Source organism: Lissotriton helveticus, chromosome 8 (assembly GCF_964261635.1).
Source record: "Lissotriton helveticus chromosome 8, aLisHel1.1, whole genome shotgun sequence".
Classification (NCBI taxonomy): Eukaryota; Metazoa; Chordata; class Amphibia; order Caudata; family Salamandridae; genus Lissotriton; species Lissotriton helveticus.
The window spans coordinates 433,805,802-434,094,159 of record NC_136069.1 but is presented as its reverse complement, the minus strand read 5'-3'; the positions used below and the strand labels follow the sequence as shown (position 1 = coordinate 434,094,159).

At 45.7% G+C, this 288,358-nt stretch overlaps 1 protein-coding gene and 1 long non-coding RNA gene across 2 annotated transcripts in view; one reads left to right on the top strand and one right to left on the bottom strand.

Moving 5' to 3' along the window:
• The window catches only part of TSC22D1 (TSC22 domain family member 1), a 394,387-nt gene extending 350,516 nt beyond the window's left edge, over positions 1-43,871 (top strand). Inside the window, exons 2-3 of the mRNA XM_078657305.1 lie at positions 19,969-20,020; positions 42,616-43,871. Coding sequence (XP_078513431.1) covers positions 19,969-20,020; positions 42,616-42,852 — 289 coding nt within the window. The 3' untranslated portion in view covers positions 42,853-43,871. The remainder of the gene's footprint in view (positions 1-19,968; positions 20,021-42,615) is intronic.
• An 81,680-nt stretch (positions 43,872-125,551) lies between these two features.
• On the bottom strand, positions 125,552-240,924 carry LOC144771671 (uncharacterized). The gene is made up of 3 exons (XR_013599422.1): positions 240,745-240,924; positions 176,488-176,613; positions 125,552-125,698 (listed from the first exon to the last, which is right to left on the bottom strand). It is a non-coding gene; the product is annotated as an uncharacterized LOC144771671 (long non-coding RNA).
• Between the last annotated feature and the right edge of the window lie 47,434 nt (positions 240,925-288,358).

Below are 288,358 nucleotides of genomic sequence, written 5' to 3'. Positions count from 1 at the left end.
AGGGAGATTAGAAGCTTGAGGAGTCAAAATGTATTATTGACTGAATGGTCATAGAATGATACTGCGACAATTTTTTTAAAAAATATCCTTGAATTTCTGAAGAACCTGCATGTATAGAATGGTTCTATACATGCAACTGAAAAACATCAGATGCCTTTACAGATCTGTGTACCAATCAGTGCCAAAATAGTCCGAAAATCTCAGACTTCCTTGAGTCTATTCACCTTTTCACACTCCAGGAGACACGACCTGGAGAAGTCAATATCGACAGATGAGATAGAATCTGCTATCAAAAGTCTCCCTGCTAATGCAATATGGGCCCAGACGGGTTCATAAATGCTTTTTAGATTTTCTTGATATCGTCTTACAAGTTAGCAGCCCTCTTCAGCTCATTACGAGATTCTGGTCGAGTCACAGATACAAAGGGGTGGAGGCAGGCGCAACTCTAATACAGAAGGTGGGGAAACCCAAGGAACAGTGCTCTTCTTGCAGACCTATACAGCTGCTTAACTGCAACTTCAATATTTACATGAAAGTATGAGGCAGATTGAAGGTATCTATGCTCTTCCTGCTGGACCCAATTCATTCTGAGTTTCAAAAATAGGTAGGTGTTCAGTAATAATTGCTGCATCGTACATTTAAAAAAATCAAACAGACTATTATTGCCAGTGCTCATACTGGCGATCAATGTGGAAAATACGTCAACCTCATTGAGTGGGCATTCTTACAACAGGTCCTGGTTAGGATCAGAAAAGGCCCCATTTGCATATATGAATCTGTTCAGGGTATGCGGCCTGTCGGCACCAGCCTTAATCAAGGAAGACCGATCTGATAGTTTTAACCTCACAGAGGTATTTGTCAGGGGTGCCTACATTCACCATAGCTATTAGTTCTCTCGGTCAAACCCCTAGCACCCCTACTCAAACAGACCCTGGAGAGAGGATGCATACTTTTTGGAGGTTAGGCACATAAGTTTATTTGCTGTGAGGTATCGAGCTTCCGGGTTAATTTTTGACTGAAATCATGGGTATCCAAATCACCCAAACACAGAGCAGGATTGAGTCTCATTTCCCTCTTTAAATGGCTAGTGTTAAATACCTGGCTGTACAAATTGCACCCATGCACCAAGATCTCTGTGAAGATAACTACCTGGGTCTCCTAAACAATGTTAAAAATGACCTGCTTTGATGGAGCCCTCTGTTCATTTCATGGATGGGTGGAGTGGTCGCTCTAAAATGAATATCCTTCCGAGATGAATATACTTCTTTCAGGCACTCCCATAGGTCATCTCTAAACACGATCTACTGCAAATAACAGCCATCTGTGGTAAATTTGTATGGCAAAATAATAAACTCTGAAGGGTTATACAGAGTAAGATAAAGTCAGTTGGTATAACCAGCCATGACTCACTATTCCTCTCTCCAACCTAGCTCACAGGCTGAAAAGACTGAGCTGCTACATGTCTCTGAGTGAAGCGATGGACTTAGCCAAAACCTGGCACCTATGCAGGACACCCCCACCTCCAAGATCCAGGTGATCATGGGAATCGGGAGAGCTGTAAACCCTCCAAGAATTGCTAGACCACCAACACACCATATTAATATCCCCCTGGAACCTCCTGCTAGGAAGCTAACCAGCTGCAGAAATTTCAACTGCATGCTTATAAACTGCAGATACACAACCAAACATGCAACAGAACTGGCTAAAGCCATCCTGAATCCCAACACTGACATTGCGTTCATCACTGAAACAGGGCTAAATGACTCAACTGGTTCGATCCTTGACCTACTAGTCCCTCCCGGTTTCTCCATCATCAAGAAAGACAGGGAGAGCCGCCATGGGGGTGGCATAGCCATCATCCACAAGAATAGCTTTCTCATAGCAGAAACAGACTCCTTCACCTACCCCACTTTTGAATATCTCAGCACGAACATAACCTTAAAGAACAATAACATTTTGTTATGTTATGTTATGTTATTTGGATTTTTTAAGCGCACAGCTGCCCCAGCTAAGGGGCGTCCCGGCGCTATATCTGGAAAAGGTAACATAACTAACAACACAGAAAAAGTAGGGAGTGATTAATAAGACAGAGGAAAGAAATGAGTTTTGACAGCTTTTCTGTCATCCAAAGAGCGAATGTAGGCAGGAAGTGCGTTCCATAGTTTAGAGGCTAAGACCGTAAACGATCGGCCACCCAATCTACATTTTTGAAAACGGGGGACAAGTGCCCAAATTTTGGCCGGCAGAACGAAGGCTGCGCAAAGGGGTGTACAAAGACAAAAGGTGCTGAAGAATGATAGGGGTGTCAGATTTAAGAATTTTGAACGCAAAGCAGAGGGCCTTGAACTCTATGCGTCTGATTACTGGCAGCCAGTGCAGATTGAAAATTGTGCTACGGGCTGAGCAGAAGCGCGGCAGGCCCACCAGGGCCCTAGCTGCCGCATTCTGCACCCGTTGAAGTCGCAGGACTTCCGCCTGGTTGGCGCCCAAGAACAGTGAGCTCGAGTAATCGAGCCTCGATAGTACGCTAGCTTGGATCACCATCTGGCGGGTGGGGGCATCAAAAAATTTGAGGATAGGCCTCAAGCCACGCAGAATGCCGAAGCACATGGATGCCACCTTCTTAGTGTGGAACGAGAAGGTTAGTTTGGAATCCAACCAGACGCCAAGATTTTTGAGTTCAGAGACAGGTTTTGGAGGAGGTCCCAGCTCCTTAGGCCACCAGCTAGCACCCCACAGATCAGGATGTTTCCCCAGCACCATCACCTCAGTTTTGAGGGCGTTGAGTTGTAAACAGTTGGCCGTAAGCCAACTAGCAACGGCCCTCAAACCATCCGCAAAGTTCGATGCCAGTTGGTCAGAGTCCCCATTAAGAGCCACCGCCAACTGGGTATCATCGGCGTATGATACCATAGTGAGACCCCAACTCTTCGCGACCTCCGCCAAAGGTTGAACGTAGAGGTTGAAGAGAGTGGGGCTCAACGCCGAGCCTTGCGGGACTCCTTGAGTGATAGCGTGGGGCTTGGATCTGAACGGTGGCACTACAACCTGAAAGGATCGTTCCGAAAGGAACGATTGAAACCAATCCAACGCCCTGCCTGAAATACCTGCCTCACGAAGCCTTCGAATAAGAATGGTGTGAGATACAGTGTCAAAGGCGGCACTAAGGTCCAAGAGGACCAGTGCCGCCGTTTGACCTGCATCTAGTACAGAGCGGAGGTGTTCAACCATGAATAGAAGTGCCGTCTCTGTACTATGTCCAGGTCTAAAACCATTCTGTGTAGGATCTAGTAGATGTGCAGATGCCAGATGGTTTGTTAAGATGTTATTCACATGGGCCTCTGTAATCTTTGCCACCCAGGGAAGGAGGGAGATGGGTCGATAACTCTCCGGCTTCAACGGATCCAATCCAGGCTTCTTTATGATGGGCATGACACAGGCAGCCTTCCAACTAGGTGGAACTGAACCGATGGCAAGGGATTGCTCCACCAGATGGCGGATAGGAGGAAGGCAAACGGACGCCGAGTCCATAAACTGGGCAGGTCTCAAAGGGTCATCCGGTGAGCCAGACTTGACCTTGGCCGCTAGGAGATTAAACTCCTGCTCCGATGGTATAGAGAGAGAGGCCAAGCACTGAGAAGTACGCAATGTCAAGGTCGTACTGTCAGGGTCAGCTTTGGGAAAAGAGCGATAGATGGCATTTACTTTTTCCACGAAGAAGCTGGCTAACGACTCACAGTGGGCAAGGGAACAGATCTCCGTAATAGGAAGTCTGTTCACTGTGAGCTCCTTCAAGACTTTAAAAACCAGTTTGGACGGGTTAGAACTCGCCTGGAACTCCCGTGCATAGTAGTCAGCTCGGGTCCGGCAGACAGCTCTGTGGTATGTCTTTACCTTGGCCAGGTAGCATACTTTCAGGTCTTTATCATAATTCTTCCTCCATGCTCTTTCTGCTTGTCGGCAGGTAGCTTTAATACACCTGAGTGCCTCCGTGTACCAGGGATTGGGCTGAGAATGTCGATTCCTACTCCAGCCGGCTGGAATTAATACGTCAAGGACTTTAACAATCCAAGCGCAAAAGATGGTATACCCAGTTGCAACGTCATCCGTATGAGCCAGAGGTGAGGTGATCAGGAGACGATGGAAATCCTCCAATTTGAGCTTTTTCCAGGGCCGCCTGAAAGATGTTTTATCAGGCTTCCCAATAGATTGTGTCACCATTGTGACAGAAAGCTCAATGAGGTAATGATCACTCCATCCCATGGGTCTAGGAGGTGAGACCTCGACCAGTTGAAGGTTTGTAAAGACCGGATCGAGGATATGACCTCCCTCATGGGTCGGATGACGGACCAGTTGGAGTAGCTGTACTGCTTCAAGGTCGTCCAGCAGACCTCTAACCACTGGTATCTCCATGGCATCGAAGTGTATATTAAGATCGCCGATGATGGTTATGTTGGAGGAGAACAGAGAAAGAGAGCTTACCAGCTCAGGAAGGGCTTTCCTGAAAGCACTGTCACTCCCTGGAGGGCGGTAGATCAAAAGACCTGACAATGTTTGATGCTGACTAAAGCTGATGGAAAAATGGGCACACTCTGCGCCAGCCAAGTCCATAGGCTTCCAGGTGCAGGTGAAGCAAGTTTTAAAAGCCACGGCTATGCCTCCGCCTCTCCCCTTGCGATTTAGTGTATGGATTGCGTAGCCCGGAGGGAGGGCCAGATTAATAATGGCCGTATCCTCATCACCTAGCCAGGTCTCCGTCATGCAGAAGACATCAGGGCTTTCTAAGGAGATAAGTTCATAGATATCTCGATGATGTTTCGACAGGGATCTGACATTGTGGTGCCAAAGTTTAACGGCACTAGGGGGTGAAGGTTCCTTCTTATGATGCGGTATTACCTGGCTAGGGGCCATCGTCGGTGCCGATAGTTCCCACCATCCACATGGACAAGTATGAGGGCCGCACAGGGGATGCTGAGCCGAGTGCGAACAAGAGGGCAAACATCGTCTGATCAAATGAAGAACCTGACTGGAATACTGATAGATCATACTTGCAGCACGATAGTGTCTCCCAACTAATCCAACACATCGAAGACTCTCCAGTCTGGCTTTAGGAAGAGATACTGCACAGAAACAAGTTATACTGAATGTGGCAGATATCTGGATACTGATAGATGCTGCCTGCACATGCACCTAGACCTATCAGCAGCCTTTGACGCTGTCGACCACAAGCTGCTTTTAGAAGCCCTCCAAATTTGAATTGGAGCAGAAGGCTTGGTTCTGAAATGGTTCACCTCATATCTACATAACCGCTACCAACAAATAAAAATAAACAATGCGACCTCAGGTACTTCCTCCATCACAAGGGGTGTCCCCCATGGCTCAGTGCTCTCACCTACACTCTTCAGTATCTACATGGAACACCTCACCACCATACTCAAACAAGCAGACAGCCCTTACCACTTTTATGCAGATGAAACCCAGCTCTACTTAAAAATCTCCTCACTTGGACTTACAACGGCTAAATTCCACTCTAAGTCCAAAACTAGATATCACACAACCACCTGAAACTCAGCCAAGATAAGACGGAAATCCTTATCACAGCCATCAATGGACTGTCCACCCAGGTCAAAGAGTGGTTAAAATCCATTAACGTTTTTAACTGCAAACTGTCTGTAGCTGACTCCGTCAAATCCCTTGGGATCTCCCTGGACCCCATCATGAGCACGAGTCCACACATAAAAATTACAGTGAAGAGTGCATTCTACCATCTTAAACTCCTTCACAAAATCAAGTCCTTCCTCCTCCTGAAGGAAAACTGTCACACAAACTGTGATTCTGTCAAGAGTGGACTATGGGAACGCAGACACTCACTGGCCCGGCAAAGTCGCACGTATCCCCCTTAGAGCCACACACTGGAGTCAAAAGACACAATCACATCGCACCCTCCTTAACAGATTAAAATGGCTCCTGATTGAACCCCGTTGCTGCTTCAAAACTGCTTGCCTCACTTACAAAGTCCTTCACACCGGGAAACTATTCTCCATTGCATCTGAACTCAAAAAAGCTGGCCAGGCGAGACATATAAGGAGCTTCTCATCCCCCTCCAAAAAAATACTAAAAACAAAAAGCACTTGCGCACAGTTTCTCAGGAAATGCCCCCAAAATCTGGGATTCCATCCCAGTTTATATTAGCACGAATCCCTCCTTCATGAGCTTCAAAAGACAAATAAAAGATCTTCTCTTAAATCTGCACCTTAACCTGTCTGGCTCAGATGCTTAGCACACAATCTAATCACATCTGGAATCTCTTCCCTGAGTTATATATTATGTTTGTTTCTCCACAGGTGATGTTACCAATGTTATGTGATACCGCCTTTATCAACGTTTAGCACATAACCTGTATCTCATCTGGAACCTATCCCTTGAGCTGTACATTGTTTGTTCCTCGTCAGGAAATGCCTGGACTGATTTTTCCAGAAGATTTATTTTGTAATGTTTTCTAACATTACCTTGGACATTGTTTGTATAACGCTCTGATACCCTCAGGTCTTGCCAACGCTATATAAGACTCCTTAAATAAAAGAAAAATAGAGAAGTACTACATGGCTGCATAATAAGTGGTCCATGAGGGAAACGGAGAAGCATTGAGCTTATATAGAATAGAGAATCTTGGGGAGACCACTGAGAGAAATCCTGTGGCTGCCTAAGCTAATAAGACTAGCTGTGGCATATGTGTTGGTTGTGATTAGGTATGGAGAGGTCAGACACTAACTAAAGGGAATGGTCTCACCACTTTACCTTCTCCGTTCACTCTACTGCACGGTGACCTAGATTTTTTGTCAGCCTTGGATGAGAAACAAGTAGCTAATTAGTAGAGAAGGGACTGTTAAATAACCAGAAAATTAAACCATTCATACAGTGTACGAGGGAGTTTGGGATTGTAGAGGAGGGTAGCTATAAGTATTTTCAGCTATGAAGCTGGGAATTAACCCCACAAAATTGACTAGGCATCAGAGAGCTAACAACCTTTTAAAACTCTTCACGCATTATAAATCTTTCACAAGCCTGGTGTTATATATAAATGCAACAGTAGGAGAGTCCAGTAGGGAAAGACATACCACAAGAAGAATGAGAGGGCCCGAAGAATGACATTTAGAGTGCGACCCGTAGCGTCCAAGACCGAGAAACTGGGTGTAAAATCATTTCTGATGTATACATCTGTCTGTGGATTCTTCACCGTTTGAATTATCCCTGGCGCAGCATTCAACTGAAAATTTTTCATAGCTCTCCCATGTCGACGAGGACGTCACAATCAAACGGCTCTGCATGCGACTCCCATTGATGTATTCGAAGCCATGAGAAGACCTCGTCGGCATGCTGACGTCAGTTCCTTTTTTCTGTGCCATTGACACGCAACAGTTTTTCTATAACTCCATTTCTTTGTAGTCTACATTGTTACAGATGTCTGTAAACTGTTTCTGTGCGATGGATACTCAGAAGAATCCTTGTTTTAAACCCTGTAGGGATTTTGGGGGCCATATGTCTGTCACAGACCCCCACGAAGATTGCCTTTGGTGCCTGTCGTTTGACCAAGACGTCGAGGGATGCTCTTCACATTTTCGGATGAATCTGAAGGCCCTCAAAGAGAGGGAAGCGAAGTTGTTTATGGCTCGGGTGAGGAAGGAAAAGAGAGGTCGAAAGAGGACTAAGTCGAGGTCAAAGTAGATGACTCCACACACATCAAGGTCGTTAAAAAAGCACAAGAAGAAGCGGCATCATGGGTCCAAGCATCACTCTTAGAAGAACAAGTCACCGAAGACGGTGTCCCCAGTCCTGCAACATCATAGGAAGGATGACATCTCACCTTCTCATTCACTGCAGTTGACTCCGGTGCATTTTCCGGCGCCAAGGGACTCTCTGGTGCTCCTTCACCTCCAGCTTCGCCCAAAGCTCTTCCTTCTCAGGAGGTGGCTTCATACCATTCAGTCATAAGGGAGGTAGCTGACTTGCTGAATTTACAGTTGCCCACTGCACAGGTCAAGTCCAACATTCTAACTGAGGTTCTGCACTCCCCTAGATCTGCGGTGGAACCTTTGCTTCAGTTCAACGAAGCGTTGACAGAACCAATTTTGGGGGTTTGGAGGAAACCATTGTCTGTCCATGCTGTGTCCAGAACAGTGGCAAGGTATTATAAGGTTGCGCTTGACGATCCAGCATTTTTATCATCTCTCCCTTCACCTGAAAGCTTGGTGATTCAAGCTTCATGTTCCTCTAAGTAGTCTGCAGGTTCCTTTCCCTCCACTCCAGGGGATAGAGATTCCAAGAAGCTGGAACAGTTTGTTAAAAAGGTGTTTTCATCTGCCAGCATGGCTTTGAAGTCAACTAATGCTACGGGCCAGTTGGGGCATAATATTCATGCATTGATGGACACCGCAAAGGAGGTGATGCCTAAGCTGCCAGAAGATGTCCGGCGTCACTTTGTGGAGGTGCTGTCGGACACTCGGGCTGCAGTCCGTCAGGTGATCCAGTCCGAGCTCGATAAGGCTGATTCCGTTGCCAGGGTGATGGGCTCTTTGGTGGTAACTAGGAGACACACTTGGATGAGAGGATCAGGATTCTCTCCGGACGTTCAGACCACACTGTTGGATCTACCCTTTGATGGCTCTAGACTTTGTGACCAAGGCGAACTCAGCTCTGCAACGATTTAAGGATAGAAGAACTACCGCTAGATCCTTAGGCTTGCAATCCCAGCCTAGGAGTTTCCGATACCGGAGATTTCAGGGTTTTGGCAAGGCTGCTCCATTTTGGGGGCAACAGCCAAACCCACTATAAAGATCATACACAGGGAAGGGAAGGGGTCGGCGAAGGTCTGCTCGCCAACAGGTCTCCTCCTCCCCTGCCCCCCACCCCCTACTGGCTCCACAGGGAAGCAGCTCTATATTCCCTCATCTTGGAGAATGTTATACCTGTGGGAGGTAGTGTGTCCCATTTTCTCCAAAATTGGAAATCTGTTACATCAGATCTTTGGGTTTTAAATCTTGCAGCAAATAGGTACACCCTTCCTTTCCGAGAGTTTCCCCCTCCTTTCCCCACCTGTCAAGGATGGTGTTCGGAGGAACATCTGTTCCTTTTACAGCAGGAGGTTCTGTCTTTGCTTCAGAAAGTTGTGATAGAGGTGGTTCCGGAGCACAAAAGGGGTCAGGGATGCTGCTGCCGCCGGTATTTCCAGATTCCCAAGAAGGTTGGCTGCTTGAAGCCGATCATAGACCTCCAGATCTTTCGTTTTTTCCTCAAACAGGAGAAATTCAAGATGTTGACCCTGGCTCAGGTTCTTCTGGCGGATGCAGCAGAAAGACTGGATGGGGTTTATCTATTTACAGGCTTTGTATTTTCACATTCCCATCCTGAAGTCGCATCGGAGGTATCTGTTTTACGGTGGGGTCTCAGCACTACCAGTTTGCGGTCCTTCCGTTCGGTCTTACTTCAGCACCTCGGGTCTTCACCAAGGTGATGGCCGTGGTAGCGGCACATCTCAGACGGTCGAGGATTCCTGTTTCCCCCTGTCTGGACGACTGGCTGCTCAAAGCGAGGTCGCCGAGATGGTGCTGCATCATTTGCAAGTGAGGACAAGATTGCTGTTTAGCTCGGGTTTTTCGATACATGTACCCAAATCTCACCTAGTGACCCTCTCGGCGTAACCTGTTCAAAGGGGTAGTACTGGACACTACTGTGAGTCGTGCCTTCCCGCCTCCTGAGAGGATTCTGGACATACAGGCTATGATTCCACTGTTTCAAAATGGAGCAGCTGTTCCAGTCCTGAAGGTGCTATGTCTGCTTGGTCTGTTCACTTCCTGCATACTGTTGGTCAACCATGCACGCTGGCACATGAGGGCACTCCAGTGGTGTCTCCGCAGTCAGTGGTTTCAACACAGTGAAGCTCTCAGGGAGGTGGTCAATTTCCAGAGACATTGCAGCGGAGCTGTCTTGGTGGAGTGTTCAGGGCAACCTGTCTCAAGGGAAGCCTTTTCAACCTCCTTCTCCAGTGGCCACAGTAATAATGGATGCCTCCACTCTAGGTTGGGGAGCTCATTTGGGGGATCTGGAGATCAAGGGCCTTTGGCCTCCAGAGAAAAGATTGCTTCACATCAATCTTCTAGAACATGGGCGATACGTTTGGCTCTCAAGGCCTTTCTTCCCTCCCTTCACAGTCCGTCAGTTCAGATCCTGACGGACAACACTACTGCGATGTTGTATATAAACAAGCAGGGAGGAGTAGGGTTGTATCTTCTCTGCAGAGAGGCTGTTGTCCTGGGCTCAGGACCACCAGATTTGCGTAGTTGCAAATCAACTGGCGGGGAGCTGAATGTATGTGCGGACAGTCTGTCAGCAATACTCTGCCGATTTTGAGTGTCTTCTTCTGGAGGTGGTCCACCAGAATTTCAGGATGTGGGGGGTTTCCTCATTTGAACCTGTTTGCCACTCACGAGAACACGCACTGACCATCGGTCTGCGATCTCCAGTATCTGATGCAGGGAGCGTTGGGGGACGCGTTTCAGCTAGATTGGAGCTTTCAGCTTCTTTACCCGTTTCCACCCATACTGTTGATTCCTCATGTTCTGAAGAAGATTGGCCAATACTAGGCCCAAGTCAGATCAATCGCCCCGATTGGCCAAGAAGGGTGTGGTACACAGACCACCTTCACCTATCATTGCTCCCTCCGCTCCGTCTCCCCCTCAGGGCAGACCTCCTCTTGCAATCCAGGGGCAGGTTCTACACCCTCACCTCCAGAGCCTGCACCTTCATGCCTGGAGATTGAACAGGACAACCTGAGTTCTTTCTGTCTCCTACCGGATATGGTGGATGTTATATTATCGGCCGAAGACACACTACCAAATCTATCTATTCCAGTAGGTGGGCCAGGTTTGTTAAATGATGTGGAGAGAGTTCAGTTGATCCTTTAAAGGCCCATTTGTCTTGATATTATTAGTTTTCCTCTGCCTTTGGCTCAGCAGGGTTGTTCTGTAGTGACTGTAAAGGGCTATTTGTTGGTCTTGTCAGCCTCTTTCTTTGTTGTTCCAAACCAACCAACGTTGTTTGTCTCCCGTAGTCATGAGATTCATTAATGCTCTCACTAATAGATTTCCTCCCACTCCTTTTTATTATGCCTCAGTGGGATTTAAATGTAGTTCTTTCTTTCCTAATGGGGGTCTCTTTTTGAGCCTCTACATAGTTGTCCGTTGAAGTTTCTCTCACTCAAAACAATTCTAATTGCGATTACCTCTGACAGGAGGGTTAGTGAGCTGCCGGCTCTTAGTCCTAGGCCTCCTTTCACCTCTATCCATGTAGATAAGAGTTTTCAGGACTAGAGCTGCTTTCCTCCCTAAGGTGGTTACTCCTTTTCATCTAGAGCAGTCCATCACTTTACCCACTTTCTATCCACCCCCTCCTAAGGAGGAGGAGAGACTTCACTGCCTGGACCCTAAGAGGGCTGTCAGCTTCTAGCTGGACAAAACCAAGTAGTTCAGGCTGGAAGACTCTTCATTGGTTACATGGAAAAATGAAGGGCAAGGCTGTCAACAAGTGATTGCTGTCCTGGTGGATTATCCTGTGCATCACAATCTGCTAACCTTGGCCAAGAAGGAGCCTCCTGAAGGTATTGGAGCTCATTTCACTTGAGCGAAGTTGTCCCCTTCGGCTTTGGCTAGAGGTGTCCCTGTTGTAGATATCTGCAAGGCGGCAACTTGGGCCTCCCTCCACACTTTTGCAAAGCATTACTGCTTGGACTCAGAGGTGAGGAGAGATGACTACTTTGCATGCTCTGTGCTGCGGGATTTTTTGGTGTAGGTAGGTGGGCATCCTCCTCCGGGAGCGGGACTGCTTGGTTTATTTCTTTATTGCACGATTAATAAAAATCTTTGCAATTGATCTAAAAAGAAAAAAAATACATAATTGAGAACTTTTTGCAAAGCGGGTAAAAGAGGTAGAAAGTTAAAAAGGGTACAGGCTAGGTCTGTACAAAGCATTGATTAAAAAGCATTTCAAAATTTGCAATATTTATAAATATCAAAATAGGAATGTATAAATGTATAACGTACAAAAACAGTTCTGAATGTATCAAGTTCATTCGCTAGCCTCTGGATTTAGGGCTGTGTTAACTAATTTCATAAATCGAACCAGTCTACAGGCTAATTGGATGTCTTCTCCCTTAAAGCTGATCAACAGAGCTTGTCTGCGGGTTCGCAAACGTCATTGGTTCCAAAGCTGCGTTAATTGACTCCTTCGAGCACAATCTAAAGCTTTGCAGCTACATAGCAAGTGCAGAACGTCCTCCTTTGGGTCATCGCAGAGTCTACACTTAGGGTTAGAATCCAAGCATTTCTACGGGGGGAGATGTTCTTTTGATAGTATTACCCCATCCTCAACCGCAGAAAGGCTTCCTTCGCCTTCCTTGAGAAGCCAGTGCCCAAGTATGCCTGTGGTAAGGGCCTGGTGTAACTTTGGATCACGAACCACCCGTGAGTCCTCCTGGTTAGTGCTGCTTTATCTTCTTCCAAGGATGTTATTTTCACAGATTTATTAACGAGGCGCTTAAAGCATTTGTGTGAGCAGCTCGAATCCCATAGGTCTTTTAGCACGAGGGAATTTATAGCTGCTTGGAGATAGACCATTGCGGGGGAGTCCATATTTTTTTCCAGCTCTTTCCAAAGATAAGTGTTCAGAGTTCCCATTTCAGCACTCTTTACTTTGTGCCAGCTTTTTGCGTAAGCACCCTTGCGTGATATTTGTTGCTTCTGTAAGCCGAACTCAAGCCTTAACTGTTCTGGTGACGTGTACTGAGGGAGACTGAAAAGTATTCGCATGGTTTTGCTTACCACTTTGTCTAAGGTGACCTCGTCTCTCCCTCTCATGCATTCGCTGCCGTAGGTTATCGATGGCAGTAATCTAGCTTGTAGTATATCTAGCAGGGGGATTAAATTTGGGCCCGCTATTTTGTTTTTAATGCTTTTTAGTGCGATGGCCAATGAGATCCCTCTGTTCTTAATTGCCGTTTTTTGTTGCTTGAATGAGCCTTTCGAGTCGAAGATTATACCCAAGTATTTATATTCTTTGACTGTTTCCATCTTTTGGTCATGCAGAAACCATTGAGGGGGTTGCTTTTTAGATTTTTGATTTAATATCATCACCTTTGATTTTTCTGCATTTATGCTTAGCCCATTCTTTTCGGAGAAATTGCTTGTTGCGTTAATAAGGTGTTGGAGGCCTACGGGAGTTTGGCTTATTAATATTAAGTCGTTCGCATACAGTAAGTTGGACAAAGTGAAGCCCCCTTGCTTTGGGGCATGATGATTGCAGTTATCTAGTTCTTCGGAAAGGTCAGACAAAAAGAGATTGGGGTTCAGTTCAAAAGGTGAGGAATCCACAGGCGGATGTATCCATCAGAAGAACAAGTTACTTACCTTCGGTAATGCTTTTTCTGGTGGATACAGTGTCTGCCTGTGGATTACTCACTGACCCACCCGCTTTCCCATTGCCTATCTTGTGACACCACAAGGATTGTTTATGAAGATCTTATTTCATTGTCATTTATGATGTTATGATGTCTTTTGCTAGGAAATGTCTATTCTATAGAATTTTCAGCTTTCTCTCTCCTCTGTTTGGGGGTTTTATGTATACTTGAAAGTTGTTGTATACGTTGTATACTTCTATAAATGTTGTCGGTTCACCCACTCGCCTAGAAGGCACAGAAAAAATGGGTGGAACTGACGTCAGCACACCGACAAGGTCTTCTTATGGCTCCGATGACATTATGCGGCGGCGCGTGCGGAGCCGTTCCTTTCGCAGAGTCACGTGGAGAGAGCTATGCAAAAGTTTCCACGGAATGCTGCACAAGGAGTAATTCAGAAGGTGAGGAATCCACAGGCAGATACCGTATCCAAAAGAAAAAGCGCTACCGAAGGTAAGTAACTTGTTCGTTAAGCTAGTACCACACCCAATGTAAACTTAAACACATGTTCCCACTCACTGATGGGTTGTGTTGGTAGGGGATGTGATATGAAGGGGATTGAAATACAAGTATGGTCTTGCCCTAAGATGAAAACATTTGGAGTGGTGATGAGTGATATAAAGAAAGTAAAGAGCCTCCTTATTCTTCAGGAACCTCTGGTTACGATCTGCACATTCGTCCTTCTTGTTGGTAAGGCCTTACACTATGAATGTGGGGACAGCTATCTTGCATATGCTGTTGGTAGCAAAACCAGATTTAGCCGCACATTGGTAAAAAAATAAACTCATCAGACTTTCCGAACAAGTCTAAATGGCTTTGGTCTCTGTTGGCCATGGAAATGATCACACCATTTCCATGGCTATATTTGAGGCTGTATGGAAGCAGACAATTGTAATTTCCAGGCTTACTATTGCTGTTGTTTCCACAAACTTCATGAATTGTCACTGGATTGGCGCCTGGAAACAGATTAAAGTGGGGTTGCAGGTTGGGGCTGTGAAGCTTTGATCTGGGGACTTACATGTTTCTAATGATGAACATCAACACCAAAGACGCTACATAAGGAGCTGGAGTTTTTCGGTGTTTGGTGGGGTTGCATATTTGATTGTGAAGAACACTATGCCTGGTTACAGAGGGGCAAAGTCGGAGTTCCCATTAATGTGTGGTTATGATGTGTTGAAAGATTCTCTTGTGATTTGCCCTCCTCCCATTTTTCATGAGGCTGTTGTGGAACAATCACCACTGAAAACGACAGGATGCAATCTGTGGTACGTCTGCAGGAAGCTGTTGACTAATCTGCAGGAAGTGTCCTTGTAATTTGTTTTGGCTCGAGACACAACTTCAAGTAGTGTGATAAATGTACCCTAATGCATCGGGAGGTGAAGTTGTATGTTGTAGAACACAAGTTGTCACAGTCCCACTACATGTTCAGGCCCATTCCTTTGACCACTCCACTTCTCACTCAAAATGTGCGGGTAAGTCCAAGCATAAAGAGAATCAGAACTTGACCTTACCCCACCACTCTTGACATGAGTTCCCTGGGCCATTGCCGACCCCTGCAGCAGATTGAGGCCTTCAGAGAGGTCATGATGCAAATCCTTGGGTGTTTCTAGCTATCTCTGGTGCTCCATCGGGCCCCACAGACTTGCTGGGGTCTCCAATCAGGTTACTGCCGACTTGCACTCTGACCCAGAGTTCTATGCTGGTTACTGAAGCCTGTACCAACTCCACTACTGGATAATCAGTGCCTACTGATTATCCAGTGCTGATGCCCATGTCGGACTCTGAACCACTGTGTGCCCGCCCGAGTGCAACGAGTTAATAGCCTGACTCAAATTCAGTGCCTCTACCTTATAACAACTATCAGCAAAGGCCCCATATAAATTCTTTTGGTTCTGACATTAATCCTGTGCAGGGTGCACCTCCGGATAATGATGAGGATGAGGGTGGCTTGTTCCCCTCCTCATTACCCTAGTGATGCTGTGTACCTGAATTTAAAAAACGCCATAGGGCAGATACCTCGTCTCCTAAGACAGTGCTTGACTTGCCATATGGGCTGCCAATGGAGGAAAGTGCCTCATTTGCAGTAGTAATTCGGAGGCAGCTAGTACTATAATTACAGTTGCCATCCATTACAACTAAGAAAAACGTTTTGACTGAAATGTTGTTGACTGGGCAAAGAAAATCAGAACCCTTGCTTCCATTTAATGACCCCCCTCCCAGATACTTTGATAGCTACCTGGTAGAAACGGTGTTCTTATCCTCCTGTTAGTTTGCAGGTAGACTGCTGTGTAGACTGGCACCTGATGACCCAAATTTTCTCACCAAGCACCCTGCTCCATAAGAGTCTTGTTGAACATGCTTCAAGGCAACTCCTGATTCATTTCCGACCAATCCCCAGATAGAGAATAAAGAGCGTGATGCCTTTGGCAAACATTTATTAAAAAGCATCCATACCTGCAGTCTGCCTCATGCCCTTTGGGACATGGCAAGGGTGATTTTGCTGGTGGTCCCAGAGGGCCTCTGTGGCTGATGCGATGCATGACAGGCAGGATGCGGTAAAGTATGTCATCTATGCAGGTATACCATCTATACAGGCTTGGATTCAACAGATTGAATTGGCAGGTCAGTCAGTACCTATGTTTTGTTTTGCAGACACATCTAGATGAGCTCAAATGGATATTCCAAAGATATACAGGCACCACTAATGGATATGCCTTTTGATACGTTTAGCCTCTTGAGAGTTAAAGCAAACACCTCTCTAGAATCCTTGGGGATGTTCATCCCTGCAAAGCAAGTTCCCTGCCAGTTCAAAAAATGTATGGGGCTATTCAAGGAGGCACATCCTTGGGCGCATGTAGTCCTGAATGTGAATGCCCTCCGCTCTGGAATAAAAACCTAACCAAGTCACATATTCAGACTTATCTTAAACTGACCTCCCAGACTCTATGGGTGTTGGATAGGGAGGTCTGTAGACACCTACTCCTGATTGAATACTGTTGGTGTTTTGTTTTCAGATTAGACTATGCAGCAATTCCATTGCGCACCCTGAAGTAACTGAAAGGTTTCATTCAGCACATTCTAAAACTCCTAAATAAATTGACAGATCCCTTGGCTGGCTAGGCCACCTCATGGTAGACTATAATTATATTCTGATATTGTTTATATAGTGCTTACTACCCCTGACACGAAGTTGAAGCACTTTATGGCTTGTAGGACGCTACTTCAGAAACCAAGGTTAATGCTTAATGTAGTGGTTTTGTCAGTTATGGAGATTACTGCCAAATCATTATTGATTAGTCATGTGTTAAGGGAAAAAACCATAACATTTACTCCACTATGTGGTAAATTAAAATGTATAGCAGTTAGGTGTGATCATTAGTAGGGGCTATGTGATATCAGGCAAATGTTGGTGTGGAGGATAGGTATTGTTAGGTTGCAGGGATAGGGTTTTAAAAAGAGGAGAGGTTGTGATCTATGAAACGAAGTATGAGCAGTTTGCTGAATTACAGAATGAGAAAGGAATGCAGACCGGCATGAAAATGAGAGGAGGCTATACTCCGAAATGGAAGGCATGCAAAGGATTGGGATTGAAGCCAAGAAGAGGACACTGAAGTGAGAAAGTTGAGGATTTAATTGGAAGTGAGTCGTGGTTAATTTTTCATGCATGTTTTTTAAAGAATCATTGGGAAAGGTTTTCTGAGATAGCAAGCATTCTGAGGAAGTAAGCTGTAGGTAAAAATAAAACGTATTATATAGTGCTCCATGTCAGGAGAGACAGCTTAAACATATAAGTATGACTGTACTCATCATTTACACATGAGGGGTCGGAGCCTAGTGTGTGCCATGCCTAGCGCAGCCCTTATGAATATAGACTGAAGTATCCCAACCTAGGTTATTTCTACTGCACAGTAGACCAACCGTAGATGTGAACGGTACCTAGTGCTAACATCCCAAGTTGGTCCTGCGCATGTTAGTTTATGATCCAGTATGATACAGTATGATACATGCATTGTATGTATAAGTGATGCGGAGTAATAGAGGCCTGTGGGTTCCATTTTTTTAGGTATTGCTGATATTCTTAAAACAGGAGTTAGGTGACCTCGATAATGTAGAGGGGGCAGAGGAGACAGGACTCCTACAGTAGTTCTATTAGGTCTGTTTGCTGAGAGGGGCTGCTAAGTCTTCCTGTAATACAGAGACTTGGTAGATTGTGCTGAGTGAACGGTGGGACTGCAGCCTCTGTGGTACAGAGTGTGAAGTGTTCTGTAGATGTGGTTTCTTTTGCAGATCATGATGTATGTGGCTGTTGATAACTGATGCGGGAGGTTCACATCTCTTTGTGCCTCTGTTGTGGGTACTCCAGGCCGGAGACTATCCTGCCATGAGGAGTGTCACTTCGAATGGAAAATGTTCCTAGGTATGGTTGATCGTTTGGTGTGTATTACACAGACCTGTAATGTGACCTGCTGAACAAAAAAGGGAAAACACGGTTTCAAACTTAATAAAGAAGCACTCTAAGTTCTAATCCAGGCTTCTTCTTAAACTAGTAGCTTGTGAGCTACTGGTAGCTCTCCAGCTGCCTGGAAGTAGCTTTCATGTGTGCAGCCCAGCCTACTAAATTAGAAGCTTTTGCTAGATTAAATAAATATGTGTACTAAAATGGAACAGTATGTATTCGATATTAAAATGCATATATTTTCAGAACTTAAGCTGATATTTTGAGAAAAATAACTTTGTAAAACATATTTAAAGACAATATTTGAGTAATTAATCATGTAGCATCAGGAAGACATATGACCCATATGAGTACCTGGGTACTAGGGGTATTACATCTATGACTTTTATGTATCACCCATGTAGAGGCATTCCAAATTGATAAAGCCTTTTTTATGTTAAAGTGGCAACCGTGTCTGCTGCATCGAGGTGATAACTGCTGGTAAACTTGCAAGCGGTGGTCACTAATGTAATCTTGTTCGATATGCTCCCCATCACAATAGTAATAACAGTAGCTCGGGATGATATTTGTTGAACAGAAGTAGCTCTTGTTACAGAAAGAGTTTTCATTTTGACTAGCTTGGTGTACGAAATTTCATTGGTATTTCGTTTTGACCAGTAGATGGCGGTGAAGTATTGTTAAACCGGACTCGGTTTCCAAGCGCTCCTGGTATTTCTGTATGGTGCAATCCCGGATTTCGCGTGAATTTCTCTGTATTGTGGATAAGAACAAAGTTCATGTAAGAGGCAATTCAGACCGCGGAGTAACGTCGTAACTTGTTGTTGTAATGAATTTAACCCAGAATCTGTATTAAGTATTAACATGCTCGTCGGTTGCAACTTGTATTTATTGAATCTTAAAACTGTTTTTGTTTTCCTGCAGGGGCGTTTAAAGATTATTAGCAAGCTGCTCGTGTATTTGGGGTGGGGTGGTGTTACTGCAAGCTCCTTGCATTCATACTCCCTTAAGACTGCTCTGCTCACCGCACAGCTTTGCTAGTTTGTTCCTCTCTGCGCGCAGCAACCCTTAGCCTTTTGTGCAGCGTGATGTTGCTGCGGATTCTACCAGTCTCCTTTTAGCGATTGTGCTGATGGAAAGGGGGGTTGCGCCTGCTGCCTCCCTTGCGATACCCACGCTCTCCGCCTGACGGCGTCTCGGGCGTTCTCCATTGGCCCTGCCTGCTTCTGCATAAATTATGCAGTGAGCTCACAACCCGATCCGGTGGGAGGAGATAGCTGACCTGGGAGATTATTTTGCGCAGCAGAAGGATCAGCATCCTTAGCATCGCGCATCGTTTCTCCTGTTCGAGTGACTGTCACTTGTTTTTCCTTCCGCCTGGCAGCTGACAAACTGCAAGATTGATGTAGATCAACACGGCGGTTTTCCACTTTTTTTTAATTTCATTTTTATTTTGCTTTTGGACCGTATGACGGTCCAATGTATTAGCGCAGTGGCGATGGATCTGGGCGTGTATCAGCTAAGGCATTTCTCCATCTCTTTCTTGTCTTCGCTTTTGGGCACCGATAGCGCCTCCGTGAGCCTCGATAGCAGGTACTTGTGCGCCGCTGTGAGGGGTGATGTGGCAACTGTGATAGGGTGATGCGATGCTGCTGCAGGTGAATTGCCCCAATCGGCCCTTTGTCCTTGGCACTGGACGATGGATTATTCTACCACCGGTGTGAAGTGACCCCCATCCCCCTTCCCCCAGGTCTAGCTTTCTGTTACATACGAGAAGTCGAATTCATTTAACACATCAGATTCACGTGAAGCAATTGGGGTCCCTTAAGGGTTATACATTGTGCTAAATCTGCTTTAGAACCCCCTCGCAGCAATAGCACAATTTCTGCTCTTTCGAGGAGCAGCGTGGTGTGGCTAGTGCGTGTGTCACCGCGAAATCACATAAATGACATCTTGTACGCATAATTTGAATTGTCGCATTGCTAATTGTTTTATTTGTGTATTCTTACAGCTCCTCTGGTGCCAGTGTGGTAGCGATAGACAACAAAATCGAGCAAGCCATGGTATGTATCCACTCTACCTGCATGTTTAATGTTCCTTAGATCGAGTTTATCTTTATTGAGTTAATCGTGCACGTTTAAACTAAACACGGGTTGACACTGGGTTTGTGTAATATTATATGCACGTTTATTTTGTTAAGTCCCAGCCTCACTGCACAGCTATCCTTATTAAGGTATTGTTGAAAAAATGCGCTTTCGTTAATACACATTAAAAGTATGTTTATTTCCTCGGTTTTTATTATTCGTATTTATGTGGGAGTTGGTGCGATGCGAGTAACCTACTCGCCTGCGTTACTGTGGTGCAGCGCTGTGCGCCAGGATTTTCTGTGCACTGGAGCGTTAATCGTTCTTCTCACGCGATATCACTACCCTCCCCGGTTTACGTCCCACTGTTGCTAGGCAAACAGGCAGCCTCCAGCTCCGTCTATTTATAGTGCTTTGCTGTGATTGGCTGGGCCCTGCATTGCAGCCTGTGACGTCATGTGGTGTCACAGGGCGCGAGAGCGCTGAGGGCGGGACTAAGGTGACTCCTACAGAACTGGCTGTGGCCGGCCTAGCCCAGAGCCCGAGGAAGGTTTACAAACAAACATTGAGACATCTGTCATTGGGACGCCTAGTCACAGTAGTGATGCTTTCCTGCTGTCCATGCTAAAGTTTACACCCACACAGTCGTAGCAATGCTCCCTTTTACATCACCCCATTCACTCGTATTTTATTTCATCATACTTTGCTTTTGCGTTGTTTGTTAGATGATGGGATGTCCATACTAGGCAGATCAGGCACGTGTAAGGTATTGCACTCTCGAGTAATCTAACCATTTCTAAAAAACTTAGAAAACGGTTTTACAAATTGGCAGGGTTTAAACCAATACAAAACTGGTGCTCCGTAACACGCTCTATCCTCTAAGATGTGTGTACAAAGCGCGTTCCTCCACTCGTTCTCATCCATCCTTTCAGTAAAAGGTCACGATGTGTCAAAATAGGAATTTGTTGTTTATATTTTTCCCTTTAGTGTGAAGTACACTATGGTAAATGTTAGTCTCTTTTCACTGGTATTTACTTTATCCACTTGGTCATCAGTATAAGCAGGGAGTGGGGCTATATTTCAACCCTTGTCAGTATTAAAAAGGTCGATGGCCTTTCAGACAACTGGTATTGGGTGTTTCAGCAGTGCCCTGCAGTGTTTAAAGGTTTTGGGACATACTTAAGCATAGTGTTTGGCTGCTGCATTCCAGCAAGTGCAAGGTTGCGATGGCATCTCATGTAGGCCCTTTTTACATCTCGTCTACCAAACAGCCTAAGCTGTTTGATTTTGACCCCTCTAGGAAGTTCGTTATCGTTAGTCATTGTAAATTTGTAATATTTTCTTGTACATTCCGTGCTTGCTGTGTTTGAAGGTGTGTTCTTGCCTTCTATGTTTTTCCCTACCTCTTCTCGCTTGCTGTGTTTGATATTGTGTCCTGCTATTTATGTAGCGTTCTATTTTGTAACATTTCTCTCCAGTAACATAACTGGTTCTATTGTACAGCGCTCTGACACCTTTGGGTAAAGTCCGCACTTTATAAAAATGCATTAAATAAAATAAATTAAATTAAATAAATACCTATTGTCGGTTTGCAGTGCGCTGGGTGCCTGCCCATTGCTTAACATTGGTTGGCTTTGTCACTCTTATTTGCTGGGTTTTTCCCTTCTTTTTGTTCGTTTGTTTGGCCTTTCCTTCCTCTTCTTGTGTTTCAGTCCCCTGTGTTTCATAACCTCATTACTTGTCCTACCACTGCTTAATTTTCAAGCACTATGTTCAGCAGTTTTATGATAGTGCATGTTTTTTTCCAGCTGTCTCCCTCGTATACTTCCCCTACCTACACTTCGTGTTGCACACTTTACCCGTGTGTTTTTCCTCAATACTCTACATGCTTCATGTTGCCCTTAAGTGCTCCTGCTCCTGCGTTGCTTTCTCATAGACTTGCTTCTGCCCCGTCCACATTGTTGTCTCTCTCTGTGCTTCTTTTCCACCATTGTTGCCACCCTTTGTTGCTTACGTCCCACTTCCATGCTGCTTTCTTCTACCCGTGCTCTTAATGTTGCTTCCCACCACCTGCGCCCTCTGTGTTGCTTTCGATTACCAGCTTTAAAGAAAATTTAGTTGCACTACCATTAAGTTATGTTATTGCTAATTTCAAAAGCGCACACTCACCTACAGGTCTCTTGCTGCTGGGTTTCAATTCTAGATCCACCGGTTAAGAAGTCCGTGTCTCAGCGTGATCTTGGCTAAAAAGCCAGGTCTTTAGCTTTTTCCTAAATTGCAGATGGTCTGTTTTTAATCTCAGATCTAGGAAAAGAGTTCCAGAGTGTGAATCCCTGTACTGAAAAGCGTGACGCTCCCGACCGTTTGCGTCTGAATTATTCTGGCAGCTTGATTTTATATCATCTGTAAACGATGTTCCTGATATTGCAGGAAGCCTAAGTAATTAGAGTTAGAATAGTCAATTTTTGATATAATCAGAGCAAAAATTTGGATGCTGGCATATCTGCTGAAAATCCTTCTGATTATTCGCAATTTCCCAAGTTGGAAAAATATGCAGAGGTAACTGAGCCGATCTGCGTGCTCATAGAAAGATCAGAGTCGATCTGTATGCCCAGGCTCTTAATCGTATCCTTTGGAGTAGGAGCAGGACCGAACTCCGTGGGCCAGTGTGCAGGAGTCCAATGCAGGAGTTTATTTTTGGGGATGATTTCGTCTTTTTTCGGAATTTAGTGATTATTGTTCAAACAATTCCTGATGAATAGCATAGTTTTCCTAAGAAACTCCTTGGAGTTTATTGAGCCATGTAAATAAACTACTGTTTGTTTTGGTATGCTGATTAAACTCAGATCAGTAAATATAAAGAAACAAAAGCACTTATTCTGCACAACATTGGGGATACAGTGCACCATCACTAAAAAATATTGTCAAAGCCACTAGGTACCAAAGACGAAACGTTTTGACTCTGCCAATGCTTTTTGGGTTTCTATGTGAGTGGTACACATGACAATATCTACAAACAGGATCTGCAGTGCTGTTATGCTTATAGCACCCGGGTCTGTTTCTTACTCCGACAGCCTTGAGAAGGCATTCAGTTCCCTAACTTTTCTGTCTTGATTGAGACAAATTGGAGCAAATTAAGAAGAGCATTAAAGACCTGATTTTCTGGTTATGGGATTGGCCTGTTGTGCGACTGGGAAATGTCAACTTCTGTCAGTCACGGAATTTATTATTTTGACTACCAGTATCCCAGCATGACCTTCGCCTGAAGACTTCCTATGCGTGCACAGGTAGTCACAGTTCTTAGGACACACCAGACTTAGAATCACAAGTCTAGTCCCATATGTAGATGGATTAAAATAGCACAAGTGTTCCATATACACTTATCCTCCTGTCCTTGATAAGAATGCTGCAGGTAGTGCAGTGGCAGTATCAGTATACAAGGGAACCCGTAAAATTGGCCAAGGACCACGGGTGGGACTACTTATTTTTATTTAACAAAGGTCCTAGGTTTTTAAGTAATACTTAGAGAAATAATTTACACAGGCTCGAGATAAAGGCTGTGTTTTTCTTCAATGTCCAGCCGGACCTAGAAGCGTTTATTTGGAAAGCAATTTTTAGTATAGGCAGAATAGGGCGAGACAAGTCGCACATTGGTAACTGGGCACAAGCCTGTACCTAGTCAGAAGAAAACAATACAAGGGAAAAAGAAAAAGTTTACAGGCAAACAAGGAGAGCAGGGTGGCTTATAATACAATGCAAACAATTTTTGAATAAGCACAAACCCACAGTAACTGCCGTGAAAATTGTAAATCATGAAACGAGCAGTACTGCAAAACAGTCGACGAACGTTTCGATCCCTATCTCCTACAGTATAGTGGGATCATCTTCAGGACTATAATTGACTTTGCCTGATTGGTCGAGTGAGCCTGTAGGGTTTAAACAGGAAGGAAAAAAAGGGGAAAGAAGATTCTTCATCAGTTCGTTACATAGTGAGGATTAAAAGAAGCTAGTCAGTGACCACTCTTGACATGCAGAATGCAACACGTGCACATGCAGTTGCTTGTTCCAAAGGGCACGGGTGCTTTTGTGCTCGTATTTGGAGTGAAGAAGACCGAGTGATAGTAGGGCATACCGCATTTGCTTAATAAAAAGTAGTGCTCGGTGGCGAAATGCATGGTGTTTTGTGAAAAATTGTCATGGTGAGGGAGTGTTGGCCAGAAGGTCGCAAGGATGTGAGTCGGACCTTAATATAAAAATCTGATTACCACAAGCGAGGCAAGGTTGGCCGGGCGTGGCTGAAGACACTTCAAATGAGCAATAGGCTTCCGATATAGCTGATGCCTATAAGAAGATATCTTTATCATAAGAGGCGAATAACAGGTTAAAGAAGAACAATTAAGGGGACTAGAATTACCGGGTTTACCGTTTCCGCTTCGTAGTTGGGCGGCGTCAGAGAATGTGTGGATATCAACCCAGTTGGGTCGGTTCAATTCAGACCTAAAAGGAAAGGGTTTTTTACAAAAAATTAGGACCTACTGGGTGAAGCCGAAGTGGCGGATTAAGTGCAGTGAAGGAACAGAATATTACCCTTGAAGCCTAGCATCTAGCGTGGGCTCGACGGGGAACTTCAATGGAAGTTTAACCTGTGAACAAAACATGAGCAATTGAAGGTTGGAAGTGAATAAAAGTGAAGGTGAAGACGGCGAGTGCAGGCAGGTAATTACCGTAATATGCGGTTTGTGATCTCCGCATGGCGCTCAATAGCGTGGGCCTTATCCGTGCGAGCCTGTAAGGAAAGAATACGGAGGGCGCACATAAGGCACACTGCAATTTTTGCTCCAAATCTGGCGATACTGTTTATGGATGAGATAGAGACCAATGTGATCATCAACCCTACCAATCCTTTCCTCTCAGGGATAAAGTTTTGGCGCAGGTATATCGATGACATTTTCATCATTTGGAATGGAAGCGACGATTGCCTGCGCCAATTCTTACACTGGCTGAACAATAACTGTCTTGGTCTCACTTTCACCATTACCACCAACAATGATTCTATTTCCTTTTTGGATCTAACAATTTATCACAGCGAAGGCTCCTTACTGACACGTCTCTATCGTAAGCCCACTGAAAAAAACACTCTTTTGGCCTACAATAGCAACCATCCGAGAGCACTACGCGACTCACTCCCGTATTCGCAATTTTTGCGAATCAGGCGTAATTGCTCCTGTAAGGATGACTATTTTCGAGAAGCTACCACCCTAGCATCCAAACTTAAGGATAGGGGGTATCCAAAGAAGTTAGTTAAAAACGCTACCAAGCGTGCATGGTATTGTCCTAGGGAAGCCTTGCTTACACCGAAAGAAAAGTCTGACTCTAAGCGCATACCTTGTGTATCAACGTTCTCACCAATTTCCAATCAACTGAGAAAGACTATTCTCAAGCACTGGCCAATATTAAACAGGTGTACTCTCTATTGAAAAAACAGTTTTTGCCTTTAAAAAGAGTAAGAACCTTAGAGATCACCTTGTGAGGGCTGCTTTACCCAATTCTCTACCTCTGGCTACACTTGATAATGTATGGGGTCTGTCCCCCATTGTTGGGCATGCTAAATGTGGTGGATGTAATAACTGTGACAGTACTATAGAAGGAAAAAGCTTTACTTTTAACAATGTCACCATACAATGTCGTTCCTTCTCCAACTGCAACACCTGCAATGTCATTTATCTAATCCTATGCCCATGCCAAAAAGTGTACATTGGACAAACCAGCCAGACGGTAAAAATCCGTATTGGGCAACACAGGAGTCGCATCCGGTGCGGCACTCTAAATGCACCTCTGGTGGAACATTTTGCAGCCCAAAAACATTCTGACAGTGATTTGAAATGGACTGTCCTGAAAGTACTGAGACTCCCACCGAGGGGTGGCAACATGGGACAGTTACTCAATAAAGAAGAGCTGAAGTCCATCATACAGTTCAACTCTATCCAGGATGGTCTCAACAGAACAGAGGATTGGACTAGCCTAATATAAGCTGGCTATGAATGGTTAACTTTTTTCTGCATGAGCCTACATAATTGTCTATGTTCATTTGTAACATTTCCAAATGTCAGTTGTTTTTAATCAGTTTGAGACCGTGTTTTTCAGAGAACCGCATTCTGGCGTGAGCCCATATAACTGTATGTGCTCCCCTCTGTTTTTATGATCCTTTATGGTTAAAACCTTGTCCTGTATGCACTTATTTCACTCACTCGCTGGGTTGCCTATGCCAAGATGGCGCCCAATATCGGGATCACTGTCACCTCCGACTAGTCCGTCCTCACTTTCCATCACCACTAACCCGGACCACATTAGGCGCCGCTGCATGCAGACGCTGAGCACCAGGCCATCGAGCCTCCAGACGGGAACCCTTTGCGGCCCCACTACGAGCGTATTACGGTAAGCCTTGAACTGATGCATTACCCCGGCTCCCTTGAGGGCCCATCTAAGTCCAGTGTGCCTTATGTGCGCCCTCCGTATTCTTTCCTTACAGGCTCGCACGGATAAGGCCCACGCTATTGAGCGCCATGCGGAGATCACAAACCGCATATTACGGTAATTACCTGCCTGCACTCGCCGTCTTCACCTTCACTTTTATTCACTTCCAACCTTCAATTGCTCATGTTTTGTTCACAGGTTAAACTTCCATTGAAGTTCCCCGTCGAGCCCACGCTAGATGCTAGGCTTCAAGGGTAATATTCTGTTCCTTCACTGCACTTAATCCGCCACTTCGGCTTCACCCAGTAGGTCCTAATTTTTTGTAAAAAACCCTTTCCTTTTAGGTCTGAATTGAACCGACCCAACTGGGTTGATATCCACACATTCTCTGACGCCGCCCAACTACGAAGCGGAAACGGTAAACCCGGTAATTCTAGTCCCCTTAATTGTTCTTCTTTAACCTGTTATTCGCCTCTTATGATAAAGATATCTTCTTATAGGCATCAGCTATATCGGAAGCCTATTGCTCATTTGAAGTGTCTTCAGCCACGCCCGGCCAACCTTGCCTCGCTTGTGGTAATCAGATTTTTATATTAAGGTCCGACTCACATCCTTGCGACCTTCTGGCCAACACTCCCTCACCATGACAATTTTTCACAAAACACCATGCATCTCGCCACCGAGCACTACTTTTTATTAAGCAAATGTGGTATGCCCTACTATCACTCGGTCTTCTTCACTCCAAATACGAGCACAAAAGCACCCGTGCCCTTTGGAACAAGCAACTGCATGTGCACGTGTTGCATTCTGCATGTCAAGAGTGGTCACTGACTAGCTTCTTTTAATACTCACTATGTAACGAACTGATGAAGAATCTTCTTTCCCCTTTTTTTCCTTCCTGTTTAAACCCTACAGGCTCACTCGACCAATCAGGCAAAGTCAATTATAGTCCTGAAGATGATCCCACTATACTGTAGGAGATAGGGATCGAAACGTTCGTCGACTGTTTTGCAGTACTGCTCGTTTCATGATTTACAATTTTCACGGCAGTTACTGTGGGTTTGTGCTTATTCAAAAATTGTTTGCATTGTATTATAAGCCACCCTGCTCTCCTTGTTTGCCTGTAAACTCTTTTTCTTTTTCTTTTTCCCTTGTATTGTTTTCTTCTGACTAGGTACAGGCTTGTGCCCAGTTACCAATGTGCGACTTGTCTCGCCCTATTCTGCCTATACTAAAAATTGCTTTCCAAATAAACGCTTCTAGGTCCGGCTGGACATTGAAGAAGAAAAACACAGCCTTTATCTCGAGCCTGTGTAAATTATTTCTCTAAGTATTACTTAAAAACCTAGGACCTTTGTTAAATAAAAATAGGTAGTGCAGTGGCAAGCAGATACTACTCTTTTTATGCGACCTGCACTAGTTACATAGTTTACTCGAAGTAGTGTCATTTACACCCATAATATTGGCATTACCATTCTGTGCATTAGCCCTGAAGTTTTCTTTTTCCTTTTTTTAAACTTGATTATTCAGCGCAGTTCCGGGGTAATGGAATATGTTCTCCGATCTAACGTTACAACACCTGGAATATAGCGTTGTATTTTTGTCATGTATTAAATATGTTACTTATAAAGATGAGTAACCTTGCAGTGTTTTTTCTTTAAATTTCTTGTGATGGGGAACACGTTTTTGTTTCATCTCAGCTTTTCTCAGGCTGGTCACATTAACAAACAAATGCAAGAAGCTGATGGCGCAAGTAGCATTTATGTAATCACAGCAGGGACTTATATTCCAAAACGAATTTGTAGGATGCACGCTTTTATATGGTACGTGAGAAAACCATCTGTTTTTTTAAGCACATGCCAGATCAGCAATACCAGGTTGACATTCACTCTCCTTGGTTGAAGTTGGCTATACAGGTATTATTGCACATTTGTCCTGCTTTGTGTTTTAAGTATACCGGTTACATCCATGCTCTAATCTTGATTTACCTAGTTAGTGAACCTTTAAGGAAGCATCGCAAGCAGCAAGATCATGCACTTCACATGTTGGGGATTTACTGTTGAAGGTAGCACCTTCCACATCCCTGCAAACAGTATTATGTGTACAGACAAGCCTCAATTTGATACATGTAACTACTTTAGTGACAATAGAAAATGTACTATTCCCACCGGTCCTACATGGCCCCAGTTACCATCTAAGTGATGGGTGGAATGTCACCATGGCAATATCTTGCACTCATGCGCAAGAGTTCTTAAGGTGACTTTATGTATTCCAGAATAATTTTCTCCAGAGGTATCTGCTCTAATCAGTCTTTTCACAGCAGCAAAAAACGTGGCACTACCGAAACTTCAGTGCAAGTTTTTGCTTGAGTCTCTCATTAGAAATGCCTATTTCAGTACGTTAGTAGCATTAGTTACTTTATGCTCTTCCTTCCCTAAACCTAATTGTTCTGGGACCAAGTTGGACAGGTGTTACTCCAGTCATAACTGCTTGTTATGAGAAGTACTACTATGAAACTGCAAGACCCTAAACCACATATTAAATACAATTCTCCAGCTGGTGATTTTTATTGGTGGGGAACTTCCACACTTAAGTATTTACTAGCATTGATTGTGGCTGCTGCCTTTAGAATATATGTAAGAAAGTGGGTCTGTTTATACTGGGCCAAAGTAAGGTACAGTGTGTAAAGTGTCCACAGTCCCCAGAGGTTTGGCAGAGGCTAAAGTTTGATTTAACCTTACTCTCTAAAGTGTTAACTTGGCCGAGCAGTAAGGCAGTATCAGAGGACAGTGTAAAGCATTTGTTGTACACACTCAGTCAGCAAATGGTCTCACACACTCAAAAACTGAACTCTAGGCCAATTGTTTTGTATCAAAATATATAGTAGTTTTATTTTAGAACCAGCAAGGTATCAAAATATACTTTATCAGAATGAATTACTTTAGTTCAAATACTTTGCAAATAGGCAATAGTCTTTTTAAGTACAGTAGTTAGTTGTTGCAATGGGCAACACAATTTCAAACACAATGCAACATTGAGCTCAATGGGAATTTCTAGCTAAATGCAATTAGTTACTTTATGGATTACTTTTCTAACCACAGGACTGGATCCTGGATTCAGTCCTGGGACATCTCCTGTAAACAGTTGAGTTAAAGCGTTTTGGTTACAGTAGTGATTTTTAAGGAATATGATTTTATTTTAAAAGTTGACAAGTAAAAACTTTTTCACATGGAATCACCAATGTTATCCTATGGGAGGAAATTCACTTCACAGGTAAGTAGTTATCGTTACTTTTTCTTACTCAGTGGTGGATCCTGGATCCAGCACTGGTGCATCTCCTGTAAACAGTTGAAAGAATGCAATTAAGTCATACAGGCGATTTTTATGGAATATTTGTAGTTTGTGAAAATCGACACTTAGAAACGTTTCTGGTGAAAACCAGACAATGGGTTTCTATGGAAGGAAATACAAGTTACTGGTAAGTACAGTTAAAGTTACTTTTCAGGGTCAGTACTGGGCTAAAAGATGCAGCACTGGGTTCTCCTGATAACAGGTGAGTAAATCAGAATTCGTTGTTCGGCTGATTTTAGATGAATATTTTAAAGTTTAAAAACTTCACACTTAAAAGAATTTCCAAGTGAAACCAGTCAATGTTACCCTATGGAAGAAAGGTGAGTTATCGTCTTGGGGGTAAGTTCTCGACTGGCAGAGTTAAGGTTCTGGGTATAGACTCCGGGGTCTCCCAGGGTCAGGTAGGTACAGTTGGTACACCCTCAGCGGCACAGGGGCAGCCGGGTGCAGAGGTAGTTAGGCCCAATGTTATCCAATGAGAGGCAGGGGGCCTGCGGTTGGTGGCTGCTGGCTAGGAGGCCACACGGCTGTGGGAGCTAGGCTCCTGGTCACTTGTTCAGGGCAAATGGGGAAGTGGATTAGGACAAAGGTTGAACTACCAGGGCCACTTGGGCGGCTGGGTGCGTTTGAGCCGCCGGGCGCGTTTGAGCCGCCGGGCGCACAATATTAGTCAATGGAGATCTTGGAAGGTTAACAAAGGCTGCAAGCTCGGGGACGGAGATTCTTCAGGAGCGACCAACACTTTGAGGGTTAAGTTGGGATCTTGGAGGATAGGTAGACACCCAGGAGTTGGGCACAGGGGGCCGGGGGGCACCGGGTGCAGGGGTGTCTTTGACGTCGGGAAATCTTACCCTCTACTGGTCGCGGTTGGAGGGGTCTCCTGTTGTGAGACTGCAGGCGTCATCCAGGTGGGTCCTTGGGCACTGGATTTCAGGTCACAATCGCCGGGGGGACGTCCTCAGGGTCTTTGTCCACTTGGGCACAGGCCGGGCTCAGCGGGTGCAGAGTGGGCTGGATTTGGAGTTCCTGGCTGGCACCAGGGGTGTTGCTGTTTGAGCAGAACCACTGCTCATGGGAGTCCCAGTCTTTGAGATGTTCAAGGCAGGCAGGTCCTCCGGGGTTTTAAAGGTTGCTGCCCGCAGGAGACGCCGGGATTTAGCAGGAGCATGTTCAAGGATCAACAGTCCTGTAGGATTGGGGCCAAAGTCAGTTGGTGTCGTCCTCTTGTTAGCAGCTGCATGGCAGGTAGTCTTCTTCTTTATCTTGTTTTCAAATCAGGATCTGAGGAAGGAAGCTTCAGGGTGCCCCTAAATACTAAATGTAGGGGTGTTACAGGTAGGGGACCAATAGGTCCCTGTCCTGGGGTGAGTACACCCCCTATCCCACTCCTCTCCTGTGGGATTGGGGGCAGGAGCCTTCCTCTGATTGGGCATGGCTCCCCAAGATGGCCGGAGCCCAGAGGTGTGCTTCACCTAGTCTTTCCCACCTGAGGGGTGGAGTTGGCACAGGCTGGCAAACCCCTTTCCTCACGTAGGGTTTTCCGACAGTCTTCCCACCAGAGTGGAGGTCAGAACGGGTGGGGGCCAGTTGCTGGGTACAGCAAGTGGTCTGGAGAAGCTCACAAAGGTGGCATGGAGGCATGCCTTTGAAGCTTCCCCTGCCCATCCTGGGGGGAGGAGACCTAGCACCTCGCCCAGGACGTGCATTGTTGCAGGCCCAGAAGAGCGGATGGCGTTCTACCCAGGGGTCCAGCAACATGTCTGCTGTGTGGCAGCCTCTCAGACAAGACGTGGATTGTAGTTAAGGTTCAGGGGGCAACACTAAGTTGCCCTCTGTCATGCATTTGGCATTAAATCCCACACTGGCATCAGTGTGGGTTTAATGTGCTGAGAAGTTTATCAAACTTCTCAGTCTTCAGTGAAGCCATCATGGTGCTGTGGAGTTTGTAATGACAACCTCCCAGCACATATACTCTTAATAGCAGCACTGCACTTAGTGCCCAGGAATGGCCCTGGGTACTGTAGGGGCACAGGGCTCATGCAACTGTGCCCACACCACTGGCATAGTGCTCCCAGCTAGAGGGCTGACTGGATGCCAGGGCAGTGTGTTTGTGGGCATGGCACACAGGGATGTGTGCCATGTCGACTCTTTGTTTAGTTCTGCACCAAGACACACAGCCTGCAAAGGCATTGTGTGTGTGTGTCCGGGTACAGGGCCCCTAAGGATGGCACAATAAGTGCTGCAGCCCTTAGGGGTCTTCTCTGGTCACAATGCCCTGGGTACGTAGGGTACCATTTACCAGGGGCTGACAGGTGGCCAATTGGGTTTTGGTTTCAACACAGTTTTAGGGAAGGAACACAGGCCCTGGGCACCTGGTTGGCAGGATCCCAGGGCACACTCAGTCAAAGCACATCTGCAATTCAGCAAAAAGTGGGGGCATACCATGCAAGAAAGATGGCACTTTCTCACACAGTACTACTTTGATTGTTCGTAGATGACCAGCCGCACAATATTTCTCTTTAAGCCATGGCACATTTATCTACTCACAAGGTTGGGAAAAATGGACATTTAAACTCTTTGCGAGCAGCAAGGAACGTGGATTTTCTGCTGGACATATCCAGGCTCCATTTACACCTATATTGTAAAATCATTATTTGTTAATTACATTTAAAAATGTATCAGCATTAATATTTCGTTAGTCAAATGTTTAACGTATGCAGGCAATCTAAAACTACAGGGGTCATCTATGCAGTGACTGTTGAAAACAGATGTTAGTAACTGGCCCGTGCAAGGTTTCTCTTTGGTGTTTGGGTTCAGGACGACCAAAGGCGAATGGGGACCATGAAGCAAAGCTGTATGCCTCTGGGCATCGAAAGAAGTCATGGACCTCACGCAACCCCTGCTCCAAGTCTAGTGCGCAGACCTGTTTCCACTCATCAGGCCGATACTGCTACAGGTCTTCTTTGCAGTTGAAGTTCGAATAGAAGAGGATACACAAGTTCCTAGTCCACTGATGTCACAGCAGCAGGCCGAGGCCTTCGAAGATGCCATGCTGTGTATTTTTGCCACTCATCTGGCGGTTCCTGGTGCGCCTTCGGGTCTCTTCGAGCTAAAGTGGCTGGTTACCGACAGTTGAGTTGTCCTCTGTGCCGCCTGAGCACCTGGAACCTGTCTGGATCTGCAACTACTCGTGCATACTTCTATCCTTGCTCCAATGCCAGTTCTAGTCCCTCTATCATTGTCACCATCTCAATGTTGCGAGCACCAGAGGTGAATCTGCTTCCAATTCTGGTGTCAGACCCCAAACCAAATTCGTCTCTACCCCCAACCAAGGTCATGCTCAGTCTCCACTCTAGTACTCCCAGTTCCTGTATTGCCTGACTGGCCATACACTCCCACTACCTTGGACCTGTCCTCCGAGGCATATCAGCTTTTTGTTTCTGATTCTGATTAAAGTTTACCCCCACTCAAAGATTATAATGAGGATGGGGACAATTATCCCCCACATTATGATGACAGTTTGTACGTGCATTTACTAGGGGCCAATAGGCATGATACTCCCTCTGTTGCAGGGTTGATTTTACCCTTTGGCTGCCAACAAAAGATTGCCTCTTTTACTGTGGTAATTAGAAATGCTTCTTAGGTCCTGGGCCTACAACTACCTTTTTCCTTACAAGCCGGCTCTGAGGACCAGGGCAGCCCTCTTCCCGAAAGTAGTGACTCCTTGTTGACATTGGCAATCCATTACCGCTCCAACGTTCTTTGCCCTGCCTCACCTCTGAAAGAGGAGGGGCGACTCAATCAAATGGACCCCAAAAGAGTTTTAACTTTTTACATTGATCGCACCAAAGAGCATTGGGTAGATGATCCGTTTTCTTGTGGTGTTCCCTGAGGCAAAGAAAGGTCAGGCAGTACAGAAACGGACTTGTCAAGGTGAATAGTCCTTTGCATTAAGATCGGCTAAGCATTGACTAAAAATTGCTTCTGAAAGGACTGAGGACCCATTCCTCCAGGGACAAGGCTACCACCACTGCGTTGACATGTGTAATGCCTGTTCTTGACATCTACCAGGCCATGATGTGGGTGTCGGTGCATATTGCCACTTAACAATACGGCCTTGACGACCAGGTGTAACGTGAAGGGCATTTTGCAAGCTCGGTCCCGCAGGACTTTTTGTTCTGAGCCCACCGTCCACCTTGGAAGGTACTTCGATATCTACTCTAAAGGTGACGAAGCTGATAAGTATCCATCAGAAGAACAAGTTATTACATTTGGTAATGTTCTTTTCGGTGGATGCTCTGAAAGCAGATTCCTCGCTGCCCTTCCACTCCCAATTCTGTGAAGTGACCTTTCCCCCATCTAAGAAGGTAACTAAAAATTTGAGATCTGCTCATTGATACCTTCAGTTTTTTTTTTGTGCTCTGCATCTGAGGATGGATAAAGAGTTAAGGAAAAAACTGACGATAGTGTGCAGGGGTGGGGCTTATATGTGGCACCTCTTTAGTGGAAGAAAGCTAACTGGAGCTGCACAGTGCTATCAAGAGTGCTGCTATGAAAAACATTTGTACCCAGTATGGCGAGTATGCTAAAGGTGAGTAACCTGCGGTTAGTGTATCCACCAGAAAGAGCTTTACCATAGGTTTGGACCAAATCTAAACCCTTGAGTCTGTAATCGAAGCAAGATTAGAAGGGTATCTGCCTGGGCATTTTACTTAATCAGTTGGTTCCAATGACCCCCCCCACTACCCCACCCACCACTTCCCTGATTTTACCAGGCCCCATCGTCCCAGCGAGAATGCAGCAGTTCTTTTGACCAACTTACGGGTTGTTGAAATCTGCGATGTTGGTAGCTGAAGATCAGCCCATGTTTTTTTTCTTATAATGCATGTAATTTAAGTATGAAATTAAGACCTGAAAGAATACAAATTACCTGTAATACAAATTACCTGTAATACCGGTTTTGAAGTTTGATCTTGGTATTTTATACTTATTTATTTACAGTCTTTGTATAAAGCTTCCGTCATCTAATTGTTTGTTGGAAAATTGTATTTTGTTTAAGTTTTTCCATTCTGAGGTCCTCAATAGATGTGCCTGTGAGGAGACCCAACAAACTTTGATATCAAACAGTGCTACACAGTGCTCCAGTTGTCAGCTTCTTCTTTATGTTGTGCTTTTACACATTACTGTAGAAAGTATCTTGGTCTTCCCCTGACTTAGAGCTTGGGTCCGAGCACATCGTCTAGTGCCACACATTAATTCTGGATACGTTTGTGTTTCATTAATATCTTTTCTCACTGAGGTGTATTTCTTTGCCTTGGCTGACGTGTATTGGCATATTCTTCCCGAATTTGCTGTGGATGACGAATTCTGTCAAGAAAACATCCTCCTCATTCAGTGTGAAAGCATTCTAGTACTCTTTTAGTGCATTCGTCAAATACTTTCTTATGAGGCGACATGAGGTTTTTGCTCTTTTTTTTGGGGGGGGGGGGTCTACAAAGTAGTAGTACTACGTAATATACGTTTTGCCCATGTTCTAAAAGCCTTCCTCATATAATTAAGGTTCCGCCATTTCCACTTTCGAGGTTGGTTATATCGAGTTAATGTTTGTATGAAATAATCCTTTGGAGCCTTTTGAGGATGCAATATTGTGTTTATTCTGTAAAGCTCTTTGTAGTAGAGCTTCAAAATGCAAAGAGGTGAATCAATTAATTGATTAAAAATCATTTCATCTTGTTTGAGTAAACTTCTATCGGCTTTTATGCAAGAAGTGAAGTTACTGGCTTTTCAATTATTTGTGGTCCGTGCCAAACTTCAGGCATAGTTAAGTTTGTTCACTGTATTTTTGCTACAGCATTTGTTGTTTTCATAGGCTGACTACATGTAGAACAGAGATGTGATCTGCATAGAAACCATTTGAGTCGCACATCTCATTGACTAACATGCATTTAGTTTTATGGAGCCCCTTCTATTTTCTTTCCCCACATACCTTGGAATGATTTAATTGCATGGAATCTATTGTTTGTTGAGTGAATTATGAATACCGGTTAAATGCAAGTACGTGAAAACGGTACTTCATCATCCACTTTTAACAAATTCCAAAAGTTTTACTGGCTCCCTTTAAAAACTGGATCTAAATATAAACTTCTTACCTTATTTAAAAACATCAATGCCACTTCCCCCTTTTAACTTATTGGACACCCTTTCTTGCTGTAACCTATGATTGGCCAGCAAAGATAAGCGTCTCTCTGTTTCCAGATTCCAAATCCTTCTCTCCACCCCACCTTAGTGAATGACCTGCTATATGACATTAGAACTGTTCAATTCTTTTCAATGTTCAAGACAGCATTTACAACCCACCTCTTCAAAAATATTTCCATATAATCTCAGTGGGCCTCAAGACAGGCGGACTGTTTGATCCCAGCTAACGTGTCAAGGAAGCTTTTTTGTGTGTGTGGGGTGGGGCTGTTTTCTCTTTTAACACAACTGCATAAGGTGCAATAACTTAATGTGCAATTTGCAGTGTTTGTGACTATTGTCAAGTTAGATTTTGTCTTCTACTCCATTAACTACATACCTTCCATCACAATTGTCCCCTGGGCGCATCAGTAATACTCTCCTTCGACTTCTGGCTCTTTCAGCCCATACCGGTTTGACTCTTGGTCTGTGATAATGTGTGCCTGCTTATGTGATTGACTGCTTGAATAGGCTTGCCTGTATGCTGATTTGTGTAAAAGTGCATCTATATTTTAAGTGCCTGTGAGTTCAGTTACGATGCAAAAGCCAAGCGTGTTTGTTTTGACAGTACTTGTTACGCTCAACTTTATGAATGCTATTCAAGGCACTGAGTTGTTGTAAGATTCTTTCTAGGGTTTAGAAATAAGGGACTCCAGTGTATTATGTGAAAATGCATCATTTGCGATTTAGGTGAGTGATGGAAGTCAAGTCAAGTCAGATAATTTATATAGCGCACTACATACCCAGAGGGTCTCAAGGCGCTTAGAAAGGGGAGGAGGATTACTTGTCAAATATCCACGTTTTAAGTTGTTTTCTGAATGCTAGGTGGTTCTGGGTAAGGCGAAGGTAAGCGGGGAGTGAGTTCCATGTTTTAGCAGCTAGGTATGAGTAGGATCTGCCTCCCATGGTGGTCTTGTTGATGCGAGGTACAGTAGCGAGGGCTTGGCTGGAAGAACGTAGTTGGCGGGAGGGGGTGTAGAAGGACAGTCGTGAGTTAAGGCATTCTGGTCCGATGTCGTAGAGTGATTTGTGTGCGTGGGTTAGCAGTCGGAAAGTGATTCTCTTATTGACGGGTAGCCAGTGGAGGTTTTTCAGGTGACCGGAGATGTGTTCGTTGCGCGGTATGTCTAATATAATCCTGGCTGAGGCGTTTTGGATTCGTTGGAGTTTCTTCTGGAGTTTAGCGGTAGTACCTGCGTAGAGGGTGTTTCCGTAGTCCAGTCGGCTCGTGACCAGAGCATGGGTGACTGTTTTCCTCGTTTCGGTGGGGATCCAACGAAAAGTTTTTTTGAGCATGCGGAGAATGTTGAAGCAGGATGAGGATACGGCGCTGACTTGTCTGTTCATTGAGAGTGAAGAATCCAGGATGACGCCTAGGTTCCGTGCCTGGTCTGTCGGGATGGGTGCTTTTCCAAGGGCTTCCGGCCACCAAGAGTCGTCCCATGCAGAGGGGGATGTGCCTAAGATGAGGACTTCTGTTTTGTCTGAGTTCAGTTTCAGACGGCTTTGTTTCATCCATTCGGCAACTTCTTTCATTCCTTCGTGTAGGTTAGTTTTGGCTGTGTTGGGGTCATTGGTGAGGGAAAGGATTAGTTGAGTGTCGTCTGCGTAGGAGATGATGTTGAGGTTGTGTTGGCGTGCGATGGCCGCGAGGGGGCTCATGTATACGTTGAAGAGGGTGGGGCTGAGTGAGGACCCTTGGGGTACGCCGCAGATTACTTCAGTGGCCTCGGACTTGAATGGTGGAAGGCGGACTCTCTGCGTTCTTCCGGTGAGGAACGAGGTGATCCATTCAAGTGCTTTTCCTTGTATTCCGATGTTACTGAGGTGTTGTAAAAGGGTGCTGTGGCATACTGTGTCGAAGGCTGCAGAGAGGTTGAGGAGGATGAGTGCGACTGTGTCTCCATTGTCCAGTAGAGTTCGAATGTCGTCTGTTGCTGCGATGAGGGCGGTCTCAGTGCTGTGTTTTGCTCGGAAGCCAGATTGTGAGGAGTTGAGGGATTTGTTGGCTTCGAGGAAAGCGGCGAGCTGATTGTTGACAGCTTTCTCGATTACTTTGGCCGGGAATGGAAGGAGCGAAATGGGGCGGTAATTTTTGAGTTCGGTGGGGTCCGCTGTGGGTTTTTTCAGAAGGGCGGTGAGTTCAGCGTGTTTCCAGTTTTCCGGGAAGGTTGCGGAGTTGAGGGAGCAGTTGATGACGTGTCGGAGGTGCGGTGCTATGACGGAGTCAGCTTTGTTGAAGATGTGGTGAGGGCAGGGGTCTGTGGGGGATCCTGAGTGGATGGAGTTCATCATGCGGATGGTGTCCTCAGTGGAGATTGGGTTCCAGTCGTTAAGGGTGTTCGCGGGGGGTGAGTGTTCAGCATATGGTTGGGTGGGTTGGTCTTCGGGTTGGTTGTCGAAGCTGTTGTGGATGTCAGCAACCTTGTTGTGGAAGAATGAGGCTAGGGAGTCGCAGAGGGCTTGAGAGGGGGTGATGTCGTTGGAGTTGGCCGAGGGATTGGAAAATTCCTTGACGATGTTGAAAAGTTCCTTGCTGTTGTGGGCGTTGTTGTCAAGTCGATCCTTGAATGCTGTTTTCTTGGCCTTTCGGATTAGTTGATGGTGAGTGCGGGTAGCGTTTTTGAAGGCGTCCTTGGTGCTAGTGGTTGGGTCTTTTTTCCAGGTCTTTTCAAGGGAGCGGCAGAGTTTCTTGGATTTCTTAAGATCATCGTTGAACCATGAGGCCTTCTTGTTGCCAGGTTTGCTTTGATGTTTTTTCAGTGGAGCTAAGGTGTCGGCGGTGTTGGATAACCATAGGGTGAAGTTGGCGGCGGCTTGGTCTGGGTTAGAAGAGTGGGCTGGGGTGTTTTGAAGGAGCGATGAGGAGATCTGGTCGAAGGTGATTTTGTTCCAGTTTCTTTGTAGAGTTGGTTGGAGGTGGTTGATGGGTTTTGGCTTGTTGTAGGTGAAGTGAACGCAGCTGTGGTCCGTCCAGAGGAGGTCCGTAGTGTGGCTGAAGGAGACATGATTGCTGGAGGTGAAGATGGGGTCGAGTGTGTGACCTGCGATGTGGGTGGGGGAAGTGACCAGTTGTTTAAGTCCGAGGTTGGTGAGGTTGTCCAGGAGGGTGGTGGTGTTGTGGTCGTTGAGCTTTTCAAGGTGAAAGTTGAGGTCTCCCAGAAGGATGTATTCTTTGGAGGGGAGCGCGTGGGGAGTGATGAAGTCCGTGATGTCTTCACTAAATTTTGCGCGGGGTCCTGGTGGTCTGTAGAGGAGGGTGCCTCTGAGTGTGGTCTTGGGGTCGATGTGGATCTGGAAGTGAAGGTGTTCGGAGTTGGTGATGTTGGCGTCAGAGCTGGTTGAGATGCGGATTGATTTCTTATGGACGATAGCGATTCCTCCTCCTGTGCCGGTACGGTCCTTGCGAGTGATCTTATAGTCTTCAGGGATGGCAATGGTGATGTCTGGGGCGGAGGAAGCGTTCATCCATGTTTCTGTTAGGAAGGCGACGTCTGGAGAGATGGTGTCTAGTAGAGTCCAGAGGTCAATGGCGTGTCTGTGGAAGAGTTTAGGTATAATTTCTTCAGGAGTGACATAATACGCATCAGTGTTTACCTTGAAGACATTTGTAGAAGGAAATCCTCTCATGCGATTTTTTTAGGTTGAGGCTACCGTCGCACTGCGTAAGCAGTGGGCGGAGCCGAAATTTCATGACTTTAACAGTGGTGCTTTAACACGTTTCTCTCTTCCATTGGCTAGCTTCGTAAATAGAGGCTAGCCATTGGAAGAAATGTGTCAATTACTATTTTCCCCGCCTTGATGCGATCCATGGGCGTTTCTGCCTCTTTTTTTAAGTCCCGCCCCTTTTTCATCGTCATTCGGAAGTGGGCGTTTACTTCTTTTCTTTTTTTTTTTGCCGGCGCTTTTGTTTTGCCATTTCCCCCGACCACCGCTGGAGGAAGGTTGGGTTTACCAGCTCCCCGACTTCACCATGTATTGTAAACAGCAAAACTTGGCACAGACTGTATATCCTATGACTACAAAAAATATTAATACGCAACCCAGCCTGTTAAAACTGGTTTGTTTAAATAACTGTGTTGATGATACTTAAGAAGCCACTGTTTTCGACTGATATTTGATACTGGTATTTTGAAAGAGGAAAAGGATGAGTAACGTAGGGAGATTTATAAAAAAACATTTTTTTAAAAGAATCTCTGCTGAGGAAGCAAAATATATAAATATGAAGGTACATATCCACACATTTGACCAGGTTTGTGGACCAACATCAATTTGATAATTTCCCGGCTGTCAGCACTTCTTGACAAGATGAATAAGACTCTTGATTGTGTTGCAAACCATAAATTCCTCTACACCACATACATCCAATCCACACCACAGAGTTTCACATTATGCCACATAATTGCACTCCACACAATAGAATTCAACATCATGCCATATAATTCAACTACATTACATGCCACTCCACGCAATGCCACTCCACTTAAATCCACACCATGCAACATAATTACACTCCACACCATGCCACATATTTACACTACACATATTTCAATTGCACATCAAATACATTCAGTCCATAGCACATGGCTAAAAGACATGGCAAATGACCACCACGCCAATAGCTCTCAATTGCCGAGACCTATTGGCTTCGCCAATGCTTGTTTTAAGCCTAGTAGTAGGTGGAACCTGTGCTTAGCATGTGTGCTGATTCTCAACAGCAATTGGTTTATTAGTTTTTTCATAGCCTGTTATAATATTTACTTTACAAGACATTTTAGACAATCAGAACAATATAAAGAGGGTAATGAGATAGGTTCAAATGTCTAAAAATAAATGCTGGTATGCAATAAAAAGGAAATAGTTTCCGGCTTTCAAATTAGGACATTAAATATGTTTAATACATAAAAGTAAACTTGATAACGTTGTTGCTTGCAGACAGTGGTGTTCGTCTAGGGGCATCTTATTACCCCACGTGTCTAATCCTGCACTTTCATTTGTGGGTTATTTTCTGTTTAAACCCCTTTTTGCTTTGACACAGTGGTGCCAACACGTGTGAGAGCTCATTTAGTGATCTGACAATGTTATGTGTGATGCGTAGATCTGTATGACATTAAGATACTTCATTGTGTGTGTGAATATGCCCAAGACCGAGAATGGAATCAGACTGCAGAGGACCCATATGTTTCAAGGTTTTGATGTGAAAGGAAGCCTAAAGTACTTTCTGAGAGAATGTTTTGGATTGATTAGTACTAGAAGCTTCCCCCCCCCCAATCAGATTTAATTTCCTCAACATAGGTTAAATGTTGATTTAGAAGCTTAGACCGATCCATCTGTCTCTTATGTTCCTCTCCCCCGTTGCCAGGTTTTACTTATTTCAGCCTATTTGGGCACATGGTTACTTTTTATTAGTAATTTGTGGGTATTAGAACCCTGCCTGTCTTGTGGTCCTGGATGTCTTATGCGCAAGGGTTTATGTAGGTTTCTCTATCTGCGAATAGTGTTACCATTCCATGTACCAGTATGGTGACTGAGCACATGAACCATACAAAAGCCAAACCTGTTGGCTTCTTCATACTTGGTTTAAAAAGTGTATAGCAGATCGAGCTCCGAGAGCTCTTACATTTGACGTGTGGACTGCATGTTGCCATTAGTAAGTTGATGATTAATTGTGTATGTATCGTGTAATTATAAAGCTTCTAATACTTAACTGCAGCAAGTACTGTGCCACCTTATGAAATGGCGTTTCTTTTTCCTGATGTTCCGTTGCAGTGGTTGTATAGTAAAAATGTTTAGAATCCATTTGTATTATTCAAGACCTAAATGTTAATAAATCCATATAGCAGGTTGTTTTGTTGATGCGCGCACTTCATCGAGGTACATTACATGCAGGCGAGATGCTTCTTGTTTGGCTTGGTCTCAGCTTTCTGTGGACGAAATTCCACTTCTGCGTTGAATAGTAACAACATCTGGTGTATATAGCGCGCACATTCATACTCGAGTGGCTTCGTGCAGTGTGCAAGCACGTTCAGTTCTCGGCTTCACTCTGCCAATCCATTTCACACATGGTTTGTAGCCAGTTTTTACTTTTTTCAGTAAATTGTCTGTCGCGCAGCTTATATTGGAGGCTTTCATCCTATTCCACATAAATGCTTTTGATTGCAAGTCAGATTGAAGCCGGTGGTCTGGAAAGTTATTATTCCTGAATGTGTGTGCCAATTCTCCTGCCACATCGGTGGTGCTCGTCTTGGAATAGTGGTAGTTCAAACACGAGTTATCGCATCGATAGAATAAACAACACTTGGCGTGCCAGCATTTTGAAAGTAAAAATTGTCGTTATAAGTTATTGTTTTATAAATAAACATTTAAAACGTGCTGAATAATGTTTCTAGCTCCTTCATCTCTGTAATCTTCCCCATTCATGCGATGCATTCAGCAGTTATAAAATGCAAGTGTATGCACTGAGCGTCTCAGATAGTTGGCGAACATTAACAGTATTTCCGTTCTTTCTTTTTAAGGATTTGGTGAAAAGTCACTTGATGTATGCTGTGAGGGAGGAAGTGGAAGTTCTGAAGGAGCAAATAAAAGAGCTGATCGAGAAGAACTCGCAGCTGGAGCAGGAGAACAGCTTGCTGAAGACTCTAGCGAGCCCAGAGCAGATGGCTCAGTTCCAGGCCCAGCTGCAGACGGGCTCGCCGCCATCCTCCGCTCAGCCCCCTGCACCGCCGGCCTCGGGCCCCCCTGGCACTGCATAGCTTGGTCCAGACAGACTGGGACAGAGGACACGCTAAGAGCCGCCCGTTCGCGGGCATTCTCTCACCCATCCGTTGTACTGCACGCCCCGCTGCCAGGGACGCCTGACCCCGACAGGAGCTCCTCACGACATTCAGTATTAGGCACTCGTTTGGCGCTTTATTTTTTTTTTGCTTGAAGGAGTTTAACTTTTTGGAGTGGTGAATTAAACTGTTCTTTCGTGGGTTTGGCACCGTGCAAAGGAGACGGAAGCCGCTGCATCTCCTAAGATTATTTCTCGAGGAAGCAGTCCTCTGGGAGCAGCTGCGTGTCTTTTTCCACCCGTGCAGTCATGAAACTAATTAACACAAGTGCTTTCAAGTGAGGAAGTTTGGAGATGGCTTGAACTAAGAGCAGCGAATCCCACTGAGAAGGAATGTGATTGGGACTGAAATAAGCAACCAAGCTAGAGGGTGATGGCAGTGAAAGGCGCTGATGCCCGTTACCTGAAGTGCGAATGTAGGCAGAGGGAAGGTGCACACAAGCGTTCAGAGCCAGTGACACGCATTGCAGTTGGGAACTGTGAAAACTACAATGAAGGTTATTTGCCCAATGTATATTGTGTATGTAGTGTAAGTACTCTGTAAAATAGAAACCTGTAACTACTATTTAGGTTGTACAGATTGAAATTTAGCTGTTTCATTGGCTGAAATGAAATGTTTGAATAGTTTTTTTTAATGCTGTTAAAGAAGAATGCACATACACAACTGTTTAGAACTTGGCAGGGTAGTGCTACTTGTGTATTTTTTTTTTGAATTTGCACTGGCTGCTGAGTATCTTGAAGTCAATCTCTGTAATTGAAGTTTTTGGTTCATAGTGAAACACTCCAGACACTTGATCAATTCCTGCTAAGAAATAAGGTTTTTGCATATGATCTCTATGGCAAATGCAGATGTTGTGCATGTTCTCTAAACAGTTGTAACACGTCAATGTATTTAACTGTTGCACTTGTCAACTTTCAATAAAGCATACATTGTTGGTACATTAAGTGTCTAAATATTTAATTATGTATGAAGGGGAACATTTGAATAAAATCTTACCTTACTTTTGAGAATTTTCCGAACTTGTTTACATTTGGTTTGGCTTGCTGCAAAGAGCAGCAATTGTAGTTTTTAACCCAACAAGTGCATTTTTACAGGGATTCATGTTTTCCATTTGGCAGGAACTGAACAATTTTGATGACTTAAGTAAAGATTTAATTGAACTATATTGCAAATGTTTCATTGCATGCAGCTGTTCTCGTAGGCATTACTAGTAGAACAACTCGGTTGTTCACTGCTGACGTCATGGTCCACTTATTTATCTTTGAGTTCCATCTCTCCACTGTTCTCCCTACCTGTGGTGGTTCTAGCAAATTTTTGTACTGTATCCTTTTCGCTTCTTACCAAACACAACCGTTTTGGTGTCCTCTCAGTCAAGTTTGATTGCCACCTGTTGAGGCAACACACAAATTATTTTTGTTCCATTATCCCTCATTCATCTTCAAGCCTAAGTGACTAGCCCGATCACTACCTTTGCTAACACTGAAAAGATTTAGATTCCGTAAGTCACCGCTTCTACAACCTCGCCTGTCAACTCTCCTTTCCTCCTAACTTAAGTTCCCATGGATCCAGCCATGATGCATAACGTCAATATCGACAGCTAAACTCATCAGTCATTTTATTAACCCTCTTGTAATCCCCAGTAATTTAATATAGTAATAAAAAGTATTAAAAATCAACACCGAACAAACAATAGCATTTGTTTTATGCCACATTTACCTCACTGGAAACTGCTCAAATTTCAGCCAAAGATGCGAAAGTGATGAGCACTCTGCCTAGTCCAGAGGTCTTAAGTTGGTGAGCTGAGCCTCACTGGAGAGCGGCTTCATACTAAGGGTGTAGCGCAGTTTTCTTATCTTTGTAAAGGACGATGGCCTGTAAGCACAGCCTCTCTTGGCATGTTTCTAGGCTGTCTTCATTTAAACGCAGGGGAAGAGGCAGACAGGCACTCATTAAGTAGCGAGTGTTTAGTATCTGGATCCCTGAGTCTTCTGAACAATCCTGCGGGAGAGCAGGGAAGTGGTCGAGATTTTCAAAGGGACAGAGAAGGCTTTTGGGATACAAAGAGATGATCCAAGGCAGGGTCTAAAATATGAGATTAGTTTTTTTCTCCTAAAGTTTAGAATCTGCTTTAAACCTTCGACAGGTGGCTTGGGGGAGGTGAAGAGGTTTGGTGTGTTGGAACAGGAATGTCCCATGTATGATGTAAATCATGTATCTGCTCTGCATGTTCAACTGCGATTATCTGATATCCAGTTCTTGGATTTTGCTTCATACTAATCTAGTGTATAAGTGAAGGACTTGGCCTGACTTTGACAAGGTTCTTGCCCTGGACCCCGTAGGGTCACGCCAAGGGAGCCCTTGATAGTGACAGAGGTTTACTGTGCTTGCCACTTTTTAATATGTGTAGCAATGTGGTGGCAGTACACTGTATTTTTGTAGTGATCAAGGTACAGATTTTTTTATCCGAGTGGAAGCGTATTGGCCTGCCCGTGTAAATTCCTAATGCTAGCGATGAACCTGGATTCAACACTTGGATTAAATCACGTCTTCAAAGTCTTAACTGTCTTGATATTGGATGTCCCAAATTTGGGTAAAGACCAAATTCCAATACTGCTCTTCGCCAATGGCACAATGCTCCTAGCATGTACAGAAATTGCTATGCACGGTCTCCTTAACAGCTCGGAGACCGTCTGCGACAGCAAAAAAATGAATGTTTAGTGTCCAGAAGACAACATTCATGGTATTCAAACTAGCGTTTCAACTCAAATCAAAATCTATGGTATGGGGAGTGAGCGAGTTTACTAAAACAGTTCTTTGACAGCGCATATACCCCAAACTTTCCTGGGCTGAGCAATTGACCGAAAGCGACTCTACTTGAAGTCACTATGCAGAAGCATTAAGATTCTCCAATAAATGTGGAAATAGATTACTTGAACCTGCAGTTACTGCATACAACCTGGAAGCCAAAGTAGCTAGCCCGTATTTGAGGCTATAAAAACTTTGCAAACACAAGGAGATGATGGACGGAGCGCTGAAACTTTTCAGATACTCACCCCCAGTCACAGATCTGGGTTGAATCCATTATTATCCTCTAGCTCACTTCGCCACCCTAGTTCAGACCCAGCTATATGCAAACCGGTTCCAGGATACTTGTTTCTGGTCCAGGGAAGACCTGGCTTGGCAGTTCCGGCTGGACTGTTCCCTTGACGAACAGGGTCAAGACTGATTTACATATGGCTAGGTCTGAACTGGGTTGGCGAAGTGAGCTAAAGAATGATGATGGATTCAACCCAGATCTGTAACTGGTGGTGCGTGTCTGAAAAGTTTCACGCTCCGTCCATCATCTCCTTATGTTTGCTTTGTTTGCCCTAAGTTGCCAGGGTATGCCCAGGCGTGGGTCCCTGCCTCACTTTGCCACCGTATTCAAGGTAGCCTGACTGATGAGGGGTGTTACCCAGTTACTGGTCCCAGGGTGATAGTTTCTGGTCCAAGGATGACCTGGCTTGGCAACTCGGGTAGGACTGTTCCCACGTGGTGCAGTGTCAAGACTGATTTGCATATGGCTGGGTCTGAAGTGGGTTGGCGAAGTGAGCTAAAGAACGATGATGGATTTAACCCAGATCTGTGTCTGGGGGTAAGTATCTGAATAGTTTCTGCGCTCTGTCCATCTCCTTGTGTTTGCTATAAAAACTTGTCCACTTTACAAACGTCAAAGAATAATCTGCCACAATGTCTGCTTCACCTTGGACTGGGTACACCAATGATGGCAATGTAAGCAGAATTGGGAATTCAAAAAATCGAGGATTACATCGCTTTCAAACCCAACCTATATTGGTCCTGCCTTTGTAGCAACATGGAACTTACACTATATCTGAAGGCCTTAATGGGCTTGCGTTTAAACCAAAGCTATTAACTGCTTACCTGGTTCAGGCATATTACAAAAAAAATTACCACAACTGGTTGAGAGGACTTACTGCTAAATCCAGAGTGCATGTCGAAACCAACTATCTAGAGAATGAAATACCAATATTTTACAATCGTTCAGAACAGTGTTCTATCTAATAAAGATAATAATTTATCATAATTTCTTTCAAACCTAGATCTTTATATGAACCTTAGTTTGACCATATCTTTCCAATAGGAAATAAGGATGGAGTTAACCTTCAGGTTCTTGCATACATAAAGGCTGCATACATGAAGGCCTGGAAGAAGTGCAGAAATTACTCTGATCAATGTAATTTCTCATTACGTACCAGTAATCTACCTCACCCCTGGTCCCGTTGTCCTCGTTCCATTCATCACGAGTGAGGTACTATCTTGCTATACAGAAACAAGCATTAGCTAATAGGTCTCGCCTTTGGGACCTTATAACGGTTTAGAATTACTTTGCCAATGTCTTTATTATCCAGTATTAGGGGTGTCTTTCATGGATTCACATGCCTGAATCATTCCCCGTCGTCGAGACGGGAGCCTCCGGTACATAAAAAAGTAATGTCCTATAGACATACATAGAGAAAATAGGCCTAAGGGCCTCCCCTTAGTAGCCTTTCTTAGTCCTTATGTAAAAAGGACCAAACTCTCCTAGTCAGCCAATCAGCTCCGACCTCCCTCTAGAACCTTCCTGGGAGGAGCCTCAGTCCCTCAGATTTTCTACCGCACGTTGTGCTAAGGGAGTCTCCTCTGAGCTCTGCTCAGATTCTGTGTTTTTTTCACTTAATTTGGCTTTTCTACTATGGATTATCTTCCAATACATTCTTTATCTTCAAATACTTTCTTTAAAGAAGGTTTAACAAGGGAAAGAACGGAACAATTCTGTTTGGAGCCTGCACTTCTTGTTCCAAGAGGTGGCTCTGCTCGGTTCCTCACACTCACAGACCAAAGGCTACAAGGTATGTTGCTTTTTCAAGTGACTTTTGAAGGGTCGTGAACAGAGGCTGTTAATATGGTTAAGGCCAGAAAGGAGGTTATTTATTTTCTCCAGTTACTGCGATGAGGTGTTGCCCTCAAAGTCCAGGAGACCTCAATAGAGAATCTCCTCAGACTCATTCCTCAGGGTACCATCCTGAGAAGGCCCCAAAAAAGACCGCTATGGGGTCTTCCGGGCGCAGTCCTTCAAGGATCTCCCCACTCTGTGGGCAAGGAGAGTAAAGGACTTGCTTTGGAGAAATATCGGACAAAATAGACGACGTACGAGCCGTCTATATCCCCTCCTCTGGTCATAGGATCGTTCAGAAAGGCGTCGTCTATACCTCCTGAGGTACAGCCTAAGAAGCCATCGATGTCAAACCATCATCATTACAATGAGAGCGTCGACGACGACGACAGCGTCGACGATGACGTCGACGACGAGACCATGGACGTCGACTGTGACACCGTCGACGTCGACGATTGGAGCGTCGAGAGCGTCGAGGACATCGACGTCGACGACGAGACCGTCGACGACACCATGAACGTCGACTTCGACACCGTCGACGACGGCGAGGACCGTCGACGACGGCGAGGACCGTCGACGACGGCGAGGACCGTCGACGACGGCGAGGACCGTCGACGGCGGCGAGGACCGTCGACGACGGCGAGGACCGTCGACGACGGCGAGGACCGTCGACGGCGGCGAGGACCGTCGACGGCGGCGAGGACCGTCGACGGCGGCGAGGACCGTCGACGGCGGCGAGGACCGTCGACGGCGGCGAGGACCGTCGACGGCGGCGAGGACCGTCGACGACGGCGAGGACCGTCGACGACGGCGAGGACCGTCGACGGCGAGGACCGTCGACGACGAGGACCGTCGACGACAGCCTCTCGGAACGAAGGCCTGTCTACGGTTTCGATGATGGCCTCATCTACGATGATGGCCTCATCTACAAAGGCGCATTTTCGTGGGCGCGTCTATGACAGCCTGTCTACGGCAGCCTGTCTACGGCGGCCTGTCTACAGCGTCTACAGGGCCTAGTCTACAGGGCCTAGTCTACGAGGACCTAGTCTACAATGGCCTAATCTATGGTCTACGATGGCCTAGTCTACTGGCCTACTCTATGGAGGCCTAATGATCGATGGCCTAGTCGTCTACGAAGGCCTAGTGCTCGATGGCCTAGTCTACGATGGCCTAGTCTACGACGGCCTAGTCTACGACGGCCTAGTCTACGACGGCCTAGTCTACAAGGGCTAGTCTAAGGAGTCGACTGCTCGCCTACGACGCCCTGTCTACGGTATCGACGATAGCCTCCTCTACGTAGGCTCATCTTCGAGGACTCGTCTACGGCGGCATAGTCATTGACGACATCGTCTATGACAGCCTGTCTGGTCGACCAGGGCCTTCTCTAAGATGGCCTAGCCTAAGATGGCCTCATCTACGCGGGCCTCGTCTACGTGGGCCTCGTCTACGATGGCCTAGTCTACGAGGGACTCGTCTACGATAGCCTCGTCTAGGATGGTCTAGTCTATGATGACCTCATCTACGACGGACTCAGCTACGAAGGCTAGTCTACGACGGCGTCGACGGCCTTGTCTACGAGTAGTCTACGACGGCCTCATCTATGACTGCTCGTCTACGACGGCATACTCTCTGACGGAGATCTTGTCGACGAACTCGTCAACGAAGGAGGAAATCCACCAAGTCTGTAATCTCTTTTAAGGGGGTATGGTCATCTATGACTGCGCGTCTACGATGGCATAGTCTATGACGGCAACCTCGTCGACGGATTCATCGACGAAGAAGGAACTCCACCACTTCTGGAATCTCTTCTAAGGTGGTATGGAGAGCTGCTCAACGTTTTAAGATCTCCATGACCTCTCAAGAACAGGCCTGCTTCTTGTACGTCTTCAAAGAACCCTACAAGAAGGCAGTAAGGTCAATACGGGTTATCCATTACCTATAGTCAAAAGAGGTAAGGGTCCGGTAGTACCCCTCCTCTGTATCACTGGTGATCCCTCCGTTGGAGAAGAAGTATAAGGCGCCAGATACAGCACCGGCGTGCTTAACAGGAACTTTCTAAGCCGGACTCCGTAGTGCCACAGGCGGCCTAGAAACACTCCGGGGATCCTTCGGCCCCGTTGTCACCTCCTCCTGATAAGGAGGGTCTAAGAGTGGACAACCTTACGAACAGGTTTTCCTCTGCGAACGTTCTAGCGCTCTTGGTACGCTAGCATGGAAAAATTGTGGGCACACTGGCCCCATACCAGCCGGAATTACCAGACTCATCCGAAGAGGAAGTTAGGTGGATTCCGCTAGAGGCGGTGCATTGGCGTTAAACCATAGACTGCGCGAGGAATATCGCTATGACAGGGTTCCGCAAGTGGCTGGACCAGCAGTCTTGCGGATCCAAGGAGGGCCCTTTCCATCCTGAGGTGCAAACAACGTTTGTGGACAGGCCAGATGAGGGCCAGTCACTATTGGCACGAAAAGTTAACGAAACAGACAATGCGAGAGCTTTGGACACTCTTCAGTATATGAACCAGTCCTTTAGTACAAATGGAGGAAGAAGAAAGTCTTCCCTCAAAGGAAATTATCAATTCCAATCTTCCTGCTCTTCAGGCCAGAGTAGACCACAATGCCTTCAGTCGCCGACAATAGCAAAACAAGCACCCATCTTCTGAGAAATTGTCTTCTCATGGAACGGGCAGCGGAGATATCAAGATATACAGCTGCATCTACGTCTGGATTATGCTGTAGAAAGGAGCTATAGCGAGAGTTCCTCCTCCTCAAAGGAGCTATAGCGAGAGTACCTCCTCCTCATAAGGGAAAAGGGTTTTTTTTTTGTTCCCGCTTCCTTTTTAAATCCAGAAAAAAGATAAGAGGAGGAGACCAACCTTGGGCTTCAGAGACTTCAACACCCTCCTAAAAGAGGCAGTTGTTTCGCATGGTAATCCATGAGGTCCAACAAACAGAACGTTTACTTCCATATCCCACTTCACAGGAATCACTAAAAGTACTTACGATTTGCAGTAGTTGGCAGACATTTACGGTTTCGCGTTCTGCCTTTCGAGCTCAAGTCTGCACCACACATATTCACGAAATACAGTTCCCTGGGAGCGACATAACTAGGACACCAAGTCTTTCGGTATCTGAAGGACTGCCTGCTCAAGGCTTCATCCTTAAAAGACGTGTCCAGGTCTCCCAACGCCTGCTTTCAGTTTTCGATGCTTGGATCTCATCCTCAATCAGGAAAAATCGGTCCTGAAACCTTCTCACTACATCAGTTTCCTAGGTACATCAGTTTCCTAGGTATAACCCTGGCCACACGGTCAGCAAAGGTTTTCCCATCAGAGAGTGATAGTTTATCCTCCTGATTCCTCGCTCTCAACTACGAACGAGACCTCTACAAGAGGCGCTATCGAAGCAGTGGTTACAATCTACAGTGTCATCTTGCCACATAAAAGGGAATCCTCACATGGCCGGAGTCCTACAATGAGGAATATCCTCTCAAAAACTGTCTCAAGGCTTGTCACTCCTACTTCCGGCGGTTCCTCACGTCGTCACAAAATGCGGAAGGTAGTCTCCTATGGAGAAGACACTACATATCAATCTGCCTGAACGGCTGACGGTCTTCCTGGGCCTTCAAGCTTGCCTACCAAGAATAAGACGAACAATGGGCTCACCGATGCGTTCAGCAGGCAGAAACCATTGTAACAGGGAGCTGGACCAACAAATCATTGGCCACGTCTTCTCCAGATAAAACACGCCGCAAATGGATCTAATTGCGACGTGAATGAAAGCCGAATGCCCACACTTCGGTAATTGGCTAGGGAATGCATCTCCAACCGCATGGCGCAATGTCTTTGCGTAGGCCTTTCCACCATTCCCGATGCTCCCATTGTCCTCAAGACAAGGTTGGTGGAGCCTTGTATTCTGATTTTAATAGCCCCAATTGGGCCGAGGCGACATTGGTTCACAGAACTCCACCACCTATCCCTGTAGCCGCCGATCCACCGGCGGCAGTATCTATCTCTGCTTACTATGATCGATAATGCAGTTCGACATCAGGGTCTGAAGTCTCTCTGATTGGTCGCCTGACCCCTGAGTTCAGGGTTCCACAACAAGACTGAGTTCAGAGTTCCACAATCGGAATAATCCACAGGACTGTAGACATTCTTGCCAGAGCAAGTGCGGATAGCACATGAACATATTCCCGGAAAGGGAAGCGCTTGTGTCTGCGGTGTCGACCGCAGAAATATGCTTTTCTCCACATCACTGGTGCAAATATTGCCTTATCTATCTATTACAGAACACTTAGCAGTGCTATCTCGTTATAAAAGAATTCAAACGAGCCCATCGCTCTGGTCAAGCGGGTTGATTAAGCAAGTTCTGAAACGTTTATATAGATCTTTCCCGCCAGTAAGGATGTTGCCACCTCCTGGCATCTCAATGTGGTTCTTACCAAGCTCATGAAACATCCGTTCAACCAGTACACGGAGCTGACCCAAAGTATGTCTCGTGAAAAATCCCCACTAAGAGTCAGTGGGCTACAGGCGGTTTTCTATCCAGAAGAGTGAGCGAGCTCCAAGCTCTGTCCATTCAGGAACCATACATGCAGTTCAGGAATGCTAGCATGGTGCTGAGACCGAACCCAAAAATTCATTCCAAAGGTGCCTTCAGACTTTCATCTCAATGAGCCAATAATCCTTCAAACTTTCTTTGCGAACCCTTCAACCGCAGCAGGAAGGGCTCTACATTCTTTAGATCTCAAAGATGTCTCAGGTTCTACCTAGATAAGTCTAAGACTTTCAGAAACTCTTCACAACTGTTCGTGGCATACAGCAGACCAAGAATGGGCCTGTCCCTCACGAAACAAAGCATCTCAAGATGGATCTCATCAACGATTGCATTCTGCCATGACCAGGCCGGACGGCCTTTGACTGATCAGGTCACTGCACATTCCACCAGGGCGATGTCCACGTCAGCAGCACTCTTCGTGGGGTTGCCAATCTTGGACATTGGCAGAGCGGCGACCTGGAAGTCACCGCACACTTTCTCCAGCCACTACTGCCTGGATAGCGAACTTCAGAAGGATATGGCAGTGGGTCAAGCGGTGCTTCGCCATCTCTTTCAGTGAGGTGAGCCTTCCTACATCCCGCCATCCAGGTATGCACATTCCTTGCTCTTGTGATACTATATGTGATGATATATGCATTGTCTAACATGACTGCAGAACTGATTTACATCACAAATGTGCATATCTCATTGCTAACTATTCTGATTCAGGCATGTGAATCCATGAAAGACACCCCTAATACTGGATAAGAAATGCGTTACTTACCTGTAACAGCAGTTATCCAGTATTGGTGTCTTTCATGGATTCACATGCAACCCTCCCGCCTCCCCGGGAAGGACTCACATCCCTCTCTGACAACATTACGCCTACCTAGCTGGGTGCGTACGAAAATCTGAGGGACTGAGGCTCCTCCCAGGAAGGTTCTAGAGGGAGGTCGGAGCTGATTGGCTGACTAGGAGAGTTTGGTCCTTTTTACATAAGGACTAAGAAAGGCTACTAAGGGCAGGCCCTTAGGCCTATTTTCTCTATGTATGTCTATAGGACATTACTTTTTTATGTACCGGAGGCTCCCGTCTCGACGACGGGGAATGATTCAGGCATGTGAATCCATGAGACACCAATACTGGATAACTGCTGTTACAGGTAAGTAACGCATTTCATCTGTGTTGTAGAGCAGCGTGGCTGTTGTACAGCATGTTAAAAATGTAAGTCCCCTGAGCTGTGGAAAAGGCCAATTTCTTTTCCTCAAACGGCTCTTTGTAGAAGTTGGGGAGGGGCATGAAGGTTAAAGGTAACGTGCTGTCACTACTGCTATGGCTTTGGCGAAACAGCGCCCAGTAGTAGGAGCACTATACTCATAGCATAGCAACATTTGTTTCAGTTTATATTTTTTAGGTAATGAGGGGGTGCAACCAATGTGCTGACATTGTTATAAAGTTTAACCAGTCTTTCTACCGCACACAGACAAGTGCCTCAATGCAAGTCAAATGCACTATCCCGTTTCTTAGTGAGCCTGGTACCTACGTACCTAGACAGCCTTAGTACTCCAACATCAGCTATTTACAGAGACGCACAAAACAGTTCATAATTCACCCTAATGTGGGTGTGGCAGCCAGCGCATAGGCCGAGTATGTTTGCAAGCCTGTGACGCATCGAATGGGCACTGAAACAGTCTAGAGATGACATGGTTCTGGGTCACGGGATCCAGGTGTAATAGAAATGTGGTGCCCTGGTGAGACAAGAGCCCATGAAGTGATCAGAGTCTGACACTGATACTCCGGTACATAAGCAGACACTGCCCTCGAACCAGAAGATCATCTTGGACCTCAAGCACCGAAAGAGTTAAAGGCTACCATTACTTGCTTGACAGGTAGGAGGATAACACTAGTCTGCCAGCTTGTGAACAGGAGATCGAACAAGTGCTGGGATTGTTAATGATACTGGTGTCTTGCCTTGCTCCAGTGCAGAGGCCAGGAAGTGCTTTGCTGTACAAACTCGCCATGCATGAAAGAGTTCAATGAACAAGGAGGGGATTTACAAGAAAAAAGCATGGCCAGAACCATGAAGGCGTAATTTTTAAACCGCAGCTATGTATTCCCTGGCAAAAAATCGCTCTTCAGAAGTCACCCCTCCTGCTCAGTCATGAGGAGAGTTGCAGCCATTGCACGAGTCCAGTAAAAGAAATGAACCACAACCTTTTATATTCTAGGGCAACAGAACTGGTTGATACGTGTAAGCATAACGAAATGGTACAAAAGGGGGTGGTAACAAAAGGGGGTGGTGATGGACGGAGCACCTGAACCAATCAAACATTCACACCCAGTCAAGAGATCTGGGTTTGATCCATCACCGTTCTTTAGCCCACTCTGCCACCCCAGTTCAGACATGGCTATATGCAAATCAGTCTGACCCTGTGCCTCATGGGAACAGTCCAGCCCAAACTGCCAAGCCATGCCTTCCCTGGACCGGAAACAAGCTTCCGAGGACCGGTTTCTGGCATTACAGCCGTCTTCAGCCCGGCTTGCTTGAATCCAGTGGCAAAGTGAGCAAGGGACTCACGTCTGAGCATACCCTGCCACACTTATGGCGGCCAAAGCCGTACAAAAGGGGGTGGTGATGGACGGAGCATCTGAACCAATCAAACACTCACACCCAGTCAAGAGATCTGGGTTTGATCCATCACCGTTCTTTAGCTCACACTGCCACCCCAGTTCAGACATGGTTATATGCAAATCAGTCTGACCCTGTGCCTCATGGGTACAGTCCAGCCCGAACTGCCAAGCCATGCCTTCCCTGGACTGGAAACAAGCTTCCGAGGACCGGTTTCTTGCATTCCAGCCGTCTTCAGCCCGGCTTGCTTGAATCCAGTGGCAAAGTGAGCAAGGGACTCACGTCTGAGCATACCCTGCCACACTTGTGGAGAGAATCCTTCAGACGGCGATAGGTTCAGAGGAATTCTCCAAACAGTTTATAGTCGAGCGAGCACATCGCTCCTTGGGCCCGAGGCCTCAACCTGGTGCTCCGCCTCGACCGATAATTGCGAGGCTCCTGAACTATCGCGACAGGGATACAGCGCTACGTGCAGCGCGGAGCACCCAGAAAATGTCGTGCGACGGCGTTAGTTTTTCCATATACCCGGACTTCACGCCTATTGTGCAGGAACAGCGCCGCAAATTTCTGGATGTTAAAAAGAAATTGCGTGCGTTACAAATTGATTATGCACTACTGTATCCAGCGAAACTCAGGGTGACTCATCAGGCGAAACAACATTTTTTTCTCAATCCTCAGCAGGTGGAAGATTTCCTAACAAAACTGAGACGTGAGCAAGATGGACGCCATAGAGGAGACGATGTAGGAGACGAAGAAGATCGAAATTTGCCTGACGAACAGTGAGACAATGTCCTGGCAGTTTGGAAATCGTTTTGATGTTGGAGGGCTCCTTTACGAGGCCCCCGGAGGGGTCCCGGCGGAACATTGACACTGTGGATGATCGAGTGTACCATGGACGGGTATTGGACAATGGGTGGTAATGTATGCCAGGCACCATCCCCTCCTCTCGTAAGCCCCTAAGAAGGTGGTTCAGGACGTAGGGCGAGGAGCAGGGGGTGGCAATGTGTGTACTTCTAATGTCCCTTAGAGGGAATACCCCATACATAATGTGGTTTGCACTGCGGCTGTTGGGTTGTTTGCTGACAGTGGTGGGAGGGGGAGGGGTGGAGATGCTGGCAAGTTGGGGATGCTTCAGTGGGTGGGGGGGGAATGGGAATTTACCTGATGATGGTGTTAGTAGTCTGTGTTGCCAGAGTCTTGCTTGTTGGAGCTAGGTCTGCACTGAATGTCGATGGTCACAGGAGTGAGGAGGTGCAGTCAGCCCTCTGTTCCCAATCGTTCGGTGACGCTAGGGCTGGGGGTAAAGAGGGATTGGCCGCAATAGCTGTAGTTTGTCAGCGGGTGTGGAAGTACATGCAGGCTGTGCTAACCTTAGTTTATGAAAGACGGAATATGGTTTGTGGGTGTGTTGGTGTCCGTATTGGGAGGGGGTGGGTGAGGGGAGGGTGGAGAATACCTGACATTGTTGGGGGCTGTCAGTGGGTGGGGGGGGATTGGGGGCGGTTACAGTACAGGGTGGTTGCAAGTGCAATTCAGTATTCATTTATATGTTGCGGTACAGCGGGGCGGAGGTCTAGCCACAAAGGTGAAGCCCTTGGCAAAGTACACACCCCGGATTATGGCTGATACAGGGTTGAGTAAAGTGTCTATACTGTCCTGGAATGTGCGAGGCCTCAATGATGCCAGGAAGGGTAGGAATGTGATTGCTTATTTAGACAGGCATAATGTGCAAATAGCATTATTGCAGGAAACGCATCTACACCCGCGCTCTGACCCCAAATTTGCAAGTAAGTGGGCGGTGATTAGGAAGTTTTCATCATATTCATCTTATGCAAGAGGGACTGCAGTGCTCATCAAGAAATCACTCAACCTGCTTCTGTTAGGGGAGATCTTGGACCCTCAAGGACGCTACGTGATATTGTGGGGCAGATTGGGTACTGATACGGTTTTAATAGTGAGTTGCTATGCACCTAATGTAGATACCCCGGAATTCTTCACGACACTTTGGGGACATGTGATGGGAGTGGGAGCTACTCATATTGTCTGGGGAGGGGACTTTAATGTAGCATTAGTTCCTGGAATGGATAGGTCGGATGGCTGTGGTCAGTACAACAGACAGGCTAGGGAAGTACTATTGGGCATAATAGGGGAAGCTGGGTTGGTGGATAGTTGGCGATTTGCTTACCCCAGGCTTAGCGAGGGAACCCATTTTACAACACATACCAATACCTGGGCTCGGCTTGATTATTGTTTTGTGTCCCGAGGATTGACCACAGGTATAGGACGAGTGGCACATCTGTCGAGGACGTACTCGGATCATTGCCCAGTGTTGCTACAGTTGGCTATGCCGGGACATGACAAACTACGGCCCCCATGGAGACTTTTCCCCTCCGTATTACTGGATACGGTGTTCAAGACGGAGTTGGGAGAAGAAATAGAGGCATTCTTCCCAAGGAACAAGGGATCGGTAAACAGTGTGGAAAAGGTGTGGGAGGGGTTCAAAGTCACGATGCGAGGTTTTTGTATATCCAAAAGCTGCGGGGCTCTGAGAGACATCAGGAGAACATTAGGGAAGTTAGACAGAGAACTGAAAGAGCTGGAAATTGAGATGGCGAGGGGTGGAGACCCAGAGGTGCATAAACACTTTAGGGATAAGCTTTCAGAATATGAGGAAGAGGCAGCTAGAGAAGTTAGATATATGGGGAAACACTGGACAGCACGCAGATACTGCGAAGGGGACCGACCGGGTAAAGTACTGGCAGCACTCACACGGAAACCGCGGTTCAGTACTAACGTACTGGAGATTGTCACACCAGAGGGTACGCGCTGTCAGGATATGCCGAGGATACATGAGGAATTCTTGGCGCATTATGGGAGGCTGTATACCTCACATCAGACTGACTGCATAGACTTAGGGAGTTTCCTAGATGATGTCGCGTTGTGTTGGTTAAGTGATGTCCACAGGCTATTCCTTGGCGCTCCACTCGAATTGGACGAGATAAGGGAGGCGATTATGTCGCTAACTAACGGCAAGGCGGTAGGACTGAATGGACTGCCCGCCGAATTCTATAAATTTTACATAGATATTATGGCACCAGTCCTAAAGGAAGTCTTTGAGGAGTCTCTTGAAGTTGGGGAGTTGCCGGGATCGATGAGGGAGGTAATAACTTCCCTGTTGAAACCAGGCAAAGACCCGGTGGACACTGATTCATATCGGCCGCTGTCTCTTATCAATTGCGACGCAAAAATACTTGCTAAGGTCCTAGCAACACGTCTATCGTTCATTATGACTAAGATAGTGCTGCCGGATCAGGCTGGCTTTGTACCTGGACGGGCCACGACTCGTAATCTTCGTACGTTGTTCTCTCTAATCCCTACTATAGCCCCCAAGATCCCAGTTGCTGCCATATTTCTTGACGCGACGAAAGCGTTCGATTCCGTGGAATGGAAGTACCTTTTTGCTATATTGCATAGGATGGGGTTCCCCAAGATATTTGTGGAATGGATAGAACTGCTTTACACCAAGCCAGTTGCGAGAGTGCTGATTAATGGAGTGCTGTCACCTCAGATGCCCATAACGAGAGGCACCAGGCAAGGATGTCCTCTCTCCCCATTGTTAGTTGCTATAGCAATAGAACCGCTAGCATGCCGCATTCGTCAATTGCACAGGGATAGTGCCTTCAATTGTTTCCAGCGCCAGATAGGGGTATCATTATATGCGGACGATATTACATTGTATGTCAAAGATCCGCAACTCAACCTTAACCCAATTCTACGTGAGTTCATAGTCTTTGGAGGGATATCGGGCGTGCTTATTAACTGGAAAAATCACAATTTTTTCTGCTTAAGTGTGCAGTTACAAGATTCCAGTTGGACTACCCACTCGAATGGTGCGACACTGATCTACGCTATCTGGGTATTATTATCTCCCTAAATAAGGAGGAGACACTTAGACTTAATTATGGTGTTGCAATTACTAAGCTGGCCGACAATGTCTCACGTTGGAAGTCGCTGCCTCGGTCTATGGCGGGTAGAGCGTCTCTCATAAAAATGGTGGTGCTGCCTCGCTTTCTTTATCTATTTCAAAATATCCCTTATTATCCTGGTGCATACTTTTTTACTAGGCTGCGGTCGGAACTCCTTCGACTATTTTGGGGGGTAAACAACCACGGGTACGGTGGTCAATTCTGACTCAGCCCTACGAGAAGGGAGGCTTTGATGTGCCAGATCTATTACATAAGTGCTCAGGCGCAATATGCTTACCACTGGATGAATCCTACACCTTTTATGCCACAACTAGCGGCAGAGGATTGGATCGCACGTCCCCTTCCTCTGAGCGGGATGATTCAGGGAACGGTGGAAGTTATAGAAACTCCAGCCACCATGGTGACGTGCACGGTCGATGCGTGGCGTAGATTGGCGAAGATTCTTCAAATTCTGCTATTGTATTCCCCTGTAATGCCACTCACATACCACCCCCGAGTATCGCTACTGCAGGAGACGGGGTTTCAGCTAATGTGTAGACGTATTAAGGTTGCCACATGGGGTGACTTGTTCCTCAAGGGGCAATTTCGCACCAGGGAGCAGCTGTTTCAGGGGCTGCAACCAACCCCCCTAGAGGTATTTTTTACATCAGACTGCGTCAGGGGCTGAAGGAAGTGCTGATGCAATTTCCGAACGAACCGGAGGTGGTGTTACCGCTGCATGCTATGTTGCTATCGGATGGCCGCCATCTTGTTTCTAGATTGTATAATATCAGGCTACAGCACGTGGGGCTTGACAGTGCAGCGCGTCAGTTGTGGAGTTTGGATATAGGCAAAGAAATTACTGACGATAAATGGGTCTATTGTTGCACTATCACAGCCAACATATCTTCTAGTTGTAGGCTCAAGATCATACACTACAAGTTCTTGCAAAGATTCTATTACACACCGGTTCGGAAGCTGAGATTCCAGTTAGCAGAAGATGATAGATGTGACAGATGCCATGCGGAGGGGGCGGGATTCATCCATCTGGCATGGGAGTGTCCGGGGGTGTATGACTACTGGTCTCAGGTGCATGAAGCGTTACAGATCATGATAGAGGGGGTATTCGATAAAGACCCACTAGTAATGTTGTTGGGATATACACTGAATGTACCTAAGCTCATTAGAAGATTTATGGACACTGCTCTACTGCTTGCAAAGAGGAGGGTTGCATGCCGCTGGGGTAGGGGAAGAGCCCCGAACTTTAAGGAATGGTTAGAAGATGTAATCTACTGTCAGAATCAACACAATATTTATGCTGATTTACTACCTGTCAGGAACAAGCGGAAAGATGTCTGGGGTCCACTGCAGATGTATCTGATGAGAAACACAGCACCACAAGAGGGGTCAGAGGATGGCTGCCAAGATGTTGGGTTATAGGTAAAACACACTCATGATTCTGTCTCCTGGTGCTGATGGAGGCACGCCACTAATTCTCTTTACAGCGTAATGTTATGTGATACTAAAGATGTAAAAACCATGTTATTGAAGGATGCTATTCAACTTCGTCTGTAATATTAGTTTAGCTGCCCTGAGATTTCAAGTATGTGACTGTATACGGCCTTTATCTAGTAGTGGCGAGAAAGGGCACACATGTCTGTTTAATTCAATCGGACCTTTAGTCTTGGACGATGTACCTATTCACTTGTAGAACGAATGTATCTGGCATGATTGTAACCACTGTAACTGTGTCTGTTACTTAAAAACTGATAAATAAAGGTTAAAAAAAAAAAAACTACCCCATAGTCTGAGAAAGACTGTAAAGGCTCCTGAGCCATCAGAGCCCCCAACTCTTTATTCCGACGGGCAGAAGTTATGACCACCAGAAACACCACTTTTAAGGTCATAAAATGAATAAAGCGATACTGAGTGAACTAAAGAATGGTGATGGATTAAACCCAGATCAGTTGACTGGGGGTGAGTGTTTGATTTGTTCAAACGCTCCGTCCATCATCCCCTTTTGTATCGCTTTGTTCGCCCTAAGTGTGGCAGGGTATGCTCAGACGTGAGTCCCTTGTTCACTTGGCCACTGGATTCAAGATAGCCTGGCTGATGAGGATTATGAATCCGAAACCGGTCCCAGGATGCTTGTTTCCGGTCCAAGGAAGACATGGCTTGGCAGTTCGGGCTGGACTGTTCCCATAAGGCACAGGGTCAGACTGATTTGCATATAGCCATGTCTGAACTGGGGTGGCTGAGTGAACTAAAGAATGGTGATGGATTAAACCCAGATCAGTTGACTGGGGGTGAGTGTTTGATTTGTTCAAACGCTCCGTCCATCATCCCCTTTTGTATCGCTTTGTTTGCCCTAAGTGTGGCAGGGTATGCTCAGACGTGAGTCCCTTGTTCACTTGGCCACTGGATTCAAGATAGCCTGGCTGATGAGGATTATGAATCCGAAACCGGTCCCAGGATGCTTGTTTCCGGTCCAAGGAAGACATGGCTTGGCAGTTCGGGCTGGAGTGTTCCCATAAGGCACAGGGTCAGACTGATTTGCATAAAGCCATGTCTGAACTGGGGTGGCTGTGTGAACTAAAGAATGGTGATGGATTAAACCCAGATCAGTTGACTGGGGGTGAGTGTTTGATTTGTTCAAACGCTCCGTCCATCATCCCCTTTTGTATCGCTTTGTTCGCCCTAAGTGTGGCAGGGTATGCTCAGACGCGAGTCCCTTGTTCACTTGGCCACTGGATTCAAGATAGCCTGGCTGATGAGGATTATGAATCCGAAACCGGTCCCAGGATGCTTGTTTCCGGTCCAAGGAAGACATGGCTTGGCAGTTCGGGCTGGACTGTTCCCATAAGGCACAGGGTCAGACTGATTTGCATAAAGCCATGTCTGAACTGGGGTGGCTGTGTGAACTAAAGAATGGTGATGGATTAAACCCAGATCAGTTGACTGGGGGTGAGTGTTTGATTTGTTCAAACGCTCCGTCCATCATCCCCTTTTGTATCGCTTTGTTCGCCCTAAGTGTGGCAGGGTATGCTCAGACGTGAGTCCCTTGTTCACTTGGCCACTGGATTCAAGATAGCCTGGCTGATGAGGATTATGAATCCGAAACCGGTCCCAGGATGCTTGTTTCCGGTCCAAGGAAGACATGGCTTGGCAGTTCGGGCTGGAGTGTTCCCATAAGGCACAGGGTCAGACTGATTTGCATAAAGCCATGTCTGAACTGGGGTGGCTGAGTGAACTAAAGAATGGTGATGGATTAAACCCAGATCAGTTGACTGGGGGTGCGTGTTTGATTTGTTCAAACGCTCCGTCCATCATCCCCTTTTGTATCGCTTTGTTCGCCCTAAGTGTGGCAGGGTATGCTCAGACGTGAGTCCCTTGTTCACTTGGCCACTGGATTCAAGATAGCCTGGCTGATGAGGATTATGAATCCGAAACCGGTCCCAGGATGCTTGTTTCCGGTCCAAGGAAGACATGGCTTGGCAGTTCGGGCTGGACTATTCCCATAAGGCACAGGGTCAGACTGATTTGCATATAGCCATGTCTGAACTGGGGTGGCTGAGTGAACTAAAGAATGGTGATGGATTAAACCCAGATCAGTTGACTGGGGGTGAGTGTTTGATTTGTTCAAACGCTTCGTCCATCATCCCCTTTTGTATCGCTTTGTTCGCCCTAAGTGTGGCAGGGTATGCTCAGACGTGAGTCCCTTGTTCACTTGGCCACTGGATTCAAGATAGCCTGGCTGATGAGGATTATGAATCTGAAACCGGTCCCAGGATGCTTCTTTCCGGTCCAAGGAAGACATGGCTTGGCAGTTCGGGCTGGACTGTTCCCATAAGGCACAGGGTCAGACTAATTTGCATATAGCCATGTCTGAACTGGGGTGGCTGAGTGAACTAAAGAATGGTGATGAATTAAACCCAGATCAGTTGACTGGGGGTGAGTGTTTGATTTGTTCAAACGCTCCGTCCATCATCCCCTTTTGTATCGCATAAAATGAATACCCACCACATCCAAAGGTACAAAGGAAAAAAAACCAATGCTTTCAGAACCAGCAACAAATCCCACAAAGGAAGCAGGGTTTTTTTCAGAGGTTGTGACACAGATAAACTTGCAGTAATCTTGCCACCAAATCCTCTGCATCAGCCTAGTTACCCCAAGGTGAGCTAAAAGCTCTAATAGCCACCCACTGGGCACGCAAGGTAGAGACTGTCAGATGTTTTTCAAAACCTTCCCACAAAAAAAAAAATGTAGAATCTCATTCATGGTGCAGTCCAGCGGGGAAAGCTGGAGAGGTTTACACCATCGCTGAAAATCACCCCAATGCCTCATGATTTTAAGGTAATGGCTTACAGGACTCCTGAATTGCTTCCGCTAAATGTTGGGAAGTCCCTTACTCTGTAATTTCCTCCTCAACTTTGAAACCGAAAGACGTAGTCTTTTTAGGGACAGGAAGTGGGAGAACATGAGAGGGGAGAGAGAACATGGAATCCTCAATACTCCCCATAGATTGCCAAGAATATGAGCCTGGGGAATCATGAGCGCCTGGGCCAAAACGGGACCACAACGAACATTACTCTTGCATCTTCCAATAACCTGGTCAACAAATTGGGAATCAGAAGATCCAGTGGAAATGATGTACCCAGAAGACAATTAAAGAAGACTGCGTTATTGTAAATTTTAACAACCATCATGATGCTTCCCGGTTGTTGTGGAATGCCTCAGATCTACAGAGGGAGGAAGGTAAAACCAGGGCTCTGTCCTTGGGGTAATTCTATCCCCCCCAAGAGGGGCTGAAGCATACCTTAGATCCGGATCTGGGTTAGCTAAAAATTTGAGACAGATAGTTCGCTCATCGAGTAAAAGTATAGTTAGGGATGGTAGCCATGTTAAGGCCAGTACAGAATTGGGCCTTATCCCTACTTGTTTGCGTTCCCAGGTACACCAGAGAGATGATTCTTTGTTATTAGTTAATAGGTTTTCACCGTTGTCTCAATTAGATGAGATGGATTGACTAAGCTCTACACAGGTGGCTCACCCATCCTTTTGTCCTGGATATGATTCTACCCATGAGGGTGCAAAATACTTTCGACTAATGAGCTGGAATATTGCAGGCCTACGCTCGAAAAAGGACAACCACAATTGGCTTAAGCTACTAGCAGCCTGTGAGGTAATTGACCTCCAAGAGACCTGGAATAGGGAAAATGACTTTTGGGTGGATGGATTTAAATCCTATTTCCAGCCAGCTCGTCCTACTCCAGCAGGGAGAGCTAAGGGGGGTTTGATGATCCTTGTATCGGTTAGACTGAAGGGAAAGGTAAACATTTTAGAAGTTGCGTCTCCAAATTGTTTAATAGTGGAAATTACTAATACGAGTGGCTACAAAACGCTGATAATTAATTTTTATAATGCGGAGGAAAGTACCACTGTAACAAACATCTCCACTATGTGTCAAGGTTTTTTAGAAATGTATAAATCACAGCAGACCACTTTTGTTTATATTTTTATGGGGGATTTCAACATTCATTTGTGTGACACGAACTGTTGTATTAAGACAAACCAGGGGCCCGCCCATACATCATTGCCACATTTTGAACACTCATCTAAGGGTGAGGCCCTGGAAGAACTTCTGGCGTCGGCTGACCTTTACGAACCAAACTTTTTTGATGCCAATGAAAGGGTAGCAACATTTAAGGGTAGAGAAAGAGACACGATTATTGATTTTATATTCTTGTCCCCTGCTTTATTAGGACATGTATTTTTTTATAACGATGTAAACTCCCCATTCAGTGACCATAACCCGGTGATATTATCCGTAGATATGGGTTTTGTACTTTCAGACACCGTGGCAGTTAGTAAAGCACACACCCAAATTAAAAGTCGAGAGCGTGGGAGGAAATTAAAATGGGCAAAAGTAGTCCCTGAACAATTTTTTGATAGACTAAGTGCAAAGGTAAATACCGAAATCTGTCAATGCTCTGAACCCTCCACGGGGGATGGGGAAATTTTGGTAGCTTTTGATAATATCTGCAATCAGATCAATCGGGATTTAATGGTTACTTTCGGGCCAAAAACGTACCCAGACAAAAGATGGTTTGATTCAAAATGTTCAAAGGCCCATAAAAAAATGATGAAATCGCTCAAAATCATACCTAGGGACAAAATTTTGATAGCATGCCTCAGAAAAGAATATAAACAAACCTTGTATATTCGTAAAAATTAAATTAAATCAGAGGCTATTGTTCAGGTAGGCCACAGTAACCAGATTGTCTGACCTGACCACCAGATTGCAACCCACAAGAAAGCTGCTGGAATCCCATCACTGCTCTGTACACAGCCATGAGTTCTCCACCAATTGGAGGAGCATTGTCCAGCTGTAGAGACCATCTTGCCTGCAGCGACCTGTCCTCCACTGTGGCTCCCCACCCAAAGGAGTTGGCATCCGTTGTGAGAACCATTGGAGGATCTCGCTGAAGCACCATTCCCTTGGAAAGAGAGTCCAGTACCTTGATGACCCTGTCACTGGAGTCACGCATTTGAAATTCCCTGACTTTGGGTGGCAAAAAGAATGAAGATGGGACCACAGTAGCTGATGCTGCTACCATATACCCCAGCAATGTCAATCGCTGATGAACTGGGAGGGAGTGGCAACCCATCATTCGCAAGGATAGAGACCTCAAGATCACTGCCCTGGATGCTGGAAGGAAAACCCTGTTTAGAACCGTATGAAACCTGGCCCCAATAAACATCGGATCCCTTGTAGGAACTAGCTGGCACCTCCCATGATTAAGCAGAAAACCATGTGTTTGAATCTGAGAGCAGACCAAGGCCAGATCACAATGGTGCTGTGACCTCGTGGGAGCATGAAGAAGCCAGTTGTCCAAGTACGGATATAGGTGAATTCCTAGCAGATGAATAGATGCCACGAAAGGAGCCACCACCTCCGTGAAAACACGGTTGTGCAGACTTTAGCCTAAGTGGCAACACCTGGAACGGGAAGTGCCTCTCCTGGATGTAAAACCTGAGGTACTGCTGGTGCTGAGGATGAATCAGGACATGATATACATCTTGCAGATCTAACGTGCACATCAGATGCCTCTTGACTACCCATGGAATTTTCCTCTGAAGCATTTCTATCTTGAAGGGCAGGGTCTGCATACATTTGTTGAGGCCTTTCAAGTTCAGCACAATCCAGGAACACCATTTGACTTCTCCACTAGAAAGATGGATTAAAAACCCCAGACCCCTCTGCCTGAATAACTTCCAAGACTGCAGCCTTCTGAAGAAGAGTCGATGCCCTGAGAAAGTGCCTGCCTCCCCCCCTCGAAGGCCAAGAAGTGAGCATGACTCCTAATGGATATGGCAGAGCTGAAAATTCAATCTGGTACCCTTCCCGGAGAATTCCCAATACCCATGCATCGGAAGTAGATGCTTCCCACGCCTGTAGAAAATGTTGGATCTGACCCTCTACCACAAACTCCTGGCCATCACCATTATGGTCAGGAGCGAGGCTTTAGGGGAGAGTTGGCCTTCTTGTCTCTACCCCTCTGAGCCTCAAAGTTCCCCTGAAAGTGCTATTGTTGCCTTCAGGAGGGCTGACGAAAAGGATACTTAGGCTTTGCTCAAATGTTTCTTCTCCTTAAACAATTAGTGGAGCTCAAGTTCTGCTACAAACAACTGGTTACCCCGAAAAGAAAGCTTGAGAGCAGATGCCTTTTGAGCTGAGTCAGTACACCAGTCCTTCAATGCCAAGTAACGCCTGGCTGCCACACTAGCTCCTCTAGACAGTGCTGTGGCCCTCACCACATCAAAGGAAATGTATGACATGTATTCCACCTGAAGCTCTATTTGCTCCAATATCCCAGAACAATCAGAAGCATCATCCATGGACCTGAAGAGAGACCTAATGCCTGACATCAAAGACTGAGTCACATATGTACCATATATCACTGACCTCGTGCTAGATGACAGCCAGAATGCACCTTACACAAAGCAGCATCCATCTTATCTACAGTCTCTCGGATGACTGCATCCTTTGCCAAAACTGTTCTCCCAACAAACTGGCCCCAAATGAGTCAATAGGGATGGAATCGGAAGGTCTTGCTGCATATCCTGCAGAGAATATCATTTTGCCATCAAGCTTGGAGAAAAGAGGAGCACTACTTTGAAACTGGCGAAGGAGTGAACCAGCTAATGTCTCAGAAACCTCATCCTCTGAAACTCCAGTTAGGATTTCACATGCATAATTAATTCAGGCAACATATCCCTAACCATAAAGTTGCCTTTATGCTCCTCTGTATCCGGAGTCTCCTCCTCTAACCCAGAAGACTGCAAGGACCTCATTGGCAGTGAAACCTTATTTCTAACTTTATCAGACCCCATCTCCAATAAAGTTTCTTTAAACAGCTTCTTTATCCTCACATTACCCCTTCCTGCCATGTTTTGGAAGGGGGTTCAAGAAGAAGACTTTGAAGAGGACTCTACATGCTCCTCTTCCTAGAATGCTTCCCTATTGCAGGATTTTAGCAATGCAAATCAGCTCATAATGCCAGAGATATCAATCCATAATCAAAAAATACACTACCACTATGCAGTCCTGACCAGATTGCCAGTCTTATCAACTCTCTTCACTTCTGTATAGTCCGGGTGAAAAGAAGCCGACTCACGCATGCACACATCCACAACCAGAAGCACAGTGGCTCATCGAAAGCCGATCAGGAAAATCACAGGATCCCCGAGCTGTGCTTTCAATACACTACACGTCTTCCCTGCAGACAGGCGGAAAACTGCTCTGACCGATACCCCTGCCTCGCAGAAATGCTGGCCAGGACAAAACAATCAACGGGTCACACAAGTTCCACAGGAGCAAGCACCATCATTGTCCCGTTCATGCTGTCATTACAAGAAATGGGGTAGCCCAAAAACCAGTTTGTGGACCTGGGTACAGTTTGATACAGAAAACAATGGTCCTCAAACCAATCCTTTGCAAAATATAAACTAATTATTTTAATCAAAAACGTACAGAGCTCGAAAAGTGTACCGCTCATAGAGTAAATCATCAAAAGAAAAAGAAATGTGCGACAATCAAATTTCAATGGAAACACGTGGATTTATTCCGTCATTTAAGAACTTAAACTGCAACAATTATATTCGTAATCAATACAAAATCAAAAAAGGTTGCTCCAAGAAATACGTGCAAAAGAGTAAGTGCTCAAGAGTATTGAGTGGGAAAAAATTCCCGGTGAAGGATAGAAGAGAATTAGGAATAAGGTTCAGTAGTGCGATTGATAAATATCAATCTGGGTAACCTGGCCCAGAAGTATTTTACAAGGTCTATTTACAACATATTACAATCGCAGATTGTATCCTGTGTGGGCACGATATAGATTGGTAGGTTTAGCTTACTGTTGAAGTCAGGTTTTGAGCAGACCCTTTGGGTGGGTTGGGCCACAGGAGTGGCGTGATTTTCCCGATCTCTTATGACTAATGTGAGTTTTGCTGACATAAAACAGTTTTGTTATTTCAACTGAATACAGAGTATTGGAAGTCTGAGTGAACGGTGGGCAACATATCAATCAATTAACATTGTGACATGTGAAAGCTCCCAAACTAATGCCATTGTAGCAAGGTTCTGCAACATTGATTCCTAGTAAGTATTAATCATATACTGTGTCTTACAAAATATTTTATACAACAAGATTGTACAATACTTAAAGCTGTCAGATGCCAGTGGGCATACACTCCATTCTCAGTCTATCTTTCAACACTAAGAAGGAAAGGTCCAATCAATAAAGGAATCTTATATCTTAGGGAGTCTCCCAACAAAAATATAATTATTTACTATTTTACTATCAATCAAAAATGAGTGATACAGTTAACCACTCAGTTTGAAATTCACATGCATTTCAGCGCAAACAACAAAAAATCAATTCACTATTCATATAAACAACATCAGCTAGATATTTTCAAACATCTAATAGCCTGTTAATTTAGGAGCAGTAATGTTCATCAGGCGGAAGACAGATGTAATGGGGAACAGAGAAGGTCATTAGTTTAAGATACTTAAGAATTGCATTAAAAAGTGATTTCTGCTGTTTATAAGTCCAACATATAAACAATTTTAGAGGACTAAGGGGGTGAAGGGCGGAAGAGAAAAAGAGACAAAATATTTATTCACTCAGATGTATGATCATTTCTTAAATGGTGATGAGTCCAAATGGGACTTGGGTATCCAGACTGATAATATAGCGGGATTTCATCTTACATAGATTTAGTTCCTTATACCGTCTCCAAGGGTGAGTGGTCAATTTGTAAATGCCAACAAATTTAAGCAGTTCACAGTTCCCGTCATGTTTTCTTTGAAATGTCTTGCCACAAGATAGCTTTCGTTTTTGTTCTTGATAGCCTTGCGATGCTCTAGGATATGATTCTTTACAGGGAAGATAGTACAGCGCACATACCATTTGTGACATGGGCATTCCAAAACATAAATGGCATAAGGAGTAGTACAATTATGAATTTGCAAATGTTCCTATTTTCTTTGGAACTCAAAACTTCATATGACATCTTATGTTTTAAATATATCTATATGTACTCATTAATTTAGTTATGCCCCCAGTACCTTAACACACTTTTCTGTATGCATCATTTCTCTTCCAGGGGATCCTCATCAATAGTCATAAGCATTAGAATATTACCGCCCATGCGCGGGACCCCGGCAACACAATAATATATGTGCCCCACATATATACAATTATATATATACCCATATATATACATACAAATAAGCAACTGCAGCCCTATACACATCAGAGCTGAATCATGCTGTAAGGACTTCCCATAATGACATGAATAAAACATGCATTTGAAATAGGGAAAAACACCAATAAAACATGTTTTGAAACTGTTGTAATGCACAGCAGACAATAGAAAATCCCATACTGGACTGAAAGCATAGACAGCTCCCAGGCTACATTGCAAATCACAGTCTAAAAAGACTGAAAAGCTAACTCATAGCAACGTAGAAATAAACGGACACCGTGCCTTTAAGGCACTCCTGACCCCCAGCTTCCCATCATGCCTCAGGGGTGGCAGTTGGCTCAGTTGTTCTTTCCGGCTCCTTCTGGAAGGATCCTGGCAACACAGCTCCACTTCTTTCTGATTTTATCAGAAATTCTCCTCACTTTTTCACAACTTTTATACCTTACTTTAACGTTTTTCATCTTCTGAAGTAAGGGTCTGTCTTTTTAAGACAGTTTTTGGCTTTTCAAACACTTAAAATGCCATCTCTTTTTGACTTCTGCCCTTGTGGCAAAAAGGCCAAGACAGACTCGCATGAGGTCTGTATTCTTTGCCTCCCTGAGGATCATGATCCCAGTACCTGTCCTCACTGCCAAACCCGGTCCAGGAGAACCCTGAAGGACAGGGAGAGAATTCGCCTTTATGGCCAGGCAGACCAGTTGTCTAGAGGAAGGTTTCCGGTAAGGAAGGGCTTCAAGAGGTCTAGAACACCATCTAGAAGCAAGACCTCACTTCCTTCTACTTCAGCGTCGGGCTCGGCACTGAGAAAAGATCTACCGGTGGGTCATTTATCCAAGAAAAGACCCTCTACAGCGGGCTCGCCGCCGAGAAAGAAGATTCATTCAGGTACGTCGTCGAAGAATCATGATCCTCTGCCATCGTCAACCCGGCAATGATCGGCGTCGAGGAGCATCACCCCTCCGCCGTCGTCAACTCGGCGACGATCGGCCTCGAGGACCATCACCCCTCCGCCGTCGTCAACCAGACGACGATCGGCGTCGAGGAGCATCACTACTCTGCCGTCGTCAACACGGCGACGATCGACATCGAGGGATAGAGAACCTCTGCAGTCGTCGACACGACGTTCGGCGTCGAGAGCAGGTTCGCCTCCGTCATCGCAGATTCAGCGATCGACGTCGAGAGCCAAGACCCCTCCGCCGTCGGCGACGAGGATGAGATCTCCGTCGTTGTCTCGACGGCGTTGAGGGTGCAAAATACCGCTCCGCTGTCGTCTCGCAGACCTTCGACGTCAAGATTGGACACTGCTCTGCTGTGGTCTCGCCGACGTACGGCGTCGAGAGAGAGAAGTCCTCCGCCGTCGGCTTCACACCACCGTTCGACGTCGAGGCATTAACACCCTTCACGGCAGTTGTCGCTGTCGAGAAGATAGTCGACGTCGAGAAGACTGTCGTCTTCGAGAAGACGGGAGACTCATTTAGCATCTTCCCCGACGCAAAGAAGTCGAGAGAGGTCGACGTCTAGACGGTGTGCTGGTTCGACGTCGAGAGGTTCACGCCTGATGTCGAAAGACGCATCAATAGGGTCTAGAGATGAGGAATGATTCGGCCTTCTCTGTAGCTGTCTGATCTCGATGAACTCGACGAATCCAGTCCAGGTCTCCCGATTCACCACCTGCCGACAGTCCAGCCGTTCTGGTGTTCTGGTGTTGAGCGGCAGCAGCAAGCGGGAGAAAGCCGTTACGGAAGATCGGGAGAGAGGCGGTTTTTGGCCGGCGGTTCCAGCGGTCCTAGCATTGACGGCAGACTGCGAGAGGACTGCAGGAAGGTACGCCACATTTTCTGTATTGACTGGCAGTAGCGCGGAGCTGGGGATGCTGTGGGGCTGGGGGGCTGGGGGAGAGCAGAAATAGGAGGACGTGAGAGGGAGGATGCTGAACTGTTGACGGCTCCAGGACCCCGCTCTCCTGCTGATTTCCCGGCAGACGTCCTCCCCACTCTCTGGCTAAACACAGGCTGGAGCCTAACACCCCTGGTCCGTGAATGCGGAGCTGTCACAAAAGGAGTGCGAATTGACAGTAAATAAAACTAAAAGACAAACAAACAAGCAGAAAAACACAATCTTTAATTTTAAGTCTCCAAGGCAATCTCTTCGAGGACTCGTGGTCTTCAGAGGTGTAGTGTTCATGTTGAGACTGAAGGTGGTGTCGTTGAGCAGAGCCTGAGGACACGAGCCCTGAGCGAGCAGCGTGCAGAGGAACGGAGGAGCCACGAACGCAGCTCTCTCCGTTTCACTCACTTACCTACCTAACCCAACTTCGCATTTCCTCCTACCTTACAAAGAAACCCAAAAGAAACCCAAAGTTGTGAAACGGATCTGTCAACAGCCACCAACAATTAACCCAAATTAACCCAAAACTGACGGTACCGCTGCCAGCATCAGCATCACCGCATCAGCATCACCGCCAAAAACAGGCACCCACAGCCAACCAAGAGGAGGCACAACGCACAAACGTCGCACAACGTCTGACACATATCTAACCCTCAGAAAACTACTAGGAAAAAAGCAGCAAAGGACGAAACACCCGAAATGAAAATAGCTGACCACCACAGTCTAACCCATCACAGAGGGTGCCAAGCCGGCAATGAGGTCCGGCAAAGTGAGGCGAGCCACAACTTCTGCCACCAATACGACCAATACCAGGAAAAAGAAAATTAAGTACTCTAAGGCTCCAAATGAGCCGACTGAGAACAACACTCAAACTTCGATCACCCCGATTGGACGGGAACAGGCCCCTGGTAAGGCCCTTGCTACCCCAGGAGCGCTAGACTCCCTGCTAGTAGACCTAGATCTAGACTCAAGAGAGGCAGGAAAAAGGACCACTTGGAAGGAACCTGCGCCCCAGGGGAAAAAACATTCCAACCTAAAATCTACTCCAAGTTTTTCTTCATCAAAGACGCAGGAGCATTACTTCACCTTAACATTAATCATCAATCTAATCTCCCCTTCCCGTTACACCCTCAGCTATCAGATGGCGCATCAGGAAACCTCTCAGCCCTTTACGCGAAGGTTGGATTACGAATCAAGAAGCTGGTTTCTTAGTGACTTAAAATCCTACCATACCGTATTTTTACACTCTACCCAAAGTGCATAAACCCCAGAGACCACCACCTGGGAGACCAATTATATCAGGTCTAGGCTCCCTTTTGGAGCCCCTGTCTGCCTTTGTGGACCATTTTTTGAGACCTCTGGTGTCAACCATGCCTACCTACCTCAAAGATACTACTGATGTGTTACGAGCCATACCTGAGATCGAGTACAACATAGAGACAGACTACCTTGTCTCATTCGACGTGGAGTCTCTACACACGTCAATACCTCAGGATGAGACTCTGGACACTATCTGTAGTATCTTAAGCCAAACCGAGCTGGATTCCATTACAACGGTTTCTTTCATCATGGCCTTGGCCAAATTGGCCATGAAAGACAATTTTGTCAAATATGAGGACACGGTGTACCTACAAACGTCTGGGAACAGTATGGGCAGCATTTTCGCCCCGAGCTTGGTGAATCTATATGTCCATACTTTCGAGCAACAACATGTCCTGACGCCAACCAACCCCTTCCACCCTTATATTAAGTGGTGGAAGAGGTATATAGATGATATTTTGGTGATTTGGAGAGGAGACCTATCTATCTATGCCACAGAGTCAGGGCTACAAAGCGAGCTATTCCGCAAGCCGATGGCCAGGAACTCTCTCCTATTATATCAGACCCAGCACTCTAAAGCGCTCAGAGACAATTTGCCCTTAGTGCAATTTCTCCGAGTCAGGCGCAACTGCTCAGAGGGAGTCTTTTTCTAAACATGCCACAGAGTTAGGTCGCCAACTAGCAGAGAGACGTTATCCGAAGAAACTAATTAAACGTTCTCTCAAACGGGCTTCAAACAATAACCGCTCAAGCCTACTAGACCCTCCGATGCCCAAACCACCATCAGAAAGCATTACTTTCGTTAGTACTTTTAATACAAAGTCTAACACCATACAACGAATAGTTAGGCGACATTGGAAGCTCTTGAACGCTGGCAACAACAAAATCGAGCCTCCTCTATTCGCCTTTAAGAGATCAACTAGCCTCTGTGATAAATTGGTCCATTCGCGACCCAAAAATACACCTATCAGATCCATTGGCACTCTATGGGACCTTCCAGCAGTAACGGGGCACCATCCCTGTGGTGCTTGCTCAGCATGCCCCCAGACTGCACGTTCCCTCGAGGTTGATATAGGCACCAGCCGTCCATGGGTGCAGAAACAGTTTACCAACTGTAACAGCTCTAATCTAATTTACCTCCTCACATGCCCCTGCAAGAGGAACTATGTAGGGATGACCACCAGGAAGGTACGCACAAGAATACTCGAGCACAAGAGTGTGTTCAGGTGTAAGAAAACTGTATCAAAATTGTCAAAACATTTCCTGGAGTGCCATCACCAGGAAACTGATTTCACTTGGACAGTTTTAGAGAAACCTTATGTTGCACCACACATTGCTGACATTTCCAGGTTTCTTTTTCTCAAAGAACAGAAATGGGTCTACAGATGGACCACTGATGTGAGTGGATTAAATGATGAGATACCCTGGACAGCCTTGAGCTAGAGGGGTTATTTTCTTCTATTTTCCGTTTACGTCAGGGGGTCTATTCCCCCGTGGGTAGAGCGATAGTGTTATGCAGCTGACATCATCAGCTCCACGAGATGGTCGATACTTGCATCGTGGTTTGCACTCTATCAAGTAGCTTATATACCCCCTGTCCTTAAACAGGCTAGACCGCACTTCTACTCTGGGATAAGGTTACATATGCCATCACACTCCAATCTGACTGGGTTGCCCCACAATATTACTGACACAGCCTTATCACGAGACAGAGGCTGTCTTTTGCCCCTGACATCGTAAGGTTCTAAGATAAGCTTTTCATGTCTTGTACTAATAATGACTATGTTCCTGACCGGATGAGATTGTTCGATCGGTATACGGGCCATTCTCTGCGACTGTGGGTCGTTTGCCACATTCAATAATCAGACATTGGTCCTTCTGAGTATGATCATCAAGAGGAGGTGATCGAGCACGTCTATCTTTTACCTTTGTCATACTCGTTTTGGATTTCTTCAGGCGCCACACTGGGGAATGGACCACGAACTACAATCGCCCGCTGTAATGACGCGTTTCTGTAGTTCTCCGTGTCACTCTCTCTCTCTCTCTCTCTCTCTCTCTCTCTCTCTCTCTCTCTCTCTCTCTCTCTCGAGAGAGAGAGAGAGAGAGAGAGAGAGAGAGAGAGAGAGAGAGAGAGAGAGAGAGAGAGAGAGAGAGAGAGAGAGAGAGAGAGAGAGAGAGAGAGAGAGAGAGAGAGAGAGAGAGAGAGAGAGAGAGAGAGAGAGAGAGAGAGAGAGAGAGAGAGAGAGAGAGAGAGCGCTCAGACGGAACCGCCAGTGATTACTGTCCGGATCCGCGTAAGCTACAGCAGCGCTCCCGAGGTGAGTCGCAAACAATGTTAATACTCACTAATAAGGCATCTTACCTATTTTACACCTTGTTCGACTTGTTAAATAGGTAGCGCTTACCTCGAGGTAAGCCCGCCCACATTCAAACCCTTATTAGCGGCGGGAATCCTCCCCTCGTTGCCTCCCTCCAAGCTCAGTTGTAAGCTACGAGGCAACGACGAACGGGTGAGGCAAGAGTTCTTACCCCCCCTTCTTTCTGTCACTTCTATTAACATGAGAAACGAGATACTAGAGGTGACTTGTTATTATAAATCTATAGAGAGGGTTTCCTGGTTACCCCTTTATTTAAGACATCTTTGTCAACAAAGTAATCGGGCACAACATTTTTCTAGTCTAGAAAAAGCAGTGAACAGCCGGAGATGGTTCTTTCTGACTGATTTGGTGAGAGGGCTTGTTTATCTCACAGTTAGAGACTGGTTTTACGCTCGAAAAGGTGTTAAGATTATAAGGGTATCAGTGCAGGTAGCTAGGAGGTAGACTAGGTTATTTTAACCCCAAGCTTCTCCCTTATCCCTTTCTTTACCTTTGCTAGAGCGGGGCCTCGTATTATCCTGAGCAAGGTTCCAGGAGAGGTGAGGTTTGTTCCCTGTACAATACAGGTCAGTACATAGTAGCTAATCAATTGCAGTTACCTTAATATGAATTGGTGACCTATAAGCACATTTATTGTTGGGATTCATGTAAAATATTTCTGTTTATTTTCATGAACAGATAAAATCGATACTGGTTGATACAGAGGATTGAAAGAAACGTATCACGACACAGTTGTATCCTTTGATTGATTTAGTCATTTTTCACATATCTTTTGACATGCAGTAGCAAACGTTAAGGACTGTGGCCCTGAAGAAAGCCGAGGGATTTGGTTCCCCTCAGGCTGAAACATGTTGGCCGAATATATGCAGTTATATGTTTAGACTGCATCTTTTCCCTGTTCTTGGTTTTTATTAAGGGATTGATCAAGTTATATTAAAGTTTTGTATTGATCTTCTATCCTTTTTTAATCTCACTACACTTTATTGTTTTCCACTGCACTGGACTCCATCACGATCCCTTTGTTCTCATGGTCTTCACTGCATTTGGAGAGGAGACCCAGACAACCCTAGGTTATGGATCAGTCCCAATGATCATGGGACATACCATTCCTATCTGGATGACCAAATGAGAATATATGATCTACATCTGACGTTGATGGACATCCAACTGTTCTCTGTATGGGTCTTTTCTATATTTGAAGTGAATCCCAATATATATTTTGCTCTGTTTGGCACCCCATGAGTAAGCTAAATGTTGTATAACCTTAGCAACGCCCACTGACTTGGTTAGCAGTGTGTTCTCTGTCATTTTGTCGTCTGGAGCACACTAGGCCCAGCTTTAGACCCCCAGTGTGTGTTTTTTGTTTCTTACATTGACTAGTTGGGGGACTTCACCCTGGGTAGGTCTCTAAATATTTTCCCTCTGACCCTTCTTTCTCCGTTGTGTTTAGCAACCTCTCAGCCCTGTCAGATACTGACCTGTCCATCTTACCAACTGAACTAGGGGAGGGAGGACACCGCCCCTTAAACACTCCATTCAATTCAACCACAGGGACCCCAAAAATGTAAAGGGACTGTTGGCATTTACTGTACCTCCCTTAATCAACTCTGAAAAAACTACAGGGGGTCCCTCAGAACAGTCCCCGCTAACCGATGAAACCACGCTTTTACCAGTTTCCCAGTCTCTCCAAGAAGACTAAACGGAATCATCAACGGAACCACCCGGGAGCCCCCTAGAGCCTGAAATCAAAGTTCTGCATTGCCAGTCCACAAGCCTCCCTCCAGTCACAGGACCCCCTGTTCCTTCTCCCACAGCGTCAGATGTATTCCACTTTACAAGCCTCACGACTCCTCCATCCGAAGATAAAACTGACACAAAGGCAACCAGAGAGCCACTCCCCCTACAACCTCTGAAATCCTATTTTCTCAACCCCATTGAGTGCAATTACGAACCCAATAAGCATAATCACAACCAGGAACATAAAGACAATAAGAACGAAATTGCCCTCACTCAGCCGACAGAGCCGAAAGAGAATTATTTCCCCATCAGAAACAGCGCAAATTACAAGCTCTCGAATCCTACTTCGGTGGAACCCCACTCTGAAGTACCCTTACTCAAGCAACCCCACACAACGGCCAACATGGAGGGCGAACCTGACGACACATCTCTAGGAGGTATCAATATCACTTCCCTCACAAAGGAAGCATGGGAAAACCCTGTCACCACATATATATCTGAGGACACGAAAGAAGTGGGCCCCCAAGGATCGGGAATCACTTCCTAAAAGGCGGACGTAGACACCCAGCCAAGTGAATCAGGAATATGGGCCTCTCTTCTAAACACCATGCAACTCTCCACCAAAGCTTTGGAATACCACTCTGACAAAATGGACATCCAGCTTACCCTCCTCAACTGTCTGGCATTACACGTAACCAGTATTGACAACAAACTCTCGGACATGAATAACTTTATCGAAAGAGCCCAACGGGATGTTACCATACTTCCACCAAGCTGTACCTGCCACCTAATCGTGGAAAAAATCGCCACGCTACCGACAGTGATGAGCAATCTCCTCACCGACTTGAAAACCATAGGTTCAAGTTTGAAACCCGACAGAGAAAGCGCAAATACCAGCATTAGAGGACCAGCAACCAAACTCCAAACCGGCCCCAAGACGTGGACACATAAAGAGGCGCACAAATCAGTTACCCAAGACTCCAATCCACCTATCACTGGTAACTCTCTTAGCCCCAGCAAAGGTCAAGGAGAAACAACAAAGGATGAAGCAACTCACCCGACCGACCAAACCCTCCGAGAGGCTGGCCAAGCATCCAACCCGTCTCCCTCTAAATCTCTAGGGAGTGTTGAGGCCACGAACCTGGGATTAACGGCAGTAACCACCAGCCAGCCAAAAATGCACGAAGTAACACCTTTAGAAGGCAAGGCTGAGCAGAGCAAAGCACAATCCTCCAAGCAGCGAAGGAAACAAAGGAGGAAAGGGAGGTACAAGAACTCACCTATAAAATCATACTTCCAAATCGCACCAAACCCCCAGAATGGCCTTCCGCAGGAGCTCAAAGTATTCAGTACACCAAAAACCAAACAGCTGGACCAAGGTTCAACCAGCACCCACACACCAAGAAGCCCAGTACGAGCAGTAGAGGATGGCCCCAAGGATCACAATCAACACCTAATAAACCATCAGGAAAAATTGACCTGCACCCATAAACCAAATACATATGGAAGTGACAACCGGACAACGGACACACATCCTGCAGCATGTGACACCAATCAACATCAACCCTCAACCGTACAACCACATTTAGAAGCTAAAATTGAAACGATCACAACTCCCTTACCCAATACTGACATCATCTTTACCACAGAGAGCGAACCCAAGGCAACGAAAATAAAGCAGAAAAAAACAAAACTAAACTCTCGACCGAAGACCAAGGCCGCAAGAGCCTAGGCAGTAGCAATCCAAGCAACTTCACAAATAATTCTGTTTGTCCCAGAATACAAGTCCAAAGGTAGAAGGGACATCCTAAACCGTGGCAACATCCTTCAAATTCTAAAAGCAATCCGAAGTCTGGCTGGGATTAAAACCCAAGACCTACTGTCAGTAGAATTTGAAACCTTTAAGCATCTCTCGGACCAAGAGGCAACTAAGACCGAATGGGCAACACCAGAGCTAGCAGAAAGAATCCTCAGTGAAGATCTACAACTAGAAGCTTGGGGGATCCGAGCTTACCAGCACCGACCAGTTGGGTACCCGACCCCGCTCCTCCATCCCCAACTTGTTCCCAATAAGAGGCCATCAAGTAGCCGGACCGAACGCAACCAAACCAGCACGGTCCTTAAGGGAGCCCGCAGCACTTCGGTCACAGGCCCAGATGGACTCAACCCCCCAACTGGGCGGGGAAGGTGGCCAGAAGAAACCCACCCCCCAACCGACTGGTCTTGGATATCTAAAACTATAAATGTAAGAACTGATACTGCATGACCTAACCTTGAACAGGGAAACAAGGAAAGGAACTTAAAACTCTGCTCATGGAACATCAATGGCCTCGGGACCAAAATCAATGATCCCTCATTATTGTCATACCTTCAAAAGTTTGACCTAGTTCTCCTACTAGAAACCTGGCTGGAGGACCCTCTACACCTCCAAGGCTATAAGACCTACCATCTCCCTGCAGTTCGACAATCAATCTATGGTCATCGCAAAGGAGGATTAACCGTCTATGCCTCGATGGAAGCCATAACTGCAGGAATAGAACGTATGAGCAAAAACACTACATCTCTTGAAATAATGCCAATCCAATTTGAAATGCAAGGCCAAAGTAACCAACATCACATAACTCTGGTAAACATCTATATTCATCCTCATAGCAAGAGGATTGGTGCAAAGCAGCTGATACTCGAACTTACACAGCTAATGACGGAGGATGAAGGTTCGAGCTACATTTTAACAGGCGACTTCAACATGTTCCTTGCGGAGGTAATAGACGACTGCAACCCAGAAGATGACAAACACCGAGCATGGGGGATTGTCTCCCAGGATAACTATAAGTGGGGCAAACCAACAAAAACCTCGAAAGATTTGCATAGAGAATTGGAAAGTCTATTGATGGTTGCACTAAACGGTCGCATGCCAAGGGATAGACCTCAAGCTCGAACTTTCCATAGAAACTCAGTCAACACTGCAATCGATTACACCTCTCTTGCCCTCCCACTTCTTGGCTTGATAAGACTTCAGGATCGGGGTGTCCGAATACAGTGATCATCAACCTGAAGAGCTCACTCTTGGCAATCAGGGTACCGCCTTAACATATGCAAACCCAGACCCCCATCCAACGACGGGATACCACCTCAAGAGAATTCGATGTAAAATACGTGACCCAGAAAAGCTATTAGTCGCAGCGAAAACATTGTGGGAAGAAATCAAATCCATCGAAGGAAGCACTGTCCACGCCTGGGAAATCTTCTCTAAAGCTCTGGGCCAACCAGCCCCACCGGCCGTAACCCAGCCAGAACAAAAAGGGCACCAGCCAAAACAAAACATCTGGGCGGGAACAAGCCAGTGCACTCATCTGTCATCAAGCCAGCATGCTGAACTAAGACAACTAAGGGGCAACATAAACAGAGCAATCCGCTCCCTCCGCCAAAACAGCGCAACTGCTGGCACCGTAGATGCACTAAGAAAACTTCGAACAAGGAAAAAGAAAATTATTTGGCGCGCAAAAAAGGACCACACCGAATCACTCTGGGCCAAACTACTGCACGACGCCAAAACAAACAATAGTGTAAGATTCCGGCTAACGGTCAAGAGCATTGAGAATCCATTGGCACCCAGGATCAACTCTCATATAACGGAGGATGTTTGGTCAAACCACTTGCAAACCTACTTCAACGCAAACCCCCAAAGTAATTTGCAAAAACCAACTGAGTTTTATGTCGCATTACCTCCGCCCCCCCCCCCCCCTTACAGGAATAACCTACCAGCTAGCTCCTCTTTAAAAACAATTGAGGGCAGAATCCAGAAAAGTCACCAAGAGGGTGCACCTGGGCCCAACGGGTTGCCACCAATGTTATATAAACAAGACCGAAAATATTGGACAAGGGTATTACTACCGCTCTTGGACAACATCACTGCAACACGAACAATTCCAGAATCCTGGAAAGGCTCGATCATCTCCCCTATCTATAAAAAAGCTGTTCGAGCGACCCAACAAACTCCAGGCTCATCGCTCTTATCGACATTGAGGCCAAGTATTACGCCGGCCTTATCCTGGCCGAACTCCGGGAATGGGCAAGGGAAAACTCTTTAATCCCAATTAATCAAACAGGGTTCCAGGAAAACCTGGGAACCACTAAAAATATCCCGGCTCTTTCACTTTTAGTCGACTCCGCAAAAGCAACAAGAAAACCGTTATTTGCTTGCTTCATCGATTACAAAGCCGCCTTCGACAGCATAGATCGAGGAAAACTATGGTCAAAGCTAGCTCGATGGGAAATACCTCCAGCCCTCTTGAATCAACTCATCCTATTACATTCCGAGACATGGGTCCAAATAAAACTGGGGAGCGGTATGATCGTGTCGAGGTGAATTCCAACCACCAGAGGTTTAAAGCAGGGCTGCGTTTTGGCTCCCACCCTATTTAACCTTTTCGTGGGTGATCTTTCAACCGACCTAGACAATTGCAACCATCATGCACCAAAACTGGGAGTCCTCCCTCTTTCAAATTTATTGTTCGCGGACGATTTGATATTAATCATCCAAACACCAGTCGGCTTACAACACTTGCTTGACACCACGAACAACTTCGCCTTAAAAAATGGGTTAGAAATAAACCTAGAAAAGTCGAAAATAATGGTGCTAAACCAGTGCAATCCAAAAAAAACGACTGAGATGGCAGCTGGGCGAGAGAGAACTTGAAGTCGTCCAAGATTACAAATATCTAGCATTCATCTTTGACAAGAATGGGTCGTACGACCAACAAATAGAGGTGATTCAGAGGCGAGGGACCCTCCTAGCAATCACCTTGAAAAACCTTAAAAGCAAAATAACAGGACCAAACCTGCTCCCGCTGCTCGAAGTGCTTCAAGCAAAGTTACTACCAACGATAACATATGGCAGCGAGGCCATGCGAGGGACGGATGAAGAAACCCTGAATAAAACGGTCGCAAAAGCCCTAAGAATAATCTTTAAGCTTCCAAAATAAACCTCCCCAGCCCAATTAAGAGTCGAATTTGGAATAGCAAACCAGACAATAAGCAGGAAGGCCGCGTATGTAAAAAGCTGGTATAAAATAAAGAGCGCAGAGGCGGGATCGCTGAACTCATTCCTATGGAAGGAACTATCAAGGAAAAACGGCTCCCTCGCCAAGGCCTACCTTCAATCAAGGATTAGCATGCTAGCCATGGAGAACATCTGGGAGTCAGGACTTCCTTTTACAAATGTCAAAGATCTGGTAAATAAGCTGACCAAGCTTGTCTCCACTGAAAATGATAAAGAATGCATAAACAAGAGGGCCCACAGCTGGTTTGTGATACAAAGCTACTCGAAATGCACGCCACAACCGTATTTCAGCACTAGCTTTTCTGGATCATTAAAGGAAGGCTTCTTGGCACTGAGGATGGGGATTTTACCGGTCAAACCCCACATGCCCCCCTGGAAACGCATATTCGCAACCACATTGTGCAGACTATGTGGTGAAACTAAAGATATGTTGCATCTTCTATGCATATGCAAGTCCCTGGACCGGGAGAGGAGAGAGTTGTTAAAACCGCATATAAACGAAATGCATATCCGGTCTTGCAGGCAGGCAGGCAGTGAAGGCGTGCTTCACATGGGCCAATGCTAAACTAATCTGCAGTTTTGTCCGCTTAATGAAAGCTGCACAAACAAAACTTTCCGCTGCAGCCTGAGTATAACCGTTTACGCCCAAGCCCTACAGTCTGGGAACTCTCTTTGACTCCCACCACGCTCCGACAGTAAGTCTAGCAGATCACGACCAAACAATAGAACATTTGATCTATGGACACAGGCGTTGTCCCTAGACTGGGACTTACCTATAGCCTGCACTCGAACTATACACTTTTACCGCAAATATATTGTATGTATTTTAATTAGTCAACCGTTCGATTTTTAGCACATGGCCACCCTGTTTTTAGGAAATATAAAATTATGCTACACATGTATTCTTTTATATATTTTATATTGATGTACTGACTGTTAAGATTTAAATTAATCAAGCAATAAAGATTACTTACTTACTTAAAATAGGGTCTAGAGAGGGATCGGTGGTCCTGGTGACGGAGTCAGCCTCACGCCATTCGTCCTCTCGCTCTTCCCGGCGGGCTTCAAGATCAGCCTCCCCGGGAGCTAGACATGTCAGCAAGTCCCCTTCATGACAAAAGGAGGCTCCTTCTGCTGGTCGTTTGTCCCCAAGATGGCGACTGCCTTTACACCACTGGCAGGACTCGGGGGCAACAAGGAGAATGCAGGAATATGCCAGCTCTGTCACAGATCTCCCCTTCAACGGCTGGTGGAAGAAGTGGACAGACAGAGCCCTCCCACGCGTAGTGCCCACACGGAGCGGTCTCCTGAGGGACGGTGCTATAGATCTCGTTCCCCCAGACGGGAGGAACATACAATCAGATTACGGGACAGGAGGCACAGTACTCACCGCAGAAGTAGAAGAACACCATCTACTTCCTCTACCCGCTCCTCAAAGAGGGATTATTCACCCACGCTCTCGGACAGCCCTACCTCTAGGATCTCTCCAATAGATGACATTAATACCTACCATGAGGTTCTGCAGAGAGTGGCTCAGAAACTCAATATCGAAATGTCTGTTCCTCAAATCACAACGACAGTGATTTTTGAGACGCTCCACCAGAAGACTTCTTCTCGACCATTGCTTCCCTTGGTCCCAGGGATTCTGGACCCGTTCATGGACACTTTCCTGTCTCCAGCAACCATTAAGGCGGTGCCTGCTCGCATCCAAAAGAAGTACAAGCCAGCTACCCGGACCAGGTCTTCATTAAGACGGATCCACCTGCAGACTCGGTGATAGTGGCCGCAGCACTAAAAACTCATGCTGTCACTGCTACTTCTTCCGTTCCACCGGATAAGGAAAGCAGATCCCAGGACTCATGGGGTCGCAGGGTCTGCAATTCTGTGGCTTCTACCCTGAAGGTCTCCTGCGCGGCTGCGCTGTTAGGCCGTTACGACAGAGCGTTATGGGATTCCTTGGACCGTTTTAAGACCAAGCTGCCAAAGGAAGACCAAAAGGACTTTGACGAAATAGTTACCGAAGGATCTCCGGTGGCAAACCAGATGATTAGCACTGCGGCGGACGGCGCGGTGATATCTGCCCACTCTTACGCGCATGGAATATGTGCCAGGAGATCATCCTGGTTGAGAGTGACAGGCCTCAAACCGGATGCGCAGCACAGAATCTTAAACCTCCCCTTTTCTAGTTCCTCTCTCTTCGGCACGCACGCAGACGAAGAGATGAGTAGAATGAAAACCGAGCTGGACACTCAAGTCAGTCGGTTTGGAAAAGAAGAAAGAGTTCAAGCGTCGGTACAGACCCAACCAGCGCCAGGGGCCTCAGCAGAGGGTTCAAACCCCTCAGTGGTCCCAGAACAAGAACCAGGGCAAGTCCCAGTTTCAGGGAAGAAAGTCCAACAGAGGTAGAGGTGGTCACCAACAACAATCCTCTATCACAGCGAGAGGAGGAAAATCATGAACAATGGCTTCCTCTGGTGCCGTTGTCCACTCCGGTGGGAGGAAGTACTTCACAACATCTTGCAGAGTGGTGCATCATCACAAAAGATCGTTGGGTGCTGAATATACTGCACAATGGATACACGCTACGTTTCCGTGCGCTTCCAAAAGACATACCTCCGAAAAAACTCCCGACCTCATCAGCTAAAGCTGCTTCGAAAGGAGGTAAAGGCGCTTCTGCAAAAGCAGGCTATAGAAGAAGGTCCTCCCTCCCAAAGAGTAAGAGGGGTTTACTCCAGGTACTTTCTTGTCCCCAAAAAAGATCAGGAGCACAAGTTCTGTCCTATCCTAGACCTTCGTCTTCTCAACAAGGTCATAGTGAAAGAGACGTTTCGCATGTTGGCCCTTCACCAAATATGTCCACATCTAAAAGTAGGAGATTGGATGTGTTCGGTGGACTTACAAGATGCGTACTTCCATATTCCGATTGCACAACGTCATCCCAAGTACCTGCGGTTTGTGGTTGGCCACAAACACTACCAGTACAAAGTCCTGCCCTTCGGGCTCAAGTCGGCTCCTCGAAACTTCACCAAGTGCATGGCAGTGGTGGCAGCCTTCCTGCACAGAGAAGGTCTCTTCGTCTATCCATACTTGGACGACTGGCTTCTGAAAGGACCACCTTCTCTGCAAGTAAGAAACAACTTCCAAGTCTGTCTGCAACAGTTACACAATCTCGGCCTCCATGTCAACATGGAGAAGTCAGTGCAACAGCCCACCCAGAACATCCATTACCTAGGCTCCGTTCTGGACACAAACTTGGGAAGAGCGTTTCCTTCGGAGGAGAGACTTTTTTCAATGCAACGGAAGAGAAGGATGCTTCTACAAGCGCGGAACCCAACAGTCCGGCTGGTGGCGTCCCTGCTGGGATCCATGCCTTCCTGCATCTTTCTCATCCCCAACGCCAGGCTGAGGATGCGCTCGTTGCAACAAACTTTGGAGGATCAGTGGGATCAATCGACAGGTCTCTGGGAGGATCGGATCAGTCTCTCCTAGGCAGTGAGATCCTCCACCAAATGGTGGACTCAGCTTCAGAATCTGTTGGTGGGAGTCCTTTTTCACCAACCACTTCCGGTACAATCGGTGGTGACCGATGCCGCTCTGCAAGGCTGGGGGGCACACATGGGGTGCCTCCAGATACAAGCACAGTGGTCGGAAAAAGAGCAATCCTACCACATCAACATGCTAGAGCTGCAAGCAGTTCACCTGGCTCTGAAAGCTTTTCTGCCTGCCATCGAATCCAGCTTGGTCCTGGTCCAGACCGACAACACGACCATCATGTCCTACCTGAACAAACAGGGCGGTACACGGTCACGTCCTCTCTCCCTGGAAGCCCAGGCGATCTGGCACTGGCTGCTCGCCCGAAACCTGTCGGTGGTGGCAGTGCACCTCACAGGGGAGCAAAACATCAAGGCAGACGCGCTCAGCAGGCACTTCGCAGATCAGCCAGACTGGGTGCTAAACGACGAGGTGGTGGCAGACCTTTTCCATCGATGGGGTCGTCCGGCAATAGATTTGTTCGCAGACGACGAAAACAAAAAATGCCATGCCTTCACGTCCAGATTTCACCGTCCAGGGACAAAGGGGAATGCGCTGTTGATGGACTGGTCAGGAACATTTGCCTACGCCTTTCCTACCCTGCCTCTGATCCCGAAGGTGGTGTCCAAGCTCATCAGATCCAACATGCAGATGATTCTGATAGCTCCAGACTGGCCACGGCAGTGGTGGTACCCGGACCTTCTTCATCTGTCGGTACTTCCACACAGGAGACTACCTTGCAGGCCGGACCTGCTGACCGAGATGGAAGGATTCTTAATCCCAACCATCCCTCGCTGAACTTGACAGCATGGCTCCTGAGGTCCTGCAATACGGACATTTGAAACTGCCTCCTGATTGCATGCACATTTTAAGAGGCTAAGCGACCCTCCACATGCGTTTAAGTGGAAGAGGTTTTTTTTTTGGTGTAGAGAGCATCACCTCGATCCTACGAAGGGGCAGGAGGATGTCATTCTCCCTTACCTTCTGTACTTAGCAAGATCTGGGTTGAAGTATGCTTCTATCAGGGTACATTTGTCGCCATTATGGCGTACAGGAAGTCACCTAGCCAACCCTCTTTTTTCCAGATGCAGGTGGTCAAGGACTTCTTACTGGGGTTGAAGAAGGTTTATCCCCTGTTCGAAACCCTTCCCCTCCATGGGAGTTAAACCTCGTGTTATCTAAGTTGATGGGCCCACCTTTCGAGCCCATCCACAGAGCCTCCTTGCAGCATTTATTGTGGAAGGCCGTTTTTCCGGTAGCCATTACCTCGGCGCGCAGAGTAAGCGAAATTCAAGCACTGTGTACGAAAGAGCCTTACACTGTCTTCCACCACAACAGAGTAGTCTTGAGGGCGCACCCGTCTTTCCTCCCGAAGGTAGTGTCTGATTTTCATATCAATCAGTCCATCTCTCTTCCATCCTTTTTCCCTAACCCTACGACCCCAGCTGAGCAGTCGCTGCATTCCTTGGACCTCAAGAGTCCTTAAATTCTACTTAGAGAGTACCAAGGGTATAAGGAAAATGGATCAGTTATTTGTCAATTATGGCGCCATGAGAACAGGGTGCCCAGCGGCTAAGAGATCCATTTCCAGATGGATTGTCTCCTGCATTAAACTAGCTTATCAACTGGCGAAAAGACCCTTACTGGTGTCGCCTAAGGCACATTCCACTAGGGGGAAAGCGGCCACAGTGGCATTCTTACATGATGTCCCCTTGTCAGAAATTTGCAAGGCTGCAACCTGGAGATCGGTCCATACCTTTACGAGGCACTACTGCCTAGAATCCGATTCCAGGGCTGACACCCAAGTAGGCCAGGCCTCTGTGAGGAATCTGTTTGGATAGCCAGCTATCTGGCCAAGCTTAGTTCTGCTAAGCTTAGTGGTTATATTACTATCTTTCTCCTTTGCCCGCAGGGAGATAGGGTGAGGCTCGCTATTCTATTCTAATGCTTATGACTATTGATGAGGATCCCCAGGAAGAGAAGGATTAGTTACTTACCTGTAATCCTAGTTCTCTTCCAGGGGTATCCTCATCAAAGTCATAAGCAACCCTCCTACCTCCCCAGGCAAAGAATTTTTCCTTTTTGGAAATATTGTTCATTCTTTGTGCCATGGTTTTTTCAGTCCCCGCAAAGAACAACTGAGCCAACTGCCACCCCTGAGGCATGATGGGAAGCTGGGTGTCAGGAGTGCCTTAAAGGCACGGTGTCAGTTTATTTCTATGTTGCTATGAGTTAGCTTTTCAGTCTTTTTAGACTGTGATTTGCAATGCAGCCTGGGAGCTGTCTATGCTTTCAGTCCTGTATCGGATTTTCTATTGTCTGCTGTGCATTAAACAGTTTCAAAACATATTTTATTGGTGTTTTTCCCTATTTCTAATGCATGTTTTATTCATGTTATTATGGGAAGTCCTTACAGCATGATTCAGCGCTGATGTGTATAAGGCTGCAGTTGCTTATTTGTATATATATATGGGTATATATATAATTGTATATATGTGGGGCACATATATTATTGTGTTTCCGGGGTCCCGTGCATGGGCGGGAATATTCTAATGCTTATGACTTTGATGAGGATACCCCTGAAAGAGAACTAGGATTACAGGTAAGTAACTAATCCATATATCCTCTTTCTAAAAATCATTTGTTCATTCTTTTAATGTTTTTCTAATTTATTGTTTATATATCTTTATATATTCCCCAAAATTAATTGAAGTATCTTATAATTTGACTGATTTGTTTTATATTTTTTAATAATTAACTTCAATGTTTTAACAATTAACGTTTTTTAAATGTAGCATAATTTAATTTAAATGTACCTAATCTTACCTGCAAAGTAAAGACTCCTGATGTAAGGGCAGCAATACTTAGCTTAGATCTAAGGACTCCAAATGTAGTGCATGTGATTTATTGACTCCCTATGTAAAAATTGTGAAGTAAAGGTAGAACACCAAATCACCTTTGGGTGCAGAAACGTGTTTGGGAGTAAAAACCCCTTGGTGAAGGATTGTGGCATTGCTTTTATTTTACTCAACACAGTGAGCCAATAGAGAAATAAGATATCACTGGTGTAAAAAGTGTTCATCAGACTAAGCACCTTTGCACTAGTCGGTCAATAAAACGCACACTAACTAGCAGGCAGAGTGTCACACTCACCCTCGTAGCATGGTCACCGGAAAGGAAGTGGAATCTGCTAACTATATCCGCAGGAAGGAGTGCCATGGAGACTGGTCATTTAGGTTTGTGGCAGTCCATGCAGAAAGTGACCCCAAACACATTCACCATTTAGGGAATGGGAAGAAGGCAAACCTTTTCTTCTAGTGTATGGCTAGTGGGGTCTGCGCTCTCCCAGTCACCCAGCTAGCACTCTTGAAACCAATTTCCAATCTGGGAAATACATATAAAAGGCACAGCCAATTCCTTGGTAAAAGTTGCAACCTTCAAAGTCTGCTCTTGTTCACCAGACCTGCCCCTGCTTTTGTGTTCCTGTCTTGAGATAATTAGGTATTAAGGGCCATATGCATGAACACATTTTTCCCATAGACACAGAATGGGCAAAACCCTTTGATGCATCTGGCCCTTAGTCTTGATACTGACCGTATAATTTCTCACTTACCCTTTTTCATAAGGATAATTATTGGTTCTTGTTCTTCCCTACTTTATATTCATCTCCTGCCCCTACTATTTTCACTTCAGATCCAGTAAAACTATGTTTAGTGTGATGTGAGGCAGGGGGTCTCTCTTTGACAAATTCCACTCATTTGTGCTTGTGACAGCTTCCTATTCTTTTCTAGAGTGATTGATCTCAATTTTCCTAAGATTTCTGCTGGGATATATTTTATTGGAAACGGCATTTTGTCTCCGGTATTTGGTAAGTCTATTAGTGGAGGAGGTGGGTTGGAATTTTTTTAAGAACATAGGATCACATATGAACATGTGTATATCCTACTTATTATTGCTCTTATTTCAACCCCCTTTGTATCACTTTTATTTATTTTGTTGTTCGTGGGGGGAAGCCCTTGCTGTTCAGTCTGATATACCGGGATTCACTGGTCTCTTGAAAGCTTAGTGAGGTGTATCTTCAGATCCAGTCCTTAAAGTAAATCTGCTTCCAGCTGCCAGAGCTAGAAAACTAGTATGACATCACATTTTGTTGACAGCACACTGAGATGAAAAATTATCCTTGGTGCGGCATCAGCTGGGGTTCATGCGAATGTACGTGCAAGCTTGGCGCACAAAAAGCAGCATAGTAGTATCACCTTTAGGAGCAAAACCACATTTTGGTACAAACTCTCATTACGGTTCAAATGCACCATTAGTGCAAAATCAGTGTGGCGTGGGAGCACTTTTATAAGCATGAGACAAATTTAGAAGCATTTTGATGCACGCATTTATTTAGGTGCAAAATCATAAATGTTGCAGCATCAACAGTGTTGAAACACATTTCAGAACCCAAATGTGGCTCCATTGCCATTCATGACTCCTATGCTTCACTGTCATGCCCTGCAATAGGAAACACTTGTTGGGTAGGCAGACTATAGCAGCTAACAGTGATACTGAAGTATTCCTCTGGTTTGATCCAAAATGTGACTGGCACTTTCTTGAAGCAATGGCTTTAGGGAGCTGCCCTAAATAAGCAGTGATGACAGTTACTGATCACAGACCCATTTTAGGTCTTGCCTGAAATGGCACATATACTGTCACTTGTGAGACCTTTTGTTATCTTACTTGGGGCTTAGAGCCCGACCATTGACTGCCATTTGATGTCTTCATCATCAGTATCATTTTTTTGCTTCTCTTTTGTCATCGCTTGCTGGCTTCACTTCCTCTTCATGCGTTTGTCCCTCCCCTGGTGCATGGTCAAGGTATTGCTTTCTAGCCCAGTCAGTGTTCTGCTTCTTTGTACTTTCTGGCATGCACTACTTTTTTCTTTTAGTCGTAGCACTTCATAAGAGCGCAGGTGCATGTGGGCTGTCTCATTACAGTCCTACTCCCTCCAACTCCATGTAATTGCTCGCCCCCGTCCCGCTCTGTTATTGATGCCCCTCCATTTCCACCCTATGTTGTTGCTTGCCCCCTTCCTGCCGTCGCGTTTTACTACTTGCCCCTCCCACTGCCTTCAAGTTGTTGCTTGCACCTCCTACCCTCCACTGTTGTTGCTTGCCCCTCCCACCTACTCTGTTGTTGCTTTCCCTCACCCACGTTGTTGCTTGCCCTCACCCACGTTGTTGCTTGCCCCTCCCATCTTCCCGTCCTGGCGGGAAAAAAACAGCATTGTCATTGACAATGGGTCTCGCCAATGCAGTAGCAATGTTTAGCAATGTTGCACAGCAGAATATCAAGAAAAAAATTGCTTAGCCGCGGCCAGCACTGACCCCATCTTACATTTTTTGTTTACTTTCAGCCAAGCTGCACAACTGCCACAATGCTGTACAACTTGGCTAAAAACATTGACAACACACATAGCTCTTGCATTGACAAGACCAATTGGCTTTGCCAATACTTTAAAAAATGTTTGTGTATTAATGACTTTTGTGTACAGCAAAAGTGGTCTATAGTAAGCCCTACAAATCTGCCTCCAAAGGCAGTTCCGATGGGGGTAATACGCGGTCCTTATCCCATAGAAGCATTTAACACACAAATCATGCATCTCTGTGACTCCCTGAAATACTTAGTTGCTGCCATTCATTCTGTCACACAGATAAAGTGACTCAAAGCTCTACCACAAGGGTCATAATAACGATCATTATGCAGTCCCTGGCACTGACTGGGGCCCTGTCCATCAGTAAAACTCTCCAAAACAAATTGTCACTATCAAATCAATAACACTAGATAAGGTTTGTTCTAAAACTAGAAAAAAAGACAGATATGCAAGAGAATGACTCCTCTAGCACTGTCAGTGAGCACCCTAGAAGTGCTAACATGCCGCTTGTTATACCCCTAAACAGTCTGGCTTTGACAAAGCAAGAATCTTTGACTTTTCTATAGTGCATGCATAGAGAGGCATACAAAGTACATACATGTATGTTTACCAGACCAGACAAACCGATATTCATGTTTATAAAATCCAAAAATCAAAGGCACCCATTCTCACAGAACTCATAGCAGCCCCTAATGCACACAGACCAACAGTCAAACACACTTCTGGGTATACAGGGCAATGCACAGCAAAGAACACAAGGTGAAATGACGCTAAGGGGTTCCATCAAGGTGATGCAATACAATGGAGCAGAAGATGGTATGCACCAGGGTAGCATTAGTGATAAGCTTTGGGGGAGCACAGGGAGATGTACTTTACAGGAAATCTTCATTAGAAGAGCATGGATCCTTTGAATTGGGGGGTGCTTCATGAGATGCATACTAGCTGTTATTCATTTGAGGAGTACTTGCTGTTCTAGAGTAGTGTAGAGTGTCGTAGACTTGATTTTTTAAGAGTAGTGTCGTATAGTGAAGTAAGGGGGAGTAGAGTGTCATAGAGTTGCATAGAGTTCAGTGGTAGAGAGTGTCGTGGAGTAGAGTTTAATAGGATGTAGGGGGTTGGAGTGGATTGAGGTTGTGGGGTGGATTTGATTGGAGTAGATGGGGCAGATTGAATTGCGGAAGAGTGAGTTAATTGAGTGGGGTGGATTGGAGTGGGTGGACTGAATGGGGGTGGATTGGGTTGAAGTAGGGTGGTTTGAAATGGGTTGAGGTGAATTGGGGTGGGTTGGATTCGATTGGTATGGGTTGGGCTGGGCTAGAGTAGGGTGGTTCTGAAAGGGGTGAATTAGAGTGGAGTTGAGAGGGGTGGATTGGACTGGGTGGATTGGACTGGAGTGGGGTGCATTGGACTGGAGTGGGGTGGATTTGACTGGAGTGGGGTGGAATTGAATGGGGTGCTTGGATGGATATGATTGAGTAGGATGGACTAAACTTGGGTGGGGTGGATTGGATTGTGGTAGAGTGGATTGGACTGCAGTGGATTAGATTGGACTGTGGTGGGGTGGGTTGGACTGGGGTGGAGTGGAGTGGGGTGGGGTGGAGTGGAGTGGAATGGAGTGAGGTGGAGTAGAGTGAAGCGGAGTGGGGTAGAATGGAGGGGGTGAATTGGAGTGGGGTGGGGTTAGGTGGAGTGAAGTGGAGTAGATTGGATTGCAGCTGGGTGGATTGAATTGGAGTGGGTGAGGTGAGGTGGACTGGATTGAATGGGGTGTATTGGATTGAGGAGGATTGGATTGGGGTGATGTGAACTGGATAGTGGTGGTGTAAACAGGATTAGGGTGGCGTGGATTGGATTGGGTGGGATGGACTGGATTTGGGTAGGGTGGATTGGAGTGGAGTAGATTGGATTTGACTGGATTGGATTGTGGTTAGGTGGATTGGATTGGGATGAGATGGATTGGATTGGATTAGAGTGGTGGGTGGAAGTGGAGTGGATGGGAGCAGGGCGGATTGTTTTGGAGTGGAGCAGATTGGAGTGGGGGCTGATTGGAGTGGGCACATTGTTTTGAACTGAGGCAGATGGGTTGGGGCAGATTGTTTTGGATTGAAGTGGGCCAATTTAGAGTGGGACAGATTGTTTTGGATTGGAGTGGGGCAGGTTGCAGTGGGTTGCTTGTTTTGGATTGAGTGGGGCAGATTGTTTTGGATTGGAGTGCAGTGGATTGTAGAGGTAGTGGGGTGGATTGGATTGGGTGAGGTGGATTGGAATGGGGTAGATTTTGGATTGGATTGGTGTGGGGTGGATTGGAGTGGATTGTGGTGAATTGGAGTGGGGTTAATTGGAATGGAGTAAGTGTGTAGGGATAGACTGAATTGGAGTGGGGATGATTGGAGTGGGGTAGTTTGTTTTGGATTGGAGTCGGACAGATTAAAGTTGGAAGATTGTTTTGGGTTGAATGGAGGAGATTGTTTTGTATTAGAGTGGGGCAGATTGTTTTGTATTGGAGGGGCAATGTGTTTTGGATTGGAGTGTGGCAGAGTGGAGTGGGGGCAGAGGGGGGGTGAATTGGAGTGGGGCAGATTGTTTTGGTTTAGAGTGGGTTGCATTGGAGTGGGGCAGATTTCAGTGGGTAGATTGTTTTAGATTGGTGTGGGGCAGATTGTTTTGAATTGAGTTGGGCAGATTGTTTTGAATTGAGTGGGGTTGATTGTTTTGGATTGGAGGGGAGTAGATTGCTTTGGATTGGAGTGGAGTATATTGCTTTGTATTGAAGTGGGGCAGGTTGTTTTGGAGTGGTGGGGCAGATTATTTTGGATTAGAGTGGGGCAGACTTCTTTGAATTGGAGTGGGCCAGATTGTTTTGGAACGGAGTGGGCCAGATTGTTTTTGATTGGAGTGGGGCAGATTGAAGTAGCGCATTTTGTTTTATATTTTGGATTGAAGTGGGGCAGATTGTTTTGGATTGGAGTGGGGCAGATTGGAGTGCAGAAGAATGAAATGGGGCAGATTGTTTTGGATTGGAGTGGGGAGACTGGAGTAGGGTGGGTTTGGAGGATTGGAGTGAGGTGCATTGGAGTGGATTGGGTTGAGTGGTTTGAATTGGAGTGGGGTGGATTGGATTGGTCTAGGGTGGATTGGATTGAGTGCAGAGGAATGGTGTGGGGTGGATGATTATGTGTTAAAGCAACATTTCAGAAATTACACATAAGAAAGAAACAATGTCGCTTGCAGTAAGACAATCCTCCTCTTTAGGAACAGCACCCGAGCAAAAACATAAAGAAAACATGAGGGCAAAGTAGGAAAAGAAGACTTGGCAAAATAACAAAGTTAACTATAGAAAATTAATCTTTGCAATTTTGTTTGTCCTGCTGGCCACGTTTTTTCCAGGCACACGCCTTCTGTTTTCTGGGCACTAAAAGTTCAATATAACAAAATAGTGCCTCAATCACGTCTGGAGCAGCGGATGGACACTGATTAAGTTGAATCAATCAGTGCTTGGTACCTGCTCCACAACGAACATGGGTGATATTAGGCCTACCTTGACGAATTACAAGGCTGTAAAGAAAAGCAATGGGGGGCTACAAGCGCTTTTTTGTTAACCCTTTCGCAGCTGGGGGGATTCCCCCGCTGTGCGGGGGGGCAGGTACAGCACCCCCATGCTCATGTCGAGGTCAGCTCGTCATGAGCCACGGCGCTCCGGTGCTCATGACGAGCTGAGCTCGTCATGACCGCGTCCGTTCCAATGAAACGTTCAGCACAGCAGGGGAATCAGCCCAGCGTGCGAGCGTTCCACGGAACGGGCGTGGTCATGACGAGCTCAGCTTGTCATGAGCACCGGAGCGCCGTCGCTCATGACGAGCTCAGCTCGTCATGAGCATCCAAGAGGTTAACAACAGTATCTCACAAGCGATGGACTCAACCCTAAAAATGATTGCACCTTACTGGTAGGCTGATTGATTTCCAAAAGCGGGTCGGCACTCATTTCTATATGGAACGCTTTTGTCGTATTAGTTATGCCAAGAATGTAGAGCTGCTGTGTGACAATCCTGCTGCATAATCCGGCAAGTCATTCATGCACATAAGCAGTACTATTGTACAAAAAATAACTGAATGCTTAGGGTGACAAAAATAGATGCCTATGAGGTAAGTCATTTTTCAGTACGAAATCTAAAAGCAGTGTTTACATAAAAGCAACCGACGCACAAACACACATTAGAGCCATTCCGAGCAAAACACCTGCCAACGTACAAAATATTTTGACCATGTGAGGAATGGATGAGGCCTTTGGGGGGGGGGGGGCAGGGCCTGGTGCCCAGAGCTAACTAATAAGCAGTCTGTCCCTCACCAAGCCCCATCAACCTGTCCAAAAAAACACAAAAAACAAAGGGTCATCAAGGCAGTTGCCGATGCCTTGGGGTGTTTTCACACCTTTTATGGGCATCAGCCGCATACAGCCTCCGAATTCAAGCTGGAAATCTACTATTTCATGGTTTTTAGCTTGTTTTTCCTGCCACTGTGTGTGGTTTGGGTCCTCACCGTGTGACTGTGTGAAGGGAACCGAAATCGTGTGAAACAAGGTTACATCATGTGAGTTGGCAGGCCTACAGAGTTACTCTCCCTGGATGTCCCTCCGAACCCCTGCAACTGTGAAAACCCTCCTCCACTCGCATCTCCTGGCTTTCTCAAGTGCCTATACGGAAACGTGCGCTCCCTCCCTAAGCATGCCCTTGAAATATGGGCTCTATTGGATCAGGAATCACCCGATCTTTTCTTCATTACGGAGACTTGGCTACAAGACTCGTCCTGCCCGGACTTAGCCATTGCTATACCAATGGGATATAGTATTGTAAGATTAGATAGAACGGCCAAAAGAGGAGGAGGTACAGCAATAGTCCACAAATCTTACATAAAACTCCTGGCCATTGACACACAGATCACTGAATGGGGTGAATTTCTAATTTTTTCTTTAGGCCTTAATGACAGAGATTCTTGGAAAGGAGCACTCCTATACAGACCTCCAGAAAACAAAACTCATTTCGCGACCCATCTATTAGAAATGCTGGCCCCCCACGTCCTAGCAAGTAAAAATTTCCTCTTATTAGGAGATTTCAACTATCATATGGAACTGCAGCAAGACACTTACACCTCCGAACTAATGGACAATATCAAAGCAATGGACCTGACCTTATTAGAAACCGGTCCGACCCACATGGCAGGTCACACCCTAGACTTCCTTTGCTCTAATTCGCAGGTAGTTCAAATTGTGGAACTCTACCCTATCCTTTGGTCTGACCACACGATAATAAAATTCAATATCCGAGTTGACTCGACAAAATCCACTCACTCGAAAAATGTAAAAATGAGCAGGCCCTGGAATAAAATAAATCCAGACTCCTTTGCTAGTACCGTCACGTCCCCCCCCATAACCCTCAACTCCGACCCAGACAAGGTGGCAAAGGACCTAGACAAAGCAATTACGATGGCTTTGGATCATATCGCCCCAATACAGCAAACTAAATGCCCAAATATAAGATCCCCTTGGTTTACACCAGACCTTAGAACAAAGAAACAGGCTATGAGATGCACCGAGCGCAAATGGAGGAAAACAAAGGAGCCTCTGGATAAACCGCTCTACAAATCTGCACATAAAGACTACATGAATCATATAGCTGTAGCGAAGAAAGCCTATCTAGGTACTAGAATTGAACTGGCTGGCAACTCTTATAAAGAACTTTATTCGATAGTAAAGGAATTCTCTAAACCCTCCTCCTGCCAACCATCTACAATCGACTCCCAAGAATGGGCGGACAGGCTCTCCGCATACTTTAAGGAAAAAATTGATACAATCCATAAAGGCTTTCATAGAGAGACTGATTCCTCTAACACCAAGGACACTCTCTTATGTCCATCGAATCTGCCTACCCTGGAAGCCTCACCCCTGCCCAAACCCCTTCTCGAATTCCACACTGTAACGGCGGGAGAAGTCATAGATAAACTAAAAAAAGTAAAATCAGGCTCCCCTAGTGATCCCGCTTCTGCTCAGATCTTGACAAAAATAGCCCCTGCCATGATGACTGAAATAACAGCACTCTATAATCTATCAATAGCCCAAGCCATCTTTCCAGAGTCCTGGAAAGAAGCTACTGTAAGACCCATTTTAAAAAAGAACAATGCAGACCCGGAGCAACCAGTAAACTACCGTCCCATCTCTCTTCTGCCACTCTTCGGCAAAATAATGGAAGCACTAATCAACACCCAACTAATTAAACATCTAGAGGACAACATGCTACTGGACCCCACCCAATCGGGGTTTAGAGCCTGCCATAGCACCGAGACTGCTCTCCTGGAGGTTGTAGATAACATCCGGCTATCCCTGGACGCCAAGCAATCGGCCATCCTAATATTACTCGACCTGTCGGCGGCCTTCGACACCATCTCCCACAGCGTCCTACTAAAGCGGCTAACCGAGATTGATGTCGAGGGTCAAGCTCACAGATGGATTCAGATCTATCTGACAGGCAGACGATCGAAGGTAAAATTAGGCCCTTTCTCCTCATCTTATGTGGATAATGACAGAGGTGTTCCGCAGGGCTCGATCTTGAGCCCAACCTTATTTAACATATACCTATCACCTCTAGCTAAAATAATCAAAGCCTACGGTTTTGAGACGGTATCCTACGCCGACGATACCCAGATCCTCATAACCCTAGGACCAAACCACTCAGATGTCAAAGGGAGATTCCAACAGTGCATGATCTCCACCCAAGAATGGATGAGTACCAACCATTTAATGCTAAATGCCGCGAAAACGGAAATTTTGCTATTTGGTAAGGCCAATAAAATCTGGTCGGAAGAATGGTGGCCATCATCTCTTGGCCCCTGCCCAGCTCCAAAAAAATCTGCTAGGAACCTGGGTATCATCATCGATGACAAGTTGACCCTGTCACAACACATAAATAAAGTGGTTCACACCTGCATTGGGCAGATGAGAAACCCAAGAAAAATCTTCAAGTGGATCCCACTTGCTTCCCGGAAACCCCTCATCCAGGGCCTCATAATCAGTCGCCTTGACTATGGGAATGCACTATTGGCTGATGTGAACGAAGGCCTACTAACCAAACTTCAGACCGTGCAAAACTCCGCTGCACGGCTAACTCTTGACCTCCCTCCTCGTACCCCTTCAGCCCCGTGCCTAAGGACTCTCCACTGGCTCCCAATTAGAAAGCGCATCAAATTTAAGATTTGCTGCCTAGTGCACAAGTCTATCAATGGACAGGGGCCCAAATACCTCCAGAGAAAGCTCCAGGGCTACTGCCCGGGAAGGACTCTACGTTCATCTAATAAACATCTTTTAAAAGTCCCAAAGGTCAGGACTGTCAGAAATGGTGACAGAAGTTTCTCAAAAATAGGCCCCACCACCTGGAACTCCTTACCACTCTTTATTAGAACCAACCCCAAAACTTTCCGCAAGAACCTAAAAAACTGGCTATTTTAAACAACCCACCGCCCCCTGCTCTCTCCAACTCAGACTCAGCAGCGCTCTGAGACCGAATGGTGACATATGCGCTATACAAAAATAAATACATAACATAACATACAACAGAGTTGGGCAAGTGCCTGGAAATGGCAAGAAATATCTATGTATAGTTAGGTTGACCAGATTTTGAATACCAAAAAACAAGACATTTCATAAATATAGAAGGACTACAACTTAACATTGTTGAAGGGCACAGAATGGCATAAAATACAGCTCTCACCAACACAGAAAGTAAAGACAATAAGGGGAATACATTAGAAGCAACTTTTACGCAGAGTATCAGCGTTAATTGCATTGATTTTTTTTTAAAAGACTGGTAACTAATCATGGCCTGGAAATATTTTCCATGTTCTGTGTTCCATGTTCTGAAAACCAGAGCATGTCTCAAGTTTGGTGAAATGATGTGGCCTAACAGTTAGAGCAGTCTACCTCGAAGGCGTGGAACCTGGTTCCAGTCTCAGCAGGGACGCTCAACATCCTGTGATTCTGGGTAAATCGCTTAATCTCTCCAGCCTAACAAAATGAAAGTATCGTCTGTAACACAGCTGGTGCTCTGTAAAGCGCTCTGATACCTTTGGGTTGAGTTTGCGCTATATAAAACAAAAAAAAGATGGTAAACCGGGACTGGTTCGGCATATCTGGGACACTCGGTCAACCGATTTATTGTTCTTTATTATAGTTCTTTAGTCTGGAATCTGGATTGTGGTTGCATGACGAATTTGTGTACTGCATTTGTATTCTGTAAATTTGAACACATCGCAACCGATTTTATCATACAGCCAGTGTAACCTCTCTATCTTTGGTAATGAGTACCACTGTCTGACCTGCGGTGGCCATGTTGGGACCACACACGTAGTTTACGTCTAGTGGTTAAATGTGTACACTGTTTCTTTTTGTCCTCTTCCTGGGTTGTATGGTTTCCATAATCTCACGAGGGTTTGTTGATTTAACATACACGTGCATTCATTATGTTCAATGGTATAAACAAGAAACAGCAGCCACTGTAGCATTTAAAATAGCGCTATGTATGTGCCCATTTGAAGGCGGGAAGAGGGGATCAAGAGAGCACTGCGCATATTATAAATGTACTTTGTCGTTCAAAGCAATGACGAGAGAAACGATTATTTTTTAGTAACCGGGCCTGTGGTGCACGTTTAAAAAACAGGAATTATTCTCCTTGGCGAAGCTGCACTATGGAGTGGGGCTGCTATCATATAGCCAGGCACAATACACTGCACCGAGATTGCAGGCCATGGAGAAGGTTAATTTGAAGTGATAGAGAAAAAGTTCGCGGAATCTTTCTCCAGTGCCGTGATGCTGGCTAAGCTATTTGTCTTCTACATTTATGGATGCATTTTCAAAGTCCCGTAGTGAAATTAAAACAAACTAAAACCGTTAAAGCTGATAAAAAGTTAAAGCAAGCTAAATACATGACTTTTCTGTTGACATTACCTACTTCTGGATTTTTGGGTTAATTCCGTCCTATTTTTAGTATTTTACGCCATCGACCTTTGGAATCTACTCGACACCATTTCCCCGGACATCGCCTTCCTAACAGAAACCTGGATGAATGCCTCATCAGCTCCAGACATCGCCATAGCCATCCCGGACGGCTACAAGATCATCCGTAAGGACCGCACCAAGCAAACAGGAGGAGGCATCGCCATCGTCCATAAGAACACCATCCGCGTCTCAACCAGCTCAGAAGACAACCTCGCTATCGCCGAACACCTCCACTTCCAGATCCACACCGACCCCAAGACCACTCTCAGAGGCACCCTCCTCTACAGACCCCCAGGACCCCGTACTCAATTCAGCAAAGACATCACTGACTTCATCACCCCACACGCCCTCCCCTCAGAAGAATACATTCTTCTGGGAGACCTCAATTTCCATCTGGAAAAGAGCAACGACCGGAACACCACCACCCTCCTGGACAATCTCGCCAATCTCGGACTCAAACAACTTGTTAAAACCCCCACCCACTATGCCGGTCACACGCTTGACCCAATCTTCACCTCCAGCAAGCACATCTCCCTCAATCACACCACAGCTCTCCATTGGACGGACCACAGTTGCATCCACTTCATTTACAATAAGACCACGATCCACAACCACCCTCAACCAACACTGCGAAGAAACTGGAACAAAACCACAATCGACCAAATCTCCACATCACTTCTTCAAAAAAACCCTGCCTATTCAACGAACCCTAACCAAGCCGCCATCAACCTCACACAATGGTTAACCCAAACCGCCGACAAACTAGCACCCCTGAAAAAACATCAAATCAAGCAAGGAAGCAAGAACGCCTCCTGGTTCAACGATGACCTTAAAAAATCCAAGAAGCTCTGTCGTTCCCTCGAGAAAACCTGGAAAAAAGACCCAAACACTATCACCCAAGCCGCCTTCAAAAACGGCACCCGCAAACACCACCAACTAATCCGGACAGACAAGAAATCAGCACTCAAAGACCGACTAGACAACAACGCCCACAACAGCAAGGAACTTTTCAACATCATCAAAGAATTCACCAACCCCACCGCCAGCTCCAACGACATCACCCCCTCTCAAGTCCTCTGCGACTCCCTCGCCTCTTTCTTCTATGACAAAATCGCCGACATTCATAACAGCTTTGACAACCAACCCGTAATCCAGTCATCCCCTCTCTCCTCAGAACCTGTACCCCCCCTGAATAACCTTCTCAACTGGAACCCAATCACCACAGAAGACACCATCCGCCTAATGAACTCCATCCACTCCGGATCCCCCACAGACCCTTGCCCCCATCACATCTTTAACGAAGCAGACTCCATCATCGCACCCCATCTCCGAGACGTCATCAACTGCTCCCTCAAATCCGGCACATTCCCAGAAAAATGGAAACACGCCGAACTCAGCGCCCTTCTGAAGAAACCCACTGCTGACCCCACCAAACTCAAAAATTACCACCCCATCTCGCTCCTCCCCTTCCCTGCCAAAGTCATTGAGAAAGCCGTCAACAATCAGCTCGCCGCCTTCCTCGAATCCATTAAATCACTCGACTCCTCACAGTCTGGCTTCCGAGCCAAACACAGCACCGAGACCGCCCTCATCGCAACAACAGACGACATTCGAAAACTACTAGACAACGGAGACACAGTCGCCCTCATCCTCCTCGACCTCTCCGCAGCCTTCGACACAGTCTGTCATAGCACCCTTATACAATGCCTCAGCAACATCGGAATTCAAGGAAAAGCATTAGACTGGATCATCTCGTTCCTCGCTGGAAGAACTCAGAGAGTCCAGCTCCCCCCTTTCAAATCAGAGGCCACCGAAGTCATCTGTGGCGTACCACAAGGATCCTCTCTCAGCCCTACCCTCTTCAACGTCTACATGATCCCCCTCGCAACCATCGCACATCAGCACAACCTCAACATCATCTCCTACGCTGATGACACTCAACTGATCCTCTCACTCACCAAAGACCCAACCACCGCCAAAACCAACCTCCATGAAGGGATGAAAGAAGTAGCCGAGTGGATGAAGCACAGCCGTCTGAAACTGAACTCGGACAAAACGGAAGTCCTCATCTTAGGTGCATCCCCTTCCGCCTGGGACGACTCTTGGTGGCCAACGGCCCTAGGAAAAGCTCCCATACCGACGGACCACGCACGGAACCTGGGCATCATCCTGGACTCCTCTCTCTCGATGACCAGACAAGTCAACGCCGTCTCCTCGTCGTGCTTCAACATCCTGCGCATGCTCAAAAAAACATTTCGCTGGATCCCCACCGAAACAAGAAAAACGGTCACCCACGCACTAGTCACAAGCCGTCTGGACTACGGAAACACCCTTTACGCCGGCACCACCGCAATACTGCTGAAAAAACTCCAACGCATCCAAAACGCCTCAGCCAGACTCATACTAGACATCCCCCACACAGACCACATCTCCGGTCACCTGAAAGACCTTCACTGGCTCCCCGTCAACAAAAGGATAACGTTCCGCCTCCTCACCCACGCACACAAAGCCCTCTACGAACTTGGACCTGATTGCCTCAACACGCGCCTTTCCTTCTACACTCCCACCCGCCAACTGCGTTCGTCCAACCAAGCCCTCGCCGCTGTGCCACGCATCCACAAAGCCACCATGGGGGAAGATCCTTCTCCTACTTAGCGGCCAAAACATGGAATTCCCTCCCCATCCACCTCCGCATTACCGCAAACCACCTAGCCTTCAGAAAACAGCTTAAAACCTGGATATTCGATAGGTAAACCTCCCCCTCTTCCTCAAGCGCCTTGAGACCCTCTGGGTATGTAGTGCGCTATATAAATTTTGACTTGACTTGACTTATTTGAAAGATTAATTCGTTTTTGTTTTCAGAATCTTGGGTATTTCTAATAGTATGTGGATTTGACAACCAATAACCTATAATTGTTAAACACTGTAGTCACAAGATTAAACCAACATCAAAACCAAATCCCCATCAACAGCAATGGCTGGTACAAACAATGCAAAAAGCTAAATCCACCAACTCAACACTAATCTTGAAACAACCCAATAAACATGCAGCCAAAAGATATACAAATCTACTACAGCTGGGTTTCCAATGCACTGGGCAAGCAGATACCAGTAAAAACCACATCCAAAGTTAACCACAGAAAAGGAACACTGCATGGGTTAATGACAAAATCAAAAGAATGAAAACATAATACAGCATGGTTATTGTTAAATGTATTTGTAGCGTGCGCAGCTACTCCAGAGAGTGTCCCGGCGTGAAACCTGAAATAGTTCGTAATTCTAGAGATTAAAACAGGAACGTTTTCAGCTTTTTTTTAAAGATCTGAGTGTCTTGAATACTACGTATAGCCAAAGGCAATGCGTTCCAACCTAGAGCCGCCTTTCGAATAAGGAAGCAACCACCCAGCCTTTGACGGATAAAACAGTGGATCTGAACCAACAATTGGGAGGCGGAACGCAACGGTCTTGACGGTAAATAAAAAGAGGACCTCTTCTGCAAGTAGCTGTGTCCTCGACCGTACAGGGCAGTTGACAAAACTTAAAATGTATTCCGCACCTCCATCGGAAGCCAATGTAGGGTGCACAAATGAGGGCGCACACTACTCCTTCTAGGGAGCTCTAGGAGGAGGCAGGCAGCTGAATTCTGCACCACCTGGAGCTTCTTCACCAAGTAGCCGGGTGACCCGACATACAGTGCATTAGCATAGTCCAGGTGAGAAAGAATCAACGCCCGGACCACAGTTTCCCTCATATCCTTTGGGAGAAGAGGTAGAAACTTCCTCAAGGTTTTCTGAACGCCAAAACAGGACCCCGCCAATTTTTTGATCTGGGTAGCAAAGGTTAGGTTCTCCTTAAACTAAATGCCCAGATTTTTTACAGCAGTGTCTGACATGCTGGGCAGGGGAAACCCCTCTCTAAAGTTAGGCGGAAATTTACCATAAAGAAGTATTTCAAATTTCTCCTCATTACACTTCAGTTGGGCTTGAGCCAACCAGCGAAATATTGAAAGCAGGCAGTGCTGGGCTGAGCAGACCTCTGCATCGTCACCCTTCCAGGTGAACAGCAGCTGAGTGTCATCCGCATAGGCAATCACCTTAGCCCCAAGCTCCTCCACTAAATATATCAACGGTGTAACATAGATGTTAAAGAGCAAGGGGCTAAGGGATGAACCCTGCGGAACATCTGTAAGTACTGGCTGGGATGCTGAAACACAAGGTGGAAGCCAGACCTGCTGTGACCGGTCGGCCAAAAAAGAGGTTAGCCAGACTAAGGCGGAACCGTCAATACCAATCTCCAAAAGGCAAGCAAGAAGGAGGGAGTGAGGCACCGTGTTGAATGCCGCAGAGAGGTCCAGCATAATCAAGGCTGCCCTCCCGCCAGCATCCAGACACGGATGGCTTCTGAAACCTCTATCAGCGCAGTCTCTGTACTATAGGCTGCTCGAAAGCCAGACTGCGCAGGGTGCAGCAGGCCAGCATCTTCAACAAAGACCGTGTCTCGTAACCACCTTCTCAAATACTTTTGCCAAACTTGGCAGAAGCGGGATTGGGCTGTAATTTCCTGGGGACAAAGGGTCAAGTGAAGACTGCTTCCAAGTGACAGGCACCCGCCATTCTGACAGGGACATACTACAACACAAGGGTAAAAAATCAAGAGATGAAACAGACAAAGACATGCTTCATCACTGTAAAAGGGCCCACAGAGAGGCGGAGCTCAAAGCCGACCAAGCCCTCACCTGACCGTCTGGATGCCCACCCTACACCAACACTGACCTGGCGGCCATGTGCTTCACTGCCCTCTGTGTGGCTTAGGCGGGGTCCCATTAGGACTGGCCCATTCTGTCACAAAGTGCACGATGGCTGTTCAAACCATGAGACCTCACATCGCGCTGGAGCGCGCACCCAGTGGTTGGAACCTCCTCGCCCCGTGGACCCGGTGGAAGGTCTGTGTGGCTTGGGCGGGGTCCCATTAGGACTGGACCATTCTGTCACAACGTGCACGATGGCTGTTCAAACCATGACGTCACATCATGCTGGAGCGCGCATCTAATGATCAGAGCTTCCTTGCCCCGTGGACCCGGTGGAAGGTGTGTAGAACAGCTGATAGCTTATAGGGACATGGATGTGCACTGCCTCCCTCGGCCTTGCCTGCCTTTAATGGACCTCCCCGGCGGAGGCCTGCAGACAATGCTACTCATGTTATGGGGAGGACCCTGTGGAGTGTTTCTCAGTTCCTGGAGGACTGCAATCGGAGAAGAGCATCCTAAATGCGGGAGGCAGAGGCACCTGGATGGACCACAGCTTCCTTATACCTGCTCCTCCACTCTTCCTCCCTGGGACACCCATACAGAGCCAGAGCAGTTCAGCAGTTGAGCTGGCACAGTGGCAAGCGCGCTTCCCCTCTTCCTGGGAGAGGCATCTGCCCCAGCGCTTAATTTGTAAAATATTAAGTGCCAGAGCTCTGACCAGGAGGCCACTGCAGTTTGCAACACCCAACGCCCCTGTCATCGCTGTCAAAACAACTACTAACTATCTCTTGCATGTAAATGCAACAGTTCAGAATATTCCCGGTCCCCAAAGCTAAAGGAATGGCTGGGGAGGCAGGTATTAGCAGTTTTGAATATGTCCTACTGGAACCTGCATGGATGGTGGTGATGATCAAAGGCTCCACAAGGGACTTTAACTATTCGGGAGATTTCAAACTGTTCTTGGACTTCCTAGGAGACTCTTATGGATATGACAGCTGGCGACACTACGACTTCCACTCCTCAGGGCGATCGCTTTCCTCCATGGAGACCCAGATATAACAGGGATGCCCTCTGTACCCCTTCTTGTTCCTTCTTGCCTTTTCACACCTAGTGGTGCACTTCATCAAAAACAAAGGTATCAGGTGTTCCTTTCATGGTTGGTGTCGTCATTGCCCTCCCCTACGTACAATCACATCCTGCTTCTCTTATCCCGGCCTGTGCCTAGAGAGCTGCAGCAATGTCCCTTATTGTCAGCTTCTCCTGGCTCTCGGACTATAACACTAATTGGTGAAAGTGCAAGGTGCTTCCTTTGGGCCACTCCACCACTGAAGGTTTTATACAAGGCTGCCGCATGGGATGGGTTTTGGTTGGGATAAGTTATCTGGGCTTCAAAATCATCAGGGGCTCCCCTGCATGGTGGAAGAGAACCTCCTCCAGTTGCTAGTCTGCACAAAATAGGACCTCCAGAGGCGGTCACACCTACATCTCTTGTTTTGGGTGGACGTGCTAACTGCTAAGAGGATGGTAGCCACCTAGTTTAATTATCTTTTTGGAACGGTGTAGGAAGGTAGGATCCTTCTGCATGTGTACCCCCACTTTTTGCATGGTGCTAAGCTGATCTTTGACCAGACTGACTGGGATCCTGCTAATCAGGACCCCAGTCTTTCTGCTTTCTCCCTAAACTGTTATGTTATGTACTTAGGTACACTCCAGATTGGATACTGGGGTACCCTTGTCAACCCCTAATATATGGTACACATGTACCCAGGGCATAGGTGCCACAGAGGCCTCCCATGAGCTGACGCATGTATTATCCCACACATGAGAGGCTATGCCAAATGGAACTACAGGCCTGCCATTGCAGCCTGTGTAAGTTGGTGCATGTACCACTTACATAAGATATAGGTTTCCTATATCTAAGGGTCACTGCACTTAAAACCTATAAGTCACCCCTCTAGCTGGCCCTCATAATCCTGAGGGCAGGGTGCTTGGTTCTAAGTGAGAGGGTGCCACTGCATGAGCAGGACCCCCCTGCAGCCTAGGGAGTCCATTTTTCTGGGTTGTCGTTGAAGCAGCCATATGCTATTATAGGAGGGCATTATGCAACTGCGTGATGACTAATTTTAAAACAGCTGAAACAAACCCCATCGTGTTTGGTCTCAAACATGTTGGAATCATACCCCCACACCGGTAACCAGTGTGGGAGGTATGATTCCTCCCCACAGAGGCAAACCTGGTGGGGTCCCTCGTGTTCCAGGTACCAGCCTTCTAACTCCGGACAGCACAAAATGGTTGCTGCCGACCAGAGACACATTTCTGCCCTCCTGCTGCTGAGCCAAGCTCGAGCAGGGGAAGGCAGAACAATAGGCATCCTGTCACAGTGAGATGTGACCACCTCCCAGACAGGATTTAGCATCTTAGGGCTGGGTGGGTGCAACTGAAAGTCTGCATGAGGGGAACATTTGGTGTCCCTGTGCATAGTCCAGTTCAAACCAGTCCTGGGAGCCGTTGGCTCCTGATCTTGTGCAAAACTGGACAAAGGACATGGAAGTAACCTCCCCCCTGTCCAGACCCTCCCCTGGAAGGGTGCCCATAATCTTTCCAACCCTCTCCCGTGGGTACTAAAGGGCTTACCTAGCTGTAGGACCTTAGATTAGTCGTCGTAGACAAGAATCAGACCTAAAACCACTGTACTTTGACTGCTTGGGCACTCTAGAAAATCGCTGGACTGCATTTGGGCCTGACTTCGTCTCCCTCTCAGTCTTCTGTGCCTGTTGACCATACAGGATCTGTTAGGGACCTGTGGAGCTCCAAGACACCTGAAGATAATCTCCTTTGGAGTGAAGGTGTTCCTCCCTTGCATTCGGAGGCACCGCAAGACTGCTGACCGGTCTGCTGATCCCGAGCTCCTACAGACTCCAAAAGGCTCAGCAACACAGGAGGTGAGTTTGTACGTCCCTCGAGGTCCGAGCTGCTCTCTCACCAAGTTTGAAGTCAGAATCCCTTGTGTGGGCTGCAATACCCAAACCCCTGTGCACCATGTACTTTTGCAAGTGCATGTGCTTGTTGCCAATTCCTTAACAAGTGCATTGGGCTCCAAGTAGAACCAACCAATGGCAGTTTCTTTCACACCGATCTTTGATCACCATGCACCGTGTGGTCGTTTTGTGAAGCTGCTCGATGTCCTCTTGTAACTCCTGTGCCTCTGCCCTATGGGTCCAATTGAGGGTCAACTTTACTTTTCCTGGGCTCCCCTGGTTGCTCCCTGCCCGCCCTGAATCCCCTGTGTACGGTGAGTCTCTTGGAACATGCTGGTCCGAACCGTACACTTCCTTGACCTTCTGCGTGAGTTGCCGCTACTAAGGCTTGTTGGTGCTCCTGCTGGGCACCACCCTTCAGCCCTCGACATCAACGTCGCCTGGACCCAGCAGCTGCAGAGTCAAGTTCCCCTTCAACTATCCTGAAGCACCCGACATCGGTGGGCATTCTTCTACCGAGCCCCTGGTCACCTTTAAGTGACCCTGATTATGTCCCCTTTGCTTTCAGGTACTCCTCAACTAGAATCCTCGTTTGGATTCCAACGCGCATTCTTCTCCCTTCCAACAGTGGCTCTTCTTCGAAGTCCTCCATTGGGTTGGATAGCGATTTCTGATGCCACTTCACACCTATGCACCCTGATTCCCTGGGTTAGGTTACTTGGGTACTCCGGTATCCATGGATGTGGTGGCTCTCCAACCAACCTTCTGTATTCCACAGGGTTCCTTCTTAGTCCACTGGGAAGGGTCCTATATCTTTAAAACTCCAACTGCAACTTTCACATAGAGTTGTACGGAGCACGCGGTCATGTTCCCACACTGCACCTGCCCTCTGTGGAGTCCCTATCTACTCACCTTGGGTGCTTCCTTGGGGTCACAGTGATTCTACGCCCTTTCGACATCGTCCTGACTCGAGTTGTGGTTCATATACCACTTTCTTAGTATATGGTCCCCCCCCCCCCCCCGGGCCCACTGCGTATTAGTGCTAATTACTGTCATTTCTTTGCTTAAGTATTGTGTACTTTGTCTATATCTCCTTGTAGGAGATACTGAAACGTACTAGAGAGTATTTTATAATAAACACATATTTTTATAAATACCTTGTGTGGTTCTCATTCATTTAATCTATACTATAAGATTGAATTCTGGTAACACAAGCTCCTTTACACTTCAAGACTAAGTCTAAAGGCTGCTCTCCACTTGGATAGCTTTCTAAGCTGGTCTAAGACCTCTTAAATCACCATAAGAGTTGTCTGGACTGGTGCAAGGTGCCCACTTTATTTAGTGGACAGCATGTACCAGGCCAGCCTCTCACAAATGGTATGCCTGTGGGTCCCTCATATCCTCTTGATGAATATATGCGCAGATATTCGTTCCTACATCTGGAGCGGACGCAAACCCTAACCCCAGGTGACTCACCTTTGGGTGGATACAACAGCTGATTGCTTGAGATTGCCCCACACGAATCCCTATTATCTTGGTTTCCAGCTCTCTCAACTGACAGCGCACCCGTCCACGCCCCACCAGATACCCCGTTGTGGGCCTGTCTGGAGCAACATTTTCTCCATGGCCACTGCCCTCTGCTGCTTTGCATGCCCCTTCCTCAACACCCGTTGTCCTCTTACCATATCTTGGCTGTGATAGTGGCGGTCTGGAAGGAGGCCTACAGTTAGTGTGTGCCCCCCAGTTCGTACACCTAAAGGCACGTCTCTGGCGTAATGGGGCTCGCTGTATCGGTGACGCACCATTCTTTTGAAAGTGGTGGCATGAGAAGGGGCTGCAGCGAAAAACCAAATATATGATGTCAGCATACGCAAGGTGTTCTTGGCACTGTGGATAGAGTTCAGACTCTGACCTGCCAATCGCTAGTGCTACAGCTGACCCATTCTCTTTGAGCACCACTTGGTCCTGAACTGGTGGAACTAATAACCTCTCCCATTCCCCAGTACCTTCTTGCCTTGGGATGCTACCGTGGCGTGGTCTCCGGCCTTCATGAAGTGCTCATTGAATGCTCTTACTCAGGGCCCTCAAGTAATGTGACCAGCCTGGCATGGCATTTGATGATGGGCAATTGTACATACAATTCCCTAAGCAACTAATTATTTACATTGCAATATAATGCACATTATGAAGGCCAAACGTACACATGAAGGACATAGTAAAAGACCCTTTTATTATGACAAAATCTCTCTAAAAAGAATGACATACAACGTCTGTAAGATTACATTACAAGTTAAAAACAAGATGAATCGTGACAAACATACCTCTCATCCAAATAGATATACCATGGTCAAAGCAAAAACTTTATGACCTGAATGTGGGAATATTGTATGATATTGCTTGATAATTTAGATACAAATCGTACAATGATTAAGACATCTGTCTGATGTAATCACATCTAATGTTTGACAAAAACAATGAATTGATCAAAAAAATTAAAAAGATTAAAAACTGGAAATGACTCTAAGGTGAAAGCAGACAACACCACAACACATTACCTAACCTCCATAGAAAAAGACAACAACAATAATCCATCAATGCATACTTTCTATACCCTGTCAAAAAACATTTCATCTAAATTACCATTGACCATCCGAATCACCTTCAGACCGCGCACCACCAAAAATCTTTAAAGATAACCTTCACACATTCTGTGCAGGAGAGGTAGGCAGATGCCTACTAAACAAGTCCCTGGAACTAGGTTCATTCTCAAGTGAGCTGAAAACCTTCTACATTAGACCTCTCCTCATAAAGAAGAACCTTAATCCATCCGACCCAACAAACATCAGGCCTCTATTAAACGGACCATTCTTAGGAAAATGTTTTGAGAGGGAACCTGTGCTTGTTCTCCACCTAGGCTGTACAATACAGTCTGGTGGAGAACATGCTAAGTGTGCATGACTGTTTGGCCGGCCCAAGACGGCCGGCCAAACTACCATGCACACTTAAGTGCACCAACCGCTCCTCTCTCTGCAGGCTTTGAAGCAAGCCAAGCCCCGCCCCTCCCCAAAACTGGCTTCAGTACGGAAAAATAAAATGATAACATTGTGTCATTATCATTTTATTTTGCCATTTTTACACTGCTGAAAAGCAGTGAGGCGATGCTCCTCCACCTTAGCGGAGGTTCCGGCGCTGATTGAAATGCTAGAAACAGAAGAGGCAAACCATGAAAGGAATTTCGGAGGAGGCATGTAGTTATTCATGGGATCACAGTCTACCCTCTCCGATACCTGGAGCAGTCACTTGCACAATGGAAGCAGCCCCTCATACACAACTTCCTATTCCTCCTACCAAATGATGGGGGCAGATGTTAAGTATTAAATATACTGTATGCACTGGAATGGTTGCAGGCAATTTATGCAAGTCCTTTCAGGTCGCAAAAAAGTCAAAACATCCTTTCCCATGAGAGTTTTAAAGACATGTGATGCATGCATTGTAAGGCGTAGGAACAAAGGCAGTTCCAATGCACTTTAATACATCACATTGTCCTCTCTTCACTAGCAAAGCCTGAGACTTTGTGTAGGGCAGGCTCTACAATTCAGAAAAAAAAATGATACGTCGGTGTCAAAATGTAATCCTTATTCTGACCAAGTTCCTCCAACCAGCCACTGTTAGACTTGGCATCTTTTGGTGCGTTTACCCTGAGTTTTTGGTTTCTGCCCTCCTGGTTTTGACTTTGTTTTTGCTGGCGTAGTGTTTCTGTGCACTTTTCGCACTACTGATCAGTGATAAAGTGCAAGTGCTCCTGTGGTAAAGTATGTTATGGATTGGTGTTTCCATGATTGGCTGTTTGGTTTTCTTGTAAGCCCCTAGTAAAATGCACTGAGTGTGCCAGGGCCTGGGAATCAAATGCTACGGGTGGGCCTGCAGCATGGATTGTACCACCCATGTGAGTAGCACGGAAAAGGTACCTTAGACCTGCCATTCCAGAGTCTGCGAGCAGTTTGTAACTGTCATGTCTTCTTGGCCCGTACACACACTGGCTAGTCCCGAACCTTCCAGTTTCTTACCTGTCAGGTACCCCTAAGGTAGGCCCAAGGTACCCCTGTGATCAAGGTGCAGTGTATGTGAAAGGTAGGACATGCCCTGGTGTGTGTGGCATGTCTTGATAGTCAATTACAGTCCATTTCGTTTTTCAATATTGCAAGGCTACCTGTTCCCCATAAGACAGAATGGGAAGTTTGTTTATAACATCTTATAAACATAACTGGCCCTGGGAACTAGGTGGTGGGAAAATAAAATGTAGTATGCCTGAACTCAGAATCTAACGATGCATCTTTTAGAAAAGGTGATTTTTACAATCTGTGTTTGAAAATACCGCTTTTAGGAAGTAGGTTTTTTCTTGCTCAGTCATCCTGTATGCCTCTGTTAGAATGTGGACTGTCTGTCTGGGTTTTTGACGACAGATGGCAAGGAAGCAAGGGTGGCTCCCGATTGTCTAGGTAGGTCAGGGAAGGGCTGAATAGACCTGGGCTGTGATGGGGGAAGAGGGAGGAGATTTCCTTGCACCTCAAAGGGACCAGTCTGCCTCTGACAATGCTGTCTCCACCCCCTGCCGGGAAATCACACCAGAGAATGATCAAAGGATCTTTGGATACAAATACTGGGGCCCAGACCCCTTAACTTTAGAACTCTTTCGGATCAAGAAGACTGCCAAGAAGAAGAGCTGGAGAAGCTGTGAGGAGAGACTACAACTTTGCTGTGTGCTTTGCTGTGTTGGTCTACTGTGGCTGCTTCTGTCTTGGGCAGTGAAAGGACTGGACTGAACTTTCTGCAATCTACTTTTGTGAGTTTCTCCAAGGGCTTGAGGTAGAGCTTGCCCCCTGTTCAAGAAGTCCCAGGAACAGCAAAGACATCAAGCTCTTCTGCCCTCAGCACTGGGGACTGTCTGTTTTGTGCTGCAACAGAAGAAAAGCAACTATACGACGCCGCTGCCGACTCCATGTCCTGAAGGCACTACAGAGGGCAATGCTGCACTGCGACCATGGTCTCACCGAGGAGGCCTGCTGATGCCACCACTGAGTCGCTGCTCGCACCACGACACGTGGGCACCGCACTCTGCACCGCCTTGCTTCACTCCGAAGCCTGGGCACCGCAGAGAGCACTGCCGCAACACCGCACCATGGCCCTGGTCTCACCGCCGCCGCCTGCTGACGCCGCCACCGAGCCATTGCTCGCACCGCGACCTGTGGGCACCGCACTCCGCACCGCCTCGCTTCACGATGACACCTTGGCCTCCCCAACGCCGCCGCTCCATGCCAAAATCGACGCCACTGCTTGCACCGTGGTTCGAGAGCACTGCTCATAATTTTACATGACGCACCACCCTCATTCCGCACCGCAGCCTTGGCGCACCGACGCCGGCACCATCAACTCCCATTCGTCAGCCAACAACAGCGCTTCAGCAATGACGACGCCGCTGCTTGCACCGTGACCTGGCAGCATCGTGACGAGCACCACCTCCACCTCGCACCACGACCCTGGTCTCACCGACAACGCCATTTGTCACGCTCACCGGGCCGCTACTCGCATTGCAACCTGAGGGAACTGCACGCCGCACCGCTGCACTTCGCACCACAGCACCCTACGTCTGCCGACGCCAGCACTCCTGATCCCAACAGAAAGGAGCTCGACCTGCAACGCGAGTCACTTCAAGGGCCTCGGCGCCCTGCATCTCTAACAGGTACTGTTTGCAGGTCTTCCCGACACCGTAGCTGGTCTGTGACGCCGCGACCAGCCTGAACTGTTTGGATTTGTTTGTTCACGAAGCCGTGATAGCCCCGTACGCAGCTATCGACATCAAGGAACTGTTTTTAAAGCGTATTTTGATAACTGTAGATTTTTAAGTACTGTATTTCGGATTCTTATCATTTTTGGTCTTGTATATAAAAAATATTGGCTATTTTTTTAAAACTGATGTGGTATCCTTTTGTAGTGCTTACAGTGTATTACTGTTGGTTATGTGCAAATCCTTTAGACACTGCCTCTAAGATAAGCCTGACTGCACATGCCAAGCTACCAAGGGGGTGAGCAGGGGTTACTTTAGGAGTGTAACTCCCTTATTCTGACTAGGAAGAAGGGTCCCTACTTGGACAAAGGTGCAAGCCCTTGCCAACTAGAGACCCCCATTTCTAACAGCCACCCAGGATCATTAGCAGTTTTCTTCTCCTACAATTACATTGCCACCGCCTTGACCAGTGGCCTCAGGAGAGCCGCCTTACAAAATATCTTAGCAAGCTCTCAAAAATTTGCTGTCAGAACCTTGCTTGTGTTGTGGAAGCCATATACGTGTAACACTCACCAACTGATCCTTACATATGTTCGTGCATGACTTCTTTCCTTAACAAGAAGAAATGATGTTGAACTTTCTTGAATTTAAATTCATCCCACCAGAGATGGTACTTAACATATTGAAAAAAAACTTCCACGTCTTCTTGATCACGTGGAAAACTCTCCAATGAAATTCCAAGTACTTGCAGACTCATTGGTGACTTCTGCATCGGTGATCGCAGTACACGCCCTAATTCGAAGACTAAGAAATGGGATTAAGCAGATGGAACCGTTTAGTAGCCTCGGCAGCTGTCTTAAAATATTTCAACGTGCCCCTTAGATCAGATTTCTCTAATCTGTGGGGTGCGAGACACCATCTCAGGGGGGCGCGCACTCCACCCTTTTCTCTTACCTTTGTTCCTCTCACTCTCACGCCATGAAAGTCTTCACCCATTTCAAATGGGGTTTCTTTTTTCTTGTAGATAGCCCCTCAACAGAGGGTTGGAGAGTCGAGGGGGGTTAAATTGACGAGGCACTACGTGCCCGTACTTTTGTTATGTTAAGAACAGACACATTAACCGTCCCAGGAGGGGGTTAGTTCGTATAGCTGAAATGCTTCAGCTTCAGTGGGAGGCAGGAAGTCTCTCTCCTCCGCTAAAACTGGAAGCAAACAAACAGACAGTCCTGTTCCTTTGCGTTATATTTCATAGCAGAGAGCTTGCCTCCCACTGCAGCTGAGTATTTCAGCTCTACGAATTAATGACAGTGTGAGAAATTACACTACACTTTCATTACAAGTCATGTTTTTAATACATCAGCTACCGAAGACGGAGAGCAAGCGGAGTTCACGGACCATCCGTGCACTTAGTGGACAGGTGGAATTGTTGGCAGATAGTACGAGTCACCATGGCAGGGGGATGACCATCCTGGGATCTGCAGTTTTGGCTCTTCTGTTAGCCAGATATTTTGCACAACAGTATTTACCGCTGCCTACACCAAGAGTGATTGGAATTGACTTTGGGAAAACATATTGTTCTGTTGGGGAATTCCAGCCTGGCACAGTGTGGAGAAGTGTGGCTCAATGGTTAGAGCGGCAGACCCTGATGCAGAGGTCTAGCCCGGGACCAGGGTTCAATTCCCCGCCTCGGCGGGTCTTGGGCACAAAGTTCCACGGACCTGATAATTCTCGCCTCGGTGCCTATTCCAATCACGGAGTCCCACTCTGCAACTCTGGGCAATAGCTTGCTTAATCTCCACAACGGCCCCCACAACGCTAAGGATGCCTGGCCTCCACCTTGGGGGTGCCCAGGAGTGGACACCTCACAGGGAAAGCCAGGATGGGTTCCACAGCGGTATTCGTACAAGCGCCTTGAGACCCTTGCGGGTGAGTAGTGCGCTATACAAGTATCAATTTACAAGTGAAGGTCTTACCCGATGAAAGTGGCCATCAAAGTATTCCAAGCATAGTGTCATTCACAGAAGGAGATGTATATGCAGGATATGATGCCTTGGATCTCGCAGATGCTAATCCCCAGAACACCGTATATGATGCAAAACGATTCATAGGCAAAGCCTTCACTCAGGATGACTTGAATCATGAAAGTCCCTTGCTCATTGCACCATCAGGATTCAAGCAAGCCGGGCCGAAGACGGCTGAAATGCCAGAAACCGGTCCCCGGAAGCTTGTTTCCTTCCCAGTGTAAGAATTGGCTTTTGTAGTCTGGTCTGCCCTGTTCCCATGATGCACTGGGCCAGGGACAGACTAATTTGCATACAGCCAGGTTCTGAAACTGGGATGGTGCAATGAGCTAAAAAACGGTGTTGGATTTAGCCCTGATCTCTTGACTGGGTGAGAGTATTCTGCTTAATTCAGAGACTCTGTCCATCACCACCCCTTGTTGTAAATATTTTTGTCCACCCTAAGCGTGGAAGGGTATACTCAGATGTGAGTCCCTTGCTCATTGCACCATCAGGATTCAAGCAAGCCGGGCCGAAGACGGCTGAAATGCCAGAAACCGGTCCCCGGAAGCTTGTTTCCTTCCCAGTGTAAGAATTGGCTTTTGTAGTCTGGTCTGCCCTGTTCCCATGATGCACTGGGCCAGGGACAGACTAATTTGCATACAGCCAGGTTCTGAAACTGGGATGGTGCAATGAGCTAAAAAACGGTGTTGGATTTAGCCCTGATCTCTTGACTGGGTGAGAGTATTCTGCTTAATTCAGAGACTCTGTCCATCACCACCCCTTGTTGTAAATATTTTTGTCCACCCTAAGCGTGGAAGGGTATACTCAGATGTGAGTCCCTTGCTCATTGCACCATCAGGATTCAAGCAAGCCGGGCCGAAGACGGCTGAAATGCCAGAAACCGGTCCCCGGAAGCTTGTTTCCTTCCCAGTGTAAGAATTGTCTTTTGTAGTCTGGTCTGCCCTGTTCCCATGATGCACTGGGCCAGGGACAGACTAATTTGCATACAGCCAGGTTCTGAAACTGGGATGGTGCAATGAGCTAAAAAACGGTGTTGGATTTAGCCCTGATCTCTTGACTGGGTGAGAGTATTCTGCTTAATTCAGAGACTCTGTCCATCACCACCCCTTGTTGTAAATATTTTTGTCCACCCTAAGCGTGGAAGGGTATACTCAGATGTGAGTCCCTTGCTCATTGCACCATCAGGATTCAAGCAAGCCGGGCCGAAGACGGCTGAAATGCCAGAAACCGGTCCCCGGAAGCTTGTTTCCTTCCCAGTGTAAGAATTGGCTTTTGTAGTCTGGTCTGCCCTGTTCCCATGATGCACTGGGCCAGGGACAGACTAATTTGCATACAGCCAGGTTCTGAAACTGGGATGGTGCAATGAGCTAAAAAACGGTGTTGGATTTAGCCCTGATCTCTTGACTGGGTGAGAGTATTCTGCTTAATTCAGAGACTCTGTCCATCACCACCCCTTGTTGTAAATATTTTTGTCCACCCTAAGCGTGGAAGGGTATACTCAGATGTGAGTCCCTTGCTCATTGCACCATCAGGATTCAAGCAAGCCGGGCCGAAGACGGCTGAAATGCCAGAAACCGGTCCCCGGAAGCTTGTTTCCTTCCCAGTGTAAGAATTGGCTTTTGTAGTCTGGTCTGCCCTGTTCCCATGATGCACTGGGCCAGGGACAGACTAATTTGCATACAGCCAGGTTCTGAAACTGGGATGGTGCAATGAGCTAAAAAACGGTGTTGGATTTAGCCCTGATCTCTTGACTGGGTGAGAGTATTCTGCTTAATTCAGAGACTCTGTCCATCACCACCCCTTGTTGTAAATATTTTTGTCCACCCTAAGCGTGGAAGGGTATACTCAGATGTGAGTCCCTTGCTCATTGCACCATCAGGATTCAAGCAAGCCGGGCCGAAGACGGCTGAAATGCCAGAAACCGGTCCCCGGAAGCTTGTTTCCTTCCCAGTGTAAGAATTGTCTTTTGTAGTCTGGTCTGCCCTGTTCCCATGATGCACTGGGCCAGGGACAGACTAATTTGCATACAGCCAGGTTCTGAAACTGGGATGGTGCAATGAGCTAAAAAACGGTGTTGGATTTAGCCCTGATCTCTTGACTGGGTGAGAGTATTCTGCTTAATTCAGAGACTCTGTCCATCACCACCCCTTGTTGTAAATATTTTTGTCCACCCTAAGCGTGGAAGGGTATACTCAGATGTGAGTCCCTTGCTCATTGCACCATCAGGATTCAAGCAAGCCGGGCCGAAGACGGCTGAAATGCCAGAAACCGGTCCCCGGAAGCTTGTTTCCTTCCCAGTGTAAGAATTGGCTTTTGTAGTCTGGTCTGCCCTGTTCCCATGATGCACTGGGCCAGGGACAGACTAATTTGCATACAGCCAGGTTCTGAAACTGGGATGGTGCAATGAGCTAAAAAACGGTGTTGGATTTAGCCCTGATCTCTTGACTGGGTGAGAGTATTCTGCTTAATTCAGAGACTCTGTCCATCACCACCCCTTGTTGTAAATATTTGAATCATGAAAGTAGCAGGTATCTGTTCAAGGTTTCACATAAGAATGGAGCTGTTGAATTTTCTGTAACCACCAATGAAACCTTCACTGTAACTGCCAGATCTCGACATTCCAGTGCCAAAGGCTGTCATTTCAGTACCAGCAGAGTTTAATGACGGTGCTTAATTTGTAAAATAAGAAAATGCTGGTGCTAAAGATTTCTCAGAAGAATGGGGTCATTGTTATCAAAGGTCGAGGTGGTGAATACTAAGGCTGTGTTGTCTTGATTTCACCTCATGCCTCTCGCATTCACCACCAGAACTCCCTGCCCCTTTACCTCACACTTTCACGTTCATTTTCCTCCTCTTTCTACCATTGTCACTATTTTTCCATTTTTCGCTTCCTCCTTCTTTTCCCTTCTTGTATTTTCTCTCTTACTCTGGATCAGATTATGTTAAGAAAAAATAAGTGCTAGTACCTAAAATAAGTGTTGGTGGGTCCGACCAGCAAACACTAGCTAGAAATAAAGATTGCAATACTTTAAATGGGACAGGACTGGTAATTCGCTATAAAACCTTATATATTCAATTACGAAGTGCCTGCCCTGTTCAAAAGCCAGCAATACATTTAATGAACCGATTTTCAATATATCAGGCACTGTTCAGCAGAAGTACATTACTCTATGTGGGAACAGATACTCCAAAACATAACTATTTTTAGTGGCACAGCACTGACAACATCAATATAAGCAACAAAGAGTATGTCACTCCCCAGAACAATAGCAACTCTTCTTTCTTGTACTTTTGGGGGGCCCTACATAAGCACCTGGTGTATATTTCTATCCTCATCTGTTTTTAACCCACACCAGTGCTTATGCATGTATAAATTAGTAGCGTAAATCAGTTATCAAGTCTGAGGATCTCTGATGATGGTGAGCATGAGAGAGAAAGGGAAAGAGCAACTAAGTGAGATAGAACAGAAAAGAGAGGAATGGAATACGAGGCAGAGTGTGATGGAGATCAAATGAAGGAGAGAATTAGAGGGAGAGATTGCTCTGTTTTCCTATGTAGCGTGAAATGACAAAACGTGCTTTGGCAACCGCTATGTAAAAGCAAAATAACAACAATGCACTCTCTAATTTCATGCCCTGAAAGTACTAATTCAATAATTCACATTTGCATTGTTAGTATGCTGAGCTATATAGAGAAGTTATTTAATAATAATGTTATTAACCACCCAAAGGCAATTTAGGTTGTGCCACACAACATACAGTGGGCCATAGTAACATTGATACTATAGAACACAAAAGGTCTGGACTAGATACTCAGAGTTGTGTGTCTTAGCTGCCACGCACTTGGAGGTGTTAGGAATTACAAATACTCGGTTATGCAGGTATGAATCTTGGCTCACGCTCTTACAGGCGCAACACTCACGGGGACTCGAGAGAAGAGAACAACACTCTGCGCCGAGTCAGAGAGGTCATTATTTCATGAATGCAATATGTGAAGTGCAGACGTGTGTAGACCCGGCCCTGATACGCAAGTGCCGGTGCTAAGCACCGGAAAGCACTGGCACAAATTAAGCACTGATTAATGAATGGTGTAAAGTATAACCAATGAGACGTTGAAACAAATAAAATATGCACAAAGAAACACTGGAACAAATATAATAAACGTCTATATGTACTTATTGTCAGTGTGACTAAAAAAGTGGGATTTTTTAACTATTAATAGATGCCTATAGTCAGTGTAGCTAAAAAGGTAGGATCACCGGTGGCATCAACTCGAGCACGGGTAGGGGAGACAAGGAATGAGTCATTGAATTAAGAATGTTATTAAAGTTGCACAATACAGAGCACATGGAGAGCTAAATCCAGTATGGATGTGTTCTGGAAAAACGTTATGGGTTTTATATACTCAGGGTGGGCTCAACTTGAGCTATATAGATAAAGTAAAATTATGAGTTGCTTGCAGGTTTGGGGGTTGTACGTCTTCAGAAAACTAAATGGTTGATTCAAGTCCTGTCTGTGATAGGGGACCAACATTTTAAAGCAGGAGTTTCAAAGTTTATGCTGATCTTTCCATACTTTAACTTCTCTGTAGGCATGTTTGCAAGTTACACTGCAGCTGAAATTAGTCTGTTCCTTGTTTTCGGGTTTAGCAGAGGAGATGTCCTGCCTCCCACTGCAGCTGAAGCATTTCAGCTTTACGAATGTAACCCCATCCCGGGAGGGTTAGGTCTTCCCAAAAAAGGAGACAACGTTTTTTCTTTTTAAATTACACAAGCAGACGCCCACCGGGCTCAAAGGGATTCAAGTTGCAAAAAGAAGAATGCCAGCCATGTGTTTAAACAGCCTGCAAATTGCTTGTCTTGACACTAAATAGGGTTATAAATAAAAATGTATGTATTCATTAGTAATGTGACTTTTCTGTCTTTGTTCCCTTTTATTATCAGCCATGGATCATTCAAGCTGCCCTAGAACACAATTAAAAGTGCTTTCCATATATATTTGCAATTCGAAGTATGCACAGACAAGTGCTGACAATACAGCTTTAGGTGACTGCTTATATTTGGGGACATCAAAATAATGAGCTGGCAAAACTAATCACAAAACTGGAAGTTTGTTGCAAGATCAGCACATTTATTTCCTCCACCCTCGATCCCTGGATGCCATAATAGCAATAGTTTAACTTATATCTCAAACCCTACGCTGCCGTCAATAATATGCTAAGTTACTTCAAGTGTCTGGGAATGCACCTTGCATTCAGACAACTGGATCCTCATTCTCGTCCTTCACTTTCACGCTCACCCTGCACTCACAGCGATCACATTGCACTCACACTGATCCCCATGCACTCACACCATTCACTCCCTCACCCTGCAGTCATACAATCACACTACTCAACCTGCACACATGTGGCATGTCACTCAACTGCCCCCCTCACTGCTTAATCTGCAGTCTCACTCAAATAAGCCCATCCCTAACCATTCATTAATTCATCCCACTCTGCACTTACATCTGCACCCAAATTCATATGGTCACCTCACGCACCCTAGAGTCACTCCTCTTACCATACTCTCAAACTGTCGTATGGCTCACGTGCACTCACATGGGCCCTTCTGCCACCCACACAGCGCAGAGGTTTTAAAAAGTTTGAAAATAATTTGCCGGATATGGCTCGGGATATGCGTGTGGCAGTCGATTATGTAGTGTACCAGATTCCAGAAATTTCTGTCAGGTAGAGGTGGGCCCAACATCTAAAAAAATTCAGCTGGGGGGGGGGCTCAACTTCCAAAAGTTTGAAGACCTCTGCCTTAGATGATATGTGTAGACCTTTGAAAATAATATCTGAAGAAAGCAAAAATATAAAAGGGAAATTTTATATGAACTCAAAAATACTGAAAGAAAATAATAATAATTAGTACAATTATAAGCAGGCGCTAGCAATTGTGTTCTGTCTGGTTCTGATAAAAGGTGTTCATTATTACCTAACTCAATGTACTCACAGATGGTAATGATTGACAAAGGAAGATCACTGGAACATGACAGTCAGTGAAATAACATCGATTAAAAGAATGTTTGGCTCTATATACTTTGGTCAGAGTTTAGAAAGAGCTCTCTTTGAGCTGATTCAGATGTGTGTGCATGAAGAAAGGGCTAGGCGGATTGACAGTTTAGACCACCAAAAAAAGTAACCTTCAGGAGTAGTTCCACATAGGTATCCTGACAGGACAAAGAATCAGACGCCCACTCTGACGTAAAATACAAATATATTCAATTAAACAAACTCCAAATGAGACTAAACTAAAAAAAAAAAAAAAACAGGAAAAGTAATAGTTATGCCTAATTGATTTAGGCCTAACCAATTTTTTAAGAATTCTTAAGTCCAGAGAATCGTCTCACGAACGGGATCAGTATCAAAGGCTTATCTTCAGATCTTTTTGGCAATGAAAATACCGAAGGATATGACAGATGGCACCCTCAATGCCAAATTATTATTATTCCAGAGATAGCTGAAATATTTACTGTTTCAGTGTCGCTTCCAATTATAATCCGTTTGTGGCTTCAAGTTTTGTTCATAAAGTGATGTGAATTTATTACCAGACTTGCATAATCGATTATTCTGCTTTTCTGTGCACCTTATTTACTTGTGTGGCACAAAGTGCTTAATTCCCACATCGAAGTAGTGTATATTGTAGCATTCTTGGATGTCACATTTTTATGGTTTACCTTTCTTATCACAATTAACTGGATACCTCTCGATATCATTCTTGCTCGTCATTCGTTGCAACCTTGCACTATGTAAATCACTCTATCGCCCATCTGCGTTTTGTTTGATCCATAGAAACCCGCAGATAAATACATATGATAAGTGACGGTCTGGAAACAGGTTTAAATGCTTCATCAAAACTGACTGGAGTGGAATTTCATGAGTTTATTTCTAAAGAAAATATTTAGGTTGAAATAGGATGCGCCCATACATACATTCGCAAACCACTCATTACTTTCTTTCAGCCCAGAGAGTACTTTCAATTCGAAAGAAAACATCGAGGTTAAAGCACCGCTAAGTACCACTAAAACTATAATTGCATTTACTTTCAGAAGCATAATTATCATTTTGACATCTTACTGTGTTCCTTCAGCGAGTGCGGTAAAAAAGTGTATTCTTTTTTAGTTTGGTGTCAATAACTTATCCTTTGGATATAGCTCTTTAAAACTAACGAGATAGAAATATAATATTCAGATAAAACATATTCCTTTTAATTTAAAGTATTTTCAAAATGTGTTTAAATAGCTTGCAGCGATTGTATGTGGAAGTATCAACTACAAAACACCGAGAAGGTAAGTGCACATAGGTAAGTATAGATTTACTATTCTTAACTCCACATCTGCATATGGGTATTTATAGGGACCAAAATATTTAGGACCAAGCTATTGTATGTGTAAGTATAGGGTTAGTTTATTTACTTCCACATCATATATATATATATTACCTACTGGCGGTCGCCAGTAGGTAGTTATAGTTAGGATCGTTTTCCATAGGAAATCCGCAACATTCTATTGGGAATAACTTTGGCGCCGAATGAGGGATCTGCCTGTAATTTTCCTTAACTTTGCCTCGCTGCACTCTGCTCCTTCCCTGAAAGTTTCGGGGGGATCCGTCAAGCGGGGGCCGAAATAAAAGGGGGGGTCCCAAAACGTGTTTTCCCCATGTTAATTTCCATAGGGCGGTTGGACTCACTTTTAGCCTGAACGGCTGAATGGATTTCCACCTAACTTGGCAAAATTGTAGGGACTGTTACCCCGATGTGCCTTTGCTATGTCTCAAGATATAGGCTCCAGTGGTTTTTACGAAAATTAACTTTGAAAAAATATATATTGGGCTACATTGGGCTATATATATGTTAGAGCCCAAATGTAGCCCAATGTAGCCCAAAGATGGCCACCAGAGACAAAAAAAACAAATGTAGCCCAAATATCAGCCAGATGTAGCCCAACTATAGCCCAATGACAGAATGTCCCAGAGTGTTCTAAAGAACAACTAGAGCGCTAACAGTCTTACTTATGACAAAAGTATGGCACACCTGAAGTCATCTTGATTGGAATAAAGTGTTAACACTTAAAACATTTAATTTGCAAAGGAACAAAATGAGGGGGTTCATTTTGCCATAGAAATTATGATTAGTGCTGAAGAAAGAAAAATTAGGGCACATTTTGAGTGACTTCTCAAATCCTCTTATATTTCATTAAAAAAATTCTGATATGAAGTCTCCCAAGATGGCCACCAGAGACAAAAGAGCCCAAATGTAGCCCAAATATCAGCCAGATGTAGCCCAACTATAGCCCAATGACAGAATGTCCCAGAGTGTTCTAAAGAACAACTAGAACGCTAACAGTCTTACTTATGACAAAAGTATTGCGCACCCGAAGTCATCTTGATTGGAATAAAGTGGTAACACTTAATACATTTAATTTGAAAAGGAACAAAATGAGGGGTTTCATTTTGCCATAGAAATTTTATATATATATATATATATATATATATATATATATATATATATATATTCACTGAAAAAAAACATAGGTTTCACACCAGTTATAGTTAGGAATTAGCATTTAAAAAACCTATTAAATTCACTGAAAAAACCATAGGTTTCACACCAGTTATAGTTAGGTGGAAATTTTACTCACATAAAACCATTGAAATTCCCACGTTATAGTTAGTTGGACTCACTATAACTTGCGCGTGCAATGCACTGCTGATGACGTCACATATTACATCACTCATGACATGGTCAGTGACATCACTCATGACATCTCAAATGCGTTTCGGCTTACACCTTTTTCAATACTTGCTTTCGCAATCGTATCATGGGTGAAATTGAGTCTCACATTGCATTATGCACTCCTATTAGGAGAGGAAACACAGCACATAGGTATCGACTGTTGCTGACCTTATTTAAATACATATCCTGCAGCAGCCCTCTTTTAGTGGTGAATGTCCATGATTGCAAATGGTTCTACCCCCTTTCTGTCATCATTTGCCATTAATGCCATTTTTATCGCTAAGTCATAAATTCGAAATCTGGCAGAGGAACAGATAAGTAGAATTGCAATATCCCCCCACATGGATGGCCACATTTGTAAAGTCCTCGCTCCATTATCCCTCACATTGGGTTGGTGCTAAGCCTCATAAGAAGTCACAGTAAGCCCACATGAAGCTCTGTATTTATCCCCATGCCATAGCCACAATAATATATCTTTTAGCTACACATCCATAAGGGTCGGTTTTTAGCTTTGCACATTGCAGTTTAAAAACTGCTGATACATATTGACGGAACATGTGCTTATTTGACTTTGACGTGGCGGTTCTGGCAATTGCATATTCCCAAAACAACAAGCCCACCTTCCTGCAATTTAACCAAACTCAAGGATATATCCGGTTGGTCTGCATTCAACAAACACCAAACCATTGCTTTTAATTCTGGCATAACAAGGACCAGCATGCAAAGTGCTGATAAATCAGCACCATGAATTGCCACGCACTGTCTAATAATCATACCTAATACAGAAAAGGCTGAACTCTTGAAAAAACATACGGAGAACCAACGATGGACAAATGGTCAAAATGGATTGGACACTAACTGTCCATAACGATGCAAATAGCAAGTTGCATAATCAGCTTGCAAAAGGCATGTGTTGTAATGAGAACAATTGCGATTCTCCTATTACCATGTCTAGAGAATCTAGATTTCATTAAAGACACGGAGGCTGACATTATGCAATGACTTTTAATGCAGTTCCAAGCAGCCGCATGAGTCATAATACAAAGGTTCCAAAAGAACATTGAAACAAGCTAAGAAACATAACATGACAACCATCTGCCTCTTTTAAATCAGGCGAAGAGAAGATAAAGAAGATCCAATGAAACAGCACGAATGAAAAACTCGAAGGCTGACATCCAAAGGAGATGTGAAGAAGATAACCAACCAAGGGGATATCCACAAACGTAGTTCACGAAGAAGGATTATCTGAAAAGAAAGAAAGAAATGAAAAATTGTGACCAAAGGCTTCACAGACAAATCAAGATAACTACAAAATTGAATCAAGGTATAACATGTCAATGAGAAACAGTTGAAACAATTGAAACAACATGTCAATGAGAAACAGATGAACAATCAAACTATAAGTGAGAATAAACAAGGAGTCACCAAACAGGGGAATGGGACGGGAGGGATAATGTCAGCCTCTGTGTCTTTAATGAAATCTAGATTCTCTAGGCATGGTAATAGGAGAATCGCAATTTCATTACAAGAACTGAGGCTACACAATGCATGTTGGTGGCCTTCTAAAACGACATTAGACATGTGTTCAATTGGTTTACAATAGTGTCTAGCAAAGGTACTAGCGTTAGACCAGTCAGCAGCTTTAAGAATATCATCCAACTTACCTCCAGATCATAGTGACTTACTCGCCATAGCACCTCTAAGTGAATGAGCTTGAAACTTGGCTATGTTAATACCTGCTAAATTCATAGCAGACTTAATCCACCGAGCAATGGGAGAAGAGGAAATGGCTTTATGGGTTTTAACAAAGAAAATAAGGAGTTGATTCTCATTAATAGGTCACAGGTTAGACATTTTTTGATCATACGCTTTCATACATTCAACTACACAAAGTTTCGGGCAACGGTCGAAACGAGGATAAAAGATTGATCGAAGAGCCAGGTCTTGAGAAGTCTTCTGAAGGCCAGCAGCTCCTGAGTCTGTCGTAGACTGGTAGGGAGAGCGTTACAGGTCTTGGCGGTGAGGTAGGAGAAGGATCTGCCGCAGGCGGTGGTTTTTCAGATACGAGGAACTGTGGCGAGGGCGAGGTTGGCTGAGCGGAGGCTTCGGGTGGGGATGTGGAAGCTGAGTCAGTTGTTGAGGTATGTAGGTCCGGTGTTGTGTAGTGCTTTGTGTGCATGGGTGAGGAGTTTGAAGGTGATCCTCTTGTTGACGGGGAGCCAGTGCAGGCCTCTCAGGTGGGGTGTGATGTGGTTGCGTCGGGGTCGTCGAGGATCAGACGTGCCGAGGCGTACTGGATTCGTTGTAGTCGTCTCAGGAGCTTGGTTGTTGTTGCTGTGCAGAGGGCGTTCCCGTAGTCTAGTCTGCTGGTGATGAGGGCCTGGGTGACGGTTATTCTCGTGTTGGGAGGGATCCACTTGAAGATCCTGCCGAGCATTCGGAGGGTGTTGAAGCAGGATGCAGAGACGGCATTGACTTGCCTGGTCATGGAGAGGGTGGAGTCGAGGATGCGTGCATGGTCTGTGCGTGCGTGGTCTGTGGGTTCCGGGGCTGTGCCTAGCGATGTGGGCCACCAAGAGTCGTCCCAGGCTGATGGGGTGGGTCCGAGAATGAGGACCTCCGTTTTGTCTGAATTCAGCTTCAGTCTGCTGTCCTTCATCCAGTCGGCTACGGCCTTCATTCCTCTGTGGAGGTTGGCTTTGGCGGTGTGGGGGTCTTCGGTGAGGGATATGATCAGCTGGGTGTCGTCGGCGTAGGAGATGATGTTGAGGTTATGTTGTCGTGCGACGTGGGCGGTGCCATGTAGATATTGAACAGTGTCAGGCTAAGGGAGGATCCCTGTGGGACGCCGCAGATGATCTCGGTGGTTTTCGAGCGGAAGGGTGGTAGGCGGACGCTCTGGGTTCTGCCGGAGAGGAAGAAAGTGGTCCAGGCTAGGGCCTTCTCTTGGATTCCGGCGTCATGGAGGCGCGCTGATAGGGTGCGGTGGCAGACTGTTTCAAAGGCAGCTGAAAGGTCCAGGAGGATGAGGGCGGCTGTTTCTCCTTTGTCCATCAGGATCCTGATGTCGTCAGTGGCGGCGATGAGGGCGGTCTCGGTGCTGTGGTTACTGCGGAAACCGGATTGGGAAGGGTCCAGGATGTTGTTGTCTTCGAGGTAGCGGGTAAGCTGTTTGTTGACAATCTTCTCTGTCACTTTTGCCGGGAACAGGAGCAGGGAGATGGGTCGGAAGTTTTTGAGATCCTTGGGGTCCGCCTTGGGTTTCTTCAGAAGGGCGTTGATCTCGGCGTGCTTCCAGCTTTCTGGGAAGGTTGCTGTCTCGAAGGAGCTGTTGATTGTTTTCCGGAGGTGGGGCACGATAGTTGTGCTGGCTTTGTTGAAGACGTGGTGAGGGCAGGGGTCGGAAGGGGATCCGGAGTGGATGGAGTTCATGGTTTTGGTGGTGTCTTCGTCGCTGACGGACCAGGCGGTCAGGCGGCTGGTGCGGGTAGTGGTCGCGGGGGTGGTGTACTCGGTGGTGGATGCGGGGGTCTGGGAGTTGAAGCTGTCATGGATGTCGGTGATCTTGCGGTGAAAGAAGGGGGCCAGGGAGTCGCACAGGTCTTGTGATGGTGGGATGTCGTTGGTGTTGGAGCTGGGGTTGGAGAGTTCTTTCACAATGCTTTGGTGTTGTGTGCGTTGTTGTCTAGGCGGTACTTGAAGGCGGTCCTCTTGGCGGTCCTGACAAGTTGGTGGTGTTTGCGGGTGGCGCTCTTGTGGGCTGTGTGGCTGTCTGGTGTTCGGTCGTGGAGCCATTACTTCTCCAGTTTCCGACAGGTGTGCTTGGAGATCCGGAGATCCTGTTGGTGTGGTTGGTTGTGGAGAGGGGCGAGGGTGTTGGCGCAGTCGTTGATCCACTGTTTGAGGTTGGTCGCAGCGGTGTCGGGGTCGGTAGGGTCGGCGGGTGGTCTCAGGTTGAGGGTAGTCAGTTGGTCCTTGGTGACCTTGCCCCAGCAGCAGCGTGGCAGCTGTTTGGTGCGGTGGTGTGTGGTGGGTTTGCTGAAGGTGAAGTGGCACATCTGTGGTCGGTCCAGTGGGGTTCGGTGGTGTGGTTGAAGGAGACGTGGGGGCTTGTGGAGAAGATGGGGTCCAGCGTGTGTCCAGCGGCGCGGGTGGGTGTCGTCATGAGCTGTTTGAGTCCGAGGTTGGCGAGGTTGTTGATCAGGGCGGTGGAGTTGGCGTCGTTGTTGTTCTCGAGGTGGAAGTTCAGGTCCCGAGGAGGATGTAGTCCGTCAAAGCGAGGGCGTGGGTGCTGACGAGGTCGGCAATGGTGTCCCTGAACTGTGGTCTTGGTCCGGGCGGTCTGTAGACGAGTGTTCCTTAGAGGGTCGTGTTGGGGTCGGTGTGGACCCGGAAGTGCATGTGCTCGGCAGTGGTGAGGGTGTCGTCCGTGTTGGTCGAGACTCTGAGGGTGTCCATGTGGATGATGGCGATACCCCCTCCAGCTCTGTTGGTGCGGTCTCTGCGGGGGATCTTGTAGCCCTGTGGGATGGCTATGGCGATGTCTGGTGCCGAGGTGGCGTTCAGCCAGGTCTCCGTCAGGAACGACACGTCGGGGGCGGTAGAGTCTAGGAGGTCCCAGAGTTCGATGGCGTGCTTGCAAGCGGAGCGGGTGTTGAGGAGGATGCAGCGGAGGTGATTGGGTTCTCTGGTTGGTGGTTTGGTGGGCTGGATGCTGGTGAATCTGCAGATCCGGCAGGTGAAGGGCCCTTGGGTGTGCTTCGGGGTGGCCCGGTAGCAGGGGTGGTCTCGTCCGGTGTTGAGTGCGTGGAGGGTGCTGGAGTCGTAGTGCAGTCTGGCGTTGCGGGGGGCACGGGGTCTGGTGGTCCTGGCGCTGAGCGCGGTCCAGGCGCGAACGGGCTTGCCGCGCCAGCGGCGTGTCCGCTGTGCGGTCTCCATATGAGGGTCAGAGGGAGGGAGGAGCAGCTGGGAGGTGGGAGCGGGGCGGCCAATGGCCGCAGGGGGGCGGGGCTGCAGTGATGCAGCGGCGGGAAGAACGGCGGGGACAGGGAAGGCAGGGGAACAGAAAACAAAGGATGGGCACTTAACAAAACAAATCGAACAAACAGCAGCAGGCGGGGGGAAAAGGAGAGGGGGCACGGGGGCAAAACGGGCACAGGGGTACGGAGAAAAACAAAGGAAGGGCACTGACTAAACAAACAAAAAATCGGCAGCTGAAACAGAACTCAGTTGTGATGTAGGCGGGCCAGCACGAGCGGATCACAGGTCACACAGGGGGCTGAGTGGCGGTGAGAGGAGTGACCTGCCTGGTGACAGGGTCAAAGGTCGCTCTCTCTAGCGCTGCGCGGCCTCCATATGAGGGTCAAAGGGAGGGAGGAGCAGCTGGGAGGTGGGAGCGGGGCGACCAATGGGGAACAGGGGGGCTGCCGCAGGGACGCAGCGGCGAGAAGAACGGCGGGGACAGGGAAGGGGGGAAAGGAAAGCGGGGGAAAGGGAGAGGGGGCACAGGGGCAACGGGCTCAGGGGTACAGAAAACAAAGGATGGGCACTTAACAAAACAATCCGAACATACAGCAGCAGGTGAAACAAGCATTAGAAATGCAATCGGGCTCGGATTTATTTGAGTTTGAGCTAATGGCATTGTAAATGCCAATGTCTTTTTGCCATGTGTTATGGAGTGTGTGCATGTGGTGTGTAGTGGAAGTATGTTGGTTGAATTGTAATTTTACCAATGGTGGCATGCTGTGCTTTATATGAATATGTTTAAAAGTAAAGTGTACCATACTGCGATTGCTTGGTGGAAAAGTGCACTGCCGGCTGGAGGTGTGTGTGCCTGGTGGAAGGGTGCACTGACGGCTGGTGGGTGTGTGCTTGGTAAAAGCGTGCACAGATGGATGATGGCTGTTGGTGTTTGTGCATGGTGAAAGCATTCATTGACGGCTGGGGGTGTGTTGTTGTGTGTGTTGTTTTCTGTGTGCTGGTGAGTCTGTGGGGGTGAGCCTGGGGAGTGAGTGTGGTGGTGAGTGTGTTGTGTTGAGTGGTGACAAGTGTGTGGTGTTGAGAGACTGAGGTGTGTGGTTTGTGTGTGCGTTATGTGTGTGTGGTGTATGTGTGTGTGGTGTTTTCTGCACACTCACACACTGCCCCGTAACATTCACACACTGCTCACCCGCACACTCCCAATGTCACCCTGCATAGTCACACACTGTCACATAGTCACACACTCAGCAGCACACAGCACTCAACAACACTCTGCCCTCAACAGCACTCTGCCCTCAACAGCACTCTGCAATCAACAGCACTCAACAGCACTCTGCCCTCAACAGTACACAGCACTCTGCCCTCAACAGCACACAGCACTCTGCCCTCAACAGCACACAGCACTCTGCCCTCAACAGCACACAGCACTCGGCCCTCAACAGCACACAGCACTCTGCCTTCAACAGCACACAGCACTCGGCCCTCAACAGCACACAGCACTCAACAGCACACAGCACTTTGCCCTCAACAGCACACAGCACTCTGCCCTCAACAGCACACAGCACTCTGCCCTCAACAGCACACATCACTCTGCCCTCAACAGCACACAGCACTCAACAACACACAGCACTGCACTCAACAGCACTCTGCCCTCAACAGCACTCTGCCCGCAACAGCACTCTGCCCTCAACAGCCCTCTGCCCTCAACAGCACTCTGCCCTCAACAGCACTTAACAGCACTCTGCCCTCAACAGCACTTAACAGCACTCTGCACTCAACAGCATTCTGCACTCTGCACTCAACAGGATTCTGCACTCTGCACTCAGCAGCATTCTGCACTCTGCACTCAACAGCACTCTGCACTCAACAGCACTCTGCACTCAACAGCACTCTGCACTCAACAGCATTCTGCACTCAACAGCACTCTGCACTCAACAGCACTCTGCACTCAACAGCACTCTGCACTCAACAGCACTCTGCACTCAACAGCACTCTGCACTCAACAGCACTCAACAGCACACTGCACTCAACAGCACTCTGCATTCAACAGCACTCTGCACTCAACAGCACTCTGCCCCCAACTGCACTCTGCCCCCAACAACACTCTACCCCCAACAGCACTCTGCCCCCAACAGCACTCTGCCCCCAACAGCACTCTGCCCCCAACATCACTCTGCCCCCAACAGCAGTCTGCCCTCAACATCACACAGCACTCACCAGCACACAGCACACACTATCAACAGCACACATCACTCTGCACTCAACTGCACTCAGCACTCAACAGCACTCAACTGCCCTATGCCCTCAACAGCACTCTGCCCTCAACAGCACTCTGCCCTCAACAGCACACAGCACTCAACAGCACACAGCACACAGCACTCAACAGCACTCAACAGCACACAGCACTCTGCACTCAACAGCACTCTGCACTCAACAGCACACAGCACTCTGCACTCAACAGCACTCAACAGCACTCTGCACTCAACAGCACACAGCACTCTGCACTCAACAGCACTCTGGCCTCAACAGCACTCTGGCCTCAACAGCACTCTGGCCTCAACAGCACTCTGCCCTCAACAGCACTCTGCCCTCAACAGCACTCTGCCCTCAACAGCACTCTGCCCTCAACAGCACTCTGCCCCCAACAGCACTCTGCCCCCAACAGCACTCTGCCCCCAACATCACTCTGCCCTCAACAGCACTCTGCCCTCAACAGCACTCTGCCCTCAACAGCACACAGCACTCATCAGCACCCAGCACATAACAGCACTCAACAGCACACAGCACTCAACAGCACACAGCACTCAACAGCACACAGCACTCAACAGCACACAGCACTCAACAGCACTCTGGCCTCAACAGCACTCTGGCCTCAACAGCACTCTGGCCTCAACAGCACTTTGCCCTCAACAGCACTCTGCCCTCAACAGCACTCTGCCCTCAACAGCACTCTGCCCTCAACAGCACTCTGCCCCTAACAGCACTCTGCCCCCAACAGCACTCTGCCCCCAACAGCACTCTGCCCCCAACAGCACTCTGCCCCCAACAGCACTCTGCCCCCAACAGCACTCTGCCCCCAACAGCACTCTGCCCCCAACAGCACTCTGCCCCCAACAGCACTCTGCCCCCAACAGCACTCTGCCCTCAACAGCACTCTGCCCTCAACAGCACTCTGCCCTCAACAGCACTCTGCCCTCAACAGCACACAGCACTCATCAGCACCCAGCACATAACAGCACTCAACAGCACACAGCACTCAACAGCACACAGCACTCAACAGCACACAGCACTCTGCCCTCAACAGCACACAGCACTCATCAGCACACAGCACTCATCAGCACCCAGCACATAACAGCACTCAACAGCACACAGCACTCAACAGCACACAGCACTCAACAGCACACAGCACTCAACAGCACACAGCACTCTGCCCTCAACAGCACACAGCACTCATCAGCACCCAGCACATAACAGCACTCAACAGCACACAGCACTCATCAGCACCCAGCACATAACAGCACTCAACAGCACACAGCACTCAACAGCACACAGCACTCAACAGCACACAGCACTCAACAGCACACAGCACTCAACAGCACACAGCACTCTGCCCTCAACAGCACTCTGCCCTCAACAGCACTCTGCCCTCAACAGCACTCTGCCCTCAACAGCACTCTGCCCTCAACAGCACTCTGCCCTCAACAGCACTCTGCCCTCAACAGCACACAGCACTCAACAGCACACAGCACTCAACAGCACACAGCACTCAACAGGAGTCCTGCTTCTCTGACGTCACAAAAGGGCCAGGAGCCATGCTGCTCTGACGTCACAAAAGGGCCAGGAGCCATGCTGCTCTGACATGAGAAGGAGGGGCAGGAGTCATGCTGCTCTGATGTCACAGAAGGGCCAGGAGTCATGCTGCTCTGATGTCACAAAAGGGCCAGGAGTCATGCTGCTCTGACGTCACAGAAGGGCCAAGAGTCATGCTGCTCTAATGTCACAGAAGAACCAGGAGTCCTGCTTCTCTGACGTCACAAAAGGGCCAGGAGTCATGCTGCTCTGACATCAGAGAAGGAGGGCCAGGAGCCATGCTGCTCTGACGTCGCAGAAGGGCCAGGGGTCATGCTGCTCTGGTGTCACAAAAGGGCCAGGAGTCATGCTGCTCTGACGTCACAGAAGGGCCAGGAGTCATGCTGCTTTGATGTCACAGAAGGACCAGGAGTCCTGCTTCTCTGGCGTCACAAAAGGGCCAGGAGCCATGCTGCTCTGACATGAGAAGGAGGGGCAGGAGTCATGCTGCTCTGATGTCACAGAAGGGCCAGGAGTCATGATGCTCTGATGTCACAAAAGGGCCAGGAGTCATGCTGCTCTGACGTCACAGAAGGGCCAAGAGTCATGCTGCTCTAATGTCACAGAAGAACCAGGAATCCTGCTTCTCTGACGTCACAAAAGGGCCAGGAGTCATGCTGCTCTGACGCCACAGAAGGGCCAGGAGTCATGCTGCTCTGACGTCAGAGAAGGGAAGAACAGGGAGTCGGACTCGGTGGTCACGCGAATAGCTCTCACCCAATGAGACTATTACAGACAATCTTTCATTACAGATTTCATGCATTCCAATAGTGTTCATGCTAATTAATAATTGTGTCAAAAGTGATTCTGGAGCGCGGACTCCCCTGCCCTCGTGGCTGTTCTGATGGTATGCGCAGCCGGCCGCCTGTTGAATTTTGACCTTGCCCCTCGCACCCCCCTCACCCCGCCCCTAGCGCCGCCCTTTTCCCAGACCCTGAGCCCTGCCGCTGGGAGTCCCGTAGAATCTGGTTTTATAAGTTGGGACCACATTCCCGAGCTTCATCCCATGGTGACAAATTGTGGGGGCCCGCAGTGGGTCCCCTGGCAGCCTGCCCATGCCAGCGGGGTGGGGCAGAGCTCTGGGGGGAGTTAGGGCCTGCGCGGAGGCCCGCACACGCATTTTACCGCAAGCGCCTTTTCAAAGGTGGACACTGGTAGATAAACGCGGCGCTGTTACTCATTATCTCTTAACGAGACCCGAGGCCCCCGTAAAAAACACACCACATCTGGCTCTCTTCCCCGCGTGTCCATTCTTATTTTCTGTAAATGTCTTTTTTATTTATTTATTTCCATGTTCTGCCGGACCACATGTCGTGGGCTGCGTGCCAGCCGGCGCTCTCATGGGTTCCCACGCACTTATTACAGTACAGACACTTTCACAAGTACTAATAAGAGAAAAACTGCTTTCTGCACCATTCATTTGGCTTGCGAAATTACTCAAAGCGTTCGGCAGCAGCGCGGCAGCAGGCGAAACAAACTGATAAACTGCAAAAAATACATCATGCGGATATGCCTTGGGAAATGTGTTACGTATTTAACACATTTTTACAAATAAAACTCTGTATGTGAATACAGTTGTTGTTTAAATAAACGGATCCAGGTATTTTTCACCATTTATGGAACATATTAATTTTGTATCCGACTCTGTGGTCTTTCTCATGGGAAAAGTTGAAAAAATAATGCGCTCTGTTACGCGTTCACTGGTGAAACCCAACGTGGTGCTCTAGGCGTCGCACATTAGTGTGCTTCGTTTGTTAGCTTTGTGCAAAACTTTAGTTTAAAACAGTTCTGTTTTCGTATTTTGCTGCTTACACGAGCAGCAAAAGTAATGTGCTCGATTTTTGCACGTGTGCAGAACTTTACGTAGCGTGTTAGTTTCCCCACAAACGGCCAGGCATATTGTTACATTCAAACGAAAAGTTCGTTCTAAACGGCTTTAGACATGCATTTGCTTCTTTCTGCGAACTTTCTGCGAAAGTACACTTTTGTTAGATTAGGGACGTTAGGCGCAAGGACAGGAGAGAGACCCACTGATTTATCCAGGATCACGCGCTTTTGGAGACGCAACACCCTGATTACAACTCGGGCCTCCTGGTTTAAAAGGTGATTTATGGGTTTGTTTTTTTGCAATCTTGCACGCATTTAGGTCAAGGGCATTAGAGCGATTTACATGAGCACAGATTCAATGTCGTCATGTTATGTTTTTAGGGCTCGGACCAGTTAAGTTTCATGAGGACACAACACTCACCTTTAAAGTTGCTGGGGACGGCCGCTGGTGCAATCTGCAGACTCCAGAGTTCACAGGAGAGGAGGGGCTGGGGCCGAGAGGAGCAGCTCATGCTCGCAGTCCGCAGTCGCAGGCTCCGCTCAGCTAGAAAGGAATTTGAAAAGGAGGACGTGGGGGGGGGGGGGTCCCTCGTCGCCCCTGCGTACACCCAGTACACACAGGCCATGCTTCCCGACTCAGAGGGGGTGGGAGTGGCGCTGAGGAGAGAGGGAGGACATCTGCGAGCTTACCGTGTCACTGTTCTGTTGCATGCAATGGTGTACGCGCTCGCACCATCTGGCTTGCATTACACGGGCACTCTGACAGCTCGTAATTAAGATTAATCACTCTGCCATGCTCGTTCTCGCACACAAAATGCCACATCGGGCACGCGTACATTACTTACAGCCTATCACTTCAAGGCTACTACATACACAGCACAGGGAAGACGAATCACTGACCAGATGACAGAAAACGCTAAGGAATGTGTGGAATTCCTCTCACCAAGGCCCTAGGAGATACTTCTTCTTTTTTTTCTCCTTTAACATTAGTTCTCGAAACTCCTCCCAGTTTCACTGGGGAGGAGTCCGAGCCCTAAAAACGGCCAAAAAACGGCAGCAGAAACAGAACTCAGTCGCGATGTAGGCGGGCCAGCACGAGCGGATCACAGGTCACACAGGGGGCTGCGTGGCGGTGAGAGGAGCGACCTGCCTGGTGACAGGGTCAATGGTCGCTCCAAGCAAGAAGGTTCAAACTTCCCCGACAGGGTCAGGAGGTGAGAATCTCCGTTTACGTCTGTAAGGAGATCCTCTAGAGAAGGTATCAGAAAGGGAAGTTCGCATGTTAGCTCCAGAACTGTGGGAAACCATGCCTGTGACGGCCAGAAGGGAGTTATCAGGACTAGAGAGCATTGGTCTTGTCTCACTTTCTGTAAAACTCTCTAGATCATTGCAAATGGGGGAAAAGCATATGCATTGATCCCTGACCAGGGTTGAAGAAATGTGTTCACTGCTAGAGCACCGGGATCCGGCATCCAGCTGTAGTAATGCTCGAGTTGAGAGGTGAGACGGCTCGCAAAAAGGTCTATCTCGAAAGGACCCCAGATCGAATTCAGCGAGTCAAAAACAGCGACGTTGAGCTTCCAGTCGCTGAAGTCCGAAAGGAATCTGGAATTCCAATCAGCAGAGACGTTTGATTTCCCTGGGCAGTACTCCGCTCTGAGGGCAATTTTGTGTTCTAAGCAGAACATCCAGAGCCTCTTGGCTAGGTTGGAAAGGTCGGCAGATTTCGTACCTCCCAATCGATTGATGTAGGCCACCGCGGAAACATTGTCCATCTTCGAAACGACCGACCTCCCCTGCAGGGAATGCTTGCAGCTCATAGGAGCGTAAAGGCCAGCAATTAGTTATGGAAATTTATGTGGTGAGATGCATCCTCCTGAGACAATATCCCGCCCGTGTTCTGGTCCAGGAGGCATGCACCCCAACCGTGAAGGGAAGCATCCGATTCTAAAATAAAATCTGGTTCTAATCCAAAAATTGCTTTCCCAAATTTATATTTTAGCAGTATCCACACTCACAACAATTCTAATTGTATCATCACACTTATTTGCACGTAAGGAACATATGATTTATTTGACTCTTTGTTGATTAAATGAACATGTTAGAATGAGTACAAATCCCAGCAAAAGGAAGTAGTAAAAAAAGTAACACAAAATCCCAAAAATGGAAAAACGAATATAAACATGGTAGTAGGACTGTAACTCTAGCCCATGAGCACGGTTCAGGGGGAACGTCATGCGCTTGGCGTTTCTCTCTTATTGCATCAAGCAAAACAATATCTTCGCAGTCTAAATCCTTCTCTTTTATGGTGAAGGTCAATGGTAATGATTTTTCTTCTTTTGTTCTTCCCAAAGGAGGAGACATTGGTGGTGGGTATTGCATGAGTGAATCACATATGGTTCTCACACAACTTGTAAACCTATCATAACCATCAACTCATCTTGGTGATAGTTCTTGCACTAAGGTTATGATATTTATATTTTCTCTTTTTTATGAATAATTTTAAAAGAAACGTATGTCTGATGGTAACCTTGTGTCCACGTTTTTTTGCTTTTTAAACATATGGTTGTGAATGCACCTGGGTGCAAGGGAGCACTTCTCAACAATACAAACATTTAGCGCACCATTTTGATGATTATCATATAATTTCAGCCTTGAAAAAGTACAGGTTGGATGAAACATGAGCCGGCTGAATCATCTATATCTTGTATTATCTGATTAACGGTAATCCATGTTTGTGTCAAGACAAAGGGCCTCATTACTATGTCAGGCGGAAACGCTCCGCCCGACACTGTCTCATTTGCGCTTCCGCCCGACTCATTACAATGTGACCGAACACTGTTCGGTTGTAGTCCCATTGAACCTTATGGGAGCCTGTGTTCCGCCCAACTACACAGGCCTCTATGGGGAATTGGAGTGTGTGTGTAAGACCCTGTTGCAGGCACCCCATTGTGCCTGCCGCACAATGCAGGGTTTTACAGGGGGTAACCTTAGGTACCCCCTCAGCGTCCAACCGGAGGATGTAGGGGGCCCTGCTAGGGGCCGTTGGAGTCACTTTCCGACAACATTTTCATGTCGGACAGGTTGACTCGAAAAGGCGGTTGGAAATCAACATCGTAATGGGTCATTTGGAAACACTGTCCGTAGAGGTGCATGATGTGGTTCCGACTGACATGAATACTGCGAGAGCGAGTCGGAACTGATTCAGAATAACCACACGGTTTCCTTTCCGACCGAGAACATCATAATCAGTCGGGCGGATTGTAAACTGACCGAGTTGGTCGGGAAGGTTCCAACGCAGTCTAGGAGATTGTGACTGTCGGGCGAAAGTTTCCCGCCCAATATCGTCATGAGGCCCTTAGTAAAGAAACAGCTTACCATCATTCCATGCATTCTGAAGTTTTTGATTTCAAGTGGAGCAAACAAGGACCAAATGCTACAAAATGGCTGAGATTTAACTGATTAGGGTGCCCTGTTATAGGTTTTTGTATTTACTGGTGTAATGAATCCTCTGTTATTTATTGTTGATACAGTCCAGGAGAGACCCACTGGTCCTGGGTTGAACTGTGGGCAGTCGTCCTTTAGGGCATCAGAAGGCTTGTTCTTCCACTTGTCCATTGTGTTGCTGCTGTCCAATTCCAGTGTCCAACTCCCTGTCTCTCTCTTGAACAGGAGCTTTCATGTGGGGGTGGAAAGTTGTACATAACAGGCCCTCCTGTCCAATCCTAGGGCACCACATCATCCCTCCACCCCTGTTCCAGCATGCTGGGACAATTCAAGATGGCTCTGTCAAGTGGTATTTGCTCATATCTCATCTGAGGCCTCAGATCTGCCACTCAGGCCCTTTTCACACCCATGGGAGCAAGATAGCCAATGGGAAAAAAGCCCTCTTGGCCAATTGGAATGCATTTTTTTGTTGTAATTTGCTTTCCTGAAAGATTCTGGCGATACCAAACCCAAACAAAAAAAAAATGATATCCTTTGGGGGGAGGAGGGGGGGGGGGCAAGCCCCCACTCCCATTTTCCGCTCTTATCTATACCAGCCCCAACTCCCCTTTTGTACTGTTAACCCTTACCCAGCATATACTTACTTATACACAATGTGTGATAACCACTTGTGTTGTAAAATATTGAGCTGTAATGACTCACAGTACAACATACCCTACGTTGTAGATATATGCTGGCAAACTGCAAGTACTGCATGGTTAAAGCCACAACCTTCTGTACAGTTCTTTCATGCATGCATCTGGGAACTGGTTTTGCAGTGGCCTTGAGACTAAGCCAGAGTTCCTAGAGTTTTGCACTGCCAGTTCTTGTCCTTCAAGCACTGTTTTGCTGTGGTGCTCTACTATTAGGGCACGTGGGTTCAGCACAATGGAATATAACAGCCTTTATATTCCATTGTGCATTTTCTAGGACCAGGTTAAATACTCATGGTTGTTATCACATTTACATGAAAACCTTGTGCTCAGGCACAGGAAAATCACCTCAACAAGTCACAATGCACTGTTGTGTTTTCCATTGGTTATTTGTGCTCTAGTCTCTTCTTCCTGGCAACAGGTGCAATTGCTGTCCATTTCGTTCACCTTCTGCAGATGCTGGATGAGAGCTCTGCTCTCTATAAAGTCTGATTGGGCATTGGGTTGGTTAGAAGTCCAAGTCTTGGTCTCAACAGCAGTATCCCTGCTTTCGGCAGTGACCTTCAAGGCAGCCCTCAGACAGCAACACAAGCCTTTCCCTCCAGTCCTTTAGGACAGACACTTCAAGCCTTTTCCACAGTCTTTCTAATGTGGCCCCTGCTTTGGTGAGGACATCAATTCCTCACATAACTGGTGCAATTGATCTTCTGGCTGGGTCCAGGGCTTCCATTAGAAGTCAAGGAAGTCAAAGGTGACCACATTATTATAGATTAAATGGCCAGCTTATATCTAGCTGCAGTGGAAGTTTGGGGAACTAATCGGCCACGCAGACCTTGTACAGGTCTGTTTTTATGGATCCAGTCTGATTCAGTTGCATCTTGCTTAAATTTCAGTTTGGTGTGTTGATAACAAACATCTCATAATATTCTCAGAGGTCTGATCCAATGGTGATGGCAGGCACCCCAATATTGTTACCTGGGATGATGGCTTCTACCCAGTCTTTCTGCCTTTCAGGGACATGTTGCTGGACTTCAGTCCTCTTCTGTAAAACTTGGGAAGTGGTGATGGTCATACAGCCCATCTTCTTTGTAAAGCAGCTAGAAATAGCAAAGACCATTGGCAACAGGCTTTGAAAGAAAAATGCATTCATGTAGTCCACAGGTTAAACTGTTTAAACTAGTGTTGGGACAGGAAAGTCCCTTGCATGGTGGCAGATGTGAATCCTTGCCCTGAGCTCCTCTGCTGCAACTATGTCTGAATCCCTGGTGCTGATTTGTTTGTCATAGGCAAAAACAGATCATGTTTGTGCGCCATGATAGAGGTCTGTCTCAAGGATTGCAGTCTTGTTGGCCTGTGAGTGGCACCCAAAACCCTACCCTCACAGTGGTAAAAACTACCGCCTTTGCCAGGAGGTATGTAGCATGAGTGTGGTGATGGCAGCTTAGCATGTAGTGATCAGTAGAAGTGAATGGGTCTTTTCACCTGTGCCGCTACAGGTTCACTCATGTAAACTTCCACTGCTATGTGGTTAACCACTGTTGGCCTACATCAAGTTAGTATGTTGCGCTGTGCAGCGCATATGTATTTGTATGCATGTGCTGTAGGTATGTGTGCCTGTGAATGATGCAATACATGAAGGATTCTGAGTTCCATTTTGAAAGACCCAGTGCTCTATGGAGGAGCATGTGGAGGTAGAGGAATCCCTGCAGTCAAATTTGTGGATTGCTGTATTTTTGTGAGCTGGATGAGACACACACAGTAGAGGAAGAAGAGCCAGGCTCTTCAGTACATTTCAAAGGGTGCTCTTTGATTTTGGGAGAGGTCCCTGAAAAGGGACCTGGGCACATCCATGAAAGGAGATTGGGCTGATAAGAGAAACAAAAGAGTAGTGCTGGGGTCCTGAAGTAAACATTTGAAGCATATTTCACTGTGGCTAACATCCCTGTGTGACCCTCTAGTCACTCCCATGGCCCATGTTGCGGGGCTATCAGATTTGTAGTCACTCCTGCTGTGACGGACTGCTTTCTGGAGACAGGTCAGGGCAGAGAAATGGGCACTTCAAAAGGAAGCAGACCCCCAACACAAACTTTAAAGACTAAGACCCTATATCGCATTTGGTGTCTGAAAATAGTTATAAGAAGGGGAGCTGAGGCCCCAAAATTGTCAACTGTGAAGCAGCCAGTTGGTCTGTGTGAGGAGGAGATGCTTTGCAAGACTTCTGCTGGTGAGCAGGGCTGGGGGCTAAGGCCACACTGTCTCCCACCTGGGTGAAGGGGCTACACCCAGGCAGGTCCAAGACCACCTGCCCCTGGAGTGGGGCCATCGGCACCTGCCTGCTTGCCAAGACCAGTGTGCCCCATGAGGAAGAGGAGGTCACTTGTAAGGAGCAAGCTCTAGTGGCAAGTGTATTCTTGTAGTGAGGTGTGAGGAGATGGCTGCTCAAGTCGGTGACCCCATATGCCAGAGGGGGCCACTGTGAAGTTATCCATCGCTGGCATCATGATTGTGCCGATCGGACCATAGCCCATGTGTAGAGTGAAGTCGGAAAACCGGTATGCCACAAAGTGTCACAAGGAAGATTACTGCCATACCGATTGGGCCATAGCCCATGTGTGTAGGGAAGTTGGTGACTCGGTATGCCGGAGAGGGCCACTGTGAAGAGGAAGTTACTGCCATGCCAATTGAGCCATTGCCGGTGTGCAGAGTAAGATCGGTGATTCCGTATGCCATCTGGGGACACTGGAAAGGACAAGGACTGTAGTGCAGTACAAGACACTGTCAAGAGGAGAGGCCCGCATGGTGACCTGCTCCCTTGACTGAGGATCAGAACTGGAGGAATCAACCCAACCACCTGTGGGAAGGATCACAGGAACTTACTGTTTCACCAGAGGAAGCTCTGTGGATGCCCAGCCACTGCTCTTGCAGAGCCACAAGTGCTACTCACCAACTGCAACTGCTGCAGCTCTTCGTGACGGCTGTGAGTGAAATGCTCCTGGTGTCTTTCGTCTCGCAAACCCTGAAGGAGTAGATAAGATTGACTGTAGGGGCAGAAGGTCCTGTGGGAACTTGTTCTGCCACATATCGCTTCGGGCACTAAAACTCTGTTGACGTTTCTAAGAGTAGGAGTGGGACTTCAGAAACTTGGACTACTAGTGGGGCGTAACTTTTATGTTGTCTATAGTGAATAGAGAATAACCACTATAGTTAGTGAGAGGAAAGTGGGACTCCAGGACATGTTTATTGAACACTATAGTGGGGTTCTGAAAACTAGTCTGACGTAGTCTGAATAGGCGGAACTTCCTAAACTAGTCTGAATCAGTGATGAAAGCATAAAGGACCCGTCCCTTTTCTATTGAGTGTTTTTTTAACTAAACCAAGAATATAACAACATGGGAGCAATGGCCTGTGCAGGAAGGGAGGAAGGAAGCGAGCTATACATTCACATGCAGGGGACAGCTCTTGTAAGCTTATGGTGTCCACTAATTTGGTTGGATACCATTAGCTACAGGTACCCCTACTCCTCACGTAGACAACAATTCTGCTACACACACATCACAGTGTCAAAATTAGTTGTTCTTGTAGTGGCACCATACAACGATTTACCAGGGAGTCAAGTAGGTAGCCTCTACCTCTGGTGCAGGTAAATTTGTGTGTGGCTCACAACTGTGAATCAGTTTCCACAAGGCATCAGACATGACATATATGGGTTTGATATCAGAACCATAGTCACACATGTAACAAAGTTAAATCCAATAAGTTTGGCCTTAATGTGCCAATACATGCAAATATTTGCACATGCCTATGTTTCCTTGTGGTGGCCCAGTAAAGCCAAATATATTGACTTTACCGATAACAATCAAACAAGCAGAATAGTGCTGTACATTGTCAACATAGAAGAGTTTTCCAAACAAGCATCTGCAATGCAGTATGCGTCGCCTTTGGGGCCTTATACGCTTTTAGCTATGAAACATAATATCCTGAGTAAAGCAGTTTTCAACCACCTGTCTTCACTCCTCTCCAACAAAATGACATGACTCCACCACTAGCAAGAGATAATGCAAAAAGAAACTACAGGAAATGATTACGGCACTCTGCAACTTCCCCGAAACATGAAGTATATTATTTCTATAAAACCCATTAAAACAACTCATAGTAGGACAATTAAATAAATCAAATGTGACGAGCAAGACAAAAGGTGGATGGAGCTCTAAATACTATCAACACAAAAATATGAAACAATTCTGTACTTTGAGCAGCAAATGAACATCATCTTACAGATAAGCAACTGATGTCTTCATCCCATTCGCCACCTAGGATACACATCTAAAACACTTTGAGCACATTAGCTTCTCCAAGTCTACCTCCAACACTTATACGGTCTTACTATCTCTGAAGAGAAAATTATAATTTGAATTAATCAATGTTGAAATTCCTGTCCTCCAGGGCACAACAGTATCCCAATTGCGGTAATCATATAGAATCCACCCCTGTGGACCCTTTTATTGAAACCTTTGTTCAATCATGGGCTCTCCTTCGGGCAAGTACCTTGACCTTGGAAAGGGTCCATAATTCACCTCATACATTAAAAAAAAGTCGCTAAGACAACCCTGTAAATCTTTAGCTTATAGCTCCACTGGATGCTGAAGGGAAACGTTTCGCGAACTTGCTGAATATTTTGACCACCTGGATAACAGACAATAACCTCCTATCAATCTTCCGAGCAGGTTTCTGCTTGGGATGTGCAATCATCGATAATATTACAGCCCTATTTCGACACACCACAAAGGACCAACAAAAACATGAAGACTTTACATATTTGTTTTGTCAGCTACTTGGTCACTTTTTTTTGTAAAAGTAGATTTTATTAGTTTGCAAAATAGAATGAAAGGAAAACATACAAACAAGCGGCAAAGTTACAGCGATATAGACAGGAGCTCTTAAGAGCCTCAGGAGCAGCCTTGAAAGCTATTCGTAACAACAAAGTCCAGGAAAAATGACATTACTGGGAGAGTTCCAGCCAGCAGGCGCCACTTAATGTCCTGTCGCATGTTCCTCGAGGAGGTGAAGCTGCCTACGAAGTGTCACAAAGTATATGCAAGTATATGCAAGCGTATAAAGTCCATCCTCCGCGCTGCAGTGCCGCAATACAGAAACCAAACCCCCCCAACTCCCCCCCCCATCCTCCCGTCCCCATCCTCCCGTCCCCAAGGCCCTCCCTCCCCCCCCCCCCGGGTGGTAGCGCCAGTCTGTATCACCTCACACACTACATACTCAGCATTCGTGCGGTCAGACCTGGAAGAGGTGAAGTGCTCTCAGGGCCGGTGGACAGACAGCCGACGGCAGACCCTTCGACAGAAATCTAACCAAGGGTCCCCAGCGGAACATAAAGTTCTTGAAGTTGCCCATAAAGATGTCCGCCATTCTCTCCATGCTCAGCAGCCTCCATAACTTTGCATGCCATAATGATACCGCCGGGGCCATCGGTTTCTTCCAAGCCGCAGCCAGCGTTAATTTAGCTGCCCCCAAGCACAGCCACATAATACGTTTATCTGCGGTCGTCTGGTGATCCAACAGTGGGTCTCGAAGACCCAGTACCACAAAGGATAGCGAATCCGGGATCGGGTACCCCAATATATCCTTGATGTGGGATAGGATTTCGGCCCAGAACGGCCTAACAATCGGACAGTCCCACCAGATGTGACTAAAGTCAGCAGACCGCAGCTCCTCCAGCAGCGATCCGAGGTCGCCGGAAAGATGCGGTGAAGTTTTGAGGGGTAGAGATACCAGTCAAACATGGTTTTGAAGTGGGCATCTCGCAAGTCCGCCGAGTGGTTATGAGACTGAATGTCACGCCAGAGAGCCTTCCATTCCGTCTCCGCAATGTACCTACCCAACTGATTCTCCCAGAGGTCCATATAGTGAGGACGAGGAGAGGTCATAGTATCAAGCAAAAGTTTATATAAGAAGGAGATCGTTCCCTTCATTGTGGCAGTCCGCAGTAAGAAGGCTTCGAACTGCGAAGGAGGTCTCGTCGCGGCCTCTCTCAGCCCAGGCGAAGTTGCCCAGTGGATCAGTTGGGCGTACCGATATCGTTCCTCGGGCGGTAGGCCATAATCCCGCATGCAATTCGTAAAGGTGAGAGGCTCCCTACCATGAAAGAGATGCGTAAGGGCCCTGCAGCCTCCCTCCCGCCATGGCCGGAAGGGTCCCTCCTGGAGCGCCGGCGGGAAAGCTGGATTGAAGTGTAAAGGAGTGAAGGGGGAGGGGAACGTCGTCCAGCGATCGTCCCCCGTTACCGTGTCCCACACTTTCAGGACTGTGCTCGTGGGAGTGCTGATGTATGCATTCCTAGGCCTATCGGGTTTGGGCTTCCATGCCAGGTCCCAAATCGCCCGCCCTGCCACACTTCTGTCCATGTGCAGCCAGTGTTTTTCAGATTCTTGCTGTGACCACTCCACCAAGACCCTTAGCTGCGCTGCTTTATAGTACAGTTGCAGGTCCGGGAGGCCCACTCCCCCTTTCTCTCTTTTCAGGAGGAGGGTCTTCAGTCGTTGGAAGAAATCCACCTCCATCGGTATTGGGAGGGCCTGGAAGAGGTACAGGAATCGCGGAAGGACCATTTTGATGGCGTGGATCCGACCCAGCCAAGTTATGTATTTCGGCTTCCATTTGTTCAATTCCCCCCGCACAGCTTGTAACGTGGACGGAAAGTTCGCTGCGAAAAGGGAGCCCACAGAAGGTGTTAGGTGAACTCCCAAATACAGCAGAGAGGTCGTCGCCCACAACAATGGCGTAATTGACCGCAGGCCCTCGGCCTCCGCCGGCGGGAGCGTCAGGTTTAGGATATAGGACTTATCAAAATTGACTTTGAAGCCAGCTACAGCTTCATATTCAGACAGCAGAGTTTGGATGTGCGGCAGGGAGTGTGCCGGGTCCCCAACTGAGAGGAGCACATCATCTGCGAAAAGGGAGATTTTATGTTGTTCCCCCGAGAAGGGGAGACCCTGTATCTGTTCCCGTTCCCGCAGCGCAATAGCTAGGGGCTCAATACTTAAGGCAAAGAGCAGCGGCGAGAGGGGGCAACCCTGTCTGGTACCCCTGGTGTGCGCAAAACTAGCGGATCGATGACCGTTTACCATCACCCTGGAGCAAGGGTTGCTATAATTCGCGCGTATCATGGTGAGGAATTGGTGCGAAAAACCAAAGGCCTCCAAAGTGCGGAACAGGAAAGACCGGTCCACTCGATCGAAGGCCTTCTCCGCATCCAACCCCACCAACACCGCTGGGAGGCGAAACCTCGTGGCTTTCTCAATGAGGTGAATCACCCTCCGCAAATTATCGTGGGTGTGACGCCCTTTGATAAACCCAGATTGGTCTGGGTGGATTATGGTCGGCATCAGATCTCGAAGCCTGCGCGCAAGGATCGCGGAATATAACTTGGCATCCACGTTGAGAAGCGCTATCGGTCGGTAGGACGAGCAGCAGGACGGGTCCTTCCCTGGTTTAGGGATTACCGAAATCTTAGCTTCGGCCATAGATACCGAAGACCGTCCCAAGGTAGCCATTTCGTTAAAGAGGGGTATTAAAAACTCGCAAAGCTCCGTAGCGAAAGATTTATAGAAGAGTGCCGTGTAGCCATCCGGCCCAGGAGCCTTGTGAAGCTTAAGTTCCCCGATGGCCTCCAACACCTCCTCTCTAGAGATAGGGGCCGCTAGTAACTCGTTCCATTCTTTCGACACCTTTGGTATGGGGAGGTCCGTTAAGAATCGATCCTGCGCCGCCTGGTCCAGGGAGTCACCCCTGTATAGCTCTTCATAGAACCGTCCAAAAAGGCGTGCCATGTCAGCATCGCTATGGCGAAGCGTACCGGAGGGGTCCTTAATGCCACCCACATATTCCTTTTCCCGTTTATCACGCAATTGGCGTGCCAGATGGCTACCTATCTTGTTACCCTGAGAATAGGAAGTGCGTCGCAGCCGGAGCAGCGTAAGCGCTGTCAAAGGTCTCAGAGTAAGCCTAGATGGATTGGCCTTGTGGGCCTGCTCCAATGCGGTCAACTCCGCTTCAAGGTCCTCCCGCTCCTTCCTCCGCAACCGTGTAAAGGTTGGCGTTGAGATGTAGGCACGTGCCCCGTATGGAGGCCTTACATGCATCCCAGGTATTAAAGAGGGAGGTATCTGAGATCGGATTGAGGGTGTGAAACTCCCTCAGAGCCTTACGCAGTTCCCTACAGGAGGTATCATCCCGTACGAGTGCCGGCGGGAAATACCAATTCTTCACACCATCTCCCCCAGAAGGCCAGAGAAGCGTCAGAACCAATAAGCTGTGGTCCGAGACAGAAAGGGGGAAAACACTGGCTGCTCGAATATCCCCTCGAAGTGCCTGGCTCGTAAAAATATGGTCAAGTCTAGAGTAGGAGTGATGGACATGTGAGAAAAACGTGTAGTCGCGGGATTGGGGATGCAGGGCCCTCCAGCTATCAATCAAGCCTAGGTCATTAATCAAGTCCTGAGTCTCCAATGAAAACACTCCCGCTCCCGCCCTCTGCATCCTCGAGCTATCTATGGCCCCATCCCACACCATATTAAAGTCACCCATCAGCACAACCAACCCTTCAACAAAGTCCCCAGCTCTATCCAACAGGTCTCGGAGAAAGGTATTTTGCCCCGAGTTGGGTACATACACCACCACAAAGGTACATTTCACCCCACCAAGCATCCCTTTAACCATAAGCCACCTCCCGTCCTTGTCACCGCTAATCCCCAGTGGCTGAAAATGTAATGAAGCCCGAAAGAGAAGGGCTACCCCCCTATGTTTGGTGGAGGCGGAAGCCCTATAAATCAGTGGGAAGTGCCTATGACGCAGCCGAAGCTCGTCCTTACGTGCTAGATGAGTTTCTTGGAGCCCCACAACATCCAAATTATGATCAGTAATGTATTTCCAAATCTTTTGGCGTTTCTTTGGGGAGTTAAGTCCTTTGACGTTCCACGTCCCTATACTAAGCGGCATACTGGGATACCATCACCCACCACCAGCCAATCAACGCTAACCTCACCTCACCCCACCTCCCTCCAAGAAGCTCATCCTCTCGGTCCACCTAACCCCCCACCACCATTGCTCCATAGAACCGAGAAATCATGTTAGTGGGCAACAGGACGACAATAGGAGTACGCTCCACCCAAATGACCAAATCTCGGCTAAACATGTCACGTAGGAACCCTAAGAGGTCAGCCACATAAGTGAAAAAGCACAACATACAATCATACCAGGCGCCACCACCCCCCACACCCCCCAACCCCTTCCCAACCAGACCCCCCCAACAGTTCCCACGACCCACCTCCCACCCCAATCCCCAGATCAAAAACAAACATAGATACTTAACAGATTCAACGAAGCGTCCCAGAACAGTGCAGCGCACCGTGAAGTCACCGGGAGGGGGGTGGAAGACCTCAAGAGGGTCTCCCAGGGCCTCGGTCCGGGGCGTCTTCTCACAAAGTACTTGCATACCCACGGAGCCAAAGAACGCGGGCCCCTCCGGCCCCTCCGGCCCCATAAGGCCTGCAACCCTCAAGTCAGGCCGCTCCAGAGCTCTGCTGCGAAGACGTCGATGTTGCCGAGGCAACGGAGGCCACCGCTTCCCCTCTTTCCTGCAGGCTGGTCGCTCGATCCGGCCGTCCACGATCCGGTGCCGACCCCACTCTGTGCCATGAGGAGGATCGGTGTCGCCGCCTTGGTGAAGGGCTGCCTACCCTCGAAGCTGGGGAGTCATCCCGATTCCCAGAAGTTCTTTTGCCACCTGCAACGAGCGTATCTGCGCCAGTTTATTCTGCCAACGGAAGACTATGCGGAATGGATGGCCCCAAGAGTAGGAGATGTTGTGGTCACGTAGGAACGCCGTGACCGGCCTGAACTCCCGTCGCTTCTGAAGAGTCGTTGCTGCTAAATCTTGATAGAGTTGCGGGCGATGGTCACGGAACTGCAAAGAGGGAGCGTCACGTGCCTTCCTAAGGATTCTTTCCTTTAGCTGAAAATCATGGACACACACCAGGATGTACGGTGGCGGACCCCCGCCCCTACGTGGCAGACCAACTCTGTGGACCCGATCCATTCGAATCTCCTGTACCTCCTCGTCGTCCAAAATCTGGCGGAAGAGGTCCTGGACGTAGCCGCGGAGGTCCCCTGCTTCTCCATCGCGCGGTACCGCTCGTATGCGAATGTTGTTTTTCCTAGAGCGGTTCTCTAAGTCCTCCGCATGGGCCTGCAGATCCAGGTTCTGTTCCGTGAGTCTCAGCACATCTTGTTGCAACTGGTGGACGTCATTTGCCATGCTGAGATCATGGTCCTCGAGCGTGGCCACTCTTTCTCCCACAGCGTCCACGTCCCTCCGCACCTCCCGAAGATCAGAAGTCAACTGCGCTCGGAGGTCTGAGATATCTTCCTTGATGGACTTGAAGAGGTCGGTCATAAATGCTTTAGTGGCCGGTGCCTCGTCATCAGAGCATTTAGGAGAGGAGCTTGGGCCAGGGGAAGCTGGTTGCTGAGTGCTCTTCGATAGTCCATCCCTCCCGTTCTTCCCTTTGCGTTGAGCGTTAGACATCGTGACCCCTTCCAAGTGTCTGGCAGGCACCGCGAACCGTACCCCTCCGCCACCAGCTAGATCCACACAAGAGCTCGAGAGGGTACCCACACCGGTGGCCCAGGATTCTCGGTACAGTCTCAGGTCGCAGCACAGGCAGTGGCAGTCACTTCTAATAGAGGGTGCCTCAGTCGCCCCCGCTCAGCCCCTACGGCCAGGGAGAATGCAGCGGCGCAGGTCCAGTACAGAGGAAGATAAGCGGGCAGGAGCCCCACAGGCCGCGATGCTGAGAAGGGCCACAGCGAGCCCAGGCACAATCCTCGGCGGCCACCCGGTCCAGCCCGTGATCCGACCTTCTCGCTCCCCCGGCGCACCAGCGCCTCAGATCTCGCGCCCAGGGGGGATGGGGCGGAGAACCAGCAATGGCGGGGCCTCTCAGGCGGCAACTGGTTGGCCTGTCACAGCAAAGCACGGAGATATTCCTCACCCGGCCTCCAAACAGCGGAATCCACAGTTGCAGACCTCCACTGCCCACTCCAGCTCTCCCCCGCAGTGCCCTGGGGTCAGGATCTGCCGGCCTTCGCCTGCCCAGGCGCCGTCTCTCGCTAGTGCCGCCACGTGTGCCGATCCTCGCCCATGTCTGCCGTCCGCCGCATTCACTGCCACCGATCAGGCGTACTCTCACCTGTGTGGCCAGGGCACTCGCCCCCCGTGCAGTGTTATCGCACAGTCCAGGGGTCCGTCACGATGTATGGGCCCAGGGATCAGCGCCGAGCGTTCCCCCCACTAGGCCTCAAACCGCGGCCTCGAGTGGAAGGGCAGCCGCCCACCACTCCGGGCGCTCGCCGGCAAGAGGCTCCTCCCCCGCCGGGGAGGCTCGGGGAACCAGCGTCAATCCGGCGTCCCCTCGCTGTAGCTCGGTTCCGGCGGCCCCCACCTCACTGTCCAGGTGAGCCCGCCAACTGCTGCCGCTCAGGAGGACCCGCGTCTCCCTCGTGCGCTCTCCTCTCTGCCCCGCACCAGCACCGGTCACCTCTCCCGACTCCGGAGCCGCTCGGATGACTCCCGCGTCTCTGGGTCGTGCACCGCCGATGGTCAACACTCTGCAGCAAAGCCCAAGCGACCCGGTGCCAGAAATAACTCTGGAGCAGCGCTACACAAAGCTTCTGCAGGGCCCGGGGCCGGAGAGGACCTGAAACACGTCCTATTCCGCCGCCATCTTGGCCACGCCCCCCTACTTGGTCACTTTTAACAAAGTGAACCAAAACCACCTATAAATAAAACTTCTTTCCTTAGGAGTAGATGAAGGCCTGTCACATCTTTTAATAGCACTGCACTCGAATACCTGGAATGAAGGTGTAACCGACAACGCCAGCATATCACCCAAGGTTCATGTATCAAGTGGCCTCAAGCAAGGGTGCGTGCCAGCTCCTCTTCTCATTTTACACATCAGATATACATTCTTACATTCACAACCTGAACTTTTCTCCACTAAAGATTGGGACCTGTTCCATAAGTCACTTAGCCTACACTGTAACCTAATCATTTACTCTCAAACTCCAATTGTCTCAGGAAACAGCTACCGGCCTTTAAAAATGTATTTCAGTATTCAGAATGGTCTAATGGGCAATATAACCAAGACAAAGATACTGTCATTTGGGATGACAACAAAACAATACCACTGGACTATCGGTATGCACACAGTTGAATCTGTAGATCCATATAACTATGTAGGCCATGCACTTGACTCACAATTAACAGCATCTCAGCATTTGCAATGTTAAAGAACAACGTCACTCTTGTAAACAAATCAATAAAAAAGTTTGCACACATATATAGAAGTAGAGCAATCACTGCAACTATTCTGGCTTTGCAAGCAAAACTTCTTCCAACCATGTTACATGCTACCGCCTTTCTTGGTCAAAAAAAACAAAAACTGGAAGAACTAGAAACTATACATATACAAAATGTGGAAACACTATTCAATCTTCGCAGTGCTCCTCCACAAGCAATAGTTTGACTAGAGCTTAACTTATTCCCAATCAAAACCTTGAATTCAAAACAGAAAATCAATTATCTATGTAATTGCCACTGCAAAAAAGAACACATTATGGAGCTCAATTTCTACAGACCTTAAACTTGATACCCACAGTTCTATTCTTCTTTCTTTTCAAACATCATTGCTGCAATTCAGGAACTTAATGTAGTGCCATTAAAGACGTACTGGAAAATACTAAAGGGGTTCTGCCCACATCACCCTCCCATACGGGAGCAAGGGTCTTCAAAAGATGAAAAAAGTAGAAAAAACGGTACTGAGGAATTAATTCAACATTTAATGTTAAGACACAAGAAATAATTAATTATCTTGTTCAGTCCAAATTAATGTAAGGAAATACTAAATCGCAAGTTCATACAGACATATAAACGTATCACAAGACAAAGTGGCACACGAATAATCAGAAAATAACACAAACAAATTATATAAAATGCTACCATACACAATACAGTAAATATTTACAATACTCACATATCATACAATACATATACAATAGTGTACCCAAAGAAAGATAATAGAAACCTTTCTAAAATATTCACTCCCACTTCTGAGTGATATCAATCTAAAAGGAAATCCTCATAGCGCCTAAGATCTAAATTCTTTCACAAACTGTTTTAGTAAGGGGCGCAAGAAATTGAAACAAGCACGAATAAAGATAGGGGGACTCCTTCAACACAAGGGTGTCGACGCAGTCGCGGTCGCGTTTCAGCCAGTAGACTCTTTCATGGCATTATCAGGACAGGGGTACTTGCAAGTAAACAGTCGATGGCCAGCCACTCCCACACAGGGGGCGAGGCACGAGGCAAAAATCCTCTCAGACTGGTGCCCAGAACCTTATGGGCAGAAAAATGTGCAATGTCCACTTTTCTAACAAACAGGAGAGTCCGAACTCATGTCAGGCGTGTAGAAGAAAACTGTGCAGGGTGCGAAAATTCGTCGCTCCTACAGCTCCTTAGAATGGGGGCTGAAATATTCTAACACCGGCATACGAAATCCACAGGCAACAAGCTCCGCGTTCGTTAAAGACGTACTGGGCATGACCGAAACCACTCGCAAAAGAACCATAAGACATTTACTGAGGGGGTCTTTTAAAATGAGAGATTTAGTTGGCTTCCTACTTTTTTGTGTGCATTTTTTTATAGCGCAAACTTGATCAGGAGGTTTCGGAGCACTTTACATAAGCAGCAGTTGCACACGGAGATTAAGTGATTTGCCGAAAATCTCAGGATGTTGGTGCCTACCGCCAGACACGAACCAAGTTCCCCAGCTTCAAATTCAGTTGCTCTGGTGTAGTGCTAGAGACACTCTTATAGTCTGACACCCTGTGATGATCTTTGACTACCATCATTTTAATTGACTTTGGTGTGTTATTTTACCCCAGCCTGAATGTACCCCGTCCTGCACATGCCTTGTTTCTCTTCTCGTAGTTTGGAAGTGGGAGCTGTCACGGTAGAACAGCCTTGCCAAGAGCAGAATGTGTGGGAAGTGCATTTAAAAGCATGAGAGAGAGAGAGAAGTGTGGAATGTACTTTTTGGTCTCGCATTGCAGTGTTATAAGCAGTGGTGCACAAATGTGCACTATGTTGTATATTGCGAGATGAAGTATGTGATGCTATAGGCAGTGGTGCACAAATGTGCATTGTGTTGTACAATGGCAAGTATTATTAAGTTCTTACTATTGGCTTTGACATGGTCTCATGTCATCCTGAATTCTGACTCTGCCTTGCTTGAGCTTTTCTGCGTGCACAGACAGGCTTGCAAGTTGTTTGGGTTAATGACATTCAAGGTCTGTTTCTGAGAGATTGTTAATGTACCCTGGAAGGCTTTCGTAAGCTTCGTCAAGATAATGGCTGGAACATGTGAGAATGTAGAGGGAATGTGGGAACTCCTTCCTGCCGTGGATTGCTGGCCTGGAAGATGGCCAGTGCCAGTAAGTTTCCTTGGCGCAGAGGGGAAGACTCTTCTAATGTGTGTTTTGAGATTATAAAGCTGAGGGTTGTTGACTTAGAAACCGGGATTTTGGAATCCGAATGGGGAGGGACGCATCTAATTCGGTACAGCGGAACCCTGGTTGCTGAGGCTCTTATCCCCGGCTGTAAATCCCCAGTCAGGAGTGGGCTAAGATGCAGTGTTTGCATCAGGTGAAGTGTTGAGTTTTGATTATTGCTGGTGTGATGTGTGGCCAGTGACTTTGATCATTTGAGGTGTTTTCTTTGTGATGTGTGAGTGAGTCAAGGTGCACATCCAAAGTAATCATTTGATGTAGTGTATATATCTTTCTGCAGGACGTCCAGTAATATTTGTTGCTTGTTTATTCATTAGTATTATTCATGCATTTAACTGTTGCATTTACCAAGTGTGTTATTATTGCTTGCATATAAATATATATCTCTATATATATTTGAATGTAGTTCATGTGGCATCTGGGAAAGCCTTTCTGTTAGAGAGCATTGCATAAATAAAACCCCAAGCCTTATTCTAAAAAGAGAGTCTTTGCATTTTATAAAATAAAAACCTTTTCTAGGTGTTGTTGTGTTTTATTCTCCACTGTGTTTGAGCCACCATGTGGAAGTGAGATTTGTGGAACTCTGTATTATCTGAAAGGCAGAGCAAGACATCTAGCCAGTAAGCCATGCCCTCTTTTGCAAACACATCGGGTACTTTCATGCATGATGTTTTCAACCAGACAACAATTCTACACACACTATAAACTGGAGGCCAACATTAAACAACAATAGTTAAAATCCTGTCTCCTATACATGTCACTCAAGCAATTTAAAGGGACCTCGATTTCTCATAAACTCCCCTCCAACTCTGTAGTCCCTCTTTCTATAGGGAGGCAACCCTAGAACACCTTCTATGTAGCTGCCCATATTTAAAGTATATACGCTGCAGCAAGCACCTTAAGGAAACATTCAGACGATGAAACTTTCGTACAGTGGGAGAGGCAATCGAGAATTGAAGTGAGCAACTGTATTGTGAAACTGATGATGCCCTTTTATCCTAAATAGGCTAGATTAAAATGAGCGTTTGTACTGACAGAGCTTGCAGTGACATGACCTATGACAGGGTACAGGCCGTACCTGCTCACACAGCACCAAGCACTATCAAATTCCTGTTGCAGCCAGTTTCATGTGTCGTTATTATCTCAAACATGTGTAAATGTGAGCAAATCACCTAAATAAATGTAGGGTAACTGGAGATCATGTTATTCTCTCCAATGCCTTCGGGTGTTCAAATCAGAAGTTGGAGTACTAAATCAAGCACTATATCAAACACAATCTTGTTCATAAAAAGTAAGCACGCACTTATGAAACTCTGGTGAGAAAAGAGGGGATTCAGAGTGTGGACTGGATTGTAAGTTGTAAATTAAAATGATGACAAAGCAGAGTCCCAGCATTGGGACAGCAGACCATCTGTGCAGTGAAGAGATAGCTCATGACTCGGCTCTGCCATTATTTCAATTTATGACTTTAAATCCAGTCAGCATTCCTCGGTATGTGTGGGGCGGTTGTAGACGGGGCTGAGAGCTTGGAAGTTGAAGGCATGCCTTTCATCAAGCCTGTGAAAACAGGAGCAGAGGCAGGGAAACTAAAACAAGTTACAGAGCAAGGAGGAGGGGCCATCACACGCTGTAGTGTGATGACCAAACAAAGCGTTCTCTGAGTGAAATCGCATAGGAACAGAACTATGCAGGCAAAAGGGGGCATTTACACAAATGCACTATTAACAAGCCATCATTTCTGAATGCCACAGATAGTAACCGATGGCAATCGGTGGATTTGCCAAACCCCACAGAAGAGATATAATAGGTCGATCGAAGCTTGACCTAAAAAGGAAGCAAAGCACTTTGCAGTCGAACAAACTGCGGAGAATTGTACAGGTGAAACAGGCTGCGAAGCGCTTTACATTCTGTAGAGGCCAGCACTGTAGCTTCCAAAAAGGCTGTGAATCACTGTAAGTTCCAAACAAACGGTGCAGTGCTGCACATCTCAAATAGGTTGATTAGCACTGTACATCTAAAATAGGTATCAAAGCATTGGTTATTCTAAACTAGACAACTCAGTACTGTTTGAAGTACTCATAAGCATTCTTTCGATGTACGTTTCCCCTTTTTACAGAGTTTCTAGATGTAGAAGAATGCATTGGTTAAGTAATATTTGACTAGACACTATCTAACCCCTTCAACTCAATTTTTCATCCAGAAGGAATCTTAAAGAAAAAAGAAAATCAGTGTCATTCTTTCATTGTCAAGTACATTAAAACCATGTTTGATAGAATATGTGTTACTAGAAATTCTAGGCCCCCTGCTCAGTGCTTGAAATGAAACCTAAAAGTGCAAGTAGTCTCAAAGTACATATTTACTAAGGAGAAGTGCTGTTACTCTCCCATTAAAAGTACTGAACCCCTGATGAGAAGTGCATGAATTCTCCTTTTCAAAATGAAGAAGTGCAGGCACTCAGAACCTACTCATTTAAATAATTGTTTCTACACTGAGAAACCATGGTGTGTTTAGCACACATTTCAGTGGATAAAAAGCTTTCTAAAAGGTTTATTGTGACCCTTTGTCTAATGGTGACTTTTTACATGCCTTGTACTTGCATGACAATATAGTTAGAAATTAATGTGCATCTAGCATATTTCTTAATAAGCATTTTATCATGTTGTTCATACACTCGGTCCAAGGCTAAGGAGCATTGAATGCAATGACCTTGCAATTGGTTGTCCAGTTAGAGACAGCTCTGAGTCTCAAGACAAACAATCACATCAGCGCTGCACCGTTGACAGTACGGTTGGAGCAGTGTTTTTATTATGTGAACCTCTGAGCCAAATTAGTCAGAGGAGTACTTCTCCAGATTATCTTAGACCGCTGTGCCCTATGGCTGAGATGCAACCCTGCTGCCTCAAGCCTTCATCCTGCAAAGGACTGCAGCCTGGTCTACAAGAGGTCGGCTTCCTGATGCATTATACAAAGGTATGGGGGGGGTTGGGTTGTCCCAAGATATCTGGCCGAGGGTACACCCACTATGCTATCACTAGTCTAGGTAGTTTTAGATAGGAGTATAAGCATAAAAAGATCATAATCACACTGCACTGTTACAATGTTTGAACTGTTTAGCTTTTTCACCATTCTTGCAATGCTGGTTACAATGCTTTGTTTCTTCTTACTGATAATTGCAGCTCACACTTTGTGCACAAAAATACAATTGCTTCAATAAATGTCTGAAAATCCAATTTGTATCTTTCTTGTGTCAGCAAAAGGGAAGATCTGTTCAAATTATGTCCTTGGGTAATTAGACTGGTCATGTTTGGAGATTACAGATACCATCTAGTACCCTGGTATCAGATGGCGCACTGTGAGCTAGCTCGGAATTGGCTCAACATACTCTAATGATATGTGTGGACTCAGCCCCCATATTCTGATGGTTCTGTTGTCAGGATACACAGTCCTGCTTATTTTGTAGGAACCGTATGACATAGCCTGACCAACGTTCTAGGTCAGGAACTTATTTAATGGGTCTCCTGAGTAGTACTTATGTGTGCCCAAGGCCCCTATTCAACTTATATTGAGATATCCATGGTGTTAGGGATTAATCTTTCTCAGCTCAATAGTAAACCTCTATTTTTGTCTGCAGGTTGTTCAAGCTTGAACACTTTAAAAGGTTCACCCCACTATAGTTTTCTCTTCTTCGAATCACATTCATTAAAAATGGCACAAGCATCAATTATACCTATTAATTGCAGACAAGCTATAACAGCAATGTTACAACCACAATGACTCCCTGTTACAGGAGGATATGTTACCTTTGTGCTTGAGGCAAATAAAGTGTAAAAAATAGAGGTATTCTATTCATGAGTCACTTTCCCTACAGCAGATTCCAATACATAAACATTTCATACATACACTCCAGGTATAATACCATGCCAATACAGAGCCTATGAAAATGTAGAAATACCATTAACATTTCAGGAACATCAAAATTGGTTCTAGGTGCCCTACTACATCCACCAAACAATGTAAGACTGGGTCCCATCAGCAATAAGGAAGCAACCTGGCCAGTCGTAGCAGGCTATACACCATATCCAACATTAGCTCCAATAAATGCTATAGAGCTCTGTGCTCTTTCCGCAACTGTAGTTAGACTGTACAGATTCTCAACACAGTTCGTTATGTAAACAATAACATCAACCCCAGCTAGGACTGTTCGCTGTGCAGGCACATTTAGCCATGCCTGCAATTAGTCCAGAAGCTATCAACCCAATTATTGGTAAAGTTGGCACCAAACATGAGGAAATTCCGTTCTGGATTGCACATAAAACGAATCAGCTTGAAGCAGTGTTTGCGTATACGGTACCCCAAGACACACATAACATTTTCACAATGTGCCTACCACTATAGACGGTTCCCCCAGTGGATGAATGTGCCACCTGGGGCACTAAGCGCGTCCCTTAGTGTTGACTATAGTGTACCATGATGCAAAGGAGAAAACTTTTCTGGGTTGTGATGTAGTGTCTGGCCATACCTTTTCCCTGCCCAAACTGTTTTCCATGACCTCCTTTACCATTTATCACACATTCCTAATGTTCCTTTTTGTAAAAATTGCAATCCGGCCCGTTGATTACACTTTGAACAGCCCCATCCAGAGATTACGGCTTGAGATGGAGAGTACGGCCCTAGCTGGAGAGTACGGTCTGGTTGTGGGGAGTACAGTCCGGGTACGGAAATTCCGGCCCAAGTGAGGACATAAAGTTAGGAGTCGTAAGTGCATTTTGTGAATACCAACAATTGTAGGTGCCTTCTGTGAATACCGAAAGTAGTACGTTTAGGATTTTGTCTCAGATTAGTTCTGTGAATCAGCCCCTTACACAAGCTTCAACACAACAAATTTGGTGATCTGCATGATTGTGGAACCCACTAGCAATAGATATGTCACTTTCAACGAAAGTGAGACTGTACCGATTGCATATAAATCACATTCATATTCAAATGCTGAAATGTGTTTTGCACCTACAGAAAAAAATACTGACTGCAGTTCAGACAGCTGTTATAAAGAAAATACCATTGGCTCAAGGAAAACATATAGTTGTGGTTACTCCCATTTCATCCTTAGAGGCCGTCACAAAAGCCAGCATTCCTGATACAAAAGCTTTACATTCTAGATGGAGATAGTGGGCCACCTCTTTCACAGCTACTGACGTTGATTATGTATTTGACCCCACTTTACAAACATAACAATTCCTCCAATATGAACAAGAATACCCTGTGTCCAGTGGCATTTTGCTTCTTGATCAGTATGACTTTATAGTATATACTGATGGTGCAGCCAAGTCCACTGTTGAGACTAAATAACAATGCTCAGCAGCATGTGCTGCAATGTGTGGTGTCATGAGGAATGGAGATTTCCATCCTCAAAGAACTTTTACACAATCTTTAAGGGATTGTACCGCTGAGCTGGCTGAACTCAATGCTCTAATTCTGGAACTAGAAAATACAGATCTTGAATTCCCCACACCCATAGTGTGTGATTCGTCTTACTGTGTTTAGTCTTTTAATGAGCATTTACATTAATGCCTCTTGAATGTATTCAGAGATTTAAAAGGGAATGCTATCAAGCATAAATTGCTTTTGGGAAACGTGGCACATTTTAAAAAGGTTTTACAACAGGCTCATGTAATTCATACATTGAGTCGCCAAGGTGATGGAATTCACGTTGCAAGGAATTCACTGACTGATGAACCCACAAAAGCAGCGGTTCAGGGAGCTGTCGAAGTTGAACTTACTCGCTAACCAGAGCGGATGCTGACATCGTGGTTGCTGTCAATGCTTAACTCACTGGAATACCATTACCTAAATAATTTCCAGCAAACGACTCCTATCTAGTGAGTGCCAAAAACCTACCTTTTGCTTACATTCCCAGAGTGGGGGATCGAGTGATACCAAATGAAGAATGTATGCTAGAATTAATCATAGGTGCTCATGAGGATTTAGCGTTTGCCAATGCAGGTGTGGCGGCTACAGCTTCCTTACTACAAAAAAACTATTTGTGGTATAGTCTCTACAGACCTTACAATATTGCCTTAGCTGTGACATTTGTCAACAAATTGAAAACTCCACTGCAGCTCCTCCACCGTAGGCACCTCTCTTAGTTTCAACCAAACCATTGACTTGTCTATTTTGACCATTGCAGACCTCTACTTTAGGATTCAATGGAGGCGGCCACAGCAATCGGCTGACGCTCGAACCGTTATGAAATATTTGCAAGTCTTTATCGTGATATATGCAGTAGCTGCATTCCACTCAGACCAGAGAGCAGCTTTTCCCTCTATGGCTTGCTGGGATAGCATGGAAACCCTGTGTGTGGTTGTGTATTGTTCCTTCCCCTATATCCTGAGGGAAATTTGATATTAGAATGGAAAAACAGTGACTTAAGGCATTCAACAGCCAGAGTATTAGGTTCAGATCATAGTTGGGTCCATCACTTGTATGGAGTCCAGAGAGCTTTAGATAATTGGCAATGTTCATATGTAAGTTCAAGACCTTGATAATCCTGGTGCAGTGGCGGCAGATACGCCTTATGACATCAATCAACGTTTCGCTGTCTTACAGGAACTTCAAGACTTCTGAGATAAGCTCTCAAATGATAGTACGAAATGTTATGCCACTGAAGAAGTGAAGGAGCCACCAGCAACTCCTGTCTGGATTCCTAAAATAGGGAGTTCAAGAGAGGATTACCAAAAGGAAGGAGTTCGGTCCATCACACAGAGCAGCAGTGCTAGTACTTGGCATTGCAAGTACCAGAAATATAATTTTGCCATCACTTGCTGGTTGTAGAAACAAACGGTTTGTGTCAATCGACCTAATTAAACCACACCATGTGGCCTAACCTACAGAGTAGACCACGAGGGCTCCAGGGTAATGATCTGTCTCCTCTCACTACCATAAAGGAAATACCTCTACATGCATTAAATATTACAGCAATTGCAACTCTCTGGCTGGGGACATCAGATACTGAAGTTCTACTACTTCCTGATACTACTACTAGCACCATAAACCCACCGTATGTAAATTCACAGTCTTTATCCGCCATTCCTTGTATCAAAGTCATTTATTATCAACCACCTGTGGAGGTATCTAACAGTTCTCCAATGAGGTCTCTGTTTTTGCAGACTCCCTCTGGCTACTTTGCTGACAGTGATGACTTTTCTTCAGATTAGTCACATACTTCACTGCATGGGATACTTGCCTTTATATCCTGGCTGCAACAGACATCTGATTCCACCATGGTCATATAGATGGTGTTCCATTTCACTGCTTTTCCCATTCATTTGGATTGGATTCATCAGATTTCTTTTTCTTCTAAATGGATATTATCTCCCAGAATACCCTGCTGTTGAACTGGTAACTGAGGTGTTGTAGCCTCATTCTTCTGCACATAAAGTGCAAGAAGACCTGTCTCTAGTGAACCATATCTGCAATTCATGTCCCAGATGCAATTGTTATGCATAAGTACCATTTGATATTTTTGGTCCTACAGAAACTTTACAAATTCCTTATGTTTTTAAAGTCTTGATGGATGACATTATGACTCCCGGTAGTATTGCTGATGACTGGAATGTCACCATGGTCAAAATCATGCTTTCTGGACTACAATCTTATATACTATTAGAAACTGAGGACAGTAGGACTTGGCCTTTTTGGCTAAAGTTCCCTAAACTTTTGATTTCCCCCTAGACCGTTTTCCTGACATAGAGTTGCCAATTTGGATGCTTTGGGTACTTTACCAATGCTGATCAGTGTCAAAGTACAAGTGTTCCCTGTGTAAAGTGAAATGGTAATTGGTTGGCCATGACTGGTATGTTTGCCTTCCTAGTAAAGTCCCTCGTGATGTGCACTGTGTGTGCCAGGGCTAGTGATGCAAAGGTGCGCAGAGAAGGGAACTCAGCCTACAGTGGAGGGCCTGTGTACAGTTTGCTAAGTTAGCATGTTTTCCTGACAAGTGCAACCATTTGTCAGGCCTTACTTTCTCTTTTGCGTATACAGTGGGCGCCCCTGTGGTAGGTCCCGGGTAACCCCTGGGCAGGATGCAATGTAATTAAAAGGCAGGACATATACTGAGGTGTGTGCTATGTCCTGACAGTGAAAAACACTCCATTTCGTTTTTCACTGGTGAAAGGCCATCCTGCCTATAGGATAAAATGGGGGAGCTGGGTATTGTGTTTGTCAGCCTAGTTTCCCATAAGTTTAAAATAGAGAGGTGACGTTTAGTATGTGTGAACTCACAGTGTCATAACACATCTTTCTATGAAAGTGGTTTTGTCACTGTGTGTTCAGAAACCACTCTTTTAGAATGTGGCTGAGTTTTGTGCTTTAAGCATTTCGGTATGTCTCTGCTGAATGTGGATTGACTATCTGAATCTGAGAGGTGAGAGGAGCTGGGCGAGGTCTTGACCCAGGAAGGGGTTGAGATGGCACCAGGCTGACCTGCATCTGGGGAGTAGGTGGAGGAGAAGCCCCGGGAGGTGAAGCGGCCTGGGTTGCTGCTATAAAGCAATTGACCCATCTCCTGCCTAGTGATTAAGGATCCAGACCCCAAGTATCAAAGGGAGAAAGGTGATACTGGGAGGGAGACACCCAGAACTGATTTAGGCAGGGGTCAGGGACCCCTGAGCACAACGAACTTCAAAGGCATTTAGGGGTATAACTATGAGAGCTGAGACCCCTGCATGTTGGAATAGAAATGGTTTGAGACTGAAAAGGCTTGGACCCATTCTGTGGTCAAGAGGAACCTCTGATAAGGAAAGAACAACTGAAGAGACTGCTGGGAAGGACCAACCCTTGCTTCATGATCTGGTGCTGGTCTGCAGTTTGCTGTTTTAACCAAGGGAGAGGATGTTGGACTGTGCTTTGTGCTCTGAGTCCCCCTGCTTGAAGAAGACTGTGCTTTGTGCTGTGTCTTGTTACCACTTGAGCCCGAGGTGAGCTGGCTCCCTGTTTGGAAACACAGGAACATAAAAGTTTCAGGAGAAGTTTCAAGCGACGCAGTGGGCCCATGTCATGGCAGCTTGAGACCCACGGAAGGTGTGCCCTGTGATCTTGGACACACGGATGAGAAGTGAGACTTGGACGCGCTGGGTGCATGTCGTGGTGCACAGGAGGTGTTGGTGAAGAGCGCCTGGTCAACGTTTGCATCGAAGGTGAAGTGAGTCTCGGACACACTGGGTACGTGTTGTGGTGCACCGCAGGCATTGGTGAAGAGCGCCTGACCAGCATGTGTATCGGAGGTGAAGTGAGACTCGGACGCACAGGGTGCATGTCGTGGTGCACCGCAGGCGCTGGTGGAGAACACCTGGTCAACGTGTGCATCGGAAGTGGAGTGAGTCTCGGACGCACAGGGTGCAAGTCGGGGTGCACCGGAAGTGCTGGTGAAGAGCGTCTGGTCATCGAGTGCACCAGAGGAGAAGTGAGACTCGGACACGGAGAGCATGGCGGGGTGCAGCCAAAGCTGTTGGTGAAGAGCACCTGGGTATCGGGGCACCGCAGTTGGAGTAAGTCTCATGAAGCAGTGTGGGTGCTTTGGTGCAACCTGGTACTGTGGAGATGATCGGCTGATCATCGTGTACACCGGAAGAAAGTGAGTCTCTGCAGCACGGTGTGCGTGTCTTGGTGCCAACTGAGACCGCAAGAAGGAGTGCCTGGTAAACGTGCACTCGTAGTCGCCGTGAAGTCCCATCAGCATTGTGTGTGTAGCTTCGTGCCAGAGGAGACCCGGAGGGTGCTGTGGTGAACGTGCACCCAGAGTAACGTAATCTCAGGGGCGTGGGGTACGTGTGCCCTGCGGCCACCTGAGACCTTCCTAACAGTCACGGCCCGGACCGGCAGCCCCAGAGGAGCTGAGCTGCCAGGCTGAGCCTCTGAGGCCCATTGAGAAAGTTCGTCATTGAAGGCCCAGTTCGCTAAAGGAGGAGAGGAGAGTAGGGTCACAGCCCCAGGTAGCGTGGATCACTACCTGGGCGGGGTGCGGGCCCGGAGGGACACTCTCTCGGCCTCTCAGTCCTTCTGGCAACATGAGCCTTTGCTTTGGCTCAGATTGGGGTCCGTACCGACCAAAGGCGTGGCAGTACTGGGGCAAGATTGAGAAGCTGTACTTTATGTCATCGTTGATACGTGTGGGGGCAACTGTTATCAAACAGGCTGACTGTCGTAATATACAGAAACAATGGGGAGAGCAAGGATAATGTTCACCAGAGTGAACAGGGAGTACTCCTGTACCCCTGAATACTAATATAGAAAAACAAATGAAGGAGTACCACCAGTGAGAATTCACCAGTTGCTGTAGGGGTGCACGGTTTCTTTCGAAGAAAGGGAAAAATCTCCTTTTATTAGAAACCCCTCACTCATCACCTAGTGATGACATGCTTCATCATCGGGGTCCACCCTAATGACCTAGCGTCATCAGGGTGTGCTTCAACACCTGATTGCAGTGGAGCAGGTTGTGAGTGATGGTGCGTGAACAAAAAGGGGTAAGTGTGTTAAAAATTGTCCTGGTTTAAACTTAGAAAAATAAAGACTTTTTATTGGTAAGTAACTGGACAATGTTAAAATCGTGGCGAGATAAAGTGAGGGCAGTGATGAGCCCGTGTATCTCTTTTATGTGTGGGGTCTACATGTTTCAACCTTGGTGGTTGTGTTGAACCAGGTTTTCATCAGGACCTAAAACCAAAATGGTGGATGGTCTGCGTCCCCTAAAAGACGCACCCGATCCTACCATATGGAACCACTTGATGACAAAAAATGTGCCCGTGGTATATGCTCGCTCCACAGTGGGTGAGCTTGTAAAAATCAAAACACTCTCAATGGAGTGCTCGTGGACTTCAAGGGGCAGGGGAGGTTACCCTCGTGATAAAACGTATTAGTTTTCGCCGAGGATTAATTCTTGCAACCTACTGCCTGCACCGCCCCGTTAGTGACGTCACTAACGGGGCGGTGCAGGCAGTAGGTTGCAAGAATTAATCCTCGGCGAAAACTAATACGTTTTATCACGAGGGTGATATATACCACGGGCACATTTTTTGTCATCAAGTGGTTCCATATGGTAGGATCGGGTGCGTCTTTTAGGGGACGCAGACCATCCACCATTTTGGTTTTAGGTCCTGATGAAAACCTGGTTCAACACAACCACCAAGGTTGAAACATGTAGACCCCACACATAAAAGAGATACACGGGCTCATCACTGCCCTCACTTTATCTCGCCACGATTTTAACATTGTCCAGTTACTTACCAATAAAAAGTCTTTATTTTTCTAAGTTTAAACCAGGACAATTTTTAACACACTTACCCCTTTTTGTTCACGCACCATCACTCACAACCTGCTCCACTGCAATCAGGTGTTGAAGCACACCCTGATGACGCTAGGTCATTAGGGTGGACCCCGATGATGAAGCATGTCATCACTAGGTGATGAGTGAGGGGTTTCTAATAAAAGGAGATTTTTCCCTTTCTTCGAAAGAAACCGTGCACCCCTACAGCAACTGGTGAATTCTCACTGGTGGTACTCCTTCATTTGTTTTTCTATGACTGTCGTAATATACATTGCCAATATTGCTTCTAACAAACTGCCGGACTGTCTCATGACGCCTGACATTATTTCTGCGTAACGAAGTACACAATTGTAGCGCTACACATTGCATTATTTCTCCATTGCAAAGTACAGGTTTGTAGCGGCCCGCATTGCATTATTTTTTTTATTTTTTTTTTTAGTTCAAGACGTTTATTGAGTACTGTCAAGGGTACACAGCGTAATGCCTACAACCCGGAGGCTGGCCGCCATCGGTGCAATCAGCAGTAATAATAAAGACAATCATAAATCAGCATAAGCAGTTCTATAGAGATAAAACATCGGCTGATGGACAAGTACAAATGTGTTATAAGCATATCAATTCGTCTTGCATTTTTGTAAACATTTGGTAGTAACGTAAACTTGTGCAATCACCCAGTCCGATAAAGAGAGGGGCATGTGTGCAGCCGAATGGCGTGACTACATCCAACGCCAGCATGAGATGTGATTGAGAAAGGGGGTAGCAAAGTCATATCATGCAGTACATGGAATGAGGTACACAAGTAGGCCGTACTTAGTCATCATGCCGTGTGAGCTGACCAGCGGATCCCCTACGGCTAAAGCAAAGAGTAGTTAACACCCTAACACCACCCACCGAAGTAAGTCAACAAGTGGGGCAGCGAAGGGGCACAATGATTGGGGGCACGGGGCGTGGGGGGAGGGGGGGGGAAGGGGGCTACGACAGCAGCAACGCAACTCACAGCTACTTGATATATCCCTACATCCTCTCATGTGAAGTGATCATCAAAGTAACTTCCCAGAATCCAAACCTTAATCCTCACCAGCCAGCGGGGATTCGGTTATCAAATAGCAATGTAATGGGGCCCATATGTCAGTGGGTCTGGAAGTGGGGGGTAGCAGTTCAGCGTAAATGTGTAATTGTTCCTGGCAGTACACCATGTCCCGCATCCACTCCTTAAATTTGGGTGCCCTTCCTCTTCCCCACCTGCAGGCTACTCTACGTTTGGCCAATAGCAGGGCCATCGCCACGTATTTGCGGTGGGCCGCCTGGAGTGGTTCGACATAGCCCAGCAGAGCCAACACCAGGGACGGCTCCACTGTCACATCTATCATCTTGGAGAGTGCCCGAAAGACCTGATCCCAGTAGTGGTGTACATGAGCACAGTCCTACGCAAGATGCAGGAAATCTGCCCCTGGAGCCCCGCACCTTTCACATGTGTCAGTAGAGCGCAGCTGAAATCTATGCAGACGCGCAGGCGTATAATATAATCTGTGAACGAATTTATAGTGTATAATCCTGTACCTACTGCTGGAGGAAATGCGTTCTGTTTGCTGCAGACAAAATGTCCATTGTGTATCAGTAAGGGGTACGGATAACTCCTGGTCCCACCCCTCCCTAGCAGGCAACGCAGCGTAGTTCACATTGGCGCGGACCGATCTATAAAGCGTGGAGACAAGCCTGTTGGGGTTATCAAGTTGAAGTATATGTTGTAAAGGGAGTAATACAGGAGGTTCGTGTGGGAAATCAGGTGTAATAGCCTGCAAACCATGTCTGAGTCGTATATAATAAAAGACTTCTAGTGGCGTCGGTTGTATCCCTTCATAGAGTTGGTCCTTGGTGCGGAAAGTACCATATCTGTACAGGTCGCCCCATGTGTGAACATGGAGTTTTGTCAATAGCTTTTGAAAGCCAGCTTCCTGTAGTAGTGGCAGTTGTGGGTGGTACGATAGGGGCAGTAGGGGGCGTATATCAGCTGTAAATCAAGTTTTGAACTAATAGTATTCCACGCCGTTACTGTACTGAAGACTGTGTTTGGGGTCTTGTCTCTACCCTCTACTGGGGAGAAAAGTGCTCCCTCGATCGGTGTCGGGTGTGCTAGCCAGTGTTCAGCCGCCAATTGTGGCATGTATTTAGGTTGTCGCACCCAGAAATAAGCGAAATGGACCTGGGCAGTTCGATAGTAAAGCTCGAAATCAGGAACCCCGAAACCACCCTGCGAGTACGGCATGGTGAGGACCTCCCATTTAAGCCTGGGCGTCTTCCCACCCCAAACCAGCCTGAGCAACTCTGAACGCAGCAGCTTAAAAAAGAACGCACCAGGATGAAAAGGTATATTCAGAAATAAATACAGAAGTTGAGGGAGTATTACCATCTTGACTAGGGAGGCCCTCCCAGCCATGGACAGGGGAAGGGTGATCCACCGGGAAATATTGTCACCGATTTTATCCATCACCTTGCCATTATTGGCACGAATGAGTGTCTCCCTGTCCTTTTCTACTTGTACACCCAGATATTTGAAGTCCCCCTCGCACCAGGTAAGTGGGTATTCCAATGGAAATTTATGTGTAGAGGCAGTGAGTGGGAAGATACACGATTTATTCCAGTTAATCTGCACTCCAGAGAGGGCCCCGAATCGGATAAACTCTCTGAGCATGGGGTGCAGATTCTCATCCGGGCGGCGAACATAGAGTGTAATATCATCCGCATACATTGAGATGAGAATCTGCCTTTGAAAACACCGTAGGGCGCGATCCCGATGATGTTGGCGAAGTTTAGCAGCGAGGGGTTCCGTGGCTATGGCAAACAGGAGCGGGGATAGGGGGCAACCCTGCCTAGTCCCCCTGGATACAGGGAATTCTGGGGATAACTGCCCGTTAATAAGCACTCTGGCTACCGGACGTGTATACAGCAACCTGATCCAGGAGATGAAAATATTAGGAAAGCCCATACGCTCAAGCACACGGAATACATAATCCCACTCGAGGGAGTCGAACGCCTTAGTGGCATCCAAGAAGATGGCCGCCATTGGCAAGTCCTCATGGACAGAATCATAGACGAGAAGAAGGTGCGGAGGTTGTGTGACGTCGCTCTGCCTGGGACAAACCCAGCTTGATCCGGAAGTATGAGGTTCGGTAGTAGGAGACTTATGCGCGTCGCAATCAATTTAGCGAGGATCTTCATGTCGCAAGTACATAGCGACAAGGGTCTATAGGAATCGCAGTGGGAAGCAGGCTTCCCAGGCTTAAGCAGGGACGTGATGAGAGCAGTTCTCATGGAAGCGGGAAGGTGACCAACCTCCAGCGCATCCTCATATACTTCACGCAGAACCGGCGCCATGAAATCTATATACGTCTTATAAAATTCTATGGGGATGCCATCTAGCCCAGTGGCTTTGCCCGATCGCATATTCATGATGGCTTCCCTGACTTCCTCCAGTTCAAATGGGGCACTTAAGAACGCCCGTTGGGAGTCGCTCAGCCATCCCAACGATACATCTGCCAGGTAATCTTCCAGTGTCAGCTCCCCCGTACTGTTCGATGTGTAAAGTGCACTATAGTGTCTTACAAACTCATTAAGTATTTGCGTGGAATCTCTAAGTAACAACCCTTCAGCAGTCTCCAACTCAAGTATGACAGTGGGCGAGCGCAAAGTTTAACTGTAGTGGCCAGAGCCTTCCCAGGTCTCTCGCCCTCGCCATAACGTCGTGCCACCCAGTGTTTGTGTCTGAATTTCACCTCACGGGCAGCCTCACCTGTGTACTCCGAGATCTTTTCCCGTATCTCAGCCAAAACGTCCCCACCCAGGTTCGCTCTAAGGGCCTCTTCTGCTCGCCTAAGGTCTGTTTCCAGGGCCCTCAATCTGTTCAGTATGTTCTTAAATACCCCTGAGCCCTTCGAAATGCAGAAGCCTCTAAGCGTGACTTTGAATGCCTCCCATATAGTTTCAACATCACAACCGGAGTCCTTATTGCGTTTAAAGAAGTCTAGACATTCCTCTCTAAGTTCTTCCTGAAATGCCACATCTAGGAGCATCGAGGGTTGCATGCGCTATGCTGTAACAGGGGGGCCCAATTCAGCACCTTTCAATGTAATAAGAACCGGAGAATGATCAGAATATGTTCTGGGGAGGTGCGCCGCGTGTATCAGTGACGTGTAGAGGAGGGGCGCCAGGAGAATGTAGTCAAGTCTGGCCCATGATTTTGCCTGCGCGGTAAAGTGAGTGCCTTCCCCCCTCGTCCCACAGTGAGAACGCCATGCATCTATAAGATGGTTGTCGTCAACAGTCGCACTGAGGACTTCCCTCCCATTCGTGTAATGATGTGGGGCGGGGTGTGATCTGTCCAAGGCGGGTTTCAAGGTCAAGTTAAAATCACCCCCCCATATTATGTGTTGTGACCCTGTCTCAACTATCGCTGCCCACAAGGCGGTGAAGTATTGCGGATCATCTACATTGGGTCCGTAACAACAGGCGAGCGTCACCGTCACACGTCCCAGCCTACCCCACATTAAGCAGTATCTCCCCTGAGGGTCAGTACGTGAGCCTGCTAGGTAGAAAGGGCGTTTTCTTTTTGATCAGAATAGCTGTACCACGTGCATAGGAGGAATATGAGGAGAAGGCAGTATACGAGGCCCACCTGCTACCAAAGGAGTGTGGTCTAGTAGGTGCAAAATGCGTTTCCTGTAGGAAAGCAATATGGATTTTATGGCGATCCAGGTATCCCAGTATCTGTCTTCTCTTTCTGTGGTCCCCGAGCCCTCTCACGTTCCACGTGAGCACATTCAGGTGTGTGTCCCCCATGGGTGCAGTTGGATACATATATTAGGAATCAAGACATCCAACAAGGCGTAATCCCTATCAATAGAGTGCATAACCAACTTAAATCTCGCCCACTTTCCAATACCCAGGGGGAATGGGAGCCGCCTCCCGGGAGCACCTCCCCCAATACCAGCACTGCGTGTTAGTAACTCACATTTCATATATCTCAAAACAGTCCCACCTCTCTCTTGGCCGCCAGCCAGCCGCCTCTCAGCGTGACATCGAAGCAATCTTACGAGAACTAGTGCACAAGTCATGAACTGAAACTCAACAAGTTTGATACCTTTCTCACAAATTGTGATCCAAAAACAAACAGGTTCACCAATTCGATCTCCCCCCTCCCCCCCCCAAGAAACCCCAACGAACGTACACTGCGTGTAGAATTACCAGTGGCATCAAACATCTCGCCATCGACCCCCCATCCATCCGGCGTCACAAAGGTGAGCCACAGTACGCCAGTTACATTCCCCTCACGCACAGTCTCTCGCCCGCCACCCCCCTCCCACTGAAGCGTCCCCAACTCGCCAGCATCCCACGTCCGCCCCCCACCCACACGGTAACCAAAAAAGTGAAACAGTAAAAGAACAAAAGTCAAGGTCTTTGGGGTATACCCAATAGGGGCCATCAGAGGTGCACTTCCTACCACCCCCATTCCTCCCGCTCCCTGGAAGTCCTCACTTAGCGTCTTTGTCCGGAAGGGAGAAGGAGTAGGGAGGGTGGGGGCCTGGCATACATTACCACCTGCAGTCCAGCACCCGCCTTCGGGACCCCAGGAGCCAGTTGTAACCACCGCACACCATGATATCCTCCGCCATGTAGTAAGAGAGCATTGATGTTTCAGCAGATCAGAAATTCAAAACAATACAGGACCGGTGATCAGTCATTCAGAACCAGAATCCTGTAGCCCTTCAGCTTCCGCAGGTCGCTTATCTCTTTTATGCAAAGTTTTAATATACTCTTCAACCTGTTGGGGATTGAGAAAGAAATGTTGCGTGCCTTGATGGGTTACTCGCAGTTTGGCCGGGTACAACAGTGCATAATCAATGTTCATGTCGCGAAGTTTTCTCTTAACAGCAAGGAACTTCTTCCGCTGCTCCTGAACTACCGGGGTGAAATCAGGATATATAGAGAAGGGCACTCCATCATATGAAAGGTTCTGGTTTGCCCTGGCCGCTCGCAACGCCGCATCTCGATCCCGATAGTTGAGCAAGCGCGCAATAATGGGCCGCGTGGGGTACCAGGCTTGGGCTGGGGACCAAGCGAGCGGTGGGCGCGTTCCACAATAAATTGGTTCGAGAGAGCTTCCTCTCCGACTGCTGCTGTAAGTAGCTTTTCAATGTATAACTCCATCTTCCCGGTGTTGGTCGATTCTGGAATGCCTGTGACGCGTATGTTGTTCCGTCTGCTCCTCACTTCCAACTCCTCATTTTTGGCGGCAATCACCCGCAGCACATTATCCATTCTTGAAAGTCGCGTAGTATGCGCCGCCGTGGTGTCATCATTTTCTGATATTCGGCGCTCCACCTCCGTAATACGCTCCTCGTGGACGTCTATTTTCTGGGCTATGCCATCCATTCTAGCGGACAACCTATGCACTTTGTCTACCACTGTGGCAAAGCCCTGGTGCATCTCCTGCAGCATCGTGGCGATGTCGGGGGCTGTGTGGGCCGAGGTGGAAGCCTCCGCCGCCGGGCTCTGAGGCTGCCTGCCGTCGCCCGTTTGTCTAGTCGTTTTCTTTTGCGTCGCAGGTTCAAACTGTAGCTTGGGTTGCCTGTTATCTGGTTTCCCCATGGTGGCAAGGAGAAGGGGCGCTTTCCAGTGCTACGCACCCCGTGGCTGACGAAATGTGAAGTGAAGAGTCTTGTGTACTGTGGATGAGGCGCTATCTCTTAGGTGCAAAGCTCCTCTCGGGCCTCAAGAATAACAGCGCAGATCCGGCAGACAGACACTGTGGGGGTCCAAGGGCAGTGAAGCAAGGAGCAGGGCAAATATCGTTTATAGGGCTCCAGGCACTCGAGCCAAACGTGTCACCGCTAGGTCCCAGGAACCGGCAACAAGTAGCGCCCCAAGGCCTTTCACAAGATGATTGGCACCTCGGGGTGCGCCTGCCTCCGCAGCGCAAAACCCGGAGGGAAGGCAGGAGTAGGGATCTCAGGTTTGTCCGCACAGATAAGGAGCATAGGCAGGCCGGGGTTCGGAATGCCCTCAGGGGGGGGAGCAGCAGCAGGCCGATTGCAGCGCTATGCGCTCGCGCCTGTCGAAAATGAAGAGCGGAGGCCACCGGGGTAGAGCAGCTTCAAAGGGGTTCAGGAGCCCTCCTCATACGTCGCCATTCCCACTCGCCGAACTCCCCTTACCAGTACTCCCTCCTATGCCAGCCAGTGTCCGTCTCCGTCACCGAGAAGAGTAGCGCTGCCCGCCTGTGCCCTGCAGGCCTGCACGCCTCGTGGTGATCCCCGGGCTTGCGTGGTTTCTGCAGCCGCCGCCTGGCTTCACTCTGTTAGCACGTACCCCGGCTCTCCAGTCAACCGGTGCTATCTCCGTGACCACAGGCGGTAGAGGTCCCAAACTTGCACCGAGTGTGCAGTGTCTCCTGTCGCTCCTCCGTGGGAATTTTTAGGCGGGTGGGAGCAGAAATGAAGGAGCAATGCAGGATAAGAATGCCAGGCTGCTGGAGCCTCACTGAAGTGCGGCCATTCAGCCCGTGCGCCCTCTAGCGCCCCCCCCGCATTGCATTATTTCTGTATTGCAAAATACATGATTGTAGTGGTGCACATTCCATTATTTCTTCATTGCAAATTACGTGATTGGGGTGTGACGCATTGCATTATTCCTTCATTGCACAGTACATGATTGTAGCAGTACGCATTGCATTATTTCTCCCATTGCAAGGTGCCAGGGTGTATCGTTACGCATTGTATTATTTATCCTTTGCCCAGCACAGGATTGTATCGTTACGCAGCGCATTATTGTTTGTTCATTGCAACGTGTATGATTCTAGCATTACGACCAGCATAGCATTTTGAAATCAGTGGTTGGCATTTGAATCTACCAGCCAGCTGGGATGAAAATTACCCTTTATTATATTTTGGCTTTTGTATTGTGTGGTCTGATTGTATATCTTTTTATATAAAGTTTATACTCGTTTTATCAAACTCCATTTGTGGTGTCACCAGTGGGTTTCTGTGAGTGTGGTTGCACATACTGTACACTCGTGCCTTGGAGATAGGCCTGGCTGCTCGTGCCAAGCTACTAAGAGGGTGAGCAGGGCTATCTCAAACGCTGTCCTTACTTGGCCTAACATTGAGTGAGGAGTCCCGGGTCTCGCATTTGGTGACAGTGGTGCGGGACAGGGACTCTGGCTTCCAACAAGGACTTATATTTAAATTCTGCTAATTATGGTGAAATGTTTGTCATCAACATTATGTACACCATTTTTTACACTGAGCTAGTACTCCAAGTGCAGGTTTCACAAGGGAAACATTGCCCGACACTACCAGTTGATAGTTCTGTCATACGAATAGTACCTCCCTCGGTAAAACTGTACATTTGTTGGACAACATAAATGTCAGAAATGTGCCAGACAGATTCTGTGCACACCCTCAGGATATGTTGGCATATGTCCCTACTAGCCACAGTGCACCATCTGTACCCCTAACCTTAAAAAGCCAACAAATGTGTGTGCAACCTTAGAACATGCTAACCTTGATCCCCAAGGAAATCATGATAACGGATCTAGAAACGTTTTGTTGCACTTGCATGCTTATCCAAAGAAGTACACAAGCAATACTCAGCAAGCCTTTTCTATATTCATTCAAGCGTTGTGATTCTTGCATAAAATGCGTGTGCTGTGATAATTAGTAGAATGAAATAGATGAGTAATTAGCATCACAAGTACAGTGAAACATATGAAAATGTCCACCATTGTGCTAAGACAGTGAATATATGGAGGCTTATACTTACTGTGTGAAGTTATACTCCTACCTAGCAGTCCCTAACCTATTTTGGCCTAGGCTGGGTGATCTGCCAAATCCCTGCCAGGGTAGACTAACTCCACCTTACCTGTGGGTCAGTGTCATCATGCTGCCCATCTTGGTGTAAAGCTGGATATCCCTTGTGTTGGTACACAGGAAACAGCTGACCTGGAATTGACAGGCGGTAACTCCACAATGTCAGTGGAGTGTTACTCTGCCTAAACAAGGAAGTGATTCTGTATATATAACATCATGCAAATCTTTATTCGATTGTAAATACAATCATTAAAGAACATACAACCATAAATACATTCATATGTCAATTTAAAAGATTTAAAAAGGATAAAAAAACAGCATTAAAATACAGAAAACAAATCAGGCACTGAGGCCGCAACAAAATGAATCCAGCTTAGAGCACCTTACGGCAGCATGCAAAAAACTTGAAACAGCAGAAAGAGTGTGCCTATTAGGCAGTACCTGCAGATACGTAAGTGCCGGGTGAGCTTGCACAAATCCATAGCTTTCAAAATTGTAAGAAGAGAACTCTTCCTGGGGACACTAAAATATTTACACAACAATACAAAATGTAGAGTATCCAGCGGGGAGACATTGTCGCACCCACAGTGCCCTAAGATGCCTGTACTGGACCAGCCACTCGTGGAGGCTAGGAGGTGATGTTACAAATTGAACCTGATTCAAACCACCGCAAATATGTCCTATTTGTTGGGTAACAGGGAAAGGTATGGTTCTATGCCCTGTATAGATTTTAATTATAGTTGGCCCTGAACCATGGGTTTCCCAAGTAGTAGCTGGACACGTTGCATAGAGGCACATTCAACCAAGCATTTGCAATGCAATAGGTCTCGCATTTGGGAGAATTTGAGCTGTTGGCATTGTAAATGACAATGTATTTTATTCATGTGTTTTTAAAACTTGCAAGTTGCACGTAAAGATGCACTTTGTACATATAACCTTTGTTTACGAGAAGCAAGGTTGGCAGTAACTGCTCCTCTTTCACTGCCAGCCTTGCTTCTCATAAGCAAGGACTAGAAGTACAAAGTGCGTGTTTACACACCACTTGCAGGTTTTCAAAACACAAGAATAAAAGGCATTGTCATTTACAATGCCAACAGCTCCAACTCGTGCAAATGCGAGACATATTGCATTGCAAAGGCTTGTTAGTTTTGTTAGCACTGTCTGAGCATTGGTTGCACTTCGTTTTAATGCCCACATATAGTAATAAGGAACATAAAGGTGGCCAGTGAAGTTTTTCAAAGGGCTTGCCACTGAGCAGCGACCTGTGTTGCTGAGTTTTTAGTAACCTTTGAAATGTTTGAGGTAGAAGCAGTTTTCTTGGTCTGCAGATTATGTAGCAGAAGATGGATTATATGGCACATTCGTTAAATATATTATGCAAAAAATGCATCAGTCGCACAAGCCCAGTCGCCCTATTATATTATGAACAATGGAGTTTTCATAGTGCCACACTTATTACCCAGCTCAGTCTTTTTTTGCCATAAGGTTAGGTGCAGGTACTGTATTCCCTTCAGATGTTCACACAAGGTTGGTTTGAGTGTTAACCTTTTCAGTGGTAGACGAGAATGCCACCAGGAGGCTATGAGAGACTGCAGAAGCACCTATCGGTGTGGTGGCATAATAAGGGGTAAAGTGCATGTGAGTTGGGACAGCTGGGGATATGGGAGGGAAGAAGAGCCTGGAAGATTGGACATACTGGTTAGTATGGGAGGATGAGGTAGAGTAGCTGTCAAGTAGCTGAGATATGTCACTTGACTTGTCTCTCGGATGGGGAAAGAGTGTCTGGAAGAACAGCAGTGACCTGGGAGTCCATGCGTATGTAGAAGTGAATGGGTAAGGTGTGGGTTGACGTATTGGAGATATAAAAAGGTCAGGAGTGACTGCGGTGTGAGGCTGAGTGAAGCTCTGTCTCTCTCACCTCAAGCACTGGACTTGCGGGTGGGAGGAAGGAGAGCACATTATTATGAAACCCATCTATCTGGTTCCAGTTCGCTGTGCCTGCTTTAAGAGACCTCACAGCCAGCGTGCATGGGCTTGGCTTCGTGTAGAGTGCGCATTCTCTGAAGGTTGCCGGCATTATAGCAGCTGAATGGCAAAAAAAGAGAGAACAAAAGTTTGGTGGGGTAGGAGAAACCCGCCTTGGAGCAGATGAAAACGACAAAAAAAGAACAGGGCTACCGTGTGTATTACAGAGAGGGAGAGGCAAACAAAGAACAGAAGTGCCATGGAGAAGAGGAGATAAAACAAGGGCCTCAGTCCCACGGCAGTTGGTTTTCCTACCGTTACAAGGGCAATGCAGAGCAGGCAAAAATAAATATAATTGAATTTAGTGCCCAGTCCGCGCTGGGCAATTAGTATGAATAAAACATTTCTGATATCCATGCAAAACTCTTCCATGTGTAAACTTTTTAGTTGAATCACCTTCTGACCCACGCCTCTGGGAGGTTCACGGATCCTTCCTTGTCCTCCTTTCCCTCGTCCATGGCGGGTTGGGAGCCTGAAAGTGGCGCACTGGCTGCACCCAAAGTTGAGGTAGCGCTGTGTGTGCTGCAGAGGTGGAGCAGATTAACAGAGTGTGAGGGCCGCCCCAATATGGAAAGGAAAAAACGCAAACACTGAGAGAGCACAAGTTTGAAAAAAAATGTATAAGTACGCCATATTTACAAGCACGTAGTTAGTTTAAACATGTTTTGCACACGAGTATTTTATATCCAGGAGTGAAATATACAGAGTGGTTTATATTCAGTAGTAAAATGAATAGAATGTTAAGTAGAGTAACAATAATTATAACAGTGTGAGATTAAATGTAGAAATGTTGGATTATATGTGAAAACCTCATGTTCTCATGTTAAAAAGAGTCATGTCCGAATTAAATGTAACTTTGGATTCCAGTATTTTGTGTAGGCCTTAGGGCAATTCACAGCAAACCTGAACGTGCTGCTAAAATAATGTGAAATAAGGTTGACATGGTTCTTTCAAAATGTACTATTGAACTTAGGGTTAAAAGTATATGCTTTATAGATGTGTTATTTTAGAAACGTATGCTAGTTAAGAATGTTTGCTGTTTAAATCAAGTTAACGTTTTAAGAGTGCAGGAACCTGCTGCATGTAAATCAAGTAGGCCAGAACAGATAATGTCATGTAGTTTAAATCGTCATGTGCTCGTTAGAGGAGAGGTCGTGAGGTGTCCAGTATGGAGCTCTGAGAGTGTTTTATGGCCTAAGATATGGTGAAGTCTGGAATTTGAGGCCCACTGCAGGACGAGCTGTATGCAGGTGCGAGGGTCCTAATCAGCTCGAATGAAAGGGACTTTGTTCAGTGGCGCCTTGCGCAGGCCTGTAGGAGTTTCCAGGAATTTCAGGGGGTATCAGCGCACGGAAGAAGGAGCCTGGGAACCAAGGTCAACTATAACGAGGGTCTTCAAGAGTACCATCATGGAGTTTTACCGCGCAAAGATGTACCACGTGAGGGGCGTCCCAAGGGGCGTTTCTATTGGAAATGTGATTTGGTATTAGGGAAAGTGACCCGGGAGGAGAGCAGAGCAGATGATTTTGGGAGCCTAAGGAAGCGGATGGGTAGGCAGATAGGCTGATCAGGAGAGACCCATTATCAGAGAAGAGACAAAGAGAAGTGCGTGATCTTCTTAGGAAATCACCACGGCTGACACCTAGAGGGTAAAGATCTTGTTAAGTAGGGATGTCATTTAGTGTAGTGTAGGGACAGACTAACCTTAATTTTTCTTTTCTGTAATGACTTTGAGGTTGCAACTTGTATTCATTTTGGCAACGCTCATGTTATTAGAAATTGTACTCATTATTTTGTTCTTCAGACTCAGATTATTCAAAAGATTCATGTTTATAGTGATACCGATTTACCTTCTTAATCTCATTTTGAGAAGTTTGTATCTTCAGTTATCTTTGACTTTATATTAAATCTTTAAAACTTAATTTTGGTCAGTGGTCATTTAGAGTGGTGTAAGTTCTTAAATTGATTGCTTTATTGTGAGATTACCTTTTACTCAAGACAGGTACCAACGATTCAGTCGACAGGAAATGGGATTTGGTAAGATAATTAGTAACCAGTAATCCCGCGTTAGCAGTTGGTAGCAGAGTGAGGATGGTTATCTTCTTGAGGAAGGTAATCTAGAGAGGTTAGTTTACCCCAAGGCCCGAGACGTCGAGAGACGAGCAGCGGAAGAATCGTGTGCCGAAAGGTGCAGACGGTGCGAGAAAAGCAGCAGTATCGGAGAGTGAGTATAAAAAGGGTCATGCGTGAACAGATTGCGGTGTTTTGTGTTGTATTTGTATTGTAATGTCTTGCGGAGTTGAATGCCTGTAGTGTGAAAGAGAGAAGGTTGTGAGCGCGCGCAACCTGGTAAACTGGTAACCTGGTAAACGGGTTAACTGGTGAAATCTTAAATTCAGGCCAGAGCTTAAGTGGTTTTGGGTGTATCGAACATCCAGGGTAGTTGTCGACCATAGTACGGAGGTCACGAGGTACCATTGACCGCCGTGGATCCAAGATAGGGGGAGTGTAAGAGTGAGTGTATGAGTAACGGACGCTGGTCGAAAGTTACTGTGTGTGAGTAACCTATCGGAGAAGGCGATTGTCTGGAAGTAATCGGAAAGACATTTCGCCAAGTTAAGGTGACAACTACAGAAAGACTGTGGGCGTACAGTCAAAGAAAGGTGATCGCTTGGACGGAAGTAATCATTTTTCAGAGTATGAATGGGATGCGTGCATGACCGAGGAGACGAGCTGAGAAAGGAGGGGAACTGCTGCGAAGGAGGACGGGTGACGTCGGCTAGAGCCGCGCTGTGATTGAGCGGTTGGTGTGACGTTAGCTAGAGCCGCGCTCTGGTTGGGCGGCTAGAGTGACGTCGGAGGAAAGTCGCGTACGGATAGGCCAGTTAGTGAGAACAGCGCTGAGATTGGTGGAATATCATCAGGAAGTAAACAAACGCGGAGAAAAGAGAAATCATGAAGTGTTTTAAGTGTTTGAAAGGGATTTTTAAACGTAAAGGAAGTGAACATTATTACGGGGAAGAGGCTCCCCCAGAGGGTACGCCAGCTCATTATATGGCAACGAATGTGGGGCTGCATACGATATTGTGGATTGGGGCTTGGAATAAGCTTACGGAAGGAAATGAGGAAATGCAGTTCCCGAAGTATGGAACGTTTAAGTTAGAGGTGTTACATCGGCTAAAAGCAACCATGTCCTCATCGAAACCCTCACCTAGACCAACACAGTTTGAGGCACTTAATGCATGGATTAAGGCTGCACACGACCGAAATTTGAACAGGCGTCAACAAAGGCTGACGCGATCGGTAAGGGCAGTGCGAGATTCCAAATGGGATGAGGAGGAAAAGCGTTGGAGGGTACAGACTATTGAGGTGGAGAAGATGTATCCGATGAGGGAGGTGTCAGGAGGAGGAAACCTCATGGAGGAAGACGAGGAAAGCGAGTCGGAGGACAATCTGATAAACAGATTGTTAATGGATAGACCACCTCCGAGAGTGGGATTGATAGAAGATAGAGGGCTCGCAAGGGAAGATGGGAATGAGATAGAGGGATATACACCACTCCCTATATCGGAATGGACACCTAACAAAGGCGGAGAAACACCTCCAAACAACACTGTACAGAGTGTAGTGGGAAGGTTTGTGGTGCAGAAAACGCCAACCACAGAAAGGGTTGAGTCTGTGGGATTGCCAGACGCTCTTCAAGTGCCTGTTACCATAGGACCCATAGTTTCGATCTATAATTCTGAGAGAGATAGAGGGGAACAACAAAGGCAATTGGATAGGGAAAGGGTTGAGATGGAAAGGAGGAATAATGTGACGAATGCATGGAAACAATTACCAGGTTCGGTAACGTGGAACACCCCATTAGACACAACTGTCGGTCCCAATTCAGAACAGGGAGGTCCGAGAGGACCAATGGATCTAAGGGGACCGCGGCCAAGATCTTTTTCAGAGTTAAGAGCTGATTTGAGGGAATGGGACGGGTCCATAGTATCTCCGAGTAACAGGACAAGAACGGAACCAGAGTGGGAAAGCAGGGGAAACGGGACAGTATCTCATTGTGGGGCCAGCGAGAGTAGTCAGAGCCGGGAAGGCCAAAGTCAAGAGAATAGAGGGGATGCATGTCCTACAAATCAGAGAGAACAGCCGGAACAAAATACTAAGATTGTAGAATGTGAGGAAATGTCCCGTCTCTGGGGGAACGGAGGAGATGAGGCGGTACGGGCTTTTCAGAATAGGTTTAGGTGCCTTCATCATACACTTGGGGAAGACGTTCAACATTGGAGAATGGTTCACAGTGATAGATCTTTGTCAGGCTTTCTTTTCAATCCCATTGGATGAAGAGAGCAGGTACCTTTTTGCGTTTAAAATGGAAGATCGCGTTTTAACATGGTGTCGAATCCCACAAGGATTCACAGACAGCCCATCCATCTTTAATCAGTTGTTGAAAAAGAATCTTGAGAATCTAGTACTGCCACAGAACTCGGTTCTGGTACAGTACATAGATGACCTACTTGTTGCGTCAGAAACAGAGGAAGCTTGTAAAGTAGATTCAATTGCCTTACTGAATCATTTAGCTGAAAATGGACATAAGGTATCTCCGAGCAAGTTACAGTATTGTTTGACAGAAGTACAGTATCTAGGGCACAGGTTAGAAAAAGGGAAACGTAAGGTGTCCCCAGAGAGGATTGAGGCGATAATGAAAATGAATGCGCCTACAACACAGAGAGAAGTTAGAATGTTCTTAGGAATGGTGGGTTACTGCCGACAGTGGATAGTTAACTTTTCACTGAAAGCAAAGCCCTTACAGAAACTGACGCACAAGGAGGTGAGTGATCCGGTACCATGGGATGAAGAATGTCTGGTGGCGTTTTTACAGCTGAGAGACGATTTATGTCGTGCTCCGGCTCTGGGAATGCCAGATTATGAAAAGTCGTTTTCACTCTATTGCTGTGAGAGAGAGGGATGTGCTTTGTCAGTCTTGGCACAGACCCACGGTAATGCCCGTAGACCAGTTGCATACTTTTCGGCTACATTAGATCCAGTAGCCGCAGCGTTGCCCGGATGTCTCAAATCCGTTGCTGCAACGGGTGTCAGCATTGAAAGGAGCGAAAGTATTGTGATGGGACATCCAGTAGTGGTATATGTACCACATTCAGTTGAATTGTTGATGACCAGGACGAAGACGCAGCATCTGACCAATAGTAGGCTCACGCGCTACGAGCAAGTTATACTTGCCGCAGAGAATGTGACTCTCAGGAGATGCTCTGTCTTGAATCCTGCTACTTTGATGCCATTACCTACTGTAATAGAAGGCGAAGGATGTGAAGACCACGATTGCCTTGATGTGACTGAACTATGCACGAAACCCAGACCAGATATTGTGGATGAGCCATTGTCTGACCCCGATGAAATTTACTTTGTTGATGGCTCATGTTTAAGAGACGATACTGGTCGGTTGAGAGCAGCTTATGCTGTTTGTACCATTACTGGAGTTGTGGAAGCCGCTTGCCTGGAAGGAGTACATTCCGCACAGGTAGCAGAGATTATTGCCCTAACTCGTGCCTGCATAGCAGGAAACGGAAAGAGAGTCACCATCTACACGGACAGCCAATATGGTTTCGGTGTGGTTCATGATTTCGGGCAGTTGTGGTCTCAGAGGGGTTACATGACCTCCTCTGGTTCGCCCATTCGAAATGGAGAATTTGTGCGATTGCTGATAGAAGCATTACAAGGTCCTGTTGACATTGCAGTAGTGAAGTGTGTAGCTCATACTAAGAATACAGATTTTGTGTCACAAGGTAATAGATATGCTGATGAAGTCGCACGCTATTGTGCGGAACAAAGTTATTCTTTCTCAAAGGTGGAAATAGAAGGTGCAGAAGAAAAGACTGAATTAAGTATGATGTTAGAAACTGTAGACACTTGGGAGGATTTAAGGATAATGCAGGAGAACGCACCTGAAACAGAGAAAAAGGCATGGGAAATAGCAGGCTGTGTGCGAAGTGAAATGGATTTTTGGGTTTCAGCAGATGGGAGAGCTGTGTTACCTGAAGAATTAGCTAATCCCATGGCGAGAGAAATACATGGTCCAGTACATCTAGGAAGGGATGCTATGATGAGAGTTTTTAGGCAGACTTGGTATTGCCCGAAATTCAGAATAGCAGCAGAATCAGTATGTAAGCGATGTGTTACCTGCCAACAACTGAACGTAGGCAAACGAACACCAGTCACACTGAGTCACATTGGGAGGTCGGGGGGGCCTTTCAATAGAATGCAACTAGATTTCATTGAAATGCCAAGAGTCAATCGCCTTCGGTATGTGTTGGTGATTGTATGCGTATTTTCCAGATGGGTTGAAGCGTACCCTACACGTAGGTGCGATACACTCACAGTGGCTAAATTGTTGCTCAGGGAGTTGATACCGCGCTTCGGGGTGCCTGCCTCTTTGGAATCGGACAGAGGAAAACATTTTAACAGCGAAATAGTGAAGATGTTGTGCTCCACACTGAATATCGATCAAAAGCTGCATTGTAGTTATCGACCAGAAGCTTCAGGAATTGTGGAACAAGTGAATGGCACTTTGAAGAATAGATTGGCTAAAGTAGTGGCATCCACATCCTTGAGTTGGCCAGATGCTCTTCCATTGGTGCTCATGAGCATGCGCAGCACCCCTGACAGGAGGACAGGTCTCTCTCCCCACGAGATCCTGATGGGGAGGGCCATGAGACTTCCTACAGTTCCAACTACTGCTCTATTGAATATTACAGATGATCTGATCTTGGATTATTGTAAAGGACTGTCTGACGCCATCCATTCTGTGTCCCTTCAGGTGCATGCGGCTGAAGTTCCAGCAGCGAGGAACCTGTGTCATGACCTGAACCCAGGGGACTGGGTCTTGGTTAAAAAGCACGTCCGGAAGAACTGCCTAGATGTTCGCTGGCGTGGGCCCTTTCAGGTAATCCTGATCACGAACACCGCGGTGAAGTGCGGGGGGCTGCCAAATTGGATCCATGCATCCCATACTAGAAGAGTTCCAGCACCTCTAGAAGGAACAGCTCCCATCCCAGACGAAAGCCCGGAAGTGGAAGAAGAGTCGCAAGAAGGGATTGAGGCAGCTGAGGAGGTGTCGGAAGAAGTTGGGAACGCATCGGATTCAGAAGAAGAGCGAAGGCAGGACGGCAGTGAGACAGAAGACGCAACTGAAGGAGAGAGCAGAAGTGAATACGACTCAGACTCAGATCCGTATCGGAGCGATCAAGAACCAAGTGGGAGGACAAGGAATAGGAGAATAAGGCTTGGAGCTGCCACTTGGCCAACAAGGAGAAGAAGGCTAAGTTTGAGGTCGGCCCAGGAAGAAACGCTTACTCCTATATCCGAAGACTCAGATCCAGAAGAAGATATCCAGGATCAAGCCGAGGAGGGTCTTAGAAGATCAAGTAGGGTGCGAGTGCCTAGCAGAAGATACTCTACTCCCGACTGGACCTACCTTGTTGCAGATGTCTGGGAGACACAGAACAGGGAGGATCAGGGAAGTGGAACTGATCAGAACTGACCCGATCATCACAGTGCAAATAAAGTTTCTACTGCCAGGAGCGGAGACCGAAAGGTTGCTGACACTCAACATCGTTCATCCTGCTCTCCTGAGTGGAATAAGAAAATTGCTTTTAGAGACAGTTGAGTTTCCAGTTTGCTGTTCACGATATCCAATATTGGAGGGAACTCTTCTTCGTTTGGAAATGCTTGAGCGAGTAGTAGAAATGCTAGGAGCGCTTATTGTTGTGGACTAATACCATATTGTGAATGTCTTCAAAGGGGCGCAGAACTGGAAAGGTGAAGAAAGTGATCTTGATTAGAACGAACCCCTTTGTAACTGTGGATGTAGAACTGATAGTACCAGGAGTGGAGATTGAAAAGACATTAACTCTTCATTTTGTTCGTCCCCTGGTCCAGAGTGAAATAAGGAGAATAATCCTAGAGACAGTTGAATTCCCGTGTTGTTGCAAGAATTGCCCAGAACTTGAGGGAATGTTTCTTCGTATGGACATTTATGAGGATGTAGTGTCACTCCTTGAACCATATATAACTTCAGACGAAAATAAGACTGTTGAAAAGAAATTGTAAAAACTTGTTGCAAGATAACCTAGCGCCGAGTGGAAGAAGAAAAGTGATAGGGGTTTCATTTTAGTGGATGGAGAAGGGCTAGGGTTGTCTATTTTTACTGGACTTTGAATTGTTTTGCGGAAATAAATTGTCAAGCTTCCAAGTGTTCCAAGAAAGACATTGCAAGAGAGAAAGACTTTGTTTGAAAAGAAGAGGAAGTGAATGCTGGAAAAAAAAGTCGAAAACTACACTGTTTGAGAACATGGAGGCTGGCAACCCGAACCGCAGGGCAAAATGTATAGCTGTTACATTTTTAGGAGTAGTGGTTTCTCTTATAATTTTAGTGGTAACTGTTTCATTCCTAGCGGGACACGAAGGGGATGGAACCACAGTTAAGGAGGATAAGGGAGTGTCAACACCGAGAACTACCATTATTAAGGAGAAGGGAAACATCAATGAGAAAGACAAAGCGTTGTTAGATGCAGAAGTAAAAAGGTTACACATGGATGAGTCACAGGGAAATTACAAGTCAAATGCTTATGCTAAGTTGCTTTATGAATATGTTGATGCCATGGAGGTAAAGGATTGCTATGTCTGTATGCAATTACCAATTTCGGTGGAGGAGGGTATCAAATACCATCATCTCCCGTTGACATATGGGATAACGTGCAGTTTATTGTTAAGTATGTTTTATGGACGAGACGGATTTGAGTATTACTTCTCGAATTTCGACTCGACATTGCCAGAGGTTCCGAATTTCAAGCATTTGAACAAATGGGACTACTACAAAAGCGAAGACAGATTACACAAATGGTTTATTCCATGGAGAACGTTAGATACTTCACATGCTCGAATAAACAATCTGACTTGTCAAATATCAGAAGTTGAGAAAAAGTTTATAGCACAGGTAGATACTAGATACAGGAAGCAGAAGGTATTGAAGGCATCAGGACAAGGAGAAACAGATTGGACCAAGGAGGAAAGGGCACAACAACGAAAAGGTAGTATTGGTCCAATTGCTTTGGATAAGGAGAAACGGGGGAAACTGTGCATTCACAGGAGTTACTCCTATTATGAAAACGTTTATGTAGGACAAGTAAATTGTGAACATGCCTTTCAATTGGAGTACTACTCTAAGAACTTCATGAAAGGGATGCAAGCAATACCAAATGTATATTTTGTATGTGGAAGATATGCCTATGTGAAGTTACCAGATAATTGGTACGGATCATGCTATCTGGCTGTTGTCTTCCCTAAAATATATCATGTTGAGAATTTAGATACGCCTAAGAAAGAAATATCAACTAGATGGAAGCGAGGGCTGGGTGCAGCAGAAGTAGTTGGAGATGTAATAGGTGCTGCATTCCCGTTCCTAGGATTGATAATGAATGACATTAAGATCAGGAGGTTAGCTACAGTCGTAGATAGGCTATCTGCCAGTACTGCAAGATCCTTGATGCTGATAGAAGGGGAGATGCAATCGATTAGGGCAATGGTTCTTCAGAACCGACTTGCTTTAGATGTTCTGTTAGCAAAAGAGGGAGGAGTCTGTAGGGCCTTGAAGGTACAGGAATGCTGTACTTACATTCCAGACAATTCAAAGCCTCTAGAGAAGTATATACAAAACATCACTGCCATACACTACGAAATCGAGGACCTGGCAAAGGTAAATGTGTGGGAAAAAGTAGGTCATGGAATGGGTAAAGTTGGAAGTTGGTTTGCCAACTTAGGAAAGGGTATCGTTTGGTACATATTGAAACCCATCATCATAGTAGTGATTTGTGTAATCACTTTGTGGGGATTGGTGCGTTTGTATCAATGGTATAGAGCAAATAGGTTACAGAGAGCTATGAAGAAACAGGAAGAAGAGTTGACAGCGATGCAGGACAATCAATATAAGAGTCTGAAAGCATTAGAGAGTATGAAAAGAAGTGGTAATGCCCTGTCTTCACTTTAAAGATTCTACATTTTAGTGTCATGGTAATGATGACCCCTAAAGGTCATCAAAGGGGGGACTGAGAGAGCACAAGTTTGAAAAAAAATGTATAAGTACGCCATATTTACAAGCACGTAGTTAGTTTAAACATGTTTTGCACACGAGTATTTTATATCCAGGAGTGAAATATACAGAGTGGTTTATATTCAGTAGTAAAATGAATAGAATGTTAAGTAGAGTAACAATAATTATAACAGTGTGAGATTAAATGTAGAAATGTTGGATTATATGTGAAAACCTCATGTTCTCATGTTCAAAAGAGTCATGTCCGAATTAAATGTAACTTTGGATTCCAGTATTTTGTGTAGGCCTTAGGGCAATTCACAGCAAACCTGAACGTGCTGCTAAAATAATGTGAAATAAGGTTGACATGGTTCTTTCAAAATGTACTATTGAACTTAGGGTTAAAAGTATATGCTTTATAGATGTGTTATTTTAGAAACGTATGCTAGTTAAGAATGTTTGCTGTTTAAATCAAGTTAACGTTTTAAGAGTGCAGGAACCTGCTGCATGTAAATCAAGTAGGCCAGAACAGATAATGTCATGTAGTTTAAATCGTCATGTGCTCGTTAGAGGAGAGGTCGTGAGGTGTCCAGTATGGAGCTCTGAGAGTGTTTTATGGCCTAAGATATGGTGAAGTCTGGAATTTGAGGCCCACTGCAGGACGAGCTGTATGCAGGTGCGAGGGTCCTAATCAGCTCGAATGAAAGGGACTTTGTTCAGTGGCGCCTTGCGCAGGCCTGTAGGAGTTTCCAGGAATTTCAGGGGGTATCAGCGCACGGAAGAAGGAGCCTGGGAACCAAGGTCAACTATAACGAGGGTCTTCAAGAGTACCATCATGGAGTTTTACCGCGCAAAGATGTACCACGTGAGGGGCGTCCCAAGGGGCGTTTCTATTGGAAATGTGATTTGGTATTAGGGAAAGTGACCCGGGAGGAGAGCAGAGCAGATGATTTTGGGAGCCTAAGGAAGCGGATGGGTAGGCAGATAGGCTGATCAGGAGAGACCCATTATCAGAGAAGAGACAAAGAGAAGTGCGTGATCTTCTTAGGAAATCACCACGGCTGACACCTAGAGGGTAAAGATCTTGTTAAGTAGGGATGTCATTTAGTGTAGTGTAGGGACAGACTAACCTTAATTTTTCTTTTCTGTAATGACTTTGAGGTTGCAACTTGTATTCATTTTGGCAACGCTCATGTTATTAGAAATTGTACTCATTATTTTGTTCTTCAGACTCAGATTATTCAAAAGATTCATGTTTATAGTGATACCGATTTACCTTCTTAATCTCATTTTGAGAAGTTTGTATCTTCAGTTATCTTTGACTTTATATTAAATCTTTAAAACTTAATTTTGGTCAGTGGTCATTTAGAGTGGTGTAAGTTCTTAAATTGATTGCTTTATTGTGAGATTACCTTTTACTCAAGACAGGTACCAACGATTCAGTCGACAGGAAATGGGATTTGGTAAGATAATTAGTAACCAGTAATCCCGCGTTAGCAACACCATGAAGCGGGCACCACGGGCAAAGATAGGGGAGGGGGAACAATGGTATCCGGAGATTTCTTTCATTGACGCAGTGCCCGCTTTGTGCAGCGGGGGAGGGAGTGGGGCAACGAAGAATATTCAAGTTATAGTGTGCCGCCCGTTATGCTGGCGCCCCGCTGAGTTACTGTTTTTGCCTACATAAAAGTAAACAAATTGTAAAAATAAAAAGTCGTGCAATGAGCAGCAAATAAAACGAGCAGCCCTGCACTGCAGAGCTATGGTCCGACCAAGTACCATGAATCTGGGCAAATCGATTGATCTCCCTGTGTATATTAAATAATGAATGTGTCCTCCTTAACTGGTGACGTGTGTAACCTGACTGTTAGACCTGGCACCATTGGCGTGGGTCTCCCTTCCATTTTTTGCTGTTGCCTCCTGTATTTTTGCAATATGTTTTGCTGGTCTAGATGCTTTGGGCACTGTGCCACTGCTATTCAGTGCCACAGTGCAAGTGCTCCCTATGTTAAATTGATGTGATGGATTAGTGACTCCATGATTGGCTTATTTGGTTTACTTGTCAGACCCTACTACAGTGCACAGTGTGTGCCCAGGGCGTGCCCAGGGCTTGTAAATCAAATGCTGCTGATGGGCTTGCAGCACTGATTGTGCCACCCACCGGAGCAGCTTGTAACCTGTGGCTCAGGCCTGCCATTGCAGAGCCTGTGTGCAGCCTGGGGCTGCCATGTCGACTTGGCAAGTGCACCCACTTGCCAGTCCCTAAACCTTCCCTTTTCTACATATTAGTCATCCCTAATGTAGGCCCAAGGGCAGGGTGCATTGTATGTAAAAGGTAAGAAATGCCCCAATGTGTGTGGCATGTCCTGATAGTGAATTACAGCCAATTTTGTTTTTTCACCATTGCAAGGCTACCTGTTCCCATAGGCCAGAATGGGCAGTTTGATTATAACATCTTATAATCCTAACTGACTCAGGGAACTAGGTGGAAATTTGAGTTTAGTATGCCTGAACTCAGAATGATAAAATACATCTTTTAGTGAAGTTGGTTTTGACATTCTGTGTTTGAAGATACCACTTTTAGAAAGTAGGTATTTTCTTGTCTAACAATCCAAGCCTGCCTCTGCTAGGTTGTGTATTCCATGTCTAGTTTGTGAGTGACAGGGGCTGGGGTGGCTCCAGGAGACAGGGTGAGTCAGCACAAGGCTGAATAGACCTATCTGCATGAGGAGTGGTGGGAGGAGCAGTACCTGGGCTTGAATAGGGCTGTGCCTGCCTTCCACAATGCTGGCTCCACCCCCAGTGGTGAGTCTGATGACCCTGGTCCACACTGACAAAGGAAGAAGTGGTGCACCGGCACAATGCACTCAAAACTGGTTTGGACTAGGTATTGAACTCTCTGCCTTCAGACACAAAGGATTTTGCAGTATAAATATTGGGGCTCAGACCCCAGAACTTTAGATCACTTCTGGGAATCAAGACTACCCTTTGCTGAGGAGAAGAACCAGAGAAGCTGAAGGAGGGGACAACCCCTGTGCTGTGTGTTTGGGGGTTTGCCTGTAGTGGTTGCTTCATTGCCAAAGAAAGGAGAAAAAGGACTAAGTGTGCTTTCATCATCTTGAAGAAGAATCTCCAAGGGCTTGAACTGTTCTTGCCTCCTGCTTGAAGTGTCAGGGATACAAGACTTCACCACCAGCTCCCCCCTGAATTACCTTGCTGGGAATTGAAGTGCTTGCTGTTGTGCTGGGCCTTCTGAGAGACTGTGTATCGCTGGGAGCTGGAAGCGCGACTCAACGATGAGAAGCGTGTCTCTGCCGCAGCAGTTGCTGATTCGCATCGCCGAGTGAGCGTGCCACTGCTGCCTCTGTCACCATCGCCGAAGCGCATCGCATCACCGGAGAAGCTGCCGACGCCGCATAGGTTGCCGTCGCATCACCAGAGAAGTGTGTTGCAGGGCCTGTAGCGGCTCAGAAGATCATAGAATTGCCGCATGGCCATCGCACCTACGTTGTCGCATCGTAACCAAGGAGCCATTTTGTTGCATCGCACCGGAGTGTCATCGGATCGCAGTAAGAAACCAACGTATCACCTCCCTGCACAGTAAGGAAGAGAGCCTCAACTCCACTGCTCAGCAGTAAGGAACCAACGATCCACTCCCGTGAGTGTAAGGAACCGACGCATCACCTTTCCTGTGACCCTTTTGTTTGTTTTGCGTTACGCATCCTAGGTACTGTGAGAGTAAAAGTGTTGCATTTGCATCTAAAGTGAACTAAGCTATTTCTACCATTTTAAAGACTTATTCGGATTACAGTATTGAGGATTTTTGTCGTTTGGTCTTGTGTTAAGTCTAGTAAAGATTACTTATTTTTCTAAACCTGTGTGGTGTCCATCTGTAGTGTTTTCACTGTATTACTGTATGTGTTCACAAATGCTTTACTCACTGCCCCTGAGATAAGCCTTTCTGTTCGTGCCAAGCTTCCAAGGTGGTGAGCAAGGGTTATTTTAGAAGTGTAGCCCTTTACCCTGACTAGAAGCACACAGGTACCTACCTCTGCCAACTAGAGATCCCCAATTCGAATACTGACTCACGAGGAATGCAGCTGCAACCCTGCGCGCCGCTGCTCACTTCCAATAGCAAAACACAGTGGGAGTGAACATTGAAAAAGAGGTGGGACATGCGCCCGCCTTTAGCCATTCGCGTGATTTCATTATTGAAAGATACATGCAAAAGCCAATCCTATGTGTGGGAGGAGTCAGACCCACACAGAGTAAACACAAGAAGCCTCGCAGAGCAGCGCATGCCCGCTGGTTCAGGCTCAACCTAAAAACTAATCCATAAGCCTTCTTTTCTCCGACAGGCACAGCAAATTATGATTGTAAAACATATCTACCCTCCGTAGTTTCGTCAGAGCCTCCTTCACATATGCTATGCATGGGAATTCATGAATGTGATCAAGAGATATACAATCTGACAGGATCAACCTATTAAGCTGATTTCCTCCCCCAGTCCATACCTTAAACCAACTAAGGCGTAAGATACTACAAATCACTGATGTATCTAAGACCCAGCTCCTCGTGAACTAAGAACACCAAGGTACTTTGAGGATATACCTCAGAAATGTTTTTCCTACCATTTGGATCTACCTGCCTGTAACACCAAACTTCGTTGCCATATAGCACCTTAGAAGTACACTTATACTGAAAAAATTTAACTGAAGTAACTGGTGACCACAAGCCCAATCTCTTAGAGAAGCTGACAACCGTCCTTGTGGTCCAAGCCATGTCGCAAGTCTTACCCTCAACTAGGGGGGTTCAAACTCAAGTTTACAACAAATAATACCCCCAAGCAGAGGAAAGCTGGGACCTTGGCTAAAGTATGGTTTCCCAACCTGAAAGTTGTAGAATGTTTGGACCGAGGTCCAGTTACCAGGAAATATGACTTGGAAAAGTTAATTGTCAGGTCCAAGCTATCCATAACAAACCTGTCTAGCAAAGACTGTAATCCCACTGCTATTTGAGCCATTAGCATTGCATCGTTGACATACAGCAAGACCGGCAATCGATCTGCACTGACAGAAGAACTCACTCAAAACCATTAATATAAAGGATAAATAGAAATAGCACAACTATGCAGACCTGTCAAATTCCCTTACTGGTAGCAATAAGCTCTGAAAGCTCTGCACCCTGAGAGTACCTCACCGCAGCAGGACGCTGGCAGGGAGATTTGAGAAGAGAGATACAATTTCTGGGTTGACCCCTATTAAAAGGAGCAAATCCCAGACCTTACTACGGTTTACCCTGTCGAATGCAGATATTATGTCCATAAATGCTAAATGAAGCGAGCCGGCTGGGCAAGGGTATACTTATTTATAATTAGATATAAATGAACACACTGATTTATAATTAGATATAAATTAACACACTGGTCAATAGTCGTACTGCCAGGCCAGAAACTATGTTGTTGTCGTCTGCCCACGCCAAAATCCTATTAAACAAAATCCTCCCAAGTACTTTTACAACAATATATAAAAGCGATATTGGGCGATAGCACTGTGGGTTGTCCTTATCCGCCTTTTTAGTTCTCGCCTATGTAGCGCGCATGCGCTGCTTAGGAAAAAGACCTTTAGCAATTGCTTCACTTTTGCAGGCAAAAACGTGCACGCGTTGCATTGCTTTCAATGGCAATGTGTGCACATTTGGCGATTCCCTTGCGGGAGTGAGCTTTGAAACCATCTGTTTGTAATTAACCGATGGTTTGAAAGCTCGCTCCCGCAAGGGAATCCGGCGCAGGGTCCCTCCTCTCTTCCCTCCCCCTGAAGCCTCCTTTTATCGCGAGGCACGTGCGCTCGTTTTACTTTTAGCGCAAGGCGTGCCCGTTTGTTTTCTTTTGCTTTCAGCCCTCAGCCTCACTTTTATGTGTTGCGTCCCCTTCGCATCCCTTTCCCTTGCTCTCTGTATTGCACCAAGTTCATTAATTCCAACCCCCACCCTTACCTGTCCTTGCTCAGTTTTTTTAAGCCCCTGGTGGCTCCTCCATTTCTTTCTCGTCCCTCACTGCTCCCTATCTGCAAGGTTCAATTGGCCTTCCATCCGGTCTCCTCTGTTTCTCATCTGCCCCTCTTATCTCATTTCGTTTTTTTCATGTAATTCTTTTTTTTACTTTTTAGAATGGCCCGTCGGCCCCAATTTGCTATTGGGCAGCTCCGTCTTTTAAATGCGATTTTGCACACTTTTTTCTTTTGCAATAGCGCTGGAGTGTCTTCACAGTGCATTTGTGACGGCATACTTCTGAAATGATGATACAGCGCTGGGTTGATACTACAATACTCGAGTGATGGACATAGCAGGGTGATGTCATGAAGCTGAAATGATGGCCAAATGTTGGATTTAATTCACAATGCTGCAGTGAATTTGTAATCAATGTGTAATGTCATAATGCAGAACCGATATAAACATTTTGAAACATGGACACAACGCTCAAGTGATATTGTAAAGCTGGGGTTATGTCACAATGCAGGGGCGATATCATGAGACTGAAGGGCTGCTACAATGTTGGACTGAGAGCACAGTGTTGAAGTAAAGTTAAATGCTTTCGTGATTTTACAGTTCTAAAGTGATGTACTAAGGCTGAAATTTGTGATACCACAAAAGTAGAAAGGTGTGCTGAAAAATGTTGCAGTACTGGAGTGATGTCACAACGCCAAATGAAAGCTATAATCCTGGAGTGACGTCACAATGCAGGGGTGATGTCATAATGCTGAAATGTTGTTACAGCGATCGAGTGGTGTAAGATTTGTGGATTGGTGTTGCTATGTGGGTGAAATGAGATATGGGCGAAGTGACGTCACAATGTTGTGATGTAACAATAGCAATGAGATATGTAGACATTGGAGTTATGTAACAAAGATGGGGTGATGTCACAGTGCTTGAGTAATATAATAATATATTCAATAGCACTCACAGTGGGTGAATTAGGAGTTAGCAATGCAAGTGTACTGAGACGCATAACCTTTCTTTAATGAGAAACAAAGAAAGGAACCTACCAAAAAAAGCTGACGGAAGCCTGGTGAAGCTGTACTGCAGTATTATATACACAGTATGATTGAAGGCACTGGGATTTTGAGTTTATGTGACAGCTGCACTTTCCACATACTTTTAAATTTACCACGCTTGCCACATAATCGATATGTACTGCATAATTAAACAAGCATTGACATAGGTCTCGCATTTGGGACCTTATAAGTGTTTAGTTATCCAGCACAATATCCTTGGTGCAACAACATCAACTGTTGCATGGCTAAACACTTATAAGGTCCCAAAGGCGAGACCTATTAGCTATGCCAATGCTTGTTGAAATTTGGGACTATGGTGGCTGATGACCACGAAAGTGGAACTCCCTTCCTTACTGCAGCATTTAAAACCAGGGTAAAGCTGGCCCCCAGATATCAATATTGTATCGAATTAAATCAGGGGCATAACATCAGAGCCTGGGGGTTTGTTATAGGATAGGGCCAGGATACCCTGGCAAACTTCATCAGCAGCAAAGACCACAGTGTGAGGCATGTCTGACCCACCCCACCATCCGGAAGGCCAACATTATAAATGCCCTTAAAATCTTCCACCCACTGCTGCTCCGAACTATGATGGCACAATGCAGGTCCTGAAGACTTAGTAAAATAGGTCTTGTTAATCGCCCGCCAGAAGAGAGTACTGTCTTTCAATTCACAAACCTGCCCTAGATCCTCCCAGGCCGCCTTATGTAATGTGTGTTTGCAATTTTTGAGAGCCGAGGTCGCGATCACTGAAAGAGCTATGCGTTATGTTAAAACTTGAGATGAACAAAAACAAAGGAGCTGAAACAAAGATAAAGTCTATTATTGACGCACAGTCCCTTCTTTTAAATGTTGGGGTGAAATCGGTATTAATCAAATTTGCCAGCTTCTCTAAAACAAAAACCACATAGAGCCCGGAACATGCAGTTTGAGGGCCTGAAACAGGTGTGAATTCCACTTTGTCTTTGTTGTAACCACAGAGCTCCAATGTCACAAAAATGACCAAGCATCCTTTTCCCTCCCACATGCCATGCAGACGCCACTGCTGGAAAAAATTAGGTTTTATATCCTTCGAGGAAGAAACAATTACTTACTTCCCAAGCTTCCCGAAGACAAATCACCTGGTATATCTTATTTAAGGCTCCCTGTTTTCCTTTTTACGGATTTTTATTATTTATTTATTTAAAACATTTGTATAGCGCGGCTGTCACCTTACAGGCATCCTGGCGCTGAGATATCTCCGGGGGGGGGGGAAGCACGGGGGGAGCAGCAGTACAGTGGCCAGTACGTTAACATTTAGGAAACAGCCAGGTTTTGACACGTTTCCTAAAAGGAAGGAGTTCTTTTGTATGGTGGATATCTAGGGGCAGACTGTTCCAGAGTTTAGCAGCCGCAACTCTGAAAGATCTGCCTCCGGTCCAAACTTTTTTGAATCTCGGCACTTTTACAAGGCATGCCGTAGTAGAGCAAAGTGCTCTGGTTGGAGAGAACCAGTCAAACATGGCTTGCAGAGAGCTGGGCCCGAGTCCGTGCAAGGCCTTGAAAACGAGACAGAGGGATTTAAAGGCCACTCGCTGTTTCAACGGGAGCCAGTGGAGTTCGGCCAACGCTGCTGTGGCCGAGGATCTCCTCGGCCAACCAAGGGCCAGTTTAGCAGCGACAGTTTGTACTCTTTGAAGTGTGTCTAACAGCAAGGCTGGAGACTCCAGTAGCAGCGCGTTGCAATAGTCGAGGCGACTTAAAATAGTACACCTGACTATTAAAGCCCGGGCCTGTAAGGGAAGTAATGGCAGGATCTTACGTAGAGATCGAATGAGGGCCGAACAGGTGGACACTGTTTTCGCAACCTGGGCTTCCATGCTGAGTTTGTTGTTCATCATAACACCCAGGTTGCGAACAGTAGTAACCGGCTGGGGTTTTTCCGAGGATTCAGGGGGCCAAAAATCCATCGGGAAAGGGCGAGGGATCCGGCTTCCGGCACAGAACAAGACCTCCGTTTTGGAGGCGTTAAACTGCAGTGAGTTGTTGTGTAACCATCCAGCCGTGTCTCGCAGACAGTCATGAAAGGATTCCAGAGGAATTGATTCCTCACCCTCCCAAGAGAGGATGAGTTGAGTGTCGTCTGCGTAATTGATAGCCTTCAGCCGGTAAGATTTTATCAACGTGATCAATGGTTTGAGGTACACGTTAAATAAAATCGGGCTGATGGACGAGCCTTGGGGCACCCCATGAGATGTTATGTTATGTTACCTGTTTTGTAGAGCGCAACAGCTGCCCCAGCGACGGGGCGTCCCGGCGCTAGAACCGTAACACAATCTACTGGATGCGAGAGAGGGACCTACGGGGCGGGAAATAGATACCGGGGTAAATGCCGATTGAAACGGAGGAAGGGATACAGCCTGCTTCCTATCCTGCAGGAAGGAACGAAACTAGTGCAAGGCAATGCCACCCACCCCGGCTTCCCTCAATCTTTCCAATAGAATCCCATGATTAACCGTATCGAATGCGGCAGACAGGTCCAGTAGAATCAAAGCTACTGCCTGACCCCTGTCTGCACGCAATCGAAGGTCCTCCATAGCAGTGAGTAGGGCTGTTTCGGTGCCGTGGGCGGGGCGGAAACCGAATTGTATTTCGTCCAGAAATAGATGCTGCTCCAAATGTTTGGAGAGACATGAGCTCACCCAACGCTCAACGATTTTTGCAGGGAACGGTAGCAAGGAGATGGGTCTGTAATTCTGTAGGCACTCTGGATTTAGGGAGTTTTTTTTTAGAAGTGGCGAAACGAGAGCCTGCTGCCAAGAAGCAGGAACTGTGCCACTGTGCGGAGATTGATTACAGATCCTGCAGAGAGTATGAAAGAGTTCCTCTCCGGAGGCCTTCCAAATTTTGTGGGGGATAGGGTACAGAGGAGATCCAGATGAGATACCGCGAGCCAGTCTATCGAAGTCCGCCTCAGTGATAGGGGGGAGCTCCAGTAGACAATCCGCAGGCTGCCAACCTGGGTTCCCCGCACCGATGTCTATAATACCTTCCCCCGAGTAGGGGGGACAGACCATGGTAGGGGTAGTACTCAAGCTGCGAATAATGGTTTCTATTTTCTCATTAAAAAACAGAGCTAGATTATCGCAGAGGGCCTGTGTGGGAAGGGTCGATTTTTTTTGAGCAGTCAGGGTGGGTAAGACTGTTCAGAATCTGAAAAATGCTTTTGGAACTATTTGCGGCTGTACATATTGTTGAGCAAAAATAGTCAGATTTAGATTTCTGGATCAAGGCTTTATATTCGGAGAGTTTCATTTTCCAGAGCAGTTTGCTGGCATCGGTGTAACCCTGCCTCCATTTCCTTTCCGCCTGTTTACAGGCAAGTTTTAGAGCTTTTAGAGAGTCATTGAACCATGGGGACGACACTCTGCCCTTATGCCTGCGTTTTTTTAATGGAGCAACGGAGTCAACCCTCGTGGTAATCCTGAGATACAAAGCCTCGTAATTGTCATCGACTTGACGGGCCGGGGAGAAGCTGTCGTCCACATTGAACACAGCCTCAGTAGTTCTCAGCCTTTCAAGAGCTCTCCAGTCTCTGTACATAAATTCAGAGGTGATGCCATGTGCCTGCATTCTAACCCCCTTACTATTAATATGGAATTTAAGAAGGGAATGATCCGTCCAACCCATGGGCAAGATTTCGTCCAGGTGTACAAGCTGTGGGACCGAAAAAATAAGGTCGATGCCCTGCTTTATGGGTGGATTCCCTGACTAGTTGCTGAAGACCCACACTTTCACAAGAGATCAAAAGATTGTGCAGCCCGGTGTCTAAGGTGCCATTCGGCCAAAGGTTAAAATCGCCTAAGATAATCAGTTTGTTGTGGGAGATCGCCATGTTGGAGAAGGTATTAAGTAGCGATTGTTGCTGCTGGGTGCTAAAGGCCCCAGGGGGTCTATAACTGATGATCACTGTGAAGATAGCCCCTGTATGGCTGTTAATAGAGAGGCCAAGCAACTCAGTCCCAACAACCGAGTCCATATCTAGAATATTGATATGCCAAGAGGCTCTATGGATAACTCCCACCCCACCACCTCTTCCTTTCGGTCTGGGGAGATGCAGGATTTTGTTTTCCTGCGGACAGGCCAATCCCAGTTCGACTTCACAGTCGTGGTGGGTCCAGGTCTCAGTGAGGAATAAGGCGTCTAACTGATGAGTGTCCACCAGTAGTTGGATTTCTTCGGCGCGCTTAGGCAGAGATCTGACGTTAAGAAGTCCGCACGATAACAGACCCCTAATCACAAAGTCCTTCAAAGGGAGAGCAGTGTCTGCAAATGAGAGGTGACCCTCATGCGCGTACTCACTCAAGTTGAGCAGAGTCTCCCGGGAGTATAATGGAGGGGCTGCAGCCGTACTCGCGATAATTTGAGCAGAGTGCCCGGCGCTAGTCGTGACCTGGTCGCGGACGGGTGCAGACGGGCTTGCGTTAGGCACGCTGACGGCGCGCCCGCTGTGCTAGTCTGCTGTGCTTCCGAAAAGTGAGCATTGTTATGGGAGGGAGGAGGGGCGTGGCTTGGAATTAGGGGGCGTGGCCTGGTGTCTCGTGGGCGATGGCGGCGATGTTGTTTGCCTTCCCCGCAACAGCACTGGTTCCGCTGCACGAGAATGTCCCCCAAGACCCTGACACAGCTAAAGGACCAACTGAGCAGCTAGGTAGGCGCAAAGTGTTTTTAAAATCAACAATCGTGCAATATAACAAAAGTTAAAAAATAAGGTCGTTGCTCCCGGCTTCCGCCTCAGGAGTAGCTATCTCTAAATGCCGGCTTGTGTATCAGCGCGGCATTTTAAAGTGCAGTAGGGGGCGTGGCTTGGAATTAGGGGGCGTGGCCTGGTATCTCGTGGGCGATGGCGGCGATGTTGTTTGCCCTCCCCGCAACAGCGCTGGTTCCGCTGCACGAGAATGTCCCCCAAGACCCTGACACAGCTAAAGGACCAACTGAGCAGCTAGGTAGGCGCAAAGTGTTTTTAAAATCAACAATCGTGCAATATAACAAAAGTTACAAAATAAGGTCGTTGCTCCCGACTTCCGCCTCAGGAGTAGCTATATTACAGATAAATACACACAGAAACCAATGTGTTTTCTGTCTGCATTTAATTTTAAAAGTGGAAAAATACAGAAAATTGTGTTTCTTTTCAGTGACTCTCCGTGCACGCCTATCCGTTGAATAAATATGGAAATGTGCAGTTTTACAACTTCATTTATAAGCAAAACACAAAATCAATATGGATAAATACAGATAAAATCGGCAAAAAATAAATATGGACAAATACAGACGGAAATCTTGAAAAAATACATACCATAAAACCGGGAGCCCTAATCTTAATATACTGCACCCAGGTGTTATCATTGAACTTTGCAGACAAACCCGTAATGTTCCAAGACAACAACAACCACAATTCATCAGCATTACAAGATTGAATATGCTGATCAGGGGCCAAGGGCACAGCCAATGCCAGGGATGTCTCCACTGTAGGGAGTTATTCACAGGACTCAAGATGGCTCAAGGGTACAAATCTGTTTCTCAATGGCAGAGCAACAGGGACAGCTAAGCCCGGTTTAGAATGACCGGGACGTGCTAAACCACCTTTTACTGAAATCCATTGGGTGATACATACACTATCCGGCTTGTAGAAATACCCTAGAGGGAGCACCCTGATGTCCTCTGTTTTGGTTGGTTGGCTTATTAACACCAACCGTGGTTACGATGCGTTCTGCTATATGGCCAATTATTGAAATTAACCACTATGCAGTCCCCTTCCCATATCTTGACATCTGGTCCTACTCATCCCAAGTTCGTAACAATAATGATAGAATCATGCATTTCCATGCCTAGGTGAGCATGAACCCTGGGCCAATGCACTACGTTATTCTTCTAGTCCCCAAAGGATGCTGGCAGTGAGCTAATAAGAAGAGGAACATTCCCTAGTACTACTGTTTCTCGTGTAGTTCCTACTAATCCATAGTATCTGCACATTTGTTTAGACTACATGAACTAGGGGCTTGGTGCCAAGACTGATTCCGTACACCCAGTAGGATATGTTGGCCTATAGGCCAGCTAGGTCACAGTGCCACCATAAGCCCCCCCTAACCTTACCAGGGAGCGAATGGTTTCTAGCAACCACTGTGCATGACAACACTGACCCCTCAGGGATTGTGGAAACAGTACAGAACTTTTCACTCAGTCACCTGTGCTCACTTTTCTCAGAGAAGTATACAGAGAATGCACAGTGGGACACTTTCAATAAGTTTATTGAACAAACGTTATTTTTGTATAAAATACGTGTGCTGCAATGATTAATAGATAGAAGCAGAAAAACGTGATTACAAGCACCAAGAGCGTAAATAGTAGACATATTTCTACCATGGGGCTGAAACAGTATATATATGCAGGCATATAAAAACAAGGAAGTAATCCAGCGTACTCCTACGATACGAACCCTACTATAAGTGTACTTAGAGTGTGTGTAGATGTAAAGCCTGGAATCCCCCAAGGGACGATCCAACCCCATTACCTGATGGGTTACAAACTGCACACTTGTCACCGGATTTCAGACCTCTGCTTGAGTTCTCAACATGCATGGACCTTCAGTGTCTGCTGAAGTTTCTCCACTGCCAATCTATTGGGATGTTCATCTTTTATAATAGAAAGCAGCCTTGCGATGTGCATATAGATACGTGATGTTATGGATATGTAGATAGCCTTGTCGCCCCGAGGATGAAGATAGAAGTGACATTTGTACATAATGCAAAAAGAGACCTTGTACATGATGTTCAGGGCATTGGGATAATGTTGTGCAAAGCTAGATGCGTAAACAAGTTTAGTTTCAGGGAAACTACTCCAATATTGTTGTGCACGTAAGTATGTGTAAAGGTTCACAGCTGAATTGCTATTGTGAGTACAATGTAAGAAATAAGCTGCCTCACTACATGGGCCTAACTTGGGAATATAACTCTACCACATATGGGAAAGCTTCTGGGGGTAAGTTAATCACCACTCCAGGTCAGAGGCAGAAGGTTGAGTGACTTCATAGGGGCATGAGCCTGTCAGGGAGATACTGGAAGTTAAATAAATATGAGAGACAGCTGACGATGACCTGAACGATTGCAAAGGTAAAGCGGCAACCTGCTCCTGGCTCACTTCGGGCTTTGAAGCCCTACTGCCTTGCCAGATGCGGGGACCACTTCAACCGGATGTCTCAAATCCTTGTATAAGACATCTTGGGCTTTTAACTGAACTCCCAACTGAGCAATGCTCCCTGAATGACTTCCAATCTTCAGGAAATATTTTAACTACAACATCTCTGTGCGACTGATGACCCCAGGCTCAACCTCCTGCCCCTGAGCAGCCTGACCCACAGTTTGGGGGCACGTGAAAGGCTCAGTTCGAACCCCAACAGTAGCTAAGAAAACCTTTGAGTTGGAGAAAACACTCCGCCTTCTGCGCTTACACCTCGGACTAATGATCGGGCTAGAAACAGTGTGAGACCCCTGAGCATCCTCCTCACTAGTAACACCTCCTGATAATAGAAAAGGATGTTGCTGAGGCACTCCCTCCCCATGCCACGTATGTGAGCAGCCAACAAGGTACATCGGTTGAGAGATGTAGTTGGGGACTCCACATGGCTAAATGCAGCAGGGGAAATCAGAGGAAACTCCTCCCTTGTCATAGACAACCTTCTCTCTGCTAATTCTATCTCTTTTGATACCACATTCACAACCCGTGAAAGAAGCCCCTCAATGGTCCCTGCTTGAGGAGCTGATGGGGGAGACTTAAGAGCAGAGGCACCCAGCTTTCTCTTCCCCATCTTCGATCTCCAAACTATTTGGAGGAATTTGGAGCAATAAATTCGAATCCTGCTATTACCCTTTAAGGTAATAAAAAGCAGCTGTCCCTCCAATAAGAGGATGTCATATATGTCCAGCAAATTAGCAATAGATGTCCAATAAACAGCTTAATTCCCTTAGTCTGCAAACACCCTTCTTCTTCCGGGCCAGTGTCACAGCCAAGGATATGTGAGGCACAACAGGAAAAGTCAAAAGTCACTGGTAGAGAGCACAAGATCATGTTAAACCAATGTTTTCCACTGTGCCAGGCCCTTGAGACAAGTGGGGTGGTCCCGCCCCAGCTCTTCCTAACGATGACGGGCGCAGGATTTGTCCGGCCTTGGCCCAGGCTGTGCTTGGGTGCAACATGCGTGCAGCCCATGCTGTGTAAAGTGAAAAGTGATTTTGAGTGCGACTATGTTGGAGGCCCTACCCCCTCAGGAAAGCACAGGCAGCAACCACACCTCCTGGCACATTGTGAAGTGGAAGCTGAAGTCCATAAGGGACCTTGAAGGCTGTGAGGGTTGGTCTCCCACACAGGATACCAAAACAATGTTCTGCGCTGCCGGAATTCTAAAGCACTTTTGAGAGTGACCATGTTGGAGGCCCCACTCCCTCAGGAAGCAACCGCACCGCCTGTCATAATGCGAAATGGATGCTGAAGTCCACAGCGGTTCTTGGAGGCCCTGAGGATTGGTCCCCCGCACAAGGTACCCCAACAATGTCCTGCGCTGCGGGAAGTCAAAAGCAATTTTGAGCACAGTGATGTTGGAGGCCCCACCCCCTCAGGAAAGCACAGGTAGAAACCGTACCTCCTGGCACATTGTGAAGTGGATGCTAAAGTCAACAAGGGTCCTTGTAGGCTCTGAGGGTTGGTCCTCCACACAGAATACCACAACAATGCCCCCTGCTACTGGAAGTCAATAGCACTTTTGAGTGTGTTGATGTTGGAGGCCCCGCCTCCTCAGGACAGCACAGGCAGCAACCACACCTCCTGGCGCATTGCAAACTGGATGCTGTCCACAAGAGTCCTTGGAGGCTCTGAGGGTTCCTTCCCTCACACAGTATACCACAACAATGTGCCTCAACAAGGAAGTGGTTCTTTAAATATAATTAAAAAAAACATGTGGCCATGTCGCAACCCCATAATCACTTTACCGATACCAAGACAGACGCGCTGATTTGTTCAGCGCCCATCAATCACGGCTGACTGTCGCGGCCGCCCAGAACGCTGAGTTCCTCAGCATAAACACACCGAGTACGGCTGGTGTTCTCACGCACGTTCCTCGCGCTGAAATCTACAGCGAGCCTCTTCCAGCCTCTTCCAACAACCCGATCATTCGGTGATCTTCCGGTCTTTTTAAGTCATCCCTCCCTGTTGGTTACAAGGACTCCAATCTTCAAGGATCCTTCAAGCACTTTCTAATTCAGACAACCAGTCCTGATGATGATCCGAAATGCTCCGGATCGAACCGCCGTCGACCCAACAGCCTGAATAATAGGCGTACTTCTCCTTAGTGGCTCCAGATTCATTAAATCAATTGTGCACATTGTGATACTACTATGTCACACGCGCCGCTTTAGCCACTCACTGTATATAATTTGCACTTTAAACACAGTACGCCGTCTACGCTGTTCTCTGTTCTCTTTTCACTTGCGTCGCCACCTGCACTATTTATTCACGGTTGTTGCACCAAGTTTCATGTGGTTGTCATTACATTCTATGCAGTGCTGTTCTTAACTGTGTACATCCAACCATGAAATGAATGTTACCACATAAAGATGAATAATTATCTTTTGTTTAAAAAAAAAAATGAGTAATCTCCTTCTTGTCCACCCAAGCAATGCTATGTGCATGCTATTTATAACTGTCTACTGACTTTTACCTTTCAGGACATTGTGTTATAATTGTATCATAGCAACCCCTGTCAGGCCACAACTGTTTATTCTAGTTGGATAACATCATCACCTTATGGACAATAACATAAATGACATTTGCTCAGTGATCTTTATCCACTGAATGTTCAAGGTATCATGATAGTGTGCCTACGAAGTAAAAATGTAAGCAATGCAGATTCAAAGAATGTAATCCTGCATGACCACACACACAAATGTATGTCAAAAGTCACTGTGTGTAAAAAAGAAGGTAACTTAAGGAATGTGAGCATGTAAAATGGCCACGTTTCTACTAGGGCCTATCCTGAACATGTGACACCCACTCCTTGGATGTAAGTTAGTAAGCGCTATCCCTATACAAGTGCTAAAATATGAGGGTCAATCAGTATAAAAGGAACCCTTACAAAAGCATCACGGTTCTTTAACAACAAAGAGTATATAAAACGCCTTTACTTATAATAGTTCAAAAAGAAGTAAAAGCTCTAAAACTAAATAAAAAAAAATCTATTTAGCAGAAAAACAAATGCGAATTTAAAAGTGTCCCATGATTAAAAACTGCCAGATTGTTTATGTGAGGTAGACGGAACATTGCTGTTCCCATCCAATGCAGTCGATGTTTCCAGATGCATCCATCAACTCAGATCCATGGAGCAAAAATGTTCCCATCCATCCACTACAGCAGCCGCTGAAGGAGGAGTAGCCAGTGTTAGATCCTCAGCAGTTGAGCCAAGATCAAGATCACTAGGAGCAGAAGCATCCCAGGAGGGCGTGTAGAATGCGTTCAGAAGCAAATAGCGAGTGCGAGGTACAACAGTACAAGTGGGCCGTTAACGGGCTCACCAGTAAGTCAATGTCCAAAGACCAAACCAGTTGCGTTCCTAGGCATATACCTAGTGCACACTTGAAAGTGCACAGAAGACAGCGGAATATGGACTGCACACAGTGTAGTCACAATGGCTGAAATTACAAGAACCAGTGTTTATTTAGTCCCGGAAGCAAGGGTGCGCCAAAAAACTGCATCATGTGTTGTTCACAACACAGGAACACCTGAGGAAATTCTAGTTCCATTTCGCCTCCTAATGGGATATTCACTGTGGAGCAGAAAAAGCAAAAGCAAAGTCCTGACGCTCACTTTGCCACTGGTTTCAAGCAAGCCTGGCTGAAGACAGCTGATAGCCAGAAACCGGTCCTAGGATGCTTGATTCTGGTCCAGGGAAGACATGGCTTGGCAGTTCGGTCTGGACTGTTCCCATGAGGCACAGGGTTAAGACTGATTTGCATATGGCCATGTCTGAACTGGGGTGGCTTGGTGAGCAAAATAAGGATGGATTAACCCAGATCTGTGACTGGGGGTGAATGTTTTGCCATTGTACAACATTCCGTCCATTATCTTGTGTGTTTTGCAGTTTTAAACCACAGCAGCTCTGACCCTTCAACATCAAATAACTCTCATTTGAGAACAATCTGAAAGCCAGCCTTATCACAGCAGCTGGTGTGCCCCCTGGGTAGCAGGACAAATTTGCCATTGACGCATTACATGCGCCATGAAGAGAAACCTCCCTGCTTACTTAGTAATGTCCTAAAGTATCTCGCAGTCTGACCCGATAAAAAAACCCTCAGTCTCGCCATTCCTACAGCTATATCTAAAGGGTAAATCCCTTGACCTTTGCACATATCTTTTTCCTAGCGCTTCATATCTGCCTACTTGATGGTATTATAAACAGTATGCAAGATGTGATGTCGATATTGACAGAGAAATAAACCCGTGGATTATCCAATCCGTGGAAGGAATTTCTGCAACAGTAAATGGTAATTTCTCTAACTACTCTATGTGTAACATAGTGTATGTTGTGTCCTTCCTTGCCATGATTGTCTGCTGTTTTGATAGACGGTAAGGTAAAAACAAACTTGTGGCATTAAGTTGTTGCCATGGTATGTGACCAGAATGTGGTGTCTGCAGAGTCCAGTTTAATGACATAATTAATCTAAGCTGTGACTGCTCATGTTGTAAAGAGAACATGTCATTCTGTATGATGTCTATCGCAGATGATACGATGTTACCCAGAGAGTATATCCTAGTGGACAACGTAGTCATATCATTATCTACTACCGGAGGAGCCCTTTCTAAATTTGCCCTGTCAATCTCGCGCAGTCTTTCAGCAGCCTCCTGCTGGAAAACCTTCCGCACTTTGTTGTATTTTGAATACAAGAAACACTTTTGACGTGGTTTTTGAGGACTTAATAGAAAGTCCTGTAGTACCATGTCATCAGAAAGAAGGGACAAGTGTTGTTTCACCTGGGACAGTGTTAACGTTTTTAGCCAATCAAGGCACAACTTCCCAACACAGTAAGTTGTTACTATTCCAGAGTGTTGTGGCTGTGTATTACGTGGATTGGGCCTACTGATCTTAAACCCTTTTGTGTCACCCAGGAAACGTGCATGACATCCGTTAGTGCCTAATAGCCATACTAACCATTTCCCCTGATCGGATCCTGAAGAACTGTATGAAACGTTGTGAAGCATGGCATCTTGTGTTCCCTTTGTGTAAGTTGTGAACCTTTGCCAGTACGCAAAACATGCAAATGTGTGTTTAAATCGTTTATCATCACCCGGCCCAGACACGACATTGCAGCATATTTTGTTCACGAAAATCAGTTGTTGTGCTATCTGGCATGCTCTGAATATTCAACAAAAAGAGTTACTGTGCACACCGTAGTAATCCTTATTATTCGTATATCAACATTGCTGAGTGAAGGTAGCAAAACGATAGATTAAAACCAAGGGACTTCTAAGACATTGTTTAGGTAACTTTCAAGTTACAGTTGCAGAGGGAATACGCTGCTTTTGACTAGGTGTAATTGACGACAAGGAGTAAAAATGATGTGATGCCATAGTTTTTATACTTACAGCATAATGTGCATGTTTTTAAGGTTTGAGTGATGCAATTTACTGATATATGTTCTTCCACTTATAGTGAAATCCCTGAAGAAGAGCTTGAAATGCATTGGGTAACATAGGATTCCCTTTTTTAGAAGAAGTTTGTCTTTTCAAATTTCATGCCCAGAAAAAGGCTTGGATAAGCATTACTGAGGCACGAGAAGCTTTTCAAGACTTATTTTCACACGTGCGATGTATAAACTGAAAAATAAATGAAGTTATAAAAAGATTTTGGAGTACTTTGATCAATTAAGCATTCGAAAATTTGAAAATCAGTACCAACTATTAATTTGAAGCTGTGCGTCCGTGAAAGGATCGCAAACACCTTCCGATCGTTCTAAGGTTTCTACGTACACGTGAACCAGGGCAGAACTCACACTCGGGCTGCACGCGCAGCAGTGGCTAAAATAACTACGTTTGACAAATAATAAGGATTACAAAAGTGGGCACAGTAACTCTTTTTGTTGATGATTCAAATTGGATTCTCCCCTAAAACACTTGTTGCACCCTAAAAAACATCGAAAAACACAGTCAAGTACTAACATCAGCATGATGTGTGATGCATATCTTCGCGTTCAGGAGGAATTTGGTTGCCAATGAGTGGCTTCATATTAGATCTTTGAACTTGCACAAGAAGTGCCGTGAACAAATGTTTCCATGTTTTATGCAAACCGCTATGTATCAAGTGTAATGACACCAGTCTACATGTATCAAGAACAGGGTTTAACAGCCTGTAGAATAACATCTCAAGGGAGGGCGGGGCAATTGTGTAAATGTCCGAGGTCATTAGCCGTAGGGAATTGCTGAGTGTGTTCATGCAATAAGGGACTGGGTTAGCCCAAGCAGTTGAATAAGGTCGATAACAGTGGATTATGGGATGAGTAGTTAGGAGACGGGGACGCTAATGGTTGGAGGTGCATGATTGGCTCCTATAGAGAGGAGGGATTACTCTTTGTTGTTTAAAAATTCAGCGGGATCAGTAAGGCAGGTTGCCGCAGTTGATAAAAGCGCAAGAGCGTTTACACGAAAGTCGATAAAGGTATGTTAACAGGAGAATAACCTCAGGAGTTTGGGGCTTTGTATCTCAAAAAAGATCGGGTAGGTTGATTTACTCGCCAGTTCGTATATCAGCATTGCTGAGTAAAGGTAGCAAAACGATAGATTAAAACTAAGGGACTTCTAGGACATTGTTTAGATAACTTTCAAGTTACGGTTGCAGTGGGAATATGCTGATTTTGACTAGGTGTAATTGACGACAAGGAGTAAAAATGAAGCGATGCCATAGTTTTTAAACTTAAACCATAATGTGCATGTTTTTAAGGTTTGAGTGATGCAATTTACTGATGTATGTTCTTCCACTTATAGTGAAACCCCTGAAGAAGAGCTTCTACTAGCTCGAAATGCATTGGGTAACATATGATTCCCTTTTTTAGAAGAAGTTTGTCTTTTCAAATTTCATGCCCAGAAAAAGGCTTAGATTAGCATATCTGAGTCACAAGAAGCTGTTCAAGACTTATATTCACACGTGCGATGTATAAACTGAAAAATAAATGAAGTTATAAGAAGATTTTGGAGTACTTTGATCAATTAAGCAATCGAAAATTTGAAAATCAGTACCAACTATTAATTTGAAGCTGTGCGCCCGTGAAAGGATCGCAAACACGTTCTGATTGTTCTAAAGATGCTCTGAATAATGCCTAGTTTCTCTGAACTTTGCCAATCCGTTGTTCCCCAAATTGATTTTAAATCAACTGTGTCCCTCCAAAAGTTAAACCCTTTTGTAGAAAGTTGGAAAATAAAACATTTGGAATACATCAGCCCTGTCTCAGTAAGCATTGTTTTCTTTGCTGGTGTTGGTGTGAGCCTATAATAATATGACCCCCGGGTCTGTGGTATTATGACCGGAAAAATATGCAAACTTTTGTGCAAACATGTGTGAGCTATCCCGAGTTGGTGTAGGGCAGTGTTCCCATTGCATGTAATTAAACACAGCACATGGAGTACTTGCTTTTTGCAGGAAAAGATGACCAAAGTTTTAAAAATAGAACATTTCCTCATAATTAGTTGTTTCTTCATACATATCCTCAGAACTGAAAACAGTGGAATATTCTAGATCTTCCAGCATTTCATACTCTGTATCAATGTCCCACTCATTGGAGACAGTTCTAGGGGCTGATAATATCATTCAAAGAAATGCTAAATACATATTGCATTGCTGTAGATAAGCCTTGCTATAGTAAAAAAAAACAATTTAGCAGTGTTTCACTACCAGGCCATGTAAAACACAACAATATATGTCCCACCTTTTAATACAACTGCACCCTGCCCATGGGGCTACCTTGGGCCTACCTTAGGGATGCCTTAAATTTGAAAAAAAGTTAAGGTTTATGCCAGGCAAGTAGATGCACTTGTCAGGTCGAAATTACAGTTTAAAACTGCACAAACAGACATTGCAGTGGGAGGCCTGAGACATGTTTATAGAGCTACTCATTTGCGAGGCACAATCAGTGCTGAAGGCTCACTAGTAGCATTTGATTTACAGACCCTGGGCACACACAGTGCAATGTACTAAAGATTTCCTAAGAAATACGATTTGCCAATCATGGAAAAATCTATTACCATTACCTTTTAGACATACAGCACTTTAGCACTGGTCAGCAGAAGTAACGTGCCCAGAGCCCTTACACCTGAAAAACGAAATGCAGCACACAGTGAAAAACAGGAGGTCAGAGGCAAAAAGACAGAGGCCTGGTCTAACAGTACCCCTATGGAGAGATCCTTTAAAAGGTTTAAGCTTGAACAAAGTACAGCCAATACCTACGGTTTAACCTACTCAGCTGAGGAGGCTTTTTCCCTAATACCAAGGACCTTGCCTGTTAATAGATGAGAAAATGGTCTTTGGGTACACAAAAGAAAACTACTTAGGCGATCCATTAAATAAGAGCCCAAATTATAACGTTTGTGGCGGTATGTCGTACGGCTTGTACCTCTATTGGTAAAACTGTCGTTTGTCGGACAACCTAAACATCAGGATTATTCCAGACTGATTTTGTGCACACCCTTAGTAAAGGCTGACCTATGTCCCTGCTATCCAGCCACAGTGCACCATCTGTACCCCTAACCTTGAAGGTCAATAAATATGTGTGCCATCTTAGAGCATGACAATCCTGATCCCCAAAGGAAATCATGGTAACATGTCTAGGACCTTTTTGTTTAGACTCTCATGCATACCCATAAGAAGTACACAAGAAATATTCAGCAAGGCTTTTCAATATTTATTGAAGCGATGTGATTCTTGCATAAAATACGTGCACAGTGATAATTAGTAGAATGAAACCGATTACCGTAATTAGCATCACAAGAGCAATTGCAAAGGATGAACATTTCCACCATTGTGCTGATAGGGAATATATGTAGGCATATAAGTACTGTGCATAGTTGTACTCCTACCTACTGGTCCCTGTCCTAGTTTGGCCTAGGGTGGGTGATCTGCCAAATCTCTCCCAGGGTAGACTAACTTCCCGTTACCTGTGGGTAAGTGTCACCAGGCTGCCAGTTTTGGTGTGGAGCTGGAAATCTCTTGTGTTGGAACGCAGGAATGAGCTGAGCTGGAATTTCAACATGTGGAGACACTGCAGTGCCAGTTGAGTGCTTCTTTGCCTAAACAAGGGAGTGGTTCTGTATATATAACAATAAAACCCATGTGGCCATGTCACAACTTCTATCAAGCTGCAATTCTTTATTCTAGGTGGATAACGTTGTCGCCTTATGGACAATAACATAAATAATATTTGTGCAATGAACTTCATCCCTTGTACTGAATGTTCAAGGTATCGCAATATTGTGCCTACGAAGTGGAAATGTACGCAATGCAGATTCAGAGAATGTTATCCTGCATGTGCACACATGTAAATGTATGTCAACATTTACTGTGTGTAAAAGAGAAGGCAACTTCATCATGTAAAGTGGCAGCGTTTCTATCCAGCCTATCCCGACCATGTGACAGTTCCAAAACATACATGCAAAATTTTGCATATTTTTCTGGAATCAACTCTTTAGACCCATTTTTTTTATCATTGTAAAAGTTCCCCTTCACAAGTGAAGAAAAAAATGCTGACTCAAACAAAATTAATCTATTCAGACTCATATATTTCCCAGCTGTCCATACAAGGCTATGAAATTTAGAAGGACAAAATTGATTTAAAATCAATTTGGGCATTTGGGAGCAGAATGACCTCAGTGGCCCCTTGCAAGCGTGGGCAACGTTGGGTATTATGTACGCTAAACGGAATGTGGCCCAGGCCTGGGGATCCGCTGTGTCTCCAGAGCTTAGAAACTGGAGCAAGGATTTGGACTCCTCAATGATTGCGGAAAGGATGGAATATTTACATAGGAAATGTCCGCGAAAGTGGGGGGCAATTTGGGGACACTGGAATGAATATAGAGGGAATATTTGTGAACCACCCCATTTGGAAAGTGATACTGATTCAGAGGGTTAGACAAGAGAGAAGAAGGTAGCGGGATTGTGGGGTCGATACGGAAGAGAAGTGTTGATCGTGATGAATGTTTTATTTAGTGATCTCATAATGTGTCCACCGTGTGTCATCAACTTGCCTATGACCGACTGATGAATATAATGTAACCCTTGTAACTGTCCACTGTTTACTTTTAATATCAATTAAAAAAAATATATATCAATTTAGGGAACATGAAATTTGCAAGTCCAGGGAAATGAGGCTTTATTTTGAGCTTCTCTAATACCTAGACACATGCTTTTTCTGAACAAGACAGTTCAGCAACCTACCTGCCTGGATTTGGCTAAAATTAAAGACATGAAAATAACTAACATTCCCTCTTTCATATGTTTTGACAATTGGTAACACTTTGCAAATTTCATAGAAGAACAGCTCAGTAACATGATACAGAATGGTACATGTAATTCTTCACTGTCAGTTTGAGCCAGGTGGTTAGTGAGGCCCGTAGACACTAATGGTTGTCATGCAAGTATTTTAAGCACCACAATGGTTTTAAAACAAGCAGACCACACCTCTGATATGGGCAGAACACAACAAACAGGAGCCGTTACTGCTTATATTGCAGGGAAGTTATGCTTATAAATGGTTACAACATTCAACTTTATTTGCAGTTAAGCAATACTTATCTCTCCTTTCTGATAATATAAATTTACAATATTTCTTGTTGGGTCCTAGATCACCATGCCCTTTATGTTTTCTATATGCCATTTACAATGAAAATTTAGAAGGTTTTTTGCAGGAAGCTGCTGAAATTTTGAGAGAAATTGACAGGGCTAATTTGGAAAAGGCTTTGACGGTTGTGGATAATGGCATGACCACAATGTCAAGTCGCATTTATTCTTTGAATAATTTTGAATCATCTGCATTAAATATAATGCAGAAGGGCATGTCTCTCCTCCAATATGGAAAAGTCTTCTGAGTTCTATTATTCAATAGAGTTGGATATTGCAGACTTTAAAATCAAATCACATGGCATGGAAATATCTGAACACAACTGATTTATTTTCGCCTTATAATTTCACACACACACAACAAATAATGGCAAAAAAAGACGTGACTTACACAATATTAAGTATAGAGCATTTAGAGAAATTGCCCTTCATAATAGCTGAAACACCATCAGCCGAATGGCTGATTCAGTTCACTACCAATATCAACGTTTCATTTTACATCTTGTTTAAAAACACTTTCAAGTAAGCAGATACGAGGCGCTAGGGGAGAGGTTTGTTCTACTTTTCAACTACAGGTGTCTGAGTGGAGTCTTTCTCAGAGGGAACTAATATGAAACTTCATCTGGCTATTCATTAGTCTATAAAGTACTTTATTGATTAATTAATAAAAATCAATAAAATGGTGAACATGCATCACTAACAAAAGCCTATATCAAAATGGTTATTAAGGTATTTACACATTATAAAAGGGACAGCATTATCTTGGTCCTGTGATTTTAGTCACATTAATTTTTCTTAGCAATATGTTTTTAAGAGTCCATCCAAATATGTCAATTTTGTCTATTTGTACCATCACAATGAGTAAAAAGGTAAAGTTCATCAATAAATAATTTAAAAACCTTGAAACCTATATTTGGTCATAATAGTAAAGTATTAACTCATCTAAACAGTACAACTTTTTTTTGTTTTTAAAGAAGTGATTGAGAACGGTTAAAAGCCATAGTCATGCATTGCATTCTAATTGTATCATCAGCTGGGGCCACGGGTGGACATTAATTATTAAGAAGGCTATAATTAATAACATTGGTAATGCAATTCCATATTTGTGGTAAAGACCCTGATAATACAATTCCATTTGTATAATAAAATCCCTGCATATGATAATTTGACAGTTCCGAGGACGCTCTGGAAAGCAGGATAATCCATGTGCAGGAGGCCCTAGTCAACTAGTGTTAGGTGATACAGGGGAATCATTAGTCTGTAAAGAGGTAGCGCTTCATGGCACGTGGAATTGCCCATGGCCAATTTGGCGTGCTATCTGAAGGGTGTCTTAATTTGGCCAGTATTCAGATTACTTTCAAATGGAAGTTATTTGATTCTGAATGAGCAAGGTTGTTGTAGGATGAAACCGGGTCCTATTTTTGTTGTTCCTTAATGGATGCTCCACATCGAGGCCAAATGGTGATGGAACTGCCACACGTCCTGCTGTGTCATAAACGCATGATACAGTACTTTGGAGTGTCTTTACTTCAGTTACTGAATGACAACTAGTTGTTGTCCTTTTGATCTATATGGTAAAACTGCGTACAGTCCATGTCCCGCTGTATAAGAAGAAGAAATTATTTTGCATGCAGGACATTTCTTAGTAAGCATTCTATCATGTCGTTCATACACTTTGACCAAGGGAAAGCCACATAAGATGCAATTCCCTTGCATTTAGTTGTGCAATTAGAGACAGCTCTGAGTTTCAAGACAAACATTCACATCCGCGCTGCACCTTTGACACAGTGAGATTGGATACATTGGATTACATGTCCTATTACACATTGAAAGTAACTGACACCAATCAAGCATTCAAATGATGCAAGGTGTTCCTGACAGCCTGTGCATTTGACCTTCATTAGTAGTGACATGTCATTATGCTAGTGGAATCTTTATTATGGTCAGAATATCACCTGATATAAATATTGTGCCCTAAATACCATTTGGAAAAATATTGCCCCATCAGAGTTAATAATATAAATACAAATCGAAAATCTACACCCAATTATTTATTTATTGAGCATTTTTCTATAGTGCCACCCAGGGGTGTTTGCATGCTTTACGGAAGAACAAAAGAGCAGAGACTTGGTCTTGCCTTACATTAAACATTGGAGGAAGAATAACCAGATTAAGAGTAGGTAGTAAGTGTAGAAACCTTTCACCTGAGAGGGTTGAGGAGGTGATGGAGCAAGACGAACATGGGAAACAGGAGACACCATTTACTCATTTATTTTTTATGATATGGAACTCCGATGAAGGTCCACATAACATAACATCAGATATACAAAATACAAAGATAACATACATGCATTGTAAATTCTAAAAAACAATATATTAAGTACATTACAGTAATATACAACTTCATTAGAACAAATGTATCGATCTTGGGTCAAACCATTTCATTAGGTGGAAATATTAAGCACTTACAGGCCTCCGATACTGGTTGAATATCATTTTTAAGAAACACTGTCCTTAGAAAATGACAGCCTGTCATAGTGCAACACAGGACATCCGAATAGTACATGGTTAAGGTCTTCTATATACAAGTGACCTAACTCACATATTCTCTCCTTTTTGGGGGCTTTATCCTGAATACCTGAGATAACACTTAGGGGAAAGCAATTCCATTCTCAACAATATGAGCGATCTTAGGGTACCATGAAGGAAAATACAGGTAAGATAAAGTTGGGGTTTATTCCAAAGATGGCTCTCCTGTACTACCCAATATCACTAATTTATCTGACATAGAACACTGTCTCCGCCCTGACTTATATTGTAAAGAGATTTTTTATATAACTCTTTAGAAGGGATTTAGGCAAAAAGAGCCTACACTGGAATCAGTCCCAAAAGTTTATTCAGCCAACACGAATGACCTAAAAAAGCACTCATCTCTTTTTGAAGGACAAAAATGTATCACTTAAGTGCTGCATGAAGAGTTCTCACCTTTCCGCCCAGAAATGGATTTCCCCATCTCAGAACAGCGGCCAAAAGTAACAGTTGAGAATAATCCAAGTAAAAGGCGTGAGGGGCTGCTAGAGGATTCAAATCACAAATCTGCCAAAAAGGTGACCTTCTATTACCTCGAAGAATTGCTAAGTCTCATGTCCAACACCTATAAAAACGTAACATAAAGAAGGGGGGATTTTTATTCCATGGACTGACAAACATGAACAAACTGTCATTTTCCACATGTTTTATATAATCTATTCAGTGTGTTTGCATGGGATAAGGCCCTACTTGAGCAATGAATTACAAGATTATCACCCTGCCCACTACTAGAGAACATCTTATCCAGGTAAGGATGTGATTCTACTTTTTCCATTTGTCATCCCCTAAGTGCCAGTTAAACTCTTCTCCAGTATTATCATGCCCTCCTTGCGAAAATTCTAAATTTAAATTTTTGATATACATATTTCTTAAACGGGCTTCGGCATACTTCATCTAAGCTGTAAATCAGCGTTTTAAACCAATAGGGGTTAAATCTCTACATCATCAGAGTATAATAGACAATTTATAGACATGCCCCTAAATTTTGGTACACCCGCACCTGAATTAAATGGCCTGGTAAGTCATAAATATAGGGGGAGAACAAAAGAGTAGCCAACTGACAACCTGGTTTTAGGGCATTGTGGATTGTAACCTTTTGGGATGAACCCTCAGTTCTTCCCATCATGATATGACACCAGGTGGCTGTGTGAAGTTCAATAATTAGCCTCAGATGGTGAGGAGGAGCACCCAATAGGACTAACATTCTCCACAGCGTCCGACAATCGACTTTATCGAACTCTGTGAAGAAACCACTCTGATGTTATGGTATGATAACTTAATTTAGTGCAACGACTTGCCCTCGAAAAGGTATCTTGGTACTTGGATAGCAAATCAGTTAATCATATGCCATTAAAAGAGCCAGGTCTTCAGATGTCTTTTGAAGCTTGAAAAATCGGTGCATGCCCTAATGTGGAGGGGGAGCTGATTCCAATGGTTGGGGGAAAGGTATGAAAAAGAGTGACCACCGTATTTTAAAGTTCGAATACGACGTGGTTGAAGAACGAGCTGGTTGCTTGATCTGAGGTTTCTTTGAGGAAGGTAGGAGAGTAGTTTATCCTGCAGATATCTTGGTCCTGTATCTGACCTTGCTTTGAAGGTCAGACAGAGTAGTTTAAAATTGCTCTTTTCTTTACAGGTAACCAATGAAGGGTCCTGAGCAGTAGAACAGACGGAGTGCCAGGTGGCTGTTTATTCACCAGTTGATCGGCCGTATTTTGCACCACCTGTAGTTTTGATAGAAGGGATTCATTGGATGCTGCGAGTAACACATTTCCATAGTCCAGGCATCTGATTATGAGTGCCTAGACTAGGGCCTTTCAGAGGGACACAAGTAGCCACTAGAATACTTTCTTAAGGAGGCGCATTAAGTCAAAACACGGGCCAAAAGTGGCTATAACTTGCTCTTTCATCGATTGTTTTTCATCTATCAAAATGCCTAGATTTCTTGCTGTGTTTTTGGGGAAGGGAACTGAGCCAAGGTTCGGTGGGCCACCAGTCCATTGTCTGGAGGGACTGCACATTTCCAAACAGTAAAATCTCAGTCTTCTGCCTGTTCAACTGAAGGCAGTTTAGGGACATCCACGTGGCAATGCTTCTCATGCATGTGGTGAAATGTGTTTTGACATTCTCTAACTCTGGTCGAAGGGCAATGACCAGTTAAGTATTGTCTGCATATGAATGTATTTCAAAGCTGAAGAGCTTAATCAACTGAGCCAGGGGGGAAAATAGATATTAAAGAGTGTGGGACTCAGGATCGAGCCCTGAGGCACTCCCCTTCCTAAGGACCGTGTCTTGCATTGAAAAGGATCACGCATAATTATTTGAGTCCTGTCCTTGAGAAAGTTTCTTAGCCAAAATAAGTGCTGTACTGTGTTTTCCCATCTCAAACAAACACTGGGTGGTGGGATGAGACACAGACACAGTGTCAAATGCCGCAGACAGGTCAAGAAGGACTAGCATCGCTGGTGTGCCTGCATCAAAGGAAAGGCTAAGCAAGTCATCTACCACTAAAAGAGTGGTTTCTGTGCTATGAGACGGACAAAAGCCCGATTGGAAGGAATCGATTAATTGATGTGTTTCTAAATATGAGGAAAATTGCCTGTTAACATGAGAATCCAACAGCTTGGCTATTCGTTCCACATTGCATGACAGAGCAGTCAAATTTGGTATCATGGGAGCACTTATTCCTATTGTAGTTTATAGCCATGAACAACGCCGGCCAGTGACCCTAGCCTTTCTGCTTCATTTTTAGGAGCTTAATATTCCCCTGATGAAGTGCTACCAGCAGCCCGAAATGCATTGGGACCATTAATTGGGAATATAATTTGGAATTTCATTTGGTTCTACCGACATCTGTTGGAATTCATGTGGATTAAAAAGAAAATTATGTGAATACATTCAGTTCATGAAAACATGATCAACTTGTTCAAAATAGGATTAATTTGAATCTGAATTAACGTATATCTCGCTGTGCATCGATGGAACACTCCCCCCCCCCCTCCCAAGGGAGTGCTATTCTCACATTCCCACAGCTTGCTAATTGATGGCAACAGAGAAATAGGACGGTAGCTTGATATGTACATGGGATTGGCCAATGGTCTTTTAAAAATAGGTGTTACAGAGGCGGTTTTGCATTCTTTAGGCAGTGTTGCTGAGTACAAGGATAGGTTGCACTAAGAGGTAACTGCTGGTGCAAGATAATTAGATAGCATGGCTGTGATGTGGGGGCACAAATCTGCTGGAGAGCCAGATTTTGTTTTAGCTAAGAGATCCAATACTAGAATGTATGTGAATAGTTCAAATCTTTCTAATGTAGCCAGGGAATTGCTTCCTGAAGAATTGTCAAATTCCATACATGAAGGCGCCAACAAGTCATTGTAAAAATTACTATAAATGTTATCAATTTGTGTTTCAAAGTGTGAAGCCAAGGAGTCACAGAGTGTTTGAGAGGCTATATGAACTGAACTACAGGCAAGTAGGTTAGAATGCTCCTTCAGGACCTTAAACAGCACTTTTGCTGAGTTTCCAGCCAGTTCAATTCTGCCTATAGTATAGAGTCTCCTTACTGATTTGATTTTTGCGTGGTAAGCCCCCAATGCTTTTTTGTATTGGTGTCGGTGGAGGGTATCTTTCGAAAACCTCCATATGCGTTCTAGTTTCTTACAGTTTGATTTGACAATTTTTTGTTCTGCCGTGTACCAAGGGGAATTGGGTCTGAATGATTTGGATGTTTATGTTCTATAGGGGATGACTGTATCAAGAGCTACTGCATGGGATTCTGAAAACTTATTCCAAGCAGCATTCATGTCAGTATTGATGGTAGATGAATTGCCAAACACCCCAGGCTTTAACCCTCTGGCTGCGGCCGGAATTCTGCACCTGTGCGGGACATTCCGATCACGGGCGTGGTCATGACGGCTCCCGGCCATCATCAGCACACGCCCACAGTAACTGATGACGACCTGGAGCTGTCATCAGCCCCGAAGGGGTTAAACATTCAATGTAAGGTATAGTGACAGGTATATGTGAAAAGAGTGCAGTCACAGAGCATCTTGGATACTGTTGAAAACATGACACCAGACCTTTGGAAAACATGGAATGCAGTGTCACTTGGAATGCCGCTGCAAAATGTTCTTACCAAGTTCAACAAAGATTGGAGTGATATTGTTTGTATTTGCAGTGATTGACAACGTATATGAAAAAGTTGAGTGATGACCTGTCAAAATTGATACCTGAGCTGAAGTGCTTCCCTGTAAGAGATCCTTGCCACCTGTTCGATTGTATGCTGAAAAAGCATCTTTACAATCTTCAGAGTTAAAGAATGAATGCTATTTACTTTTTAGTCCTTTCTGGTGCACTGTTTTGTTATGCTCAGGTACTAAAATGCAAATATTTCTCAATTTGTGCTTTGTATGGCATCAAAGAAAGAGTCATCCCAACTGAGTCACTTAGCTGGTGGTACTCAGTCCTAGAGGCTATGAATGCTATATTATCCATGTGGCAACCGTTTACAGAACTTTTGCTGAGTGATGATGCAAACGGCAAGAAGTGTGAGAATCTTTGGTCACATATTGATACTGATTTGAAAAAAGTACACTCTACTGCATTCTCAGATTTTTACAGGAAAGCATGACTTCTGTAGTGGACATAATAAAAAAACTAGAGTCTGAAAACACCCTTCTCTACCAAGTGTTCGGCATAATTCGTGTAGATGTGAAACATATCCTTGATAGTAAACTGGACGACTCTTTTAGTGACTTTGGCACTGCAACATGCTCCATGTTAGAGTGCTTGCCGCTTGGTAAGCAAAGAAATGTTGGGGAGCAATTCAGGAACTTTTATTTTACAATGTATGAAAAACAGCCATTCACCAACCATGGCATTTGAAGTCAATGAAGCCTCACTGTGGTACTCTGCACAAGTTATAGATTCCTTTCGTAAAGGGACATTTTCTCAGGTGTTTCAAAAGTACTGCCTCATTTTTGACCGCTCCAATAACTCTGAGGGCATATGCGCCTAGTTCAATGCATATGTTGTAGATCCTGTCGCAGAGAATCACAATCTTCAGGTGCACCAGTATTGGCATGAAAATCTATGCCAGTGGCCAGAGTTAGCAAATTGTGCACTTGCTATTTTGGTGTTGCCTGTCTCAAGTGCCAATGTTGAGAGGGCCTTTTCACAGATAAAAGTTTACATGGGAAGTAAAGAGTGAGCGTGTATGACGAAAGAGTCACTGAAGAAGTATTGTATGGTGTACTACCATAAGTTTGATTTGTAACAATTGCATTTGGACCTCATATACACTGTACATACATTGGTTACATACCATGCACTAGCAGTGCAGAAAGCAAGCAATAATAAAAGCAAAAAGTTCCATAAACACCGGAAAAACACTGTTTCTGTTGTTTTTAATGGTACGAAAATGTGTAACCACTGATAACCACTGTTTTTTAAGGTATTGAAATAATTTGAAAACATGGAAAAAAACACCAGAATTTACCAAAAATAGAAACTGAAAACAGGAAAGCCTATGTATTATCCATGTCTGGAGTTTAAACATTACTTGAAAGCTGGCTGCAGATATTTTCTTCCAGTGTCTTGTTTTAACCTTTTGTCCTATTTCAGATATTGAAGGGGAATGTTTAATAAAGATGTTAAATTTAATTTAAAAGTGGTCTGTCCAGGTGAAAGGTTCAGGTTTGTTAATATGTATACACTGGGAGTTTGAAAATAAGAGGTCCAGTGTATGACCAGCAATGTGCGTGGGTCCCGTTTTTATTAAATGGAGATAAAGCATTTTAAAGTTAGACAACAGGTTAGAGACATCAGGGTCGGATGTTAGTTCAGCGTGATAATTAAAATCTCCAATTAGGAGGAAATTAGGCAATGATAGCACAGATGGAGCTATTAGTTCAGTTCATTTAAGACTGAAGTCTTTCTTTGGGTCGCGGGTGCAATATATTATAGCTCCTTTCCATCTCTCCCCATGGGGCAATCCAACTTTGAATATTGCTATTTCTGCCCACTACAAGAGTGCTGTATCAATTAGCTGTAATTTAAGAGTATCTTGGAAAATAATTGCTGCTCCACTACCCTGTCTTACTTCCCTGTCGAGCCTGACCAGTTTCTAGTTGTCAGGAAGTGTGATAGGAACACAAGGGAGGGATGACTTATGGAGCCAGGATTCTGTAAGTAAACATATGTCTGGGAGCTGGTGGCTAAGTGTGTTCCATATCTCTATAGAGTGTTTTGGAATGGACCTGGCATTTAGGTAGAGACAGTTTAACGTGGGGGAATTTACTAGTGGTGACTTAGGGGTGTAGCCACTACCTGTAGGTGAGTTATTTAATGGCGTAGGCTGTGTCATGGAGGAGGGACAGTTCTCATTTTTCCTAGTAGCAGTAGAAAATACATTTCTGGTGCTTACATGTTTACAGTTTGTACAGGAAAATGGGCCCTCCAAGTAATTGTGAAGCAAAGAATGGCAGGCCTGTCTAGGTGCCTAAGATGTTTTAGCTCATTGCCTGTGTAGCGTATCATATGAGGAATAATAGATTCTGGGTCGAAAGGTGCAGGGTTTTGGCGATGTTCGGGGGCAGATGGGCACAGACAGGCTTGCCTTTTGCACACCGGCGGTGCATCCGCTGCGCGTGTTGGTGCCCTGGTCTGCCTAAACAAATGGGAGGGAAAAAACTAAACTGCTACCTGTCAGAAAATGGCTGCAGCAAGAAGGATATAGGAACTCTATGCTCCCTCTGCTCTAAGAGCAACAGAATGCTGCGGCAGACCGGGGAGCAAGGGAAGAGTCACACAAAGCGAGCGTACCACAGAAGCAAACAAGTAAAAATGCCCCCGAATTAAGCCCAATGAGAATATGTGCCCCCAAAGTATAAAATTATGCCAATTAAAATATGGTTGCAAAACACACAGAGTTAAAAAAATCTTCTAAAATCTTAGTCTAATCAAAGAACCGCCCCTTCAATTTGCAAGGCTACTGCTGACTAACTATCTGCTGCATGCATGGTCTGCTTAAATATACGGGAGGGAAACAACTAGACTACTACCTATCAGAAAATGGCTGCTGCGAGCAGGAAGTAGGAACTCCATGCTCCCTCAGTTCAAATAGCAACAGAATGCTGCTGCGAACCGAGGAGCAAGGGAAGAGTCACACAAAGCGAGTGACCACAGAAGCAAGCAAGTAAAAGTAAGTGCCCCAAATTTAAGTCCAATGAGGATAAGTGCCCCCAAAGTATAAAATTCTGCCAATGAAAATATGATTACAAAACACATAGAGTAAAAAAATCTTCGAAAATCTGTCTAATTAAAGAAATACACCTTCAGCATGCGAGGCCAACTAACTATCTCGATAAAGGCTGTAGCTATGGGAATAAGGATTTTTTTCAATAATCGCTTGGAAGACAGCAATATTATCAAGCGTGCTATGGTTCCTCCTGAAACCAGCCTGTTCTGGGGGAATAATCGGGCACATGCATCAAAGGAAATTGCATTCGCAAACGGTGCGAATCGAAAAATTCGGCCATTTGCGAATGCAATTTCAACTTCTGGGATGCATCATTGTGAAATTGGTTTTTCGCAAAATAAGGAATCGCAAATGAATTTGCGATTCCTTAAAAAATCGCAAAAAAAGGGAATCGCTAAAAATGTGGGAAAAAGTGCATGCATGAAAAATCGCAATTTGCGATTCCTTAAGAAATCGCAATTTAAAATTCTTATTTTTAGAAGAAGTCAGCCCAGGTGGTAATTTAAGAAAATAAAAATCAGGTGAAACTCCTTTGGAGTGCATTTAAGGGGTTCCACAATGCATCTAAAGCTCCTTCAGAATGGCAGCAGTCATTGTCCTGGCACATAGGTTTAGGTTGAGAGCAGCAGTAAGGAGGAGAAGGATGGTTCATGAAAGAATATTCATGGTGCCCGTCACTTTACTAGGCCAGACAGAGGCTGAAATTTATGATAAGTATAGGCTTAATGCAGATTCCATATTGGACTTGATAGCTGAATTGGACCCAATCTTGCAGAGACAAACATGTAGGACCCAAGCCATACCTACCCATGTACAGGTATTGTGTTCCCTACATCTCCTTGCCTCAGGGTCCTTTCAGGGTGTCATAGCCGTTGCTGGTGGTGTGTCCCAGAGTTCCCTTTCTAGATTTTTTAATGATTTTCCAAATGCCATGTTGCAAAGGATAAGGCATCACATTACATTTCCAAGCATCCAGCAGGAATTGCTTCAAACAAAGTTAGACTTCTACAACATTGCACATTTTCCCCATGTCATTGGCTGTATAGATGGCACACATGTTCCCATTTGTCCCCCATCTGAAAATGAGTACATTTTCCGCAACAGGAAATGTTACCATTCTCTGAACATTCAAGCAATTTGCAATTCAAAAACTATCATCACTGATTTAGTAGCAAATTACCCAGGAAGTGCCCATGATTCATATATATTTAGACATAGTGCCATCCACACACGTCTACTTGCTGGAGAATTTGGAGATGGATATTTGCTTGGTAAAAACATTTAAATTAATTGTTACTTCTCTCTGTACCATGCTGTCCCATTATATTTCTGCTTTGTGTCTTCAATTTCCCCATCCCATAGGTGACAGTGCATATGCTGTGAGGTCATTCATACTCACACCCTATCTCAATCCAGCAACCCGCAAAGAACAGCAGTTTAACCATGCCCATATATCAACTCGCAATGTCATAGAGAGAACTTTTGGTGTTATGAAGTCTAGGTTTCGCATACTACACAAGACTGGCGGAGCATTACAATATCGTCCAGATGTTTGCTGTAAAATACTTGCAACATGTGCCATGCTGCACAACCTAGCCACTAGGAGAGGGCTAGAACTAGAGTTGGAGGATGTACTACCTAACATAGACAACAGCCTCAACAACCCCAACCAAGATTACATGGACCTGACGCAGCAGAGGGAAGGAGAAGAAGGGCAGAGATAACTCAACATTACTTTTAAAAGAGGTAAGAACAATGCAAATCTGTATTGTGCCAAAATGATAAATTTTTATTTCTTTAAATTCAAAAAGGAGTCATGGTACTCAGGACTACTTCATGCATGCATGTTTGAAACAGTAAATTATGTTGCATTAACTTTCATCGGTCATAGTAAAGCTTTGATATTTTGTAGTCCTGCAAAAGAAATGCAAGTAGTGTTCAAAGTCACTTTTTGCATCCTCGCACCCCTAACGCTTTACCAGTAAGATTTCCATCACCCATAGGTATGCTACTTGCATTGTCTTGTTTTCTGGAGCTACGGCGTACTCCTGCTTGAGTAGTTTTAGCTTGGCTACTGACTTTTGAGCAAACATCACTTCCCCCAACTGGTAGTAAGTTTCCAGTTGTTTTTTCATGTAGCATTTCATCTACAACATATTTGAGTGACATCATTCCTCTGGAAATCTCCCCACAGCATTGTGTCATCTCCTTTTGCATGTCAACTGTATGCTTGATTACATGTGCAGTGTTGCTGGACAGACGATTCATTGCCCTGGTGTAAGCCTGCATGCTGGTCACTGACCTATTATGCCTACTGGCACTCCCTACTTGCTGTGCATGTATAGCTTCACACATAGTTTCAAGAGCTGTTGCCATACGGTCAAGTTTCTCTGATGACGCCACATGTGCTTTATCAATTACCTCTGTCATTTTAGTCAGACTGTTGTTCATAGTACTAATATCTTGACTGATGTGATTCAGTTTGCTCTTCATAACCCTTATGTCTTTCCCTTGTAGGCGTTGGACTTTCAGCAGCTTCATCTCTACAACACTGGCGTTGCTGTCATCTTCTAAGGATGATCTGTGTTGGGATGAACGTGCCCTGCGCGTATAGAATTGTTGGAGCCTATTACGCCTGCTTAGTTGTGTGTGTTGGGTTGCAGGGTTACAGCACTCTGTTGCTCTTGAACATTAACATTTGGGTCTTCATCACTGTCTGAGTGCTGCAGTTGGCGCACTCTATTTCTTTGATTTCTTGGCTGCACAGTGGGTGACAATGTTTCTGAATTTATTTCTGCAGTGTTCTGCATTTCCCGAGTATATGTTTCTTCAAATTCATTGTTATGAGTGTCCTGTTCTGCATCTAAGAATTTGAAAGTGCAAAAAAAATGTTATTTTTTTATTTTGCACTTTTTGAGACATTAAATAAAATAAATTTGAATAATTACACATGGCTGGACTACTATTCTAAAATTGTTGTTCTGGTACATTGAAAATTTAAATGATTTTCCTAAAATTTCATACTTTAAAGTGACATGGACTACGACTCCCATGATGCATTGCTGCTATCATTAAAAGTCTTATTCTGAGCTCCTACTTCCCACAAACAGAAATATACATATGAGGGAATTTTCAACGCGCACATGTGAAAAATTTTGGATAGTCCTCCACTCACATTTACACAAAAAGAAAAATGTATGTATGTATTCATACCTTGAGATGGTCCAGCATGCTCTGAGGTGTCAATATGTATAACTCCAATAACTGCCTCAGTTGCAAGGGTTCCTTCAACCATGTCCTCAAAAGGGGTATTAGGTCTATCCCTGGGTGTGCCACCACCAGTTTTTTTCGCAGCCTTGATCCGGTTAGCAATTCTTTCTTTGGCACGACTGCGCAGGTCATACCAGCGTTTCTGGAGATTATTAATATCACAGTGGGCAACCCCCACTGCATTCACTTTGGCTTGTATTGCAAACCAAAGTTTTCTCTTGACTCCTTCAGGAACTTTAAGAGATTGCTTCCCAAAAAGCTGGTCCTGCCTCAAAGTGACCTCCTCAATCAGTATTTCCAGCTCCTGGTCACTGAATTTTATTTTCCTTTTCCTGGCATGCAGGTCTTCAACAGCATTTTCTGAGGCCATTTCACCTTCAACAGCAGACAAACGCACTACTCCAGTTGCTGCAAGCAAAGCTCCAACTGACACTCCTCAGTTTGAACAAGGCTACAGGTGTGTGTGATTAGGTTCCTGGCTTCCTGGTTGTGATGTCATTAGAATGCATCAAAAAACCGATTTCGCAATTTGCGAATTCACAAAATGCGAATTCGCAAATAAAAATTCGCATAATAACTGCGATTCGGTAAAAATTGCGATTTTTACCGATTCGCAAAAAAATACCGAAAAAAATGATGCATTTCATTTTGCGATTCTTTATTTGCGATTCCTTAAATTTTGCAAAGAAAGAATCGCAAAATGAAATGTTGATGCATGTGCCAGAATATTGTTTCCTTGAACCCATTGTTGTAGGTAAACTCCTAGCGAAAGGTTTACCTGTAGCATCTAACAATGCTATTTGTTTATAAACCTTGCTAGGGATGATTTAGGCCCTTTTTAGGACTTGCCTGAGCCAGCGCATTCGCTGCTCTGCGAGACTTTTAGTAAGGGCTTCAGAAAATGCTACCACTGTGGCCTAGAGCTTGCGGTTACGCATGCGGGCGCGCGCTTACGAGCAGAGGCGCCATATGACTTTCCTCTCTTGCCATGGGCCATCAGCTTTCAAGATATGAGAGCTTTCTTTCACATTCCTGAAGTCGAAAGCTTTCTCGTCATTTGCGTAATAAGCAAAGCTGGGCTGACCCAATTGTTAAATTAAATGAATCAGGTTATTCGTCGTTACAAGCATCTCCAGAGAAACACGGTGAAACTTTCAAACGACTCCATGGTTTGAAAGTTTTGCCACGTTTCTCAGGAGATGCTTGTAATTAGCTTTCAAGATAGGAGAGCTTTCTTTCACATTCCTGTAATCGATAGCTTCCTTTTCATTTGCCTATATATCCCTACCTCTCTTCTACCCCTCTACCTCAACTCTACCTTTCTTCTACGCCTCTACTTCTACTCTACCTCTCTTCTCTCCCTCTACTTCTCTTCTACCCCTCTACATCTCTTATACTCTTCTACCCCTCTACCTATCTTCTACTCTTCTACCCTTCTTCTACCCCTCCTCTACCCCTCTTCTACCCCTCCACCCCTCTTCTATCCCTCTACCTCTCTACGCCTCTATCCCTCTACTACCCCTCTACCCCTCTTCTACCCCTCTACCCCTCTACTACCCCTCTACCCCTCTACTACCCCTCTACCCCTCTTCTACCCCTCTACACCTCTTCCCCTTTACACCTCTACCCCTCTTCTATCCCTCTACCTTACTACCCCTCTACCTTTACTTTATCTCTCTTCTACCCCTCTACCTCTCTTGTACCCCTCTACCTCTACTCTACCTCTCTTCTACCCCTCTACCTCTCTTCTACCCCTCTACATCTACTCTATCTCTCTTCTACCCCTCAACCTCTTTGGTTTGAAAGTTTTGCCACGTTTCTCAGGAGATGCTTGTAATCAGCTTTCAAGATAGGAGAGCTTTCTTTCACATTCCTGTAATCGATAGCTTCCTTTTCATTTGCCTATATATCCCTACCTCTCTTCTACCACTCTACCTCAACTCTACCTTTCTTCTACGCCTCTACTTCTACTCTACCTCTCTTCTCTCCCTCTACTTCTCTTCTACCCCTCTACATCTCTTCTACTCTTCTACCCCTCTACCTCTCTTCTACTCCCTACCTCTCTTCTACCCCTCTACCTATCTTCTACTCTTCTAGCCTTCTTCTACCCCTCCTCTACCCCTCTTCTACCCCTCCACCCCTCTTCTATCCCTCTACCTCTCTATGCCTCTACCCCTCTACTACCCCTCTACCCCTCTTCTACCCCTCTACCCATCTACTACCCCTCTACCCCTCTACCCCTCTACACCTCTTCCCCTTTACACCTCTACCCCTCTTCTACCCCTCTACCTTACTACCCCTCTACTACCCCTCTACCTTTCCTTTATCTCTCTTCTACCCCTCTACCTCTCTTGTACCCCTCTACCTCTACTCTACCTCTATTCTATCCCTCTACCGCTCTTCTACCCCTCTACCTCCCTTCTACCCCTCTACCTCTCTTCTACTCTTCTACCCCTCTACCTCTCTTCTACCCCTCTACCTCTCTTCTACTCTTCCACCCCTCTACCCCTCTTCTACCCCTCTACCTCTCTACACCTTTACCCCTCTACTACCCCTCTACCCCTTTCTAACACTCTACTACTCCTCTACCCCTCTTCTACCCCTCTACTACCACTCTACCACTCTGCCCCTCTTCTACCCCTATACACCTGTACCCCTTTACACCTCTACCCCTGTTCTACCCCTCTACCCTACAACCCCTCTACTACACCTCTATTACCCCTCTACCTCCCCTCTACATCTTTTCTACCCCTCTACCTCACTTCTACCCCTCTACCTCTCTTCTACCCCTCTGCCTATACTCTACCTCTCTTCTACCCCTCTACCTCTCTTCTACCCCTCTACCTCTACTCTACCTCTCTTCTACCCCTCTACCTCTACTCTACCTCTTGTAAACCCATCTACCTCTCTTCTACCCCCTACCTCTCTTGTACCCCTTTACCTCTACTCTACCCCTCTTCTATCCCCCTCTACTCTTCTACCCCTCTACCCCTCTTCTGCGCCTCTACCCCTCGTCTACCCTTCCACCCCTCTTCAACCCCTCTACTACCTCTCTACCCCTCTACTACCCATTGATCCCTCTACTACTCTACCTCTCTACTACTCCTCTACCCTTCTACTACCCCTCTACCCTTCTACTACCCATCTACCTCTCTTCTACCCCTCTATCCCTCTTCTACCCCTCTATCCCTCTTCTACCCCTCTATCCCTCTTCTACCCCCTTCTACCCTTCTACCCTTCTACCCCTCTTCCCCTCTTCTACCCCTCTAGTACCCATCAACCCCTCTACCCTTCTACCCCTCTACCCCTCTTCTACCCCTCTACCTCTCTTCCACCCCCTACCCCTCTTCTACCCCTCTACCTCTCTTCCACCCCGTTACTACTCCTATACTACCCTTCTACCCCTCTACCCCTCTTTTACCCCCTTCTACCCCTCCTCTACCCCTGTTCTACCCCTGTTCTACCCCTCTACCCCTCTTCTACCCTTCTACCCCTATTCTACCCCATACCCCTCTACCCCTCTACTACCCCTCTACCCCTCTTATACCCATCTATCCCTCTTCTACCCCTTCTACCTCCTTCCACCCCTATACCCCTCCTCTACCCCTCTACCCCCTCTATTCCTCTTCTACCCCTCTACCCCTCTTCTACCCATCTTCTACCCCTCTACCCCTCTTCTACCCCTCTACCCCTCTTCTACCCCTCTACCTCTCTTCCACCCCTACCCCTCTTCTACCCCTCTACCTCTCTTCCACCCCGTTACTACTCTATACTACCCTTCTACCCCTCTACCCCTCTTCTACCCCCTTCTACCCCTCGTCTACCCCTGTTCTACCCCTGTTCTACCCCTCTACCCCTCTTCTACCCTTCTACCCCTATTTTACCCCATACCCCTCTACCCCTCTACTACCCCTCTACCCCTCTTATACCCATCTATCCCTCTTCTACCCCTTCTACCTCCTTCCACCCCTCTTCTACCCCTATACCCCTCCTCTTCCCCTCTACCCCCTCTATTCCTCTTCTACCCCTCTACCCCTCTTCTACCCATCTTCTACCCCTCTACCCCTCTTCTACCCCTCTACCCCTCTACCCCTCTTCTACCCTTCTTCTACCCACTGTAACAGGCAAAGACACTGTGTCACGGCAGCATCACTCAGCACAACCACAGCATCACTCTGTCCCACCACATCATCACTCGGCACCACCACAGCAACACTCAGCGCCACCACAGAATCACTCAGCACCACCACAGCATCACTCAGCGACACCACAGCATCACTCAGGGCCAACACAGCATCACTCAACACCACCACAGCATCACTCAGCACCATCACAGCATCATTCAAGGCCACCACAGCATCACTCAGCACCACCACAGCATCACTCAGCACCACCACAGCATCAGTCAGCATCACCATAGCATCACTCAGCACCACCACAGCATCACTCAGGGCCACCACAGCATCACTCAGGGACACCACAACATCAGTCAGCACAACCACAGCATCACTCAGCACCACCACAGCATCACTCAGGGCCACCACAGCATCACTCAGCACCACCACAGCATCACACAGGGCCACCACAGCATCACTCAGCACCACCACAGCATCACTCAGCACCACCACAGCATCACTCAGGGCCAGCGCAGCATCCCTCAGGGGCAGCACAGCATCGCTCAGGGCCAGCACAGCATCACTCAGCACCACCAAAGCATCACTCTGGGCCACCACAGCAACACTCAGCGCCACCACAGCATCACTCAGCAACACCACAACATCACTCACGGCCAACACAACATCACTCAGCACCAACACAGCATCACTCAGCAACCACCACAGCATCTCTCAGCACCACCACAGCATCACTCAGGGGCACAACAATATCACTTAATGCCACCACAGCATCAATCTGCACCACCACAGCATCACTCACCACCACAACATCACTCAACACCACATCATCCTCTCTCAGCAAGACCTAAGTATCATTCAGCATCACCTCAGCATTGTCTCAGCACCAGTCACCACCACCACCACCACCACCACCACTACCACCTCAACATCACTCAACACCACCTCAGCCTGCTCTCGGAATCTGACATCTGTTGATTCTCCCCTAGAGTCGGGCCCCTGCTAGTGCTTTTATACAGGTACTAGTTCACAACGTTCAACCTCCAATTGTTTATGCCCCCTCAAAAAAAAACTTTAACAAGCATTGCAAGAACAAAAGAAAAATGAGGACTTTTTTATTGTACATACATTTTTTAATATGGTCGTTCTGTTGGACATAATGTCTTTTTGGTCATATATAAGGTAACAAAAATGCTTCTGGCACTTTTTTATTACAACTTTTAAGCATGGTGCACAACAGCCACACTTCTCTACAGCTTAAACACATTGGCAAAGTCAATAGCTCTGCCTAATCACTTAAAAGGCCCCAAAGGCAAGACCTATTGGCTATACCAATGTTTGTTATAAAGTGGTATGATGACACTACTCCTACAAGATGAAGGGATTTTTCCAGCTTGTTGGCAATATTCAAAGAACAGACAAAGGCTAAGGCTGAGGTTAAGGCCTCATTTTATATAGCTGAGATGCGATCTAATCAGGCCCCATTGCTCCAGATGTTCTCACATTTTGTATAAAACCAACAATCTCGGTTTGAGATGAGGCACCACACAATAGGAGCAATTTTTCAATTGCACCGAGCTCAACAGGATCAGCTCCCCCAGGATTATTAAAGTACAACTTAGAAATATAACTCACTCAGACATTTTCAGGAATGGAAATTGCATGCACTGTTACCCTAGAATCACAATATTCAGCCACCAGGCGCCAGTATTTACTGGAGCCCCTAGAATTAGTGGCCTCCCTTAGATTAATCCACTTATCATCACTTTCACTCCTGCACTCTTTGGCTTTTGATCTAGATTTAATACATTTAAGTCAATATATTTCATGTTGTCTTTAAAGTAGAAAATAACTGATGTTGTCTCCTTATAAGGAAATGTATTTCTTGGTTTAGCACCATTAGCTTTGGATTGCACTTTTTCAGTTGCTTATGACCTTTATCTTTTGAGCCTATATTACGTAGCCCATCATGTGTGATTTAAAACAAATTATAGGGTCACATGATAAAGACTCATTTAATCCAAAACATAATTCTTACATTTTTGATCTCAGGGTCTCATTATTCCTAGCTGTCCAGAAGGTACCCCGATTATCTTATCCAGAATTTGTACAGCGCACGTACACCCGAAGGTTTCATGGCGCTAACCAACAATGCTGGAAACTAAATCCAAGGAGGAAAGAAAAAAAGGAGTTACACCAGCGTCTGCACAAAAAGCCACGTCTTGAGTTGTTGCCTAAACTGGAGAAGGGTGGTAGAAGAACGGATCTCCAGGGTGAGAGTGTTCCACAGCGTGGCAGCAAGCGTGGCAAACCTACGTCCTCCCTTACATTGGAATTTGAAGCGGGGGAAAATCAGAAGGGTTTGAGAGGCAGACCGAAGATTGCGCGAGGGAATGTATTTAGGCAAAAGATCCTGAATGAAGCTGGGGCTGCGAACATTAAGAGCTTTAAACGTCATGCAGGCAGCTTTAAAAAGAGTGCGTTGTACAACAGGAAGCCAATGAAGTTGCTTAAGCAGCGGTCTAGCAGATTGCCAGCGAGGGAGGCGATAGATAAGTCTGGCGGCTTGGTACTGAGCCAGCTGCAGACGCTTGCTAAGGGAGATCGGTAGGCTGAGGTAAATAGCATTGGAATAATCCAAGTGCGACAGCACCAGGGCCATTACAACCTGGGTCAGGGCGGATTGGGTGAACAGTCGGCTGATCTTCTTTATTTTCCGAAGCTGGAAAAAGCACGATGACACCACAGCATTAACGTGAGGTCTCAGTGAGAGCTCATCATCAATCAGTACCCCCAAGCTTTTCACAAATTTGGAGGGAGTAGGAGGGGGGCCAAGTTTGGAAGTCCAATAATGTGGTCCCCAGAAAAGCTTACTTTTGCCGAAAAGAACCAGTTCTGTCTTTCCGCAGTTCAGCTTGAGATGGTTACTATCCATCCACTGACCTATAAAAAGCAAGGTGGATTGAAATTGAAGGACAGATTCAGGGGAGTCATCGATGGTAAAGGTGAGTTGCAGGTCATCTGCATAGTTGAAGGTGTTGACTTTGAAAGATTTTAGTAAATTCAACAGAGGGAACATGTAAATGTTGAACAAAATCGGTGATAAAGAAGAGCCCTGCGGAACTCCGCTGGTAGTGTGCAATTTGGACGAGGAGAAGGGAGGGAGACCTACTGTTTGAGAGCGGGAACCAAGGAAAGACCTAACCCAATCATGGGCGAGGCCACGTATGCCGGCCAGTTTGACACGGTCGAGAAGGATGTCATGGTCGACCGTGTCAAACGCGGCCGACAGATCAAGCAGAACCAGGGCCTGGGGAATGCCTAGGTCTGCATTGTAGCGTAGGGAATCCAGGACTGCTGTATTAACCGCTTCAGTAGAGTGGGCTGGGCGAAATCCCGCTTGAGCAGGGTCCAGAAAATCCGACTGCTCGATGAAGTTAGAAAGATGAGTGGTGACGTGAGCTTCCAAAACTTTCGCCAAATAAGGTAACAGAGAAATAGGCCTATACTTCGAAAGTATGGTAGGATCCCAGCCTGGATTCTTTTGTAATGGTACTACCACAGCCTCTTTAAAGGAGCTTGGCACCACGCCCGATACTAGAGAGTTGTTAAGAAGACTCAATATGGGCAGAGGAAGGGCAGTAATCACCTTTTTTAAGATCTGAGGTGGACAACAGTCATGAGGGGAGCCTGATTTGACCCTAGCTGTCAGAGCGAGCAAGGACGGGACATCCAGCAAAGGGAAGGAGTCAAGGGAGGAAGTATTGGAAAGGAGGGTAGCATCATGGGGAGTGGGAAGGCTAACTGGAATACTAGACTTCATAAGCCTAATTTTATCTTGAAAATATTTATTGAGGGTATCACAAAATTCTTGTGTAGCTTTAGGTTTGGGCTGGGTTCTTGCCGGGTTGGTGAGCTTATCAACAATAGAGAAAATGTCCTTCGACCTATTGATAGAGCTTTCAATAATGTTGGAAAAGAATTCTGCTTTGGCTAAGAGAATGGCCTTCATATAGGTGGAGCGAGCAGCCAAGTATTGGGTTTTCTCAGAAGGATCATAATCCCTTCTCCACTCACGTTCCTTCTGGCGGACAATACGTTTTTTGGCCCTGAGGTCTGGGGAGAACCATTTATGAGCGTCAGATTGAACTTGTTAAAGCCAACCTCACAATTTGATAGGTCCCAGGGCGGTAGTTCCTGAAATTTAAACACAAATATCACACAGACTATGCTATGATCACTAACGTTGGTTGGAAGCACAGTACATTTGGACCAAGTCCCAAACACTTGATAGGACGGTATCACATAATCAAGTAAACTCTGCCTAGAGTTGAATGAAAAGTGTAAGAGACTGACTCACCATCTGGTATCCGTCTATTCAGAAGCACCAATTCATACTTCCTGAAATAATCCAGTAAAAGTAAACAGTGCCTATCTGTTCTGATTTTTTCTGGTAAAGAAATCTCCAGGATAGACCACGATTCTTCTTTTTCAACATTAGCGATGGTTGAAGTAGCAGAGTTGGAAACCTTTGCATTTAAATTCCCCATGATTATTACCAAGGACCAATCTTCTACCATACTAATATGATAAATGAAGGTAAAACATGTGCTCACCAGGTGATCAAAAGATTTACCGGGAATAATATACATATTTCCTAAAAGCTGCTGCAAAATTGGCAAAACAGTTACTAGGCACCAGCTTGACCCCCATGCTGCAAGTGATGAAAGCTAAGGTAATCAATTCCTTGACGTATGGGCACGAGGTTACTACGGGCACAACCAACGTATTAATCAAAATTTTCAAAAGAGCTTTTCGGTTTTCCAGATCCGCCTCGCCAGCCCAAGTGAGACTTGAACTGGTATTACAAAACCACCACGGTGTGGAGGCAGGCACATTTATTAAACTATGTCATAGACTGCGCCGTGCCCGGGAGGGTTCCTTGGAGGCCCGACTATGGCAGGAAATACAGAAAAATCAGACCAGCCATAAGCATCGGCAACACTTGGACCGCAGTTTACAGTTACTAGGAGAAAAAGACCTCTGGGAAGAAAATCCCTCTCACCTGGTGCTAAAGGCTTGCATTAAAAAAACTGTTAGATTGTGGTCCTTTAACTCGGACAGAGCAACACTGTCAAAGAGGAAACACGCCTGGGTGGGTGCTCAGCCACTCTATCTCTCAAGCAAATATGCACTTTATTGGAAAAATACGTTTTTAGCGCTGAGGATGGGCGACTGGCCCTTTCTGAAGAACCTCCCCGAATTGCGCCGGCCAAGTAGCAGCACTGAATGCAGGCTCTGTGGTTAACATTCAGAAACAATGGAACACATTGTCTGTGCATGCCCTGTATTGCTCACAGCCAGACAGACACTGCTGTGAGGACAATGTATTATATTGGGAGTTCGATCTTGCCGCCAAGCAATAATGGCAGCTCTTAACCCTGACAACACCATGCTAAATATTGGGCTTGCAAAATTCATCCACAAAGCGTCAAAACAATTGGAAGCCATATACACATCTAAACCCTCGCCATCTTAGTACGGTGGCCGAGTTAACAGACTCAATAATCAAATTTGAGTCCAGACCATCTGAAAGCTAGAGTGATGTCTTCCAGTAGAGCATTATTAGCCCATTATGGTTCACCGAATTTTTAGTAATTTTAAATCCACAGTTTTTAACATTTGTTACTGTTATTTTATTGTTGGATTTTGTCATGTTTTAAATTGTAAATGGTTTGCTAAACCAATCAATAAAGAGTTAATAATAATTCATGCTGGGAATACTATTGTTCTGAGTACCTTGGTCCTGCACTCAGACATAGACTGGGAGCCTGTGCTGGTTTCTCCACCCAGCTGTACAACACAGCTCAGGTGGAGAAATGCTAAGTGTGCAGGACGGTTTGTTCTTCCCCAGAGGTCCAACCAAACTATCAGGTGCACTTAGCACTCCTCCTTCCTCCCTGGTGCTGCAGCTGCAGTGTCAGTATGGGTGGCCATGCCCTTCCCTCGGCTCACAGCCTTCAGGATGAAAAATAAAACACTAATAAAAAATGTTATTATAATTTTATTTTTGTCCTTTGCTGGCTTTCAGCAGGGGGTATGGGTGACACTTCTCCACCATAACGGAAGAGTTGCCCCTGCCAACTTGTACAAAAGTGTCCCTAACCCCTTGACAGGCTTTAACCAATGCGGACCTGAGAATCAACTTATTAATATTATTATTAATGTAGCAGAGCCACACTTGTTAACATTCTGGACCTCCAACAAAATTGACAACAACATATCAAATACATGACCAGTACTCAACACACAGATTTCTCTAATAGAGACATTATAGAAGATAAAACTTTTTCAATACAGAACAAATTATCTGATGAAACACCCCCACCTCCATTATCAGGTGGGTTTATGTTCCACTGTGCACTTGGGGATAGAAAATGATTATGATCTGGGGAGGAGCCACCTAAGGACAGAGAACTACTGTAGAATGTTGACCAGGAGGAGCTCGTAGATAAGTTTGTATTGTGATGACCAACATCACACCCAAACGTTGTCAGGAAAAACACCTGTCCTGCCGAAAAGTTGCTCCTGCCGACATTCACCGATAGTCCAAATCAATGTCTGGCAGGGTAAAATCAGTCCTCCACGAGAAGAACCTCCTCTTTGTTGGCATCATCAACTCTTCCAGGGGTGTCTTCAAAGCCTGAAGGCAGACCTTCCCCCAGTCGCAGCAGGGGAGGCACTGAAGAAGACGGAAATAAATTTCCTTTACAACACTTGCTAGAAGTATGTCCCTCAGACAATGGAATTAAGAGCACAGGCATCTCTTTCAAAGGCTTGTTGTCCAACCCCTCTGGATCACATATACCAACCAACATTGTAGGGGATTTAGCACCCCACTCCTTTCCCATTTTTGTCCAGTCCTGAAGGCTCATTATTATCAAGCGAGGAAAAAAAAAAATACTAGTTCTCATTTATGCTCGATTGAGTCAAAGGCATGGAAAGCACAGCTAATGTGGAGGCTGCCGGATAAAAGAAACTCAAAGCTTCTTCTGCCTCTTTATGCATAACTTTATCTATTTTTTTAAAGAATCCAGAAATTGACGGAAGGGATTTATATGTTTATAGGTGGGAGCCTTTATTCCGGTTAACAGATGTCTTTATTTTTAGGTTAGAAGAGATTACATGACCAGAGCGTAATTTCTTCACTATCATTGTAACCACAAAATTTGAAAAAAGAAAAAAGAAAGAAAGAGAAGAGACACAGAGGTCCCTTTACACCTGTCCGACACAGACAGCATGCGTGTTCCCGGCCCCAAAACTCTAGTGTACTTGGGGGCAAAGGTACCAAGGCCGACGGTCAAATAAATCCAGTCCAATAAAAAGTCCAATCTGAGGGCTGAGAAGGGCCAGAAGTGCCAACAGAACTATCAATAAGATTAATGAACTGGGTCAGGGAGACAGCCATGACAACGTGGGTTTTAACCCGCGCTGCCATTACGACGCTGCCATCACAACGCTGCCATCACAACGCAAGTTGTTACAACGACTTGCGCTGGAGGGCGATCTTGGTAAAGGAATAGCTTTATTTTCTATTCCAACACCTTCCCTACTGTTAAGTGGGCTGGATCCAGCGCCTACAGTGCAAGTCGTTGTAATGGATGCGTCGTAATGGCAGCGCGGGGTAAAGCCCCTGTTGTCATGACATACATCCCTGGGTCACGCCTTAAACAGCTACCAGGCTAAAGCCAAAGACAGTGTCAAGCACAAGACATGGAATCACAATCCGCACTGACATCAGATTATAAGGACCTAGGGTCAGCCGTTTCCATGACACCACTAGCCCTTCCCTCTTTTTCACAGGACAGGTATATGTCAGAGCCTGTTTTGCTCCCTATAATGGGGTGTTTGGGTACCTGGCTGTATGGTGCCTTGCTCCTATCAGCCCGACCTCCATCCCTTCCTAGCCACTGCCACTGGTGCTCCAGCAGGTTTTCACTGGTCTCTCCTGTTCCCTCCCGCGTCCCAATCAATGTCTTAGTGGCTTGGCCACTGGAACTGAGCCAAGCTGAGCAGGCAGGTAAAAATGATTGAGGCCTGGTGGGTGGGTGGGGACAGCACAATGTCCCCATCAGGGGCCCCAGCAATTGCAAGAGGGGAAGGCAGTCAAAATCCTGCACCATTGAACAAATAGGCACCTCCCCGTAAGCAAACCTCACCGGCCTAGCGCAAGCCGCTTCTGCTCACCACAGGAGAGAAAGCCTAGTTCACTTACCGCCAATGCTTGCCGGCAGACACCAACCTGAAGGGGGTCTGCTCCTATTGCCACTTATTGGCACTTGCAGTCACTGAACATCCATGGTAGTAGACTCGGTGATGGATTCACGGCTGTTCCAGGACTCACAGCACTCTCCTGCTCATCGGCAGCAGCTCCCGCCAACAGCAGTCACTCACAGCTTGATCCTCCTGTGACCTCCGCAGCCCAGCACTGGGCTCAAAACAGCAGCATGCGGCGCTTACAGGAATGCAGTCGGATAATAAACACACCGCTGTGCTCTGCTCCGCACCTGGAGCCTATGTCACTGCCGCCAAATCATTAGACCTGGGCGGAGTTTGTGGCTATGCGGAACTCTGCGAAGTGACAAACAAGCACCACCATGCCACACAGTAGAGTGTGTTACGTTGCACCATTCGCATTGCTTTTTAGAGCCAGTAGTTTGTCCCACGCTGTTAAATCAACGCGAAGGGCACCACACACAGCACAAAAGGTTGTTGCTTCTCTCTGCTACTCAAGTGGAAGCTTCATCAACGTGAACGAAAGGTTTCTCAACATGAGCGGTTGCAACCATCTGTGACCGCCCACGTTGAGAAATCTTGCTGTGAGGTGGCTTGGAGTAAGATTATCATCTCTCGTGCTTGCTAACTTAACATTGGTGAAGGCGAGTAAAGAAAAAACTCAGCTCCGCTATGTCGAGCGGAGTTTTTCCGAACTCTGCATGCTATGCAGAGTGCGGAGTTGGAAAAACTCTGCAAACTCCGCGAGTGGAGTGCCCAGGCGTACAAATCATACTGCAGCCTCTGTGGTCCGGTTTGAGGCCTGGTCCTGGCCTTGGCTTGCAGATGTGGCAGCAGTCAGCAACTTGCGGAGGCTTCCAGAACACAGCCTGAATGCCGCATTTGGCCAGCTTGGCATGGCTGTTCAGCCTGTTCAGCTGCTCAGCAGTATTGCTTCACTACGTCAGCACCACATGCTCAGCTCCAAAGGAGACATAAGTTGTAGGTGGATGGAAGAAGTAAAGCAGAAAGGAAGAGCAGAAGGATTAACAGGTGAGGTGGGTTCAACAGATAAGATAGATTGAAGGGAGAGAGAGAAAGTGGTGAAAAGGGAGAGAGAGAGACAGAAGAGACGAAGTAAGGGCAAACAGGAGTCTTGGGTTGGACAAAGATTTAGGTATGATGAAGGATGGGAAAGTGAAGGTGGAGTGGGGAGATATAAGAGAAGTATTGCAGGGACATCAGAAGTTGTGAAGAGAATGTGAGGGAAACATAAAGGTAGGAGGGCTAAAAGAAGTACAGAGGCAAGAGAGAAAGCAGAGAGACTTGGGGTTGGAACACAGAGGTAGCTGAGAGATAGGGGGAGGTGGGGCGAAAGGCAGGATCAGACTGGCCCAAATGACAATCTGGCAGCGCCCGATAGGCTGGTTGCACGGGTCATTATGTGGGCCGGTGTTTCTGGCTGTTTGTGGGTCTGTTTTATAGTCTGATGGAAGATCTTTCATGGATCTCCCTGATATTAAAACAAGCATTGCCTGCTGCAAGCTCAAATTCATGCAGTCTTACACACTGTGCAAAACACATATACAGCAAGTCTTTACAAGTTCAAAAATTCACTAATTTGTAAACAAGGGCCTTTTTTATTCAATTAAATTTACTGAGGGGGCCTACTTTAGTATTGGTGTCCCGCCTATTTTCTGTCCTAGTCTGACCCTGGAAAGACATGGACGAGGAGGGGGATGAAGAAGGGAGGATGGAGGAAAAAGGCAGGGTAAGAAAAGAGGGCAGGAGAGGGTAAGAAAAGAGGGCAGAGTCGGGGGGAGAGAAGGTTAAGACTAGTGTTTGAGACTAAATAGTACAGGAGATCATTTGCAGAGAAGTTCAGTGTATGATCAGTTCAAGTACATGTTGAGCACAAAGGTTTTTAGTTGTTTGTGGAAAGTGAGCAAGTCTTTTTCTTGGCAGTGCATTTCAGGGGGGAGCAGGTTTCAGAGAGAAGGTGCTACTCCTGTGAAGGACTGGGATTTGACTGACTTGGTTGAATTTTTTTTAGATACAAGTCTAAGTATGGCTGTTCTAAGATGTTTCATGCCGCCAGATAGTTTTATGGCAGAGCCTAGGTAGTTTGGAAAAGGGGAATGAATTGCTTTAAAAGTAATGCAGGCTAATTTCTATTTTATTAAGGTGAGGCGCCAATGTTGTTCTGTCAGCACTGGGGGAAGTGATCAAATTTGAGTAAGATGTTCAGTAAATGGGTTTGAAGGAATCCGAGGAGAATTGCATTTCTGTTTGCAATGGCGGTGATAGCCATAGATTGGATGACCAGGCAGAAGTCAATTGGTGGGAGATAAGCATTGAGTTTTCTTTAGGGTAGAGATAGTCTGGCAGATTTCTCAATGTGGTATGTCAGAGAAAGGGAGGGGCCAATCCAAATGCTTAACGATTTTACTTTGGATGAAAGACGTGCAGTTCCTTGAGACATTCGAAGATGAATTTGAGGTGGTGGTCTTTGTGCACGAGAATGAAATCAGTTTTGGCTAGATTAGGGTTGATGCAGTGGCTGGCCATCCAGGTATGCTGCATTCTTATGCAGTCTTTTACAGTGAAAATTAATTTCAAGCATATTGGTGGATCTTGACATTTGCGTGCCTTATGGTCTATCAACGGCTCCATAGATAGATCAAATTGTACTGGAGAGAGGATGTAACCCTGGGGGATGCCACATGTGCTGTAAAATGTGTTTGATGAAGTATTAGCACGTCTTGCCATCAGTTTACGATTAGTGAGAAAGTAAGTGAACCCTTTCAGAACTTTAGCTCAGATTTGGGTCTTGAAGATCTTAGTGGGTCTTCTGTGAAGACTAGTGTCTGAGGCTGTGAAAAGGTCAAAGAAGACAAGCAGACATGCACATCTTTTGGCTAGTATGCTGTCGTTAACTATTTTTAAGGTGGTTGTTTCCGTGCTGTAATCTTTGTGGAATCCAGATCCAGAGAGCATAGAGATCGTTTTTTGTGATGTGAAAAGATCATTGTGTTTTGGTACATTTTTTAATAACTGTGCCTAGACAAGGGGGTTATTTGACCCTCGGTGAAGATGCCTTCATGAAGGGATGTATTGATTAGATGTCACCAAGTCTTTCTAAGGAGTTAGAAATTCTTTTTCATTATTTTCACTTGGATGATGATGTCATATTAGGATGACAGTTTTAGGATTCTGACGATCATTAGTAAGTTATCTTCAGACCAACAAATTTAGTTAAAGAAGGAGTTAACGCTTGAGAAGCTGTTAGACAGGAGTGGTATAGATGCTTTGAATTAGTTGATTTTGTTGAGGAAGAATTGAAACTAATTCCTGACAGGACAATAATTTTTAAATCAATGGTTAAGCCACAATATTTATGTCAGACCTTAATTCTTTCCACATTGTTTTGACATTCAACCAACATACCAGCAGTCATAAATGAGCGAAAAGTGAGTAGGTCATGGAAGCGGTTCCCAAAGGGGCTGCAACTTAGTTAACCGCATGCGTGCGGGCGGAATTCCGCTCGCACGCTGAGATTTTGTAAAGCGCATGTTACGTGACGAGCTGGGCTCGTCATGAGCGTGCGAGGAGGCTACCTCATGACGAGCCCAGCTCGTCATGAGCGTGGAAGGGGTTAAGGAGACTCTAGCAAGGAGGACTGCGATGCTCACCGAAAGTTCATCTGCAACACCAGATTGACGAAACCTCAGCAACATGAGACACTGGTTCAGCAATATATTTCTTAGATTGCTGAGGCTTGGACTCTAACAATTAAGTGCTCATTGTGATGACCTGTCTTCCTCTGTATTCTGGTTCCATGTTGGAACCTAGTGCTTGGAACCACATGACACCAAGGTTCCCATAACTGGTCATTCCAGGATTGTCAGTTGTGAGCTGACTGTTGGCTGGGGCTGAATAAATATAACCTATTGGACACAATACTGTGTATATTCCACATTATTACACTGGCGACGCTTGTGGATGGGATCTACTCGTGCAGGACAGCCTCAACAACAGGAGATTAGCTAAATACTAAGAGAAAACCTCACGTGACTGGTATGTCGATGAAGGAAGATTGATCAACATCTCCATGGTACAGCTGTCACCCAGCGAAGAAAACGCAGTGAAGGAGGTGGAGAACGTCGAAAACGCGACGAAAATCGGCAAAGGTAGACTTTTACAATGATTTTTGGAAGAAATTAGGAAAAAAACGAAGTTTGTAACTGACACCAGTTTTCGAGGGTGATTTCCCTTAGAAAAAAGTCTATTGGTTTGAAGAAAAGTTGGCGGACATCTTGGAATGGGCAAGTTTCAAGAATAAAAAAAAACAAGCTCGAATAGCCAAAGAAAGAAACATTTAATGTTGTGGCGGCCATTTTGACTTGGTTTGGGAAAAAGAAGAAAAGAAAGCCCAATTCACTTTGGAAACAAGACTGTTTGTTTGTGATGGATTAGTGGCGGCCATCTTGGATTTTTTTATCGTTTTTTTTTTCGTTTTTCTGATATTTCAAGAGGATTGCATCCGGTGAAACAACAGTTTGGAGTGATACATTAAAAGGGTTTCATCCTCAATGGTGAAGGAGGACAGAAGGACCTGTTGCAAGGAAAGCGAATGAAAACTGGAAGAAGAGAAAAGTTGTGAGAGCAAGGTGGATGGAGTAAGTGACTCGAACTTGGAGTAGTACTGAGAACTGCCGAAAAGGAAAACCAGACTCATTTTTTAAGTTCTACACTGTGGAACTTGAAGCCTGTCGACGGTGATAGGCACACCTTTGAGGGAAGGGTGGGGGATCATTGTTGTTTGTGGTTAAAAAGTGGAATAAGAGTAAGAGTGTTGAGTGGAGCTTGGGCAGTAAAATGCAGAATGTAACTGCACCCCCCTTCTTTCTGATGGAACCAGGAGAACCACTCATTAGGTGGAAAAAATGGAAAAAAATATTTGAAAATTACGCAAGGGTGTGTGGTGTAAATTTGAGTGGTGAAAGGAAGCATGCTTTATTGATGCATTGTTTGGGCGGAGAAGGCCAGGAGATTTTGGAGACTCTTCCAGTCATTCCTCAAGCAGAACAAAGAGGATTGAATGAGTATGAGGTGTGTGCTAGGCAGTTGGATTTACATTATCTTCCTAAAGTGAGTACAATCATGGAAAGGTACTATTTCGGGTTACGGGAGCAGGGTAAGGAAGAGAGTGTTGAGGAGTACATTACTGCACTAAGAAAGTTAGCTTCAAGTTGCAAGTTTGGGGGTTTGGTGGAAGAACGAATTAGAGATCAGTTTGTTTTGAGATATGTGAGTGATAAGATAAGGGAAGAGTTGTGGCTAAAGGATGAACCTGCATTGGAAGAGGTGGTAGGTATTGCAAAAAGGGTTGAGCACATGTTAAAATGCGTTGGAGAACTAAACAAGAAAAAAAAGGAGGAAAAGTCAAGTAGTTCTTCAACGCAGGAAGTGGTGTGTCAGGCTGTGAAGAGAGAGGATGAGGAAAAAAAAAGAAGTATGTGTGGAGGAAAAGTTGAAAGGGGAGGTTGATGGTGGTGCTTCTAAAATACAGACAAGTAGGAAGTTCACAACTCCTTTTCAAGGAACTTGTTATAGATGTGGGAGATATGGACATATGGCTAATGCGAGAGAGTGTCCTGCTCTTAAGTTCTATTGCAATGTGTGTGGTAGAGAGGGACACATTGGAAGAAATTGCAGAACAAGAGTTGGGAGGGATACGAAGACTGAGACTAAATTGGTTAGCTTTCAGATTAATGATGATGTCGTTGAACATCCTTCTGATTATGTGTTGATTGGGAAAGCAAGTGTGTTGATGAAATTTGATTCATGCTCACATGTTACTTTTATTTCAAACGAGGTGTTTGAAAATGTGTTTGGAAAGGAAAAGTCTTTGTGTAAACCAGATATAAGACCAACTGGTTATCAAGAACATCCCATAAAAATAATGGGTTACTTTTTTGACTGCATTGAATATAAGGGGAGGTACACAGAAGCAAAAGTTTATGTGGTAAACAGGGGGGACAACTTGTTGAGTTGGTCTCATCAGGCAAGGTTGGGTGTAAGCCTCAATCCAAATGCTCATCCTGTTATTCAAGTACAGGCTGTAGACAATGTGGAGAACAAGTTCGTAAAGAACTTCAAAGAGTTATTCAGTGAAAAACTGGGATGTATAAAGGGGTACAATCACAACATCAAACTGAAGTTGGGTGCGGTGCCTGTGGCTGCTAAAGTAAGACGCATTCCAATTTGTGTAAAGGATGCCGTGGGTAAAGAAATTGAGAAGTTGTTGGCAACTGGGGTTATACAACCAGTAGAAGCTACTGAGTGGCTCGCACCAATTGTGGTCGCGAGAAAGCCTAATAATGAGATTCGGCTGTGTGTTGACCTTCGTGCTTTAAATAAAGAGGTGATAGTTGACAAGTACCCTTTGCCAAACATAGAGGAGTTGGTTTCTACATTAGATGGTGCATGCTATTTCACCACCTTAGATATGGCTTCGGCCTATCACCAAGTTCCGTTAAAAAAGGAGTGTCAAGAGCTTACTAGTTTCATTACACCTATGGGTGCATTCAAGTTCTTAAGAATGCCTTTTGGGCTGGTTTCAGCTGCCTCGGTATTCCAGAGAATTATGGAAGACCTGTTCAAAGGAATACCGGGGGTAAGATGTTATCAGGATGATGTTCTCATTTCTGGTAAGAATGAACAGGAACATGATGAGAGAGTTTGCCTGGTGTTGAAGAAAATGTTGGAAGTTGGTTTAACTCTGCGTCAGAGCAAGTGCAAGTTTGGTGTCAATGAGCTAGATTATTTGGGCCACCACATTTCAAGGAAGGGCATATCTCCAAAGAAGGATCTTGTGGAAACTATTAAAAAATTGAAGGAACCATGTTCAAAAGAAGAGGTTTCATCATTTTTGGGCATGGCAGAATTTTACAATAAGTTTGTCAGAAACTTCGCAGATAAGACTGTCAATCTGAGGAAAATCATGTGTAAAAATGTTGTGTTTAATTGGACTGAGGAGTGCAGCAGAGAGTTTGATCAGGTGAAGATGGATCTGAGGAATGCACCAAATTTACAGGCGTTTGTTCCAGGGGATCCGACGTTTATTGTAACAGATGCTAGCAGTAAGGGTCTGGGTGCTTTGTTGTTACAGGTGAGGAAAGACAAGGAGGTCTTGATAGCTTGTGCTTCGAGATGTTTGAAGGGAGCAGAGTTGAATTACTCTGTCATAGAGAAAGAGGCGCTAGGTATATATTGGGCTGTGAATAAATTCAGGAAGTTTGTTTGGGGTTCCTCTTTTACCGTCAGGTCTGATCACAAACCACTAAAGGAAGTGTTTGAAAAAAAGGGGTTAGACTCCATCTCTGCAAGAATAAGGAGATGGGTAATTTCTTTGCAGGAGTTTGTGTTCAGGTTCGAGTATATCCCAGGAAAAACGAATGTCTCAGCAGATTGCCTGTCTAGGCTGGTGGATGTTGTAGACAATGTTGAGGAAGCTTTAACAGACGATTTTGAGAGTGAATTAAAGGTGTGTGATGTTACCTTGGGGGCGGTGAAGGAAGATGCTTGGAGAGATGAGCTGAGTAAGGATGAGGATTTGAAGGAAGTCATTAAATTGTTGGAAGGTGGTAGGTCTCGTTCTTTATAGAAACCTTGGTCTTTGATTGCTGATGAGTTGGCAGTGGTAGATGGTTTACTCATGAGAGGTACTAGGTTAGTCCCTCCAGTTAATCTCAGAAGTGTGCTGGTGGACATGTCTCATGAGGGACACTTGGGTATTTCAAAGACGAAAGAACGCATACGAATGGATTTCTGGTGGCCTGGTATCGATTTGTTGGTGGAACGCACTGTTAGAGATTGCTCTTCTTGTCAGGCGAGTGATAAAGTTTTGAGGACTAGGTCTTCTCCAATGGTTTGCAGGAGGTTGCCTAGGTCCCCTTGGGATGAAATCGCAATTGATATTGTGGGGCCTTTACATGGTGAGCATCGAACTCCTTTTATGTTGGTTTTATTGGATTTGTATTCTAGATGGGTTGAGGTTAGTTTGGTAAGGGAGATTACAAGTGAATCTGTTATTTCCTTTTTGGAGTCTGTATTTAAACGTGAGAGTTTTCCGAACTCCATACTTTCTGACAATGGGCCACAATTTTGTTCAGGGAAAGTTGAGGAGTATCTCAGTAAGTGCGGCATTATTCACAAGAAGATTTCTTTGTATCATCCTGAGGCAAATGGTGCTTTGGAGAGACTCAACAAAACTTTGAAGGAAAGCATTCAGTTGGCTAGGGTCAACAATTTGGACTGGAGAAAGGAGTTACAGAATAGAATTTCAGCATATCGATTCTCTCCTCACTCAACTACAGGAAAAACTCCGTTTGAACTTTTCAAGGGTAGGGCACCTAACACTTGTTTATGTCCTGCCTGGATGGCTGCAGACAAGGGTGTAAAAAATAATGAGGTGGGTGTATGGAGAGAAAGGGAATTGGAACTACAGAGGAAAAGGAAAATATATGTGGATAGGAGAAATTCTGCAAAGGATTCAAAATTCGTGGTGGGGGAGGTTGTTAAGATCAGGGCTCCTGTGGGCTGTCAAAATTGGTCGAAGTTTTCTGTTCCTAGAACCATTGTAAAAAATTTCAAAAATGCTGTAAAGACGGAGGATGGTCGTATCTGGAACAATAGTCGTGTTTCTCATTTTGGGGGAAAAGGGAAATGTGATGATATTGTTGCTGTTCCTGATCTGCGTTCTAATCATTCTCGCAAGAGTGTGAGAGTATGCAAGCCTCCTGTTCACTTACGTGATTATGTCTAGGTAGTTTCTGCTTTGTTTTTCTTATCTTTTTGTTGTCTACTTCATTGCTGGACATGTAAACCTGTTTAATGTTTAAGAGGGAGAAGTGTGATGACCTGTCTTCCTCTGTATTCTGGTTCCATGTTGGAACCTAGTGCTTGGAACCACATGACACCAAGGTTCCCATAACTGGTCATTCCAGGATTGTCAGTTGTGAGCTGACTGTTGGCTGGGGCTGAATAAATATAACCTATTGGACACAATACTGTGTATATTCCACATTATTACACTCATCAAGAAGCCAGTGACAAAAAAGGAAGAAGCGGAATCATTTCACAGCTGGTGCTGGGTGTGAGTAGCAGAACAATGGAAAACATGGCAGACAGTAGGTAACTCTGGTTTTGGGCATCCGCTTTATGTAGCACACATAGAAGTTGCAACTCTTCATTTCTTAACCGCATGCGCGCTAGCGGTTTTTCCGCTGCGCGCTGCATTTTTTGAAAAAAAACACGTTACATGACGAGCTCAGCTCGTCATGAGCGTACGAGCGTCGTCACTCATGACGAGCTGAGCTCGTCATGAGCGGGGAAGGGGTTAATAATTGTTTATGTGCAGGAAGGGACACATTCCCTCACATGAACAATCACTAGTGGAGATTTGCTGTTCTATGGGTGTGTCAGAAACAGCCCAAACAAGGAGAAATTAATAATTTCTCCTCATTTTGCCAGGTTAAGACCAGGTTTTCCCTTCTCTTATTTTTGGCGCTGCCTTCTACTTACACCACCCTTGTAGGGGGCAGCATCAAAAAGCAATGGTGTTGCGGTGGAATGGCCACTGCAACACCAATTGCCCCCCCTTTCACGCTAAGTGCTGCGTGAAAGGGGGCCTTATTCACAAGGCGGCATTAAGCCACATTACGCCACCTTGTAAATAAGGCGAAGGGCTTATCACCACGAGCACGTCACAAGAAGTGACGTTCTGGTGGCGATAAGCTCTTGAAAGTATTCCCCAAGTGCGAGAGTTGTCTGATTTTCAGTGCCTTTTAGCGGCTAGAGTCCTGCTATAACTGGGAGAGAGTGATCTGCGTCTGCCCCTCAGAATCCAGCAAAGGGTGGGAATGAGGAGAGATTATTAAGAGGTCAGGGGACTTTCACCACTGTTAAATATGGGTCAGAAATAAAGTTAAAAAGGCACCAGCGCATTTCATTTCACCTCCTGAACCAGTGGCAGGTGTCAATTGCTGCATGTGAATGGGCTGGCAGCAGTAATAGATCCATGTAATTGCAGTGTCAACGAAACTTCCTCATGTATGATGGCAGCTATGCCATTATGATTATGTTGAAGTAGTGGCTCCACTGTAGCACCAGAGCAGCGCAATGGGGATTCAAGAGTTAGTGGCCTCTTTTATCTATTGTCTGCCTCCCTGTGGAGCCCAACCAGTGATATACCAGCTGCTATGCTGGAAATTGATGTCTTTTGACAGTCACAATTGGAAACTGTAAAGCTACGCAGCGCTACTGGGAGATGACATAAAATATGAAAGAAGCTTCAAACAAGCAATGGCTGAAAGAGCCTGCCCCAGACAAGCAAATGGCCCAAGGGAGCTAAATCCAGGCCCACTCTGTGTGTGCTGATGACATGAGCGCTGGCAGGCAGCTGAGGCTGGTTCTACCCAGTCCTTAAAAAAAGCATCACTTGGGGCAAACCCTTTCTCCAGCCATAAGTAATGCAATAAAATCATGTAAATGTGAGTTTCCTGTACAACATACAGGCATGCTTCAGGAGAAATTATGAAATCACGGGCAGAGCTGCACTGTGCAATGGAACCAGAACTAATGTCCCTACAGTGTTAATCCTCATACTTAATCTGCACAGTTGGTAGGCTGTCGAAGATATGTATTTTTTTTTATTTCAGTACCCATGTACTTTCCAGTATAAAAATAAAGTGGCTAGAATTGTATTCAGTTATTGATAATTTACATGCACGTTCTTTATTTCACCAAGTTCAGTATTAATATTTTGTGCAAGCAGTTAAGGGGAGGTGCTCCTTCCTCTCTTCTAATTCAAATCCCAGTTCTGATGATTCTATAATAATAGTTGCCAGTGGTTGTCATTGGGATCTTTTGTGCCCTTACTCAAAGGACCTTTGTTTTTTATGTTAATCTGTTATTTAATTATCGCTGTTGATGTAATTCACAATGACATGCCATTAAAAATATTATGGAAAAATTGAGATACAACTTGTGAAAGTGTACCCTGGAAGTACAAATGGTGACTATCCGTTAGACTCCGCAACTCAGATACAAAGAGGTATAAGCGTCTAAGGACTGCTTGTGCAGGAAGGTACACCTTCGTGCACAAAAACAATCCTCACAACAGCGAAGGCGCAATTGCACCATGACAAAATGGTGCCTGCGTTGGCACTAGGCTGCCACAAGTGCACTAGTAAAAGGAGAGAGCAGAATTGCACCAATATCTCAATAAATATTGTGCATTTCTGCTTTCTCCGTTTCACGCAGCACGGAGCAGCAAGTGTCTCTTGCTGCATTGCACTGAGTGAAATATTAGTAAATCTGGGCCAAGAAGTGTAATGCATTGGGCAATTCTTCAATGCGGTTTAGTCAAACAAAGGCCTATTAAAAAAAACAAAAAAACAAGAAAGATGCGTACTCGCCAATTTCAAGTACTCTCTCATGGATCAAAGCAGCAGCAAGAAGGTGATTACACAAAACGTGCCCATATGAAATGAGCCTAAGAAAATGATCAGTTCACTTACATGAAAGACAGCAATCCCTAAAAGTGACTACTGCAGTGGAGCACTATAGGCACCCATTGGTGCTCAAATACCTGAAAGTCATGTTGCTGCTAACTGTTTGATCAACTCTCTTATCTCTGGGCAAAAAGTATACAATAGTTGAAAACTGTCTTGTCTACCTATGTGTGCTGATTCCTGCCATTCATGCAACCCCCAAATCTGCAAACTGTGCTGTGGTGTGACAGTGTGATGTTTCTTGCTTTGTGGAGACACTGCTCATAACTATTCATTGGTGATACTAAGTTAGACTGGTGTAGATACATTTTACCAGATGGACACTCACGTTAGGTGCCTGTCTAACCCTGCCAAAAGTAAATACATTTGTATCTACCCAAACCATAAGCAAGAGACATTGGAATTATTAATGGTTGGCCTCTCCACCAATGGTGGCTCCTCCGCTAAGTTAGAATATTTTATATCAGTCTGTTAGGTGATAAGGGATTTGTCAGAATTGGCACACAACGGACATGATTTAACAAAAGAAGAAACTTGATATTCTAAGTAAGGCCACCAAAAATGCTCTCTAACCCTTATTTTACTGTATGTTTCTCCCAGATGTCCTTCATGAGACAGTTTTAAGATTGACTCTCTGAGACCTCTGGGTGGCACAAGACAACTATGTTTGGCAACAACCCTCCCTCAACGGTAATGGCATCCTTGAACTTCCAGAAAACTTGCTATTCAGCCAACAGCATTTCCCCCCAAGGCCCGCCTTTATTTACAAACTTCTCAACTTGGTACAAATCTTTATCCTGCTGAGTAGCTTCTTACCAAGCTGTTTTGGAAAGATTACATGAGCACTCCCCCAAAACATCCTCAACAGTATCCACAACACACTCCTCAACCAACTCAGTATCACTTGAGAGACTGGGTTCAGGCAATCTGGAGAAGCAGTCAGCCACAACATTATACACACCCGAAATATAATTGGGCCTTCAAATTGTATTCATACATTTTTGATAAAATTCTCACCAAAGGAGCCGAGGCTTTACCAGTGCCATTACTATTCAATAAGGACAAAAGAGGTTTGTGGTCAGTTTTAATGATAACATTTTTATCCCACAGATAAGTTTTGAAATGTTCAATACCCCAGGCACATGCTCAAGCCTCACGCTCATTACACTGTTCCCTAAAATTAAAGGAAGCTAAGGGATAAGCATTGACAATGGAGGCCTTGATCCTTTCAAAAGATAACTGCTGATAATCCTCCCAGTCAAAGCCCTCACCCTTCTTAAGCAACAACCTGATGAAAAAATCTAGAGTAGAACTCACAAAGACCGAAACATGATCTTGTCCTTGGGAGCAGGCATAGACTCTATTGCCTCCGTCAATTTGCGTTTAGGAGAAATACCTTTTGCAGAAATAGATTGACCCAAACACTCAACTTCTTGGGTGAGAAATGTACACTCTTCCAGCTGGAGAGGCATCCCCTTGTCCAGTAACACTTGCATCCGGCATTGTGAGATTCCTCTTTTTCAGCAAAAATCAGGATGTCATCCTGAAATGCAACCACACCTTCCATTTCACCAAGAAGAGAAAACATGAGTTTTTGGAAAACGGAAGCTGCGGATGCACGTACAAAAGGCATGCAAATGTATCTAAAGACCCCATCAGGAGTGATAAACGTAGTCGGATGTCTACAGCCCTCCTCCAACTATATCTGATGATAGGCGGATTTAAGATCTAAAGAAGTGAAAAATTTGGCTCCATCAATCTGGGCAAGTAACTCCTGAATTTTGGGAAGAGGGTGGCAATCAACCACAATCTGTCTGTTGAGGGATCTCAAGTCCACACACAGCCTCAAGAGGCTTGAGTTTTTTCTAACAAGAACAATGGGAGACACCCACTCAGACGCAGTAACTTCCTCAATCACACCCTCGAGGAGCAATTGCTTGAGTAAAGAAGAAAGTCCCCCCCTGGCACTCAATGGAACATCTCTAAGTTTGTGGCAAACAGGAACTGAATTAGATTTGAGAATAATTTTGTGAGAGAAACCCACAAATGTTGCCAACTCTTTGCGAAAAACATCTTGAAATTGTTCAATAACTTTTTCTATACCTTGATACACAGCCATACAATACACAGGTAACTCTGCCGAAGGATTCCAAATAAGTTCCAAATTCCCTTGGTGTCTCCAGCCCAGAACATGTTGTCCATCTTCTGCTACATAGATTTTGCCCATGATGGTGCAAACTTGAAACGAGATGGCTGCAATAAAGTATCCTAAAATATCAATGTTAGAATATGCGTATCCAAAGGCCTTAATGTCATGGTCTTGCAATTTTCTGTCAGACCAGATCTTGTTAAAGAATTTATGAGAAATCAAGGAAAAAGGAGAACCTGAATCAACCAACATGTTGGTCTTGACACCATTGATAAAAACGTCACGGGAAGGTGACTTGCACTGCTCCTTATCAATGCTAGACGTGGCACAGGTCCCTCGATCATAAGAATTTTATTGCTGGTCTCAGGTTCACCAGATTGTATCTCCGAACCACACTCCTGGATGGCATTGATACCCCGTTGAGATCTACACACATTAGAGAAGTGTCAAAGACACAAGAGAATGCCTGCCCACAATTTTCAAAACCAGGCCCTAAATGAGGGTCCTAAAGTACATCCACCATATCTGAAGCGAATCAAATACAGAGGTGAGAAATCACATCAGTTGTTACAAATTTTATAGCAATTTTATTCATTTTTACAAAATCTTTTAAACAGTTTATAAATACAAATCATAATTATCAAAGCACATGATAGTTAGGCAAAATTCAAAAGATCTGGTCCCACACACCTGATTTAAACAACACAATCATTCCGTCATACATTCCCACAACTCATTATAATGACTCATACATCCTCATTCACACAACTTTACAAAACAATATGGAATTAAAAATCGTGCATAACAGCCACAGAATGGTCAGATGACAAAGTGGCGGTAGGGGTAGAAATAATCCAGCTGCCACCACACGAATAACGCGTTTTTTTAATTCCATGTTGTTTTGTGAAGTTGTGTGAATGATGTATGAGTAATTATAATGAGTTGTGGGAATGTATGACGGAATGATTGTGTTGTTTGAATCAGGTGTGTGGGACCAGATTTTTTTTAATTTTGCCTAACTATCATGTGCTATTATTTGTATTTATAAACTGTTTAAAAGATTTTGTAAAAATTAATAAAATTGCTATAAAGTTTGTAAAAACTGATGTGATTTCTCACCTCTGTATTTGATTTGCTCCAGATATGGTGGATGTACCTTAGGGCCCTCATCTAGGGCCTGGTTTTGAAAATTGTGGGCAGGCAGATTCTTGTGTCTTTGATGTTCTCTATTTCCCCTGTTGACCTGCCTCTATCCTATCAGGGGTCCCCCTTCTTAGTAGCACATTAGAGAAGTGACCTGCCTTGCCACACTTGAAGCAACTTTTGCTGATAGCTGAACACAGCGCTTTGTTAGAATGAGGGAAACTCCCACATTTAACACATTTCCCTTTGCTCACGGAAGAAAAAACTTAATTTTTAAAAGGATTATTTTTGCGTATAAGAGCCACATCCAATTGACCTTCTTTCTCTACATCCAAAAGCTTGAAAAATCTGTCAGCTCTCTCAATACCTTTAGCGACCTCAATAACTTCTTTGAGTGATGGGTTTTTATGTCAAAGAAGTTGGTCTTGAAGTCTTCGTGTGTGGCTGATGGCAAAACAGATAAAAGAAGAGCAAGAGACGATCTGCCACAGCCGGGGACTGCAGGAGGATCAGTGCAAAAAGTAAATGATCAAACCACGCAGATAAAGTGAACAGGAACTGGTTTAATCATAATTGAGGGCCCCCAGCAGCCACACATCCCAACAAAGGCAGGCAGGAACAGCAACTGCCTTTACAAATACAAAATGGAACAAACGTTCGTTCCCCAGAGCGTGCCTTAGCGCAAGGTGAAAAAGTATCCATCTCGCGCCAAGAGACGGAAGGAACACTACAACTTTATTATCATTTTATTTTTCTGTGCCACTCAAAACCATATTAGGGTGGAGCGAGGCTGGGCTCGCCACCGTCAGAGGGAGCAGGAGAGGTTTACACTCCCCAAGTGTGCATGACGGTTTGGCTGTCCGTTTCAGGCCAGCCAAACAGTTCACTTGCACGCACCATGTTCTCCACCTGGATGTGTTGCACAGCCCAGTGGAGAACATACCCAGGCTCCCATCACTGCCTGAGTGGCCAAACACGATGGATTTAGGCCCAGATCCTTGTACTGGGGTGAATGTATGACATTGTTCTACATTCTGTCCATCAACTGTGTTTTTTGAGCGGCCAAACAGGCCGCTCAGACCAATCACAACGCTGCTCATACAGTGTTGTGATTGGCTGGGAGGGTCCAGCGGTCTGGGTGCTTCCGGTGCTGCCAGCAGAGTGAGGATGGAGGAGAGCTGTGCAGTGGCGAAGGTAAGTTAATTTCTTTCACCCCTCGTCGCACCACCCCTATTCCGAGGCAGCCGTCACTCCTCTCCACACACTCATAGGCTAACAAAGAAACAAGGGATATTCATGATGGACCACTCGTTTGTTTCCCCCGACCAGTGAATACATTTAAATTGTTCCAAGAAGTACATAAATTGCTCCGGAAAAAACAATTACTATGCTTGTTTGAAGATTAAGGGGCATATTATCAAGAATGGCGTTAACATTTTTGCCGCTTTAGCAGCAGGAAACTGCCGCTAAAGCGGCGATAATGGGCTTGATAATATGCCCTTGAGAATTCCAATAGAAGCCCATGTTCACACCAGAACATGGGCTTCTATGGGAATTCACAAGGGCATATTATCAAGCCCATGATTGCCATTTTAGCTGCAGTTCCCTGCTACTAAAGCGGCGATAATTTTAATGCAGTTTCTTGGTAATATGCCCCTAATATGCCCCTAAGAGTTGTATCGCAAGCCAATACTTTGACCACCTTCTATTCCTTCTCTTCATAGGTTCTGAGGTAGACACTATTCAGAAGGGTTACACAAATTGATAAGACTGAATGGGCTCCAATATAATTCGACATTAGAAGCACACCATGGTGGTCTATGGACTCCAGGGACCCTACATGCACAAGGGAGCTCCGCACCGAAGAGAAACCTACAAGGAGGAGTAGCTGCAGAGTGCTGACTGAAGTGGGCAGGGTTGCTGACATGCGGATACCATTAAGTATAATGGGTTGCCCTGTGTCTCTCAGAACCTGGTTACACAATTATAAAGTACAAGCAATTCTGTCGGGTGACACAATTCTTGGTAAAGAATTGCGAACAATGCTATTCATTAAGCATGGATATTAAGGGCCAAACAATGGTCCCTTTCAGACAGAATAAGAGAGCTTCATTTGGAGATACATCAAGTGAACCTCCTGCATGAAAAGAACTTCTATTTCCCATGAAAAACGACACAACAAGCAATTTTTCAATTCAATATATTATTCAGCTGCCCATAACACACAGAGTACATAGAATACATTAAATTATATTAACGTATATTATGTGAAAAAGTGAAAAATTCCCAGTGTACATACACAAACATGAAAGCATAGAACACATATAGTCAAATGTCCAAACAGTTGAAGTTCAAGATATCCTTGTTTTTCCTTTTGTATTGTAGGATAGATAACGTAGGACATTTGACATTCACGTCGACGTTTCGTCCCTATGATCGCGTGTTATTGGTTATACATCACTGCAGGTCTTCCTCAGGACTAACAAAACCAAAATACAGTCTACAACGGAAGTGCATAGAAACGCAATGCTTGTGTCCTGTAGAATATATTCAAAGTATATTCATTGTCACCATGACCCCCAGCCGGGGAACATTTAGTGCAGATGCAGTAAGACTCTACCACTACCAATGATCCTCCTTCAAAAAACACTTCAATTTAGATTGGTCTTTTTTTTGTTGAAAGCTATTCTAGATCTGCAGCTGCTGGCTTGCTCCACGCACTCGTCGAGGTAAGGCTGATAAGCCTCCCTGTATTCTTGCAGCGCGGGACATTTTGAAGCACACCAAGGGGGTCTACGGACTCCAGGGACCCTACCTGCACAGGGGACTACATCCCCCACTGAGAAACGTGCCAGGAGACACAGCTGTAGAGTGCTGCTTGAATGGGGGCAGGCTGCTGATGTGCTGATAAGCCTCTCTGTATTCCCACCGTGCAGGACAGGCCTGGGCAAAGCCTGGTGCAAAAGCGAGCCCGTCATGCGCCCGTCAGCACCAGGAAGAGGCAGAGCCACCCCCTTGGCTTTACATCCACACGTTTGTTGCTTGCCATCTCCTGGAGTGCCCTGTCCACTATCCGAAATAGTGAAGAGTTGGGTGTTGGCAGCTCTACATCAGAACAATTAGTATGTGTGGCAATTAAGGTGCTGAGACACTAACTTAGAAAGGAATAGTGTGTGAATGCCTAAACTCTACTAAATAGGGTTTTCACATCTTTACAAGCTTTAGATGTAATGCCATCTGGAGTGATTATGGGTAAGAAGAAACATCCACAAGTGATGCAGAGGGCATTGGCATTTTGGAAATGTGTTCATCTGGCACTATGGGGGCATTAAACAAGGAGATTAGTAGTGCTGAGGCCAAACTTGAGGCATCAATAAAATATACCACAACACTGGTTGAATATTTACTAGACGCTTTGGATCAGTCAGCAAAGGGGGCTCAAGCAGCAGAGGGACCTCAAGAGGCATTAGATCCCAGTGCAGAACAACCTAGAATGTAGGACACAGAGCAAGCCATCATAACCTCTCCCACTCAGGGTCTAGACCCTCCCCCAAACAAATGACCGAAATCAAGGGGAGGTATATGCCCAGCCGAACAAGATGTTAACTAGGGTGGAGTATGCCTCCAATAGTCCACAGCCCACTGCTATGTCTGATTTAAAGACCGCAGAGGGCATGGTCTTGAAGTATTGCCTGAACATGTTTGCCGGTTGGAGCAACGCGTGGGTTATGCTCCTCAACACGATTACAGCTATTTCAACTGTTATATTACTGGTGGAGTCATGTCTAGGTGTTCTAGGTCAACCGGTGAAGGTGGGGGGGCTCGTACGATTAGTACTGATGTTTAATCTGGGGAGGGGAAACCTGAAGGAGAGAGATATAATGTGCAGGACCTTTGGTTCACCAGACCGCACAGATAGAAAACACGGATTCATCAAGGGTGGACAGGGGCCAGGACTTGTCCGATTTACTTATTCCCCTTCCCCTCCTCTAGTCCCTGCACTTAGATGTTCCTAATAATCACTCCCTGAATAATTTAGATCTCCCACCAGATTCTTCCCCTTGTGTCCCAATGATGGCAGGGGTTGGAGCTCTTTCAGAAAACAAACGGGACTCATGGAGGAAACTTAAAAACAATTGTATTCAGTGGATAAGTTCCAGGATAGGTTTGACTAACACCCTGTATCAAAATGTGATAATGATAAGGCGGGTTAACTGGGTGGGGAGAGGTAAAATTCTACTCCTGGGGACTGTATTGTGATTAATTTTCACAACTCGCTATTAGTAGAAAGGGCTCTTTGGGCTTTTTCTAGCAGGAATTATACATTAAAGACCATACGCGTATTGCCCCTGGGGTTCTTTTACAGACTTTCGAGATGTGTTGATTCAGCTGATAATCATCCCTTATTACAAAGTAAAAAGAGTCTCTGGTTTGGGTATAATAGCTCTCGTAGGTAGACAAAACGTCTGTGCTACAATCTAAGAATGACTGTAGATGGGGATACTGCTTTGGTTGCCTCAGCAATTTGAATAAGCAGAATTGACTGACAACCTCTAGCGGGCAGCGCGTAGTCAGCGCAATGCAGTCTAGCCTCTTGGCACTATCTACATCTATTCATGAGGTGAACCAATTAGGATCAGCCAGAGTTAGTTGTTGTACCTATGGTAATCAGTAAAAAGGCCAGCACTAGCTGTCTCTAGCCTGTGCCTGACATAACCCTACAGACACTGTGGGAGCTGGAGATAGATACACCAGTGAAACGTAATAAGGCTAATAATAGCACTCTTATCAGTAATCATCATCTAGTTAAGTTCCTATCATGGAAAATAGAAGTTGAACTGCCTGATTGGTTGGAGGTAATGCTGAGATTCCATGTTATTTGCCCTGAAGAAACTTGGGAGGTAGAGGCAAGATACATAGATGGGTATAGCACTTATTACACCCCAGCTTGGCCCTCACCTGCAGGCAGGGCCTAGAGCAGTGGTCTTCAAACTTTTTAATGCCATGCCCCCCCAGTGGGTGAAAAAAATGTTCGGGGACCCCCTCATAATTTTTCAAAAATATTTTATTAAATTGGCAATGTTTAAATATGTCTATACATATTTAAACGTTGCAGTAATGTTCTCTTAATGTTTTAAAAATTCAATCAAATCCATGATTGCCAAACATACTATTCTGGCCAAGCAGGCCTTACTTGTACCGTATCATACATGTAGTGTCTGCATTGTGACTATTAGAAGTGGGGGTGAGGGGTTTGAAGAATATTTGGAGTCCCTTCCCTTTTGACACCTTCTCCCAGCTAGAATATAAAGGACAAAACATGTTAGCGATGGGCCATTACAGAGCGGCTTTGTGACGCTCTTTGTCAGCGTAAAACAAAGCACTGTTACCAGCTAAATGCTTCTTTTGGGCAGAGCCTGGCGCCCCCCCCTGGGATCAGTTGGGGCCCCCCTAGGGGGGCCTGCCCCCCAGTTTGAAGATCACTGGCCTAGAGGGACCTAGTCACTTTTATTGCTAATACTCTTCCAGGGGAGCTGGTCAAGTTTTATAATGATTCAGCATTTTTTCACCACCTATCATGCGATCTATTGGAAGACTGGGATCTGCTTATTATTAATTTTTACAATAATTGTTGGGATTGAAAGAGCTCTCAAGTGGTAGTGGCCTTAGATATGATTATCCAGTCCATATGCAATGAGCACCTCAATCCTTTATGGTAGGCGGGTGATTTGAATGCCCATTATTGTCCCAGGCTGGCAAAATCAGTATGTGGGCTGACAGATAGCAAGGAGAAGCCTCTAGCACACTTTGATACAAGATGAATAAAGAAATACCATAAACAATCTACTGGTCATATTTAAATTCTTGTTGGTAATTGACGTGGAGGATGCTCAAGATGATGTAGCTCCCACCTTTATGAGTAACGATTATACATCCAACATTGACTACAAACTAATTACAGTGAATTTGAGCATAATGGTGATAGATTTTGAGACCGAATTTATGGAATTCAGTGACCGTGCAAAGTTGAGTTGTAGAATGGAATTAGCGGGTATGAATATATCTGGCCCCAAATTTGGATTTAGACCAGTCTTGGTGAAGGAAAATGGGTTTACCATTAAGTGGGACGAGATGAACTTTCTACCTACTGTCCTTCAAGATAATCAGCCAGAGGTTGCCATATGCTTGGATCCGGAAGTGGAGGCTTCACTGATTAGCTGAATCTTCTCTGATATTACGGCTAGGATCAGGCAATCACTTACATGTGAAATTCGTTAGGTTACTCCACATTCCTGGCGCTGGTTTGATACAGCCTCCAGCAAAGCCCTTGCGAACTAACTTGTGGCCTTGCATGCTAAGCCTAGAAAGGGAGCCCGTATTAGGCAAGCAAGGACATCTTATAAAGTGGCCTGAGAGGCTGGAAAAAAATCATATTAATAAGGAATCATGGGAAGCACTCCAGATAACTAGTACACAAAAAGATAATGCAGCATTATGGAGTGGGATAAATGCTCAATATTTTATGGAATTCTCAAACCCCTTCTATGGACATTCACATTCAGGAAGAGAAGTGGGTAGAGCATTTTACTACCATCTATTCTAACCAGACCACAGTGTATGATGATGTGGAAAATGTGGAGCTACGGAGGGTTCTGTTCCTTTAGTGTTCGAACCAGGGGAGGTGCATAAAGCCCTGAGGGAAAGTAGTAGGGGTAAGGTGCCAGGGCCAGATGGGGTTTCTGTAGATGTTTATTTGGATTCCCAGGATCTGTGGACCCGTTGGATTACGAATGTTTTTAATGCTATTGCTAAGGTTGGTACTTCTTTAACTTGGAAGAGGTCTGTAATTGTTCCGATCTATAAAAAGAGTGAGAAATCTCTGCCTAAGAATTACAGACCAATATCCCTTCTTGACTCCTCAGTTAAAGTTATGGGGCAAATTTTGCTGCACAGATTGGAGGATTGGGCAAACTCAAACAATATTTTAACACACATCAAATATGGATTTATTAAAGGGTTGGGCACTGTTGACCAATGTTTGAATCTGAGTATGCTGATAGGCAAATATACGGTTGCTAAGAAGGGATCCATTTTTAAAAATCTTTTATGGACCTTACAGGAGACTTTGACTGCATCTCACAAGCTAAACTTTGGTCTAATATGACTGAGCTAGGAGTAGAAGCGGGTATTATTAACTTTATGACCAATTGTATAGGGAGGCGAATGTGTGTGTTCGTTATGGCAATAGTGGGGAATGCACTACATTTTTCAAGATAAGAAGGGGCGTTAGACAAGGGATGAGTCATTTCCCCTTTTTTATTCTCTCTTTACACCAATAGAGTGAAAGCTGCACTAAAGCTGAGAGCTAAGGACACCCCATATATAGGAACCCGACCACTCCCAATCCTTTAAATACAGATGATGCCGTTTTCGTGGCATGAACAGGGAGAGCGTTGCAAGGGTTAATCAACGATTATATTGCTTTTATGTGGGAGATGCACCTACAGGGAAATAGAAAGTAAAACTTTCACCGTTATATGTGGGACCAAGCCTATGAGAAGACCAGCCCATTTTATTATTAACATTAAGGTGTGTGAGGCAGTCTCCTTTACTGTCTGGATATACTTTTTGATTATAAATATCTCTGGAAAACAATGGTATTAAATAGGATTGCTATGCATGAAAAGTCAATTGTCGGTTTACAAAGCTTCTGTAAAAAACTGGTCTCAAAGACTCTAAACGAGATTTTAACTATCTATGCATCCAAATGCATAGCGATTGCTACATATGGAGCTGGAATATGGGGCATGGTTGATGTACAATGTATTCAACAAGTTGAAAATGCTTTTTTGGAAAATGTATTAGCGGTCCCCCTAAGCCACAGCATTCCAAACTGGGTGGCGCGACACATTACTGGGTGGCGCGACACATTACTGTGTCGCGCCCCAGCCGTAGGTATGTCGCGCGATGAGATGACTTCTGCCGGGAATCGGCAGAGTCGAGATGCAGGGGCTCTTAGAAGTGGTGAAAAACAACAAAGCCCTATTAACATGCGCAAGGTCTTTAAAGACGTGTGAAGTGCTCGGGTGCGGCTGTGAGCGGCCCCGGGCTGCCACACATGACGGGGGGGGGGGTGAGTGGGGGCTGCATGAGTAATGGTACACATTATTCAATTGTGCAGCAAAAATGCCTTTGCATGAGCACAAGTGCATTTTATTATTTCTGTTCCTCCTTTGGGAAAATATTTTTCCTCTCATTGTCACACCTAAATTGGTTAACTCCTGCCCCTGCCAGAAATAAATCTCTGATTTCCTGATTCCTCTATATTTTCTACATTTTCATGGGCATGTCCACCCTGGAACTCCCACGCCCTGCCCCTGGAGAGAATTTACTCATGCGCACTGGTACAGCAAACAGGGGCAATATTTTGCCCGAATAAGTGAATCCGTGCATGCAAATTCGCCGCTTGTGAAACCCAAAAGTGAGTTTGCCGTCATAAATTGAGCCATTTGCAAGTGAAAATTGAAATGACAAATGCCAGCCATTTGGCTCTGTGAGTCAGAACGGACATTTTAAATCAATATGCAGATAAAGCACCTTCTGCTCAGCCAGTGGCGTCATGAGCCCGCCCTCCCGCTCCCCCCTATTATCTTTATCAGCCACAGACAAGGATTGCCCTTGTGCCACTAAAATGTCACTGAGTTGTTTATGGGCAGTTTCCATCACCAGGTTTTCTGATAGCTGCTCATACATGATGTAACATATAGGGGATGTGGGTCAAGGAATGGATATTGGAAGGAGCGGTGGAAGGAAGGAAGGAACGAAAGATGGAAAGAGGAGAAGAAACAGAAAGTAACAAAATGTGGAAGGAAGGGAGGGAGGAAACAGAAAGGAAGGAAAGGTGGAAGGAAGGGAGGAAACAAGCAACGAAAGGTGGAAGGAATGGGAGGAAACAGAAAGGAAGGAAAGGTGGAACGAAGGGAGGGAGGAAAGAGAAAGGAAGGAGGCGTAGTTACATAATTTAAGTGACACTGCTTTCAGGGGATTTACTTACCTTGTGGCAGGATACCGCAAGGACAGGCTTCTGGGAGCCCCACCCTGCCTGCAGTCTACCGGCACATGCTGCACGCACAGATGGTGGGGTCAGGATGAATGGCTGTGCGCGCATCCCTGTGTCTTTCCCTATATGTGCTTTCATACTGTTGTGTGTGTGTGTGCGTCAATGAGTTGGTACCTTCGGATTTGCTTCCAATTGCCTCTCGGCATGGTGTGGTAGTATTTAACATGCACGTCCCTACGCTACCTGTTTTTTTGTGTTAGTATGTTGTGTTGTTAGCATGTCGTGTGTTTGTGTTAGCAAGGCGGCACACTTTTCCGTCTTTGCTCATTCATGTTTGTTTGATCCAGGCATTTCTTTGGCTGTTTTTGAGCATGTTTGTGACTATAATTTTTATGTCAGGTACTTTATTCCCTGCACTTGCCCGGATGCATTGGCCTCTGTATGTGTGTCTGTGATTGTGTGTTTTTTGTATGCGCATCTGCCCATGTGCGTGCACTGATTTGTGTATTTTTACTCTCTCTGTGCGTGTACCTCTGTTCTGTGTAGGGGTATTTGGTCGTGTTTCTTTTTGTGTTCTTGTTTCTTATCGGAGTTTGTCTGTGTGTGTGTGCACCGGTTTGTACTGTGTGCTCCTGGGACCATGTCTGTTTACATTCATGTTTAGGCTTTCCAGCCTGCATTTATTTGCCTTCCTGTTTTTTTTGTTTCTGAACCTTTTTCTTTGTGTAGGAGTTGTTGAGTGTGTTTGTCTGCCTGCGATGGTTTCTGCATTTGCTTTGTGTAGTTTTTTCACAGCTGTGTGCAAGTTTAAAGCCAAAGCCAGTTGTATTTGAAACATCTAGCAGGGCAGAAATGGTTTCAGTTACTTGAGGGTGTACTGTCAAAAGTGCAGGTGCTTCCGTTTTTGTTTTGGGGTGCTCCCGGAGAGTTTGTCTAGTTTCAGCATTGTGTGTTTGTTAGTCAATTGCCCTTTGTGTCTAGGAGAGTAAAAGCTTTTGTGTATGCGAGTGTCTGAGAATTTGCGTTCATCATGCCGGCGCTTCTTTGAGTCCTCTGTGTGTGTGAGTGTCTGTATATGTGTGGGAGAGCGTGTGCTCGAGTCTGGAAATGTCACATATTTCTATGCATGTGATTGTTTTTGAACATGTCGGTCATCCTTTGTATATTTATGTCTGTTTGTGGCAGAGTATGAGGGGGAGGTATGGGAGACATTTACATACTCCAGCACTATAAGCAGAGTATGAGGGGGAGGTATGAGAGACACGTTTACATAACTCAGATACCCGCTTCTGTGGTACGGTGTGCATTAAAATAATTCATATGCGCTACAGGTGAAACATGTTTGCTAAGATTGACTTTTTCATCTTTAATGTTTATTTTATTATAGCGATACTAAGGGCGCAGGTGGCAATCGGCCAACAGTTCCGCAATAGATCAGCAGCACGGACGTTATTATGCATGAACAATGGTTGTGGGCATGTGTCAATGTGTGCATGATTATATTCTTGTTTCAGGCACAAACTTAACGTTGCTTACACCCAGTTTTGCGAGTCACTGCCTTTGTTAGAAGAGATTCACAATTGCTTTATTAGCCATCCTGCTTTCTCAAATTTGCTTGAAAATGCACCATTTGCCCACTATTTTGTCAAAATTTTCTCAGGGGGGAGAACCCCCCCGAACCTTCCTAAGGTGGTACGGGCTCACGCGCTGCGCACGCGTCAGCGTGTCACACGATGAAGATTGTCTAAAAGGTGTGTCACTCACATGTAAAGTTTGGAAAGCTATGCCCTAAGCCTTTCTAATGTCATCTGTCAGGGTGAATTAGGGCGCCCCCTACATCATGGACAGAATACAATTAGCACCACTTTTACTTTGCCATTTTATCTGGACTCGGGAGGGTGCACTACTAAGCAAACTACTTTTAAAGGATTGTTTGAAAATGCATGCAGCCCGCGACATAATGTGGTTTGCATGTGTAACGTTGACCTGTGAGGAGATTTGGTTCCCAGATTTATTCACTTGACCTGACACATGTTTGAGCATTAATAAGGATAAGTTAAAACTTGCAACATCATTTTGTTTTAATTATTTTTTTAATATTTTATTTTTAGTGTTTTTATATAGTGCAAACAAGACCCAGTGGATGTCAGAGCGCTTTACAAGATCAACAAGAGATATTTGTAACGCACACGAAAAACAATATTGAAAAAAACAAGAGTTTTGGTAAGACCCCATAAGGTGATTAGTTTGAATTATATACCTCTTATGGTGGGTTACCCAGGTAACTGTCACTCCTTATCAGACCTGAGTACCTGTCCATGTGATGGTGGTTCCACTCAGACTAATCTACACGTGTTTTTCTGCCCTTTCTGTGCTGTTCCCATAAGAGAATGTATATTGCTTCTTTTCAAGGTGTTTAAATTCAGACAGTGCAGACCTGCCCTGCTGTTTTTGCAGCAATTACATTGCCCCTTGATATGTTACTCAATAGCACTTTTTATTTGTCAGTTTTCAAAAATACAGAAATATGCAATAAGTTAAAAGCGAGTCTTCCGTAGGTATTATTTATTGGGGATATGAGATGTATTGTATGCTGTGCTGGTTTAATGTGCCGTTTTTTTAAAGATTCTATTGTAATTAATGTTATGTTTTAGGGTGTTCTAAATTTTTTGTAGGTGGGTGGGGTTTATATTTTGCTTTAACATAATAAAGCAAGTATATGTTATGTTTTTGCTTGTGCTTTCATGGTACAGAAATGTAGCGAATACAGTTTTTTTGACTGACTGACTGAGGTTAGAAGAAGCGGCCCTGGCTATACCACAATACCTAATCACAATACAAGCCCAATGAAGAGTCGAATTGTGATACAAAATGAAAGTTGCTTGACAACCAAAGAAGTTGTCGCTTGAACATAAAATAAATATATTTTTAAAGAATTTGGGAAATATTCAACGTATGATGTAATACCACCATAGCAGGAGGGTTGTCTTTTCCGTTAATTTGTATTTATCTCACCAACCCTATTCAGCATAACTAGGGTATCCGTTTTTCTCTCACTGATTTGTTTATTATCACAACTTCATTTATGTGTTTTGAAATAAAAGGTGAATTGACCCATTTGCGTCTTTGTTACTAATTAATTAAATACTTTGTTACTAATTAAGTAAATCACTTCAAATCATGCCTTGATTTTTTTACTGTTAATCATCATTACTCTATTCATGCTCTTCTTCGTCATAACAATTGTGGTAGCCTCACTTCCAGAACAGGATAATTCCCAAACACAATAACAGGAGCTGTAAGTCTAGATCTTGTCCACCTACTGGGTATCATAAGGGATTTTGCAATCCCAAAATGTATGCGTGGTGTAAAATAATTCATGACTAAACACTCAATGCAACTCAAGCTTTTTCCAAACCTTCTTAAGGATCAAAATTGTCTTTCCGAATCACTGTATATTCGTCATTGCACTGTTTATGTTACTATCAGAGCTGCTGCAACCTCTGATCTCACAGACTTAGGACCTGATTCACAAAAGTAAACTTACACTTTTCTGTAATTTTACCATTTTCTGCTATTCACAAAGCAATTTTATCGATTAGTATCTTTACGACGGGCTGTCTTTTTATGCGCGGAGTCTACGCCACGAGTATGATGACTCCGAAATCTTAAAGATACTACTCATAAAATTGCTTTGTGAATTGCAAAACATCATAAATTTACACAGTGTAAGTTTACCTTTGTGAATCAGGTCCTCAGCCTCTAATAAATGGATCCCACCTAAATCTTCATAACTACCTCCCGCGTAGTAAGCTTATCGGCTGAGAGGTGAGGTTGTGCTTGTCACTTGAATTAAAACGAAACACTGGAGACTCTAGGTGTAGCGTAGTAAAACAGCCTGAGGTAACTATAATGAAAGGTTCAACAACCAAAGAGAAGAAACCCTGCCAATAGCGCATTAACATGGAAACAAATAACAATTTTAAAAAATAGACTTTACAGAGCATGAACACAAGTGCTGCAAAGATGTCAGCATCTATGATTAGTTGACAGCAGTTGGCACACATTATAGGTGCTTTGGAAAACATCGATTGAAACAGAGGATAAGTGTGAGCATTAGACTACTATTCACCCATTCCAGTAATGAGATGTTATGGGTAACACTTTGGAATTGTCCCACACTCATCAAGCAAGGGGTGAAATTGAAAGTTGCTTTGTGAATATGGCAGTGGAACAGCTATCAAACGTCCTAGCCCTTGTTCACCATGTTTTGAGATAGAGAAAGTAGACTGGGAAAGCTCACTGCTGTTCCAGTGTACCAGCTGCACATATGAGAAGGGCAAGAGGACAACTGTAAGCTGCCAGTGTCATGGTTTTCAGCTTGCCCTTCGGCAAGGCAGGGAGTAGGCTGAAATATACCCAACCTGCCCTTGTGCAAGGTGGGGGGGGAATATGCACCCCATTCCCATGGGTAAGGCAGAGGGTGTGGTACTTACATTTGTACACCAGACCCACAGACAAAGCAGGGGTGGTAAAAATCATTACAACAATAAGTACAATAAACCCAACTTGCTTAGGCAAGTAGGGGGCATAAGTTCCCAAGGCAGAAGGCCTTAAAATAGACCTGCTCTCCCCTTGGGAAAGGCTGTTGAGAATATTTGTACCTCCATGCCATTTGGAAAGTCAGGGGGAAACTTAAAGCATCCCAACTCTATTAACACAATATTAAACTCCTGATCAAGGTGGGAGAAGGGCAGACACTATACCGCTTTTGGGCAAGGCTGATATTGGTTACAAAACTACACCCCATACCCTAAGGCAAAGTGGACTGGAAGGATGACAAATGCCTGTCTGCCACTGTGTGCCATTGCGTGTGGGTGGTCGGGTGGAGGGGGGTGTGCAAACAACATACCCAAGGATTTTTTTTTTTTATCCCTGCTGGTGTTCTTGAACATTGGCATGGATTAAACAGCCTCGCTTCTCCTTGGCTACATCATATTGTGGGCTACGGGGAAGAGGGGTATCTCACACTTGCTCCAACATGCTGTTAGCAATTTTTAGAGGGCGCTAGGGCGGCTCCAAACTGCTCCACGTCTACCTCCTCCAAAAGCAACCAAGTGCTGAGGAAATCAGAGGAGAGAGTCAGTCTCTACTGCTTTCCCAGAACTCTATTCACAATTTTCAAACAGAGTGCTGGGACAGGTGCCATCTACCCTGGTCCTCCATGGCCTGCAGAAGCATTTGGCAAACCTCAGAAGTGCAGGGCAGCTGGCACAAAATGCAAACCGTTTGGGAGTACATGTTTCATTCCATAGCTCAAGCAAAAGTCCCTTTTCTGCCAGAAGCAAATCATATGGAATATGCTGTTACTTCTCTCCAGTGAGCCAGCTGTCTGATCTTTTCTTGCTCCTCCTCTTCCCTACCAGCAACCCATTGTGATGTGATAAGAATTATGGCTTTCTGTTGCTGTGTGTCCCGCCTCTTCGCCTAATTTTGTCCAACGTGACAACACCCACTATCATACATACCCGCAACCACCATCAGCTGTGTGAGCCCCTGCACACCATGAAATGATGATTTACAGAAGGCGGAAGAGACATACCACTCCTCAAGACCAAAGGAGCTAGCCTACCCACATATAAAGTCAACATTTGTAAAGCGCACAATCACCCGTAAGGGTCTCTAGGCGCTGGGGGCCGTCGGGAAGATTAAGCGAGCTATTGCCCAGAGTCACATGGTGCTGGGCTAATCTGCCGCCGGAGCCGGGGATCGAACCGTGATCCCCAGATTCCAGCGTCAGTCGCCCTGGCCGCGGCGCCACACCTCTCCCCATATCTGCTCCTGATAAAAGAGCACCTAGAAGTCTTCTTTACCATGGGTGGCAACCCACACAGATTAAGTGAGCTGATCTATTGTGCCACTTCAGAGTTCCATACCAATCACATGGATGACCCCTACATGGTCAAAATTTGGTCATGTCCACCCTGTAGGGCAGGTTAGGTTATGCCTAAAAATGTAGGCCTCTGTACTGTGTGGTTAACAATAAAATGCCACTTTTACAAGGAATGTACTGCACTGTCCCACCACAGGAATGCAGGTAATACATTTCTCCTGTCTGGGGAAGCTGTCCTCACCCCTATTTGGTGGCATGCTAAACCAGGGTCATTGAAAGGGATCCCAGTTTTCTCTTCTGATCAATACTGTGATCAAACTATAAGTGTGAACATCAGAAGACATTCGCTCCAGCATTTTCAGAATCTCTTTTTGGGTGGTTGCCTTATTAACCCAGTATGTTTTCTCGTGTTGCTATGAACATGAGTGTACTGCTTCCTCAAGCACATCCTGAAACTATTGATATTTTCCTATGTATGTGTCCAGCCATTACTTTATGATTCCCACTTTTCAGCTGATTAGTTGTCCTTACTGAAGCAGTGGTCTAGCGCTGGCATAGCAGCAAACAGAGTGTTCACCTATTCTAGTTCCTATCAAAAGTACCTAATATAGCAGTATCTCAGATGCAAACAATGTTGTTACTTTCTACAGTTTTGCATCCTTATATTGCATGCGATCTCAAAAAAGCCCCCTCTCTTTAAGAAGCTCCCCTCTCCCTTTCTTTTGAATGGCCCTCTCCTTACTTTCCATCCTCTGCATGCTTCTACTCTCTGAGCACAGCCCCCTTTAAGTCACACACATTTGCCTTAATCTTCATTACTGCATTTTTGTAAATTGCCTTCATTTCATTCCAAAATTTTACAAACTCACCCTCCTTCTTTGAAAGTCATACCTGAGACCTAACAGCCCCTAAACTTGATTACATCTATCTGTTAATTACACCACACATCTGCATAAACGCGCCCCCACACTAATAATCCCTCTTCATCCCTATTAATTTGATCCACCACAAAGAAACTGAAGTAAATGCATGAAATGGTTCTCTTGAGAGCACAACACTAATCCCAATTGCCAGTAACCACTGGATCGACCACTAACCGTGGGTTCCATATCAGCAGGCTGCCAGGTGTAAAGCACTTAAATGGCTCGTCGCGGGTCTAAAGTGCTATATAAATGGAATGACATGCTCTTGTGCTCATCTTCAGACTCCCACACAACCACCATCAAATTTCCACACACACCATCTCGCACAGCACACCCACCACCAGCCATCAGATACCCTTACATCCACCATCGTATGCCCTTGGCCTCATGGTTGAAGATGTTACCAGAACCCCTTAATGGCAATAGAGGACCTTATTACATGGTTATCTCTTATGAATCCTCCATGTATCATGTTTGGGTGCTTCTGTTCAAAATGTGGTGGAAAGACATATGAAATTTGGAAAATATTTTAAGGTCCCTTTGAAATATTGAAAATAAATGTGTCCCTTTCAAATATAGTTTTCCTAATCATAAAGATAGCATCAAATCACTCTGCACAGCTTTATCGTTGTCCATCATTTAATCAACAATCTATTCATGAAAGATAAAAAAAAAACTGAACATACTAGCTTTGAGATCCTGTGTGTACCTTTATATATTTCCATAATGGAGAATGAGTAGATTGTGAAAGAAAGACTAAAGTGACATTAAATGATTGGATTCAGGACCAAACATACAACCAAAGATCAATAATGTGCAATAGCGTATTGTACATTCAGAAGGTTGCTGAATTATAGTGACGCCCCTGACAACACTCTTGTCCCAATATTGGACACTCAAATTTAAAAGAAACACTTGTAAGTGGCACATATAGTGCAATAAAATGAGACACGCATACCACTGCAAATGCACACTGCACTCGTGAGCATGCATACTTGTGTTTAATCGTGGGAAACATCTATTGCACTGCTTATCCTAATTATATGTAATCTCAAAAATAATGCGAGTCAAGAGGGAGGCTCGCCCCTGTAGTTATACACTTATAACAAAAAAATGTATTTTGTAATAAAGTCTTCGATAGTTCCTGGAGGCGGCATACTCAGGAATTATTAATGGGGGAACAGGACGTCACTCACTAGTTATATGTAGAGAGACAGAAAGTTAAAAGAATTAGCCCTTTCCCGGGAGTACGCTCCACATAGTCCTTAGTTTATGTATGATTTACAAACCAAACTCAACCAAGAAGATAGAATGGATGAAGAAACAGGAGACAATTGAAGGGTCATTTCTGAAAGCCTCACTGTTATTCTACACATTTCCAGGTACTACGAAAACTTTGTAAATATAGAAGCAGACATGCCCACGTTTGGCAACAGTTAAGAGGAGGATTTAAAAGACATACTGGGGAAATGTACTTTCCACAATGATCTACATTGAACTTTATGATTCTTTAAGCAGGATAAATCTACAAAAGTATATTTAGGTTGAGTCTACCAGACAGGGTAAACTGTCTGGTTGCAAAAGAAACTGTGGGCTTACCAAGAACTTACAGGTGTTGGGTCCTGCCCATTGCTCACCACTAGTTGGCTTTCCTGTCACTCTCATTTGGCTGCTTCTTATTCAATGGCTTTTTTGTCAGTGGTGTGTTTGTCCCTCCTATGCAGCATTTTCTCTTTACCAATCTCTTTGAGTTCAGTGCATGTGTTTTTCAGCTGTCTCCGGCATGTGCTTTTCTCCTTCTCACTCTCTTTGCCAGTACACATCTTTCCCTCAACCCACGCTTGTGTTGCTCTCTCTTGCCGGTGTGGTTCTGCTCGTCTGTGTTCCAGCTTGCTCTCTTTCGCCTGGGTTTTCTCCCTCTTGTTCCTTCTTCCTCTTTCCACCATATTGCCTCTCCCTCCCTCCCCAACCTGCACTCATCGTCCATTTTATTTAATGCTATGCTTCGAAACAGCACTTTTGCGCTGCCTTTTTTTAAATTAACTAATCCACCTTGGATCGGTTAATAACCTAAAAGATGCTCTACAAACATTTGTGCCTTCTATTTTTCAAGACATGCTGCACAATAGCCGCGATGCTAGCATAGCTAAAAAAAAAGTTAGCAAATAAAATGGATCTTACAGGCGAGACCTATTGGCCGTGCCAATGCTTGTTTGTTCTAGTGTTAAACCAAGATAACGTTCTTACCTGAAGGGGCTTTCAGAAAGCCCTGTTCATCCACCAATCTGTTTAAATGTTATTCACATTTTGCTTCTGCCCACCAAAGAACTTGTGTAATTGGTGCCCACTTGAGCCATTGGTACCTTTCCCGGTGAGCAAGGGCATCTATGTAATAGCAACTTTTAGACACATAAAACCACAATTGTGCAGCTTCGTGGCCCTCTCAAGAGAGAATTAGGCCGAGACGTTTTCGGATTATTGCAGCAGTTGGATTTAGCAGTTGACACAGAAGCAACAAAATGTTGCACATCTCGGGCGTTTTAGGAAAAATGTTTCCAAGTGTCAGTCGACCTCCACTCGCTACTGTCGGTCACTCAACATGTGTTTACACTCCCAAAGCTCTCGTTTGAGAGGAAGATTTTGCTATTCTCAGTGCTGTCTGCACAATGTAGGGACTAATGTTGTGACATCACGCACTAGTGAATTGTCCTAAAATGCCCACAGACGGTGAAGTATGCGTGGCATTTTGAAACAATTTCGCCTCTTCGCTTGAAATTTTAAGCAGTGGCTGGGTTGAGGGGAGAGGGGGGGAGGGTCAAGGTGGAGGTTTGGGAGGCCACTGCTCTGCGAACGGTAGTAGGCACCTGCGTTACGCCCCTGCCCAGTCTGAGGTGCTAATTTACGCAGGAGGAACAACAAGAGAACAGCCATAGCTGTACTTGCCCCGTGTATAAACGATACTACTATTTCCAAACTTCTTGAATCGACTTTGGAATAATGAGAAGCAACCCTACCAAATTGCAAACGATGTTTTGCATATTTTTCACAGGACTTTGTAGCATGTGGCCGATACCAGTGACCTATAAATCAGTTTATTTTAAAAACTTGAACCAGTAGAGTCACAACACTCATAGGTCTTCCTCGTCAAGCATCATCTGGGGCAGGGCACGAGTCAGGGGTGGGAGTATACCCAAGTGGACGGCGTCCACCCACTATTTTCACAGGGTGACCACCGTCCACGCTGCCAAGAATTTGGGCCTCACTGAATAATGTGCTGAACTCGTCCTGGTGTAATTTCCAAACACTGGGACACTTTCAGCAGCGCCTGCATGTTATCTGCTTTTTATCTGCAACAAGCAACAACGTGTAGGTGGGACAGGGCTTTCTTACTTAAGATTCCTGCTGGGCCCATAGCAATGGCGGCATCTGAGCGGTCATCAGCCTCCTTTTATTCCATCTACACACTGGCCTATGCACACGCTGTTCCTATTTCTACTTGTACTCTGTATACATTAACTTGTAAAGATACACAATAAAAGGACATGGTTCATTGAGCTCTTTTAATAAACGTGGTCATTTTCGATGTTCTTTTGTCCTTTAATTCAAAGGATTTGTCCAGCCAACACATGTTTCGTCGTTGGAAATTATCCACTTGACTTCTTCAGGGCTGTCTGCAAAGGTATAAATTCTTGTGCGTTCTCCCCACCGGTTCTACTTCTGTCCCGGCTGTTATTGATCTGTTTCTTGTCATCTCTGCTGCTTATGTCTTCTGTCAATAGTTCATTCATCACTGTGTTTTCATGTTGTAATGATACTCTCTATTTGTTGCGTTTCCCCCTCCAAGGTTAATAACGGATTCCGGGTCATACGGGGGCTCGCAAAGCCGGGGAAAGAAGAGAGCGTACTCGCTAAGGGCCAGATGTAGGTAATTCTATTTTACCGATTCATAAATACCGAATTTTACCGATTCGGTATTTATGAATCTGTAAAATAGAAGGTGGGAGATGTAGGTAAAAATAAATTTTCAATTACCGATTCGGTAACATTCGGTATTTACCGATTCGGTAAATACCGAATATGTATTTCCTATTGATTCCTATGGGCTGTGAAGCCCATAGGAATCAATGGGAAATACCGATTCGGTAATTACCGAATCGGTAAATACCAAATCCTGCCAGGGTGCAGGGGGTGTCACTTTGACACCCTCTAGCACCCCAAATACAGGCATGTGTGACATGTGGCACACAGACATGCCCTAAGGGCATGTCTATGTGTCACATGGCACAGGTGTGCATGCACAGATGTGCATGCACACCTGAATTCAGTATTTTACCACCCAATAGGATTGGGTGGTAAAATACCGACTCTTAAGGGCCTGTGGCACTCCTAGGAGTGTCACCTACATCTGGGATTTACCGAATCGGTACAAATACCGATTCGGTATTTTACAGAATCGGTAAATTTACCGAATCGGTAAATTTACCGATTCTGTAAAATGTTGGCCCCTACATGCCAAATCCTTAATACCGGTCGGTAACGGCCGAATTCGGCCGTTACCGACCAGTATTTCGTGACCTACATCTGGCCCTTCTAGTCCTATAATAGAGGAACTAACTCGATGCCATTATTAGCATTGGAGGGAGAAACTCAACAAATAGCGAGCATCATTACAACATGAAAACACAGTGAAGATTGAACTATTGACAGAAGACATAAGCAGCAGAGATAACAAGAAACAGATCAATAACAGCCGGGACGGAGGTAGAACTGGTGGGGAGAACGCACAAGAAGTTATACCATTGCAGACAGCCCTGAAGAAGTCAAGTGGGTAATTTCCCACGACGAAACACGTGTTGGCTGGACAAATGCTTTGAATTACAGAACACAAGAACATAAAAAATGACTGATTATTTAATGAGCTCAATGAACTATGTCCTTTTATTGTGTATCTTTACAAAGTAATATATTACTAGTATAAGTACAACTAGGAACAGCGTGTGCATAGGCAAGTGTGTAGATTGAAAATTGTGGGCTGTTGGGGTCCACTTAGAGGGCTCAGGGTGTTTTCCCTCACCTATTGCCCCTCTCAAAGAAGATTAGTCTTCAAATCATGCATATTCAAGAGGCACAGCATCCCACAGTGAAGAACACCACACCTGCAAGTCGCCTTTTATTCCAGTCTCTTAGCTGGGAGCAGTCAGGAGGCTCACACCTGATGCAAATGAAGTGGAGGGGAAACAAAGGCTCACACCATGTTAGCACTTCACACATGCTTAAGAGAGGCAGCTTTTCACTTTGTTCAGTCCCTGTTTAGGAGATATGCATGCACTGTAAGAATGTCACATGTGCTGGTCTTTCCCAGTATTTAAACAAAGCCAATTGCATTTATATACAGTGTACTACACCTGAGGAGCCTTTGAAATAATTTAAGTACCACCATTTTTTCTTGTATAGCCCTACTCATCCCAATGCAGGGTGTCAGAGCGCTGTACATCAACGCGAGCATATTACATGTACAATAAATTATATACGTTTGTAAATGAATGAACAGGATTGTTACATAAAACCGGGGGATTGCAAGGTGTAGAAGTCACATATCATCTTCCATAGCTCACTGTGCTATTATCCTCGCAATGCGCTCAAACGTACACATGATAGACCTGCTAAACTTATATGTGAGGGCTTTAGATCTGATGTCACTTCTTGTAATGCCACTTCCTATAAAGTAGGGTGACCAGACGTCCCGGATTTCCCTGGACGGTCCCAGTTTTCGAAGGACTGTCCAGGTGTCCCAACACTTTTCCTAATCTATACTACTATTATAAAGCAAGAACTTTGAACCTTTGAGGCGGGTAAACTCGGGAACCACAGCGCCAATCCACACACCCGATACATCATTGTAATCGTCAGGGTGTGCAGATGGACATAGGCTATATAAACTATAAAAATATGCGTTATTTAAAAAATGTACCTTAAAAAAAAAGTAGTCCCTTCGAAATAGCACCGGCCGTGACCTGCGTGCTGATGTCAGGAGTGCGGGGAGGAGCGGCGTCCAGGAGCGGCGGACATGGCACGGGGGAAGAGCGGTGACGAGCGGCGGACAGGCAGGAGGAGCGGCGAGGAGCGGCTGAGCGGTGAATTGAGGAGCGCGGGGGAGGAGCGGCGGCTGAGGTAAGGCTCTGGGGGACCCACGGACAATGTCGGGGCAGGCAGGGGTCGGGGCAGGTGGGGTACGGGGCGGGCGGGGGCCCGGGCTGCTGGACAATGTCAGGGTGGGCGGGGTCCCGGGCTGCTGGACAATGTCGGGGCGGGCGGGGGGCGGGGAAGCCTGATTGCTCCCGGACAAGGTCGGGACGGGCTGCTTGTTTTATATAAATGTCCCGTTTTTTTGCACTAGGATAAGGCATTTTGCAAAACAGAAAGGAAACTATGCTCTCCTTTCAAGAGACCCATGCAAATTGATGAAATTTAGTATGTTTCTTTCAGGCTGCAGGGGAGGCCACCTGCAGGCTTTCAGCAGAGGGATGAAAGAGTGAGGAGGGAGGGTGCTCAGAGTGGAATTCCTGCCACCACTAATGTCATATAAGGTAGCCTTACAAATGCGTGTGAAAATATAACGATTTATCTATAAATGCATGTGTGTATATCACACATACACGCGTGCATTTATATTTACAGGGCTGCGCAAAAACCGGGACAGGCCCGACATAAGAGTAACACGAAAGGCTTAAGTCCTACTTTTATGTCTGACCTGTCCCGGCTTTTACTTCTCAAAATATGGTCACCCTATGTAAAGTCGTGGCTTGTGCTGCCACTTTCTATGATGTCAATTCCTGTGATGCCATGTGATGTCACGCGCCTTGATGTGGCGCGATGTGATCTCTTGGAGGTCACAGGTCTCCGCGCACGTCAATGTCTTTTTTCTCCCTGATGATGCAAACACAAAGGGGCTTGTTGACATGCCCCGCCTTGCGCAGCCGGTATGTCGCTTTTAACATGGGAAAAAGTGATGTAGGGGCGTCGCAAGGTGCTTATAAATAAACCCATAAGCATTTGAAGGCAAATGGGAAACACAGTTTGAAGCAGTGGTAAAAGTGGGCGGGAACGGAAGGGCACGGCGTGCCCCTACTTCTAGAAATTATTTCAGTCCGTTCCCCTACTTCTTACTTTCCACAAAGCATCCCGGGAAGACAAGAATAGTCCTACTTAAAAACGAGAACTTTTTTTTTCATTCCGATTCCAGGGGCTGCTCGCACTTCTCTGTTGAACTCCAGAGGCTGCAGCAGCCCCTCCCTGAGCTCTCAGACTGTGGGCAGGCCCATTGTCATTCCGATTGAGGCCGATAATCCCCTTTCGAATGACAATGCGCCTGCCCTTTGCCTTTAGCTTTAGCACAGGGGTTCCCAATCTGTGCCCCGCGCGGCACCCTGGTGCGCCTTTAAAACTAAACAGGGCGTCGCAAACAGATGCTATACTTATTAATTATGTACGCCCTCTAAGTCAAAGTCTCGAGTAAACTTTTAGCTCAAATTTCACTTCTCATCAGCCCGGGCGTGCTGAGATGTCAACGAATGCATCAGTGTGATAGGCTGTTTGAACTCTGAGGCAGAAGCTGCAGCACATTCGTAAGGAGTATTTCACTGCAAAATATACGTTATGTTTTTTACCACGCAATATGAAACCAATTGCCTTGAATAGACACCAATAGAAAGTAGGTTGCATCACTCACACGCATAGATTACTGATGCTGTTTGTTAGTCATTTTAACTCCAGCTGCACTCAAATTCCTGATTTTTGTTGATGGCTGAGTAAAAGTGTTTCTGTCTGAAGTCAGTAGAGGGCTGTATCTTACAGGAGCCAATCGGGCTACTAAATGTTGCATGCAGGCCTCGTGGGCCAAGGGGGCGTTAGGAGGGCGGGGTGGGGGTGGGGGTGGATGGGAGATTCCAGCAAACGTCTCAGCATGTATCACAAATTTGGGGTGTTATGCACGTACCACCAGAGATGGTATCAATGTTTAATTTGGTAGCTGTGCATATTGAGGGGGATTTGGGTATGATAAACTGCAAAAAAGAACAGACACTTCCCGGCTAAGCTCCTAATTGTCCCAAGGATTGTATATGAACAGCAGGGTCTGGAGCTGTGTAGTGGACTGGACAGAAGGCTGTTTGCCAAAACGAATTTCAGCAGGTGTGAAATTTAACAGCATTGGGCCAGCGAGCCTAAAGCTACAGCTCTTGAGGTGGATGCTAGTAACTCTGAGTGGGCAGTCTGTACAGCAGTCTCACAGAACTGAGTTACTTATTGGCACTATGTGAACTTTGCAGGAAAGGAGAGGTGACTGGACAGGAGAGGTGACTGGGCAGGAGAGGTGACGGGGCAGGAGAGGTGATGGGGCAGGAGAGGTGACGGGGCAGGAGAAGTGACGAAGCATTAGAAGTAATGGGGCAGGAGCAATAATTAGGTTTGAGGAGGAGTGGTAATCGGGCAGGAGCAGTGAACGGGGCAGGAGCAGTGAACGGGGAAGGAGCAGTGAACGGGGCAGGAGCAGTGAACGGGGCAGGAGCAGTGAACGGGGCAGGAGCAGTGAACGGGGCAGGAGGAGTGAACAGGGCAGGAGGAGTGAACGGGGCAGGAAAGTGACGGGACAGGAAAGTGACGGGACAGGAAAGTGACGGGACAGGAGAAGTGACGGGGCAGGAGAAGTGACGGGACAGGAGAAGTGACTGGGAAGGAGAAGCGACAGGGAGGGAGAAGTGACGGGCAAGGAGAAGTGATGGGGAAGGAGAGGCAACGGGGCAGGAGAAGTGACGGGGCAGGAGAGGCGACGTGGAAGGAGAGGTGATCGGGTGGAAGGAGAGGTAATCGGGTACAAGAAGTGACGGGCAGGCGACATGACAGGTAGGTGACATGACAGGCAGGTGATGTGACGGGCAGGAGAGGTGACAGAGCAGGAGAGGTGACGGGGCAGGAGAGGTGACGGGGCCGTGAAAGTGACGAAGCAGTAGAAGTAATGGGGCAGGAGCAGTGATTAGGCTTGAGCCGGAGTGGTAACGGGGCAGATACAGTAAACGGGGCAGAAGTGGCGGGCAGGAACAGTGAACAGGGCAGGAGCAGTGAACGGGGCAGAAGTGACGGGGCAGGAGAAGTGACGGGACAGGAAAAGGCGACAGGGCAGGAGAGGTGCCAGGGAAGGAGAGGCGCAGGGAAGGAGAGGCAACCAGGCAGGAGAAGTGATGGGCAGGAAAAGTGACGGGGCAGGAGAGGTGACGGGGCAGGAGAGGTGATGGGGCATGAGAGGTGACGGGGCAGTAGAGGTGACAGGGCAGGAGAGGTGACGGGGCAGGAGAGGTGACGGGGCAGGAGAGGTGACGGGGCAGAAGCAGTGATTAGGCATGAACAGGAGCAGTGACTGGGCAGGAGCTGGGAACGGACAGGAGCGGGGAACGGACAGGAGCAGTGAACAGGGCAGGAGGGGGAACGGACAGGAGCAGTGAACAGGGTAGGAGCAGTGAAAAGGGCAGGAGCAGTGAACAGAGCAGGAGCAGTAAACATGGCAGGAGCAGTGAACATGGCAGGAGCAGTGAACATGGCAGGAGCAGTGAACAGGGCAGGAGCAGTGAACATGGCAGGAGCCGTGAACATGGCAGGAGCAGTGAACATGGCAGGAGCAGTGAACAGGGCAGGAGCAGTGAACAGGGCAGGAGCAGTGAACAGGGCTGGATAAGTGAACAGGGCAGGAGAAGTGACTGGCCAGGAGAAGTGAACAGGGCAGGAGAAGTGAACAGGGCAGGAGAAGTGACTGGCCAGGAGAAGTGAACAGGGCAGGAGCAGTGAACAGGGCAGGAGCAATGAACAGGGCAGGAGCAGTGAACAGGGCAGGGGCAGTGAACAGGGCAGGAGAAGTGAACAGGGCAGGAGAAGTGAACAGGGCAGGAGAAGTGAACAGGACAGGAGAAGTGAACAGGGCAGGAGAAGTGAACAGGGCAGGAGAAGTGAACAGGGCAGGAGAAGTGAACAGGGCAGGAAAAGTGACTGGCGAGGAGAAGTGACAGGACAGGAGAAGGGAGGGGGCAGGGGAATTGACGAAGCCGCAGTGTTGATCGAGCAGGAGTACTGACTGGACAGGAGCAGTGAAAGGACAGGAGCAGGCTTTTCCCAGGGCGACTGGAAGGGTAGGGGGCCAGTTTAGTTTGGAGGGACCGGTTTTGTACAAGTGCAGGAGTTTTAAAAACACTGCAAATTTATTTGTATATTCAGCAGGTTTTGGTCAATAATACAAGTGCCAAGATAACTTTGGTGATCAATGTACCTGCTGGAGAGAGATGGGAGCATGTTTTGTCTAGTGGCTGTTTTACTCATCTAAGGTAGTGCAGAGGGGTAATATGCCTGCTGCAAAGAACATGTACCATGCATATCAAAGAGCAATATGTTATGTGCAGAGTTCAGTGGGTACTGCTTTGTGTTCACTTCCCAAATGAAAGGACACTTGAATACATATGGCCTGGCAGTTCGGGCTGGACTGTTCATATTGGGCGCAGGATCAAGACTGATTTGCATATGCCTGGGTCCATCAATTGTTCTTTTTGCATTTGTCACCCCGAGTGGGACAGGTATGGTCAGACATGAGTCCCGTACCTCTCCCTGTCACTAGAATCAAGCTATCCTGGCTGATGAGGGCTGAAAGTCCGAAACCGGTCCGAGGATGCTTATTTCCAGTCCAGGGACGACCTGGACTGGCAGTTCAGGCTGGACTGTTCCCATTGGGTGCAGGATCAAGACTAGTTTGCATATGGCTGGGTCCAAACTGGAATGGCATGGTGAGCAAAGAAACAATGGATTTAGTCCCAGATCTCTGAACTGGGGTGAATGTATGATATTGTTCTGCATTCTGCCCACCAATTGTTCTTTTTGCTATATTATGATTGAGCAGCTAGCTGGCTGACATGAATATGAAGGAGCCTTTGTGGGTTTCCGTGAGTGTAGATTCTCTTGAAGAGTCCCTTTCTCTTCTGAGCCCTGCTTAACACATGTGTACAGGAGGAGCCCTGTATTCATGACCTCAATGTTTGAGACAAAAAATAATCATGGATTTCTGAACAATGAGAGTAAAAGCATTAAGGTAACATGTTGTTCCGGCTTATATTTCACACGCTTTACATAAACTTGTATTCCTTATCAGTGTTTGCTTTTTCCTGAATTAAACCTCAAATAAACATGTTTATCCATTGTTTTAATTAAATAACGTTATAAGCTGTAACTGGTCAGTGAAATGCTAAACGTACTTAAAATGTGTATGTTTTACTATTTCTAGCCACGCCCCTGACTCCGCCCACTGATTCAATCTTCGGTTATTCCCGCCCCCTGATTCTCCACCCACAGTTCCCCTACTTTTTTTTCCCCACTTCGACCATTGGTTTGAAGACGTGCTTATTTTCTAAGCAGACTAGTAACTTGATTTAACAATGTCAAGCAATAAATCCAATTAAGCATCGAGAAGCTGGGAGCAGTTCCTGGCACCTGCAAGCTAAACAAGAGATTTGAATAAGAGAATAAGTATTCAAATCTCTGCAAAGGTAAATGTTGTCTTGTCTCTGTCCGGTGCGAGGGGAGCAGTGTCCTACAATCACCTACTTCCGTGTGACTGGAAAACGCCGATATTAAGCTAGACATGAATACATTTATTTTAATGTTCTTACTTTTGTTTTAGAAAAAAACGAGTTACCGCGCTTATTTCAGCGCACAGGTGTACTGTTCACGCACTACTTCAAATGCGAAGGCGTTATTTAGACCGGAAATAATTAGCAAAAGCAGATGTTCCTATTGCCAGAGCCTTTTTTTTGTTTTTTTTTTTGGGGTTTCTTTTTTATTTTGATTATCATCTGATACTGTACAAAAGCACAGAGATTGGCATGAAAGGTACACAATTTAAGCATTTATTCTCTCCCCCTTTGACGTTAGGTAGTGCAGCAACTTCAGTGTAGCATTGCCTTGCATTAAGGAATAGTAAATCTGGCCTCAATCTCACTCACTACCTGTCACTCGACTCTCATTCACCTTCACTCACACACACATGCGTACAAATACAGTAACATTTTCTCACACATATGCACGCTCACGTACTTTTTTTCAGTTTAATAAAGTTTTTATATTAAGCATAAGAAAAATGATACATCATAATATCACAACATAAGATAACACAAAGTCAATAGGAGATAATCATGAAAGACACTTTTTGAGAATAGAAAAAGAAAAACGGTAAAGTAAAATCATGTAATTGAAGAAAAATCTTATAGAGAGGAAAAAAGAGAAAGAATGAAAGAGAAAAAGAGGAGGAGAGAAAGAGAAAGGAGGGAAGGGGGGTTAAGGGGGGGGGAGAAGAGGATAAGAAGGTGGAGAAAGGTAGCCAAGTAAGATCAGACTTAATTTTTAAGGTGACAGACGAAGAAGAAGCAATAGCAATTCTATGCTCATCACACACAAAATTCCACCAAGTCTGCACAGACAGTTTAGAGTTATCCTTCCAGCAAGACAGGATTACTTTGTATGCAGTTGCAATGAATAGGTCAAACAATTTTGCATTATAAGAGTGTAAGTCCAAAACATCAGATATAGAACCTAGAAAAATATGCAACGATGAAAATGGTTCAGAAAAGTGAAAAATACGCATACAGTATTTCCAAACTGATTTCCAAAAGGTGAGAACTCGTGGGCAATCAAATAAGAGGTGTTTGAGTGTGCCTGGGTGAGATGAACAGGACCAACAAAGGGGAGAGGAGGAAGGGGAGAATTTGGTAATGTGTACTGGGGTAAACAGAACTCTGTGGTAAATGAAAAAAAGTGATTGAGTAATACGGGCCGAAACCGAAGTCTTAAACAGTTTGGACCATAATCGATTCCAAGTATCAATAGATAACGATAAAGAGAAATCAGTTTCCCAAGCAACTTCATGAACAGTTTTAGGTCTAGGACCAACATTCTCTACTAACATTTTATAAATCAACGCAGCTTTGGGTATGTGTTGAGTAAACAACGGGTAAAGAGGGGTGGAAGGAGTAAGGGAAGGAAGGGTATCAAACGAAGGCAGGGTAGATAGGTGAGACACAATGGCATTCGTAATAATATCAAATTCATTACGATGTTGTACAGATAAATCAAACTTAGTTAGCATTTCATCAAATGAAATAACGGATGAATCTGAAAAGAATTGATAGACAAACATAATATCCTTTTCTTTCCAATATTTGAAGTAGAAAGATTTACCCTTGTATTTAAGATATTTGTTGTACCAAATACTGGAGGAAAGAAAAATCTGTAAGGGCGATGAGTCTTTTGAAAAAATATTGTGTAACAGTGTATGGGAATATTTCAACACAGGGTAATGCGTCAAAAATGAGCAGTTGGACATAAAAAGTGATTGTTGAAAAGTGAAATCCTTTAACAAAGATCTCTCAACTACAATCCATCTGGGTAATGGGGTATCAGTAAAATCAAACGCCAATGAAAAGGCTTGTTTCAGTAAAAAGGCCGTATGGTATGATTGGAAGTCAGGGAAGCGAACTCCCCCTTCAGATTTAGGGCGTATAAGTTTTTGTAGGGAAATGCGGGGTCGTTTATTGTTCCACAAAAATTTAGAGCAGATGGAGTTTAGCTTAGTAAAATACAATTTAGGGATCTGTACAGGAAGCATGGAAACAGTGTATAAAATATGTGGGGAAATCATCATTTTGATGGTGTCTAAGCGACCCCACCATGAAAGGAAAAGAGGAGACCACGTCTGAAGGAGTGATTGAATTTTTTGAGTAAGGGAGGTAAAGGTCATTTTGAGTGTGTCACGCAGGGTGGAGGAGAACCAAATACCCAGGTATTTGATCTTGGAGGGACACCATGCAAAATCTGTGGAAGCAAACATATATTGGTAACAGGATGAGTTAAGGGGTAGGACTTCCGTTTTGGAGAGATTAAGTTTATAACCAGAAACAGATGAATATACGCGGACTTCTTCTAAAAATGGAGGAAGGGAGGAGACAGGGTTAGCCATGTAGACCAGAACATCATCGGCGTAGGCCGAGAGTTTCGTCTCAATCGAGGAATGTGTGAATCCCTGAATGAGGGGATTAGAGCGGATTTTAATAAGGAAGGGCTCTAGGCAAAGAATAAAAAGTAAAGGGGAGAGAGGACAGCCTTGTCTTGTTCCTCTGGATAAAGGGAAAAACTTAGAGAATTGATTGTTAACAAAAACACTGGCGCGGGGAGCAGAGTAAAGGAGTCTAACCAGGGAAATGAAATGAGGACCAAACCCAAACCAATGCAATGCCTTAAACATGAATTTCCAATTAATTCGATCAAACGCTTTCTCAGCGTCAAGGGAAAGGGCAGCTAAAGGGGCCTTGAAACGGTTGCTGTGGGAGATAATATTTGTAAAAACACGGGCATTGTCTGCAGCAAGTCTCCCTTTTACGAAGCCAACTTGATCGGTCGTGATTAACAGAGGAATAAGGGATTCTAGTCGGGCAGCTAGGATTTTGGCAAAAATTTTACAGTCGTAATTAATAAGGGATATGGGGCGATAATTTTTGCAAAGGGAATGGTCCTTGTCCGGTTTGGGAATGATGATTATAAGGGCATCCAAAAATGAACCTGACGCTTTGGCATTTGCAATAAAGGAGTTAAAAAGTTGTAAAAGGTGAGGAACAAAAATGGAATGCAAGTTGGCATAAAATTCGATAGGGAGACCATCTGGGCCAGGGGCTTTCGCTTTCTTAAGGAAGGTAATAGCCTTAAGTATTTCCTGAGGGGTAATGTCAGCTTCTAATTGCTGAAATTCAGTAGGAAGTGCTGGAGGAGGGGGAAGGCCTTCAAAGAAACGAGAGAGATCCTCATCACCAGGCAGTGTATCATCTGTATATAAGAGTTTATAATAATCATGAAAGACCTGTGCAATATCCTCATCAGAGGAGACCTTTGTATTAGTGTGTTCATTAAGAATAGAGCCAATCGATTTGCGTTCAGATTTGATTTTAAGGTAATTTGCTAACATTTTCCCCGCTTTATTTTGACCCCCATGAAATTTGGATTTGATCTTTAAAAGGGTGTTGCAAGCTTCAACTGTGGCAATTTGATTAAGTTCAGATGTGGCTTTAATAAGGAGACGGAGAGTGTCAGGATTCTTGGAAGAGAAGTAAGAATGTTCTAGGGTCTTAATGTTGGCGAGTTGGGCATTGTATTTGGCCCTGTTAAGTTTCTTCTTCCTAGATACATAAGAAATTGTAAACCCTCGCAGTGCAGCTTTAAAAGCATCCCAATTGTTTGAAACTGATGTGTCTTGGGGTAAATTGAGGGAGAAATACTCAGAAATAAAACACTTAACTTTAGACATGAAATCCGAATCAGAGAGAAGGAAAGTGTTAAATTTCCAGCGAGTAAAAGGGGTGGTAGTGTGGGACAGGTCAAAAGTGGCATACACAGGTGCATGGTCCGAAAGAAAAATAGAACCAATTTCAGACGTCTGAATAGCAGGGAGAAGAGATTTACTAACCAGAATATAGTCAATTCTGGACCTGGTATGATGTACATTAGAGTAGAATGTATATTCGAGTGAATCAAGATTACATGTTTTCCACACGTCAAAAAGGGGACGGGAGGCAATTGCAGACTGGAAAGCTTTATGAGTCTTATCCGGCTGGAATTTGGATGAGGATAGCCTATCTGAGAATGGGTCCAACCATTGGTTAAGGTCACCAGCTATGACAACATTAGGGCAGTCAATAGATGAAATGAGGATTTTAATATCATTCCAGAATTTAGGGTCAGGACGGACAGGACCATAGATATTGAGTAGCACCATAGTTTTGCTTTGTATAGACACTTTTGACATAACCCAGCGACCTTCAGCATCCGATTGAGAGGATAAAATTTGAACATCGAGACCTTTACGGAATAAAATAGCAACCCCCCCTTTCTTATCAATTGCCGGAGAATACACCACTTGACCCACCCAAGCCCTCTTGAGTTTCAGCGATTCGACATCTGAACAATGCGTTTCTTGGAGAAAAGCAATCTGAGCATTCAATTTGGATAAGTGGGACAATACCTTTTGACGCTTAACTGGGTTGCCAAGACCACGAACATTCCACGTTACGAAGTTACACATGATGGGAGGTAAGGGAGGAGGGTAACAGTTGGGTCCAGAACACTGCAGGTAAGGAACTAAAGGGAGATACAAGGAAGACAAACATGTTAGGAATACAAAACGGGTAAATATAGGAGAACAAAATATGAAGGAACGTCACAATCCATATAGCGAGGCATAAATAACCATGAGGAACACTAGAGACTACGAAAAGAAAGACAAGAAGGGATACAAAGAAGATACCGGAACATGAATGAGCAAGGAATATGCAACAATGGCCTGTGAAAAAGAGAAGAAAGAGAGAGGAGAAAAAAAGAAGGAAACAGCTAAGAAACAGGACAAGGCAAAGATGCCAGTCCTGAAAAGAAAGAGAAGAGCTAAGTAGTAGAGGCATGGAGACGCCAGCGCGGGCGCCTATCCAACAGAGCAAGGAAAACGCGGGAATATAAGCAGGATATATTCAAGAAAAAATAAAGATATAGCCAGACATGACAAGAAAGAAACCGGGACAAGGCCACAACAGTTGTCAAGACAATAGAAAAATGATTGCAGAGAGTAGAAGAAAGTTAGTTTCAGTCATTGGTGTCCATCGTGGGTGAAACGACGGTGAGAAGATATTCTCGAAGCTTCTGCGGATCCTCAAAGGTACGTGAACGACCATTGTGGGTTATTTTGCAGAGACAAGGATGAAGGATTCCATATTGGATGTTGAGTTCCCTCATGCGTGGACGTAGATTAAGGAATTCCTTGCGACGAGCATTCGTAGCATTCGATAAGTCCTGGGATATGTAGATGGTGTTACCAGACCATATGAGGCGACGTTTTGCTCTTGCAGCTTTAAGAACAGTCATCAATTCAGTGAATTCCAGAAAAAGCAAGATGATACCTCTAGGTTTGGCAGGGTTGGATGTCGGTCGACCCAGACGGTGCGCACGCTGAATGTTTAGTGGGACAGATTCTGGTGGGAGGCCCAAAAGCTCGTAAAGGAGTTTGCGGACGAAGGTCACCATATCGCCCTCCCCAAGGGACTCCGGAACACCATAAATACGGAGGTTGTTCCGCCTGTTACGGTTTTCAAGGTCCTCAGTGTGAAGTTTCAGCTGCTGTATCTCCTTTTCAAGAACAGGAATTTTTGTAGATACATCCTGGACGTCACTAATACGTTGTTCTAGTTGCGAGACTTTGTTTTCCATGACTACCCATCTGTCTTCAATCTGCTTGAGCTTCTCATTAGTTGCCACCATGAACGGTTGTAAGCCACGGACCTCTTCTAAAATGGAGTCTAGCACCGGGTTTTGAGAGGTGCGAATTGGGGACGGAGGGTCATTCTTGAGGCGTTTTGGGTTTGTTCCGGTGACAGACGCTCTCGGATGTCCTACGGTCTGAGACATGATGCCAACAGAGGGGCAGACCAGGAGGACCACAAGAATAGAAGCCAAACCAAATAATAAAAATTATGAGCCCCTCAAAGTAATGAATGGAGAATACTTGGTGGAAGAAGTCCTGGACGGGGTGACATGCAGCACTGGAGAAGCAGTAATTTCAACCAATAGGACAGGCGTCTAGAGGCAGCAAGAATCAGAGAGTCACCGCCAAGGAACCAACCAAGGATATATCGAGGGAGAAAGCAGCAGAGCGTCCATAGGGGTTGGAAACCATGTGGTTTATACGTTGAGCAACGAGGGGTTAATGGCGACAGAAATGCAGGAATAGAGCAGGTGCGCAGGTATCACCTCAAAATGGCCGCCTATATGCAGTACTAGTAGCAAGAGAAGAGCTGAGAGGAACTCTGGCGCCAAGATTCATAAAAATGTAGAGGAAGCATTCTGCACAGTATTCATGACGTACCTTGTCCAACTGTGACCTGTGGCGGCAGCATAGGAACAGGAGCGGTGGTAAATCCGCCAAAAAACGGGACGCGAGCGCGGCGGCACAAAATGGCGGCCGCCCGCGTCCCTGTACTGAAAATAGAAGCTGCAGTGAAAAAAGACGTTAAAGCAGCAATTTGAAGTGCCGCCGCCGCTCGCAAAGTACGGGGACCATGTTCCGCCGTACGAAATTAACTTTCCCCGGTGTCCGTATGAGGGAAGAATGCAGAAAAGGCAGAGTAGGTCCCGCGTCGACACGGAGCTCAGCCGGGCAGCGCCATTCCACGTCGGCGCGTAAGCCTATTGCCAGAGCCTTGATGTGACGTGAACATCGCTAAGGCGAGGCCCGTTGCCTGGCCTCTATGTGCAGCACATTCAGGGGTTAGTTTATGAAGCTAAGCATAGCTAGTGTTTACTCACACAAGGGCACCTCCACTATTAAACACCACTTTCAAATCAACACAGGACGGCACTGCCAACTGTCCTCACGATGACAGGCACCGCAGTACTGTCACTCACGCTTCACCAGAGTCGTTGGTGGGGGCATATGCATTTTATGGTTAAGACGTTTCTGTAAAAAGCACGGGCTTCTTAATTTCATGCAGATTTTAAACATTTTGGATGTTTTCCTCAAATTTAGGCAATTACGGAAAATTTGAATAAAATGTTGTTTTCTTTATAAATTATCCATCGAATTTTCATCTCTCTGAAATTCCAGGGAAACGGCAAGCTTAGGAAGCGTCAGCAAAGGAGGAATGACTGGGGCAAAGGAAGTAGAGCTGCAGCAGCAACGTATCAATACGGGTTGGACTTTGATTTTACTAAAATAATATGTGTGATATACTTACTTAAAGGGGCTTTCAACCACCTCTCTCCGTCCATTGTTGTGTCATTCACAAGTTTCTGCTCACTGCAGCATACAGCACGGTGCAAAGGGTCAGCCTGCTTAAGCCACTGGCTTACGTCATATTGCATGACTGCATTTTGCTCTTTCACAGGGTGGACATCCGCACACATGGTAGTTCCCTTAAGTGCCAGCGTTGCCTTATGTGATAGTAGGACACATTTGAAATCAACCCCAAGCACATTCCAGATTTATCAGTTCCTGTCTCCTTGTACTGCTGTTCTAAATATCTTTTGAAGTGGACTGCTGCTATTTATCGGTGTACAATACTGTCTTCCTGATTTGGTTTAATAAACTTTGCTCAGCAAAAAATCCAAACCTTATCACGTTTATTTGCAACACACTTGTAACAGTTTTATTTATCATAGGGGTGGTGTAATTTGATTTTAGCATCTAAATATATATATATCGTGAACCCTCTTTCCTTCCTTCCTTGCATGTCTTTTTAATTTCTTTTCTTTTTTCCCTTTTCCTTTCTTTCTTTTATCCTGCTTTTCTTCTTTTTTGTCATATTTCTTACTTCGTTTTGTCCTTCTTTTCTGCCTATTTTCCTTTTTTGTTCCTTTCTTCTTTCATTTTTACCTTTTCTTTTTCTTTCCATTTTTCTTTCTTTCTTTGTCTTCTTCCTTTTTCTTTCCTTTCCGCATCTTTATTTCTTGACTTCTTTCCATTTTTCCTTCTTTCTTTTTTGCCTTCTTTCCTTATTGCCTTCTTTCTTTATTACCCTTTCCCTTTTTTAGGTTTTGACTAGCGATGCATGCGTACGAAGTACGCATGCGCTAGCAAAATCTAATGATATCCTCTAATCCTCTATGTGGGGTCGGGTATCAGCCCCCTCCTCCCATTGGCTAGCTCCATAAATGGAGGCTAGCCATTGGTAGAGGGCTCTGTCTGTCAATCCCAGACCAGATTCGGGGGCGTTCCCGAGAATTTTTCCCTTTTGGCCACGTCACGCGACGTCAGCCGAAAGACGATTCTCAGAACGCCCCCGAATCTGGTCCGGCACCCGCCTTCCTGCTCGGGGCCGGGGAGTTTAGTGAAAAACAATAGCCGACAGGAAGCGAGGGCGGGAGCCTACCGCGCCTCGCAGGACGTCCTGAGTGAGAGGAGAGCCGGGCGGTGGAGAGTGCAGGCGGGGCTCCGGAGTTGCAGGAGAGCCCCACGCTGCTTGGAGAGAACAATGGCCGACAGGAAGCGAGGGCGGGAGCCTACCGCGCCTCGCAGGACGTCCTGAGTGAGAGGAGAGCCGGGCGGTGGAGAGTGCAGGCGGGGCTCCGGAGTTGCAGGAGAGCCCCACGCTGCTTGGAGAGAACAATGGCCGACAGGAAGCGAGGGCGGGAGCCTACCGCGCCTCGCAGGACGTCCTGAGTGAGAGGAGAGCCGGGCGGTGGAGAGTGCAGGCGGGGCTCCGGAGTTGCAGGAGAGCCCCACGCTGCTTGGAGAGAACAATGGCCGACAGGAAGCGAGGGCGGGAGCCTACCGCGCCTCGCAGGACGTCCTGAGTGAGAGGAGAGCCGGGCGGTGGAGAGTGCAGGCGGGGCTCCGGAGTTGCAGGAGAGCCCCACGCTGCTTGGAGAGAACAATGGCCGACAGGAAGCGAGGGCGGGAGCCTACCGCGCCTCGCAGGACGTCCTGAGTGAGAGGAGAGCCGGGCGGTGGAGAGTGCAGGCGGGGCTCCGGAGTTGCAGGAGAGCCCCACGCTGCTTGGAGAGAACAATGGCCGACAGGAAGCGAGGGCGGGAGCCTACCGCGCCTCGCAGGACGTCCTGAGTGAGAGGAGAGCCGGGCGGTGGAGAGTGCAGGCGGGGGGCTCCGGAGTTGCAGGAGAGCCCCACGCTGCTTGGAGAGACACACCAGCCGTGTGTCCCACACCCGCCACCAAAGAGAGAGAGGAGCATCCGCCTGAGAGCCCGGTGAGTGTAAGTGCTAATGTTTTGCTTGCACTAGGGACACGGCCCGTTTTGCATTCTTAAAAGCCTATTTAAACCATGAGGGCGGTGGTAACAATCCTGGACAAGTTCAACAGAAACAG